Source organism: Amblyomma maculatum, chromosome 1 (genome assembly GCF_055883805.1).
Source record: "Amblyomma maculatum isolate TAMU_Amacu chromosome 1, ASM5588380v1, whole genome shotgun sequence".
NCBI classification, from domain to species: domain Eukaryota; kingdom Metazoa; phylum Arthropoda; class Arachnida; order Ixodida; family Ixodidae; genus Amblyomma; species Amblyomma maculatum.
The window spans coordinates 207,150,790-207,439,147 of NC_139344.1; the positions used below are offsets into that span (position 1 = coordinate 207,150,790).

General features: G+C 44.9%; 6 protein-coding genes and 1 pseudogene across 15 annotated transcripts; 3 read left to right on the top strand and 4 right to left on the bottom strand.

Moving 5' to 3' along the window:
- The first annotated feature begins 7,940 nt into the window (after positions 1-7,940).
- Fen1 (Flap structure-specific endonuclease 1) lies at positions 7,941-15,293 on the top strand. The gene is made up of 10 exons (XM_084590120.1): positions 7,941-8,248; positions 8,338-8,440; positions 8,506-8,672; positions 8,820-8,929; positions 9,256-9,392; positions 9,486-9,684; positions 10,190-10,276; positions 10,349-10,413; positions 11,006-11,123; positions 15,154-15,293. The coding sequence occupies exons 1-10, from the start codon at positions 8,167-8,169 to the stop codon at positions 15,232-15,234; spliced, it is 1,149 nt and encodes a 382-aa protein (XP_084446246.1). The 5' UTR covers positions 7,941-8,166; the 3' UTR covers positions 15,235-15,293.
- DEF8 (differentially expressed in FDCP 8 homolog) lies at positions 15,278-27,382 on the bottom strand. Of its 6 annotated transcripts, none has more exons than XM_084590117.1 (12): positions 27,284-27,382; positions 26,698-26,858; positions 26,552-26,613; positions 26,237-26,386; positions 25,948-26,095; positions 22,008-22,072; positions 20,562-20,661; positions 19,458-19,642; positions 19,127-19,240; positions 16,673-16,894; positions 15,744-15,853; positions 15,278-15,657 (listed from the first exon to the last, which is right to left on the bottom strand). In XM_084590117.1, exons 2-12 carry the CDS (start codon positions 26,849-26,851, stop codon positions 15,555-15,557), a joined length of 1,413 nt encoding a protein of 470 aa, XP_084446243.1. In that variant the 5' UTR covers positions 26,852-26,858; positions 27,284-27,382; the 3' UTR covers positions 15,278-15,554. The 6 variants fall into 6 exon arrangements, with proteins under 6 accessions (XP_084446243.1, XP_084446241.1, XP_084446242.1 ...); XM_084590115.1 differs by having other exon boundaries at positions 27,010-27,328; XM_084590116.1 differs by having other exon boundaries at positions 27,203-27,315.
- Positions 27,383-27,409: 27 nt separating this feature from the next.
- On the top strand, positions 27,410-113,942 carry LOC146205442 (putative phosphorylase b kinase regulatory subunit beta). Of its 3 annotated transcripts, XM_084590111.1 has the most exons (31): positions 27,410-27,630; positions 33,676-33,815; positions 35,121-35,256; positions 39,828-39,930; positions 39,993-40,100; positions 40,313-40,372; positions 40,672-40,808; positions 40,892-41,051; positions 46,971-47,171; positions 47,302-47,359; positions 51,478-51,558; positions 55,476-55,517; positions 59,555-59,710; positions 60,891-60,988; positions 62,970-62,981; positions 70,544-70,690; positions 74,378-74,461; positions 74,645-74,749; positions 76,480-76,562; positions 80,981-81,071; positions 82,051-82,224; positions 90,345-90,471; positions 90,561-90,618; positions 96,113-96,203; positions 101,140-101,339; positions 104,383-104,437; positions 104,534-104,613; positions 107,382-107,514; positions 111,383-111,490; positions 111,575-111,649; positions 113,590-113,942. In XM_084590111.1, the coding sequence occupies exons 2-31, from the start codon at positions 33,692-33,694 to the stop codon at positions 113,776-113,778; spliced, it is 3,276 nt and encodes a 1,091-aa protein (XP_084446237.1). In that variant the 5' UTR covers positions 27,410-27,630; positions 33,676-33,691; the 3' UTR covers positions 113,779-113,942. The 3 variants fall into 3 exon arrangements, with proteins under 3 accessions (XP_084446237.1, XP_084446239.1, XP_084446238.1); XM_084590113.1 differs by lacking the exon at positions 55,476-55,517; XM_084590112.1 differs by lacking the exon at positions 62,970-62,981 and having other exon boundaries at positions 27,411-27,630.
- LOC146205443 (uncharacterized) lies at positions 104,947-145,440 on the bottom strand. The gene is made up of 4 exons (XM_084590121.1): positions 145,290-145,440; positions 138,800-138,953; positions 112,524-112,626; positions 104,947-106,338 (listed from the first exon to the last, which is right to left on the bottom strand). The coding sequence occupies exons 2-4, from the start codon at positions 138,923-138,925 to the stop codon at positions 106,247-106,249; spliced, it is 321 nt and encodes a 106-aa protein (XP_084446247.1). The 5' UTR covers positions 138,926-138,953; positions 145,290-145,440; the 3' UTR covers positions 104,947-106,246.
- Positions 145,441-145,766: 326 nt separating this feature from the next.
- Positions 145,767-179,096, top strand: LOC146205444 (UDP-N-acetylglucosamine transporter SLC35D4 homolog). Of its 3 annotated transcripts, none has more exons than XM_084590123.1 (14): positions 145,767-146,239; positions 146,503-146,549; positions 147,481-147,561; positions 157,178-157,259; positions 161,228-161,305; positions 163,758-163,847; positions 164,131-164,179; positions 167,283-167,331; positions 167,395-167,430; positions 167,536-167,570; positions 167,657-167,726; positions 167,805-167,892; positions 171,390-171,457; positions 178,927-179,096. In XM_084590123.1, exons 1-14 carry the CDS (start codon positions 146,165-146,167, stop codon positions 178,997-178,999), a joined length of 921 nt encoding a protein of 306 aa, XP_084446249.1. In that variant the 5' UTR covers positions 145,767-146,164; the 3' UTR covers positions 179,000-179,096. The 3 variants fall into 3 exon arrangements, with proteins under 3 accessions (XP_084446249.1, XP_084446248.1, XP_084446250.1); XM_084590122.1 differs by lacking the exon at positions 178,927-179,096 and adding an exon at positions 171,665-174,513; XM_084590124.1 differs by lacking the exons at positions 146,503-146,549; positions 147,481-147,561; positions 178,927-179,096 and adding an exon at positions 171,665-174,513.
- A 9,114-nt stretch (positions 179,097-188,210) lies between these two features.
- On the bottom strand, positions 188,211-239,711 carry LOC146205445 (luciferin 4-monooxygenase-like). Its single transcript, XM_084586919.1, has 10 exons — positions 239,545-239,711; positions 215,217-215,421; positions 207,687-207,793; positions 207,055-207,260; positions 206,180-206,363; positions 201,287-201,458; positions 200,911-201,002; positions 200,698-200,842; positions 192,074-192,331; positions 188,211-188,449 (listed from the first exon to the last, which is right to left on the bottom strand). Exons 1-10 carry the CDS (start codon positions 239,668-239,670, stop codon positions 188,319-188,321), a joined length of 1,626 nt encoding a protein of 541 aa, XP_084443045.1. The 5' UTR covers positions 239,671-239,711; the 3' UTR covers positions 188,211-188,318.
- Positions 201,832-202,531, bottom strand: LOC146205446 (uncharacterized; annotated as a pseudogene).
- Positions 239,712-288,358: the final 48,647 nt, after the last annotated feature.

Here is a 288,358-nt window from a genome sequence, read left to right on the forward strand (position 1 = left end):
CCGGCATGTCTGCCTCGCTTTTGCGGCCCAGGAAAATTGGAATCGACGGGAAACTCTGTGCTGTGCAACTGGCGAAGGTGGAATACGGGGCGGGCCCAAATATGACGCGCGTCCTCATGGAGGCGGCAAAGCGGCACGTACTGACCCTTTCAAAAAACGACGCTCGCGCCGTCTGGTGATGTTTGTACATACTTTACACCTTACAATACGAACTAGTAAAGCACTGAGTAATGGTATGTTACACAATGCATATGAGCCATGACTATATAGATACGTTACTTTTCAGCATTCATAACTATACACGTCCTCTTGTATCGTTGCCTTGCCGGCGTGATGACCGCATCCGATTCCGTGCCATAATAAGCCCATGGGCGCCACCGTCGTCCCACCACTTGGTGCCTGGCCTAACAAGCTTCCTGCTCATTAGGAACTCAGCAGGAGGGGGTTCTGTAAGTACAAGTAGATCCTCTCAATGCATGTCTGGAGAGAGAGAGAGAGAGACAACTTTATTTGCCCCAGATGTCGTGGATTAGGGCAGGTGAGTCTTGTGTGGCCCCCAGGTTGGTGCGACATCCTGGGCCCACGAAATAATTTCAAGTTGTGTATTCTTGTCTGGCTTGGTGAGGAGTTGTTCCCAGCTTTCCGTAGAGGGAGCTGGCAGGAGGGCCCTTGGGGGCGGGTTATTTTCGCATCCGTGGGGAGGCTGGAAAAGGCGTCGCGTCCAGGCGCCACTTTCTTCGTTGGATGCTGGATGACATGGTGGGATTATAGGATTCCTAGAATTCTGCTCTTACTTAAGAAATCAGCGTACTTTTCACTGGTGAATGTAGTGCTGGTGTCGGAGACAGTGGTGTCTGGAATGTAATGTGTGCAAATTATACTTTGCAGGCATCAGGTCATGGCGCCGCTGAAGATGCACGAAAGAGACATTTCTAGCCATTTAGAGTATAAACACCGGCTACAACGAAATAATGTTCTTGAAATGGACTACCGAAGTCACGATGCAGTCTATAGACCATGGTTTCTTCGGAAGTGGTCATGAACTCGAGGGTGCACTGTCCATTCCATTCTTTGATGTTCCTGACAGCTTTTACAAATTTGCACTTTGCGATGCTGCTATCGAGTCCTTCCGACATGATGTATATCCGTGCGACTGCTTTCATTTTTTTTTTCCACACCTGAGTTTCATGCACTATATAAAAAGCTTCCATCTGTAGTTTTTGTGAACGACGACTTGTGTTCCTCGCACAATGCAGTTTTCATGAACGCCGAACTCTGTGTGGTTCTGTAATATTGGCCAATCCCTTCCTCTTGTCAGTTTATCACCAGTAAGGAGCGCATGGCGTATACGTCGGTCTGATAGCATAAGACCACGTATATATCTGTAGCGTTGGCGATGGTGGATGTTGAAAGAAGTGGATATGAACTTTAAAACATGAAGATATCAGCAGGCCTGGGCACTGTGCCGGGCTCTGTAGGAAGCGGTAAACGGCTTAGCGCGTCGGCGTTGCTGATGCTGATGCCGGGGCGGTACAAAGACTTGTACTTGCGCGCTGACATGCTAATTTGCCCAGTGTATCATTCGGGATGATGATCTGCCGAGAATATATGCTTGTCATGCCCTAGAAGTATAGAAGTGATTTTTGATGAGTTACCGTTTCTTAATGATGACCCCAGAGTAACTGATGCAACTTCTGTCACGGCAAGGGCTTCTATTTCGTAATTCTTTTCTGCTGGAAGAAGGCTCTCGATGACAAGGCAGCAGGCTGCTCACCAGATGAATCTCGATGTGCGAGAACAGCTCCAATTCCGTAGGGTGAGAACAAAGGCTTGTAAGAATCGAAGTGTTGTAGTAGCAGTGCAGAGGTCAGTATATAGGCTTTCTTTTTCCGAATGCTTGTTCCTCTACGATCTTCCCCTTCCATGTAGTTTATTTTGCAAGCAGGATATTCAAGAGTTGAATAACTGTTGAAAGGTTAGGCACAAAACGCTTGTAAAAACTTGAGTCCAAAATAGGTTTCAAGTTGTCCTTCGGGCTCGGGGCATTTAAGACACATTCTATCATCTTAGGTATTCGCCTCTGTCCGTATGCATTTATGACATGACCCAAGTACTCAACCTCGGTCGCTACGAAAGAGCATTTCTCTGGTTTTAGCTTGAGGCCTCTTTCCGCTGTAGCACACTGCATACGTTCCTATGTTATATGCGTCGTCCAATCTCGTTAATAAAATACCGTGCAGGTATATGGTAACATATGGCGCATGTCTTGTAGTAGGCTTTCTATTTTTATTCTAGAATATGACAGGCACTGAAGCTGCTCCGAAAAGCCCTGAGTGTCGGTGCCAATTAAGCTCCATCTGCTGATAAGCGTCTTTCAAATCTAGCCTTGTGGATTACTGGCCTCCCGAAAGTTTCACCCACAGGTCCGCGACTTAGCCACAGGGTACTTTTCCACCATTTTTGCAGTTAATTGTGACTTCGAAATCGCCACATATGCGCACACAACGTGAAGAGCGTAGTGACCCCTCTCGTCCGCAACTTTATCATGAAGTTCGAAAGGAATTATTCGCGACGTGAAAAATTTAGCCCAGAAAGAAGGTTTTTTTTTTTTTTAACATTTTTTTTTTGGCTTCACGCTTGTCATTCTTCTAAGTCCCTCTGAAAGTACATCATTGTATAGAATAAGGAGCTCGTCAACGCTCGTGAGCCGACAACGTTAACGTCATTTAAGCGGGAAACGCATGTGAGCGAAAAAGTGAGCGAAGCGACAAGGCGGCGCGGCGTAAGCGATCATGGTTCGCTCCGTCGCCTACTGGGGAAGACGCATGCACGCGACAGCGCGAACCGAGCGAAACGACGACAACGCTGGCATTTGGCTGGCTTAGTGGCTTAGTACACCGCAAAACTATTGCCAAATCTAACAAGAGTCATAACGATTGCAAGAATTGACGTTATTTTGCGACAACATGGCAAAGTAAAATGTATTTGCAGCAAACCGTATCGAATGCGTGTGAACTTGCACTGTAATCGGCACGAATAGTCACGTGACCCCTTGTTTCTACTGCTTCGGTTGCGATTAGACGTTCTTTGAATCTTTGGCTATCCACCATTGTTCGTACAAAGCGAAATGTTTACGCGGTAATGCACAATCACAATGCAACACGACAAAATAAAGAAAGCATGCGAAATGAGCGGCAGTGACGTACGGTTACTTCCGGGCGAACGAGCGAAATTTTCTATTTCGGCAGATCCGAGCGACGAGCCAAGCGACACATGCATTTCTGTTCGCGCGAAGGCTTCGCGCGACGCGTGCCGCCGTCGCGTTCGCGTTCGCGTGAGTTTTCGCGTGCATGCGATTCAGCCTTTAGGCTTCAGTACGTTTTTTCCCGAGAAGGGTTGGACAGTGGTTAGGAATTTACGAACAACTCATGGCATGCAGCGCGTAGCTTTTCTTCGTCTGAACAGAAGGCTGGTACGGTATAACCTCACCCGTAAGGGATGTAACTTTTCCAAAATAACTCTTCAGTATTTCATCTATTGGGTCCACCGAGAATTCAGGAAACCGCGCTGTTGGAGTGCAAATTCCCCCTTTATGGAGACACATGGCGCCCGTGTCCAGCTCCGTTCGAAGATGCTTGCATGCAACTTCTAAGATCGCTGCAAACGATGCAACTGTTCGTCCACTTTTCATCTGCCACGTCTCGTAAACCTGCGTATTTCAATTTCAGAAATGTTCCCACTGTTCTCCGTTCGTTTCCCACACGCAACTTCGCGTCGCAACAGCCCAATACGTCACCAAGATGTGGCCGTGCTGGTGCTGGCTGCTTTTGTTGTCTCTGCTTGTTTTGCTTACTTGACACGTTCTTCTGTTTCGCGTATGTAAGTACAGTGATAAAAACTGCATCAACATGTTTGAGTCATTCATGATTAAACTGTGCGAAAAAAACACGGACAGAGACAGAAAACACGCACTCACATAGAGTCATTCTTTTCTCTCTTCACTGCAAATGAGACCTTGACTGCTGACTCACCGCCAGGTTTAACTCTTTAAGAAGGCGCCGCTGCACTGGTGCGTCATTAATGGCGCAAATTAGCATATCTATGCCGCAGCATGTCAGAAGGAAGGGGACGCATGCTCACAGTTCGCTGATAGCTTTTTCAGTGATGCCGTGTAGTTGCTGACAGATTCGCCCGGTGGACGATAGCAAGGCTATACAGAATGCATAGTGGCTCGAAAGTAGGTAACTATCTTGTCGATGGGGACTTGATCGGTTTGGGCGTCAGCAGGCTCTGTACCAAGGTGTATCATGTTGGGCCCGCAGCACATCAGGGACACAGGCCTTATTATTATTATTATTATTATTATTATTATTATTATTATTATTATTATTATTATTATTATTATTTTGCCTCTGAAAGGCGTCGAAGAACAGCTTGACTCGCTCAGGATACCCTGTCCAGGGTGCTCTTTCCCCATGGAACGGCTCCAATGTTCCTTGCAGAGAAGATATAATGCAGGGCCGATAAACTTTTTACCTCTTCGCCAGAATCGTAGAGTTGTAACGGCTGAGTTTCAAGAAAGTCTTAGCAGGTCAACAACTGCCGTGATGAGGGCGCGAGAAGAGACGCCCAGGAAACGGACCACACTCATTGCTGACGGGAGACAGCTCTGGCCATCTCTATATAGGGAGCTTGCACGAAACGCTGAGCGCCATTTTCCTGTACAGTGCAGTAGCTCGATTAAAGTGAGCTAGAATTCTAGCTCACTTTAGCTCGACCGTAGAGCGGGCCGCGCAAATAGTTTCAAAGCGATGGTTTACTGTGCGGACGTGGGCTGCAACAGCCGAACGCAGACTAAAGTGGAAAATGTGAAGCCTGGACAAGACGACTGCGCGTTTTTCAAAATATCAAAGGTACGCTTGCACGAATGCGACAAGACCGGGAGCGATAGGAACGTCGCCGACGAGAGTGGTTTGCACGCATCGACATATGTGGAATTCACAGCAGTTCGGACAAATACCAAGTGTGTGCACGCCATTTCGTGTCAGGTACGTAAACGATTATCGATGTACAGCAGCGCGTACGTCACATTGGTCAATTTGTTTACTTTTTCGCAGCCATGCGTCAATTGGCTTAAGTCGGGAGCGGCTCCGCAGTTGCTTTGTTGTTATGCGTGCACCCAAGCTGCAACGATGCCGGGGCCGAATCAGTATTGAAGTCATCGAAAAGTTTAGACGGCCGAGCTGCAAAATGAACACGTGAAGCTAGAATGGTGAGCTCTTGCAGAAATCCGTGCCTGTACAACATTCGAGGTGCACGTATAAGTCGTCTGGCACTTTAGTCTGTATTCGACTGTTACAGCCCACGACCGCAAAGTAGACCATCGCTTTGACACTATTTGCGCGGCCCGACTGCTGCACTGTACAGGAAAATGGCGCTCTCAGCGTTTCGTGAGAGCAGGGGGTGCGTCTAGTTCACTGCTTTGAAAAATCATCACACATCCTGTCTGTCGGTGACTCGACCTGAACACCTAGTTTGCAAGAACACGTATCAATGAACGCAGATCAATAAGTTTCATCCAAGTTATAACCCTGTCACACGGCACCTTTCAAGTGCAATCTAGCTCGAGCCTGCTTGATTTCAAGCTGCTTCCTCAATCGCTCTTGAGATCTCAAGCACACTTGAAAGCAGTCATCGACACCCTCGTCCTTCGTCATCAGCTAGCTCTGTTTGAAACCAAATAAATTCGATAGAACCGCAAATATTCACATAAAAATGCATTAAAAGGCATGACAGAACATTTTTAAAACATTGTTGGAACATTCGTAGAGCATTAGGCTTGTTTATTTTGGGCTAATTTTATAATCTCGACACCACGGTCCACCGCTTGCAAAGGTGGCGTCGCGTCAGCGCGGAAACTGTGCAGCGAAAGAGAAACTGCAGCACTCGTCGACTACTGGGAAGATAGATTAGGTGACCTGAAGAGCCAAAAGCGAAATGCTGCTATGTACGCTGAAATTGCGCAATCATTACCCCAATCTCGCATTCCTTTCTGAGACTCATTGCGACTGACGGCAGACGACAAACCACCTTGCTTTAGCTGTCGGCAGAACATTTGGCGTGACCTACACGAAGGAAATTTCTCAATACTCATTGAAAACTCCCGTGTAGCAACGGATGCTTCAATCCTTCTTGAAAGCCTCAATGCAGATCGAGTTCAATGAGGATCGAAAGTGTTCGTGTGACAGAGGTATTAGTCGGCGTGTCGGTATCTCATCGTGATCGCCTTTGCGCTTGAATATTTTCGACACACAGAGGGCAGGAACTGCGTGATCCACCAATGTTATGAATGGTTTTGGAGGAGTTTGATTCTCTTTCAAAGTTTAGTTAGCAAAGTTCCTTTTCATCCAGCAACGTATCCGTATTGTATTTCCTTCGGCTGCAAGTGCCGAGGGTATATTGTTATCGAAAACAGAGGTTTCAGCACCTTTTTCTAAGCCCGTCGTCTTAATGCTTAAATAAGATTATATTTTAAGTGTCGATTTTGTCAGATCGCGGCAAACGAGGTATTTCTTGTGACTCTATTTTGAGTGGCGCTTTGTTGAAGGACAGCCGTGTAGCTTTCTTTTCATATGACTTGTACAGAAGCATTGTGGATGAATGGATGCACACAATATAAGAGCGGCGTCTCTCATAGCCTGAGTCGATCTGGGATGTTAAACGTCATAAACCACAAGCCACAATATCAGAGCGTCCCCTTTGAAACAGGGTGCATTCTCTGCTTTTCCCCCTTACATTTCTTATTTCGGTCAACTATTTCTCCATTTCTTTCAATAAATTCGCCTCCGGGTATATTATTACTCTCTAACCATGAATGCATTTTTAATTTCACCGCCTGTATTGCCGGCCAGTATATAACAGATTCCACATTAATCGGCCTGTATGATTTTATCTTCATTCAATCTCCTTTCCCACATATCAAATCCACTTTACTCAGCCGCCAGCTGTTCGGAATTTGCTTATTATGCTTTCAACAACGTTTAACGGCAACGCTTTTAGCGCCAAGGAATTTCAGTGTACCTCAGTGCGTTAACACAAAGGCACACGCTGCATGGTCACTCCAGGCACAAGCACCGAAAACAATTACAACACGTGTTCAAGTTCAAGATAACTTTATTGTCATCGATGTAGAGGCCCCTCCGCTCCCTCAGGAAGACCCTAGGGGGCCTCCAAGGGAGAGGGAGCCCCGCAGGGGGACGTCTTTCGCAAAGCGTCCCGTGCCAGACGGATTACTCGAGCTTGTTGCTCCGGAGGGCATCCCAGGTTTATTTCGCTCTGATTCCATCAATATGCATGCCCGGGAGAATCGGGGAATTCCCAAATGACATGATCCTGATTGGCTATTATCCCGCATTTGGTGTAGAACTTTGGAGGTTCCTCTCCCTCCCCGTATAGATAAGATGGAAAGAATCGGTTTGTTTGCAATTTTCTTCAGTCTCTGCACTCGTTAGGTGTGAGACCGATCTTGAGGTGGGAGGACTAATCTTTCATTCCTGTGTGCAGCCGCGATTTCTGTGTACGTGATGAGCGGATCCTTCGACCCAGGTAAGGGTGATTCCAGGACCGCCCGGGTGTAGATATCTGGGGCGATACTTTTAGAAGGGCTCTGGCCAGACGAAATTACAACACGTGAAACGACATCGATGGAATGCTTTGAATAAACCGCGCGCGCGCACGCAGAACGGAACATAGCGCCAAGCGCTTTCATGCGGCCACCAAGTGCGAAGGAACAGTCCTAATTTTAAATCAAACAAACAACCGTTTTGTAAATAACGCAATTCACGAACTCTTATGTTATGCTGTAGAAGAAATAGTCTTTACTATTACTATAATTGTTATGTAGTATCATCATCACCAAAAAACTAAGTTGTTTTGGCGGGAGCGCGTGCGCGATTGACTCGACAGTGCTCTACAGCGTCGCAGCGTCGCGACAGCGCAGTGGCGCAGTAGTTACAGAATCTGTCAATGGTTACAGCTCCTGTGTGTTGGTAGCAAAGAAAGGGTAGACGTTAATGCTGTTCTATTTGTTTTAGTGTGAATAGTGTTTTGTGAGATTCTGTACAAGCTTTGTAATTACCTGGGTGATCCTTGACAAGGGCGTTGAAGATGGGAATTACGGGTTTAGCAAAGGTGATCGCAGACAACGCTCCGGACGCAATTAAGGAATCTGAAATTAAGAACTACTTTGGTATGTCATCGTTTCAATATCTGTTAAATCTTATTTTAAGATTGCCTTGTCGCTATACTTACGTTTACTCCTGTGGCATGGTTTTCCAGGACGAAAAATTGCAATCGATGCATCGATGTGTTTGTACCAATTTCTGATAGCAGTGCGTCAGGAAAATAACATGCTCACGAACAGTGAAGGGGAGACAACAAGGTGAGTGCATGTGGATGGAGGTCGTTGGCGCGGGTTAATGTGGCCGCATGGTTTTCTTTTTGCAGCCATCTTGTCGGGTTCTTCTACAGGACCATTCGTATGATTGAGAATGGCATCAAGCCAGTTTACGTGTTTGATGGAAAACCGCCGGGCATGAAGTCATCGGAGCTTGAAAAACGCCAGGAACGTAGGGAAGCTGCTGAGAAGGAGCTTGAGAAGGCTGAAGAGGCAGGTAAGTGACTTTCCGCTGAATGTCGTGAATGTATTGTGCTACTTACGAAAGGTTTACCAACCACTTGCTGCAGCGAAATTAGTTTCTTCATGTATGATCGTGGCACGGACGATGATTAATAGCGTTACCCCCGCTTGCCCTTTTTAGGAAATCAGGAGGAAATCAATAAATTCAGCAAGCGACTTGTGAAAGTGACTAAGCAACATGGCGAAGACTGCAAGAAACTTCTTAGCCTCATGGGCGTCCCATACATTGAAGTAAGCCGACACTTGATGTTCCCATTTTATTCATTTGACCACTGATGTGTAGCTCTCTGCAATAGTCATGACACAAATTGTACTACATATTTGTGAACAAGACATGATGTAGACTTGATCATAGTCCTTTCTTGTTCACAAAGGTTATTTTGTGTGCATTTCTGCTACTGTTAGTTATGTGTGTAGTCTAAATATTTTTAAGCAGGATGATAGTAGTTTATGCCACAGCAGGCATGTTGTGTTGTCTGATTGCTCATAATTTTGTTCTCTTTATCACATATGTATGTGACTTGTGGCATGCTTGTTTGTTATTGTGTTGTCTGCAGGCTCCGTGTGAAGCTGAAGCTCAGTGTGCAGAGCTTGTAAAGGGTGGCAAAGTGTATGGAACTGCAACTGAGGACATGGATGGTTTGACCTTTGGCACTAACGTTCTTCTTCGTCATATGACTTACAGTGAAGCTCGGTAAAATAGTTTTGTCATATAGCTTTGTTTTCCTAGTGCCGCGACATATGTCTGAGAATATGATGGCAGTAATCTCATGGTGTGCTTTTGCAGCAAAATGCCTATCAAGGAGTTCAACCTTGAAAAAGTCTTGAACGGACTTGAGATGAATCGCAACGAGTTTATAGATCTTTGCATCTTGCTTGGGTGTGATTACTGTGAAAGCATTCGAGGAATTGGACCAAAGCGTGCATTGGAACTCATCAAGCAGCACAAGTGCATTGAAAACATCATTAGCTCAATTGACACCAAGGTATGCTTGAAGCCTGTGCACATCTTATATAGGATGTTAATGTGCTGCAACATTAATGCAGGCTTGATGCCTTTTTGTTTGACAGGCAGGTACTTCTTTGGTATAAGAGTACTTTGAAAAAGTGACTGTGGCAGTGTTTTGGAGCTTGTCTTGTGTTACTCATAGCCACCCTTGAAAGGCCATGGTGTTCTTGAAGTGTTTTTGTTCTGATCAGAGGTACTGCACCAAAGTGATTTTCACCAGTATTTCTTTTTCTCTTTATGTATCCTGTTGTGTTTCGCTATGCTAGGCCATTGCATCTCAAATGAGAACCAGTTCTTCAGCTTTATGGTGGTGTCTGGTCAATTTTTTCAGGCATTTGTATGGAACATTACTAACTTACTAACTTGTGCAGTCAGTTGTCTTTGCAAGTTTTCTAATGTCCCAATAGCCTAAAAACTAGCTCTACACATTTTCTACAATTTTATACCAGACAAAGATAATCAAAAGGTTATTTCATTTTCAGAAGTATCCTGTGCCTGAAGACTGGCCCTTCAAAGAAGCCCGTCAACTTTTCTTGGAGCCTGAAGTGACCGCAGCTGATGAAGTGCAAGTAAGACTATGTCAAACATTTTCTGTTCAAGGTTATTAATTCAGTTGGAATTTTTGGGCATTGGTTTTCCAGCTGAAATGGAGTGATCCTGATGAAAAAGGCCTTGTCAAGTTTCTTTGTGAAGAGAATGGCTTCAGGTGATTGTTTGCTTCATTACTTTCTCCCTGGAACAAGATTGGTCCCGTTTTGTTGCAGTTCATCATATTGTATTTGATCTGAACAGAACAAAAACTAGAAAACAGGCGAGATTATGCAGCATGTCTTCAAAGCTGCTGTGTAAAACATGCCTGTCGGTAAACTCAGCACTATTTTTACAAAGCCAAGCAATAGCTATTTAGGACTACAATAACACTACTGACCTCTGAAGCGCAGAAAGTTTGTGTGGGTTGGTTGCTACTTGACGTGGTTACATTAATGTGAAAGATGGACAATGAAGAAAGGGCAAGACCGCACAATCCATAACCATGTCAGTTACTGACCTCTGAGGCTTTTTGTTGCATTTACTAGCTCTTAGTCTTGTGCACTTTCTTGAATTCATTAAATGTCAAGAAGGGTTGATACTTTTGCCAAAATTTGTTTCGGCAGTAGTTTGGAAAGGGGAATGAATAGCAGAAAATGAAAATGATCACATACAGCGTGTCAATTGCACAGGTGTGATTTAGGCAGTCTCAGTGGCCATTTAATGAGTTTGTGTTGCAAAAGAAAGCAGTGTGTAGTGCTTGATTGCAGTGAGGAGCGCATCCGAAATGGTGCCAAGAAGTTGTTGAAAGGGCGCAACAGCACCACCCAGGGCAGGTTGGACACCTTTTTCAAGGTTCTTCCGTCAGATCCCTCAACCAAGCGTAAGGCAAGTACCACATCATTTAAGAGCACTGCATCACTTAGGAGGAGCGCCCGTATTCGTCTTGTCTTTCTGTCGTTAGTAGGTTTACTTTACTGCAACTTTAAAATGAGATTTGAACATGTGAAGGTGGTCTGCAGTATGGCTAAATGCACAAAGGTGACAGCTGCAATTCAGTGTAGAAATTCAAGTAAATTACACTCTATTTATTCGTTCAGAATACCAGCAAAGGTCAGCAAGGTTTATTACCTGTGGGGATGGGTAGGAAAGGCAAAGGATGGAACATACAGCAAAAAAACCTCGCCAAAAGAAGATTGTTTGGGTATAACACCCAAGAGGATAGTGCAAATGAGAGGGCAATATTGGAAGGTATTGCCGGGATGAAAAAAAAAGTAGCTTTCCACTTGGAATGTGACTTTTTTTTTTTTATCTCCGACAGTTATGGCATTTTTTAAAATATTTTTGTAGTCTCATTTCGTGCTTGTTCTTTATGTGCCTTTACCCACAATAACACACGACCAATAGTGTGCGTTAGTAATGTACCTATATCAGTGTTGTTTAATCCTGCATTTGCTATGTGGGCATGAGTACACAATTGATCCAGAAAGTTTGTTTTGTTCTTCTACATCCTGGCTGAGAAAACTCTAGAAGGGAGCTCAGAAATGATATAAGTAATGATTGAACTTTTTGTTCACATTTATGAGCAAAAAGTTTATGGCTGCGGTGCTCTCACTGACTGAACCAATTCATTACTTATCAGCAGTGCTGAATAAAAATCTGAAATTTGACAGCTGAATTGAACAGAGAAGAGGGATAGTACAATGAAAATTGAAATGAATGTAGATGTCCCTTTACAAGCACAGTGTGATTTCTGAAGTTTTGATGCCGCAACATGAGGTATGGCAAAATCCGCATTTCTCCCAGCTAGTTGTGTAGCTTGAAATTTGTATAGCTAAGCCAAAATACCGATTAAGAGACAATTTTCCTTCCAGTTTTCGATATCGCTAGGTTTTACCATAACTTCTGTAATATTAAGTCAAGATGACAGGCATGAGCACAATAATAGAAATTGGCTCACAGTGCAAGTTGCAGTTCATATTCCCAGAAAATTCTGTGACAAAGTGTCAAAACTTGGGACTAGCTTGTGTAGTCCTTTCGTTGGTGGAACGAATACTGTAACACGAAATAACTGGTGACATTTTGTGTCAAGATTTAACAGGCGGCTATCTTGCTGTTGCTGTACAGTTTAGTTCTGAAATTAATGGAATAGTTTGTTATATGGAAACTTGTCATACATTTTAAAAAAACTGATATAAGCACAGTAATGGTTTCATTTGCTGCAAAAGTGGTCATGTATTATGCACATCTACCAAAAAGAGCATCACAAACTTCATTTACGTACACAGATGAAAGACTTTGTGGTGGAAAATCAACTATTTATTATATGCTGCACCATTGTTTATTATCTGAACTTCTATCTTTAGGGGCCAAAAGAACATTTCAGGTACAAAATATAGGAGCTGAAAATACATTTTAGTACCTACCAAGTGGGAGAATGCATACACCACAAACTTAACACAGAAATGGGGATTACACTGGAAACAAAAAACTGATCATGTTTGTCTTTGATATGAGGTAACCTCCAACCATATTGCAGCGGACCATTGTAATCTTTATTTGTTGCTGTTGGCATGCTGCTTTATCACTCTGCTTGTGCCACACAGAAAGACCTTGTGTTCTTTTTTTTATGCTGTGTCGCTGGCACGCAGCTTTATCATTCTTTCAATACCACACTAGTCTCTCCTCTCAGTTGTTTGCCGACAGCATTGTCACTACATGACATGTGCTGGAGGTGCTGGATATCGATCCCAGTTCCTCTTGCAGATGTCACATGGTAGAGACAGTTGCTCATCCACTGCTTATCAAGTGAAAACAACGGCCTATGGCGCGAAAGCAATGGACAAATTTTAGTTCAACCAACAGGTTCACATGGCTTGGAAGGAACATAAACAGGCATCTTTATTTCATTGCCATGGTAGTTCAATTATTCTTATGCTATGCAGCAACCATGACAGTACAAATAAAATGCTTGTAATATTGTGTAGTGCTGCAGGACTTAATTTTGTGTATGCTGCAGAACCTACTGAAAAATTCAAAGGAGGTCCTTGCAAGCAGCTCCAAAGCCTGTGAAACTTTGCAATGGATTTTCATGCAGCTGTATACTTGCTAGGCAATCTCTTGTCTTTGTGCTGATAAAATTACTTGAACATGAATGGCAGGTGTTCAGGAGTATAGTTCTCTCATTGTCTAGAAGAATTATTCAAGGTGGAGATTAAAGTTCAGATAAGAAAAAAACTTCCAATAACATTCTCTTGAGGGCAATTTATATGGTTACAAAAGCTCAGCCAAGAATTTTTTCCTGGTCCAGCGCTCATACCAGAATGACTGCACCTGGCTGTCATTATGCCAACTTGCCAGAACAGCTAGCAGATGGTACGACCACACAGCCATGCCTTGGACCAAACCAAATTGTAAAATGACCTATTTCTTGTGATAAAGAATAGGTGTAGCCTTAACAGGATTTAATCGTGATCCTCATTGCCATATTTTGAGCATTCTATAAGTGCATAAACTGGGCATCACTGTTGTATTTGCTATTACTGTGCTAATAGGAAAAAAAAAAAAGGAAGACTACATATAGTTCAGCCAAATTGTTCTGTAGCACTGCAACATGCTCGCATTTACAACATTCAGATTCCCTGCCACTACACCATACTGCTGCAATGGCTCGTTTGTTAGGGCACTTGGCTGCAGAGTCCAAGGATGGCCGAGCCCAAGGACGCAGGTTTGATTCTGGCTGAGGTAGCCATGCTTTAGTGGAGGCAAAATGCAAGACACCACTGTAATGTTCAATGTCAGTGCACATTTAAGAATCCCAGGTGGTCGAAATCATTGGAGCCCTCCAGTACGGCAGCACTTGTAGCTCATGTCCCTAAACACCGTATACCACCATACCAGGAAAAACTAATAGCAAGAGGTTTGAAAATTTTGGCTTTTTTTTTTTATTGTATAGGTGCAGACATAATTAAATGGAGCATGCCTTCTGTATCGGACATAATAAAGCATTGTCTAGCTGGAATCGCACTGGTGCCTACTACCAGCATGAGCATACCACAGCTGCCAGTTTCAAATAGGCAGCGTGTGAAAAGCATTGCTGCTGACCACAGCGCCAACTTCATTTAGAAACATTACGCTTGTCTATAAAAATTTATTGGAGAATGCTGCTTATAACTCTACTGCCCAAAGGAACCAAAAAGAATGCAACACATGCCACAAGCAACTACTTAATACCCTGCTCATATGTTTCTCGTCTTTGTATATGTACAGTATGTGTACAGTATGATCCACTGTTAAAGGGGACGTGCGATTGTGTGGCCGAAACACTTTACAAAGCGCTGCCGCCCACAAATGGCGAGAATGGGTAGCATCACATGTATGGTTGGGAAGTGCAGCCGGCCGTGCTTGTTGCGCATGCGCTTTGTGCAATCGTTTGTCGTAGGCTGTCTCGGAAGTGCTTTCTAAAGCGTGGCAGCCACGTGGTCTCATGTTCCCCCTTTAACAGTGGACCATACTTGCATAGCCCTAGTACAACCTTTGCAGTGCACAAAGTTGGTGCCGTCTCTGTAGCAGCGCCAGCTGCGGCGGCTTGCTGTGCAAACTTAGCAGCACATCACACCACTATGGTCCAGCAGTGGCGTAGCATTCCTGCAAAGTTATTTGCATTCACACTGCACCCAACGCACATTTTTGCTAGTTTTAACCATCATGTAAGTTTACCTTCATTATAAGGGTGGCACGAGCCATCTGGCCTCACTGAAGCTGCTATAAATGCTTCGTCCCGTGGCAGCAATTATAGAATGACCAAGTAAAACCAAAATTCAGTTCCCGAGTACGATTGATGTAGTGGTGTGGAGTTTATTTCCTTCGAGAAGACAATTCTATTATGCTGAGTGAATGCCTTTTCTTTACTTCACAGAGTGAGACCACAAATGAAGCCAACAGAAAGAAAGGAAGGGGAGGTTCTGCAAAAGGTGGCAAGTTCAAGAGGGGCAAATAGAGCACCGCTCCTGGAAACCAAAAACAGACGAGCCACAACCAGATTCTGAAAAGTATGGCATTTAATTGTGCGTTTCCCTAGCTGCCTGCCTTCAGTTAAGAGCAGTAAGCAGCAGAGCAATCTGTGTTAATGCAAAGCTTTTGCAACAAAAAAACTTTTAACCATTTAACAGAATGTGTCCTGCCAACAGCAACCTGTGTAAAACATTGTAAAGTATATGCAATGGTACTGACTTCAATTTCTGGAAATAAATATACATACAACAACCTAGTGTACAAGCTGATTCTCTAACAAAGCGGTCCCTTTTCACTTGGTGGCGATCAAGAGCCTGGCAGCTCAACAGTGTGCTTGACTGCCTTGTTCTGCTGGCGAGCTCTCCATTCGCACCAAGGGCAAGGATCCTGGGATTTTTCCCTGCATTCCCTAGGGATGGGGAATCATAGCATCATATTCTGTTGTCGAGTCAGTCACCGAACAAGACAGACTGTAATGCTTAGTTGGCAACTTACCTGTGATAAACAGAACTACAGTCAGGGCAGGAAAATGTGTTGCTTCCAAGAGGGAAAATTACTTCATCACTGTCGCACAGCTTGCACAAATAGCCTCTTCCACGACATCCCTATGGTTAAAAATTGGTTAAGATTACACTTTAATAATTGTACCTTCCATAAGAAGTGTCATGTGATCAAAAGTTATGTTCTATAGCAATAAAAAGCTGTCAAAAGGCTCTCAGAACTGTGTCAAATCACTGAAACAGAAGCTTGTTAAAGCTGTGTAGCTAATGACCAATTGCAAGATGGCACCTAACACTGCTACATTGACTGAAGCTTGCTGCATAACATATTTACACGGTTATATGCTTAGAGAGCCAGAGAGCAAACAGAACTGTAGCCATGTCACAGTGTCTCTTATGTCTTGTTTATCCTGCCAGTGCTGTGTGGTTTGGTTTTGATAGTAATTAAACCCTCCCCCTCAAATTGCAAGTAAAAAAAAAAATAATCATGCAGATTTACATTGCAAATACGGTTTTTAAAGTACTGCACCAAAACAATGAATTGAAGAAAATGGGCAATTATTGTGGTAGGATTCATGCTAAGAAAAAAGCTGCTGTACGACAGATTGGAAATTTGAAGTTTGAGCTGGCCTTAACTGCCGGATGAACTGATACCTGACTGACAATCTGTAGCTGCAAAGCAGTCTCCATCACTAGTTATGTTGCACCACATTTGGCTTCACCTGCTGCATGCGTAACCTATCGCAAAGTTACCAATTTCGCTCCTGAAAAGCTGTTGCTAGTCCCTTTTTTTTTTCTTATTCTCTGACAGTGCAAAACCCAAAGAGGCAAATACCCATGGCTATGCATTATTTCAACCTTAAAAACGTGTAGCCAGATTTGCTACTTCATTTCATTAACTGCTAGTGAGGTCAGTGTACTTGCTTCGCAACTCTTGGTGATGTGGTCGAGGAAGACCTGGTGCACCTGGCTCAGGTAGCCAAGCAGATTGCCATCATGCAGGTCAATAAGGTCTTGCAGGGAGTACATGTCGCTTCCTTCAACAAAATGCTGCCGCTTGTGCAAGAGCAGCAGCAGCTTCTGCTGCTGTGCTGCATGGCACAGGGTCAGGTATGGCTTCATACGCAGAATGTCCTCACGAAGTTTCTGCACAGGGAGATATTGCATGCAGTCTTTGTGAAAAGTTTAGAGCACAAAGGGTTTGCTTCTGGGCCACACCGAGTGGCCTGTAAAGCATTCCCAGTGTCCCAGATCTCCTTAATATAAGATTTTTTTGTCCCACCCTCTCAACGGGAAAGACTTTCAAAAATGCTAAAGGAACTCCACTAAACTGCTTAAAAGCAGACCCACTAGACCCTGAACCTCTGATAGCCTACCTATGATTGCACTCACTTTTTGCTATAATCTCTGCAGAAGGGATCGGCAAATTTAAGCTTTAAGTTTTGTTTGAGAACAGCAACACTGGAGCACCAATGCAAAATATAAAACAACTTATGAATATTTTCCTGTAAAAAAACTTCGGCAAGTTTTCAACACAGCTTAACCAGAAGGGACGGTGCAACTTCATAGTTAAGGGGATTCCCGAACTTTAATTTTTAGGCATCCAATTTTTTTTTTTTTTTCAGCACAATGGAAAGCTTTTTGTCTAAAGTGGTTGATCTATAATGGGTTTGTTAGAACACTTAATAATTTTATTGTGAATTTTTCAGCCAGTGCATATGCTGTTTTTATGTAGGCCAACACGAAACCATAAGCAGCGATCGTGATAATTCGGCATTACCAAAAGAGATGTACCAGAAAAAAATTTTGCCCACCAGGCAGTAACGCCTTTATAACAAAGCGTTCGGAATCTCTAAAATCCTTTATTATATAGGTCACATTGTTGTGAAGGTCAAGCACGCACATACTGCTTGCAATAGAGCAAGCTAAGCACATTCAGCAAAAGAAAACCACATAATGCAAGCCAGAGATTTTTAATGAAGTCACTAATTTTCTTCTGGATACGTCGTCTGATAGAGTGTGCAACTGCAGCCGTCCATATCGCATAGAGGTTCACGACATGCTCTGCAGTGCAATCCAGCAGCAACGAAAAGTGCAGCTACGGAGTGCAGGATGCCGTTATTGCCTCTCGCCACAATTCTTGTTTCGCATAAAGCATAGTCCAACTCGGTGCAGGAAGAGAGGAAGGGAAAAGCCAGCAGGTGCTGGCTGAAGTTACATTACGTAATTTCGAAAACTCCCATACGGATCAGTGCAAACCACCCTGCTGTATCTGCCAGCTTTGTCGGCAGGCATATTAGCACAGCGTTTCTTGCTCACAGAGTTAACCGGTGTTGCTTTCCGGCTTACTACAGTTCTCTACAGCTCGCTATAAGTCACTATGTGGTGCTGCCACCAAGGGGGAGTGCAGGCATTGGCATGCCTAGTTTCGTTTTTTTTGCAAGCAACGCTCCTCTTGTCAAAATGTTTGGCTATCAACCCACTGCAATTTTTTCACGAGTGTGTTGGTGTGCCGGTTACTGTGGACACTGCACGATTCAGATTCTCTCATGTGGTCCTTGCTGCGATGTCAGCTGGCGCTCCCTATGACCACCACAGCTCAGTGGTGGCTGTGGGGGACAATGATGGCAGTTCAGCTAGTGCACTTGTTATAAAGCAATAAATCAACCATTAGGGATGCCTAAATTCCTTTACTGTACAGGCGCTCGCAATACATATGAAAGATAGGAATTCAGCCGAGACGTAAAAAACCCTTCTCTATACAGGTTGTTTCGTTGTAGAGGCGTTTAGTTGCACATTATGACACTGCAGAATACTGTGCTGTAGTTTTAAAAGTGGTTGGAGCTTCACTGCAGACTGAAGTTGTACTTAACTGTACTTTTCAAGCTATGTTAATGTTGCAGCCACTATGCAGAACAAAGGTTTGACTTTGCTGTTAAGTTAGCAACTTTCTGACTTTATCAACAAGAGTAGAAGAATCAAACAGGTAACATAACTATTCACTTTTATTTTAGTAGGACGAACTAGCAGGGGGGGGGGGACAAAAACTAATCAGTGTCAATCTATGTTAAATATTCTTCATAACAGAATATCAAGTTTGAAAATGGAAATGGAAGCTGGAATATCAGGCTTGTATGCTGTACGCCTACCAGCCTTACAATAGACTGGATAAATGCCAGCCTCCATACTTGCATCTAAAAGGAAATATAATTTTGCTACAATGACTGCTTTTGCTTCATGTTTACAAAGCTTTTCTTTTGTGAACAAAATAACTGCAAATGACTACAGCACAAAAATGTTTCGATGAATCAGCTGTTGCAGGAGAAATTGTTCCACACTCGTTAAAGCATACTCCTAGAACATTTACGGTAAACTTGCCTTGACATGCCGAAGGTCTTCAACAAACGTGAAAAGCATGGGGTTGAGTTTATCAATATTGAGAACTGGCCTCTTGACCATGAGTCGAAGGAACTGCAGTGATGCTCGACACACCTGATGGAAAGATAGATGGCCGTTACTTGTGTAATTTCAGCAGATGTAGTCTTTGTTAGCAATGACATCACATAAACGGGCAAGTGCAAAGCAGTCTAATAAAAAAGAAGCATTGCTAAGGGGAAAAAAGGACTACAATACCACAAAAAGAAAAACAGTGTGATAGCAAAGCAAGCCAATCATTTCATGACATCAGGTTTCCCAAGCAGTAGCTCACCTTGCGGGGCTCGAAGTCCCAGTTGTGGAGAACACGGGCGGGCACCACCGAGTAGCTGTTCCAATGGCAGAGAGAGCAGTAGTAACGGCCCGTGTACTCGCAGCGCCGCGGTTGCCCTTGCTCTGCCAGGGATCGAAGGGCAGTGGGCATGAATGCACTTGCGGCCTCACCTAGCACCACAAAGCCTGCCACCCAGCGGCCAGAAAGGGACATTGGTCAGGACGACACACAACCACGCGCAGAAAGCAAGCAGGGCAGGCAGGCACCCTCTGACATACTACAAGCCATCTCACACAAGTATCTGGCAAGCAACAACAGGCAGGGGCAGTTTCGAACTAGTGCTGTGTTACATGCTTGAAAGCATTACCTTAACTGAAGGTTTGGTGAAATGAGCTCCAACTAAAGCAATGCGCTAATCACCTACTCCAGAAGCAACAATGTCTGTTCCAATAAAATGATAATGTGTTTCTTGAGTCACCCTGAACATGGTTATGCAATATAATTTATAATGCCAAGGAGAGAGCAGCCTTTGCTTAAATAAAATCCTGCTACCTTGTATCACAAATGTGTCTTTCTTTTCGGTACCAAAATATTTGGCTACTGACAGTACCAATGTGCCATTACTGAATTAAAACACGCTAAGCCTATATATTGAGCATAAATAATCATGGTTAACTACACATTTAACTATACCAGAGTTTAGCAGTCATCATGCTGAACCAATGCAAGCCAGAAAAGCAGCACAGACTTTTTAAGCAGAGGTTATGACAGCAAGCTAGATTGTTTACTTGTGCAAACAAGTTTATATCTAAAAATATGGATTAATGTACAAGTTATATCTATATAAGCCATGACCAATCACAAGTAGTCCTGTAATAATTATGAGAAGCAAATGGTGACAGAAAAAACAAAAGAACATTAGTTAGAAATCAAAGGTCACCTGTGGCACTATAAGGTTATAAAAAGTTGGAAAATGCACACTGCTACTAATTAACGCAGCCAAGCAATGCTCCTAGATACAGACCATCATGCAAGTATGCTTGCAGCGAAGTGGAGCGCAAAGAAGCTGGGTGGCATGCAAAGCAATGATGGAACAGCACTTACGAGGAAAAACATTCTGGCTACACTCGGCACAGCGATAGCCCTGGGCTGACAGCCCTTGCTCTGGGCAGATCTCTAGGACAAACTCGCTTTTCTCCTGCATCTGAAAATTTTTTTTTTCTTGAAGAATGTGCTCAGCATACAGAAAACAAAAAACAAGCATGCAAAGTGCCGCTGCAACACAAACTGTTCTGGCTCCTGGAGCAACAGGCTGTGTGTCATTATCTTGACATTGAAAACAAAGCCAGTCTAACTGAATACTATGAATGACATATTGGTCATAGCAGGCGTAACAGCCCAGCTGAACAGGCAAATTTAGTGCCACTTTCAACCGGTGCACTCATTTATTCACGAAGTGTCACTCCTGCAATGTATACACAGAAAAGCATCATTTGGATCAGCAAACCTAATAAGAAGAGCATGCAAACAGATCTTTTCTCATTAGTGTTAAAAGAGATCCTGCCACTTGTTTAAGATTTACACATTACAAGTCTTAACACTGCTGCGTAGTGGCCGAAAGTGTACAAAACTGATGTCCTGCTGAACAAGGTGCCAGGGTGTGCGGTAAGCACGCACTGCAAACAGCAATTAATTGGAGTCCTATCCCTACAGAACAATTCACACCTGTATATTGCTCATCCCACGATATGCATGTTACAGGAACTGAGCTTGGAGATGCTAGCACAACCCCCTTAAAGTCCAGACCATGCCCAGAGTGAGTTCCACCCGTATGTGCTACTTTGGGGGCCATCACGCCATTTCAGCTGTGGCAACACATGTGGTTCAATCATAGCTGTGCTGCACTTGACAGGGTTTTCTGCGCTGCTGGCATTGAAACATTGGTGAAATGTTGGGTAAGGTGCATCACTAGCCAGGGTATAAGAGCATACTTAAAAAATTTTAAGTGTTCATAAATTTTCAACAGGGGCATTTTTTGATACAAGTTATTTGCACAGATACACATTTCTTCTTTCCTTGTACGAAATCTCTAATCATGTGGAGGTCATGCTACCTGCATTCTTTCAAAAATGTTGCTTGCTACTTATATTATTTGCACCAAAACTTCTCCTTTTAATCCTTTAAAATTCATGAAAAGAAAAAAAAAAAAGGCATTTTTTCATGTTGTTCTTTCCACCAACCTGATCCTAGATTTTCAAAACTTACAAGTGATTTGCACACATATACATTTCTTTCCTTGTACGAAATCTCCAATCATGTGGAGGTCATGCTACCTGCATTCTTTAAAAAAAAATGTTGCTCGCTACTTCTATTATTTGCACCAAAAATTCTCCTTTTAATCCCTTAAAATTCATGAAAGGGAAAAAAAAGGCATTTTTTCATGTTACAGTTGTTCTTTCCACCAACCTGATCCTAGATATTCAAAACTATCTCTAAGGTTAGAACTCAGTTTTCAGCAAACCACAACTACAAGCAAGGCCAGATACTTACCCGTACGTAAGCACACTTCCTTGTGATGCTGTTTAGGCACTTGTTATGGCACTTAAAATTGCAGTCTGCAGAGAAAGAAAAAAATGCACAGGTCATAACCACACTAATTTTTTATTTTTTGAGTCCAAGATCACACATAAAGCTGCAGTGAATAAAGTGCTGACAATAACCAGACTAGACAGGTTTTCCTGCAACTGCTCACAACACAACTGCCATAATATTTATTGCTTATAAATGTCACAGCCATAATCAACTAAAAATTAGCAAACAAGAATTTGTTTTTTGACTGAATGCAGTTTATTGGTGAAGCTTCATATGCAGTGCTTGCTGCTGTCAAAGGAATGCAAGCTGTAGTTAATATCACTTGGTAACTTGAGCAAAAGATATGACGCCAGAAATAAGCATGGGGAATGGACTTTTGGGTTATGTTCAGAAAATTCTGCAGCCTTTATCCGGTGTTTATTTCTGCATGAAAGTTTTGGTCCTTTCCAGCGAACACTGTTTTCAATAATTACAGTCCTGTGTTCTCAAAAGTCACAGTCTGTTCAGGCATTTTTGTGAGCAGGATTAACCAGCTTTTACTGATTTAAATTGAAAAAGTCCAGCCCCTAATTGCGCAGTACCTAGCTATGCATATGATGTTTACAAGCTCTGCGTATAAAGCTCCGGTCACTTGCAAATTGTGCAGCAGATGTCACGCAGGCTAGGCTTACATGCAATAAACATTTTGGTACTACTTGCTACAGATGAACAATACAATACTCCAGAGTAAGCAAATGCCCTGATCCTTGTTTTACTACAGTCGTGCCCCGTTAATATGACCCCCGTTAATATAGACGACCCGAATTATGGAGTTTTTCTGGGGGCGAAACCTTTTCAATGTATTTATGCCTCGTTAATACAGAAACTCGCTCGCTATCTGGACAATGGACAGGGGAAGAATGCACACGGCCCACTTGGGCCCAAGTATTTTTGTCTCGTTAATATGGACAGTATTTGAAAAAAAAAGCAGAGGAGTCCGAACGCAAGTTAAAGAAGGGTGCGCCGCCCGCTGCAAACCTATGCGACAGCCGATACAGCGGGATGTCTGAACGAGTCCTGTGGGGTTAAAACCAAAGCGGGCGTGTCGCCGTTTTAAGGGGGGGGGGGGGGGCAAGAGTGGAGAGGAACGTACACAGCAAACCGAGGGTCAGCGTAAGAAAGACCCCAAAAGGGGGGAACCAGGAGATTTCTGGGTGCAGCAGAAGTGCCGCCGCAGTCGGGAAAACAGCAACATGTGGTTACAATAAATTCTGCTGAACGTGAACAGAGGCTCCGGTAAAAGCTGGGTGCAGTGGAAGTGCCGCTGCAGTCGGGAAAACAGCAACATGTGGTTGCAATAAATTCTGCTGAACGTGAACAGAGGCGCCGGTAAAAGCGTAAGAAAGAAATGACAGGAAGAAAGACAAGTGCCTACAGTGGCGGTGGGAACTGGTTTTCCTTCTCAAAGCACAATGTGTGTTCCATGAAGCCGTTAACGCTTTTCGGTGAGAGTTAAGACACACTCACAAAGTAGAGCGACAAAAGAAAGGCGATGTGCAAACATGCGACCGGGACCGGTTGTCCCGTCCTGGACGTGCTTCCCTCTCATGCTCCTGGGTTTCGTCCCTGTTACGCTGCCGAACTGCCACATTTTGCACACCAGGCGGTCCACATGTCAGCTTCGCTTCGAGTCAACGATGCGGCTCTGACAAGGTCTGAGCTGTTCGTAATCGGCTAGCCGTTGTTCTAAACTGTACTTCAGCTAGCGGTGTTTGTTTTATAGGAACACATAGAAACGACGCCAAGAAGATGGGATGTTCGATAGCCCTCTGCATAGCAGCTTGCCAACTTGACTCCCTTGCTTCCTTACGGAAGCAGTACAAGGAAAAAAAAAAAAAAGAATAAGAAGAACGGAAAGGCAGAAAGGTTAACTAGGCAAAAAAGTGCAAAGCATCAGGAGCCTGTAACCCTCAACTTGAGTCTGGCTTTTGGCGTGGCGGGAGTTAAACGCAAAAGAAGAGAGCTGAACGTAGGCGCGAAGAAATCTGAATACAAGCGGCAAAAGCCATCTCAGTCAATCCAAGCCGTGAGGGACTAGTATTGACAGCTCAGCTGTTTCTCGCTTCAGGAGAATCTCAAGCAGCTACTTGGCGGCTACTTTGCTCAGTGACGAGGCCATTTTGGAAGTGGTGGTGAGTAGAGAATCATACGCCGATTCATCGGCCAGTGAGGAGTTCGTGCTCGCAAGTTCGACCAACACAAAGCCAACCATCACGGGTGTCATGGTACGCGAGTCGCTGCAGACTGCACTACAATTTTTCGAAGACAACAATGACAAGGACAATGCACTCAAAATTGCCAGTGTTCTGTGAAATTTTGAGTCCAGTGCACAATGTTATGTACAAAGCAGTCATTAATTATAATTATTTTTTTCTCAATAAAATCCTTTTTGTTTTTATTCATGACTCATTATTATGGATGACTTGCTTTATGGACAGTTTTGGTCGGAAGCCAAAGTGTCCATATTAACGAGGCATGACTGTATATGCACCAATGAATGCTGAGAAGTGTGCCAGAGTGATCTAGTCACGTCTCATGAAGTCTCCTTAGATCTGATTTCTCCACTCAAATCCCACTTTGTGCCCACCTGAGGTGAAACGTTTATTTTGGCATATCATTTTAAGCTGGCTTTTACCCAGGTTATCACAGAATGTACATAGTGAAATGCAATCCCAAGCAAAATGCTCTTGCCAGTTGTCAAAAATATGCAACAAATAATTCAAATTAATGCTTAATAAACTATTGAGAAAGCATCATAGTACGTATAAAATTTCAGACCTATGTTTCTGCAGTAATACCCCTGTCACATGAATACTTTCGATCCTCATTGAACTCGATCTGCATTCAACTCGATGTAGATCGAGGTTGTCACATGGCAACTTTCAAGTGCAATCGAGCTTGAGCCTGCTTGACTTCAAGCTGCTTCCTCAATAGCTCTTGAGATTTCAAGCACACTCCAAAGTGGTCGTGGACACCCTGGTCATCAGCGAGCTCTAAAATTTGAAAACAAATAAATGCGATAGAACCACAAATAACAACATATAAATGTATTAAAAGGCATGATAGAACATTTTTAAAACGTTGTTAGAACATTCATAGAGCATTAAGCTTGTTTTTATTGAGCTAATTTTATAATCTCGACACCACGGTCCACCGCTTGTAAAGATGGCGTCCTCTTTGACTGCGTCGGCGCGGAAACTGTGGAGCGAAAGAGAAACTGCAGCACTCATCGACAACTGGGAAGATAGATTAGGTGACTGAGGCGCCAAAAGCGAAATGCTGCTGTGTACGCTGAAATCGTGTAATCATTACCCTAATCTCGTGTTTCGTTTTGAGACTTATTGCGACTGACGGCAGATGATAGCAGACAACAGACCACCGTGCTTTCGCTGTCGGCAGAACATTTGGCGTCACCTAGCACACACGAAGGAAATTTCTCAACGCTCATTGAAAACACCTGTGTAGCACCAGATGCTTCAATCCTTTTTGAAAGCCTCAATGCAGATCGAGTTCAATGAGGATCGGAAATGTTCGAGTGACAGAGGTATAAATTACTCAAAACACAATTCACAGTTGCAACTGAAATCATTGCACATTTTGAAAAAAACAGAACTCTTATTCCACAATGCAGTATACTACTCTTTCCATCTGAAGTTAATTAAAATGTTTAGTTGGATTCTTGTAAGGACAGTGACCAATGCCTTTGCAGCTTTATTCTTGAATAACGTTTTGTGGCCAAGCCTGCTTGGAAAGTTGTGATGCTCCAGTGTATTTAAGACAATTATGCTTTAGCTATTTTATACATACATGTCATATCTAGCAGATTAGTTATACGCAGCAGCTTGCATCAGTGACTCACTCTTGCATTGGTAGAAGCCATACAGTACACCCCAGATGCTACCACAGCACTTCTCACAGTACTGCTGGGCACGCTCGTATGCTCGTGGCTCAAACTGGTGCTCCATAACAACCTTAATGTCTTCTGCTGTCTCCTCTGGTGGCCCATCCTAATCATACGGGAGAAATTGTGTACAAGAGAACCCCTGATATTTAAACATTAGCAGAAAAGCACAAGGTTCTTGTGCTAAATGCACCCAATAAAACAAAGCAACAAAACATAAGAATTACTAAACAAAATGGGTATCCACCTTAATCTCTTGCAGTTTTTGTCTAAGCTGAACTAGTCTGATAACCAACTTCTTGCGCCTTTCAGAGTTCTCCTCAGAGTCAAGAATCATCATCTTGCAATGCTCTATGGCTGTTTCTAGATCTTCGATGGTAGAAAACCTAAGCAGCCCCTAAAAAAAAAAAAAAAAAGGCAAACAAAAATAAAGAGACGCAAATCTGGCACTTCAATGAATGACAATCCATAGGCGCCGCCTTTGACAAGCTCCGAATGTAAACAAAGGGGGAAATGCAACCATTTGACCAACAAAACAAACAATAGAACGGTCGGGACTTGCCTCGGGACTTGATGAAAAGTGTTCTTCAGAAAGACCAAGTTCTGCGTCAATTAATTTCATATCTACAAAGATATAACAAAGCCCAATTCACGTGACAGTCACGAGCAGGTTTCACAACTTCCGCGACGAGCGACTCGGGAACTTACCATCTGCGGAGCAAGACTTCGAGCTGTGCGGCAGGCAGTCCTTTGGGACTTGACTGCCCACGAGTCTCGAGTTTACGGTACTGTACAACTGACCTGCAGTTGACTTTACCGCGTCTATAAGGCCGACGTTCATTTTGGACACAAGCAGATGCATGTAGGTTCTAAAGCGAAGCACAGGACAATGACTCAGTCATGACGTTTCGTACATGCATGGCTATAAATAACAGCATCTGTGGCTAGCTGTGCTAATCAACACCTATTATCAGAGTACATAATTGTACCGTATACTTAACACATTCCTCCGCTCCTCACCCTTTAACACAATCGACCAGTCTGGTACTGCACGGCTGTCTAAACACGGCCTTGTTTCTCCTCTCTGCGCTTCCAGCACAAACGGATGTTGCACCGATTTCTTTGCACTACATTACGAAGTGAAGACAGCGATATAAAAAAACGCAAGGCAGTTGACAGCACATTCACTTGCGCTAAAACGGCTTGCACAGACCTCTGCCAGACCACTAGCGCAGCGACTCAGAAAGGCGCGAGACACACACAGGGAAGTTAGAACGCAAGGTGGGGAACACACCACGCTCGCTCGCTCGCTCCAGGGGCCCAGGCCCAAACGTCGTCTTCTATTTTCAGCTCGTAGCCGTAGGTGGCGGCAGCATCGTTTGGTGTATTTCTCTCCCACATCTGTCCTTCTCCTCCTTTGGACATCATCCTTGTGTTGATCTTGAGCCAAGCTTGAGCCGCTTGAGCTGTACCAGGCTGTACTGCTACTGGGGTCCTTCAGCTGTAGCAGTTTACTGGCCTTAGTGTTTCCTTGCGGGAAGTAATCATGCTTTCTGCCTGTGTGACCATGGCACTGCTTTCATTAATGAACTGTCTACAGACGCATTTTTAATTGGATTCTACTGGAGACGCCAGCAAAAAGTGAGATACACGGTTCTTGCTGTACCGACCGTTATAATCACCATTCATAGTCTGTTGCGGGCGATGTTTATTTCAATTTTGCCTCTCATGCCACTTCGTAGCTTTTCCTGACGGCTTGCTTGTTTTGTATCTTTCTTGGGCAATGAACTTGCGCATCTTTTGAATGTATAATGCTTCTTGGAACCCCTCTTGACGAGAGCATACCTACCTGGCTGTAGCATTCATCAATTATGCGTGTGACATTACCGCAGACTCGCACGCTAAGAACTGTAAGAAGTTTCCGCACCAATGTAGTAAGTCGTCGCAAACATATTAGTAGTAAGCGCTTGTGTCTGCTGTTTCTTTTCTGCTGTAATGCTTGGGATCTGTCGACTATCTAACGCTTTTGCTTTAACTGTCCTTTCTCTCATGCGCATGACGCTTATTCTCTCTTTTTATTTGCATGGCATGGTGATTGCATGGCTTGCTACCAGCAGCTCGGATTGTATTGCTGCAAAAATAACAGTCATGAGCCTCTTCAGTCCAAGGTACAAACAGGCGCGCTGTACTGCCTGCGTCCGCATGCTTTATACTTTATGAGTTTATTCAGGAGGTGGCGTGCAAGATGCGATTTATTTGAATACGTGTTGATGCCAGAAGTTATTCTCCTGCAAGCCTGATGGCACTAGCTTGCACTGCTTATTGCGTTATTGGGCGCTACATTAATTTCTGCACCATTCCTGCTTGCTTTGTTGCTGTCATGATTTCTTATCTGTTTCTTCTGCTTTTCCGTTCAGCTTTCTGAAACCACGCATGCAAAAATTGGTATTTGTTTGTCCGTGTACCTGTAGTTTATATCTTGAGTCTTTGTATTTGTCAGCAAACGCTTGGAAAGTTTGTCAGTTCATGTTTGGTGCTTCATTTTAAATTGAGAAGTGCGAATTTTGTCCATATCGTTGCCATTCGTGGCCAAGTATTTGCCGCCCGAAAAATAATCGCCTAAATAATGTATACTTCCTTATTGGGCCTCTTCTTTTGAGAAACCCTGTGCAGGAGAAATACATCTTAAATATGATTATTGGTTCAGGAGATTTGTTTAAAGGCTGTCTGTAATGCAAGTGAGCCTTTTTTGATATGGGTTGCCATTTCTCCATATCAACTTTATATGCTACATCACTGCAGTTGCAGTTTTTATACGCAGCACTAGTTGGATACAACTCAAGAGGGCAATGGAGAAGGTCCTTCAGCCAATGGCATCAGCAGGCCCTTATGATATAGCGGTCAGTCCCATAATGTTAAGTTACCCCACTGGGGTGGCGCAGTGGTTACGGCGCTCGACTACTGTTCCCAAGGGCGCGGGATCGGCGGCCGCTTTTCGGTGGAGGCGAAAGGCAAGGCGCCTGTGTGCTGTGGGACGTCAGTGCACATTAAAGATCCCCAGGTGGTCAAAATTTCTGGAGCCCTCCGCTACGGTGTCTCTCATAGCCTGAGTCGCTTTGGGACGTTAAACCCCACAAACCAAACCCAAACCATAATGTTAAATTGCTGGAGAATGGAAGGTGCATCTTGGAAATGATCGAGATTCACGACGTCATGGCAGTAGGCCGACTACACTGGCTGAAGGGCCTTCTTGAGTGATTCTTGGTGCTGCTTTCTTTAATTATTTAACTATAGTCGGGTGCTGATCTACTTAGCTGTCACTTACGAATAAAAAAATTGAAGGGGCACTTAAGGGTACGACGCAGTAGCTTTAATGGCTCCTTTCTGTGGCCCCCTTTGTAGTTCCTTGTTTGCGTACACGTCTCTAATCATTAAATTACTAGTCTTTTGATCTGTGCCTTTAATACCCTAAGCTACTATGTTCAGTTACCAGTTGTAAGCGAACGCCCGACATAAAGCTCTGTTTTAACCAAGCCATACGAAAGTACCTGCGTGGCCTAAGAGTTAGTTGCATGCCTAACTCGGCATTCAAGAGCCCTGGAAGGTTGATTCCAGTCTCACCCTTCCTCCTCAAATGAGAAACCTGAATTGGGAGCTCCTCCCAACTTCATGTGGTAGCATTACATCACACAGTTCATTGAAAAAAACAGGCCCTTCACCTGCCAGTTTCACCTGCCAGAGTCATGCCCATGATTTTTTGCTTACAACGCCGACGACAATGCAGAATGGAGCCTTTAATGCTCTAGCTTCAAAAAAAGATGGACCATTTGCTTTGGGCATGTTGAAGTTAAGTTTTCTGGTTATCAATACTGTGTACTTGTACTGTGTGCAAGTTTCAGGCCAAAGAAGTCAGCATAACAATGTACTTGTCAGTAATATTTGGTGCAGGTAACCTTGAAAGACATATAGAAAAGAGGCAAATAAATGAAGATATTAAAAGTTAATTTGCTGATAAAATTCCTGATGGATTTGACGAAAACATAAAACTGCAACTTCTGCCTGTAAAGTGCAATTTATAGATTTCAGGTAAAGTAAAAAGTGGTTAGCAGATCAGCAATTGCTTTTTGTGGTTTCCTACAAATGTTGGTGGTTTTCGACTAACACAAAGTTGAGAAAGTAAAAGGAATGCATTGCATGTTATTTCAGCTCTAATGGCTGAACCTTGCTCACTTGATCAGATTTAGTGGTTCTTGCCTGGTTAACTACCAGGCAAGTCATGAATACTGCAGTTTTTTCAATTAATTAATCTACTTTAATGGCATATCAGGTATACTTGCATATTTCTTTGACTATGCTATAAAAAAAGCACCCCTCACTAAAATGCTACTAACATCAAGAAGTTAGTGTTTAGAGATTTTTTCTTTTTTTTTTCAGCAAGTATAATATGACTGGAATTACCCAAGAGCATTGTGGCATAGCATTTGGTGCCACTGCATAGATTGGCTATAGTAACAGTAAATTTTCTGTTGTTTTTCATATTGTTGTTTTGTTTACTGTATGCCCATTTTCATATTAATAAATTTCCCATGAAGTTCTTGTTCCACGACCTTTTTATCCTACAGTAAACAGAAAAAAAAAACAGTATAGATGAATAAATTGTGTTGTTTCCTTTTGGCTGCTTTGAAACTCTATTATGCTTAATTAGAGCTGGTGTGTTGACTTTGAGGGCCTGCTTTTCAAGGGAATTCCATGGTGGCATTTGCCTTTGGTTCTGCTCTTCTGTCTTGGGAGCAGTTGTGGTCGTCAATGAGTTGTGGCAAGAAACAAGCATTGCTAAGCAGAAAAGCTAGATTACGGTGGTCCTGTACCATACAAATGGCACTGGACCATTACTGCATTGCTGAGGTTGTGGGAAAGAAACTTTTCTGTGGTATAGGCTGCTAGGAAAGTTTATAAAAACCATGAAAAAATACTGTTATGCCATAACTAAGTGTGCATTCTGGAATTAATGCATGTAGTTGCTCATCTTTGTTGCATATGCAGCTGTAGAATGCAGCTTTCATATTAAAGCTGCCTGCATATGCTGTGGATAATCATTAAAGTGTTTTGTATTTTTCACTGCTTGTCGTGGTTAGAGTATTTCGTGTTCTGGAATAGTTTGAGTAACTGTGCAAGGACCCAGGATACGTGAACGTTACACGCTCACTCTTTTGGCAAAAATTAGCGGGGCCCTTATCTCTCTCTCTTCTCTGCAGAAGAGCAGTCGGTGCCTTGTAGCATCTATTGGAACTAGCAACCTGATGGCCCACCAGGTTTTGGAAGTTCTGCTGCTATTGAATTTTTGCTTCTTTATTTTTTTTGCTTACTCATACTCTCCAGTTGTCAGTTTTTATGCAGCTCTTCATTCTCCGCATTTCCTCAAAATCTTTTCGGTGAAGGCGAAAAGCAATGCACCTGTGTGCTGTGTGATGTCAGTGCACATTAAAGAACCCCAGGTGGTCGAACTTTCTGCAGCCATCCACTATACGACATCTCTCATGGCCTGAGTCGCTTTGGGACGTTAAACCCTACAAACCACAAACCATTTCTTCAAAATCTTGTTTATTTATTTCTTTTGGTGGGCATTATGGTTTCTTGGCCATCTGCTGAGCTAGCATATCTGCACAATTTTATGCTGAAAGTCAGTTTTGTCCAAGCAGAGTGGCAAAAGAATAATTTTTGATATATCCTCATCAACCCTCTGTGGTCATTAGTTGCGACCCTTCTGACATTGAGGAATAACCATTGCAGTCACACGGTAAGGCAGCATCCATCCCACATTCCCTTTCATCCCCTAAGAAAAGGTCGACTGTTGTTGTGTGGTAGCCTACAAAGCTGCCACACTGCCAAGGTGTGGACTCTTTCAATAACCAGTTTTTCTTAGTGGTTTATGTCACTTGACTTTGACATGGCTACTAATCTTCAACCCTCGTGTGATATACTAAGAAAGCCTATGCTTTGTACTGTATTCATTAACAGTATGTATCTGTTATAGTTGATCAACAAGGCATCCATCCATGTTTTGTTATTTAGGCAGGTTGTGCTATTGTAGATGAGAGGAAATTCTGTACATTAACTGCTTATTGCCGAGAAACTTGTCATAATATAATATGGTAAATGAGAGTGCAAGTCCTAATAACATTTTACTCATTCATGTGGCAAAAAGACCCAATATAGTAAAGGGTCCTTGCTATTGTTGGGTTTATAAAGAGGCAGATGTGGTGCAAAATTTGTGAGAGTAGCTTAAAATTAACACAGGTTTTCGCTGCCTTTCGTATCTTTCACTGTTGCTTACTATTATGGGCTTTTCAGTCGCATTTGAAAATCCACTGTAGCACATATTGGTGTGTTTGGCACAGCTATTGCTGTCAAGAGGTACACCTTCTTACTTGGTAGGCCTGCTTTGCCTAATTGCAAAGTTTTAGCCTCTTGCATGCCATGATGCACAAGGTTAGTTTACTATGATATCTCTAGTTCAATAGCTACAGTTGGTCAAGTTTTCATTTGCATGCTTGCAATACTTAAGATAGCATTGACTGCATTGAGAATGCATCACAAAGTGGAAAGAAGTTTTTTTTTTTTTTTTTGTCTTATTCATTGGCTGAACAGTATTGTATAATGCTGGAATCTCATGGTTTCCTTTAATATCATTGTATGGGATATACATAGCTTCTTTATTATAGTAGGCCCAGCATGCTCTTTGCAGGGAGTACTTATTCTGGAGAAAAAGGGAATAGAAGAAAATGGTAAAGTGGTTCAGGGAAAGCCAGAGTAGTATTCTGGAACCTTTTGGAGGCAACTGTTATGTGTTGAGGATATTTAATGGTAGTAGGAGAAAATAAACATATCTGGGGAAGCTTCAGAGTTATGCAAAATGATGCAGCCAGCTTTTTCAGTGGAATGTGACTGACATTATATTTGTGGTGTTCCTTTGATGGAGCAGTCTACGTTTTGTGCAGTTTTGAGGAAACCTTGCTGGGTAATGCAAGATATTGAAGTGATACTGCTAGGTCTAAAAATTCCAAAGTAGTAAACATCTCGCTTTGCCACTACTACTTTACTATAACGTCGCTCTAGAGTATTATCATTGCAAAGTGGAGAGTAGACTCACCCACACTATTTCATGACACGCAGGTTGTGTTTTGTGAAGCTTGGGTTCTGTGGTGCTGCAGAGATGACAATTGTGCTGAAGTGCCTCACGTGGACAGTCTGCTTACGCATCCACGAGCACAGTGCATTGAACAGAGCGATTGCATTCAGACTTCACCTTGCTCCACAGAATGCACCTCACATTCTGTGGACAAGTGTGGTTCTGTCTCAACCAGCTCTTTTAATAGTCGGTAAACCAGGCATACACTGGTCCCTTTATTTGATGACCTGCTGTACGTAAGCGATAGCAAAGCTGTAATTATTGCTGCTATTTAAGTATGTGTCTTAAGTAAGCATGTTCTTTCAAAGTACCTTGTGGCAATCACTAACTTGAATTGTTGATATTCATGGTGTCTGTGTCCAATTTTTTGAGTCCTCCCTTATTGCTTGCTGCAGTAAAGCTGCTTTGAATACTTTTAGGAATGCTTGTGTGTACTTTTTTTTTTGTTAACCGTGAATCTTTACTGGCTGCAACCATGCTACTTTGTTATTTTCAAGGCTTCGGCACCGCACTATGGCTGTGCCATTGTTTGGCAGAAGCCGAGTGGGAAGTGTAGCAGACACAGTCGATGTGGACAGCATAAAGCTGACAAATTACACAGATACCGTTCATCACTTGGACAAGTTCTACGGTCAAGGTATGAAAATTGGGTCTTTTGCAGGTAAAAAGTCATGACTTTCTTGTTGTGGATGCCGAAAAAATTATTCTTAAGATATAATGTTGAAAGAATAGTTATTCAGTATTAATATATAGTGCCTTACTGTGATAGCTCAATGATTAGGGTATTTAACTGCTGAATCTAATGATGTGGGATTGGATCCCAACCTCCGTGGCCGCTTTTTGCTGGAGGCAAAGAGCAAGGCGCTCATGTACTGTACGATGTAAGTGCACACTAAGGAACCCCAGGTGGTCAAAATTTCCAGAGACCTTCACTATGGCATCCCTCTTAGTCCAAGTCACTTCGGGACGTTAAACCCTGTAAATCAAATCGTGAATCAAATCATATTAATATATTTCACATGGCCTTAGTGTTGCAACTTTTTTATTAACATTACAGCTGCTTCTATTGAACGTTTTTTTGCCCTATTATAATGCTTACATGGGCCATAGCATGTAAGTCGCCATATAGAAACACAAGTAAATTAGTACATGTTGACTTCAGCATGGTACGACAACACTACTTACACATGAAGAAATGCAGAAAGGACAGGATGAAGAGAGCACAACATCCGTATATTTTGCTCAGAGACAGCATTTTGTCTGCTTTATATAGGAGTATATTTGACGTAAGTATTTATATGATTTAATGGTAGAAATTGAAAACTCTTCTGCAATCCCAGCTTATGGAAGTGCAAGTAAGCTAGCTGGATGGACTGGTGTCATCATCTGTTAGAAATATAGAACGAGGAAACCATTGCTGGTTTCTGTAGTTTCCATACATCACTGGCTGAACTCACTTTTCAATGGCAAGGATCACAGGCAATATAAGTCTTTCATTTTGTTTGCCCAAACAAGGCACCTATTTGACAAAAATGCAGTCATGGACATAAGTTTGCAGGTTGTGGTTTCACAAAAAAACTATTTCGACGTGGTCGATCATATCAGGTTAATGAAAAGACATAGAAGCACTAGGGGATACACTTGATCCGTCCTCTGAACAAATCCAGGTTACTGACTAGCGCGGTAGTGTAGAATCCAAGGCACTGCAGAATGTTGCTAACTTTTGTCTATGACTGTACTGTTATTAGTAAGCCTTAAATTGCCATTGCTACGAGGAATCTGCAAGCAAACTAACCAAAACTGAAGGCTAAAAAATGCTCGTAAAGTTGCAAATATAAATGTATGTGTTATACTGGATAAATTAACAACTCATTGAAATGCATCTTTCTCATTGTTTGGCCATGTGACTGTTCTAAGCTATTGGTTGGAAACTGTTTTGCAGTGAAGCGACAACTGCTCAACTTCCAGAGTCCAACAACAGGACTGTTCCCACGCCTCTCTCGAGATAAAGAGCATGGTTATGTTCGTGACAGCATTTACTGTGCTGTTGCCATATGGAGTCTCTACCAATCTTACAAGTAAGGACAACAGTCTTTTCAATCTTTCATCTTCTTTCCTTACCAATAAAGTATGCTAATTGGTCACTTGCTATTTGTAGCATGGAAGGCTGAGAGAAGAAATGGCAACCAAAGAAAGGGGAAAAATAGTGCTGGCAGAACTTAAGGTATTTCTGTGTAGTGGATACAAAATCATTGGAGTAATGTTTTAGTCTACATTTCGGGAGTGGCGGGCCAAGGCTTGCTTCGAACTTTTCGGATGGACCCCAATTTTTTTTAATGGATAGCAACCTGAAATTTTTGGGTTGGTCTCCAAGTTTAGGGAATGGCTCAAGTTCGACTTCAAAATTTTCAGGATGGATCCTCAAATTTTGGCAGTTGGCCCTTGCTAACCCGGTATTTTTGGGGAGCACCCTAAAATTCTGTATTAAACCATCGACTGGTATGGGAGGACACCCAGATTTTATGGGTGGGCCAAGGGGCCCTTTTGAACTTGGGGCTGGTTCTTAATTGATCCCCAGGGCAATGACATCACAGTCAGGGTGTTTAACCGAATTTTTTAGGGTTTGGTTCGAGTTCACACTTTTTGAATTTAGTTCTGGGTTAGACTCCCAAGCAACATTAAAATGAATTAGAATGAAGATGAATCTCTATTTAGCGCTGTAAATGCTGCTTCCTTGATGCCTGTACTAGAACGTCTGGATGGGGAGGTGTGAAAGCAGGCCAAGAGAAACTGCTCTTTGTTTTCATGAATGCCATGCAGTAGCACCGTAGTTGGCGGTGGCATATAAGTGTGTGTAGCGAGTCTCTTTACTTGTGCAGGGACAAGCTGTTAGTGTTTTTGGAAGACAGCGTAAAAAAGACGAGGATGACACAGGTGTACGCAGGACAGGTGCATACTTGCAACTTAATTTTGGAAACCACCACGTCAAATGTATAGGAGCTAAGCAACCACTGTTAGTTGATGAGCATGAGTAAAGAAAAGCGCGATGAGATGAGCAGCACATGGAAAATAACAAAAAGAATGGTGCCGGGGAGACAGGCAAACAAAAAAGAGGCAAAAAACTGACTTAAACAAAATCGTGGCTACTCTGCACTTTTTTAAAAGTCGTCGTGAAACATCTAACACAGAAAAATAATGCAGATAAAATGGAGCAAAGAAGCAATGTAAAATTGGGATCGAGTAAAAAGAGAAAAATAAAAAAGAGTATGCAAGACCCCTATGATAAACCACTCTTTCAACACGTAGTATTTCATTTAAGCATTATATATGAAAAATAAAAAGCCCTTTAGTGCACAATTTTGCCAAAGGTATACCAAAAGTTGAAAAAGTTGAAAAAAAAAAAGAACCTAATAAAAGATTTAGTATATACAAAATCTGTTGCAGTGTCTTATTTCTTACTTCTATAAATGTGGCCTGTGTATCTGCATATCTTTTTTTAGTGTTAACCATTTAAGAACCGTCTGAAAATCAGGTAATTCTGAGGAGTCAACAATTTTTAATAAATGAAGTATTTCCATGATCTTGCTACTATATGTACTCAAATTGAGCTATTTAGATGCTGTTTGGAGCGCATATACAATATTTTTTTGAAATACTATACACATAAAAAAAAAAAAAGCTCTCTGCAAATTTGCCGAAAAAAATAACACAGAAAATCGAGGAAAGCATGAATATTACTATCAAAAATAAAAATAACATATCAGGATATGTCAAATGCTTCATTGCCTCTTTTCTTAGTTGTGAAAAGAATCTATCGGCAAGTTTTTTTTCTCTTTTTGTGTTCGGCACCAGAGTCACCATGGTGGCTGTGATTCTGACGTACCATTCTGCTAACCACACCATTCCAATTCAGTTAAGCCAAACCACCAGAAACCTAATATGCTGAATGGCAAAGTCCATCTTTTAGGGCATGCCATTCTCATAACAAAATTGCTAAATTGCTAAAAATTTTTCGTTTTTGTTTTTTTGGGTTTATGGCTAGCACGTTTAGTGGAGGGTGTCGGAGTGCGAGCTTGTTTGGTGAAACTTTGGTCAAGAAGGTCTTCTGTGGTAGGTGGTCAAACCCGGCTCGAAGTGGCTGTAAGAGCTTTTGCACTTGGTTGATGCTCCAAAGAAGCCGCCGCACATACCGGATCTTTCCTCGTGACAGTTGAGTCACATAGTCCAAGTCTTGCAAGGAGTGCCTGCAGTGCAGTGGAGTGCCTTCATAGCATTACCAGACCAGTGGATATGTTCTCTACACTTATATACAGCTTCACAGCTGGGATTTTCTTAGTGTCCGTGTAGACCACAAGGCCCATGAACTTCAGCATTTCACATGCAGTCACTTCAAATTCTAAGGCTTGTTGAAATGAGAATGCAGTTGTTTCTCTAAGATCCCTGTCTAAGCATGCTTATTTGTGTTTTCAGGAATAGCCTGTGTCTCTTGGGTTTAGAAGAAAGATGAAAAGAGGGAGTTCAGGGTAGTCAGATTTTATGATCTGGTTCTGAGTGCCGCATGTACGTCTGCTAAGGTACACATTAGATGCTGGTCTATGCAAAAACTCGGTATGCTTCAACACCAGCAGTAGCCACTTGTTACCGTAGGTTGTGGAAACGCTGCCAAACAGAGATAAATTGGCAAGAAAAGGCAACGATCACGTGTATACAGTCGGACCCGGTTATATCGAATTTTGGTTTATCGAACTCGCGAAATATCCCCTTGAAAATCCCATGTAAAAGTATAGGAAAGCCGCGACATATATCGAACTCAATTTCACCGGTCGTTCGATATATCGAACTTCGCGCCGCGCACTGGAAAGTGTGCCTTCCCCAAATATGATCGCATTACTCTTGGCCGTTTGCCGCGCGACGTTTTCAAGCCACGCGCGGAAGGAATGAGAGGAGACAGTTCGGCGACGGCTGGTCTGGGCAGCACCGCGCCCATTTCCCAAAGGCGCGCGCATCTGCAGTTGTCGTTTCCCGTGCACCAGCACATGATGTTTGCAAGCCATGTGCGTGGGTGTGCCCATGCCACGCGCCAAGCCAGCTGCCCGTTTCCAGACAGACATCGGACGCTTTCTCCAGCGTGTGTTGCGAACCCTCTGCGTGCGACGGCCCGGCGGCAGATGTGGTTATAGCGCCTGCGGATGTTAAGAAGCGGCAGCTCTCTCTTTTTTTTTTTTCTTTTTTTTTGCGAGAGTCATCCTTTCTTATCGTGCTGTACGCGTGGCGTAGCGTAAGATATGGCGGCTGCGGACGTTTAGAAGCGGCAGGTTTTTTTTTTTTTTTTTTTCTTTTTTTTTGTGGGGATGTTTATTTTATTTTTTATTTTTTATCGTTTACCCTTGCATGTATGAATCAGCGAAAGCACGCGGTCAGCTGCTGCGATCATAACGCTTGCCCCAAGCGCGGCGTGATAAATCGAACCAGGCTTGTGCAATCAAGCCATCACGGGCACTCTGCCAAGTTCGCACCCCGCCACCGCAGGAGCCCTGACGTTATCGCCGCGCAGCATCTTGGCACACTGCCAATGAGCTGTGGATGAGACGACCCAAACGGACTGACGCTCCATCGACATGCAAGCGAAAATGCTCGCGATTTCTGCCGCCGCGGCGACACAAGAAACCTTGTTTTGAGCTGCCGCGGTGCTCAAGCGGCGAGAGGGACGCAGTTCCAACAAGTTTGAAAATTTTCGCTCTGTCGTCGCTGAGATCGCTCAGTCGCTTGCATGTGAGCGAGCTGGCCTTAACGCATTTTTTTTTTTTTTTTCAAATTCTCGGGTGCAAAAGTGGAGGGTGGGTTCATTATGCTTGTGGGTTGATTACGCGACAAATACGGTATCGTTTTTTTCGCATCGTAAGTGCCGTCACAAGCCGATTTCTGTATATCGAATTATCGATATATCGAACTATTTCGCGATCCCCTTCGAGTTCGATATATTCGGGTTCGACTGTACTATATTCCAGAGCAACAGAAATTGAAACAGTGCTCACCTTCAATTGCTAGTTTACGTTTCAGGTAGCTGTGCACCTGAATCACTGTCCGAGTTGAAATCAGAGCTTCCAAAGCCATGTTCCAACTCTTTGCTGATAGTCTAATAAAAAGTATACGTGGCCGAATCACGCAGTTGAGATCTTTTTTTTTTTTTTGTGTGTGTGTGTGTGTGTGTGTGTGCGTGTGCATGTGCAACCTGACAAAAATTTTGCTGGCATTTTGCTCTATAGTGACTGCCAGCGCAGCGCAGATAAAATTCTTTTATTCGTTCCTGCCTGCTGCGGAAAAAGCAAATGAGGCTAAATTTTCTAGACGTGTGTTCCAGCACGTAGATATTTGAGACTGGCATTGTGTGCAAAACCATTGTTCTTATATGAATGATGCCTGTGGTGCTTGTGGAGTGGTTCAGTTAGAATTAAAAGTAACAAGTACCTAACAGGTAAAATGCTACTATTCTGTTCTGAATAAAATGTATATTTATGCTACCATGCTGCCTGGCTTATTTTACATCTAACAATATTTAGCGCGTTCTATTTTTCTCAGTCATATTATGCCATTCATATTCGACTTATTGGCAGTCATGAATTTGGATTTGTTTTCTGCCATTCTGCAGGAGGATTGATGATGACCGTGGCAAGTCGTACGAGCTGGGCCAAAGTGTCGTCAAGTGTATGCGTGGTGTTTTATTTTGCTGGATGCGGCAGTCCAAGGACAAGGTGAGGTGTGAGGATTCAAAATTGCTTTCAGCAGAAAGTGATGCTGTGTTGTTGTTTTTCAGATGGAAAAATTTAAAGTGGAGCAAGGACCCCAGCATGCTCTACATTCGATTTTTCACCTCAAGACTGGCATGACTGTCATTCCAGAGAGTGATTATGGGCACCTTCAGGCAAGCATTTGCATACTCCCCAGATAAACTTTGTTCTGGCTCCTAATGAATATTTTGTAATGTGCCTGATGCACCTGCCTTACAGACAATCAGCTTGTATTTTTTGTGCACACGGCTGTATGTTTTCATTAGCAAAACATTTCATTACATGCATTATGGAATTTTAGTGCTTTCCCGTTTGGAATTCATATGCTTACTTTTTTTCCTTCCAGATCGATTCAGTGTCACTTTATCTACTGTATCTTGTTCAAATGATCACATCAGGATTACAGGTAGGTGAAAACACCTTGTGTGACTAAAGCTCTGGGCTGTTCAGTCATTTCTCTTCCACACCACATGTTAGGGCTAGCACAAGTCGTCATAGTTAAATCTACACAGATGTTCATCATAGAAATAATTACAGGTTAAGATTCGTTGAGACTGATGCTGTCTCGATTTGCCAGCAGTGGCAGTGGCACTTTTCTTTGTTTACCTCATTTACTTTTGCCTCATTGTAACCTTCGTAATATTATCTTTGCAAGCTTTAACCTACAATTCAGTGCTAATTTTCTCGTGGACGTGATTCTTTCAGATCATTTATACAATGGATGAAGTGAACTTTGTACAGAACCTGGTGTACTATGTGGAAAGGGCTTATCGCACACCAGATTTCGGGATTTGGGAAAGAGGCAGCAAGTACAACAATGGAACTCCTGAGATTCACTCAAGGTAAATAGATTGTTTTGTAATGAGATTTTTCTAATGGATTAGTTGTTTTCCTTAATAATGAGATGTTCTTGTCTGGAATGCAGCTCAATTGGCATGGCAAAATCTGCTCTGGAAGCCATCAATGGTTGTAACCTGTTTGGCGATAAAGGAGCATCATGGTCTGTCATCTATGTCGATGTGGATGCTCATAACCGTAACAGAAGCATTTTTGAGACATTGCTGCCCAGGGAGTCAAGTTCAAAGGTTTGTTATTAATTTTGTTGCTTTAGCCTCTCTCATAGCTAGGCAGTGGGGGGTTGTAATAGGGGGATAAATACGTTTTCCCACTTAGTCGTGGCTGACAAGCCAAACCGCCGACCCTACCCAGGGATCATGTGCGCTATCGAGCGCATGCCGACCACTGTGGGCCATAGTCTTAGGAACAAGGGAACAACGCTTGCTGACAACAAACAGGCATTTATTGCTGCAATAAGAACAACACCAGCTACCAATAAAACATGCTAATGAGTCTAGGTCGTCCGACTCACCAACAGGGATATGAGGGCAGGTGCCAGAAGATAAACTCCGAAGCCGGACAGGGCAACCAAACGGGAAAAGTCACGCAAGGCTTTGCCTTGCCGGCGAATGCGGAGTGCTGCGAGGATGCATCCGTTCGCATCGAGATCCCGATGCCCAAGGGAATTGGCTTTCTGGCGTGCGCAGGGGGGAAGGCTTCCGTGGCTACCCAGCTGCTGCGAGGCTGGTGCCATCTATCGATAGTTAATGTTAACCAACCAGCCACTTCGCGATAGCTAAAGTAACTACCGCATGGGAAAGCCGGCTTTAAAGGGGACGATGGGAGGTCATTCCCCACGTCCCCCCAACCTTAAATTGACCCACGTGCCTGCAAGTACATGCAATGGAGATGTCTTCATGAACTTGCACTTGAGACAGGACCTTCCAGCAAAGAGCACCGACGATGTCCTCACAGACTTCTGCGGTGCGCAGATGGTAGCGTGAAGGTCTCCATAGAATGGCTTTCATGTCACATGGGTTCCAGTGTCTGCAGGTTGGTAGCAGTGGAGCCCGGTCGAAAACTGCGGCTGGGAGTCCGTAGAGGTGGCGCCGCTGCCTGGAAGGCAGATGCAGGCGGCGCCAGAGAGGTTACCAAGCCGGGCCAGGTGCTGGTACAGCGCAACACCAGGCATCGTGGGGAGTGGACCATGTGTCCACAGGGCCCTCGAGGGTGGCTGAAAGCTGCAGGCCAGGATTCTGCAACGGTGGGTTAGGCGTCATGGTTGCACCTTTACGCCAGGGTAGCAGCCAGTGTGACTGGTCTTGCCACGGCTGCCCCGGGTGGATGTGCCGAACAGGATACAGGCAGCTCCGTCGCAGCAGGCGGCAGCGAGATGATGTGCAGAGGCCAGTAAGCCTGGGTGGCTCGGGTGAACCTGCATAACTGCCAGAACGCTCTCCACATGCCTTTAACGAAAGTCATGGGAGGGAGCATCGGCGTTTGCACGGGCCTCATGTCTCCGTACAAAACTTGCTAGCAAAACGTGTCATGCTTTCAGCTTGTCAGCCGGTTCAAGCTTTCACACCTGTCAAAAGTGGCATAAATACCTACTACATCATTCCAACATGTGAAATAGTGTGGTATAGTGTGTCATGGGTGGCGGTGGGGATTATGTGTGTAATCACATTGTGTTTTCTGCGTTAGATAATTTGCTCTTTGTTGTGAAGAGTTCAGTTAGGTTTGCTGGGAAAAAATAGATTGCATACAGCAAACTTACTTTAAGAAAGCACTGAAGTTTCCTTGAAATCGCAGATGCTGGGCCTAATCGTTAATGCATATGTATAACAGCACATGGAGGGATGACTACAGAAAGAATGGACCCAACTATAGTGTTGTTGTTCTTTTTATTCTTTTGTTATCATTTTGCATAGAGTGCATGTGCAAATGTTTCTTTGTGCCTTTCCTTTCCTCACAAAACATTTGAAATTTGTACGGCAGCACTGCCTGTTTAACAGAGGATATATGGCCCAGAGCTTGATGTTGCTTTAGGGTGTTGCGTTGCATTTCCAATTCCTCACAGAAGCATAGACTGCAACATGCTTATATCAAGGAAGTTTTCTGTGCTGATGCTCACGGTCAAAAGATTGCAAACAGGAATTAGGAAGCCTTGCTGCATTCACATGCAACCTGTCTGTGGCATAACAAATCTGTTGCCAGAAATGGTGTAGCAAAATACCACTTATATGAACCTCGTCAGCAAAGATATACCGTATTTGCTCGCATAGTGAACGCACTCTTTGGGAAATGCATTCATTAAGGTTAGAATACAGAGATAAATTAAGAAGTGTTAAATATAAAGCATAAGGTAGGCTGGTTGTTTCATCTGGCACAGCTCACCTTCAAAATCAAATAAAGTGTACTCATTTGCCTTGGTACATTTCGTCCTAAGGAGCATGATCAATAACTTCATCTTTATTTAACCCTTTCACTGTCGGCTGTTTCTGACCGGGACGCACCCCCAGTGTCAGCTTGGTTTCAGAGAACGAGCATATCAGGGAACGAGCATAAAGATTTATTTTGCATTATGATGGGTATACAAATAAATTAGTCAATGCAATTTGCACATTTCAGTGTTCTGCAGGTGTTTAAATAAACATCATCATCATCAGTCTGACTATAAATGATATATGATAAAATTAAAAAAACACGCTCAATACTTCTTCAGAGTGTGGTAGATCCTGAGTCCGAATCCGAGCTTGGCTGGTAATCAGAACTCGAAGAGCCATCGCTCCAGTCAGCCGTCGAAGGTCCCGCGCGGTCCGCCATCCGAAAGTAAGCTCGCGCGGAGGGCGCACATTCAGTGGCCAGCACAAGGGAGAGAAATGGCGCGTAGTGAAGTCGAAAGAGAAAAAGATGGAAAGAGGCTAAAACACTCGTGTGCTGCTGCTGCTAACGGCAAGCTGTCCTCAAGCGAGGGCACGTGGAGAGAGCGAATGCAGCAATCGAGTCATATGTCAGTCGGAGAGAGGCAACCGCGTGCGGCCCTGAACTTGCCACGCCGTAGCGGAAGCGCGACAATGAATAAAAATAAAAGCCTCCAAACCTGCCGCAGATGGCAGAACAAACTTTGAACCCATAACCGCACGCGCGTGCCGAAGGATCGCTCGCTCGAGTGAGTAGTGTCACGGAGCGACCACGCCCCCTCCCACGAGCAAAGAACGGGCGGGCGCGGTCGCACCATACTCTTCCATATATGTGTCATATCGGCGCAGAGCGAGCATATCAGCTTGTAGAAAGATTCAACAGATGGCGGAGCAAGTCCAAGCGCGGTAGCTTTACGGTGAGGCGCGAAGATTTGAACGCAAGATAGAATACGTACGGGTACGTTATTGACACTGCGGAGAGGAAACGCGAATACGTACCGGTACGTTCGTGACAGTGAAAGGGTTAAAACTCTCTCGTATAATTTGAGCATCAGCCCACTCTGCTCTGCCAAAACAGAGCAAAACTAGAGTTTGCTCTAGCACAACTTGCAACATTCAGCACGAAGACCAACTGCAAGAAGTTGCTACAGCTCTTGTTGTAGCAGATCAGAGCTACCATTCCTGATCAGGTGACATTTGGTACCCAGGGTTCTTCGTGAAATGTTTTTATCAGCTATTCATCCTCCACAGTGGGGCATAGCAGTCGTGAGCAGTAATGATTTTGAGTTTTTGGAGATGGCACTATTGGCAGTTTTCATCAACTACAGGCGACGCCACAGTAGAGTCAAAATGGCGACTGTAGTAAGTATTCAGTCTGTGATCAGCCTGACTGCAGTAACAAGTTCCCTTGATTGCACAATTTAACCGCATTGTTTCGTTGAAGGTGAGCACCTAGTTTTAGTTAAACACTTCTAATTGATCAGTATAAAAGAACAAACTGATGGAAAACTTGGTCTTCGGCCTGTGTCTGCAAACATCCACTATGCAAGCGTAACTTGGCTTAATTGCTTCCTGCATCCTGGGCACTTTAAGCTGTGTCAAGATCGCCAGCACTGAGTGTTCCTGCATGGTGGGAAAGCCAGAAAAACGCCAGCATATCTCAGGCGTAATGCTGCATTTTTACAGATAACCAAGAATTTTTGATATTGCATAAAGCCAGAAGCTGAAATGGTTCACATTGGCTTCGATTTCGAGCATGGTATGCTTAGATTTAAATTCAGCAAGCAGAACCACAGTTACCATTTATGTGTGGCCATTACATCAGTTGAGCAAGCTACATTTCTTTATGTACTCATATTCATGAGCAGACTTGTTTAGACTACTGGAGTTGTGTGCTATGCAACAAATAATATGCAACTGCTGTGTTAAGGGTAGTGTGCTCTTTCCTTGCTTTTATTTCTGGGCAGCCCGTTTCAGCACAAGGACTGAGCGCCTAGTACCTGCCGTAAAATTTCGCTTCGCTTTCTCTGCAAAGGGTCGTTTGAGTTCTTTGAGACAATCTTGTTCACATCTATATGTTGCGACATGAACTAGATGCCACTAATTGCTCCCGTCATCGGAGGATTTCTGAAATGGTGCAAGTAAATTTACCTGAAGTTTAACCTGATTAGATCGATGATACTACCATGAGAAAGCACTGTTTGAATTACCCGTGCCAGAACACATGGACTGTGATGTCACGATGTGGCTGTCCAATCGGGAGTCAGGCACAAACAATTACTCTTGACAAGGCAACTTTAGTGTCTGTATGAGTGCTTTTGCACTAATAGGTACTGGCTTCTGTCCTCCTTTCCCGGGTGTAGAATGGTTGAAGTGCAGTTTACTAATCAGGCCCAGCTTGGAAACCTACCCCTTGCTGGCAGGTTAATTCAGCTGACCTCATTATTGATGTTTTTTCTTGCCCACTGGTTCCTACTTTCTCAAATGTGCTCATCTGTTGCTGCTCTAGTCTCTTCAATTTTATGCTTGGTTATGTGGATTATGGAACACGATTGTTCAGAATAAACAAATGCCAATGAAAAAATATAAAATTCAGAGAGGATATTGCAAAATGTCAGCTTTTTATTTGCAGCTTGGGTTATAATACGGTACAGTTTATTGAGCATTGGGGTTGCATATTGCAGTCACATTTAGTATGGCTAGCACAATTATCATCTCAATCATTATTGAAAGGAAACATAGATATAATGGCACCACGGTCGCACATGGATGAAATATCATTTTCCTGAAAATGCCACCAACACACAACCATTGACACTGTGACTGTCTTGCCAATCCGTGGTTTCTGCACCCAAGATTACCTTCTCTTGGGCTGCTTTAGGGAAGCAGTGGATTGATACCTACATGTATTTCCGTCTTGGTGATGCGCAAGAATACATTAGATGTGCTGCCAGGCTTTCTTTTTTGCCACTACTCTCCTGGGACGACATCTGAAAGTGCTTGCTGTGCAGCAGCAACAGCACCTTGACGCAGGTCGGCTGAGAGGGTTCTTTGTCTACAGGGCTGCGGCACAGCCACAGTTTGGTGCTGATGGCGGGAAAATTGCCAATATTTTCATTGCAAGACCATAAGAGCAATGTCTAAGCATACTGACGAAGCTCTTGCAAAGCAGCAAAGAACACTTTCGCACTAGCGATCCTTCTTAGACTAATTTGTGGCGCCATTGCAGTGCGACATTTATTTCATGAAATGGCCAGCGGCATTGCATAGTTGTTTTAGTATTTAAAAAAAAAATGTCTGCAAGTCGCATTTACTGCCATTATTAACCAACTGTGCATCAAAAGAACATAAGAATGGGGCTTTTTTATCACGTGAGAAAAAGAAAACCTTCTCAAAGTCAAAGTAGATTGTGCATTTGATATTGGGCAAGTGTATTCACTATATGAGTAAATACGGTATTCCACTGTGAAACATTTGATGTTTATTTGGCGGACTGTTCTGATTGTTTGCTTACTTTTGTTGTCATTGGTTAAATCAAATAGGGATAGAAGTTAGAGAACTTATATTGCAGGCACCTTTTTCTCGTTTTTAGGACAAATTCACACTGCAATTTTAATGAGTCATAAAAGAGCCCAAGGCTTCTTATAAAAGGTCATAACACAGTTATATTTTTTTGCATGGGGGTGTTCTAACAATCTAATGGTAACTGTTAAAATTAACTTTATGCATTGCTTGCATGTCTAGAACACAGACACTGGACTTCTCATGGCAGTGAGCTTCCCGTGTTTTGCAACGCACGATGACTACCTGTACAAACGCACAAAGGATAAAATTATCCGAAAGCTACACCGCAGCAATTATGGCATCAAGAGGTTCTTGAGAGATGGCTATGGCACAGTGCTTGAAGACAAAAGTCGCAAGTATTACACATCGGGGGAAACCAAGGTAAGTGTTGCATCCAGTCTCCCTGCTTTTTAAAATATTTGTCTTTTCTGTTCCTACGCTTGGCTTTGTAACCTGGTCATGATTGGTGCAGTGTTATAATTTTGCCACTTTCTTTTCTTTCTTTTTTTAGGCATTTGAAAACATCGAGTCAGAGTGGCCAATGTTTTTTATTCTCATGATACTTGATGGTAAGTTATCTTCAGTGTTGGTAAGCATGAGATGGCGCTTGATGTATCATATTCCCCTGAGGCGTAAAATCCACACTTGTAGACACAGCTTAAATACTGTCAAATCTTGGTTGTACAAGGCGTGAAGGGGATGGCAAATATACAGTGACATCTGAATAATCTTGTGTAGGAAGATATGGAGTCGGGCATGTACAATGATCACAGAAATCCATTTTGGGTGAGTCATCATTTCATGGTAGTTCAGGCATAGCACCAACACACAATGTCAGCATGGGGCTTTTGCCTTGTTGCTCAGATGTCCACAGAAAAATGCGACAGATTGAGCTTATTCTATAAACCAACACAATGTCAGCGTGGGCTAGCCATTGACCTTCAAGGAGCCACAGGACAAAATGTGGCTACAAATATACTGTGCCTTTCTTTCCCCAAAATATCGAACTGCTTGAAGTGTAACCTTGTGGACACCTTGATGTCACACCACCTTGGCCCTTTGATCTTTGGGTGACCTTTGACCGGTTAAATTTGGTGCTGAAGAGAGAGTGGAAGAGGGTGGAGCACGTGATTAATTATGTGAGTGACGTCATGTCACGCCATTGCGCGATGAAAACAGCCATGATGTGAATCGATGGGTATAAGAACAAGGAGCATTGGATTGGAAAACATTTATTGTCAGCAATGAGCGATTTGTGGGCGCTACACTTAGATGGCCTCAAGACCGTTGCCCTCTGCGACCTTTTGAGCCCACTCAGTAGCCCGAACTTGTGTTAATGGGTCTGAGCTGGCCAGTATAGCCTCCCACCGCTCAAAAGAAGGGACTGGTAGTAGGTCCGCTGGTGGCGGCGCTTTTTTGCAGCTCCATAATATGTGATCATATCCTGCTATTTCGCCGCAGTGTTTACAATTTAGAGTGTATTGTGCTGGATACATGTGCGCTAATTTAGAAGGGCTGAAGAAGGCATGCGTCTGGAGCCGACTCCAGATTACTTCTTGCCTTTTGTCTAGTTTCTTGTCTGGTGGAGGATATATCCGCCTTTCTAGTTTAAAGTGATTAGTGTAGTCATGAAATGAGATTAGTGCATCTCGAGAAATTGGGGGAATCAACCTGGCTCACTGCTTGGTTGACATAACCTGGAGCTATACTGTGAGCCAACTCGTTTCCTTTGTTCCCCGAGTGTGCCGGCACCCATATTAATTCCACCTCGTTTTGGTTCCAGTCTTTATATCTAAAATTCGCTCTGTCTCTTTGGAGATCATGCCCCTCGCAAAATTGTTTATAGCAGATTTGGAGTCGCTAATTATGGTAACCGCTTTGGTGCTGACCATCGCCATGGCGATAGCTGCCTCCTCCGCTGTCCCTGAGTAGTTTGTTTTTATTGAGCCTGCCATTGTTTTACCCGAGTCGTTCACGCCCACGATAGCAAAAGAGTTGCCTCCCTTTGTATTCCGCCGCGTCTACATAAACAGCGTATTTAGAGCCTTCTAACTTGGCCTCAAGGGCCTTTGCTCTTGCTTTTCTCCTGCCTTCATGAAAAGCAGGGTGCATGTTTTTTGGTAGCGGTTTAATAGTAAGTGCGTTCCTGACTTCAGTCGGCAGTTTTACTTGTGCATTTCTTTCCGGGATTCTATCTTGTAGTCCTAATTTACCCAGGATTTTCCATCCCATGGATGTGGTGGCGAGCCTCTAGCTGTGTTATTATATGTGCCTCGCATAGTTTCATGGTGTTATTGTAGACCCCCAGTTTAAGAAATCTTTCCGTAGGGGTGCAGTGGGGTAGCCCCAGTGCTGTTTTATACGCCTGCCTTATGATCGTTTCAATTTTGTTCTTTTCTGCCACCCCTAGCTTGAGGTAGGGGATGGTGTACACTAATCTGCTTATCACAAAAGCCTGAACAATTCGGCACAAATCTTTCTCTTTGACCCCGCGTCTGGTTGTCATGGTAATTGTTGACTTAAGTCGATTTATTATTTCTGTGTTCTTTCCATTTTCTTGTATTATCAGCCCTAAGACCCTGATTTTGTCCACTGTGGTTATCGGTGTGCCATTTAATTCCACCAAAATGTCTTCAGCGTTGATATTGCGTTTTTTTGTTCCTCGGATTACCAGAAGTTCCGATTTGCTTGGTGAGCATTTCAGCCCTGCCCATTCCGCATATTCTTCAACAATGTCGATTGCTTGTTGAAGATTTTCTTCTATTTCCCCATCGTTGCCTGTGCATGTCCATAACGTGACATCATCAGCATATAGCATATGTTTCACACCTTTCACAGTTTTCAGTAATGGTGGGAGGTTCTTTAACGCTAGGCTGAAGAAGAAAGGGGAAAGAACTGAGCCCTGCGGGGTGCCCTTGTCTCCTAGCTTAATTGTTTCAGACCTGATGTCTCCAAGGCTTATTTCTGCTGTTCTTTCGGTTAGAAAATCCCTAACGTGATCGCAAATCCTCTTGCCAGGGGCAATTTTCTCCAGATTATTTAATATGGCTTTGTGTTTGACATTATCAAAGGCTTTCTGTAGATCAAGGCCAAGTACAGTTTTTGTGCCCCCTTTATTGGGCGCGTCAATTATGTCTGCTTTGAGTTGAATCATTACATCCTGCGTGGACAGCTTGCTCCTGAAACCTAGCATTGTTTCGGAAAATACCTCCCTTTCCTCTGCATACTCCTGAAGTTGGTTTAGTATTACATGCTTCATCAGCTTCCCTAGGCACGATGTTAGCGATATCGGCCTGAAGTTGCCTACTTCAAGTTTCTTCCCAGGTTTCAGAATGAAGACCACTTTAGCATGTTTCCACTCTGAAGGCATTCTACCTCGTTTCCATACCCCATTAAGAAAGTCTGTGAGTGCTGTGACTGATACTAAATCTAGGTTTCTCAGCATTTTATTGCTGACCCCATCTGCTCCTGCTGCTGATGTGGTTCTTAGGTGACTCATTGCTCTCCATACCTCCGCTATTGATATGTCTCTATCTAGCTCTGTGTTCTCTGGTCCTCGATATGGTGCAGATGAACCCCCTTTGCACGTATTAAGGTATCTGCTCTTCAATTCCTCTATGAGATCTTCAGCGGTGCCCTGGTACTTATGAACCAATCTTTTCAGCTGTCCTTGAGCGGCGGTCTTAGTTTGTCCTGGATCTGGCAAGTGGCAAAGAAGTTGCCACATGTTTTTACACCCAAGTTTCCCATTCAATTCATCGCAAATCTGCCCCCAGTGTTGACTCTGAAGTTCGTTTGCGTATTCTTCTATCTGTCGTTCAAGTGTAGATATTCGCTTCTTTAGCCTTCTATTGCGCCTCTGCTTTTTCCATCTTTTCGTAAGGCTCTCGTGGGCTTCCCACATGTGGGCCAACCTCGAATCTGTAATATCATTTCCGGAGGTTGGGATCTCTTTAGTGTGTGTGTTTACATCACTTTTCTTTAACTCAGAGCCAGCCATGAACACCAGTTGCCATGATGCTGCGCTCAGTGCATCGTACCGATGTCAGTTAAATTGGGCTACAAAAAAGTTCTGTTAAGCATAAACATGCTGTGAAGCTTTCGCTGAAGACCATGTTTAACTATGCTAAGTCTCTGCTAATATTTTTTTGCGTATTTAAAGGGGTATGTTTACATTTTTCTCAAACAGTCAAAATAACTAAACTAATTGCCATTTTTTGATGAGCCTGCCCCTGAAAAGGTTTAACGGTTGCTGTTTTGTAACCAGCATTCGCCTTGGAATATTTTGCATGTGGAAATTGCAGAATTGATCCAGTCTGATGACAAAAAAAAAAAAATAATAATGTTGAATGGAACCATTATGTTCAGAATGCTCAATGTCAGTGTCAGTGACAAGAGCAGGTTTGTTGCTTTTGTGAGACTCATAGTCTTCTCTTCATAATAACTAATATGTTTGTTGTAATGTTCAGGTATGCTTGTCAGAGTTTTCTTGGGCTAGTCTTATAGCTAAGCCTCGTATCTTTCCTTGTCAGGTTGTCATTAGTGGTGCATCATTTCATTTCAACTTTGAATCTGTTATTGTTTACATTCCCGAAGGATAATATATTGTTTTTACTTTTTGATCATGCCCAAGGGTCTTTCATTGCCATAACTGAGGAAACCTGGTTCCTTTTCTTGCTGCTTTCAGGTATATTCAAGGGCTTGGATGACCAAGTTCAGAAGTATAAGCAGCTCCTAGCACCGAGATTAAAGAGGGACAAATATGGAGGTGAATTCTGTCTTGTCACTTTCTAGTTGTGATACCATGAAATGCCATGTATGAGGCTCAGGCTTTGCTTATAACTGACCTTTTGGCTTTGAATTTCTCTGCGTATTTTTTGCCACTTTTGTCATGCAACAGGGTGCAGTTTCCTTGCATTCTGTCTGCATTTTAGTTCATACCAAAAGAATTTCTTTCTTGCTCATTGCAATCGCTGTGTAATTTCAGGTACCAGTTTATATTAAAAAAATCCCTAAAGATAAAATTAGGCGTACTGTTCTTTTCTTAAAGGGGGATGCAGGGCTAAAATCACAAATTGCATCAAAAAACTGTATCTTTAAATTTTTGTTGTTTTGGATTGTGCATGTATTAAAGAAACTTCTCAAAAAGTTAGTCTGTCATCTGCGCAGCAGAGCAGAAAAATTAAATTTTTTTTTTTTTTGCGAGATGAGGTGCACTCACCACCAATCATGAGTACTGATTTCAAGACACAGCTGTGTAGTGGGCAAGAAACTGAATGTGGAGTGTATCTCCAAGATAGAATGCTTGTTATCTGTGCTCTCTAGCCAAGAAGGACCTGCTGTTGAGAGTACAGCGGATAGCTAAAAAATAAAACATAGAAAAGGCAAGTTTTGGGCCATGGCAAAAGCAGATTGGCTGGTAAACTGTAATAGGAGCTTGGATTGACCAGAATGCAGCACGTCACCTTTAGACACTTTTTGCACCACTGGTAGCCAGGTTAACTAAAGTGCTCGACAAGCTAGAGAGAGAATATGTAGCCTGAACCAAGAGACAGGCCCAGTAAGCAACCAAGGAAAGCATTTCACGAGTGTTGACAAGGGTGCTGGACAGCTGTAAAGGTGAAAAAAAAAATGAGGCAACACAAAGCAATCTCTACAGAGCAGTGCCGTGTTGAAAAGGATGGCCCAATGTAACCTCAAGGCCTCTTTGATAAATAATTTAGGCCCTAAATTTGAATTTGAATGGCGTGTTCTGAAATCTTTGAACTCATTTTTCTCTGTTTCCACATTTTGCAAGAGCACAACCGTTGAAAAAACCACAGTTTCCAAACTCTTTCACTAAAGAATGCTTTCAACGTGGTTTCTGGACTAAACTTTTGTTGGGAACAAGATAAGGTACTTCTTGGATTCCTAATTATTCTAAAAAACAAAACAAAACATTAGTGACATATGACAACAGAAGAAATGAAGTTCGTTTTTAAAGTGCTTGAATTTCTACAAAAATGCCATAAAGAACTCACCATTGGCCTTATCCTGCCCTGCACAATGGACTACATAAAAGTTATCTAAGCACAAACTGTTAGTACATCTTAGTAAGTTTTGAAATGATAGTTTTATTAAGTAGACACATTTAATTGCTCATTATGACAGCTATAACTTTTTCTATTTGTGCTAAGATGATGAAAAACTTGGGATATATTCTAATAGAGGAAGAGAAGCCATCCCTGAAATTTTTATCGAAATTGGTGCAACAGTTCAAATATTGACCCTTTAGCTTCACATTCCCCCGTAAGCCATATATTCTAAATGTGAAGAGACTGCTTGCTTTAATTTTTGTCATATATGAACAGTATGATTCCTGCTGTCATCACTGTGCTTTAACATATTTAGTTCATTTGAGTTTTGTTAATTATGGTGACCGTGCCTTAAATGAGTCCACTGTATTTTTGACTCCTCTTCTAGAGCTAGTAGTGTGTCATATAAAGAATATCATTTTAAGGTAACTGAAACTGAGATAGCAACCACCTTTGCAGTTTTTTTCAGCTCAAGAAGAAAAGGATTCAGGTGCCTTAGTGTGGCTTGTGTTGAATATTCAAAGCCAAAGTTTGTATTATTTTCATTCACATAGCATAAAATAAAGCTGGAAGAGAGGCATTGCAATAAATTGAAACATTGCAAGGTAGGGTCTGAAATTTCTTAGGCTAGGAAAATGTTCACAGTGTCTTGGAAACTAGCCAAAAGTTTGTTTTGTATTTACACAAGTAATATGTTTACTGTTATAATTACTAGCAACTTTTTGTCAACAATCACTTATGTCAAAGAGTCAAACAGTCTTTGTTTCATTTTCCTTGTGAAAACAACAATGCATGTAAAAACAGCAATGCAGAGGTTTTTTTTTTATTAAGGTTGTTATTTTGAGGTTTTTATGAACTTATAAAAGTGGATCCTCTTTTATGTGGTGTAATGCAAAATATGATTTCTTGAAGGCAAAACTGCATTTGTCACGTGTGCTAGGAATATGTGTGAATACCAATAGAGATTAATTGGCAAAACGTTCCAGCAGGCAGGCAGTTGACTAAGCGATTGCTAGGAAAAAAGGTCTGCTGGAAAATGGCTTTTGCTGTTATGGGCCAATGTGACGTACAATTACTGCTGCGCACAACGTTAAAACTTCAGTTTCAAAATTATTTTCTGATTAACTGTCTTGTTTTTGCCATGAAACCAGCCTCAAGTACGTTTCTACCTTATCTTTTTAGGATACAGTGCTTTGTGCAAGGAACATGCCAAGCTTGTTATATAGTACCATCTTGGCTGTTGTTTTCATAAGCTTAGAGGTACTAGAAAATTGAAAACCTTAACTGGAAGTTATCACAGTGGCTGATCTTTTATAATCGGCAAGTAAATTATGCTCCAAGTCAGTGTGGGTGCCAAAAGGCTAAATGTAGAATACAGGTGCCCAATATAATTTATTGTCTGTGCCACTGCTGATGACGTACCACTTCTCACGGTGGATATTTGGTGTAGTTACTTTAAAAGGCTCGTAAACAGAGACTCTCTGCTTGGCCAGGCTTTCCTGACTGTGGAATGGCTAAAACTGTGTTGTATTTGTAATGCTATTCCTGAACAGCTGATCCTTCCATTTCCACTTCTCTCAGCTTTGGTGCCTGAGGTGTTGCGTTACCAAATGGGGTGCAACTCAAGTTAGGAGGAATATATATATATATATATATATAAACAATTTTGTTGTCAGCTATTGTATGAAATGCCTTGTTTTTCATAGTAAATGCTGTCTATGAAAGTGACTCGTCTCAGTGCACACATTATTTATTTTTATCTGCGCAATGCCACTGACGTTTATATTTGCTATCTTTTCAAAAGTTCATTTCTGTTTGGAGATCTACAGATTCTTCCTTATACCCCTGCTAGTGTGCAAGTGTTGCTGCTATTGCTATGCTTCACATGCACATAGGTTCTTGTTATCTTGTGCACTTTTACATGGGCTTTTCCAAGCAGTGAAGTTAGTGCTTTGTGTTACTTCTTCGCATGTTAACGCATGTTGAAAAATGAGCTTGCAGCTAAAAAACGCATTGCTTGCACTCTCGCATCTGCTTGACACTGTTTCTTTTAGACCAAGTATACTCAAGGTTACGTGTGAAATCTTATAACAGTAGGCAATGAATGCTAGGATAATACATGGCGTTCGTATGCCTTGCTAAAATACCCTGAAGCTCCCAATTTTGGCATTCTGTGCTCAGAATAATATGTTTCCACATAGTGGTAACTTACAATTCGGTTACAATACCCAGATCTATATATCTTGAATTGGGACATGAGCACAGCACTTTTATGCTGTGATAGGTGTCAAGTTTTTGTTTCATATGTAAAAACATAATACACCACATGCTGTACTTGGGGAAAAAAAAAGAGACAGTTTGCATGTTTCTGCGGTGACAGTCCTTGCGTGCATGTTACTTTTTCACGCAATGCCTGCAGCTTCTTTTTTCTATTATAGTTTCTTAGTTGCATTGTGTCTGAAAGTAGAGAAAAAATTTTTCACATTTTATGTTGTCTGGGCTACTGGTCAGCATCAATGTGCATTAGCTCTTATTGCCGTTTTTGTGACTAAATAGTAGAGTAATTTAACATTGAGCAAATATTGCATATGTTTACGCATGTTACTTTCAGGACAGACGGATGTCACCAAGGATGGAACGAAAGATTGGGAAGGTAAAGCTAGCGTAAGGCTGACGGAAATACTTCAGTATTTCTTATGCATACTCTGCGCTTTGTTATGGACAGTGCAAGGAAACTTAAAAAGAAATAAACTGCATATGCATTAAAGATAATGACAGCTGTAATATTAAAAAAAAAAAAAAAAGAGCTTGTAACTAAGGGTCTAGTAGTAAAATACTTGAATGGCATTGAACTATTTCTGTGCTTGCTTGAGGTGGTTTGGAGTGCTTTACTGCCATGCATGTGTTTAGTAGCTTTTTAAAGCTTTCATTGGGCATGTTCTTTTTTTTTTTTTTTTGCTTTTATAGTAAGCTTGCTTTCTATGGTCAGCTTATTCGGGAGCATGTCTCTGCATGTGTCTTACTGTTTTTAGTGTCATGGGATACCATTGTTATAGACGCAGTAAATCTTCGCACATAGGGACATGTTGGAGCAACCCTTGTGTTCTTAGCAGTAACAACCCAGTACAAACTTTCAGGTTGACTCAAGTTTCTTTGTTTTTTTTTTTGAACTGCATTTTGTATCTCTCTTATTAGAGCCCTTCTGTGTGAAAAGCCTTCAGGTACATAGCATAAAAATAAAGATAATACAGGCATGTTTAGTTAGTCTGTTGTTAGTGGCAAATATTTGAAGGGCAGCTTTTGAAGCATTCTGTGAAGAGATGTTAAATTGGCTCCCTGCATTGGTGTTTTTTTCTTGCTTTATTTATTTGCTTGTTTATTTATGAAATACTGTGGACATGTTACATCTCAAAGCAAGAGAGAATGGATACATAAAATGCCAGTATTCACAACATCAGGAAGCACAAAAAAATTGGCAAATACAATAATACAATTAGTTATCCAATCTATGCAATAATGATTCATACTTTACTTTTGCATTGAAGTGCATGGGTTATGACAATTTGGTTGCATGTGTCAAAATATTTAAAGCATGAAATGCTTCTTTTAGGTACCTCATAACAGCATGTAAGGCATATATTCAAACATAAACAAATTTTTGAAATGCAATCCACTAATAGTTGTAATGAGCCTGTAAACAGTGGCAATTGAATGTAGTGCCATGGTGTAAAAACTGTTTTCATTATCAATTTATACTTTCATGGCAAGTAGCAGCCAGCCATGGCTCTAATGAGCAAAATTGTTTGTGGGTAATACCGATTTTAGGTGCTTAAATTAGGAAAATCAAAAATGAATCCCCTCCTACTTTTTTCACGACAAAATTTTGATGAGACAGATGCAGGAAATAACAATTGATTTAGTAAACATCTTTGGCAAAAGTAATAAGAGTTTGCTCAAACTTAAACATGTAGGGAGCCCTCTACAAATGCATTCCGACATCTGTTGCGGCTCTTAAACTGACACCAAACCAAGCAACGTGCACTCGCGATGCCCGTGAAACTTGCCGAGCACCGCTGACACCAGGCCCACGTGACAACATGCTGATAGAGTTACCGGGGTCGCTTTTAGCCAATTCTCGACAATCTCTGCCAGCATCTGTCATGTAGTGTCGAAACACAGCATAACATGAGGTTGGAGGTCGCAGTCATGCCATGGACGCCATGCCACCTTGGGACTCTGATAGCTCCGGCTCTATGACAGTGCGGGCACTGAGCAAGTAAATGCAGGAGAGTAGAACAGCGCGAAAAAGATGGGTCTGAAAGACACGCACAGGCACAAACAAGTGCACTTGGCAGCTTTGGATAACGTCCTTTTTTGTAAAATAAGGTGTTCTTAGATTTTTTTTATTATGCGTCATAAATTGCATATAGCTAACTAATTATTTGTTTTCTCACATTAAGCAGTTAAGACTTTGCTTCCTCATCCACTTCATCAAAGATTCTGGTTGGTGTCTGTCATCATGTTGTTGCTCCTAACAACACAGTCTGTTTCCTTGTTCAGCACTGCGCGGCCTGAAGTTCAGTTTAGTAGTGTGGCTTTTTGGGCTTGTTGGTTCATAGCTTCAGAACACTGTAGAGCAACAGAAGACAAGAACACAAGAACATAAAAGAATGCCGCGAACGCTTTTCTGCTCTTGTGTCCTCATCTTCTGTTACTCTGCAGTGTTTTGCAGCCTAAAGTGTCACTTGAGGTGCCATAGCACACTCCCCGTAAGTGCACTTAAGCACTTGACAATGGCATAAACAAACATCAGTTATATCAGTAGCATCTAGTATCACGTCACTCAAAATGCTAATATGGCTACGTAGTCAAAGGACGAATGCTTAATCAGTCCAGTTTTCCATTTTAAGGCTCCTATCATATTACAATGACAATTTTCAACCAATTTGGTAGCGTGGGTGTGGTGTGTGATTGGTTGTGAAACACATGGAACAGTTCAACAAAGCAATGGATGGCAAATGAAAATCTCCACATTAAATTTACAGGAGTGTGGTGACACAGGCTACTTGACTACTTCTTAAACCTAAAGGTAGAACCTTTCTCCCTCCCATTTTCCTCCTTCTTTTTCTCAAAGTTCAGTTCAGGTGCTCACACAGATTGATACAAGTACCACACTTTTTCTTCATTACTTCATCCTCCTCCTCAGGCTAAAGTATTTAGTGTTTTTTGGCCTCTCTTGAGATCCAAACCTTCTGCGACTGCATTTTTGAAGCATCTTACATTCGAGCATTTGCCCCCCAATTTTGTACTACTCTTTTGAAGTATTTGAAGGCAAATTATATAGCACTACTATTGGTGTTCAAGGCTTATTTTTTCAGCTGTTATTTTAAATTTGTGTTTTTGCAAAGGGATGGAACTGAAGGATGCTATGTTCAAATGTAGGTTGGCGGTCTCAGGAACGCGTCAGTCTTTGACATAATGTCCTCTACAGTGGCATTGCTCTGCTGCCCTGGCGCTGTGGCTCGGTGGGTAGGGCCTCCTACTGCTGAACCCAAAAAGGCAGGTTCATTCCTGGCTGCGGCGAAAATTTTTTGATGAAGGTAAAAAGCAAGATGCCCATGTTATGTGCCATGTCATTGCACATTAAAGAACTCCAAGTGGCCAAAATGATGCAGGGCCCTCCATTATGGCGTCCCTCATAGTCTTAGTTGCTTTGAGATGTTAAACCCCTGTAAACAAAAACAAACCAAGCAGTGCACTACTGCCTCCAGTGCACTGTCCTCTACATGTTATGAAAAGATGAGGGCAGCTGTTTTGTTTTGCCTCACCCGCTTTCCGACCTACACCAGTTGCTCTCATTCTTCCACAACATCACAGGTGGTGGAAGTGCAATGCCATTGATGAGTCTGTCTCAAAGCGTGATGTGCTTCTGGAAGAGATTACATTTAAAGCTTTTAACATGATAGTATTAAATGCCCCACTCACCAGAAAATCTGGCATCGGCTTTGTTGTCAGCATCAGTGGGCAGCTGACATGGCCGCGCACTAATTGGACGTTGCCTGACGTTACATTTGACAGGAGCTACCAACTCGGGCCTCTCCTTTCATATGAGAGGTTGATATCACAATCAGCATGCCAGGACCCTTGCATTCATTTTACCCCTAGGCCACGCAGGCACCTTCACACGACTAGGCTAAAGCCGGGCTTTATATGTTGAGTGGTAGCCTATGCTGTTCTGTCACACCCTTAAAGGCAGACCTTAAGCGTCCCCCATAATTTTTTGTTTGAATTGTAGCATCTGTCACATGAATCGACAGTGTCAGCAGAGGAGACAGAAATAGTCCTTGTGTTTACGTTCATGCTAATGCAATAATTTGCATTTGCTGAAGTTTTCTAAGTTTTCGGCATGGCCAAGTTGGAAGTATTATCATACTGTGTAGTGTCCTATGTTTGTAGCTGTGCTTGTTATAGTCTGATTTATTATTGTTTTTTGTGTTCTGCTGTGAGAAAGAGATGCTCACTTTATTGTTTTTTGTGTTCTGCTGTGAGAAAGAGATGCTCACTTTTCTGTGTACCCAGTATTAGTGATAATTTTTTTAAATTCTAGCACAGCGTTTCAGGAGCGTCGGGACAACATGTTGTGTCCCTGAGGTTTGCCGCTGAAGGCATGTTTGGCACGCCTCATTGCAGACTACATAGTGCCCATGTACTTCTACGTCCCCAAGGAGTTTCTTGAGGCAGAACGAGCTGAACCAGGATCACAGCCTCGGTTGCCCAGCCCAGAAGGGGACGTGGACAACTTGTTCATGATGGGGCAGGCCTTGTACATAATCTCCAAGCTTCTGTGTGAGTTCCATATGATCTATGCCCAGCTTTTCTTGATGCAAGTTTAGTTGGTAGAATTTAATGAGTAGCAACATGAATGTGTTGAGCAAACTTGTGTAATTACCTCCAACCCTCCTTAGTGAGTTCTGTGCTACAACACAAGCTGGCTATCTGAGCTGTGTTTGATTTGACAAATTCTACAGACTTTTGTTGTTTGCTCTACAGTGCAACAGTTTTCATCCATGTTTTTCTTTAAAACTGATGCCTAAAGCTTGCTTTACATGAGTTCCTTTGCATTAGAGCTAGCTTCTGCTTACTTCCCCTTTAAGGTTGGAGGTTTGTTGTTGCTAGGTGATCCTCTGGAATACCAAATAAATCCCCTGCCGGAGTGGTGCAGTGAGGGATAAGACGCCCGACCACTGTGCTGGAGTACCCGGGTTCGAACCCGACCGCGGCAGCTGCGTTTCAGTGGAGGCGAAACGAAGAGGTGTCCGTGTGCTGTGCATTGTCAGCGCACGTTAAAGATCCCCAGGTGGTCGAAATTACTCTGTAGCCCTCCACTACCAGCTCCTCTTTCTCTCTTTCCACTTTAACTCCCACCTTCCTCCCTTCCCTTACGGCGCAGTTAAGATGTCCACAGAAACAAGCTTGACAGATACTGTGCCTTTCCCTTCCTGTGAACCAATTATTATTATTAAATAAATCCCTGCCTGTAATAAGGGTGCCTCTCTTGATCAAGACCTTTTGCTTTTTTTCCCTTCTGCTAGATATAGAATGCACCATAATCCAGTGAGCTCTTTGTTTTTCTGAATATTATTTGTTTATGCATTGTACAGTGCACACTTTAAGATAGTGAGAATTTTGACTGTACATAAAACACCTATTTAAGTTCAATTTCGCATATTGCTGCTTCTACAGTGCATCAGTTGAAATATGCCAGTTGCCCTTACTTTGGTCTCTCATGTGCCCAGTCATGCAGTAGGAGGCTTATGTGCTGCTGCTTTGTATACATCTGAAACTTTTTCACTCACTGCATCAATCTGCCTGCCTCATGTATTACTCTAACATGTTTTGTAGTCAATCACTATTTGGCAGGATTAATAGTGTTTCTCCTTGCTCATTAGTTGCCTAAAATGCTCAGTTAAGTGCTTAAAGCACACTTTTTTATTACTTTAGCATCTGGTATTTGTTTATCACGCAGTGGAAGGCCTCTTGCACATCTCTGAACTGGATCCAGTACGGCGCTACCTACCGTCTTGTAACCGGCCTCGACGCACTGACCGATACTCAGCATTTCAGGTGGGCTCTGCTAATGTAGACATCAGCATTGTTGTCTGCTTTTTTTATGTCCTGCTTTCCATGTGAAAGGTACACAAATACAAGATTGAAAATAAGCTACTTTGGCTTTTATATGAACTTAATTTTCTGCGAATAATTGAAAGGCTTGATGCTTGAGGCTGATAATGGAGTGCAGTTGTTTGACTGGAAAATGGCGTTAATAATTGTTTGTATGGGATTTTTGTCTGAATTTTGGTTCTAAATGTATTTTCTGCATTAAATCATTTGCTTAGAAGGAATGGCATACAGAAAACTTACTTTAAAAAAGCACTCAACTGCCCTTAAATCAGGGAAAAGGTAATTTTGTTCCAATTTAAAAAAACTTTCTATAAAGTAGTAATCTCTGCTTCTTGCAAATTCAGAGTTTGAAACGTGGAAGCAGTAATGTTTTGCCTAATTGGCTTAAAATGCCTAACCTAGAACGTCACTTGGTTTAGTGCTGTTCTTTACTGCTATTAAGAAGGAGGTTCTGGATATGTATCAAAGACATTGTCAAAGGAGTTGATGGAAATATTTTGGAAGGTAATGGACTGTTAAGCACTTGGCTTTTGATGTTAATTTCTTGCTCTGTAAATCTGTGCAAGAGAAAATACCTGGTTTGTGGTTGGAGCAGGGTTCCACTTTATTTGAGCCGCCTTGTTTGACATTTAACGCGACAGCGTTAAAGGCCCCGTTCTCTAGGAAATCAAGCATTTATGTTGCGTCAGCATTGTCAGGGTTTAGAGCGAAAAAACATGAGCATGCCTTTGGCAGGTGGTCATTGGCAGGTGACATGGCTGGGCACTGTTTGATCTGCAGATTGTGCAACATCTCTGCACCACATGACATGGCCGAGTTGGCTGTAGCTGCCAACTTGGGAAGCTCTTTTGAGTTGAGAGGGTAAGATGGGAATCAGACCTGGGACCCTCGGATCCCAAGCCAGACTCACTATCCCTAGGCCACGCAGGTACGGCTTGATTTAAGGAGTGTAGACACCAAGTTTTGGTTGCATTTTTCTTCTTGTTAATGATACATACAGTGGGTCACCACTTGGCGTTTGCTTGTGACTGCTAAATAATGTATAATTGAATTTCATTTATCATTTATTTCAGTTTCGGTTTCAACAACCGAGCAATGGCTATGACATCAAAGATTGGTCACGTGAAGGATAAAAAAAACTGACATCATCACTGTTTTTTCACTTATTGCAATTCCTGTTCTTGAGGCAGGCAGTCTTTTTAAAAGTGCACTGTAGTGAATTAAATGATGAAGGAGTAGTTATATTGCTTTCTTTTTTTCATCCTTCATATGACCTATACTTAACTTTGACATCGTAGCGATCACTTGGCTGTTGAAACCGAAACAGATGAGAAAAGAAATTTGAATATAAATTATCTGGCAGCTGAAGGTAAATACTGTGTGGTGATGTGCGTAAAATCTTTCAACCAAAAATTAAGCGTCTGTGCTCCTTTAAAGTGGGGCTTTATATTTATGTCGGATGGCCTTTCACATAGTCTAGTAGCTTACAACTGTATGCTAATAAGTTTGCAGGCGAAATAATAAAGGCAAAAATTTAGCGATTGGTGATTAAGCGAGTAGCAAAGTGAATGTGCGTAAATCAGGACCAGCGAAGGGAGCTGTAGACGGAAGCCATTAACGCTGTCGCATTATGCCCTTAAAGGCGGAGCTTAAGTGTTCCCCAAATTTTTGTTTCTACCTCACCTGCCCTGCGGGGCAACAAGTTAATTATTGCACAAGGGAAAGGCATTATCTTAGCTAATATGTAAGCACTATGCAGCATTGGACACGAGCAGCTGTTATCATGGTGCAGTGTGATTTAATCACACATTTGCTGTTGGGGGCTGGAGGAATTTTTTTAACACTTGATGCCATGCACTTATTCTGGTGGTGCCTTTCACGCTTTTAATTTGCAAACGGGATGCCTGGGCTCTGATCCTGACAGGGAAAGGCAGTTGTGAGTATCCTCCCTGTCACGCCTGCACGCTTTGCTTGCCAGTCATGAAAAGAGCCTCAAGCATTGTGTTGCCTTCCACAGGGCGGCCTCATTCCTGAAGCACTTGCTTTATGTGCATGAGAATTAGCTTGAAACGTGACCCTTGATGCCTTGCAGTGTGCTGTTACAATTCAGGCTCTTTTATAGTCCAGAGTGGACTGGTAGTTGCTGTGCAGAGAGTTAAGTAGGTGCAGTTTGTTGACTGCCAAACTATGCAGAGTTCTTGAGTGTGCTTATTTTAAATATTCACAAATAGCAGATGCAGAGTTGAATCATCATTAGTGAGTTGGCAATGGTATTGGTTTATCTGTTTCTTATAACTTTTGAAGAAAAATGGAACTTCCTTGCTAAACCCCCACAGTTGAGGCCACTATTGCAGTTTGATGCAACTGTTGTCAAGTGTGGTGATGGCACTTGAAAGAGTGCATTATATAAGTTATCTGTACCAGCAGCAGCTTACAGAACTAATTTTCAAACATCTGAGTTTATAAAAGCTGTCCTTAGATTTCTTTAAGAATCTGAACTGATTGTTGATTGTGATTGTAATTTATGTAATCCAGAATTGAGCAACTCGTTGACAATCCAGTTTTGACTCACTATCAACTGCTGGATGGTCAAAAGCTGATGCCTGTGATAGCTTGTGACCATGCGTCAAGGGCATTCAATATTTTGTATTCTTGTCTTTTGTATTTTGCTTGCTTGCACTTTATCATTATGGTATGGTTTTAGTTGATTTTGTATATAATATGAAGTTCACAATTACCAAGTTTATCAAATACGTCTTATAGCGGTTCCACTTTCACTGCGATTGTGTCTGTATTACTAATGCAGTTACTGAAAATTAGGCTTTCATGCAGGAATTTATTGCATCAGTGGAATACTACCTAAATTTTTCTGCAGTATACCTATTGCATGATGTGTTGCAGTAGATGAATTTTGTTTTGCTTGAATAAGATGTTTTTTAGATGCTGAATGCATGATCAGATGCATCAAGTGTGCATGCTACCTTACAACCAGCTGCTTGACTGCAATGTACGCTAGTTTTTTTTTTTTTTTCATTACAGTAAAACCTAATTATAACAAAACTGAAGTCGAGCAGCGGTATATCAGGTTTAATCATCACTCTATATGAATAAGCTGAGATGCTGAAGGCATCACAGGGTAGTACTCAAGATGTTTGGCAGATTTCGGAAAATTTTTGCAAGACCCTGATGTTTGATAGACGAGCCATATTTGTTCAGGAGAATAGAAATCTTAATTTCACTATAGGCTGTGCTGTTGCAACTTCACATATTTCTGCTTTCTTAATGATGCCTCATTTAGCCTCATTGATAAATTGCATGTCAAAAATTGCTCATGTGTAACCTTTGAAGGTAATTCCGACTGTTTAGGATCAGAAATTGTTGTGTTAAGTTTTATAGAACATAGGCAGCTAAGGGCATCATATGTCAAATGCAAGGTTTAATATATTGTACTGTGATAGTCAGCACTTCAGCCATCGACATGCACCAGTGCGTTGTGCGACGAAGACAAAGAAGAAGTACGCTGGGCTCGCCGTTGCAAGGTCCTCTCCTCACAGCTCTCCATCTGAGCGTCAATAAACGCCCCATTACAATTGGCGGAGGTGCCGGAAATGATCCCATTCAAACTGGAACTGCGAAGTCGTACACTACCCTCTACGACCGCCATGCAAGACGAGTCCACTTCGACGCTGCCGGCCGTTCCACCCACGATCATGTGTTCTGGCGTCGTGCGCCAGCGTGACCCTTGCCTCTTCAGTGGCACGGCCGACCAAGATGTCGACGACTGGCTGTCATCGTATGAAAGAGTAAGCAGCTACAACAAGTGGGATGACTCATATAAGCTCAGTAACGTCATATTCTATCTGACGGACGTGGCGAACCTCTGGTTTCGCAACCATGAGGCTGACCTGTCATCTTGGTCGACATTTAAAAAGAATTTCGCGGAAGTGTTCGGCCGCCCGGCAGTGCGTAAGCTTCGTGCTGAACAACGTTTACACGATCGTGTTCAGCGCTGATGAGACCTTCACCAGCTACATAGAAGACATCGTTGATCTCTGCAAACGAGTCGACCCGGCCATGCCGGAAGCAAACAAAATCCGCTACATCCTCGAGGGCATTTCTGAGGACGCTTTCCAGATGCTGGTAGCGAAAGATCCCACCAGCGTTAGTGAACTCGTGAAGCTTTGCCAGAGCTACGACGAGCTCCGCAAGCGGCGCGCTTCTAGGCGCCGCTCCGGTGTGTGCGACGAAGGCGTAGCCGCATTAGCCCTGGGTGGTTCGCCAACTTCTGAAGGGAGCCCGCTGAATCAACAGATCAAAGATTTTATTCGTGAAGAGGTCGCACGTCAAATCTCACTCCTTCCCCATTTTCAAGACTCGGGCCGCCTCGTTCCTGAACTGGCTCCATCTTTGTCCCCTACTATACGCCGTGTCGTGCAAGAACACGTCACTGATGTCTTGCCGTCCAACCCCGTGCAGCCGCCTGTGACGGCACCTCTCACGTATGCCCAAATAACGGCTAGGCCACCACCTTCGCCCACGTCTGGCTCCTATGTGCAGGTCCCTGCCTACCGTTCACCGCCGCATGCTGAGCCTTCGTTCCAAGCCCCACCCTCAAGGTTCCGCCCACATCCTATGAAACCTTGGCGTACTACGAACAACCTTCCGATTTGCTATGCCTGCGATCGGCCGGGCCATGTTGCACGCCTTTGTCGCCAGCGCCTCCAACCTTCACAGCCTGACATTCGACTTTACCCGTACGATACCGACTCACGCTCGCAAATGATTCCGCCCGGTTCTCAATTTGTCTCACAAGATCGCCAAACCTATGCCACTCGTCGATCACATTCTCCTCGGCGCCGATCGCTTTCTCCAATGCTGCGACGTTCTAACAACACCGTTGAGGGAAACTAACAGTCGCAGTTCCGGGGGCAAGAACTGCGCTTGTTTCGAATTCCTCAAGTCCTCCGTGTCGTCCCGCTAATGTTATCAAAGTTTCTGTAGAAGGCGCCACAGTTCTCGCTCTCGTCGATACCGGTGCAGCCGTCTCCGTCATCAGTGAAGCGCTCTGCCGTCGAATTCGCAAAGTGACCACTCCGATTTCCAACTTTTCGCTCCTCACCGCCTCATCACAGCACATTCACCCCTCCGCATCTTGCACAGCCCGTGTGCTCATTCAAGACGTCTTGTACCCCATCGAGTTTATTGTTCTGCCGAACTGCTCGCATGATATCATCCTCAGATACGATTTTCTATCGACTCATCAAGCCGTTATTGACTGTGCTCGTGCGCAAATTGCCTTCGCCCCCCTCTGTGATGCCCCCTTCTGTGATACCCCTCCCCGCACTGCAAAACTTCTCGTCGCCCATGACACCGACATTCCTCCGTTCTCTGCTGCCCTCGTACCACTGTCTTGTGAGTGGGTAACTCCTTTGACTGCGATTTTTACACCTTCCGAAGCCGCCTCCCGTCATCCCTGCCTCCTTTTTTCGTTCGCAGTTCTCGAAATTCAAGACGGCAAGAGTGCACTTTACGCCTCGAACCCATTTTCTTGCCCAGCAGTCCTGCTCCGTGGCGAATGCATTGGACGTCTTGAAGAGCTTGATAGCGGTCATATCACCACTCTTGCTGACTCAACCCCCTCCTTCGACGTTAGTCTGTGCTCTTACGATGTTGCGACGACTTCGACGCCCTCCGACGTTTTCCAACATGCTATTGATGCTGATCTTCCACTTGCGCAACGTGATCAACTTGTCGCCCTCTTGCAGAACTTCGCTTCTTCATTCGACCTTCCTCACACTGACTTGGGCCGCACGTCTGTCGTAGAGCACACCATTGACACCGGTAAAACCGCACCTTTGCGCCAGCGCCCCTATCGCGTGTCAGCTTCGGAGCGCCAAGTAATTGCTGATCATGTGGACGACGTGCTCCGTCGTGGTGTCATTCGGCCATCCCACAGTCCCTGGGTGTCTCCAGTTGTGTTGGTACCTAAGAAAGATGGCTCCTTCCGGTTTTGTGTCGACTACCGCCGGCTCAACAAGATCACGCGCAAGGACGTCTATCCTCTGCCACGCATCGATGACGCACTGGACTGCTTGCAGGGCGCCGAGTTTTTCTCCTCATTGGATTTACGATCTGGCTACTGGCAGGTGCCAATGGATGACGCTGACCGCTCTAAAACTGCCTTCATCACACCAGATGGATTATATGAATTCAACGTCATGCCCTTTGGGCTTTGCAACGCCCCGGCCACATTTGAACGCCTCATGGACACTGTGCTTCATGGATTCAAGTGGCGAACCTGTCTTTGCTATCTCGATGATATCGTAGTCTTTTCTACCGATTTTCAATCCCACCTGCTCCGACTGAAGGACGTTCTCACTTGTCTCGCTACTGCCGGCCTCCAACTGAATCTGAAGAAGTGCCGCTTTGCTGCTCGCCGACTAACTATTCTAGGTCATGTCGTTTCTAAGGATGGCATTCTTCCCGATCCCACCAAACTTCGTGCAGTTGCCGAATTCCCACGCCCAAAATCACTGAAGCAGCTACGAAGTTTGATCGGCCTGTGCTCCTACTTTCGCCGCTTCATCTTAAATTTCGCATCTATTATTGCTCCTCTCATCCAGCTCCTCTCCGGCAGCTCCGACCTCTCCGCATGGACACCTGCTTGTGATGACGCCTTCAACACTTTACGCCGTCTCTTGGTTTCGCCTCCCATCCTCCGCCACTTCGACCTGAATGCGCCAACTGAGATTCACACTGACGCTAGCGGTATTGGGATAGGCGCCGTTCTCACCCAACGCAAACCTGGTATCCGAGACTATGTGGTGGCGTACGCAAGCCGCACCTTGACCAAGGCAGAGTCCAATTATTCTGTTACGGAAAGAGAGTGCTTGGCCATTATTTGGGCCATCGGCAAATTCCGTCCGTATGTCTATGGCCGACCATTTTATGTGGTCACTGATCATCACGCTCTGTGCTGGCTGGCGTCCCTCAAGGACCCGTTCGGCCGCCTTGCTCGCTGGGCTCTTCGCCTCCAAGAGTATGACATTCGTGTCATATATCGCTCAGGCCTCAAGCATACTGACAAGGACGCTCTTTCGTGTTCACCGCTGCCTCCCTCTTCGTTGTCTGATGAGATCTGCGCCTACGATTTGTCTTCGCTTGCCACTATCGACATGGCCACGGAACAGCGGCGCGACCCGTGGATATCTACACTTCTGGACTTTCTTTCAAGTCACTCTCCAGGTCGTTTGTCTAGGGCGCTTGCCCGCCAAGCTCACCATTTTTCAATTCGTGACGGGCTGCTCTATCGCCGCAATTATCTTCACGACGGAAGGAAGTGGCTTTTAGTCATCCCCTGTCATCTCCGCCCCGAAATTTGTGCTGCTTTCCATACTGATCCCCAGTGCGCCCACGGCGGAGTAGTGAAAACCTACACGTGTTTGCGTCTACGCTTCTGGCGTGGAATGTACCGCTTTGTCCGCCATTTTGTCCGTTCTTGCCAGTCTTGCCAACGCCGAAAAACTCCTCTCAAGTCTCCTGCTTCGCTGCAGCCGTTGCCCTGTCCTGCCCGTCCGTTTGATCGTGTCGGCATAGATGTATACGGTCCCCTTCCTACAACTGCAGCTGGCAACCGCTGGATCATCGTGGCAGTGGATCATCTGACCCGCTAAACTGAGACATCATCATTGCCCTCTGCTTCCGCACGCGACGTGGCTGCCTTTATTCTGAAAAACCTGGTTCTTCGCCATGGTGCCCCTCGCGAACTGCTCAGTGACCGCGGACGCGTTTTGTTATCAGACGCTCTTGAGGCTCTCCTGAAAGAATGCCGCACCATACACCGCACCGCTACCTCGTACCACCCTCAGACGAATGGACTGACAGAACGTTTCAACCGCACTCTCAGTGACATGCTGGCTATGTACGTGAACACCGACCATTCCAATTGGGACCAAGTTCTACCGTTTGTTACTTACGCATATAACACCGCGGCACAGACCACTACTGGATTCTCTCCATTCTTTCTCCTTTACGGGCGCGAGCCACCCTGTACTATGGGCACACTTTTTCCCTACCGCCCTGACGTTTCCGAATCTTCCCCGCTATCCGATGCCGTCACGTACGCAGAACAATGCCGTCAGCTCGCCCGCTCTCTCACAACAGAAAATCAGTGGCAACAAAAATACCTCCGTGATACCGGTGAAGCTTCGTCATATCTCCCGAACTCTCTGGTGTGGCTCTGGGTGCCCTCTACAACCCCTAGCCTTTCAAAGAAATTTCTTGCTCGCTACCACGGGCCATATAGGGTCCTCCAGCAAACACCTGCAGTCAACTACGTAGTTGAGCCCGTCACGCCCTCTGCGGACTTGCGTCGCCGTGGTCGTGAAACAGTTCACGTGAACCGATTGAACCCGTTCTATGACCCCGCTGTGCTTTCCGCGCCATAAGTCGCCAGGATGGCTCCTTTTTTTACCCGGGGGGAAAATGTACTGTGATAGTCAGCACTTCAGCCATCGACATGCACCAGTGCGTTGTGCGACGAAGACAAAGAAATACGCTGGGCTCGCCGTTGCAAGGTCCTCTCCTCACAGCTCTCCATCTGAGCGTCAATAAACGCCCCATTACAATATATATGACTGGAGAATAAGAAGTTAATAAAGAATGAATTCGTGAATACCTAAGTTCACTTGGTTTTAGGGTGGGTTAAAATTTCTTCACAAGGTTAGCTTTGAGTGCAGTGCAGAATATGTTATGAGCATCACTGTAGTGATTATGCTGTATAATTGACATGTCACAGGGCATTTCTTGATTACAAATTACATTTGTTCATTTATTTAGATACAGTGTTTATGGGAAAGTATCCCAGAGCTCAGGTATATTGGCAATACAATATACTGGTTGCATACACTGTGAAGTTTGCCTTTTGGTGAAAGATAGAAGCTTTTTTTTTTTTTTAAAAAAAAAAAAGGACTTTAAAAAACTTAGTAATGTGCTCCTGTAACCAAGAACTCCCTTTAAAGTGGGGCCTTTGCTATTGGCATAACAATGGGGGATTGAAATAAATCCTTGTACATGTCATTGAGTTGGTAATGTGTGGTATTCATATTTTTGATCCTGTGACTCGTTGCAAAGCACACTTTTTTCTGAAGCTTTACCCAAGTTCATAAATACGTTGGCAGAGTCAACGAGGGGCTGGAGCTGCATAACTTAATTATTTTTGATTGCACAGGACAATATTTAACATATTATGTGACATCTAATTTTTGTGACAGTATCTATAGACCCTCTCTTTGGTTTTCTTGCACTTATTTCTGGTGACTATTTCTTTAACAGACTGTTTCGTTATATGAAGGTTTCACTGTATCTTTCAATTGCTATGCAGCATTTGCTTGTGCAGACTGAATATGTTTACCTGGCTTACTGCAAACTGAGCCGCTTTGTGCGCATATGATTACTGTTCTGTGAGGTGTACTGATGTCACTGCAACTCCACACCCAGAGCGCAGCCACGGACCTGGTGGTGCAAGTGGTGCTCATAGCGGAGAGTATGCGCCTGCAGGCTATGATGGCCACATACGGCATCCAGACTCAGACACCCCACGAAGTAGAGCCTGTCCAGATTTGGTCTCCCAAGCAGCTGATGAAGGTTTGTTGAGCCTCGGGAATTTTCTTTTAGGGGGGGACAGATACGAGCATTGCTATTGTAGCCGAGACTTTGTTTTACTTTGACAAATCGTTCCATGTTTTCACTGTGCAAAGAGCCAGAGATACCGATTTACTCACTTCTAAGATGCACATATTTTTTTTGTGTAAAAAATTTCTTAAAAAGAAAGAATTAAATACTCATTAGAATCGAGTACAAAAAATGAAGATGAAGCTACACCAGCAACACAATAGTGTCATTGGTATCTCAAAATGGCAGCTTGGTACCTTTTTGCACATCCGTATTATCGATATTGCCTACCTAACCTGCTGCAGTTGTGGATACCAATAGGCATTGCGAGTACCTGAATTGTCCCATCAGCAAGGTGCTGACATGGATATGAGCCATCATGGAAGTGTTGGAAGTGTAGACGTGCAAAGTTGACTATGACGCCGGGTTGGGGGAAAAAAAAATAAGGGCGATCTTGTGTGCTGTGGCTTTCTGAGCACACGCAAGGCTGGAACTGTCACCGATACTCTGGTTGAGGTGCCCAGTGCCTGACTATACTCTGCAAAGTTTGCCAAGCACACCAGTGCTGCTGGAGTTCCTGTCAAAACATATACATGTCATTATTTTCTTAGAGCACAGTGTCTTGTTGCACTGCAAGTTCTGCACAGGGCGACACTCACAATGACATGAAACTGAGGAACAATCCAAGAAATGCAAATGGTGTGCAGAGTCTAGTGGCAAATGTGTGGCCTCACATACACTTCATATTCCCGAAACTTATGTGCAGGATTGTTAGATGAAGCTCGCCAGACTGAAAGGCCTAACATAGACAGAATTTAAAGAGAGCTTGTGCAGTGAAATTTCTTTGATACGATTCTGCTGAAAAAGTTTTTTTTTTGTTCCCGGCAACGCTCATAAAGGCACTGCATTTTCATACAGCTAATACGATCATATTTTCACGTGAGTTCGGATAATACAATCACGGAAACATGAAAACATTGCTTGGTTTCAATTTTCCCTTCGAGAGGCAGCGAAAAAGTGCTAGTGAAAAGGAAGGGGGGAGGTGGTAGTAGCCGCAGTAACGGTAACGCCCAATGCTCTTGCTGGTGCTTCAGTACTATTTGCTCGCCTAATGAACTTGCCCCTCCACTTTGCAATTGAGAATCTATTTGCTTCTTTTTATTCAAATTTTCGGAGCAGATACCTCAATTTCGTACCCTCGCTATCTCAGTCTGCAGCGTTGACCTTGGCAGCCTGTCAAGATGATGCAGACTGCCAATAACCTAATAACATCTCCCTATGTTTATCTTTTGACCAGATCTTCTGTGGGGATGGCTCTGTGGGTGAAGTTGGCTGAGTGCCAAGTTTTATACGCTGCTCTTCTTGATCCTTGTGATGGGTGTGGAGCTAACTAAACGATGAAAATGCGACTTGCTGTGTTCATTTCAGAAAAGCTTGTTTCTGAACAGTGAGAACCAAAAATTGACTTTTTTGGATAATACGATTTTCGGATAATATGTTTTAATTTTCAATTTCCGCGAAAACCATAATGTGATTCGACTGTACTTGATTATGATATCTGTGAAAAGGCATGAATTTTTGTTCCGAAAGCAACCAGCCACCTGCCAGGAAGGTGATTGAGCAGGTGGTGTGGTTTTCTTCATGACATTACAAGGTGCAACAATGGTTGGTTGTTTCAAGTGAGGACATTCATTACTGTACTGAAGCATGACAATCTGGTGCTTGTTACAATCGAAAATGCTGCACTTTTTTTTTCTTTTCTACCTTTAAAAATGGTTGTGCATTACAATTGAGGGTGCATTGGAATCAAGTAAATACAGTATGATGTTTATTAGGTATTATTCTCATGTGTGTTAATTAAGGACACTGCTTCCATCCTATATATCTCTGAGTAGCCCTTTCTGATGCAAACTTTTACTTTGGCCACATTATTAAAAACTAGAGGTTTCAAGGTGTCTTAGTATTGAAAGTGAATTAAAGTAATAACTTGTTAAACAAATTGTAGTGTAGTACATTTGCATTTGCAAATAATTTACATTCAAAATACTCTGCTTATTCATGTTCACTTGCAAGTGCTGCATGATGACCATGGCATTGTTCTGCTGCTTGCACAGTTCATGCCTGTGAGCTATGTTATATCGACTTTGTGCTTTTGCTGCTTATAGTGGTTTTGTTTTTGGACTCATAGACTGTATGTAAACTGTTCATCCAGTATGTCGACCTATTCGGATGCGGTACTCGCACGTAACCTGGGGAGTCTATATTGGTTAGTGTGTTCGACTGCTGAGTCCGAATCCACAGGTTTGATCCCAGCTGCAGCAACCTTATTTTGATGGAGGTGAAACGCAAAGTGCCTGGGTACTATGCGATGTCAGCGTACATTAAAAACCCCAGGTTGTTGAAATTATTCTGGAGCCGTCTTATTATGGCATGCCTCATAGTCCATGTCGGTTTGGAACATTAAACCCCACATTCCATGTGCCGTGCCATAAATCAGCCATGCTGCTTAATAGTATTCAGTGCAAAAGTCTTCAGGGCACTTGAGCGGTCATTGAGGTACTTAGGTGATATATCTGGAAGCTTTTTTTTACTGTTGTGTGGAGTGGAAATACGACATGCTTGCTCTCACCCATGCATGTCACTACTCCCTGCAGATATTGAGCCTACACGTCTTGATCACAGCACCTGTCCTGATGCTTCTGCCTACAGTAGTGCACACGTACAACTGACACAGTGGCGTAGTGTTTAGGGTGCCTGGCTACTGATCTGGAAGGCCTGAGTTCGATCCCACCTGCAGCGGTCATGTTTTGGTGGAGGCAGAACACCAAAGTCACCTCTATGGTGTGTGATGTCACCGCACGTTACAAAGAACTCCGGGTAGGCTAAAGTAATCCAGAGCCCTCCACTATGGCATCCCTTATGTGTCTCCTTAGGATGTTAAACATCATAATTTACAGTAGTATTTAAGCGCAGGTTTTCTCTCTAAACCCGTACAACAGGCCTCTGGTTGCTAAAAGGGCTGGATAATGAGAATGTATGCAGGCTTGAGATTTAAGCATGTAGTTTAGAAATGAAGAATGAGTGATGGCATTATGGTACGTGGGATTTTGAAATAGCCTGGGAGCAATATATGGCCACTGTCTACCGTTCATTTTATGCCTTCTAGCTCTGTACTTCTACGGAAAAAGTAAAAAATTCCTATAAAAGAACACTAACTACTGGAGGCAGAAATTTCATTTATCATAAGACAAAGCAGTGCAGCATTAAAGGCATGAGGTAATGAGGAGTATGGCTTCATTCATTGCTTGGCAGTGTTAGAAAAAAAAATTGTGGAAAGTAGTTGTGCTTCTATGTCATAATATTGAAACTTTGTCTCGGGTTGTTTTAATTCAACCGTGACTATATCAATTTTTGTAATTCATTCTACGAGCCTTCAGGAATTTGAAATAGCATCAGTTGATTGCAGACTTTTTATATTTTATTAGCACTGACATTTAACTTTTTTTGTTGTGTAATATGTTAAAGAACTTTCATCATGGGGGAACAACACTGGGTTCCTTCCATTGTGGGAGCTGATTATACTTTGTCATGATATATTGTTCTTGCCAAGTTGTTTTTATCCTCACCGGTCATGTTCTTTTGCTCTTTTTGTGTGTGTAGGTGTATGAGTTCCTTGGCGTAAACAGAAAGCTTGGATTGAAAGGGAGACCACAGCGTCCAATTGGTGCATTGGGGACAAGCAAGGCAAGAGTCTCCAAATTACTTTGCATCTGAAATGGCCACAAATACTATTGATTTGTATGACTTCATTTCGAAAGAGTAGTAAATTTGCAAAATCAGTTTTATCGAAAACGCCAGAGCTGAATTGTTAAGCATTACTACCTTTCGTCACCTTTTTTCTCGTGTGTTTTCAATCTTTCTCTGCAGTTGTACCGGATATGTGGACAAACAGTATTGTGCTATCCACTGATCTTTGAAGTCAATGACTTCTACCTCTCACATGACATGGCACTGCTCATTGATGACATAAAGGTATCGTGTGAACATTTTAATTTGCAGTGGTATGTTTCTGTGCAGTGACAGTTAAATCTTTGCTTTGTATTTGTTACTGTAATTCTTGTTTAATGTTACTGAAAATCGAATATCTTTAGTTTACCTTTCTTTTTTTTTGATAGTGACATATTGGGGAATTTTTTTCTTGGTTTTTAATAACTGTAGCATTTACTGAGTGGTTAAATATATCTGGCTGCAAGTTATAGCTTTGTCTGGATCCTTTTATTGATAACACAAGCTCACTTAAAGCCTTGCAGACATTTAGGTCCTGTCTTTTGAATAAAGTGCCCGAGATTAAATGTCAACCTTTCAGAATATTTAAATGCCACCTGCCCTCTTCAGAAGGAAATTTTTGTCCTCTGTTAGGCTGAAAAACTTCTCATAAAAAACTTGAAATATGTTAGGGCTTCTGTCAACACCAGTCGGCCAGCCAGTATCCCGTTTATGGAGACCAAAGATAAAATATTATATTAAAGGATCATTGAGGACAACAACATTCATTTATATCCTTAGTAAAAAGTGATTCTGTGGCTTTTTCTGGCTATGGTGATACTCGTACAGTAGTAGCGTATATATTTATTGCTGACAAAATTGAATTCAAATCTTTTTTTGCATCGCAGTTCATATTTGTAGCATCAAAGCCAAAAAGCCTTCCAGAAGTTAAGGGGGCGTAGTCTCAGGGACCCGCGCACAGAAAACTGTCTAGATGTTGTCGTAGCATATTTTTTGTGTGCATACGCAAAAATGGCCAGTGGTGGTGACTTTTTGTTTTAGCTTGAAACAGCTCGGTTTTCAGTAAAAGTTCCCTCCTTGTACTTCAATTTGTCCAACTTGCAGACCAACTCCAATTTATCATCAGCATCCTCAATTGACCTTTTTGGCTGCTTTTTTGTGTGTGCTTGTGTGGTCAGAGAAAAAATGCTGTCTGTAAATATGAGACGAAGGCTATAATTCATCCTTGGGGTGTCTGGCTTGTACTCCTGGATAAGATGATGCCCATTTTGTTCTTGCAGCTTGTTAAATGCTTTAATCTTTAATTTGATAGTAGCTGGGGCAAAGTTCTCATTATGTGCGCAGAAATGCTGAGTCACATTGCTTCCCCATTTGTACATGATACACTGTTACAAACTGGGCTGAGATATCTTCTGCTTTTCTTTGTTCATTTTTTGTTTTTCTTTTCAAATTCAATTTGATTTCGGTGATGTTTTAAGCTAACCTGATTGCTTGAAGTGATTTTATAACCTTTGGAAGATTATGTTGACGCTATGCCAGTCTTTTTCGTGTGTGCTAAGGAATAAAGCTGCACTTGATAGTCACATGGGCCAGCTCAGGATATAGTTATGTTTCCGTCAGCTGCCAGAAACTTGGTCAATACATCTCCAACCAGATACACAAATCTTCATGTTTGTGAAACTAGTCTTTCATTTTTATGTTAAACAGCTTTCTTTAATATCATTCAGGTCTGCCATCATACACTGCAAAACCAGATCTTGCTGCTTATCCAAGCAGATTATTTTTTGTAATCATTAGAAGTGGTGACAAAGAAATCTTCAATAAACCTTTGGCAGAAAATCGCCTGCCTGCTGGTAAAAAGCAAGCAAGTTCTAAGAAAGTTTGCTATTGCCTTTGTTGTAAGTAATAACTTCTCATTTTTGCATTGTACAAGTTCATGTGACTTTTACATTGCATTTTTACTCTCTTCTCTCCAGAATGAGCTGACATTTGTTGGCAAGTACTGGCGTATGTCAGGCAGGCCCACACTTGCCATTGTCATCAGAGAAGACAATATGAGGTGCGTAAATCTCTTTAGTCCTTTTTAGTTTTTTACCTGTGTTGCCTCAAGAGTCATAGCACAGAAAAGTCCCTTTCGGCAGTGTGTACTTCTCAGAATTTAAAATTTCATTGTGATATTAAAGGGACACTGCAGCACTTTTTGCAAAAGTTGGACTTTCAGCAGAAAGCCATAGTATTTTATGCTGCGAACTTGAATATCAGATTAAAATTAGCCAGAAGAAAGCAGAAATAGCCTTTTTTCAGCAGAAATATGCAGCCCGCGCGACGGGGGTCACCGCGGGTCGCGCCGCCGCCCGTGATTGGCCAAGACATTACATGACGACATTCTGAGGACCGGGGAAGCTGCCGATGCGGCTCCTTCGCTGCGCTGTGTTGATCGCAGTTCTCTGCGGCTTTGTGAATGTCATTATGGCAAATGAACCCAAAGTTTGGTGTACCAAATCCTGCTTTGAACGCAGTCGTGGTACCTTGGGGAAACAAAGAATTTTATAGAAAAGGTGAAGCAGACACAGCTGCTACCAGACAAATGAACAATAAGTGAAGCGCGGTTGCGGAGCTCTGCTATGCATACTAGGCATTGACCATTGACCATGCATAGGCCATTGGGCTGGAGACCAAGTCAAATGCGCGCAGAATGCTGCTCGAGTAATACGACATTTAGCAGACGTTGAAAGCCTTTCCTTTTTATCGTACTGTCACAATACACGTTTAGTGAATTGACGGCTGACGTATGTTGAAAGCCAAGCTGCAGCTCCTCCGCACCCTTACCTTCATGAGAAAACCGTGTTCCGAAATGTTTTTTCTTACAAGAGCTTCGTCGTTTTCATTTCCAACTTAATGTGCATCCCCAAACAAGACAGGACTATGTAAAATGACAAGGCAGCAACGGGTGCAAAATCGCAAGGCCATGTATGAACAACTTCGATCATTGATTGCTTGGACGCACCGAAGGAAACCTCGCTTTTTGCGCTGCTTACCTGAATGCGCCTATACCAAGCTGAGCGGTACACTCCTTATCTTCTAATAATGCTCCCGTAAGGGTTCCACGAACATATCAGGCACGTGCCGTGCTGGAAAAGATCTTGTAGTCTTCACAAACTAGCTTTGACGTAGCAGTGGGCTCTTCTTAATCATCTGCTAGTTCGCAAAAATCATCAGCGCGTGTTACTGATGAGTTGTCCATGTTTAGCACAGAAGCCGTTGCGCAAAGCTTTTGCGCAAAAAAAAACAAAAAAACGAGACACGCGAGTACAATGATGCACCGATGCTGTCTGACCGTCCCATCATGAGATTGCAGTCCATGAACGAATCGCAGATGACTGTCCCAACTGTTTTGTACAAGGAAATAGAAGGAACCGCGTCATGGGTCAGCCATGCCTTTTTGTTATAAATCGCATTAAGAGCAAACTGCATGTAGTCACAGTTACGAAAATGCTTCAAGTAGAATGTTTCCTTCGGTCGGCTTGATTTTATCTCTCTCCTCAGCAACACCGCATTGCGTTGCGAGCTTTTAATACAACGGAAGATTACATCGTCGCGTCCACAGCTGTTCGTGCATGCGAACACATGCAGAGCTGTGTTGTATCAGGTGCACAACACTAAGTTGACGTGTTTTATATGTCCGCAACGCACGCAAAACGAGGAACAGCGCACGCCAAAAACCCCCTCTGTTGACTCTGAATGCCTCTGGCTCCTCATGGTGACGTCACGACGGAGGGAGAAGCGAGGTTTCTCCCTCCGCTTTCCTCCTCTGTAGCAGTCGCGCGGGACGCGGGAAATTTGAATCGTACGCTTTCAGTCGACGATTGCGCAGATGTTTTATGCATAATAGGAGAAATAACTTTACAGGCATGATCAACAAATAATCTACTTCAAAAGCTTATATATAGTATTGGTACATTTGAAAACTGCTGCAGTATCCCTTTAATGGAACTGTGGTACACCCGTTTGCATCACATTCTTGTTTTCTTTTTTTAGAGAGACCATTCTGGTATGGTGTTTTAACTGAAGATGAGACTCTTAAGACATAATTAATTGTTGAACTGGGGATCGAAAACTTAAATTGTGAGCTACAGGCCCTTTGCACTGAAATTGGCCAACCACCTTGGGAAAAATATATGTAAGTTAAACATGCGATATATATGCTCAATGCAGTCTGGCAGCCAGCTATATTATGGGGCCAACGCTGCATCCTGTAAATGTAAACATTTCTGTTCAATTTGCGGGCCTTTTACATGGGTTTGGGCTGTCCTTCAAAAGTCTGTCTGAGTGATGTAATCGTAGCTGACTTATTAGCAGGTGTAAGTATTTCATTTACACTGTGTAATGTTGGCATGGCTAGCTGAGAGCATGCATGGCAGGGAGAGTGAAGGTGGCATAAAGGAAAGCAACTAAGGGACACATACATTTCACTTGCCTTTGTGTTGTATAATAAGCTGTGTGGCGTACTTTTAGACCACAGTCGAGAGCTTTTATATGTTCATAAAAGACAAAAACAAAAGAAAACTTGAATTACACCACAAAGCATTCATGAGAATTAGTCATGACATGGTAACAGGGCATGTGGCACTCCCATCATAATGGCCCGAGTTCGTTGATGTAACTGTGGGGCCATGTTGTTTATTAAATAATGTCACCAAGCTGACCCAAGCGGATGGCTTCATTTTCTTAGATTTCTCGTTGAGAAATGCATATATGCCCTTTACCACTGATTAAAAACTAGAATCAGGAAATATGCATTTCTTGCTGAAGAATGAGTGCAAAAAAAATTTCAAGGTGACATCTCAAAGACTGATGAAAACCAGTGAACATGGTATAAAAACTTCAAACTTCATCTTGTGGAAACAAATATCAAGTAGAAACTCCATTTCTAGCAGGAACTTAAGCATTATAAGGCATGCTAAGGCAGTTCATTTTTGTCTAAGTGCTAGAAATATTTTTCTTGACTAAACTACTAACCTTCAGAGATAAGGACAAGTTGTCATATTTTGACAGTATTTGCTACCTCAAGCATAAAAGCATGCTGCCTTTGTAATGTTGCTAATAGCAGTGTCGCTAATAAGTAATGTCCTTAAATGAACTCCATGATCTAAAATTTTGTGTTTATAGTTTTTGCAGCATCTTATTTTTTTGTAATTCATATCAACATACTTTGTCTCTTGACTAGACATTTTAGAATTGGTTGGTTGCAGTGTTATTCTGTTTCAGGTTAATGGTCATGAAGATGTTAGGGCTACTTTCATTAAGCTGTTGAACAGGTTGGCTTTGTGTTCAAGTAATAATAATTTTTAAGCCCTAATTAACATGGTAGACAAGCTGCCTTTGTACGGTGAGGAGATTTCAGCCTGACCCACTTGCACACTAGTAAGCTTAACTCAAAGAAGTGGGAGACAGGGTGGGCAGGCATACAGAAGCACTTCTGGCAGTTTTTGCAGACCACTCAGTAAGCAAAAGGTCTACATGATATATATAGGTTTTGCTGTATTCATTTGCCATGAGGTGAAAATGTGCAGTTAAAAATTTTTTTTTTCAGATATTTGAGTGTGATTTATTTCCACATTGCACTTATTCAGCCATAGTTCATATAAGGTAAATAGGAATTTACATTACATGTTTGTAGCGGTATTGTTTCCCGATGGTAATGTAATAGATCATAAGACCTCACTATGTTGCAAGTGTTTTCCCCTGCTTCTATATTGCTAGTTGACTAGAATGTTTCATTTAGCATTGTAGGGTGCTGTATGGTTACCCTTGTGATAACGCTCCAAAGGGGGCTAGATGTGGAAGTCGCCTTCTAACCCCAGTGTTCCAGCCCTACAGCCCTAACAGTCAGAGCTGTGACCCCCAACACATGGTGCAAGAAGTCGTCACTGCGGCAGGTACAGGCCGGAGGGGACAAACATGAGTTGCGCACTTAAAGCAGGCTTTATTCTGCTCGAGTACACGGCAAAGTACAGCACTCAAGAAACAACCGCTGTAGTGAGCGCTCACGTACGGGAGTGAAATAAAAAGCACCGAAAGTGAGAAGCACAGGCGAAAATGTGGGAGGAGGGTTCTGCTCACCTGGCGCGGCTTCACTCTCACGGCCCGCAGCGGTAAGTGCACACATTGCCGGAGGCACACTGCTCTGGACTGGGGAAAGGTTTCCCTGCTACGCTGAGAGGAAAGAGGGAAAGCCGCAGTGGCGTAGCTGCGGAAGAGTGGGAGGCAGTGGGGGGGTGGCCAGTGTGCATTTCACTCACCATCCTCTCTAACAGTGCGCGTGTCACCTTGCGTGATAATTGTTTGCGGTCGTTACAATTGGACTGGGGATTGCTGTGTATCCCCACAGCTGTTCGCAGTCTCAAGCAAAATTCACTTTATTTCACCCGTTTGGGGGGAGTGGCATTTGACGTGAATCCTATCATGCTATTCTAGGGATGCCCACTTCAAGGAACTGCTAGATCTTCTAGCAATGCTGAAAAAGGGCCATTGTGATGGACTCAAAGTGCGATTGGGCAGGCTACAGGTGAGCCAATTTGTCTCCAGTGTCATTACCTTCAGTATTATGTCCTATGTGACAACAGCGAGCAGTATAGTGGTAATAGCTAAGACTTACTTGTGCTACCTTAAACAAGTGCGCATGTGTACTGAATAGAGTTAATGTGTATTTAAGTTTGTTCACATTGACTGAACACATCATATGCCACATTCTTTATTTTTTTTTTTACATCACTTTTATAAATATATTCTTATTTTCAACATATCTGAGAATATTAGTGGAGTTCAACAGCTCTGATATTTGAATACGCTTGCCTAGTCAGGCAGATGTATCTTGAGAGAAAAATTGGGGTTTTCAATTAACTTAAAATTTCTATTTAAGTTGCATGTTGGTCATCTTAAAAGGAAAGCAGTCATTGAAGGCAAATTCATTATGTGAAAAACTTTTTCACATATAAGGTTTAGCTTATTTTTACAGGTGGCTCTTATCCTTGTACCCCGCCATGGTGGTGCAGTGGTAAGATTCCTGACTACTGTACCAGAGTTCCCGGGTTCGATCCCGACCATGGCGGCTGTGTTTCGATGGAGGCGAAACGAAGTAGCGTCCATGTGCTGTGCGATGTCAGCGCACGCTAAAGATCCCCAGGTGGTCGAAATTACTCCGTAGCCCTCCACTACGGCTCCTCTTTCTCTCTTTCCACTTTCACTCCCACCTTCTTTCCATCCCTTACGGCGCGGTTCAGGTGTCCACAGAGCAAGTGTGACAGATACTGCGCCTTTCCCTTACTGTGAACCAATTATTATATTATTATTATTATATCCTCGCTTGCTAGGTTTCCCTACTCAGGCACTTCTGCCTGCTGGGTGAATTTGCGCACATGTACAAGTTTGCTATCTGCCCTACATTTCTGTCTCACTGCATGAGCATCTTGTGGGAATAGTAACGACTTAACACTGAAACAATATTGCTTCAAGTATGGCCGTCCTGGTTGTCTTTTTTTATGCAGAATCTCATTTCTTCATCGTGCATTGAGCACTTGGACTTCCTGCACCTCCTTCCACATGACGCCCTTCCCAAGTTTGATGCTTTCCAGCAGCTTGAGCACACCAACACTGGCTACCAAAGCCTGACTGACGTGCCCAAGGCCCTCGCATACAGCGAGCCATCCTATGATTATTCGGTAAACAGTTTCTTGTGTAGCATGTTCTTTATATTTGTGTTCTTGCAAAGAACCTTGCATCTTAAAACCGACTGTCGCTATTATGAAGTTGCAAGTTAATTGGTATTCGTAATCATAGCACATATTGATTATATGTGATGCGTTTTGATCTCAATGTGCAGCCTCTTGTTTAGCGGACAGGCAACTTTTGCAAGGTTGTGTGAGCATTTTTAATCACCTGTGTTTTGTCTGACAGGAGTAGAGCTGGAAGAAGAAGAATTTAGGCTTCTTCAGGCTTTAGGTTTAGGTGTAATAAATAATGGTCTGGATGTGTGAGTGTTTTATCATGTATAAGGCTGCATGGAATAAGTAAGAGTTCATTGCCACTTGCTTTTCTGCTAACTTCTTTTTACAACCTTTATGACCATTTGTAGAGTAGTGTAGAGTAGATAATGCAGTTATAATCCTTGTTACAGTTGTAGCATGCCACTTGCAAGTCGACAGAGGTGACAGTTTGCGCTAGCTATGCAAACAGACACCTTACAATTTACTCACCTCTAAAGACTGCGTACCGGCCATCGACACCCTCACACACGTGCAGCTGTTGGCCCCACCTGCTTGCCTACAAATTAAAATGCTTTCATGGATTTGTATGCTTTAATTTTTTCACCTGTCCCAAAACTTAAGACCGCACTTCACAAGGCAGGCCCCAATGTCGGTGAATTCAACATGAGGCAGTGGTCTTGTAGTATGCTGCACACCACAACGAGGTTACCTTAGTCGTACAAGTCAATGTTTTCACAAAGTCAAACCTTTTATCGGGACTGTCATTTTTATTTTTCTACGTAGTCCACGAATGTATCCACTCACGATGTTTGCTAGCGCACGCAGAAATTTCAACAAGACGTGAAAGGCACACTTACTGATCACGAGTTGAATACATGGTTGGTTGTGGCGCCCGCACAGACAACCACGCACATGGTGAATGCCGTGCCAGCCGTTAGCTCCCCTTGTGGATGATGCCACATGACTACCTTTCATATGAGCTCCCGAAAGTTCGGACATATCGCAACCGATTGCTTGGTTTTTCGGACTTCATTCACGTTCATCGCAGAACCACTTCCAATAGCTAAGCATCCATATAGTAACTTGTATTGTGGAACATTATTAATTCAGGCTTCAAAGTGATCAGGAATGTGATTATATAAAGCAAATTTTAAGTTAGAGATATCGGGACCTTCACGAGTGCAATGCAGTAGTGGCACATACAGCCCTGCCACATTTCGAGGGGGCTTCACCGTACGGCAGGTGATGACTATGCGGTGAACCATCCTTAAAATGCAATGATTCAGCAAACTCGCAGTGGCAGGTTCGCTTTCGCGTCTGGACATCATCTAAGCCAGCACATTCGCCCACGAGGTGTCGACGGTAGTACAGCCATCGAACACCGGTTGCTGCCCGTTTTCTGCATAAAAATTGCACGGCAAGACCTTCAAACAACAGATTGGGCTGTTGACACCTTCCTCAACCGCAGTGGCAATTAGAAGTTTATGTAAAGTGATATTTTCTACAAAATTTGGTTTTTCGGACGTTTTCGTGGTCCCTAGAGAGTCGGAAAAATCTGTCCTCGGCTGAACGAGCAAACAAATTAAGCAGCGAAGTGCTAGCGGTGGTGCCGAGTATGGTACTGTATAACTTACAGAGCTATTGCTATAGACAACACTAACCTCCACTAAGTGGTTACAACATAAGTTTATTATTAATTTATATGCATAAGAAAATACATCTTGCTGCGGTTGACAGAAGAGAATGAACTAGCGCCATATCTTACTGCATGAGAAACGTATGAGACATGGGCACCAAGATCAGGAATCAAGACGAAGTTTGCTGAACCTGCCTTGTCCCTGCCACAGCAGCATACGATACTGATGATGAAAAACGCAGCTGTGCAGGCAGCAATGTACAGAAGAGAGACATGCACATACACAAGGACGGTGCTGCACTGACAACTAATTATTTACACCCACGCACCTTCTTCTTCTTCACTTCTTCTATGTACGCCTAACTTCTTCCTTCACTTTCCTCCCAGTAAGCTATTAATTCCATCTCCTTCTTCAACAAGGAAACGAAAGGCGTACTAACATATTGTTCAGTCTTTGCGGTGCATCACTAGGTAGGTTCCAGACTTCTCCTATATTGCAGTGCTGTGTCCTCCAACTCTGTTGTTAACTAACACATGTCCTGGTCTGGCCAATGTCCTTCCTCCCACAGAATAGGATTAGAGAACACGCCACTGCAATGTCAGAAAAGCCTGGAATCAACCTTGTAATGCGCTGTAAGACTTTAAGCTATGCAAGAAACCAAAATGCCCAGCTAACCTCCATAACCTCGAGGTTTTGAATAAGAATAAGGACAAGTTGACAAGAGAGATTTTGAAAGCCTGGGTGATAGCTGTGGCTCGTGAACAATGTGTTAGTACAGCCTTCCATTTCCTTGTTGAAGAAGTAGGTGAAATTCCTACCTTACTGGGAGGACAGGGAAGCAAGAAGTTAGGTATACATAGAAGAAGTGAAGAAAGAATAAAAGTGCACAGGTGTGAATAATTAGTTGTCAGTGCAGCATCGTCCTTGTCTATGTGTGTACTATATCTCTCTTCTGTGCATTGTTGCCTGTTCAGCTGCATTTTTCACCTTGTGTGCAGACCAACTAGCTCAACATTCTGCTGATATTATACTGTACTGAATCTGTGTTGTCACTATTTTTGGAACATTTGTAGAAGAAAAAATACAGTGGGCCTTATTTGATCTCTGTATCAATTTTTTAAAAAGTGTTCACAAATTTAAAAGCCCATTTGATTTGTTTTGAATAATTCTGATTCATTCGATGGGTTTAAATACAGTGGAACCTCTCTATAGTGACGTCGCTCAGACCAGCAAAAATATTTACTACAGTTAAACCTGGTTGTAATGAAATTGTAAAATGCCCACGATTTTTACATTCAGGTTTTCGTTACATGCAGTTTGCACATGAAGTCCCAAAAGGGTAATGTAGAACGAAAACCAGATTAAGATTTGGTGGAAGGAAAACCACCTTGAAGGTGTTTACAGTAAATCAGAATTATTTGAAGTCATAGAAACAGATGTTTCGCGATCGCGCGACTGCGGCGGGGGCCTCCACCTCCTTTGCGGCTCGCGCCACGTGTCTATGAGGGAGTGGGGAAAGGGGGTGAAGGAGGAATTGGTCTGGGCAGCGCGCGCGTTGGCGCCGCCGCCGCCGGCCTGTGCGCGCTCGTCCACCATCATTGCCCATAGAAACCGACTCTGCCTCACATCGCCAGCGCGCTCCGCTGTTCCCGATACTACCCGCTACTGACGCGCGGGAACCTGCGAGCAACCGTGTGGAAGTGATGGACGCGCGCTGCTCACCTTGTGTCTTTTTTTGTTATTTTTTGCAGCTTTTAAGCATGAACTATTGTAGTGCCATGTTCCGACAGCGAAAGCAGCGGAGACTGCTGCGTCTGCTAAGGAGATGCGGCGTCGGCGCTGAAACATGACGCGTTGTATCAACTGCGGTCACTCGTTGCTATAGTAGGCGTTCATCGCACTTCACTTTGTATTTTATCTCCCTGAAACTTGCTGGGTTCAGCCAAATTTCCACTAACTCAGCACTAGTTAAGAGACAGTCGACGCTGCGACATGTTCGTTACGTGAAGTTTTGAAATACATTCACTTCAATGGGGAATTGAAAAACTTCGTAATATCGAGGAATTTGCTACATGGAGGTTCTTTACATAGAGGTTTCTTTACTGTACCAGTTGTTAGGGATGGTATGGCTGTGAGGATGCTGTCTATAGAGTAAGCAGTTGCCTACCTACTAAACATATAGTGTTCGTTTATGCAAAAAACACGTTTAGAAATACCTTCTAGCCACATTTTATCATCCTTTAATGTGAGTATTTATTTTCAATTATCACATTTTTAATGCCATTTATATATTATTATGCAAGTTGATTTTATGTGCAAACCAAATCTTTGCATAAACATGGCATCACCTTCAGTGTTCTTAATGTCGTTTAGGAGGCAACCATTAAGAAAAGTGCAATAAAATCAAGTGCAGCAGACCTGGCCACATGTGCCACCTCATGCTTTGTGTTGCCCCCTGCTTTTTTTCTCCCTCTCTTTCCATCACTGCCCTTTTACTGTCTACTCTATCAGTGCCCCATGCTGCCTTCTATTGCTATGCTGCCTATTATGGTCATAACCAAGTGATTTTTTTTTTCTGTGCATGCTACGCTCTCATTCACGGCCCCAGGCCTTCGGAAATCTGGCCTCTCCTCACAGCTTAAAGGCCGGCTTCGACAGTTGTTGAACGTGCTGTCCTGTGTTTCTGAGAACCTCCTTTGATGTATGTAATATGAAATTTTTAGAAATAACAAGGAAATAATTTTAAAGCAGCAAAAAATTTGAATCCAAAACCGTGAAACCAGTACTGTAGAGGTTGCTTGGTGTGACATTGGCTTTGATGCCATTGGTTGGTTTGCCAAGCCGTGCACGGCCATCGGATGCCAGAACCACCTAGAGCTGCACTATGTGCTTTGTCAGTATCCTGTAAAACAGCAGAAAGCATCTTTCCAACTTGTCAATGAATCACTTTCTGGAGACTCACCGACCAGTGAGTCTCCAGAAAGTGATTCATTGAACAGTTTACCATCGAACAAGTCACACTTTGTGTACAAACCCACCACCATGAGAGCCAGTGGAGTCTGACAATGGGCTGCATTGTCTGAAAGATAGAGATGGCCAGCACTCATTTCATTTCATATATGTGTATTTGTCGTTTGACTGCAGGAACCAAAGTTAAACTGGTGCTCCCACATACAGCTGTTACTGTTGTTTTCAAGTTGTTCATCTCTGAGCTTACTTGACTAGCTGTTTTAGGGACAGAATGCCAATAATATGTAAATTCTACAGAGCACCTTAGACCACTAAAGTGTGATGAGGCGAAAGCCATTATAGCACCGTGGATCGTAGCCCTCCACTATGGCAGCTCCATCTCCCTTTCTTCTTTCACTCCCACCTTCCTCCCTTCCTTTACGCCGTGGTACATGTGTCCACGGAGAATTGTGACAGATACTGCACCTTTTCTATCCTGTAAATCAATTTCAAACGCCGCTGATGCCAGCTGTGCTAACGCTTCCTAGACATCTAGGTCTGCTCCTGTTTTCTGTGTGGTGCGGCGTTCGAGGAAGCGGCAAATGAAAGGCGCCGCATGGACGCCTGGATCGGACACCCGGCAGGGTTAGCTTATATGCATGAATCGTCTGGTGACGTCATGACCTGTCATGACGTTACATAGCGCGCCCCTTGTCAAACAAACACAGTCAGCATTTCATTGAACGCATCAAAGTTCGCCACCATTCTATAATTCGTTTGCAAAAAAGGAAACGCACAGTATCTGTCACTCGTGGAATCCCGCTCGTGGAATCCCGCTATACAAGGGGAATTATGAAGAACTTTTCACGATCCGGGGCGTGGCGCAGTTGGTAAAGCGCTCGCCTGGGGATCCAAGGGATGGTGGTTCAATTCCCAATGGAGACTAGGCTTGTTAATTTATTTTTAACTCTTGCTCTCGAAAGTGTGATACCCTCTGCCGACAGATCCTGCTGACAACTATGAGAGCTTAAAGGCTTTCGCCACAGTAATGGTGGCACTCATGGCCAGTGTCTCAGTACTTTTTTCTCCTGCAATGAACCCCGCTTCCACTTTTCTGTTTGAGAATTTACTTTTTTTAATTTCCCTATTGACCGGGTCCCTCAGTTTCACACCCTGGCTGAGTGCCATGTTTTAGACACTCTTACGGCTTTGTCATGGGTGCATACCGAAGCAATGGAACTGCAACTCATTTCTACGAGCTAAGGAATATATCGCCTCTGAAACTTCAGAACAGAATGACAGGTTATTCAGTGCGCGGTAATAAAAGTAAGTTCTGTGCCAAGTATGTTACATTTGCAACAATTTGAAACCTGTTTGGATAATATGATTTTCGGATAATACGTTTTTGTTTTCAATTCTCATGATAATTCTGTCAGCGAGATTCCACTGCATATGAAAATTGCCTCGAACTAATCCTTGTTCAGAAAGTACCTAAAAAGTATGCCAAGAAAACACTAAATATGGTCTTGGGAATCTGAACTGGAAATAGGCTGACTTTATGTGCAGTTGGCTCACTTCCCACTTAATTTTAACTCTTTTGTTGCCACGCCACTGTGATTCGATCACCAGTGACAGAAAAACTTAAAAGTTCAAATTTTGTTTGTACTTCAGACGCTATATTTTTTTTTCAGTGAGATTAATATTTGTTCTGCGTGGCGGCTACTTCTTAAATGCCTTTGAAGTTCAGGTTGCGGCATGGAACGCTCCCAGCATGATTTAAACCTCGGGAATAGTTTTGCTTGCAAAGAAACTGTTTGAGGTGAATTTGTTGCCTCTGGGGAGCAGATTTTTTGGGTGCTATCAGCAGCAGCAGCAGCAGCAGCTCAGATGATGATGTTCATCCTCGGATTTTGATTCCAATATTTAAAATCTGCAACAACAGCCTGGAAAGTTGGCAGATGTGTGCACATCATTTCAGTTTCTACCTGTCATTTGTATGTGCCTGTCATTAGTATGGTTTTCCTTGGAGCTTGTTCACTCGAAGAAAATAGGTCGATTGACATTTTTCGCATCTGTTGTGCCGCGGCAACAAATGGGGAGACGTCCCTCCACCATCACAAAGAATGATTTTGTTTTGGCTGAGTATAACTCCAAGCAACAACCTTAGACTGACACTCCGTAGCAAACATTCTATTTGGAATTGGTTGTCAGTTTAAGGTTTTGCCAATGGACTGTTTTTCACCACGGTAGTTCTAAAGCCATATGCTTGAACACCAATAAGTATGCATTTACAGTCACCGACCGAAAATTTCGATTCCTGATTTTTCGTATATCCTCGATTAGTCAGACTTTTTTGCGGCATGACGATATGCTTCAATAGTGCTAAGGTACATGAGCACCTGGAATTTCAGATGCATTATGACTGATTGCTCGATTTTTCTGACTTTATTTGCCCCGCCACTATTTGAAGATGCTTCACCGCAGGTATAGTGAGTACTATGTGGTGAAGCATCCACAAAACTGGGTGGTTCAGTGAATGCGCAGTGGCAGGTTCTCTTTCACATCTGTACATTGTCGAAGCTATCCAGCTGCGATGCGTCGATGGCAGCACAGTCATTGAATGCTTTGTGAATAGGCTTTTGGTAAAAGAAAATGTCGGCATATTTTATTTGATTTAATCTCATTTTGTTTCTAATTTTCGTATCAAGAGTTTTATCACAAATGTTAGGGTGGCTATACTTTTTACGTCTGCAATTTTTTCTGGCGTTACTTTTTACGTCTAATTTTTTCTGGCGTAAGAACGCCAGAAAAAATTGCAGACATAAAAAGTATAGCCACCCTAACATTTGTGATAAAACTCTTGATACGAAAATTAGAAACAAAGTGCTTTTAGTTGAAACTGAGAATGGTTTAAATTATTAGTTTACTTAGGTTAAAGAATTGAATTTTTTTTCTTGGAAAGTAAAATTTATTTTGAAATGAAGGCTGAAATTTGCCTTTTTCAGCTAGAAAATGCATTTGTGTTATAATTTTAAGATTTTTCTGCCAAGGTTAAAGAATGATTTAAAACATTTTGTGTGTTCTAGAATTTATTTTAATAAGTTTCTTCAAGAGTTATTACCTTTTAAATTCAAATTTTTTATTCCCATCCAGCTAATTTCATGCTTACCGCATTTTTTTTTTTTCAATATTCACAGTGAGTATTTGTATTAAAATAAATGTTTTTCGAATGTGCATTCTATTTTCGTCATTGGTATGTATTTTGCCTATTTTTATCTCATATAATTTTCAGCAAGAAAGTTTGTCAGAAATTTATGAAGAACAGATGTATTTGTTTGCTGGTGACGAAAGAGTCAACTTGTTAAAGCATGCTGTGTTTGTACTGTGATGTCCTTCATAACCTTGTAGTATAACTAGCTGATTGGAGGCACAGGACACAATAGGTTAGTCACCAGAGTGTAAAGGAGGCATTTTTGTGTTCTGTTGCAGTCATTCTATGGAAAATCGAACAATGAAGTCATAGAGGCCCTGGGAAGCGTCGACACTCTTCATGGCCAGAGTCAGCTACTGGGCATTTTGTGGAGCAGAGTGAGCCCCAGTTTCACCATAGATGGAGGCATGTGTCTGATCCTTGGAGCTGCATCTGCATCTGATATAAGACTTGCTCTTGAGCTTTTGTGAAGCTAATTTTCTCTTCATTTTCAGTGATGCTCAAGGACAGGCTGGAAAAGCTGACAAGGCAGGCAGGTGCACTCAAACACTGGTAGGCTCTTTGCACTGAATATGCAGTGTGTTGCAAACATTTGTACTTTCGGAGTAAATCAGCTGCTAATGAGTAAATATTAAGCAATACATTAACTTACATTTACCTTTGCACACAGGATAGAGCACTTGCAGCTGTTTTGATGAGACTACAAAATCTTACTGCAGCCTACTCTTTACCTCTCCCAGAAAGGGACCTTCGCTAATTTTGCCATATAATGTAGCACTTATAATTATACTAATGTTATACATGCACTATGCATCACCAAAATCAAGGACCAATAAGCAGTGAAATTTACTGAACCATGTCATGTCCATCTAAGGTAGCTATGGTCTGCCTCTACTATATGAATGATACACTAGTGTATCTACACTACAACGTTCTTGGACAGTTCCAGTTTCACAGCTTCACTCGGCAGAAGGCTCCAACTGCTGTCTCGCAAACTAGTGGCACTGTAGTGGCTTTTCTAAATCACCTGTTGGTGTTGTAATTTCATTAGCTGAAGTAGCGACAGGCTGGTCAAATTTTCAAGATGTTTTTGCATGGTTAGTGAGGCTCATGATGCCCGTGGAGCCTTCTTTATGGTGAAATCTACTTGACAACTTCTAGTGACTGCTACATATTTCATTCTGCTTTGCACCCGGTTGCACAAATGGCGATAGAACCGATGCCACCGCTAGCCATTTTTCAATACTGCCTCGCAATCGAGGTCTCTTGCTGCTAATGATATTGCTTTCAAGGACTGCAAGTGCGTCGTAAACGGGCAAAGGTGTGAATTTTTCATGGGGCTCGGCGCTAGTGCCCGGCGCCATTCCTACTTTTTCTTGGTCTTCCAGAAGAAATTTCAAAGGCAAAAAATGTGAAATGCAGGTTAAGATCACGAAAAAAAAACTTGCCTTCATGCAGGTTTATAAGTGGCGAGATCCTTGCATCCACAGTATGTCCTCCTCAAGCAACCCGTGCGATGCTCATTCCAGTTTGGCTAGTGCCACTTGCCTGTTTGGCTGAGACCATTACTACGTCTGCATGCATCGGCACTGATTGGCGAAACAAAGCTATACAAATAAAATAACAACACAGATGTGTTTTATACTTCAGAAACCTAGCGGCAATTTCCAAAAAAAGACCCATACTAGATGAACTGGTGGCAAAGTCAGAAACTGTTCACCATAGACACGGCTATGTTTTTTTGATGTGTGCCCATTGCATGTCTGTGAAGACAAGTCCGAGTGAGGGGAAAAAAATGGCAGCACGTAAGGAAAGCCGCAGAAATTGAGGTGCAGAACATGAAAATGAAAACCCTTTGAACAGCTGCCACGTGGGAGAACACAGCAATATCCTGATACTGAATTGGCAGCACTGTGTGAAGTTACTGACCAGGGAATTGAGAAATTGATGGTTAATCTCCAACCTTCAGCACCTGGTGGTACATCGTCACGCTAGCAGCCAAAATCAAAGTTGACAATAAATAGTGGTGTACAGAACATGGCTGCTTTCGAGCTGAAATAATTTTGTCATGGTATCAGATTAGTGTGAAGTGAAATGCTAGTGAAATGAAGCAAAATTAAGTTTGCTTCTGGTTTCTTTAGAGCACAGTAAACAAACTAGGATGTGGGTGTGCAAATATTGAAGTTTTTGAATATGAATTGATTACTGATATGGGAAAAAAAATGCCTTCGAATATCGAATCGAATATTCAATTGCTGATCAGTGAAACAGATGGAAAATTTAAAAATAGCAAAAATTGTTCCTCTTGATTTATGTCAGAATTCACATGATATATTCAAATAAAATAAACTAGGGTTGCATAGAAGTACAACCGAAAAGTACAGTATAACTTTTGTGTGGATTCCGTATACCAGTTTTTGTTCATGAAGGACCTGCATGGTACCAGGTGGAGCTGTCATATCATATTGTTGATTACTATAAACTTGTTAATTCGGCCTTCAAGGAACAAGATAAAATGGCTAAATTATCTGAAAGCTCGAATTATCAAATGTGCCTGAAAGAAACTGCTAAAAACCATTGGCATCATAGTAATTTTATCTCATGAACACCTGTATGATGGGTGACCGCATTTGAGATGAAACCGAAGTAAGAAAACATTCTTTTTTTTTTCATGATTTTGTTAGGTGCTTTGCTTTGCGCACACTGTTGAGAAGGCCTTCCTCACAAATGGGAAGGTCCCTCCGCAAAACAGCCCTGTTGCATTTTCAGGATGCTTCACTACATATTCCATGCAGTCAAGCATTGCGGTGAAATGTGCAGTGTGGGGAAACCAGTGATTTCAAAAAGTTTGTGTATTCAATAATTTTCGAATATTTGGAAATTCTGAATAGTATCAGTGTTTTTACTATATTTGATTCATATTCAAAATTTCAAATATTGGCACATCCCTAAACTGGTATAAATAAGGGCTTTAACCACTGAAAAGAACATAGTGAAACACCAGAGGGCTTGGAAGGCGTCCAGGCATACACAAGAACTTTGGGACAATTGTCGCATAAGAAGGCAAAGTGCTCTTCTAGTTCCTTGTCTTCAGTCTCAAACTCATTGTGTGTACCATTGTGCTCTGCATGCAGCGTGTGCTGTTTACCATGGTTTGGTTTGGTTCGTGTAGTTTACATCCCAAAGATACTCAGGCTATGTGGGACGCAATAGTGGAGGGCTTCGGACAAGTTCAGCATACCAATACCACGTAAAGCACGTTCTTGTTTCGTATTCAACCTTGCACCTCTTGTCTTTACCGAAGTATGGCAGGCAACACATGAAACACGCAGAAAAGTGCGATTGCATCGCAATTAGTTCTAATTGTGACCACAGGCTGCTTCCCATACCTGACCAATTTAACTCTTTCATTACCACGCCTATTCAAATCGATCACCAGTAATCGATGCTTTAAATTGCCGATTTCGACATGTTGGAATCATTTCTCGTACACATAGCCCACCCAGTAGTTAGTCTAGGCACTGCTCTGGCGACATTCTGATTTTTGATGGACCCTCTTGAGAACTAATGTGCATGTGTTGTTGTGAAAGAGGACGTAGCGGCCGCACTTGAAGAAAAAAAAATCCTGCCACTCGTGGTAATGCAGCATTAACATCCAATTTTTGTGATCAAAAGACTTCCAGCAAGTCAAATATAGAATCCTATTGTCGGCTTTGTTATCTGACGGCTTTGAGTGGTGATGATTATACCTGTAAATGGTGCCAGCTATTCACTAGTGAGCTTTGACTCTGAATCCGGGTGGTTTTATTCTACAAAATGCAGTCCTGAAGGTCCGCCGCATGTCCAACATGTATACCTGGCCTTTAGAGCCAATTTGCCGCAGTTTTGTTGTTTGGTGCCTCTCAACCAGGAACTGCTTCACCGCATAGCACGAGAAATGAGGCTGTTTTCACCTGTAGTTTATGCAGCTGAAAAATGGCGCTGTACAGATAGTTTATTTCTTCAAAGTTTTCCGGGGTCATTGATATTCAAAATGTATGTTCTAAATTTTCTTTGTTAATAATGCATCTGTAGATATCGTGCCTTTTCTATTTTATTTTTATCAACTTCCAAGAAAATTGGCAATTTTCCAATTTTTTGCGTGTTCCTTAATAGAGTTTCTGTTTTGTAACTTGTGTTTTTGAAAAGAGCGTTCCATTATGTGCGGTTATGTATGCTGCAACGTGTGCTGCAGTATTATTTGCAATGGCAAAAAAAAAGATTTTCCAAGACCTATGAAAATAGGCCATGTTCTTGCGGTAACGGAAGAGTTAACGGGCAGGTATGGGAAGCAGCAATACTGTATCTAATAACAGTGCCTGCACTTTGCCATAGCTGCCATGTCCAAAAGAGACATACCATAGTTATGTGGGACATACATGATACAGTGCTCACTTTCATGTATATGTCCTTGTGTGCATCCATGCACATGCATGTGCACACACACACAGTGTGTGAGGAAAATGTCAGCTGTTAGCAAGTGCTGATGTGACATTCTTCCAGTACTTCTGCTTTTGTCTTTGTTCTGTGAGCTGTTGCAGAACCAAGGTTACCTATGTACACATGCGCCTGCCGTGGTAGCGCAGCAGTTAAGACGCTTGACTACTGTGCCTAAGGAGGCGAGATTGAATCAGGCCCTCGGCAGCCGCTGGCTTTTCGATGGAGGCGAAAAGCCAGGCGCCCACGTGCTGTGCAATGTCAGTGCACGTTAAAGAAAGAATGTCCAGGTGGTCGCAATTTCCGGAGCCATCCACTACGGCGTCTCTCATAACCTGAGTGGCTTTGGGACGTTAAACCCCACAGAACAAAACAAATTATGTACACATACTTGCTCACCATATGTGTTATGGACATAACTTGAGCGTTTTTGGCAGTTAATTTTTTAGGAGTTTTGATGATTGTAGCAGCTTAAGAAGAGTGTGTATATATATGTGGATTCCAGAAAGGGATGGTACTGGCCAGGGCGGCTTTGGTAAAGAACGCATGTTTTTGTAGGTTGGCAAACTCTCCCAAAAGAAAGCCAGTTGCTTCGGATAAAGGGTGTAAGCTCACTTTGTGAACATTTTATTCGTTCATTGCAATTGAATAGATGCATCCTTGCAAACAATTCTTGTTTTTAGATGGCACAAAGTATGCCTCGTTTTCTGAAGAAAATTGAATTAAATGACTAATTTACCATTCATGTTTATTGGAGTGACAGCTTAAGCAGTTCATGGGAAACGGGAAAAGCTGTCATGTGGGTAGAGACGTCATTGCGTTATGCTGGCTAATAAGACAATTAAAAGTAGACTGCTGCTTAAGTTCTATCACGTGTTTCATTTCGCACTTTTTTGCCTTTGCTGGGAGAATTTAAACTATCCTGAATTTATTTACTTGCTTGCCTGGCAGTGGCAGATTGTGACTTGGACCAGCTTTCCTGGCCACATGCAATGCTAGCTTAATTGTAAGTTCAGGGAAGGAATGATTTTGTGTTATTTTTATTGCTTGTATTGAATCCTACATTTGGATGGAGAACACAAAATTCCTGAGAGTGCAAGATTGTTTGTGTCTGGGGAAGAATTGTCTTTCCAAAAAATACTTACTAGCCTAAGTCCATTTGCTCCACACTGTTACGTGACTTTCAAAAGCGCAAGAATGAAAAGAAAAAGCATCTGGTAGGTCACTACATGTTCTCAACTTGTTCTTTTTCTTTGTTCTGCCAAAGCTTTTTGTGGGCAAAAGCCACACACTTCTGCTTTTGGAATGACATTATACTAAACTATGTTAACCTGGTGCTTGTTATGAAATTCCATCTAATTCCACATGTGGCTATACTCACTCGCTGTTGTCAGTTTGGTTGTCAAGTGAGCAAATTATAGCAAATTCAATGGCTGCCATCCTTTAAAGATGCATTATCTCTTTGCTTTATCAGTTGTTTCTTTTTTTTTCTCTCTCTTTAGTGCTTCTTTTCTAGTTAGTGTGCAAATTTCTCTCTAAACATTCCGTTTGGCATGTACGTGTGTTCTAGGGCAGTCGTGCGTCGCTGCTCTAGCATTCTAGGCAAAGTGGTGGACAGCCTCAGCCCATACATCACAGCCATCTTGGTCAATGGAAAACAGGCAAGCTTTGTTTAAGACATCTGCTGGAAAGGCACTCTTATGAAGGGCCACATTTGTTGCTGTACTCCTGGGAATTCAGTAGACTTCTTTTAAGAACATGAAGGAATCCTTTAAATGTTTTAAGCTAATGAGAGGTTTAGCTTAACAAATGAAACAACGTTGCTTGAGAGGATGAGTGGACACGTGCACTTTCAGCAAACTAGTAATATGAAAAACATGAATAAAGAGGTATTTGCAAGAAACTATTTCTTAAGCATTCCTAAATGTATTTTTAGAAATTTGCATAACCTGCTGTCAACCCATGAAATCTAGTGGATTGAGTGGATTGATTTCATTGCCAATTTATTATTATTATTACTTTCATGCCAGTGCATCACAATAGAAGAACCAACACGCATGGGAGGTGGGTACTGAATAAAATATGCGGAATATGCGGAACAAAAAGCAGGAATAAAGCGGTCAGTGCGAAAGCGATCGGCGAGCTGTGTTGCCAAGCGTGCGCGCGCAGCCATAGTATTGGATTGGCTTGGCTGTTTGCAGGGTGGTGGCTCGCATTTTCTGAGGCTGGCATCAATGCACTTTTAATTTTCAGTAAACTTCTGACGTTCTTAACTGCTATTAACACTAATGACAGCCTTTTTACTATTGTAAATTGCAGAATATGATAAATAAATAGCTTTTTGTTATGAGTTATTTGTCTATGCTCATTATCGACATCATCAGCTACATTTCTGAGTCTCTTTATTCGTCAGGGGACTTGAACTGATATAATCAAGGAAAACCTCGAAAAGTCGAGGATATTGAAAATAGTGGTTTGCTAGACTTCTTGCACCTTGTGCCATGATGCTCTTTGGCTAAGGCTATCCTTGCAACATTAAAATGAATCATCATCATGCATATATACCAGGTGTCCCAGCTGAATTTAACCAAGGTTTCAAAAAAGGCTGTGTGTCCTAACTTAGTGAAACCAACTGAGGACTGTTGTGAATTGCGTGGCCTAGACTGCAGTATTTTTTAATGCACTAGATGGCTCATTTGTGAAAAAGCTGTGCGTCATGCGGATGAAGCCAGTAGAGTAACAGATGCAGCTGAGTGGAAAGGGGGAAACTGGTTTTGTGGCAGCTGCCAAGTGGAAAGGCAAAAACCGCACGTGTCACTCCAGTGTCCGCCAGTGTTTTTCAGAATTGAAGCTATAGTTTAGCTCGTGACTTTATTCAAGGCTGTGCAGTCATACCTGTTTCATACAGCATTTAGAACAAGGCTACGGTTAGCATTTAATGACACCTAGAGATATGATAACTTCAGAACGAAAAGCCTATATAGGTTTAGTCTTTGAAGATAAGGGTGAAAATAATAATTGAATAAACAGCACACATTTTCAGTTGTGATTGAAAGTGTGTCCTGTTTATCTAATTACTTAAGTGATCAATTAACAGTGTTTATGGCGCTTGAAGCTCGGTGTTTGTGTGAATGTTATGTGCAAGGACGAAAACATTGTTTAGCAGGTGTCTGGACTTCAGATACTGTAGATATGCTACAATAAGCCTGCTTTGAACATGTAAAGCACAGTCACCAAGATTAACAGGGGTACACAAAGTTAAGCAAAGTGATCTTTTTTAGTGGACCTATAATTTAGTTTAATTAAGTAATCAGAAGTTATTTTGTTCTCTGAATTTTATAAATTAGCAGCTAATGAGCTAGCTCATTAATTATTGGACTAAGGAACAAATTATCAATACAGAAATTGTAGAGTGTCTTCAAAAGCAGCCGAGCGAGATGTTTGCACTAAGCTGCCATTTATGAAATCATTTTTTTTTTCCTGGCGGTAATGGTGACTGTCACAGTAACTAACTTTCCACGTGACATTGCTACTATTTTAGCTTCCCGAGACATGTCTCGGAGCACAGAATTTGCTTCTGTCTAGAGCACTCTCTCCAATGCAGTTTGGCGTATGCACTAGGTGAGAAATGTGAGCCATCAGCTGGTCAGGTGGTAGCTTTCTTTGAGGGCCACTAAATAAAGTTACATGAATCATATCTTGATGCAAACATCACAGCTAGCTGCTCTTCAAGCAGGTCTAAAACTTTAGCATTGCCACTTTGTTGCTCAAGCCAATGATTAAAATGTTAGCTAGTGAGTCTTCAGTGATTAATTAACCAAGGAAGCAAAAAAATTTACAATGCAGACTAGGATAGACAACTCTTAGCAGCACTCAGTTGGTACCACGTGGTTAGGAGACTGTTTTTTTAAATGTGATATTCAGCTGGGATACCTGGTAGGCATACTCCAGAAAATGTGTTCATGCAGTGAGCTGAAACAAGTATCATATTTGCAAGATTGTAAGCCAATAGTTGTATGCTATGAGGAGAGCCGTAGAGCAAACATAAAATTGTAACTGTGCCATAGTGCCCCTTTATGTCTCTATAGTAAGCACTCTCCCTCAGATTTTAAACTTAAAAACCAGATGTACTTACAATTATGTCTATAGAGTATTTCTTATCTTTACGAAGAGGTTGGGGTTCCATTCTAGGCTCCTGTGTCATTTCCCGTCCTCATTTTTGTGTTGCTTTCAATCATTCTGTCATTCTGTGCCAGCCTCATTGCAGTGGCCAAGTGGTTAGGGAGCTTGACTACTTAGCCCGAAAACATAGATTTGATCCCGGCTGCAGCAGTTGCATTTTGATGTAGGCAAAACACAAGGCTCATGCACTGTGCAATGTCAGTACTCATTAAAGAAACTCAGATGGTCGAAATAACTGGAGCCGTCTAGTATGGCAACCCCCATAGCCAATGTAGCTTTGGAACTGTAATATGCTGTACCGTACTGTGCCGTATCATACCGTACCATACCATACCACCAGTGGGTGCCATAAATTCACAAAAGGTCTCAAGTGGCTGTGGCTATTAATGAATGAGAGCAGAAAAAGTGCATGTATGTGTTTAAAAAATAACTGACATTGAAAGTTCATTGCTGAAAGAAGTATGTCTGCTACATCCTGTCCTAGTTTCCTTTTGAGTGTTGCTTTTGGCATCAGCATTTTTGTCCTTTCTTCGCGATTTTAAGCACGCAAATAATACTTCTGAAATCTGCAACAGATGAAGAGCAGTTCGTACCTCTTGCTGATGCCAAAGGCCTCATAAATCTTGCTTTGGCCCATTTCCTTGCTCGATGCAGTAGTCACAGAATGCTCAAAATGTGGGACGCACTCATAAGACTGGTAGTGAATCACCAAATTGTCTTTAGTGAAAGATAGCAAGAAAACTGGGTGCTCTCTAATGTTATTATTATTATAGTGAGCCTGGCATGACTATGCAATTTTGTAGATATGTTTCTTGCAGTCAGCAAAATGCCTAGTGTGCTTCACTTTGCAGTCAGATGTTTGGCCCTTTTCTGATATTCTGAATTTGCTTTTTTGTGAGTTTTGACTTAATTTGACTTAATTTTCTTGGAAAGAATAATTCACTCAGATTCTTTTTCCCAAGCATTTCGCTCCAGAAGAGCCAAGTGCCTGGCCGGGGGGAAACCTCATGCTCATTAAAAAACTGGCGGGTACCTGACGGTGGTGTGGGTAAAAATGTCCTCGGAAATAACGTCCCCGGAAGATACGGCCCGGAAAAAACATCCTCGGAAAGAAGGGCCCCTGAGGAAGCGGCCGCTAGGAAAAAATATCCCCAAGGCAAAAACTGCCTCTGAGAATCAGTTCTTCCGGAATTCACATTGCCATAAATTGTTAACTTTATTGCATTTTTTCTTGACTTTGAGATTAGATTTAACCATCGTTTGGGTTCTGTGACCTGTGAATGCCTGACAAGTTTACAGGCACTACATAAGGCATTGCGAAAAAGCATGTTGAAAGAGTTTACCACAACATGCCATACAACTGACTTTTTACAGAATGCATCATCTCCAGTTCTGCAGCTCATTAAGCAGTCATTAAGACAGGTCTAATTGGCTGGGGAATATTACCCACTGAGAAAGATACAACCGGCTTTTTGCATAGAAGCTTTGAGGAACCGCCCAATACAGAAGGCGTCACTAGAACAACTTCGCAGACCTTCTGATGACGATGTTCAACTCTTCCTGAGGTGATGGTGTAGAATTGTTGCTACATATCTAGGGTTAATGCTGTAGGGAAGGCAGGCCGAGCCTTAACCGATCGTTCACCATGGTCACCCTAAAACATCACTCCAAGGATCTGCTTACCGAAGCCAAGTGGTCAGCGTGCTCTTTCCTCGGCAAACAAAGCGAAGACAAAGCCCTGTTGATCTGTTGCCGCTGCCTTTTTCTTTTTTTTATTTCAACGCCCCTTATCAGTTCGATGTTCGGTCACTTCCAAGTCGAGAAGTGGAAGGGCTGTATAAAAATCCTGGCAGCTCACCACAGGGATATGCAGTCTCCACCTTATTGTGCAAAAACTGCAGCAAAGGGGAATAATGGTGGCAGCAAATAATGCCGAGAACGTCCATGCTCAAACCATAAAAAAATATGTAACATAAAATCTGAAAAAGTGACACTAAATTTTATCCCGATAAGCCGCGCGCACCAGCTGAGGTAAAAATCTGAGGTTGCGGTACGTTGTCACTCGTTTTGAGACATTTTCTCCTATTTCACAGATAGACTTTTTTTTCCGGGGACGTTTCTCCCGGGGCCATTATTTCTGGGGATGTTTTTACCGGAACCCATCTGATGGCACTGGGGATTGATCCAGCATCTCCCGAATGCTAGGCAGCACACGAGGCTGCTGCTTTAGCCTGTTTTGTAACATATTAGGAACGAAGTTAAAAACTGTGCATATGTAGCATACACTCACTTCACATTTAATCTTCAGGCTGTGTAGTAGTTTGAGTCATAAATGTGTCTGCACTAAAAAAAGAACACGCTTCTGTGCAGTTGTAGCCGGAGTTTGATGCCACGGTGTTTTTTCTGCATTTTCAGATCACTGTAGGTGTTTTTGGCCGGGATGAAGCTGTCATTGATAAGCCTTTGACTCCAAAGGAGATTAAGAGCATCATCTACGCTCAATGCAAGGATCATGTGTACCATGCAGTACTACTTCAAGAGGTTATTGTCTATGTTGGTCGCCTTATCTCCACCACCCCGAAGCTTTTTGAGGGAATCCTCAAGATCAGAACTGGGCAAGTCTGTCTCTGTTATTTAATTTTTGGTAGAATAACATGTCAGCTGTCAGCCTTATTGCCTCTGCGAAAATTGTGGATCAATTTGTAATATCCAAAGTTATTTTGTGGAACACTTATTGTGGCTGTTCTCAACCTGCTAAGCTTTTTGAATTTATTTCCTTAAAGAGCTTTCACTATGGCATCCAAGCCAAAGTGATTTTATATGTTTTGTATATGCTTAAGGGAGGTGAGCTCCTCAAAAACTTTATTGTTTTCATAATAATAATGCTAGGTGAACGAAAATTGTGTCACTTATAGAGCTTGATCTCTTCTTTCTAAATCTGTTTTGCTTTCAGTAGCTCAATACTTACCTATTCTAAATGCATAATTGAAGTGCAGTGCATGCTAGACATGGCAGTAAGGATGACTGAGCAGTGCAGAGTAGTAGTGTTTCTTGTCTCTAACACTTCAATGTGTGCTACCAAGCAAAGCGATGCCGTTCTCTTAGCGTGCACTGTTTTGAGACAGTATTATACCTAATGCATCGGTTTTAGTGGCTGGCACCTTAATACATTTTTACAAAGAAGAAGATCGGCAGTGGCGCAAGAGGAGCCCTCGCTCTAGGCCTACCTTAAATCATCCTTTACCATGTCACCATGTTGTGCCGTTCTTTTGCTTGTCGCCACGTAACATTTTGGTTGGAGGTGTGGCGTACGTCATCCCCATCCTCGTCTTGGAGCATTGACACCATCCTTACACCGGGACCATCGACTGAGAACCTTAGGATATCGCCGCGCAGCTTCGCCCCAGCCCTTCCCGCACAGACTCGACCAACTACCGCCGCCCGGTCCCCAGCCCGGATCTGAAGACAAGGCGCACACATGAACTGACCAGAGACTAGATCAGAGCAAAGACCCGACGGACCTGAAGAACCGAATGACGAGAACACTCAACCCCCGCCCTGCCCAGCCGCCCGACGCGACCTCGAGCCATCGGTCCCATGAATGCTTTGGTGGTGTATGGCTGAAGAGCTCCAGAGGAGGCAGATCACCCAAGCATCATCGTCGTCATTGTCATTGCGGTGGCAAGCGCATCATTCTATCTTTTCCTGAACATCCTCACCGTCATGTCACCATTAACTTCAAGCAAACCGATCGGGACGATCACTCGGTGGCCCCGGGAAGTGTTATGAAGAAGATCGGCAGTGGCGCAGGAGGAGCCCTCGTGCTAGGCCAGCCATTAAATCATCCTTCACCCTATCGTCATGTTGTGCTGTCTTCTCGCTTGTCACCACGTAACAATATCAGTATTTTTAGCCTCGAAGACATTACTGATTGCATTTAATCTTAGCCCTGACAGGGTTGCAATAAGTGCATCAAATGTTGAGCAAAACAGCCATGTTCGGCCCTATAATGAGATCTTGCGAAAAACATGATTGAACATTCATAAACGCTGTAAGTGGAAGTAGCTGATGTTGGTGGAGAAAATATTAATCATTTATTTATTGTTAATTCTTAAAATTGTGAAGCACTGAAGCTGGCCTTGGGGATAAAATGCATAGGCCTACTGACTTGAACAAGCCTGATTGAGAGCAACCTTGTGATTTGACGCATCATGGTTGGTCTTGAAAGTGTGTTAAATCTGCATCTCTCAAAGCTCGTACTGCTTTAACTGAGCTTATATATATATATATATATATATATATATATACCGGGTGTCCCAGCTAACTTGAACCAAGGGTTACAAAATAATATATTTGAGGTAGGTCAGTGAAATCAGTTGCATACAACTACCAGCCTGCTCGCGCACTTCAGGCAATTTTTTGTTTTGCAATTACTTAGTTGGCTAATTATGTTAATTTTTCTAATTTAATAAATATTCAGCTTAGACCAAAAATGTGAATTGGAAAGTTGTAGACCACCTTGAGAAACCCCCATTCCATTAATTGCGATAAAGAAAGTCTCACGTGTATCTTTCTTTCCGGGCTCAAAAGAAAGCCCGCAAAATACAAATAATACCACGCGACTAGCGCATTTGAGCGCCGCGATTGTGGTGCTCTCAGTCGTGGTTTGAGCGAATGAAATCAGCTGCAGCCATGACCCGATTGTCCCGTTGCAGCGGCAGGCAGAAATGTTGGCGATGGTTGGAGCGAGCTCGAGCTCGCCCGTCGCCACCGCGATCTTGGCCAGGCCTACGCACCACCATCACGACAGGCGGATGACGATAAAGAACCGGCAAATGAAGGTGCAGCGCTAATTTTAGTCGAGTCACATGATGTCATCTCGCCCCTTTACCCAAGCCTGCATGCGCAGATTCAGTGGCTGATACCTTATGGCTCATCCGTTTGTCGTGACGTTCGCTGATGGGAGAGAAGCAGGCCTTGTTAGAACCTCCGTGGTGTCGGCTCGCCGCTCTCGCCGCTACTTGCACCGTCACGTGGGCCGGCTGTCTGACGCGGGCGAAGAAGCCATTGCAGGCATATCAGCCTGCCGCTTTAACGGGGCCGAGGAGGCACGGCCGCCGCTAATTTCATTCGCTCAAACCACGACTGAGAGCACCACAATCACGGCGCACAAATGCACTAGTCACGTGGTATTATTTGTATTTCGCGGGCTTTCTTTTGAGCCCAGAAAAAAAGATGCACGTGAGACTTTCTTCATCACAATTAATGGAATGGGGATTTCTGAAGGTGCTCTACAAGTTTCCAATTCGCATGTTTGGTCTAAATTTGATATTTATTCAATTAGAAAAATTAACATAATTAGCTAATTAAGAAATTGCAAAACAAAAAATTGCCTGTAGTGCGCAAGGAGGCTGGCAGTTGAATGCAATTGGTTTCACTGACCTACCTCAAATGTATTATTTTGTATCCTTTGGTTCAAGTTAGCTGGGACACCTGGTATATATATATATAACTTACCAGTCATCTCTGGCTCTGTCGTTTGTGTGTGTTAGAGGAATGCTCGATGTTGTTGAAACAGCCCAAATAAACAAACTAATCTTTAAAAAGAGAATTGCCGTTTAGTGTAGCTTAAAGGCCATTCGGTTTTTAATTTCACAGGTCTGTACTTCATGCAATGAACCTGTACCTCAAGTTCACCCAGCCTTCTCCACCGGTATGCAAGTAACTAATTTTGCATAGAATGCATTGAGCACTGTTCAGAAGTGTGCCTGTTCCCTTTCTCATATATATATGTGTATATTTCTTTTAGACCTTGGAAAGTCTTTCACCAAGTGAGCTTAGAAAGGTTGTTTACAACGTCTTTACGTTGCGAGACAGCACTGATGTCAAGTAAGCATAAGCTCTGTGCTTCTGTTCTTTACTTTTTGACCACCTGCGATAGTTGCTTGCATGCACATGCAAGGCACCAGCCCTGACGTACACCAAAGAATGTAAAAAGCATTCAAGAAACGGAACCTTGTGAATGTTGTGATATACTATATAAGCTAGCTGTGTCACTTTATTGTGCACTCTTGGTGTTAATTAGGCATATTGCATATGAGCAAGTTAATTTTTTTTTGCCTAAAAAATGTACAGCATTAATTTTCACCTATTTACCCTTAGTATTTACTCAGTCCTGTCCCCCCCCCCCCCCCCCCCCCTCACTATTTTTTTTTTTTTTTTTTTTTTTTTTTACTGTGAAGATTTTTTGTGCACCTGGCATGCTAGATGATAGCATTTGTGGCACATGTAGAAATCCCTTTCTTCCATTTTTTTTCCATGGTATTAGAGGTAGTGGCAGAGTTGTCCATAATGTGTTGCAAGTAATTATTACTGGTAATTGGTTACATTTTTTTTTGTAATTCAGTTACTTGAAGCATCACTTGATCATGTTTGTGGCATGACCAGGTCACCTCTGTCTCTATGGCAGTCCCCGTCCCAAGGAGTATCACGCATCTGCTCTGTAGAGGCCTCTCATCTTGTCAGATGATGCTGTAGCTTAATACAAATTTCTGCAGCATATTTCGTAAGCTGGATGTTTTAAAAACAATAATACACATGTGTTCTGCCGATATCCTTTTAGGCACAGTAATCTGGCTTTCTAACGGCATCGCCAACAGTGAACTAATGACCCCATCATCATTTGTAGTTTTCCGTCGAGATGGGATCGGGTCTAGAGGAGGAGGAGTGCTCATTGCGCTTATGGATATTGAATCGCCTCTAAAAATAATCTGGGTCTCTGTTCACTTACCGCACATTCATTGCGTCCGTAGTGCTTGCTACCGATTGCCTGACTGCTGCTCCAATTTCTCTGAACTGTTCAGGGACACAGTTAGTTGACCAAATCTTGATCAAATTTTCACGCTGTTTACTAATAATATGCGGCAATTTTAACTATCCAGCCATAGATTGGAGCCCCTTATTTATTAACACAAAGCATAATCGAGCAGAACGCCTACAGTTTCTTAGTGCCTTCACTACCATCACCTCACCCCGATAATGAATAAATCAACGCTTGGCGAGCACATATTAGATCTCATCCTGACAAACAATGCAGATCTTGCATGTACTCAAATCATGGAAAAATTCAGCAATCACAGGGCCGTAAATTGTTCACAGGCCCTACCTCGCACTGACAAGACAAGAATTAAAAAAAAAAAAAAACATCAAATACTAAACAATGTGCGCGCAGATACCAAAAGATAAAATTTTATGTTAGAAAGTTTTTTAACCGAGTTTCACTTGAGCTTCATGAGCCGTTCCAACTAATGAAAACTGGTGCTTATTTCCAGACCAGCTGAAATATAGAAGATTCATGTGTGCCCAAATGTACAGTATCTGCTATGGCAGCTGCCAACTCCGTACCGCTGCCATAGCAGTGAGCGACAGATGGCAAATGAAAGTCGAGCGAGCTGTCGTTTGATCCTGTGCGCTCGAACTGGTTGAGCTGGGTTGGTCTTGTGATCGTTGTGACTGTAGTTTTCTACATTTTTGTTTTGGATTTAGAGGTCTGAGCTTGAGGGTTATTCCATGTGGAAACGTCACAGGTTCCAAAAGTGACCACAGCCGATTCTCCTGAAAAAAAAAAAATTGGGCAGGTTGGAATTTGTGCAAGTGTCTATCACCAAATTATTTGTCTCGCGAAAAATTTTTTCTGACGTAAATTTTTTAAATTTTGCGTGAAACAAGTAAAAATTAATGATATTATTTTAGAATATTTTACTTGCGTGGTTATTTCATGTGACTTTATAAATAGAACAAAAAAAAAATGAATTTTTTACAATCTCTGGCTTTACTGAAATGCAAAAAATGTGGCTTTTCGGAAATTTCTTACATTAACCTTGACAATGTTTCAGCCAAAACAATATTTTTAGGCTTTCACAGCTTGCTGTAGTTAATGTTAAAAACTGTTTAAAATTGTCCAACAAAGAGGTTTCAGCCAAAACGAAATTTTTAGGCTTTCACAGCTTGCTGTAGTTTACGTTAAAAACAATTTAAAATTGTTCAACAAAGAGGTTGTTGAACAAACCTTACCACCATGCCTGTTCTCTGAGGCCATAGCGTGTAGCTTGTGCCCTTGTCACCTACTGAACTGTGGTGGTAGTAGCGGTGACACTAAGTAGTTATGGCATGACAATGACAGTGGCGGTTGCTCCTGCTGCATGCGCGACTGCATGCATTAACGTACTGGTGGTTTTGCTTCACTCGATTCAACAGTGCTTATACGAAGCGTTGCCTTTTCAATAACGTGAATACTATATCTGTTGATCCCATATTTTATATTGCTGCCTTGACCTCGTTTGGGGGATCCCTCAGCTATGGTTGACCTGAATAGTTTCAGATTATGTTGAAACCCTTTAAAATTCTTTTGAGGTATCAAAAGCGTGCAATTAGTCATTTTCTCATCATTTTATATTCCTACTGTTTTCTATAGCAACAAGAGCATAAAATGATGAGAATGAAATGCTGACACACAGTTCCGTCAAAATTCGTTGAATCTGCGATTTTTCGCAGAATTGCAGGAAACTATACATTCTCTCTGTTCAGCAGCAGTTCTGAAATTTGTGCTCACTGCTCTTTCTTTCTTTCTTTCTTTTGTACGTGTATGTGTGAACCAGACTGTCTCAACATTGCACAAGGCAGATAGAAGGTGCACTATGCCGAGTACCCAAGGACTTCTTTGATAGGGTGTGGGATGTCATGACACGGACACCAGGTGGCATTGTTGTTGCAGGGCACCATCTACCACAGGTAAGCCTGTCCTTGAAGTTCATGTGTTCCAGTTTAGAGCAGAAAATCAGTGGATAAAAAGGAGGGAGATAAAAAAAGTGGTAGGGTTTTAATGTAGTTAAACCGAATAGGACGTGCAAAAGCTTTTTCACACAGATGGAAGTTGGTGGAGACGATGACTCTCAATGCAGAGCACGAGAATGTGTCAGTTTAACCTGTAGCATAATTGACTGCGGCGATAATGACAACATTCCATACTTGCATCTCACAAGGAATCCCTGGGTTCTTCCCCCCACCCCCTTGAGCTCAGCAGGTTTAAGTTACGTTTTTTGTTTGAGTTGGACGGCATGAAGTAGGGCTTTCATGCTAAAACTTTACATCAATCAGGAGTAAAGCATTGCTCTGCCCGGCTCCTGTATGTCTTGGTGCCAGTCACGCACGTCAAGAGAGCACTGTTGCCATGGCAACTAGGCTGGCCACAAGAACATTGACAGTTTTCTTGTTCGGGGTAGGACGGATGGGTGAGTGGTTTCACGTTAAAATATGAAACGCTTGCGGTGGTAGCTGCAAGATTTGTGATGGGTCAGGGGTGAGCACCAGGGGTCAACAAAAGCCTCAATGAACGCGCGGAACAGCTTCTTTGACTGAAACAGCTTAGCTACAGCTAGGAAGCATAAACAAGCAAACCAAAGTTACTGAAGCATATCGTTAGCCTTTTTGCAGAATTCTTGTGCAAGAGCATTTCATGGACAGTAAACTTAGAACTGTCAGCTATTGAAAAGTTTTCATTTGGACAGTCTGGAAGGCCATCAACAGAGCACTACCAACGGTATTGTTAGGATGAGAAGTAATTTCATAAAGGAACCTGTGGTCTCCTAGCTTTAGTAAGAGCTGGCTGCATAATCATGAATTCCCATAACTGAGGACTGGCTACATTAAGAAGCAGTGCAGGGATATATTGTGTATTATGTAGCATTCTTGCACGAAATACACTCTGTTGTAAGTCAGCGCTCGTGTCTGTGCTTCTTTTCTGTCGTCCCGTGTCTTCGCGCTGTTCTGTTCTAGAGTATTGTGTAGCGGCATAAAGTTTTTCTTTGTGCTTTTCAGCGCTAGTAAGCATGGACCACCATGTAAAATTTGTGTGTTGTCAGGTAATTTATAATTGGATCTCTTCTCTCACACAGTTTTGGTTTCAGTAGTTGAATGCTGGTTGCAACGTCACAAATGAACATGATACTAAATGAGGCACATAGAAACTGTACTGTGATAGCTCTTTATCCAGTCACTGTCGTTGCAGCTTCTGGAGCTGTTTAGGCTAAGAGGTCATGTTTGAAATGCTTATTTGCCACAAAGAATTGTTTACAAATCAGTGTACAAAACTTCTGCAACCTAAAAAAATTGTTTAAGGGTTCCTGAACAATTTGTGTTGAAAAATATATGTGCAACGGCAACACTGAAGGCATGACATTGTTATCCATTAAAGACTGGTCGCTCTATGGAGGTTACTATAATTCAGGGCAACATTGAAACAACCAAGTAGCAATTACATTCCAGCTTTTATATTCCTCACTTGATCTCATAATCACTTGCGATGTCACAACCATCATTTGGTAACCTGAAGCCAAAACTGAAACTACAGCTTAAGAAAACAAAGGACAGTGAAGCGTGGTTAAGCCAGATGCAGTTATTTTCGGTTCAAGAATAGGTTTTCAACATCAAGCAGGCTTCAAACAAAGATCTGTGATATCGGCAAGTGGTGGCCGTAGTGGTGGCACACTAAAATTTTGGGGCTGCTTAACGCACATTAAAAGGACACTGGGATAGAAGTGTGTTCTGCAACCGTTATTCATGGACTGAAGCTGATGAAGCACAGTGCTGCTGTTAAACACATGGGGCGTTTGGCTGCAGGGATAACTTAGTGGTCTAATTCGGAGGACTGCAAAGCTGATCTGTTCATGCCGTCGTGAGTTTAAAACTCATTTGCAGCCAGAAAGTGTCTTATTTTAGTCTATTTTAGTCTCAACTATTACCTGTCAGCTACTACCTGCAATCAGAGAAATGGGGCAGTAGTGCTAATGCACTAAAAAGTGCACTAACTTTCGGTTCAATTACAGATTGTTAGTGCAATAGCATTAGAGTCCACATGAGCAGAAAAAGTGCAGTGGCATCGCAAAATTTTCTGATTGATCGAGAAGTGACCATTCCTCCATTGCTGGTCTTCGGGCCATCTGGTTTTGATGGCTGCCAGCGTGCTAGCACTCGGCTGCAAAGCTCTGTTTCTGTTCTTTCTGTAGACTACGTAGATGCCACCAAAACTTTGTATGAATGCACATAGTATATGTGTTCTTTCTGCAAAATGTATCATTTAACCACCCAACTCGTTAATTTATGTGTCTGACTGCCCGTATCGGCTTGAGTGTGTTGCCGTTTGCACATTCTTTTTTTTTTAATTCCCTGCCTAATGTTATTTTTGGGCCTCATAATTTATTTTCAAACTCCATATATTACAAGCGAAGTATTGCCTGCAAGCTTACTTTTCAGTGCTCAGTTTAAAGAGCGAATACATGTTCTGACCACAATGGTTCAGGCACACTTATGATGTTCATCACTCAGCACTGTGCACAGTATTTAAAACTGAATGTGAATATTCATGTCATCTCTTCATCAGTTACCAAATATAACTTTTATCTTCTGTTAACATTTTTGCTTCAGGAAATGACCAAGCACGTTGCCCAGACGCCGCGTCAGGCACTTAGTTGTATTTGGCTGTGCTCTGACGAAGTTAAGCAGGAAACTGCACCAGAGTTAGCACCTCCAGATGTAGCCAGCCGGAATATGCTGAAGTATAAAAAATTCTATCATGTTGAATCTCATTATGGTTCCGCGCATTATGTATATAAAAGCATTAGTTGTTCTTTGTACTGTATCAGTGCTTGTCTAAACTGAGCAAGCTTACAGGCATGCACACATTGACCTTCTCTTTGTGTACAATGAATTCATTAAGAACTCGTCAACATTAACAAAGCCCAACCAAGGTGCTTGTTAGTACTCTGTGAAAATAATGCAGCCACAGGATAGTGGTGCAAAATATTACTGCAGTGAAAACATCTAGGTCATTCTCGCATTTCTGCAGCTACTGCCAGTACTGAAATAAGCCGGCACATGGGCTTCATGATAGTTTTTTTCTCCTACAACTCACAGCCGTCCTGTCCACCCAGACAGGAGCATGAACTCGCAATATGTCTCAAAAACGAAAGAAAGAAATAACGGCGGACTGGCCACAATGTGCACCAGGTGTAGAAAAAGTCATCTATTTTTTCTTTTTTTTTGCCAATAGACTGCACGAGCTCTAATTTCCTTGCATATTGCTTCAAATACACAAATGACATCCACAGCAAAGCAGCAACATTTAAAAGTAATTTGACATCCGTACACTAGCTGCACAGCAGTAGTTGGCATTCTGCACTGATACTGTTAACAGCGACTCCGAAAGCCAGAAAGGATTGGCGTCTTACTGGCACCAACGGCCATAGAGAGTGGAAACTGCACCCTGTAACCGGTCTGCAAGTGCAAAAAAAAAAAAAAAAAATGTTTACGTTGAGCTGCAATGAGAGAAACTTGTAGCAGCAGTGTTGGATATAATGCTATTGCATTTCACTCTTTGGGTGACATAAATGTTCCCATAATTTTTATTGAGCACTTGAGAATTTCATGTGGTGATTCATCTTTGCTAATGTCATGCGCATCATTTCAAAGCATTGGCAGAAGTTAGTGTCTCCATCTCTTTGATTATTCTCGTTAAAGCTGAGTGTAATCACTTGGCTATAAATTTTCCTGCGAGTTTAATAGTATTCATTTGACATTTTTTATTTATGCATTTACTTTTCAGCAACCTACGCTCAGTGAATTGACTATATATGATCTAAACTTTGCTCTTCAAGTGGAACTGCTACTAAGCCACATATCCCTGCCCGAATACCGGCATGTTATGATTGAGGTAATGGACTTCTTGAATTTAACTGTATTTTTGCGAAGAGTAAGCCAAAGTTCTCCGAAGTTGACATTTATGCTTTCGTTTCAGCTGCTCATGGTGATTGATGTGATCTTGAAAAGGAATCCAGAGTTTTCGTTCAGTGAAAAAGTTGACTTGGATGTGGTATGTGTGCTTATTTATATGCAAGTGGCACTATATTTATGCTATGCTGTCGTTCCATGCTTTGTGCAGAAAGGCCTTTTAACTCTACTATATGGGTCAGCAGCAAATGCGACACTACAGATTGGTCATTTCAGGGTAGACTTGTTTTTATTGTTTTGTCAGTACAGTAGCTCTGTTTAAGGCAAGCATAATGAGACCTTGTAAACACGTATTGTGTACCAAATGCTGACAGAAATGCCTAAACAGTCAGGTTGTGTAAGCATATAGGTACTTTTTTTTGTCAACCTGGAATAAATGAATGGAGAAATAACCTCACAGGAGCGTAACTAAGTCCTCAAAAAAAGAAAAAAGAAAGGATTTTCATTTTTCAGAGCACTGGCAGTCACCAGTTAAGTTGCTGTGAATTATAACCTCTGTTGCCTCAGTTACTGTCTCGTTACACAGCAGAATATCTGATCAGTGTGTGCTTGAGATTGCTTTGCAGCTTTTAATCTTGAAACAACTGTTGTGTTCCTTATTAGATGTCAGGCACTACTGCTGTTGGCATTATGGTACTTGTTCAATTGTGCAACCCATGTCATGTATGCAGACCTCTGAAATGTGGCTCACGTTGGGCCTGCCCTAGGTCCGTTACTATACCTGTGCTGCTTTAAAGTGAAAGTTGGGAGGAGGGGGGGGGGGGGGGGGGGTCGTGCGGGGGCATGCACAGACATGTATCCATTTACCATGTTTACGTGAATATAACGCTTCTTTTTTTTTTTAGTCGCCTGTTCCAGTTCGCATCTGGTATTATATGTACTAAAATCAAGGCACTGATATAATACGACTTTCTTTCTTTGTTGTTGCTCCTCAAGATAGCTACAGCAACCTTTACCTTTAAGCTTGCGATCTGCTAGGCGAAACCAACTTGTTGACCTTGTGCTTCGCCCTGGACCATGGAGTTTGTCAGTGAACATTGAAAGAAGAGATGCCAGCCGCTGAAAAAGAGAAGGCGCAGAAATAGCCAAGAGTGGTAGCGAAAGGAAAGAAGGGCGCACAGCACAGGAGGGGTAGCATGAAACTCGCAGCAGCAGCGGCATGACGGTGATGGCTGCCTCTGCTTCGTGGTAGGCTGCATGCGTTAATGTGCCAGGAAATTTTCTACAATCGTGGATAGTTGCGCGCATTTGGGAGATGTTCTTTCTCGAAAATAATATTGTGTATCGATTGCTTCGGTATTTTCGAGCGCCATCTTTGTTTTTCTTTTCGAGCTCTCAGGTGTAGTTGACATTCACAGGTTGAGATTGCATTATAATTGCACATCTTTTCTTGAGGTCTCGAATTCTTCTTGCATTGTGTTATACAAGTTTCAGTTACGCAGTTCAGTTAAATATGAAGTGCTTCTGCTTTCTCCTGTGGTCAGTATTATTATTGATTCCCAAAGTTTTGTGGAGGCTGATAGTAAACTAGTTGTCTCATGTTACCACCTGTAATGACAACTTTTACATCTGCAACAACCCAAAGACATCTAGTCTGAAACAAACTGTCATTGTTAAGCTCTTTGTAGCAACAGTTATAGCAGACAACTGAAAAGAACACGACATGGAGTTACAAAGTGGTACAGTCATTTATTGCGTTCTTTATTCTGATTGGACCAGCGTAGCTGTAGTTTTCACTGTAGCTTTGTTCCCATGCCCTTATAAGATGGTATTAGTCACTTTACTGGAGTCAAGAGTGTGTGTGTAAAGCAGCAGAAAAAGTCTTGAACATACCACCAAACAGCTCCCTTGCAGCTGTAATTAATTTCACTGTCATTCCTTAACTGATCAGTATGTTTAAAAAATAGCAGTAAAGATAGGATTGTGCAGGTTTATTTTCCAGCACTTATAATTCAAAAGCTTTATGTGGCATGTCTGCTGTGCAAGCAATTGGAACTAACCACTAAACTTTGTTGTGTCCAGCTGATTGAAGATGCTTGTAAGATATTCAAGAGCGAGCAGCACCCCCAGGACTCTGACGCGAAGAATATGACTTCCTTCTATGACTCTCCATCATCTGTTACTTCGTGCTACCTCTCGCGTGGTATTATGACACGCCTCCTGACTTCTGGCTTGGAAAACCTAAGCACAGAAGAGTGCTGTATATCTTAATGACCCTTGCACAATTGTATCCCAAAGGCTTTTATTTCTTATATAGCCACTCTTGGGGCAGCCTGGCTCTGCTACCCAATCTAGTCCACAATGCAGCCTGGTGTGTTGAACTTGTTGATGTAGTGGTCAAATATGCTGTTAAAATATACTGCTCTCCCTGCTTTCTTGTGTTTGTTTTTCTTGTAGCTAGTTGTTTGTGCCGCAGTGGCAGTATATGGAAGGGACTACCTAATATTTGGCCCTAGTTGGCTGCCAACTGAGATTGCGTTGTTTTCCTGCAGAGGACTGTATGTATCTCCATTAGTAGGAAGTTACGGAGCCTGTAAGAAGAAGCTTGAGTGGTGTATACGGGTAAATTTTACTTTGGTTATTTGCGTTCCAGAAAGTGAGGTGAGCTGCTGCATAGTGGCCTTATATGCTTAGGTCGGCAGCAAATCTCTCAAAACTTCTCTTCACCTGCATGATTTTGCCTAGTATGTATACCTTCTCCTGGTGCTCTCTCTTAATGCTGTGAGCTTTATATTACTCATTCTACAATACCTCCCAGGTAGAGCATTAACTCTTTTCTCACAGTGGGACAAATTCATTTTTGTTGTATTTTATTATTCAAATGAAAATTATGCATTAGTCACGTTAACACTTTCATTTCCACGTCTATTTCCATCGATAGCCCGCTATCGATGGTTTACGATTTGAATTTTCTTGCTTTCATAGCGCTCTTTGACAAGTGGCATCATCCAGTGAGAAATAGAGGAACCCTACTTTCAGTTTGGCTTTTGGTTTTATTTTTTTTTTGATGGAGGCGAAACGAAGTGGCATTCGTGTGCTGTGCGATGTCAGTGCACGTTAAAGATCTCCAGGTGGTCGAAATTACTCCGGAGCCCTGCACTACAGCACCCCTTTCTCTCTTTCCACTTTCACTCCCACCTTCCTCCCTTCCTTTACGGCGAGGTTCAGGCGTCCACAGGACAGGTGTGACAGATACTGTGCCTTTCCTTTCCTGTGAACCAATTATTATTATTTATTTTTTCTGCTGTGCCACGCCCGTCCAGATGATCTCCGGAATCAGGTGACCGGCACTTCTTGTTTACATCATGGCGGTGACGTCGCGCGCTCCTGCTGCACGGAAACAGCGCGTTTCCGCAGAAGTTGACACATCGGAGAGCTCGTTTTTGAATGCAAACAGTAGCAGTCATGACTCTGAAGGTGAATTCAGCTCTTCAGACTTTAGCACTGACAGTGAAGCTACGTAAACCAACCCGGAACCTCGACAGCCATGCCTCGATAAGTTTCGCTTTTGCCCCCGAAAAGTTTCGCTTTTGCTGCGCGCTGATCAGAAGAGATCACTGTTCTGAAGATCACAACTGTTATCTGCAGGGTGACAATGTCCTTTGGCAATATTACTTGCCGCCTGCAGCGCAGGGAGTCGTGTTTTCTGCTAGAGGACAGCCAGGGGTCGACCTCGGCGTGGTCGAGCCCGACTACTGTTTTCTTTCCTAACTCAGCGAATGCTGTACACAGAAAGCTAGAATTTGCTGCAATGTTACATTGGTCCTTGTTTTTTATTTTTTTTTTTGTGTGTCAAGAACCTTTGATGCTTTTGTGAGTTTTGTTTTTTAACCAATTTTTTGCTGATAGTATTTTTTATCACTTACTCAATAAATATGTTGATTGTCATTAATACCATTGTAAAGAGGAATCCTCCTCTATAATTTGATACTAGACACTCCAGTACCAAGCAAGTTTTGGTAAAGAAAAAAATAATAATGACACCTGAAAACCACCCCGTTTCCGGCAGACAGGAAAGTGTTCACATGCATCACATCAGAATGAAGCTAAGTAATAGTGCAATTTTTGCTGTGGATTGCAAACAAAAATCTGTTATGAACGTCACATTTTATAGGATCCTGGCAAATACATCATTACATTTGGTTTTAGTTCGTTTATGGGGTCTAACGTCCCAAAGCAACTTGGGTTGTGAGATAAGCCGTAGTGGAAGGCTCTGGAAATTTGACCACCTGAGGTTCTTTAACGTGCATTGACATCACGCAGCACACAGACGCCTTGCGTTTCACCTCCATCGAAAAGCAGCCATCGTGGCCGGGATTCGATCCCGCATCCTTGGGCACAGCAGTCAAGTGCTCCGCATGGCAAGGCACATCATTACATTTATTGCAAGGGAAAGAATATTTTCAGAATCTGAAATATACCAAAATGTATTCCATAAAGAACCTGAAAGCATTAATGCTCTGGCTTACCAACACTTTTGATACAAAAAAGAAAGTTTTTGCTGCAGCATGGAGGAGGGCTCTTTCTTGCAAGTGACATTACAATTCCTTTTTAATGTGTAAGCATTAAATGGGCATGTTTTCAAGGTCTTGTCACCAGAAGTTTGTTGGCAGGATTACATTGGAACAAAACAAATGATAAGAAAATGAATGGTTTCACTAGATAAAGAAAAAATTATGCCAGGGAAGAAATTTGGTGCATGCAGAGTAATTAGCTATTTAGAGCCAATTAAGCCAATAAGACTGGTATGTTTTCAAGGTCATGTCACGACGTTTTTCAGCAGGGTTATGTTCGAAGAAAACAAATTATAAGAAAGTGAATAGTTACACTAGATGGAGGATAAAAAAAATCACGCAGGGGAAAAATTTTGGTGCATGTAGAATAATTAGTTAATTAATTAAATTAGAGCCAATTAAATCAGATGTCAAAATAGCCAAGGGGGGTCACGCTACTGACGCACACTACTGACTGCCACAAAAGCAAGCTTCTACATGCATGTCGTGTGGTGTCACATAAAGTGGTATTTTTAGAGAGTATGCTGATGAATATGTCTAATTAGAAAAGTTCAAATTATGGAAGTAGTAATTAGGCAAGTAAAGTGCATCTTTATGCTTCTTATGCTCTTGATGTGGCATAGTGGCGGCAGCCAGTGGAATCTGATATACACTGCTGCCCTAACAAGTGACGACCACACAAAATAAAGTTAATTTGCGGAACCTGTGTCTGGGTAGAATGCTCCTTTGTGGCTTCAGCCTTCTTTATTTTGAAGTGGCTTTCGCTGTACGTCTTCTTTCAATTCCTCAATGCGGAAACAAGCCAGATGACCACTACCACATCATACCTTTAAGGTGACGCTGAAGAGTAATTTTTTTTTATATTGCACTATATTGGATATATCAGGAATGAGCTGTATATTTATTCCCACATTCCAGATGGCGTAAATGTATTTCTAAGTGACAGACATTTAATCAGAATATGTAATTTTAATACACGAAAAATTTGGAAGTACAATAGTTTATTGAATACAGCAGGAGATATGCAAATGCCATGAAAGAAAAAATAATGTAAAGTGTATCAGGTGCCCCAAATGTTTTGAACCAGGGTGACTAAAAGCTCTGCTTATTGATGGGTGGGCAGACTAACTTCATTGTCCAACAGATACAGGGAGGGCTTTAGCCTTCCCAGGGGATGGCTATAGAAATTCTTAGATCCTGGCAGTGTCTTTGGCCAGTCAGACGACCTGTATTTGAGTCCCTGAGTCAGAGCGGAGTAGTGAGGTCTCCCATTATTCTAGTGCCCCGATATTATGGCCTTCAGGTGGTGCCTATGGGCATCCCCATGCTATGTGTAAAATAGTTTCACTTCAGTAATGTATTGAGTTAACAAATAAAACCTTAACTGACCAGAGCTCACATGCCACTGAAATGAGACTTTTATTTTTTTTTATTTAAATTATGGCCTTGCAAGTTTGAAAGTGGTCCAGTTAGTTTGAAATAATGTTTAATATTTGTAGGTCATCAGTGAGCCATGCGTAATGAGCGTGGTAAGGAAAAACTTGAGCAGAATAGCTATTAATCCAGTTGCAGTTACCTTAGACACAGCAGTTGAGTGCACTAACCATTGAACCACTGTGGCTGGACGCACAGTGGTTAAGCATACGACTGCTGTACCCAAGGATACAGGATCAAATTCTGGCCGTGGTGCTCGTGTACGGTGCGATGTCTGTGCATGTTAAAGAACCTCAGGTGGTCGAAATGTTCGGAGCCCTCTACTACGATGTCTCTAATAGCTGAGTTGCTTTGAGACGCTAAAACCCCATAAACCGCACCAAAACCAAACATTTCGCTTGAACATTGACCACCTTTGCATCTTTGAGCTTGATTTCTTCATTGCTTTTTATTCCGCTGCTGGAAGGTAAAAGTGGTTACTGATGCTATCATTACAACAAACTGCGCCAAACCAAAGCAGCTGCACCATCCTGATAAAAATTGGGAAGATTGAAACATATGCACTGCTCTGTAATTCAGTGGTGCTCCGTTGAAGCCCATTCATTGGTCCGTTGAAGTTTCAGCACTCATTTCGAGCTGCTGCCATTTTATCTACCATTTAAAAATGCGAGCAGCGCACACACTGAAATGGAGGCTGATGGGGGACCTCAGGCCAGCTGATTATGCCGAGTGGCCAGCTGATTATGCCTAAGGTGAGCAAACCATTTGAAAACTGCATTTAATTATAAAAACTAATATGGGAATGTAAGCAACGCTCAAATTGGTGATATCTTCTTATAGGGCACACTGCATATGCAAGGATATCGTCATGCTACGCGTGGCAGCAACGTGTAGGCGGCATTCCACTTGGTTTCAATTCAATTCATTTATTTTTTCAGAGCAGTTACAAAGCAACTCATGCTATACAACCAAATTTTTGAACCACAGCAGTCTCTCGTTAAGTTCGTATAAGGAACCTCGGGCAGTGCATGGCCAACAGCAAAATTTGCTGCTAGGCGTGATGTGCCTATCCAAAGGAGCGCAATTGTGTGGATATGCTGTTTGCACTTTGCAGTTTGTTTCGGTTCTGCTGCTTGCGCAACATGATGTCCCGGGTGCTCTGCTGGGTTTTTTTAGAAATTGAGGACTGGGGCAGGGTAATTAGCACAAGTTTTGTGTTCATTCCTATCAGAATTGCTACATCCAGCACAAGTGCCTGATTAAGACTGGCCTGCAGCTCAGAGGGATCATGAAGACAAGTGTACATAAAATGTGATAGAACTTTTGTTGACATAAATGAAAAATTGAAGCATGGTTTTAATAGAAAAGAGGCTTAACAAATCTTATGCTTTGCACAGAAAAGTGGAGCTGTACACATGAGCACATTTGCACTACAGTAAATGCGCAACTACTCAGACTTACAAATTTTACTTTAGGGTAATTCAAACAAATATCTAATACCCCATTCAAGCGTACAAGAAGTGCACTTATGGGGAGTGCACTTGGCAGCTTGAAAGACACATGTTGGAGGCCCGACTGGCACTCTTAAGCTATCGCAGGCGAACCGTCGATGCAGTTTTCTGGTCTGCCAGCGTGCGTCAGTGGCGGCTGTCGGCGACGCATCGGTTAGCCCAGCTCAGCTGCGCCCCTTCATGCTCTGATTGGTATGTCAAACGTCTTTTTTGAAGCAAAAGCTTCACTACAGTAGGTAGCTCGAGCCATGGGGTATGCACGGTTTTCACCTTAAGAGAGATTTAGAGGTCAAACTTCTGTGTTAAGCCTGTAGTCGCCATGTGACGGGCATAGTCACGTAGGCCACCAAGTGTCCCTTGAACACTGTCAATATCATGAGATTTTGAGGTCAAACTTCTGTGAAGCCTGTTGATGGGCATAATCACATATGCCATCAAGTGGCCCATGACCTCGGTCAAGGTCACGTGATTTAGAGGTCAAGCTTCTGTGTTAAGCCTGTAAGCCTGGACTTTGGGTCAGTCACGTAGGCTACTAAGTGGCCCATGACCACTGTCAAGGTCACAAGATTTAGAGGTCAAACGTTTATGTTAAGCCTGGTCGTCATGTAACTTTGGGGCGTAGTCACGTAGGCCACCAAGTGGCCCGTGACCACAGTCAAGGTCACGAGATTTAGAGGTCAAATGTCTGTGTTAAGCATAGGGATCGCAATGTGACTGGGTCGTAATACCGTAGGCCACCAAGTCGCCCGTGACCACTGTGAAGGTCAAGGTCACGTGAGGTGAAGTAGAGGGACGCTACGTATATAAATAGGAGCTCCCGGGCTCCTGTCTGGATTACAACTGCGCGAGATGACCCTGCCGCACTAGCGCGTCAGAATGCGAAGGCACGTCGGAATGAGGCCCTGAAAAGGTGGCATCCCAAAGAGACTGATGAACTGGCTTTACGTTTGGTTAAATGCACAATGTGCTTAATCCAAGCTTGGCAATGGGCATAAAGCCATGTTCATGAAGATTTCGCCTCCCTCCAGGGTTAACCAAAGTTAAACCACCAGCTAATTTTTCTTTTTCTCGGGCACAATCTAGTCTTTGCCAAAAGTGTAGAGCCCAAGGGGTCTGCTTCTGAGCCACTTGGCGCGGCTTGTAATGCATTTGCAGTGGCCCGAATCTTGATAAGTTTCTTTTTTCTCCAACCCTCTCCAGAGAAGCACCTTCACTAATGCTAATTCAGCGGCACTACAACAGCTGAGAAGCAGACCCCCTGGGTTCTACACTTCCAAAGGCTGTATGTTCCTCTCGCTCCTTTTGCCGAGAATGCGCGCTCACAAGTTGATAGTTGCGTGGTCATGGCCGGACTCGAGCGGCGGCCGTAGTGTGGTGAAGCCATATCGTCCCATGGACACCATCGCTTAAAGGAAGCTATTTTTGAGCACTAGGCTAGGTAGTGCAGGCCTTTGCGTGACACTAAATTTGACTTTCAAGGAGCAGGAGGACGAACTTGCTATGTCGTTTAGGTGTCCACAGAAAATATGTTAGATATTGTGCATTTCCCTTCCTATAGGGACCGGACAGCTGAACGGGTGGCGCCGCCTCTCGGCGCATCGCTCAATCGCCGGAATGCGCCGGCCGGAATTGCCAGCGCATTGGAGGGTACTATATGTTGTTGGTTTGTGTGGAAATTGGAAATCCTAAGGTTTAGATGACGTGCGTGAATATATCCTCAAGAGAACAGAAAGTTGGGCTAGTTGTGTGAATATGTCCAGTGAAATGAAGTCTGGCCGAACAAGGCTGGCAAAACGTGGTGCGTTGTTGGCTCCACTGGCAGTGACGCAAACTCGTCGGACGTTTTTAAGTCGATTCATTTCTACAGGTTTCCACAGAAGCATGAGTGGCGGGTGACCTAAGCATGGTTCTTTGAAAGGCAAAGGCACGAATCTACGTATTTGGTTACTGTGTGGTCATGGAAAGTGCTGAATTTTTAAAATTCCGCTTGCTACCGGATGCTCTGTGCCTTCTGTTCCCCAGGAGTGACGGCACGAGAGTCTTGGAGCCGAAGCCGCACTCCTTTATCTGTAGTCACTTTATTGACAATTGGAAATCGAAGTAACCCAACAGCGTAAGTTACAACGCTAGCATTTCCCCGCCTGTGTACAAGAAAACCCCAGCTCGGAAAAAGAAAAGGCAGCTCCACCATCGTCGTTCGGGCTGCGTTACGATCTTCAGTGATGGGCAGAGACAATGTTTGTGCGGATACTTTCGCTGACATAGTCAAAGATAATTTACTTTTTTCTCTTAACAGAAAGAGCAGATAGGAGACATGAACAGTTCCTATTACCATGATCTTGTCATTTTTCCTCTTTTCGTTTGTGAACCAATGAAAATGCGCTGAGAGCTCTGCGTTGATACTCTTAGAATTTGTTAACATTTGTTAGGGGCATGTCCATTTCGCCTAATAAAATCACTCATTTCACAGCTCAATCAATACCGCATGGTCACAAAATCTGTTATCGGCTTCATATAAAAGTCGAACAAGAAAAGAAATACAATTTAATTTGTAGAAACGAGCATAAACATAGCATTTTTTTTTTATTTCGAAGGCCGTGTAGCAGTTTTTTGTTTTTGCATTCACCTTGCACCTGACACGGCTTTACGTATTTTCTCAGCAGCGTCCATTTCCTGGCCTGCCTAAATACATGTGTTTCTCATCGGCTTTTTAGTGAACGTGAGATTTCCTGATTGTGGCGTAGTATGACAAGACCGTTTTACCTCACTCAGAAATTGCTTCTATGGACAATCTAAACAGATTTAGCAGCATTCCGGCAAGCTGCAGTGACAAAGTTGCAAAAGGAATGGCTTTCAGTTATCCGGATTCCTTTACGTGCAAATAGAAAACTACATGCATGGTCGTGTCCCGAGGTCAGCTAGGTATCGGCCCCTCAAGTTCGTGGTACACTGAGAAAGTAGACCACCTTAGCGAACGAGCCATCGGAGGGATTCATTTAACAATAGAACGCTCTCTTACTTGTCGGTGGCATATCTTACAACACATTACAATGTGTTTTTTTTCGATCGTATTTAACAGTTTGACAGTATTGGACTATTGCCTTCAGATGTTCAAGGCAGGTGCGGTCAATCGCATTGAACTTCCTGCGCTGAGAGAACGCTAGCAGGAAATTTAATTTAATTTTTCTTTTCACAACCTCCGCAGCATGTCGGGAGAAAGGCATGCATAGTATAATATTTTCTAAGTCAATTATATGTAGCAGCTCCGACGTGTTCAACAAGAGCATTGCCGTATATGTAAAAATGATGCTGAGGTGGTATTACTCATTTGGTTTCTATTATGATTAAGTTTGATGGTCTCAAGGCCGGGTTCAGTGAGCTATTGTAGCGTAATTGTGCAGGAAGTCCTGGAAGTATATGTGTGTTTGCTAATCCAACCATAAATAGGATCCTACTTCTGTCTTGCTTGTTTATTTTTCTCCTTTTACAGCTCTCGTTGCAAGGTTGAAACTGGAATGTCATTTGCTATTATTCTACTCTGAATCGTTTGAGCCTAGCTATTACCAAAAAAGACAGGCGCAGCATCTTTTTCATTTTACATGAACGCTGACCATTACAACTACCACCACTTCGGCGCCATGGCTACACGGCTCGGCGGTATTTGATCTTCAGGCAGATTTCGACTAGATATAAGATAGACGCGCAGTGCAGGCGCAATTCCCGTCTTCGAAGTCGCCTTAACAAGTGCCTGACGAAGGTGTTCCTAGCGCATGGTGAAATCACGCGCGCAGCATTTTCGAGTATATAACAGAAATACCATGCGCCGGGCGGTTTCAAAAAAAAAAAAAACGCACGCCCTGCCGAGAACGGCCCTTTTCTTTTTCAAGATTTCCCCGTCAAAAAATACTCCTTGCAATTACTCAAAGCAGCTCAAAGCTCTCAAAGCTACACCGCAAAACGACGGGTAGGGACAGGCTCAAAAACGCCTCGCAGAACGGAAACGACTGCGCCGCTCAGCTGCCTCGGCATTCCGCTGTTTCGGCACTCCGCCGCGGGCGGCGCTGTTCCACCGAGGCGACGGTGGCGCCATACAACGGGCGCCCGGTCCCTATACACCAATGACAATGTCAGTGTGGGCTAGCCATTGACCTTCAAGGAGTCACAGGACAGTGTGGCTATATAATGTGCCTTCCTTTCCCCAAAATATCGACTGCTTTAAGTGTAACCTTGTGCACCACCTTGGTGTCGCACCAAAAGTTCGACATGGCCTTTGGACGTGACCTTTGGTTTTTCAAACTTGGAGCTGAGAGAGGGGAAGGGGTGGAGCACGTGATCACATGGGTGACGTCATGTCGCGCCATCGCCGATGGAAACAGCCATGACGTCACTCGATAGGTATGAGAACAAGGTGCAACTGGGCCTCGACTCACAGCCAGCCATGGACGCCGGTGGCGGTGATGCTGCGCTTAGCGTGTTGTAGCAATGTCAGATCGGGCTACGAAGGAGTTCTACCAAGCGTAACCATGCTGTGAAGCTTTCGTGGAATATGTTTAACTATGCTAAACCTCTGCTAATTTTTCTAGCCATTCATTGCCTTGACCTTCACATTCTTTTGAATTTTTTTAGTTCCCATGTGGTCCAAAAAATTGCTGCAGCTAAGACCAGCTTTGCCAGGGAAATCTTTGTTATGTTTGGTCATGCTGTGTTGCTAAGCCGTTAGACTTGTATAGATAACCATTTGCAAGTTTACAGATCAGGAGCTCTATTAAGCCGGGCCAGACATGGTTTGCTGTGGTTAACTCATACATGGCTCTCTGTGAACGTCAAGGAAACAGGCAGCCCAAGCACTGGTTTCAGCGCGCGACTTCTCCAGGGTGTTCTGTGAACCTCAAGGATGGTCTAGACGGCACGAAGATGCCGAGGTCATTGAAAGTGGAGGTCAGGTGGCGAGATAGGCAGTGGTGGAGGAAAAGAATAGGCAGGGGGCTAGTGGCAATGTGTCAGGCATTGTTGTATATTAGTGGAATATGTAGTGGTACGAATAAAGTTTGCCAGGTGTGAAGAAGCAGCAGCAGGTGTGCGAAGTAGAAGCGAGGCAGCTGCGAAGAAGCACGGTGGGCTCCTCGCGCCGCACCTGAGGTCAAATAGCGGCGCCGATGACCTTGGCTGGGCAAGACCAGTAAAACTTTCGCTTGTGGGGATTCACAATCCCCTACCCCCATTATAACGGCAGCGCGTAATTGCAACACGAGTTGCTGTTAAGGAGGTTGGCGGAGGCGAGGACACACTGGCCACCCCCCACCGCCTCCCAGTCTCCCGCGGCGGCGCTACCGCGGGCTTCCCTCTTTCCTCCTGGCGTCACCCGGAGACCTCTCCCCGGTCCGAGTCGAGGAGCGCGTCTGTCTTGGTCTGTGGCAACTCTCTCGGGGCTCTTCGGCGGTTGAGCTGAGCGCGCACGCGCGCTGTTCATGAATTTCGCCAGGGAGACCGCCGTCATCGAGAATCGCCCGGTCCTCGTACGCACCTACAGCAACGGGCTGTGAGCGCGAAGCTACGCCAGGCGAGCAGAACACTCTTCTCACCTCCTTGCGTGTGCTTCCCATTTTGGTGGGTTTTTATTTCAGTGTTGATTTGCCGTGTACAACTGTTCAGGCAAATTAGTCAGGAATATATGGGGGTTACTCTCGAAATAATGCGCCACGGGGGGCTAGACGCTACAGTCACCTTCTAACCCCGGCGTGCCAGCCCTAGCAGACAGCTGTGACCCCCAACCCGCTGTGCGAGAAGTCGCCACTGCGGCGGGTTCGGGCCAGAAGGAACAAATACCGAGTTAGTACTGTACGCTAACAGGCTTTACTATGCTCGTGTACATGGCATGGAGTACATGGAGCTGAGAACTGCCGAAGAGCCCCGTGAGAGTTGCGACGGTTGTGACAGACGCGCTCCTCGACTCGGACCGGGGAGAGGTCTCCGAGTGACGCCGGGAGGAAAGAGGGAAGCCCGCGGCAGCGTCGGGAGGCGGGGGGGGGGGGGGGGCGGAGGCTGTACCCTCTCCTTCGCCACCTCCTTACAGCGCGTGTAAATCGCATTGTAATAGAGGTTGGATGGAATATAGGAGCGTTCCCTTTGAAATGGGGTGGTAGCAGTAGCTATCGTGCTCATTTTTCTCCTTAGATCTTAATTATTGATTTAGATTGGTTAACTAAACCATCATTCTATTTATTAAATTTTTGTTTCTACATTACTAACATTATGTCACTTCTCTGCTTTTAAGCCACCAAGCTTCCAGTCGTTTTTTGCTAGTTTCCACCGCCGGTTTATTCACCCCCCCGGCCACTGGTATCTCTAAACCCCAGAGCTTCAGGAACAGTGATTGCGCCTGCATGCATCAACTTCCGGATGGATACCAATACATTCGAGTATAGTGCCTAGATATTCTAGGCACTAATTCGAGTATAGTATGGTCAATTGTTTCACTGGAGTTACCACATACAGCACATGCGTCATCTCCATGAGTCAGAGGTTGATGATGATGATAGTGTTAGCTAGTCCCTTTGTAACGGGTGGACACTAGATTGGTGTCCCAGCTAATAACCCCCCCACACACACACACACAATTGTCTAAAGAGACAACTAAGAAGGTCACACGCAGCACTTCACCTGGACACACCCCACAACCGCGCCTACCCTCACCACACACTCACACCCCCACACCCGGCCCAAACTTCATCACAGTTGGCGAACTGCACTCCACCATTCGGCGAGCCTCCGGCGGCGCCTTCCACTGTTGCGGGTGGGGTTGAGGGGAAACCGAGCGATGATGATGATGATGATATATCGGTCGTGCCCTTTTGCACGGGTGGACGTCGGGCTAACCGAGTCCGACCAAAATGAAAAATTAAAGTACAACACCAAGAAAACAGTATGTGCGGTGCTAGCGGTGCTCCGGGCACCATCAGTCAAAACCACGCACCACGGCCCACCACTCAGCCAGGCAGCGCCAACATGTGAAGTTTGCCGCCCCCCTCCTCTCCTGCGCTCTCCATCGTCGTTCGACCCTCTCATTGGCCGAGCGCCGTCACGTGCGCGCGCTTTTTTTTTTTTTTTTGCTGGGCGTACAGCTTCCTCCTTTCCAGCGGGGCGGGCGGCGCGCGCGCGGCACATATCGCCGTGTGTTTTGCTGCCACGCGGACTGCTACTAAATCGTTCCCGCTGGCTATTTAATTTTTTTTTCAAGCATGTTGCGCTCTTTGGCCGGCGGCTGATAGAAGCATGGTGGTGAAGGCGAGTTCAACCAACGCAGACATCGCGTGCAAATGGTGTCACGCACTGACAGTTGAAAACGGAACCGTTTCAGCGCAAAATATAAAAAAAAAACTGCTACCACGCTTGTCAAGTTTCACGGTAGCTTACAATTCAGTCCAACCTGCAAAGAAACCACACAGACTGCAGCTTCCGCAGCCTAGTTAATTTTTTTTTCAAGCATGTTGCGCACTTTTGTCAACGGCTGACGGACTCAAGGAGGTGAAGGCGAGTTAAATCGACGCCAAAATCGTGTACGTATGGTGACACACCATGGCAGCTGAACACGGCACCGTCTCAACGCCAAATATAAAAAAAAAATAACTGCTACCTCCCTCCCCAAGTTTACCGGTAGCTCACAAGTCAATCAAAGCTGCAAAGACTCCACACAGACTGCAGGTTCCGCCGCCTATAGTTAATTTGATCTGCAGCTGAACTTGAAAATACATGGAAGACAGCTGCTGCCACAAGTTTACCGGCAGCTCGCAGTCCAGTCAACGCTGCGAAGAAACCATACACAGACTGTTCCAAAATTGTTCCTGTCCGCCGCCTAGTTACAAATTTTATAAAGCATGCCGCTGAGTGGCCAAATGTGACGAACTACGGACACACGGAGATGACGGCGAGTTGAACCAACGCCGAAGTCGTGTATATGTGGTGTATGACACTCACAGCTGAAACTATTCTGGCGGGAAATCCCTGTCAACATTCGGTAATTATGTTTCAGCAGTGAGTAATATTTTAACCTGAACACATTGCGACAAAATGCAAGGCTCTGGTGAGACCCGGCGCACGGCCGCCTCGATCGGCGCGCGCGCGGCGCTGATCGAGACGGCTGTGAAGGGCGCCCGCTCCGGAGAGCGCGCGCTAGTCGCGCACCCCGTAGGTGGAGCCACGGTCGAAATGCGAGAGGAGGAGCGGCGCCGCCGGAGGAGGAGAGAGGAGATGGCGCTACTTTTAGTTTATTGAGGGGTTTTAGCTACTGCTAAAGTCCCTTGATAATTTGAAAGTAGCGACTTTCCGTGAACTATGCCGCCGCGCCGCGCACCCTCACCGATCCTCCTCTCTCACCTCTCCCATCGGACGGTGATTGGCTCCGCGGGCGGTCTCCGGGAAAAGCGCGCTAAAGTTCGCTCTTTTTGTGTTTTCATTTTTCGTCGGCGCCATTTTTTAGGCAGCCGCCGCTGCTACGACCGAGCTCCCTGACATTGCGCGCTTGCACTTTGCGTTATTCGCGCTCCTTTAGTGCAGCACTATGCTCAGTTTCTGCGCATTTCAGTGCACAAGCCGGCGTGAAAAAGGCTTTGTTCTTTTCGCGATTCCGAGCGGCAAGAAAGACACCGTTAGAAAAAAAAGTGGCTGCACAACATCGGCCGCAAGAACTTTACGCCGACGAATAGTGCCCATCTCTGCGAGGTACTGTGTATTTCTCCAAGCGACTGTGTATACCGAAACTGCATGCAAGCGCATCACATATCTGGCAATCTCACTTAATTCACTGATCATTTTGCGTCGTTATGCGTGCTATTGTTTTCACTTCATGGTTCCACTCAACGTGCTATAATAGCGACGGCTGATGCATACAATGCGCATACATTCGCATACACTCGCTTTAATTTCTGAACCTAGGTCTCGCTTTTCAACGATAACGCGAGACCTAGGTCCAGCAATTCTTTGTAACATCTTTTTAAGCGGGTTGAAAAAAGGAATAGAATGTGGGCGGAAAATGCCTAAGTGTGCCAAACTTTGGGGGTGGCCTACTTAAATTTGGAAGCCAACACTGAATTTCCCATAGTCAAACTATGTTCGACTCCAATTTTGATCAGATTCGGAATGAATTATTATATTTCAGGATCCAGGTGGGCTAGATTTTGGTGTGGCACACCTAAATTTGGATGTCACCATTAAATTCGCCATATTCAAATTAGGTTGGACCCCAATGTTGATCAAATATGGACGACGTCAAATATGTGGGCTCCAGAGAGACAAATTTTGGGGATAGCCCACCTAATTTTGGAGGTCACCATTGAATTCGTCATACTAAAATTAGGCTTGACTCCAGTTGTGATGAAATTCGGACAAGGTCAAATTTCGGTGGTCGAGAAGGTCAAATTTTGGGGTGTGGACACTTTCTTTGGATGGCGGGAAACCGGTGTGCGGATCTTTGACTCTCGGTTTCGGCTCTACATCACCTCAAGGTCGCCGACAGCAGTAGCTAAAGGCGTTTCATGCCCAATAGAAAAAGGTTCATATTCGTTTTCAAGCCGCCGCGAAAATTCTTCACTACAAAAACGATTAAGCCGTTGCATGTGCACTGTGTTGTGCCAAACTCCGACTGAACCTTAATAGAAAATTCTAGGACGGCTATCAAAGCAAATGTCCCAGCTTGTTCCCAGTAACCATCCCACTACTAAAACTCCACTCGTGAGCAACTTCATAAACTGTGCTTTCGCGAAAATTAGTTCGAGGTGAATCTACATTTAACTAAACAATAGTATGCTGAAAATATTCTGGAATGTCTCAAATATATTGTAAATATTAAGCTTCATACACCATGCCGGGTTGACACAGACGGTATTGAAAAGTCAAAAGGAATGTGAGATGTATGCAGCAAGTGGGTTTGTTCGGACCGCAAGCTCTCGTAATATGCACTTTCATTGCGCGTACGAGACGCTAATTTATGTGGCTCGTGGTAGTCAAGCGTGTCGCATGTCTTACTCGTGTTTTCATTCAATAACAGACCGTATGTACCAGCCAACTTCCCGGACGACGAGCGAGCGATGCCCAAAAAAGCGTGCCGTGTGCAGCGGGCGCAGCCGGCGGGCGAGGACATTCGAGGAGGAAAACGCCGGAGTGGAGGAGAGTGTCGCTACTTTCAAATTATTGAGGGGTTTTAGCTACTGCTAGGGTGCCTCGATGCGCGCCCGCTCTCCGCTAGCGGGCGCGCATCGAGGCACCCTAGCTACTGCTGCCGGTTTAACCTGTCCAAACCCGAGAGCTTCTGAAAGCGTAGCGCCCTCTAGAGGCGGTGTCTCGAGTCCGCGACAATGGAGGACGAGGTGCTCCACTGTTTCTCCCGCCGTCCCACACACCCGACATTTCGTGCACGACACTGCTGTCTCGAAGCGGCTGCGGTACTGCAGCGTACGGAGAGCCCCAGCCCGGGCCTCGAACAGGAGGCTGCTAGCACCGCTGTTCTCATATAGCGGCACAGGCGCGATGTCTGTCTTGTGCAGGTGGTAGAAGAAGAGAGTGGACTTCTCCATATTTGCAGCCCACACCTCCCGCTCAATGTGCTGCACACGATCTCGCACTTCAGCCGTCCACTTCGTCACGGTGTCGGCCACAATTCGATCCAGAAAAATGCTGCAGTCCTTTTCTATCGCGTAGAGGCGACGTGTCCATGCCGTGCGGACGCATGTTGCTGCCAGGTATTCAAACACACGGCGGGCCCACCGGTCTCGGGGCAAGAACCGCAGGCGGCCAAGGTAGACCAACTTGCTCTTGGCCTCCCGGGCTTTGAAGGTCGACCACCCCAGGTCGCCTTGAATGGCCTCGTTCGCCACCTGGCCATGGCATCCGAGCGCGGTGCGGCCCACATCTCGCTGTCGCCGCTCCAACCAGTCCCGCGTCACCGCCGAGGGGCACACCACCGCGTTGGCGAATGTAAGGCCCGGCACATGCACCAGCTTCCACAGATTTCGGACCATGATGTAGCGGTTGTATCCCCAGAGGCAGCGGCGGCGAAGTATGGACTGCGCCTTAAGAGCGGCCTGTCGTAGGTGCGCCTCGTGGAGGTCGTACAAGCCCGCTCCTGTGCTTAGCCATACTCCGAGGTATTTAAATGCCCTGCACACCGGGATACTCTCTCCGCCCAGTGTGAGATCCGCCTCTTCCGCATCTCCTCCCGCCAGCCAAACGACGGCAGACTTCCGGCTGCTGAACCTCAGGCCGAGGTGCTTGATTTCGGCGGAGCAGACGTCCAACAGAGCTTGCATGTCCGCCTGCGATTCCGCCGTTAGCACCAGGTCATCTGCGAATGCCAGGCCCGGCAACCGGTGGTCCTCGTCACAGCCGCTGGTCGAGTACGGCAAGCGGAAGCCAATGTGTGCCTGCAGCAGGGCCCGCTCAATGCTCGTGGCATACAAAATGTATAGGAGTGGGGAGAGGGGACATCCTTGGCGTAGGCCCTTTGCTACGGTGATGGGAGCCGATACTGCGTCGCCGAAGTGCACGACGATTTCATTTTTGTCGTAGAGGCGACGAATGGTGCGCAGCAACTCTTCGGGCATCCCCAGCTCCGACAGGCGTTTGAACAGGGCAGCATGTGGAACATTATCATATGCCTGCTCCACGTCAAGGAAGCAGCACAGCAAAGAGCGCCCCTCCCTTCTAGCAATGTCGGCACAATGAGTGAGGACGAAAAGGTTATCCAACCGGCGGCCCGGGCGGAAGCCGTTCTGAAGTTCGGTGAGGATACCGGCTGCCTCGGCCCACCCACTTAGCCACTCCTTCATGACACGCACGAACAGCCGGTACATGACACTCGTGGCAGTGATTGGGCGGTACGATCGAAGACTGGCCGCGTCCCCTCCTCGCTTGTGTATGAGGGTGACTCTTCTGTGACGCCAGTCTTCAGGCACCGGAGCCCCCTGAATTATGCCCGTAAAGAGGCCAGCCAGTTGTCCTCTGGCCTCCGGTCCAAGGCCTTTTATCAGGCCAGCGGTGAACCCGTCAGGACCTGAGGAGGAACGGGCACTCAGGCGAGAGATGGCTCGGCCGATCGTGCGTTCTGAGACGACCCATCGTGGTGGTTGTCTGTCCGGTTCTGTCTCTTCATGAGAAACTTCAAGGTCCTGGTCTGTGGAGATAGGCGGATCCTCATCACCTGGTCTCCCATACAAGTGAGTGAAATGCAAGGTGAGGTGCTCTCTGACCTTGGTGACCGGCAAACCAGTTTCCGAGTCTCTTAGTGCGGGTGGTTTTGGAGCACTTCTGTCCAGCTAGTTGACATATCGCCAGAACCTCTGGGCCGCAGACTGCCCTTCCGCCCTGATAGACTCCATGAGTTTGCGGTTGTGCTCTGCAATTCTGGCTTGTACGAGCCGTTGCATGTCATGTTTGCGGTTGAGGTAGTGTTGCCATGCAACCATACATGACTTAGCATCGCCGTACTTACGGGCCCTGCGATGATCACGGTTGGCCTCGCGACGTGCCCGCCATGCATTCTCAACCTCAGCATCCCACCATGATTCTTGGGTTTCCGCGAAGGCCTTGCATCCCGTACCATGTGGCTGTCCATGATGGTTCGCAAGGCTGATAAGAAGTCCTGATACGATGCGGCTGCTCGTCGAACTGGGCTGTTCTCAAATTCTTCCGCAACCGTCTCGATGGCTTTGCTTGGCAGGAACACACCGACTTTCATTCCACGAGGAAGGCGAATGCCACTTGACCAGGAGTGGCTAAACACGAGTCTCAACCTATTGTGATCACTCCCAAGGCTATGCATTCCATCCTCGTCGATGTCCATCGTCCGGAGAATGGCACTGAGACGACCGGACACCAACGCATAGGCGATGGAAGTAGCACTACCACGTGCACAACATGTGCTCTGCCCTATACAACGAGAGTCCAGGTTCACAATTACCAGGTGGAGAGCCTCAGAGAGCTGCAGCAATAGTTGCCCTGTGTGCCCATCCAGTTCCTCGAGGTGTCCGTTAAAGTCACCAATCACGACAACCTCTCTTTACTTAGCCCACCTAGCTGAGTCCTGGCACACACACTGCACCAACTGGGCATTTGCACAATCTCTGGGTTTGTCAACAGAGAGGTACAATACACACAGTGCTACTGGCACCCCCAACAGATCACCCAGCACCCACAGGTGGTCGCTGCACTCTTGCTCCGGTGATGGCACCTGCCACTGCAACTCTCGGCGCCACAGTAATCCGACACCCCCACCTCTGCGTCCTTGCCCCCGTCTATTGCCGCCAGCCCAGCACCACTCTGGGTGGATGGGGGGCTCTTCCAGCTCCCGAAGGTGCGTTTCTGCTACTGCATACACAGAGAATTTTTCAGCGTCCAGTGCACGGTATAACTCCGCCCACTTCTGCGCGCGGCGAGCTCCATGTAGGTTTAGGAACCCCACTATAAAATGCTCCTGCCGTTTACGCCTTCTGGTGCGACGGGAACGGCAATAGCGCCTGTGGGAGTGTGGCGCCCTCTATGGCCGGCATAGAGAGACGAGGGCAGCGCAAGGCTAAATGCTCCACCGATTCGTCCTCAGTGCCGCACACCCTGCATAGAGTACACGACACAGCAGGATCGAAACGGCGCCGGTAGAGCAAAGTCCGCAAGGCACCAGCCCGTGCCTCGAAAAGGAGGCCGCTGCCTATGCTGTTGTCGTAGAATCGCACCGGACCGATGCTCTGCTTGTGCTCCCGGTACAGCGCCAACGTGGACTTGGCTTCCATAATCCCTGGCCCACCTGACACCCTCAGCCTCCCCGACTCGCAGCCGCACTTCAGCAGCCCATTTGGATGGAGAGTCAGCCGCCGTAGGGTGGGTGAAAAAGTCAAACTTCTCAAGTTGGTAAACTCACCTGGCCCAGTCCGTCCGGATGCAAGTGGCAGCCAAATACTCGAACACGCGCCTCGCCCAATGCTCCCGTGGCAAGAAGAGCAGTCGGCCGCGAAAGGCCAACTTGCTGGCCGCCTCCCGTGCCTCGAAGGTGGACCAGCCTACGTCGCCCTGGATGGCCTCAATGGCAACCTGGCCATGGCAGCCAAGGGTAATGCGCCCAACCTCATGTTGTCGCCTCTCAAGCCATCCGCGCGTAACAGCCGACAGGCAAACCACAGAGTTGGCGAACGACAGTGACGGCACGTGCACCAACTTCCAAAGGTCGCGCACCATGAAATAACGGCTGCAGCCCCACAGGCACCGGCGGCGGAGGATGCACTGAGCCCGGAGAGCACTCTGGCGTAGCACCGCTTCGTGCACAGAGTACATGTCCGCCCCATCGGAGAGGTGTATTCCGAGGTATTTATACGCTGTGCAGGTAGTCAGGTGGTGCCCGCTCAGCGTGATCTCGTCCTCGCCCGCGCGCTCACCAGCCAGCCGGACAACCGCCGATTTCTTAGTGCTGAACCGCAGCCCCAGCACGGAGATTTTAGCGTGGCAGATATCGACGAGCCGCTGAAGATCCCTCGCCGATTCTGCCATCACGACCAGGTCGTCGGCGAAAGCAAGTCCTGGCAGTCGGCAGCCCTCGTCGACTCCGCTTGTGCTGAGCCGCAGGCGAAATCCCAGGCTTGATGCAATCAGGGCCCGCTCCACGCTTGACACATACACCAGGTACAAGAGCGGCGACAGTGGGCAGCCCTGCCGAAGGCCTTTCGTCACCACTATGCGCTCTGAATGCACATCACCAAAGCACAGTGATGTAGTTCCGCCTGTAGAGGCGCCGGATGGTCAACACGAGTGTCCTTGGGAGACCGCGATATAGCAGGCACGCAAACAAGGCCTCATGGGGCACGTTGTCATACGCTTTCTCGACGTCCATGAAGCAGCACAACAACGAGCGCCCCTCCTTCCGCGCGATGCCTGCGCACTGCGTGATGACAAATAAGTTGTCATCTAACCAGCGGCCTGGCCGGAAGCCATTCTGCAGCTCGGTGAGCACACCGCGAGCCTCCACCCAGCCACTGAGCCACTCCTTCAGAACCCTGGCAAAGAGTCGGTACACGACACTGGTGACTGTAATCGGGCGGAAGTCCGGCAGGTTTCCCGTCACTTCTCTATTGTTTGGAATGAGAACGACTCGCCCCCGCCGCCATTCATCCGGGATTGGTGCTCCCTTGATAACAGCTGTCAAGAGGCCAGCGAGCTGTCCTCTTGACTCCGGGCCGAGGCTCTTCACCAAACTAGCCGGCACCTCATCAGGTCCCGGAGCTGTACGAGCACTTATGCGAGTGAGGGCGCGCTCCATGGTCTTGCTGGAGATCTCCCACCGCGGCTCCATCTCTTCCGGAGTCCCCTCATCCATCGGCGAGGTTACGGTCTCCTCTTCGGGCTCCTCACATGCCACCGTCTGTCCATACAAGGTGGCATAGTATGCCGTCAGGTACTCTTGCTGATTTTCAGCTGGCTGCCCTGTCTTCGCATCGATGATGGGGGGCAGCGGGGGATCCCGCCGGTCCATTGAACGCACATAGCCCCAAAATTTCTGCGCTGCCGTCCTGCCCTCCTCGCGCAGGGACCTCATGAGCCGAAGGTTGTGCTCTGCGAGTTTCGCCTGCACCAGTGTTTGCACCTTGTGCTTTAGGTGCAAGTAGTCTGCCCAAGCGGCCGCTATCACATCCGAAACACCTTCCTTAAGGGTCATCCGGTGGTTGCAATTTGCCGCACGCCGCTCCCGCCACGCCACTTCCACCTCTCGGTCCCACCACGGATTCCTCCTCCTACGAGGACGTGAGCTTTCACGAACCATGTGGTCCAGAATTGTTGCATGTAGCGCAGACATGTACTGGTCGTAGGTTCGCGCCTCCATTCTCCCGAGGGACGCCTCGAACTCGTCGACCACTCGCTCAGTCGCCTGGCATAGAAGGTACGCGCCAGACCGATGGGGGGTACGCAAGCTGGTTCCATCTTTCTTGCGGTAGCTGCCAAAGACGAGTCGTAACCGGTTGTGGTCGCTTCCGAAGCTGAAAAGACCCCCCTCGTCGACTGCTATCTCCCGCAGTGCAAGCATAAGGCTGGACGAAACCAACACGTAGTCAATAGTTGTTGAACTACCACGCGCACACCATGCTGTCTGCCCCTCACATCGTGGCTCAAGGTTGGCGACCGTCAGGTCGAACTCCTCAGCCAGCTGCAGGAGAAGTTGCCCATTAGCGTCTGTGCGGCCGTCCAGCTCGCTAAGGTGGCCATTGAAGTCGCCGAGGATTATTACTTGCCTGCTGGTGACTAGGCGACGCACATCCCGGCGCACACAGTCCATCAACTGTAAATTCTCGGCTAGATGTTGCGGAGACAAGTAGAGCACGCACACTACAGTGGGATGCCCCATCACTTTACCATCCACCCACAAGTGTTCCCTACAGCCTTCTTCTACACGTTTCCATTGGAGATCCCGTCGCCACAATACTCCGACCCCGCTTCCTTTACGACTGTGGGCATCCCTGTTGCACCCCGACCAGCACCACTCGGCATCGATGGGTGGTTCTTCCAGGTCTCTTAGGTGCGTTTCCACCACCCCATACACCGAAAACCGCTCCATGTCCAAAGCGCGGTACAGCTCGGCCCATTTCTGCTCCCGCCGAGCGCCCTGTAGGTTCAGGAAGCCCACCGAAAAACACAGCTGCTCCTTTCTCCGCCGGTGGACGCGAGCCCGCCCGCGGCCTGCTACTGCACTGGTCGGGGCACCTGTAGCGCCATGTGGCGACTGACCATCTCGGCCACCATATGGTAGAGGTCGCGGCCTATTCCGGCGTCCATTTGGTGGGCTTGGGACCCGGACTGCTGGGCGAGCGTCGGATAATACTGGTTCTGCAGCACACTCTGTGTCGGCCCAGGTCCATAAAACCGAGGATCGGGCCACACTGGGATTGGCGGAAAAGGTAGCTGGGGTGCAGGTGGTGTCAGATATGCTGGTCCGTCCCGATTGGTGGGCTGGACCTAGGGCACCCGTCCCTGAGTGCACAACTGCGGTGGTGAGGTCACCTTTCCGAGAGCCAGGGGAGTGCTCCCCTCTCCGAGGGCCCCCGTTGTCATCTGCCCGTGCGCGCACAGGCTTTCGGTGCTCATGCCAGCATGTTCTGCAAGACCAGAAACGGGTATTTGCTTGCTCTGCGCCGTGGTCTGGTGCCCCTGTAGGCGATGCTTCGTGCGGGTTTTCCGTGCCCCGCTCTCTCCGCCTAAAAAACGCTGCGCAAGCTCCACCAATTTGCTCGCCACTTGTCGGGCTGCTTCAGCACGGTAATGCAGACCATCCCTCGCCAATCCTCGGTCTCCTTGCAATCCTGCGGCCTCCACGAATGTGGCGCCTATAGATGTACACAACGTTTTCAGCTCGGCATTGAGCCGGGCAACGCGCGGCCTTGGGTCGACATCCCCAGCACACACCACTGGAAGGGCACAGATGACCAAATTCGGCGCATACGGGAACACATCGTCACGAATAGAACTGCACACCACCTCCGGCTCCACACCCTGTAGTATGTCGAACACTCCAACGTGAAGCACCACCAGGGAATCGCGCAGCCGCCCGTGGCTCTGATAACGACGCAGCAAACACTGCGCATCGTGCACCGTCGCCCGTCGGATGTAGCGCCATTTCACGCAATCTCGAGTGCCCAGCTGGCGGCGAAGGGCTCGCGCCAGGCGTGGGACGTTTGTGTCCCCGATGACACAGATTTCCCGTGAAGTCGGGCCAGGGCGTCCCCCGCCCCCGTACGGGGCACCTTCTGACCAGCACACCTGCCTTCGTTCAAGGTGTTGTCCCTCCGTTTACTTCGGGGCCTGGGCTGCTGGCCGGCAGATGATCTCGTGGCGTCTGGTAGACCACCGCCGCTCGCCGCTGGAGTGATGCCACCCGGAGCAACGATATTCTGCCCGCTTTCTCCAGCCTTCATCTTTCTGCCGTCTGGCCCAGTGCCAGCTGCGTGCAATTTCGAGCGCGGGGTGGTCTGCTGCGACGTCGGGCATGCATCAGTTTGGGTGCTCAGTGTCCTTGCCTGGGCGTTGTTCTCCGGACTTCCCGCTGTGCACAAAAGGCTATTATTTAGCATGTCAACAGCTGTCGACTGGTAGTCGCTCGCCGCTTGCTCCTGCTGGATGTGCTCATCACCACCCCCTGTCAAAGGGGCATGGCCCACGATAGGGCCGTCCGTGGCCACTGCAGGTAGCTCCCCGCTGGGCTGGGTCGAGGGTTTAGGCAGGACACTCACCTGGGGTCCCTGGTCGGGCGCCAAGTCGGCAGCTCCATCCCCGTGTATGAGCGGTAACCCCCTTGCCTGCTGCGGTGCCCGAGCGGCGTCTCGCCGAAGTGTCCTCACCTCCTCCTCCGCCGCGCATAGCCTGGCACTGAGCGCCTCCAACCGCACACACAGCTTGCAAGTAAACGAGACCGCTGCATTGGCTGTCTGAAGATCCTCAAAGTCGCTCTCGTCGAGGTAGACCCATCTCTGGCAGCCGTCGCATTGCACCATCTGTGCGTCCGTGCGCTCTCGCCTCTGAGTTTCGCGCCATCACCGCGCGGGACAACAGGAGAGCCGGTGGAATGAGAGGGACCTGGAACAGGTCCGGGATGAGGGAGTACTGTTGCTGCGCCGAACCTGAGCTAGCCTAGGCCTACATCACTTTTCCCTGCATAGCCGTGCATCCTCCACGATATCACGACAATTCAGCATTTAACGCCGTCTCGCACAAACGTAGCAGGGAGCCTGCACAGCTCGGTCACCCCGTCACACACATTCCAAACTCCCGCACAGGCTATCGTAGCAGACGATCGCAGCGTGCGTTCCACGAGCGAGCTAAGCTAGCGAACTGCTCTTTACAAAAGTTAACGCCATCTAGTGAAAGAGACAGAAACTGTGCGCCGCGGCCATGTTTTGTTCAGTCCGCCCGAGCCTCCCATCGAGTACACTGCCAACGTGCGCCTTCGTGGAACCCGTGCTTGCACCGCAAGGTGCATTGGAATGCTCACAAGCGATTGTTTAATTTTTTAACATCACAGCAGTCGCTGCTAGCACCAAGCTCTATTCGGAATGATGCCAGCACGTTGCTGCGTGCCCTTCTGCAGCAAGCGCACCGTCGTAGATGCGCTCGGAAACAAGGTATATACGTGTATGCGACCGCTCGTTTGCAATCCTAATCGGCTTTACAAGTGTCACTTGTATCATGTAAAGCATTACTGCACGTCCCTCTGACTGGGAGCTAGCTCGCAGAACGTGCTATCACCTAAAACAGCAAGGTTGTTTTGCGTGCTATGGAGCCTTGTTAACTTGAAGGATAAGCCTATGCTTCGATGGAGGACACGGGAGAAGGAGCAATGCATGTATACCGATCGAACGCCATAGTTCAAATACGTTCTTTGAAACCTTTTATACGCAGGATGCATTTACCATTGTGTACTTGATTTAAGACAAGGGCATGATTACCGAAACTACTTTTCACAGTCGTACGGAATTGTAGTGCTTGGTGCAGAGAGCAATACGGCTGTCTAGTGCGCCCGAGGTGCGTGTTTCACGCTGCAAAAGCGGCTGCCAAACCCGCGGCGTCCAGTAAAGCAGGAGAAGATGACAACCCACTAGTGTGTTGCAATATGCTCACGTCCAGCCCGTTTCGAAAGACGTTATCACGTGATAATGCATGCGAAGTCCGGTCCGCATCCAGAGCGCGCAGCTCAGGTTTGCATTCTGTGCCTTCATACCTGCTAGTGCGGCCGATAAAATAACGAAGTTTGCTCACTTTCGAGTCGCCCGATGGTTCGCTAGTTGACAGCCATCTGAATTTCAGTTGATTTGATTTCTTGTTTATTCCCTCTGTCAGATAGCAGACATTTGAAGCCTTAACCTCATATGAAAGTGCTGTCATGGGAAGCTTCGGAGGAAGAAGAATTCGGCTGAAACGAAAAGAAATGTGAAAAGTCAACTCACATTACTTCGAAGTGTCAGTGCTTGGTGCAACTGGCTGTGTTCATAAAATCATAGTGGGTGGAAAAGCGCGAAAAGACGAAAGACAAGAAGAGACGCACAACAGACGAGCGCTGACGAGCGCAGTTGCGAGTCAGCAATCGTCTGTTGTGCGTCTCTTCTTGTGTTTCATCTTTTCGCGCTTTTCCACCCACTATGCAATTGTACAAACTCGCCCAACTGTCCATCCTACTTCATAAAGTCAGATTTATATTATATAATACTGTTATAAAACATTAGGGGGACACTTAAGCTCCGCCGTTCTCTCTCTCTCTCTCTCTCACACACACGTTTTCTTCCCTTTTTGATTTTTTAGCTTTTATTTATTTTATATTTCGATTATTTGTTTGTTTATTTTATTTAATGTTTTATATTTTCATACACCAGTAATCAGGGTCAGCAACAATCACCTTTCCATTCGGAGCAATTTGAAACCTTTAAACACATTCTTCAATTATTTCAATTAATCAATTACACATTCTAAATGTGTAATGTGTTTTTCCTTCTGAGCATTTTGTCACGTTTAAACCCTCAATTTCACATTTTTTCCTTTTTTGTTGCTTTATTTCATCAATTCGCCAATTAATTACAAATATTTTATTATCTCATCATCGCCTATTGCACACTAATCAATCTTCACTGACTGGAAGCAGAAATTACCATGACACTTTTTTCTTTTTTTTTTACGCAGCCCCCGATATTTCCGAGACCCGTGCCAATAACTGCGTCGACGGCATTGGCAGGAAAGTGCTAAGCGCCATTCCGACTTACGTCAAATTACGCACGATTCTTTCATCATCATCATCATCATCATCATCATCATCATCATCATCATCAGCCTGATTATACCTACTGCAGGGCGAAGGCCTCTCCCATATTTCTCCACTTAACCCGGTTCTGTGCTAGCTGCATCCACTTGACCCCTGCGAACTTCTTAATCTCATCCGCCCACCTAACTTTCTGCCGCCCCCTGCTACGCTTTCCTTCCCTTGGAATCCAGTTTGTTACCCTCAGCGACCATCGGTTATCCTCTCTTCGCACTACATGTCCTGCCCATGTCCATTTCTTCTTCCTAATTTCTACTATAGAATGTCGGTAACTTGAGTTATTTCTCTGACCCACTCTGCACGCTTTCTATCTCTTAATATTACCCCTACCATTTTTCGTTCCATAGCCCTCTGGGTTGTCCTCAACTTAAGTAGAACTCTCTTGGTTAGCCTCCACGTTTCAGCCCCATAGGTTAGTACAGGCAAGATGCAACTGTTGTATACTTTCCTCTTGAGCGATACCGGTAAGCTGCTAGTCATAACCTGCGAGTGCTTGCCAAATGCGCTCCATCCCAATCTTATTCTTCTTGTTATTTCCTTTTCATGGTCCGGATCTGCGGTTACTACCTGTCCTAAGTAGATATATTCGCCTACTACTTCCAGTATTTCGCTACCTAATGTAAACTCCTGTTCCTTCCCGAGGCTGTTGAACATTACCTTAGTCTTCTGCATATTGATTTTCAAGCCTACCTTTCTACTTTTCCTGTCTAGGTCATCAATCATTATTTGCAGTTCATCTGCCGAGTTGCTTAGCGAGGCAATGTCATCAGCAAATCGCAGATTACTGAGGTATTCTCCATCTACCCTTATCCCTAACTGCTCCCATTCCAAGTCTCTGAATACTTCCTCTAAACAAGCTGTGAATAGTACTGGGGAGATTGTGTCTCCTTGCCTAACACCTTTCTTTATGGGAATTTTGTTGCTTTCTTTATGTAGAACTATAGTTGCTGTGCAGCCACTATATATATCTTCCAGCACTTTCACGTACGGCTCGTCTACCCCCTGATTTCGCAATGCCTGCATCACCGCCGAGGTTTCAACTGAATCAAATGCTTTTTCATAATCAATGAATGCTATGTATAAGGGCTGGTTATATTCCGAGCATTTTTATATCACCTGATTGATGGTATGGATATGATCGATAGTAGAGTACCGTTTCCGAAACCCTGCTTGATCCTTTGCTTGATTGCAGTCTAAGGTTGTCCTGATTCTATTAGCGATTACCTTAGTGAATACCGATTCTTTCATCTCAAAACAATTTGCATCCCCGCTCATTTCACCAACAAGTATTCCACTGGTAGCAGTGGGATGAGCGACGGTGATGCGCAAACCAAGCAAACTTGCGGTCGTCTCTCATAGTCGTTAAAGTAAATAGCAAAGGCACACAGACAAAAAAAATCTGCAAATTACAAAACTCTAGATACTGTACCTGGATACGGATGACGCTGCACGGATCGACGAGGGGCGCATGCACGACTCGTAGAGCAGTTTGTAACCTCTACGCCTCGGCTGTCAAAATACGCTTCTTGGCTCCGCTAACAGACACCGCCAGGGACAAAAGAGAGGTCCAAGCACAGCACACTAGGTTACAACATGAAAAGCGCGGACAGAACAGCGGGCGCTGACGGACGGGCACGAAGCGAACCAAAGCGAACGGATGGAGCGAACAAAATATGGCTGCCAGCGCGGGTATGCGCGGGATCAGCGTGCCGCTCATGGTTGCCAAACTTACTTTTCTAAACCTTCTATTACGTGCTGCCTTTATAATGGGGGCAGGGGATTGTGAATCCCCACACTCCTTCAAACTAGAGGGCTTCAACACTGCTGAACAGAATATCGAGCGACAGCTCTGTTGATATAAGACGCTAACATCTGTAGTGCCATCCTGTATTACGCATACGTCCGTTTGCACAGCGTATACACCGTCATCATAACAGTGCCCATCGCAGTAGTAAAATTATAAATTAGTCTAGAGGAAAGAAAAATGGTGGTATAGTATCTATCGCATTTCTGGATGGACACCTGAACCGCGCCGTAAATGGAGGGTGTGAAAGAGCTGCCATAGTGGAGGGCTTAGCACTGACATCACGTCAGCACCCGCATTTCGATGGAGAAACGCATCCATGTGCTGTGCAATGATTAAAATTCAATAACCCTACTGCACCTCACGCTCCCGCCTTCCCTTACGGCGCGGCGCGGTTCAGGTGTCCAGCCAGTAGTGCGACAGATACTGTGCCTTTCCTATATATAAATAAACCTACAATTTTGTGAAACAAAATGACGATGGTCAGCTAAATGTAGCGGCCGCTATCCGCAGTATGGCTGGCCCACCAAATCTGGTGCTTGCTCGCGCCACTGGTATGGTAGGCACCACCCTAAGAACGGCGTTCATATGGAGGTTCCCTTGACTACCCTCTCTACTCCACAGCAGTTATCGCGCGCGCGTGCGACGTACGTGACTAGACACCAGCTGTTGCTCTTTAGAAGTCAAATTGTGGTCATATGCTGAAGCTCGCCAGAGGGGGGTCATGATAGGAGTGGAGCTATCTCAAACTGTTTGTGCTCCTACCACTGGTAAATAATGAACACCATAAGCCTGTGACCTTAAAGATGAACTTGCGAGTTGTATCCTGTAGTGCTTGTTCTAGGGTCCTATTAATATTCTCGTCCTTTGCGCCTCGATGGTGTCTTGGCATCTAAATAAATTGTTACTAAGAATATATATACTGCTGTCATGATTGCTGTCTTACAGCCTGCATGATTATCTCAATGCCTTTGCGAAAGTTCTTCAGCCTTTTTTGTGTGTGTCAAGACACTCCTACAGATGTCCTTTATGTCCTTTATTTCCTTTTTAGGATCTCACTCTGCCTCGAGCCGTACGTCGGACATGCTAGCATTCTGTAGCGTACATCCGTCGTACAATTTTTCGACACTTGTAGTCCATATGGGGGTACGAGAAGCTTATTTTATTGCTTATTACCGTAATATTACTTTTTGATGCTGCGTCATTTCTCGCTTTATTAATGAGAAAGCATTACTTCGCTATGTTCACAGATTTGTCCGCAGAGCGCGTCCGCAGAACGTGTCCGCAGCAGTTAAGTAATTGAGAAGTGGTAGAGGTTAATGAGTGCATGGTGTCAATCGATAGCGGGTGGCGTAATGTTGTGTCCGAAAAAATAATTAGGCCAATAATTTAATTAGTTCATTAATTAGAGGCAAAAGTGTAAAAGTAAAGGCGAAAATGTTCTCATATTAGCCAATGGCTTGGCGCCACATTTGACTATCAAATACTAAAATAGTTAATTAAGTCAGTCAGTTAGGGTGACGTCACGCAACCGGAAGTAGAGCCGGAAAAAGGCATAGGAAGGGATTGGCTCGCAATTTGAAAGTACCAGACTAAAATGGGTAAACAAGAAGTGAATTAAGCAACTAGAAGCAACCAATAGCATCATCCGTGCTTTCGCATTACTCCAATGCAGATTCTGCAGTGCTCTTTTATACAAGGCGTCCCAGCTAACTTTAGCCAAGGGTTAAAAAAATACAGCACTTCAGGTAGGCCCAGGGAACCAGTCTGACAGCCATCTTGCGCATCACAGGATTTCTTTGTTTATATTTTCTAAATTGCAAAATTGGAGAGCACCTCCTGAAACCCTCATTTCATTTATTTGCAATAAAAAGCCTCATGTGTACTTTTTTTTTCTGAGCTCCAAAGATTGACCGATTGATTGTACTTTTATTTCCATAAGAAAAAGGGCGCCTTGCTTCTTGCCCCCGGCGCGCAAGCCTGGGAAAACTGGGAATAGTGATCCCCACGAGTGGGGCTAAATATAATAAGAAGCCTGAGAGGCCCTGCTGCGAAGCGCGGACCCTGCGATCCAGCGAAGCATCATCCATTTGGCGGAAGTGGCCGCAAGAAGCCAAGGGCCGCCTGCCGGCATCCGCGAAGTCCGGAGAAAGCTCGCGAAATACGAAAAAGATCACATGTACGCGCGCCACGATTGTGTTGCTCTCAGTCGTGGTTTCAGTGGACGAAATCAGCTGCGGCCGTGCCTCTACGGACCCGTTGAAGCGGCATGCCGATATGTCTGTGACGGTTTCTGCGCCCGCGTCAGCCAGTCTGTGCACATTACGGCGCAAGTTGTAGCAAGCGCGGAGAACTCGTCCGTCGTCGAGTCATGGCCGCAGCTGATTTCGTCCACTCAAAACAAATGTTGAGAGCAGCACAAATGTGCGTGCTAATGCGTTTGTCACGTCTTTTTTTTTTTTTTTTTTTTTTTTTTTGCGGGCTTTCATTAGAGTCCGGATGAGATACACGCGCACGAGGCTTTCTTTATCGTAAATAAATGGAATCAAGCTTTCTGAAGGTGCTAACCAACTTTTCAAATCACATTTATTGTCGAAGGGAAATATTTAGTAATTTAGAAAAATTAATTACTAATTTTCAAAACGAAAAAATGTCCCTGGAGTGCGCAAGACAGCTGACATACTGCATGCTGGGTTTCATATGTCCTAGCTCAAATGATTTATTTTCAACACTTGATTACAATTATATGGAACGCCCTGTATAGCAATATGTAACGTCTCATACATAGCGCGTTGCACAACTACATGCGCGTCGCAGAATGCTTCTGTCAGCTAAACTGCTGAATCCTCGCAGCTCAAATTTCGCACAGAAATGGAATTGCTCGGCAGTATTTTTATACCAGACTTGTTTAGAGCACTTGTCTGATTCAGTCAGAAGTCGGATTTTCGTATCGCATGCGGCGGCTGTCACACGCGGTGGTCACACGGCACTTCTCCAAGGTATTTACTGCAAAGGAGGTTTATTTCTCTCAAAGCCAAAAAGAAGCAGCGGCGCAGCTACACACCATGTACAAAGGAGATACGATGATGATGACGATTGATGATAACCGGCCCCTATTAGCGCCATCTGTCGACTAGCAAAATCAATTTAAATATATAAAACAGTTGAACTAAAGCGAGGCACTATGAAATAAATGGTACATTAGCCAGCAAATACTGCCCAACAAAACATGAGCGCACAACAAAAAGGGCAACGAAGTAAAAACACTGCATAACGAGGAAAGCAAAGTATGTGTATGTCGATGCGACTGTGTTATCTCAACCGTCCAGATTTTTAACATTCATTGTAATGTAAAATAAACCCTTTAAACTATAATATTCAAAACTATATTTGCGTCAAGGTCTCGAGCTACTGTCGTTAACATGTGGCTTGGCCGGTATCTCGGTAGATAAGCACGTGGCATGCTTCACAACAGAAGAAACACCTCCTTCGGACTATATACTTATTCTTCTACAGATCACATGCTACAGGCCAAAACGATAGTCAACGAGCGGGCCACTTTATTTACAGTACTGATGATACTTTCGCAGTTTTTAAACATATTATATACGACAATATAATTACATAGCGCTTACCTCGAGATGCACTTCCTACGTTTTTGCTAACGTGGGACGCATTCACAATCAATATTTACTCATCCCAGTCTGTTGTCTGCTCTACAGTGCAGACGTGAATAAAACGTTTCCCCGCCTATAATTAAGTATCCATTATGAAAATACGCGTCAGGTCGGCCAATCAAGACGGTGGCATGTCGCGGTGCGCCTGCGGGGGCGCGTCAAGGCGCGTGTTCGTGTGAGAGAGCGCACGGCGCACGCCGTGAAGGCAGTGAGCTGAGCCGGCGGCGTCCAGTGTGTGCTTTTCTGTCCGCGCGACAAAGTAGCGAGAGACGTCTGCACGTGCGCGAAAGCGAGAGCGAAAAGAGAAAATTTGCACGGGATGCCTAGGTGTTGTCGCCGCGTGTATCCCCAGTTTCTATTTTTCTGTCAGAGATGGCGCTCCCTGTGAGGAGCGCCTTTTTGTTTTTTGTTTTTTTTTTTCATTCTGGCCGGCGCACACCATGCTTCTGTTTCTGCACTGGCATTTAGCACGAAGCGGCGAAGCTTCCGCCATCGCCACGTATCTCAAAGGCACGTAACCCACCCTTCCACCGCTTCCGTCGCACTCGCCGGCCTCGTGTGCTCGTGCGACAAAAGTAGAAAGTAGGGTAGAGTGGTGAGGTGTTTCGATCAGCGTTCCTTGTAGAAAGTGGCCTCGGTAGCCGGAAAATGTACTTGCGTCTAGCCACCATGACTTGTTTCGGTTTTCTCGCCAGCGTGAGCGTGCCGCCGTCGTGCCGCTGCTGCGCGCAAAAATGATTTTGTCTGGCGTTTGTGCCTGACAGTTTTTGCACAGGTTCAAATGTTGAAACGTGCAAATTGCGCTCGTAGCGAGCGGAGGACGGGATGCACTTATGCTGCGCCAGAGCACTACATTCCTTGTTGCTTTCTACGTTGTCTTGTTTAGCTCGACGTTCATCACGAACAAGGTGAGAACTTTGATATCTCCGTAAGCATATGGTGTCTGTAGGTCATACGAGTGCGAGCATTGTGGTGTCGTTTGCTTTTATCGTCGCTAGGCTTTCATAGCTTATATGTAACTAGGATTTTTTTTAATGCATGCTTGTAATAGTTGTGTCTGCAGATAATTATTTATTAGGAAAGTTACGGCTGCTGTCGCGAGGAAGCTGTAATGTGCTGTTAAGGAATTTAAAAAAGTTTACCAGCCTGTTATTTGCTGATCTTTCTGCAGTATGTGCTTACCGTAGAGCGATTCGCCTACCCTGCGATTTTTCAGTGGTAAGCAATTTTTGTTCCGTTTTGTTTGTTTGTTTTGTTTTTGCTCTTCGGCTTCGCACGCTTGGGCTAGTTGCACTGTCTTGTTTCCGCGCGGAAGTGGTACGGAAGTTTGTGTAACGGGGCCTCCCGGGCCCGGTATTACCCAGATAAGGCAGACCACATGTGGGCGGCTGTTTTTAGCCAATCGAAAGGAAGTGGGCTAAAAATTTCCCGTGTTTGCGCATATGTAAACAAGCTTGACTCATGCACAAGGGCGCAAGGAGACTTGTGTACAGTGCTGGTATTACAGTTAAGTGCCATTACGGGCGTTCGCACTGTGCAGTAGCATATTTACGGTGGTAATAATATACCCAACGTGCGAAATGTTCTACTTTTGAACTCGCATATACAGTAGCTGCAGCAACGGTAAGGGAGTCTGTGTAAAACTGCCCGTGGATAAAAATAATAATAATAAAGATTTGAAATCCTGAAATAAGCAACGGAATAGGAATGATGTGTAGGACGTGCTGTCTATGCAGTTATTTGCGGGGAAGGTCCATTGCTTGAGGCTACTTACGAGTACTGGGCCGAATTGTGTAATGATCTAATTACATAGCCAGTCACAAGCACCAGTTTATTGGCCTTGCTCCTGTTAGTCAATATGTTCTCCAGTTAGGGACGACCAATAGTGGTAGGGCCAGTGAATCAGTTTGTGACTGGTTTTGTGATTAGATTGCTACGTAAATTAGCCCCTGGAATACAGTGTCAGCAAGTAGAACCATTATTTTGCATGAGATACATTTGCTGTTGTCCTTAGGCTGCATCTTTTCTTCAAGGTACCTGTTTCCCAAAAGTGTTTTCTTGTTCTGATTCTTATATTGACGAATTTTTGCGTAATGCTAAATTTTTTTCTGAGCTTTATATGTCATTGTCTCCGTGTGGTCATTCACAGCTGGCAGGTCCTCGTGGCAGCTGTCGGCTTTGTCATAACTGCTAGCTGTTGCAAGTGGAAATGGCACATGCAATGTCTGATGTAAGTAGTGTATGTGCGCTGGCTGTTCTTCAAGCCGTGGATCAGTTGGACAAATTGTGTATTTTTTAAATTGCAGGTGTACTGAAATTGTTGGCAGTAATCACATTTTACATTGTTCATCACATCAGCTGTGATAATGGAAAATGCAATAGCAAATGGGAGTTGTACTCACTGTTGTGCCTTAGCTTACACGATATAATTAAAAATACAGTGGCAAGTGGGAGTTGTTGGATTCACCATTGCACCTTAGTTTAATGACCTTGTATAGCCAAGTGTGAGTTTACAGGATTGACCTGAGCTAAAGGGGCTGTATTTTCATGGCATTGAAATACAAAAGTGCCTGTGGGCTGAGGTTTTGGTGTGTGCCAGAACATCATGTGATCAAATTAATCTGGGGAACCACACTTCAGCAGGCCACATAGCTATGGTGTAGCTTCTGCACTCAGCTATAAGCGTGAGCTGCCTGTGCAAATCTGATAAAAATAAATTTAGGACGAGCAGTTTGAATATTGAGAAGGAAATGCGAGAGCATATGCTTTTTCGACTCCACTTAGGTAGTAACGAGGAGCACATGAAAGACTTTCATTATATTGGGGTCTTTTGTCTCTCCCACCTCTCTCCCTTACAAGAAGAGAGGGGAGATTTCTCTCTCTCCTTTTTGCCACCTGTCAGCTATAACTGGTGACAGAGGCTTCATAGATGTGGTGGACAGTTTTTATCTTCATGGCACTACTGGTGCTTTTGCATTAAACATTATATTTTAACTAGTCTGCTAGCAAGGTACTCACTGCAATGGATTAGTGACAGCAGCATTTGGCTGGTGACCCAAAAGTCGTGGAATTGGGTACCAGCCATGGCTGGCACTCTTGAGTGGAGTCGAAATGCAAAAATTTATCTAGGCTATGCCAGGGCTTGTTAAAAAATCTCGGGTTGTCTAAATTAACCTGAAGCCCTCCAATATGGCATTCTTTACAGCCCATGTTCTGCTTTAGCATGTTAAACCATACATGCTACCAGGAGGCAGGAGAGTTATAGCATATGTGGACTAAATAGTATTTTATTAGTGTGTACAGAGCATTAGGCTGAAGAGTTTTGGGATCGTTGTTTATTTTCCTATAGGTACTAGTGCTCACAAAATAAAGCGGAGCACGAGTTCGGGGAAAAAGCGGTCTCCTTCGTCCAGGCTGCCGATGAGGCGAACACAAAAAGTCGAGCTGAACATCCGTGTGACCCACACGCATCCAAGCTATGCATGTGCGCATCCGCTTGCAAGGTGCGCCGCGAAACGAAATTTTGTTCGTTCTTGTGCTCAGTTTTATTTTGAGGGCACTAGTACATTATGAATAAATACTATATGAGCATAAACCAGCCAGCATATGCAGGTTTGTAAATATGAACTTTAGTAGTGCCACTTATACTTGGCAACAACTAGCCAATAAGATTCTGTGATTATGTTCTACAAGGAATGAGAAAACAACAAAGAATGCAAAGGCAGTAAAGGTAAATGGAAGTATAATTGAGCAGATTTGTGCATGCAGGCATTATAGCATGACAAGAGCAATGGCAAACTGGTGGTTGTCTTGCACTTTAGTGCATTTTTATTTGAATACATCCTGCTCTTTAAGCCAAACAGCGGATTTTCTGGAAAAATGAAGGTTGTAAGCATTTTTAACAAGCATCGGAAAGGCGTTTCTTTTTGTGATCAATGAGCAGCTGCTCTATTGGAAGGGCCAAGTCCAGAAATTAACCTTTGGCTAAAGATGAGTGCCAAATTCCTGAAGCTTTTTTTTTTTTTCTTTTTCTTTAATGGGGGGGGGGGCTATAAATTGTGTTTGCAGACTGATTATGTGTTTGTTTCATTGCTGGGTTGAGACTGAGGAGGTTATAAAAAAAACTGCTAGAGTGGGAGTGGCACCCAAAAAGTGAAGCCGGCGTCAGCCATCTTGGGAGGGACAGAAACAGCTAAGGGCTGAAGGTTGGCTCCGTATCAAATGTTGCATATATGACGTGCTCAAACTGTATTGCATTTGTCTGAAAATTTTTACTCTTGTGTCGCATAGAAATATCAGCTTGCTACAAATTTTCTTCAAAGTGACATTTTTTATCATTTTAGCCCTATTCAGAGTTTGTGGCTGGGTGCTAAGCAATTAATGCTTTGGTAAACAAGATTAAAATTCTAGTGTTTCGCAAACTGTTTTGCCTGGTTGTTTTTCCCATGCAAACAAGCCTGGAAATAATGTGTAATGAACTACAAAGTTAAATTTATTTTCTCTATCTCTATTTAAAGTTCACTGTAAGTCCCTCCAAGTATTCCCTTTTTAGCATCTCTAAAGAGAATATTTCTCAGACTTCTGGAACTACTGAGAAAAGTTGGAAAAATATCTTCTAGTTCCTTAGATTAATAAACTAAAACATATATATTTTACATTAATTATTAAAATTTAGATTGTTAACAGTTCATCATCTATATTTCCAGATTATTTTGGCCAATTGTTATTAGAAGTGCACTGCCAGATCAACAAATGTTTCATTGAAATACTGTTGGGCAAAAAAAAAAATGGAAATTGAGTAGATTGTCTGAAATTGAGTCAATTCAGTCCTATAAATTGTAGAGGGCAAACTTGCTATCGATAGGATGCAATGGCATGTCTTGTATTTTCTATATTTAACAAATTAATTTAGTTGGGGGTGGAGTTTGTCGCAAGGAGGTCTTCCAATTAATACCCTGAAAAAATACCATAAGCCGAAAACAATTACCCTAACGCGGAAAGTGAGTCAAAGAACCATAAAAACCATTCCATTCAATCCCGCACCGTCTATGGACAAGAATGCTTTTTTAGGAAACGTAGCGCGAAAGAGACAAGGACGAAAAAGAAGGAAACACACACGAGCGCTTACTCACAACTGATTTTTTATTAGAAAAGCTAACAGAATATATAGGGTACAAAAAAAAATGATCAAATACATGAAATAAAGGAGGTGAATTGACAAAAATTGACAAAAATGTGGAAAAAAGGCAAGTCTGCAAAGATACACAAAAAACACGTGAAAAAACTACTTGACCACTGATTCAAGGTATGTAATCTCTACTTTTGTTAAGTTAATGGATGCTTCGCTAACACACTTATCCCCTCCTTTCATGATATGATATGCCTCTATAATTTCTCTTGTACGTTGACCGCGCGATGTGCCAAGAACGATAGTTTTATCGAAAATGGGGCGGCATTTACATTTCGTGCAATGTTTAGGCAAATTGTCTTGTGATGTTGGGGTTAAAGAATTTCTATGTTCGAAGAGCCGGACATTCAAACAACGGCCAGTCTGCCCTATGTAGTATTTTTCACAAGAAAGAGGAATTTTGTAAATTACCTGCGTTCTGCACTGTACATACTGAGATTTATGGTTAACATAGCAGCGATGCTCACTTTTTAACGCGTCTGCCTTTCTTCTTACCAAAGCACACACACCTGACAATTTCGTGGGAGCTGACATTACTGTGCCTACATCATACCGATTGGCGACATTCCGCAACCCATGTGAAAAACGGTGCATGTACGGCAGAACCACTGGTTTCTTTTTATTGCTGCAACACTTAGACTTTTTCTTGTCCTTTTCCTTCACCCAAAGCACGAGTTTATCACATCTGCTACTGATTAACGGAAGCAGATAACCAGAATCACTCAATCTATTGACTTGATCTAGAAAACTTTTACAAATTCTATGCTCGCAAGGTTTAATTAAAGCAGAGCTCAAACAAGACGAGACAATTGCATTTTTCACCACTTTTGAATGTCCGGAGCGAAAATGTAGTAAAGACTTAGATGATCTAGGGTGATAACCCCATGCACCATGTGATAACCCCATGCACCCATGCATGGAGCCAACCACCAACTGAAATAATCTTACAATTAGCTCCGCATAACTAGACATTTATGTAGGAGATTTATTAAATTATAATGACATTAACGCTTCGAACTGAGTAGGACCGTGAGTTGTATTTGTACACAATGAACACAGCAGTATAGCTTGGTGCACTAGTGTATTAAAAAATGTCAAAAGCTGCAATTTAATCAACTGCATTTTCTTTATGATGCTGTTGTGCAAATTGCAAATTAAATTGACGGTAACACAGACAACAAACATCGCTTGTTCCCAGCTTAAAACTGCATACTGTCAGGGGATCATAGAGCGCAATGGGAGCGTATATATGCATCGTAAAATAGCGCTCATTAATCAATGTGCTCACTAATTTTCGAGCCAGTTTACAATAGTATTATAGGCGCCATGCAAACATGCTTAATAAAGCTGCCTGTATCAGTATAATAGACGGGTTTATTTTTTGCAGCAGTATGTATTTCTTTTTATGAAGCATCATAAGCTGTGTTTTTCTTCTTGCGTCTTTTCGAAATACTGAATTCAATAGTTACTCCAGTTTGTTGCATGCATCATTGTTTCTCATGCTTTGAATTACTTTTTTTTTTTTTCATAATTTACTTGACTGTTCGTTTCTACACCTCAAGAAAGTGTATTAAAGAATATGAAGAAACACAAATTGCTGTGCATATTATTTTCTACTTTAGGCTGGGGCTAGGTATATTTTAAGCTTTAAAGGGAGCTTGTAAATCCAGCCGCATTGGGCCTTGCTAATCCTAAGGTCATGGGCTGGATTTTGTTCGAGGAAGCTACATACTGGGGCTGCTAAAAATGGAAAAAGAATGACTGTCTGGCCGAGTTAGACGGTCATTAGCTCTCTTTTACATGGCTTTTGCGCTGCTGAGCATTTGATTTTGGAATCTATTTATTGAAACCATTACAACGATGCATGACTAAGTCATGCATCGTTGAATTTTAATCAGAATTACTAATCAACAGAAGTTAGTACCTTAGTGTAGTGCACTGACATTAGTTTAGTGCAACTGGACTCGATATAAGCTAAGAAATAACATATGACTTGAAATTATAGCATGATCTCAAAATTAACCAAGTAGCAGTTGTTAATTATGTCGTGTCAGTGGTCCAGTGCTATTATACTTGGCATAAGCTATTCAAGGATGTAAGAGCTGAAGCTGTAATATAATTTCAAATTTTGTTCTAATTAAAGAATTAGCAGTAATTAATTATGACATGCAGGTAGTCTAGTGCAATTATACTTAGCATAAGCTAACCATATATTACTCGATATTGTATAATATCCAAAGTTGGATAGAATTTATTTACTTAATTCAAAATTAATCCAGTGCTATTATACTCGACATAAGCTACACAACTATATAACACTTGCATCGCTATGGCGTGACTCAAAGATTTTACATTAAGGTTGAGCTGTGACTTTTGCACTGAGTAGAGCTAAAAGCCCCCTAGTACTTGGATATCATCAAGATGTTTAAAAATCCAAAAGGTTCAAATCTATTAGGAGACGTCCAGTATGGCTAGCCTGATAGCCTACAGTATTGAACCAGGAATTAAAACTCTTTTTAAGCACTTGGAACACACTGGCAACATCTGCAAACAGCTCTCTTAAGTGCTTGTCAGTCCTTTTCTTGCCCCTCTCAAGATAGCCGCTGCAGGTTTCACCCGAGCCCATTGGCTGGTATAGGCGACTTCCACTCCAGTAGTTTTTTATAATCTCCTTGGTTGAGACCAGTAAGCTAACTTTTTAATTATTGGCTCAAGGAGGGAAGTACAACTTCAAAAGATGCGCATCATCTTGAAGAACATCTAGTGGTGATGTATTTGTATCGTAATAAATGGTATGCATAGCTTAATTTAATAGCCTTCAGAAAAAGGTATAACATTGCAAGCTGCTGGCTCATCTCCCACCCAGTACACACAATGCCCCAAATAGGAGATCACTTCGGAGAAAAGCGGATTACCGTATTCTTTGAGATACATCTTGGGATGCTGAAATGGCACCACTCTGACTGGAAAAGGTTTTTTTTATTATGTGAGTTATCATATATAAAAAAATCTCGTTTACATAAACGGTAGTTTGATGCAAACATTTCGGTCAGCTTTTTTTTTAACGATTTAAGACTTCGATATTGAAATTTTGTTCCTGGAGCCAATAATTAAATAGCATCTAATGTGTTGTTACTCATTAATAAAGTTAAAGAATAAATAAAATTTATTAAACTAGGTCACATGACTCGACAGTGTTCAGTTATATTCATGGGGCTAGCACACAGTGTTTTAAAACATTGGTTGCATATAGCTGGGATGTCCTGGAAGAAAACTGGATGCAGTGGCCTTGTGGTAGAGCATCCCCTTCGCATTCGGAAGGTTCCAGGTTCGATCCCTTGTGCCGCCAGGTACCCACCGGCTTTTCAGTGGGTACAAGATTTCCCCCAAGCTGGTGCTCGGCTCTTCTGGGGTGAAATGCTTGGGAAAGGGGTCATGGACCAAAAAGTTGAACTTCAAGGAGTATGGACACCTAGTTCTTGGTTGCATTTTTTGGTTTTTCTAATGATGTGTAGGACATTGTTATACATTGACCACCACTTGTTATTTGCCTACGATAGCTAAATAATTTACAATCAAATTTCTTTTCTAACCTGTTTTGGTTTCAACAGCCGAGCAATGGCTATGATGTCAAAGATAAGCGTAGGTCACATGAGGGATGAAAAAACTGTGATATCACTCCTTTTGTCATTTGGATTCATTACAATGCTGAAGCCAGCGTGCCTTAGGAACAGAAATCACAAGTAAACAAGCAGTGATAACATCACAAGCAAAGTTTGGTGTCTATACTCCTTTAATATTTGAGCCATCTGCTTGAAGTTGAGCTTCTGATAAACTGAATACATTTCAAAGCTTTATCACATCAATTTTCAAAGGAGCCTCCATGTATGCTCAGATGAACTCACTGCATAGCTGGAGAATGATTTCATTTCTTTTGCTAAATGAACTATATGCTAATTATGACTTTATTTTCTTAACGCACAGCAGCACTTCTGAGGATTGTAATGAATTCCAACTGTGCAATGAGAGCTGGCGCATTGGCTATGTTAGTTAATCATTTCGTTGTGAGGCTCAATTTTTTGCTTTCAACCACTGGCCTTTGGAGTGGAACCCTAAACCTCCCCTTCACGCTGTAGCAGAGGCTTTAGGAGTTGCTGTGCATGGCAAATTTCTTTTAGCTCGTAAGCTTTTTTTTTGTTTGCTCCCTGCACCTCAGGAGTCTATTTCACCTGAACATTTAGAAACAAAACAAATTCAGTTCCTTTTTCTGCATCCTGGGTTACCTTAAATGGATGCATTGCCCTTTACCTTATAGGGACATTGAAGGCAATTGTAAAGTGTATTTGTTGTTAGTAAAGCATTATAGCTGGGGCTTCTTTTCCACAACACTCAAACTCGCATTGTAGGCAATGACATTGAGAGCCGTAAATTTACTTTCATTTTCCATGTTCAGGTTTTGCTTTTGTCTTTCCTTTGGGATAAAAATGTACAAGCGGTAGCCGTATGAAGTTACCTTAATATTTGTCCAAGTAATCTTTAATGGTCTGTTTTGTTGAACAAAGTCTCATCTGATGTCACTTGCAGGAACTGCTTGGTGGTGGCAGTGCCTACCTTTTGTTTCTTGCTGTTTTCTAGCTGATAGGAGCTTCATTTTCCTTGAAAGCAGTGTCGATAAAGACACTGCTGATGAGGCACTGATAAACCAGCTTGAGTCTCCTCATTGCTGCTTTAATCTGGTTTTCTGATATGATCGGTTTGCCTTATAGTTAGGGGTCAGGTTTGCTGGTTCCTAGCTTTTAAAATTTTGGCAGGCTTTTTTTATATTTATCTCACAATGCTGGTCTTTTTTTCTTTTTTTTTTTTGGAGGGGGGGGTCAATAGCTTTTTATTTTTTATTTTTTTTTGTGTGTCATGTGTGGTGTGGTATCCCTGTAGTCAAAAGCCACTTAGTTTTTATTTTTGTTTTTTGCCCACCTGAGCATTCAGTCGTTAGTTACTGGTAAAGTGCTTATAGCTGTGCTTGTAGAAGGAAGTGCCCTCTCCAATAGAAAGTTATGTAAGTTAGCTGATCGAACTGTTAGAAAAAAATGCAAGTGGAATTGTCTGAAAGGTGGGTTGCTGTGTTATCGCTCAGTGTTTGTACTAGGGTGAGCAGAAGGGCAGTGCATCGCATGGTCTGCATGTTGACTTAAATGATGAAAAGCCATTTGGATATATGTCACTGTAACCAGGGCATGACACTTTATTGTGACACTTATGCATACACGCTGTCTTGCAAGCTGTTTGCCCATGGCGGCCGCTCTTCGATGGAGGCGAAAAGCAAGGTGCCCGTGTACTGTACGATGCCAGTGCATGTTAAAAGAACCTCAGATGGTCAGAATTTCCGGAGCCTTCTACTACAGAGTCTCTCATAGCCTTAGTCGCTTTGGGACATTAAACCTTATCTACTAAACCAAGCGAGCTGTTTGCAGCACTGTGGAAGGTAGAGCTTTGTCATCCAATAATGGTGCAGCAACACAGAAATAGTCCCTCATTTCAACAGTGAAGGCATATTTTTAAAACAAAATACAGCAATTGAAAACATAGTTTGGATAGGTATTTTTAAAGTATGCAAAGCTTTCCAGTCACTGGTGAAATCAGCAGACAAAGCTTGCACTGGCAGAACTTTGCAAAGGGCTGCTGCGAAGTAGTTAAGGACTGCCATTCTTCAGCAGGTCGTTGACTGTGCCAGCTGTGTTGCCTCTCAGTCATTTGTTGAATATACTAGTAAATACTAGTGCACTGCTTATGGCATATATAGATCCATCTGTCAAAATAGGGTGACGTGCGCATAGTAGCGTAATTACGTATTGAGCGATCAAGATTAGCTCTGGTTGCCGATAACTTCCACAGTGCTACAAGCTGCTTGTGAGAAGGAGTATACACGATTTTATAAAGGGGTGAAGGGCGCTGCCATATTGGGGAGCTGGGCTGCTCTTGTAGCACAGGAAAGTGTTGACGACTTCCCCCTTAACAGCCCAGTCAAACCGGTTTCTTCTAGTTTCGTAAAGTGGTCTATAGTTTCAAATGCTATTCCACGCAGAGAGCATTCTTAATCAAGTAACTGCATAAGCGAGTGATGAGAGTGAACAGCACTATGCTAAGAGGTGACGTTTGGGCATGAGGTAGAGTCTCCAGAGGCATGCTAAGTAGTGAAACAGTAACTCAGAGCACAGGACTGTTGCCTAAAGAGGTACTTAGTTCCTCTATGCCCCTGGTTTTATACTCTATATATGCGGAAAATTAGGGGCATGACAGAGTATATGACCTTGATTCCTTTGACTAAGTGCAACTTGTAATTGATAGCTAGAGCTGCAGCTTGCATGTCAAAGATACTGACCATTTTCGATTGTTTTTGTTAAAAGCAAGTTTCAAAAATTTTATTTGACATTCTTTTATTTTTTTTTTATTGAAACTGATTTGTCAATTCCTACTAATAATGAAGAAAGTGCCAAATCAATTTAATTTTTTCCCCCAGGTTTGCGTAGTGTGAGCAAAAAATGTTTGGTTTGCACTTCAGGATTGTGCGCATAGACAATGGGCTTAGGCTTCATTCTCATTCACCTTAGTGCTACTTATCCTACCAATCCCTATATAGTTCTTTTTTTTTTTTTTCCAGATTGACATTTCAGTACATATGGAAAACAATACCATATTATACACTCAGCATATATGCTGGTTCTCGGGCCCTTACTGTTCTTGTGAGTAGCAGCCTTGGATATCTTAGATTTTATAAAATTGCCATTTTTCACTATGACTTATCTGTCCAGTATTGTAAAGAAAAATGTTACAATTTTTTTACATAACTTGAGTGGTATTAACACAAAAATACATGAGCAGTAGCTATTATTTCAAAACATAACCTGGCAAATATTCTTTTTGAATCAGTACTTGCTGCTAATTAGATGCGTCGGTCGGTGTCTGATTGGTGCTTTTTTTTCTTGTTTTGTTAAAACGTAAGTTTTTCATCGGTTTCACTACACTTATTCTGCCTCACCTGCAATGCTTCTTAAGTCTGTGTGATGTTGTGCTACGTTCATTTACTAGTTTAAGGAAAACTTTGACATCAAAACTGTCAACTGTTCACAGTGTTGGTTTTGAGCTGTGATGTTGTAAGTACTGATCTGTTAGTTAATGAGCATATGATTTGACTCAAACTCAAACAAAGATTATTGCTGGGCCATCATGTAAATATGAAGGTGGAGGTTTTATTTTTTTGGTTCTGATAATTAAGTGTGTCTACTTTGGTGTCTCCCCTTCATGGATCACTGCCTTGTCGTGGCGGAGGGGCTTGCGAAACTCGATGAAGTCGTGAGCTCTGCTGTGTAGGGCCACCCAAGATAGACAGGTCACGGCAGAAAGTTCTGACAAATAGTGATTCACTGGAGAAGGTAATGGCAACCCACTCCAGTATTTCCTGCCAAGAAAACCCTATGGCCAGTCACAATACCATTAAAGGTATGGCGCTGGAAGATGAGCTCCCCAGGTTGGAAGGCGTCCCACATGTTACTGGGGATGAACAAAGGGCGATTCCTAGTAGCTCCAGGACGAATGAAGCGGCTGGGCTAAAGCCAAAAGGACGCTCAGTTGTGGATGTGTCGGGAAGCTACCGGAAAGTCCGGTGTTGCAAGGAGATATATCAAATAGCAACATGGAATGTAAGATCTATGACGCAAGGTAAACTGGATGTCGTCAAGCGAGAAATGGACAGATTGAACATTGATATCTTGGGTATCAGCGAGCTCAAGTGGACCGGAATGGGAGAATTTAACTCCAGCGACCATTATGTCTTTTATTGTGGGCACGAATCCAAGAGAAGGAATGGGGTCGCTCTCATAGTAAACAGAAGAATGGGCGAAGCAGTGCTAGGGTACAACCCCAAAAACGACCGAATGATTTCACTTCGAATCCAAGGTCACCCTTTCAACATAACAGTTATCCAAGTCTATGCACCGACCACTACTGCTGAAGAAGCTGACTTTGAGAGATTTTATGCGGACCTACAATGCCTTTTAGACCACACCCCATCATCAGACGTCGTTTTTCTCATAGGAGACTGGAATGCTAAGGTCGGGAGTGAAGAAATATCCGGAATTATAGGCAAGTTCGGTCTTGGCGAGCCAAATGAAGCTGGGCAGAGGCTAGTAGAGTTTTGTCAAGAAAACAACCTGACCATAGCGAATACTCATTTTCAACAGCACAAGAGGCGCCTGTACACATGGACTTCACCGGACGGTCTGTACAGGAATCAGATCGATTATATTATTTGCCGGCAGAGATGGAGAAGCGCTATACAAGCAGTAAAAACAAGGCCTGGGGCCGATTGTGGCACCGATCATCAGCTTCTTGTTGCTAAAATTAAGCTTCGATTGAGGAAAACGCAGAAAACTAGAAGGCCTTTCAGGTGTGATCTGGATCAAATTCCATTAGAATATGCTGTGGAAGTGAGAAATCGATTTCAAGAATTAGATCTAGAAGACAGAGAGCCCGAAGAGATGTGGACTGATGTTCGTGATATAATACAAGGAGTTGCTACTAAGGTAGTTCCAAAGCAAAAGAAATGCAAGAAAGCAAACTGGTTATCTGAAGAGGCTTTGCAAATAGCTGAGGAAAGGAGGATGGCAAAAATTATGGGGAAAGAGAAAGATACAAGGTTCTCGATGCGGATTTTCAGAAAATAGCAAGGAGAGATAAGAATGCCTTCCTGAACATACAGTGCCAAGCAGTTGAGGACAACAGCCAATTAAGGAACACAAGAGCTCTGTATAAGACAATCAAAGATATCAAAGGAAGCTTCTGTGCTAAGCTGTGCGTGATAAAGGACAAATGAGGCAAGGACCTTACTGAAACCTCAGAGATAAAGAAGAGGTGGCAGGAATACACAGAAGAACTGTACAAGAACGACCCGAATGTGCAAACCCAACATAAGACAGTTGTGATTACTGATCTCGAGCCGGGCATCCTGAAGAGTGAAGTTGAATGGGCCTTAGCCAGCCTTGCTAAGAACAAAGCTAGCGGAATTGATGGCATTCCAGCTGAGTTGCTTCAAAACCGCAACCATGACGCTGTTACATTCTGCATACATTATGTCAGAAGATTTGGACAACCCTGCAGTGGCCACAGGATTGGAGGAGGTCAGTTTACATCCCCATTCCAAAGAAAGGCAGTGCCAAACATCGTTCCAACTACCGCACGATCGCGCTTATTTTGCATGCCAGCAGGGTGATGTTGAAAATCCTCCAAGGTAGGCTGCAGCAGTATGTGGATCGGGAGCTTCCGGACGTGCAAGCTGGGTTTCGCAAGGGCAGAGGAACTAGAGACCAAATTGCCAACCTTAGCTGGATCATGGAAAAAGCAAGAAAGTTCCAGAAACCCACCTACTTCTGCTTTATTGATTATGCGAAAGCGTTTGACTGCGTAGATCACAGCAGATTGTGGCAAGCTCCCCAAAAGATGGGAGTTCCAATTCACCTCATCTGTCTCCTCAGGAACCTGTATGAAGGGCAAGAGGCCACAGTCAGAACTGGGCATGGTCTTACTGATTGGTTTCCGATCAAGAAAGGAGTGAGGCAAGGCTGCATACTGTCACCCTGCCTATTTAACCTATATGCAGAGTGCATCATGAAAAAGGCCGGTCTGGACGAGTCTTCAGCTGGAGTGAAGATTGCTGGAAAACGTATCAACAACCTTAGATATGCGGATGATACCACTTTAATGGCAGAAAGTGAAGTGGAACTCAAGAGACTTCTGATGCGCGTACAAGAAGAGAGTGAGAAGTTTGGGCTTAAACTGAACATTAAAAAGACAAAGATCATGGCGTCTTGCCCTATCAATTCCTGGACCATCAATGGACAAGAAGTGGAAGCTGTGACAGATTTTCTCTTCTTGGGTTCCAAGATTACCTCGGAAGGAGACTGCAGCCATGAAATTAGGAGACGCCTGCTTCTGGGAAAGAGAGCAATGGTTAGCCTTGACCGCTTAGTAAAGAGCAGAGACATTAGTCTGCCAACCAAGATCCGTATAACTCGTGCTATGGTCTTTCCAGTTGGGATGTATGGATGCGAGAGTTGTACTGTGAAAAAGGCTGACCGCCGAAGAATTGACGCATTTGAATTGTGGTGCTGGCGAAGACTCTTGAGAGTTCCTTGGACTACCAGAAGATCAAATCAGTCGATATTGTCGACCATAAACCCTGACTGCTCATTGAAGGGTCAAATTCTAAAGTTAAAGCTCAGCTACTTTGGTTATCTGATGAGAAGAGAGGAGTCGCTGGAGAAAGATTTGATGTTGGGAAAGGTTGAGGGTCGCCGGAGAAGGGGTAGGCAGCGAACGCGATGGTTAGATGGCATCCTCGAGGCACTGCAGATGAAGTTATGTGATGTTAGAAAGATAGTGAGAGACCGGAAAGCGTGGCGTGACATGGTCCATAGGGTCACGAAGAGTCGGACACGACTGAACGACTGAACTGAACTGACTTTGGTGTCTACTTTGGTGCATTGGAAGTACTGTTGGAATGTAAAGTATATCCTTCATATTTGCTATATGCTATAAAGTGGCTTGCATAGCTTTGTATAAATAGAGCACTTTCATTTGTGTCGAAGCCTGTTCTATTATTGAATGCATCCTATTCTTCTTTACTGTGTTTGATGTGCTTTTTTGTTGTTTATAGCCTTTGTCCATATTCTTGGGCATCCACAATTCCCTACTTCTTGTCCACTGTGGCTTGGATCTTGACTTTGGCAGACAGGTTAGATCATTACGTTCTTTGCTTTGCTCAGTGATCAGTTATGTTTAAATCTGAATTACCATATTTTAGCATTGAAGCAAAACGTAGCTTCTTGTACACATTTCCTACGCTTAGCAATAGTTATATATAGAAGATTTTTAGTTTTTATATTAAAGTTGGTTGACTTTTTTGTATATTTAAGTGCAGGTTTAGGTTTTCTTTTTGCAAATGGTATTTTTGATGAATGAATTACTGACTTTATTTTGGTGATTTAATGTGGCAATCTTGTGTCATTGAAAGACGTTTAGAGAGTTTGTCTCATCATTTTGGTCAGCATGAATGGTTTATTGTCAGTAATTACATGCAAATGGTAGTATATGAAGCCATGCTTGTACAAGGAATTTCTGTTGTCAAAAAAAAATTCACTAGATGCACTTAGGTCTGCCTACATGTATGAAGGAAAAAGCTTGCTCGCGTGACGTGCACCACTGCATGCACAGTAGCACCTGGAGGTACATATGTCGTCAGTTTGAATATCTGTTGCAGACCAGCCTCCAGCTTGACTAAAAGACATGTTAGATGTGAAGGGAAATGGTATGATACAACCTGGAACGCTGAGTCAAGAATGTTTGCGTCGCGATTTTGATATGAAAGAGGGAAAATCTGGTGCCACACGGAGGTCCATTATTAATGCCATATGAGCAAATGACTTGCTAGAGGTTATAGGGAGGGCAGGGCCCCTGCCACAAGGGTATCTGTTGCGCATGCTATTGTCCCACTGGTCCCTTCAGTGGCTAGACAACAGTTATTGTGACGCTATCTTTGTGGGTGCCACTGTGTGTTGACAACGGCAAACGGATTTTCCCATAAAGGGGTTTGTAAGGCTTTCGCCATAGAAAATGTGAGTGGAAGTTGGGTTCCAAGGACTAGGCTGACATGTTATCGTTTGGATGTCACACTGGTTTGAGCAAGAGGGTGATCTGTATATTGATGGGAGCGATGAAAATGCTACTTAGTCATTACAGGAATCAGAAAATTATACGTTTTCATGACACCCATGTAAGTTTTCATGTCACTGTCCTACATACTTAAAGCATACATGCTTAATAATCATACTTGCTGGTACTGATAAGCATGCTTCATTAACTACAGTGAATATTGTTAATTCAGCCTTCTGGGGTCCAAAACAATTGTTCGAATTATCAAAAAGTTCAAATTATCGAATGACCCCAAAACCTGCCAAAAACCATTTGCATCATAGTAGTAATTTTATCTAATGAATGCTTGGAATATGGATATTTATACATGTGACATTAAAATTAAGCGCAGTGACACCACCCTTGTGCCAAGCCAGAAAAGCTGCACCATTGTGATAAAATTTTGAAAACTTGCACCAAACTGCTCACTGCTCTTGAATCTGGCAGATCGAAGAGAGAAGGAAGCATGTGGATGCAAGAGAGAGAAAAGTGTTGGCATTAGAACAGCGTGATGCCATCCCAAATTAAAACTAAAAGACCAGTGACTCATAACACAGTGTCCAAAATGGCGTGCCTGACTGATGCACTCGCCTGATGGCAGTGGCAGGATTTTAAGTAAATTGAAGCTGAAACTATGCTGATTAGCTATATATATCGGCAATGGAGGTCTTCCAATTGCTGTTGCACTTGTCATAGGGCGCTATGCCTTAGGTGTGCGGGCACCGCTGCTTCAAGCAATTCAGGTCTGGAAGGTCTATTCAGACAATTGCTAGCTTTGTAGAACGCACCTTGACATGATCCCCCGTCCAAATTAACCGCTGCAAGCCAACCTATGTCCAAATTAATGAGACTTACATGGGCACCAGCCAAAGCCTCACTCCTACTACAGCTTTTCTAAATTTGCGAGCCAACAGGAGTCGATTTAACATTTTACTGTTAACTTTCCTAAGCGGATGATGACAATCAATGAGCAGTGCTTAGCAAGCAAGTACAAGAAGGTGGTGCTTCATTGTCTGAGTGTAATTTAGGAGAGAAATAGCTCAAATTGCATGCTGCACTGATCATTCAACAATACCACCATTTCACCAAGCCCCTGGCCTTCCTACGTAGTTAATATTGAACTTTGACTGTGCGGAACTTATACTCTGCGGTGCAGCCAGCTGGCTATGCCTTGTGTGCCAAGAACAGTGACCTTTTTCAGTTAAAACTGAAATTTGAAAACTAAATTCGGCATACTTTCATTAGTTCTTATTGGTTTAAAACTGTGTAAAATTCAACCCTTAGTTATGTAGCCCATGTCATTAAAAACTACATATGATTTTGCATAATGGCTTTTGTTAATGGCAAAAATGCTGACATTAGGCTCTTTCATTGCTTTGTTTGTCACGCCTTATATATGAACTGCATGTAACTTGATTTATTTCACCACAGTCTAGTGAGTGGAAGGTTGCTTGAGATTAAAAAAAAAACTAATAGTTCACATACTACTCTTACAGAGTGTTTTCTTCAGCACCAACCCCAAGGACATAGTAGCATTTACTTCAGTTGCCGTGAGCAGCATAATGCTTGTTACCACTGTTCCAAGAGTAAGTAAAAAGTTGGCCCTTCTTTGTTATGGCATCTTATAAACCATTACGTTCCATTGGGATTTAAAATTCCATGTATTGTCTTTCCTTATCATTGTGCTGTTATTTATTTTCGTGTTCAGGCTTGTCTGTTTTTATTTTACAAGCTTTCTTTTGGACAAACCACCTAATACCGTAACCGGTAAACTCTCAGCTTTCATTTCCTTATCATATGACTAGTTATCTAGGCAGAGGAGGTGTGAATTGCTCACTTATTCTGGTTTTATTTTTCGTTTGTTTTCAGGGATTTGGGAGTGCAATGTGGTGGATGTTGCTTCATATTTGTTGTGCAGGCAAGTATTGGAAACTTTGCTGAAGAGGCTGGTTTGTTTGTGGTTTGAGTAAAAATAATACAGTAGACTCCCATTAAGACGAACTTAGTTGAAACAAATTCTTGGTGGAGGTGAACAGTGTGAGACCATTTGATTGGTTCCCATAGGATTCAATCTGCGGAAGGTGAAAGGTTTCACATGAATTTTGGATAAGATGAACTTAGCAGCAACTGCAAATTACATTGCCCTCATGCAGCAGCACTCAAGGGAGATCTGCACTGCACTGTTAAGAGAAGACGCAATAATAAATTGCTACTACATGAAAAAAAAAAAAAAAAAACACCCTCACAAAATAACTGCTACACACCTACGCACAAAACTACAAGGAAGCCTTTAAGATTCATGCTTTTTTGGGGAGAGACTTTCTCGCTGGTGCAGAAGAAGCAGGGCACCATTGCACCTGTGCTGGTGCAAAGATCTGACATTGTCAGGTTTCGTCATTGTGTGTGTTGCGTGGCGCACGTTGCCTCTCCCAGATTGAAATTCGTGCATGTGGCACCAAGTGCAGCTGCTGGTTGATATGGGGCATGAACACTCCGGGGTCCTAATTTCAGCTGACGTGGTGTTGCAGCACGTATTATCTTAGATATCGGTGCTGAAAAGGAACCTGGTGAAAATCTCTTTTTGTACGTGCAAACTTCAACCAACCCTGACAGAAAAATATATAAAAATGTAGCTATTTATGTGCTCTTTTGTACACATGAGCAACATTTGTTCTAGCTCTATTGCATGAAAAAAATATATATATATTTCAGTTCTGAGTTTTAGGGGAAAAAATTATGAAATGTCGAAAAAACATGCATGCAAAATTTAAAAAAATAAAAATATCAGAATTACAAAGGGTGACATAATGCCCCCCACTCCTTTCTTTACATTTTAAAATGTGGGTTAGATTATGTATATATTTTTCTTTGGCATTAATTCTTCCAATGCCATGGAGCAAAACAGGCAGCTTTAAAAAGTCTTGAAAACAAAATTTTATTAAATGAAATATTTGCGTGATTGTGCTGTGAAATATACTAAAATTTATTTCTTTAGATTGTCTTTCAAATACATACGAAATTTTTGTTTACCATTATGAATGAAAAAAAAGCTCACTCTGAGAACCTGCTGTAAAAGACCTCAAGAAAGTAAGAAAAAGGCTTGAAAATTCAAACACCATAATAATAATATTTTGGGACATAGAAAAAAAAAATGCTACATTGTCTCATTTATTGTAAAAATTTCGTGCACCTATCTGCAGATTTCTTTCTTTAGTGCTTTCAGAAGCAGTGGTCACCATTAGTTCCCATGGCGATTATTGGGCGTCTCGCGGGAGTCTAATAAATGCAGTGAAGCCATATTAGCAAGATATAAATATGGTATATGGCAAGGTCCGTTTTGAAGGTGTGCCATTCTTATAACAACATGGTTTAAGGCATAAAAACATTTGTTTTCAGTTGGGCCTTCCTCTGCTTATAGCACAGCTTATGATTTTTGTGTTTTCGACCTTTTGTGGTTTATGGCTGGCACGTTTTGTAGAGGGTGGCAGAGGGCAGTCTAGTTTACTGTCAAAATTGAAAACCTGCTCTAGAAGACGTTCTCTGAAAGCTGGTTGCTCAAGTTGCATTTGGTGTGTTAAAAAGAGCTCCACACTTGTTGGAAGTTTTGGACGAGCAAGCTCATGTACTGGAGCTTGCCTTGTTGCTGAAACCCTAGCATGGGTTGCTTAAATTATAGTGAATAGACACAGTGAGCATGTGTAACTGCTCAAGAGCAAGGTTAATCTGAAAGTATGCTTTTTGAGTCACAGGCTGATGTTTGACTGATTTATCATCTGAGCTGAAGTTGGAGCTCTCAAAGCATCCTCACACTTTGCTAACGCTGCCATAAAAAAAATCCATGGTAAAAACAGTGGAATCATGCAAAAGGTACCATATTTGTAGCGCATCCTGGCACGAGCTCAATGTCATTTTTGTTGACATTGTTGAAACTACAGTTGTCGTGATGTCTGCCTAATGCTGCTACCTATTTCGTTGTGTGGAAATTAGCATTTGAGCATTTGCAATTTCCTCTGGGGTGGTCCCAAAACAGTTAACGGCTCCTGCCTTAGGCTCTTCTTCTAGATCATCGTTTGTGTACACGCAATTTGCTACACACTTAATCATGAATTCCTTTTATTTAGTGCCTCTGTTAGCTCGCATGTACTCGCACATGTAGCTACCACAGTATGTGAAATGCTGCCCAGCATAGGTTTAACCCCACTTTTAACCAAGCTGACGAATGTGCCTCTGTGGCCTGGAAGTAGCATGTCTGACTCCGGATCCAAGGGTCCTGGAAGATTTAATCCTCATCTTAAAGAAGCCTAAGTTGGCAGCTCGTGCCAATGCAGCCATGTCATGTAGTTTCATTACCTCGTGCAGCCCAACAGACTGAGTACTTGCCCATGTCAGCTGCCAACTACCATCTGCCAAAGGCATGTCTGTAGTTTCGCTGATAATGATATCATATATATATATATATATATATATATATATATAAAGGAAAGAAGCCAACAGTCGGCGAGGCCAAGGAAAGCGTTGGGGATGGTACTTTATGTCTTTTTTTTTTAATGTTTACTTGGATAAGCACAGAAATTAGTAATGTAATCTGTTTAGGGGAAAGATAATTAAACACAAAGTAGAAGAAAAAACAATGTGCCGATGGTGGGAACCGAACCCACGACCTCCGAATATCGCGTCCGGTGCTCTTCCAACTGAGCTACATCGGCCGCTGTCCCCCCTGCTATTTGCTTGGGTATTTATGTTGTCTGTATACGAACCTTGAGAGTGTTCACCAGCGCCACTCTCAGCCATAGCGGCGAAGATTTAGGGGTAGGGGCATATCTGTTAAGATTAACTTTTGATAATATGGACAAATTGTCTGCTTTCTTCATGTTCATCTTAAAGAGAGTCTGCTGGATTTTTCATGCGTTTTGTTTATTCCTTTTCTTAGTTCTCATCGTTAGTAATTCTGCTACAGTAATTTAGTGCACTCTTATTACTCATATTTTTCATGAGATCTAATGTTTTCTTGTCTGTTTCAGGTGTTATCCTTTCAACTGAAAAGTCTTCGACTGTCTGCATTAAGACTGAGTAATGCCAGTAGCTAATGGCTGAAGCATGTTCGCTGTTTAATGAAACGTTGGTTTATTGCAGTGCATTCAACCGACAGATCATATATGCCACTGCAAGGTTTGTTTCTTGAGCTGTGTATCTTATGTGGTACTGTGTTTTTTCCCATTACTGTTAAATATCATTTTCAGTACAGATGTTCAATATAATGTTTGTTTATTTCAGTTTTATTTTATTGCTGCCTGCAAGTTATTTCTTGGGTAAGCATCTTGGTGTTAATATGCCTATGCATTATTTGGTATAAAGTGTTAGGAACCTCCTTCTAATATCTGTTACTTTCTTGCAGGTGATTTTCATGCGGTTTTCCAATATCCATATCTTACATCTACTGGTTTTTGTTGGTCATTTGTTACAAGGTTTTTATCTTCATTTTATATTCTTTTCATTTGTGCTGTGTGTTCCGGTGCTAGCTCAATAAATATTATCTTTTTCAGTGCTGTTTTGGGATGTTTGCTGTTAATACTCCACCCCAGGATTTTATCATTAGAAATGACAAACGTCAATCAAATTGGCCTAGCTAAGGTAATTATTTCAGAACCTATCTTTTATTGAATTTATAGCTGTCTTATGTTTAGGGGTTGGACTTTTCGGTTTAAACCGAAAAACACCGGTAAAGGTATGCCGAAAGCATTTTAAGAGGTTCGGTTTAAAGCGAAAAAGGTCAGTACTTTTTCATGCACACCACAAACTGAGAAAATTACAACAGTGCTCAATGCAGGGGCATGATGTGATACAGTGGAATCGTTGGTTTAAGTACAGTAGTTGAGGGTTTTGAGGCATTGTTAATGGCCTCATGAATGGGGAAAGAATGGAAGCTCATAAATATGTCAAGCGTCCGAGAAGGGGTGCCTGCGGCAAGGCAGGCACTTCGAGGGGCGAAGGACAGGCCAGAGTATTTGCAGCGCAATTGGTGCTTTCAGGAAATCGCGAAGACCAAAGCCAGTCAGTTTCTTGCCACATGACACTTATCAGACACAAGCAGAGAGAAGCGCATTTGTTTCTTAAGAGATTTGGTTTATGCACAAATTTGATTGTAATAAATATTATTTAAGTTACTCCTTTGTCAAACTTGTGAATTTATGTTTCACATATGTGTTTTGTCATAACGCTAATTTTCATCACGGCAATAGCATTTTCTTTCAGGAGCTTAGCTGTGTATATGATCAAGTGTACAATAAATAAAAGTGCATAAAACAGTCTAACATAACATAATATTAACCGAAAAAGACCGTAAGTTGTGTTTGCAAATAAACACCGGAAAAAGTCGGGCGAATTCTCAGGAAATAAAAACCGAAAACTCCAACCCCTATTTATGTTGTTAGTGTTCACACCAGCATATTCACTATATATGTGGGTATATGTGCATGTTTACACCCACTGTCGAAAGTTTGTGAGATGTGAATTGGGCAGCAAAAATTTAATTTCTTGCCTCTAGGGTGCATTGCTCAAGGTTAAACGGTGCACAGTATGATGTCACGTCATGTCATTTTTCGTAAAATAACCAACCAGTCTGACACTGCTTTTCTTCAAGATGATCTAGATCGCATATCACAGTGGTGTAACACATGGTGCATGCAGCTAAACCCTAATAAATGCAAGGCTATGCGAATCTCTTGTACTAACATAGATTGTCACAACTACTATCTTGATAACAGTGCTCTCGAATCTGTCTCATCATACCGTTACCTTGGCGTCAACATAAGAAATCTGTCGTGGAAAGAACATATTGAGTACTTAACATCCAAAGCTAATTCTACACAAGGATATCTAAGAAACTTCTCCTTTGCACCACCTTCCTTAAAGCTACAGTTATATAAAACCTACGTTCGCCCACATCTAGAATATGCATCCTCGATTTGGGATCCATACCACACAACACTAGTCAACAAGCTTGAAGCCGTGCAAAATCGTTCAGTCCATTTCATTTTTAACAACTATTATCGAACAGCCAGTGTAACACAAATGAAGACCAGAGTAAATTTACCGTCACTATCAATCCGTAGGAAGATCACTTGTTTATGTTTATTTCACAAAATATATTGCCATAATTCAACTCTTTTCGCTATGTGGGTTCGCCCGGCTGTGTTTATTTCCTCTCGTCGTGATCATATTCATAAAGTCAGCATACCCCATTGTCAAACATCAACATGTTTACATGATTTCTTCATTAAGACAAGTAACGAATGGAATAACCTGCCTTCAGCTTATACATCCATAAGAGACACAACACTATTTAAAAACTCTATAACTAACCTGGTACTGTAGATGCTACCTCCCATTCAATTGCTTTTATGAGTTCTTTGGCGTTTTTGTTCGTTTGTTTCGCTTTTTGCTGTTCGAATACCGTGTTTTTTTTCTGATTGTTTATATCATTGTTGTTTACCAATGAAGTGTAAATAAATAAATAGTGCATTCCATATTGAGCTCCATAAATCTGCTCAAGAGTTCCAGTGTGCTGTGCAATGTCAGTGCATGTTAAAGAACCCTCGATGGCCGAAATTATCTAGAGCCCTCCACTGCGCCATCCTTCATAGCATGAGTCAGTTTCGGGTGTTAAACCCGATGCGCCAGGTGATGAAATTTAATTTTTGTAGCGAGAGCTACATTGGCCACAGTCTCGCCATTTCGTTGTGCCTGTCCGTGCTTGCTCAGTGCCTGTCCATGCCTGTTCGAAGAGTGAAGAAAGAAGAAGTCGTGGGAGGCGGTAGCTGGCAGCTGACATGGCCAATCACTAACTGGACGTAGCGTTTCCTGACATTACTTTTGGGAGGAGCTGCCAACTCGGGCCTCTCCTTTCGTATGGGAGGAGGATATCACAATCAGCCTGCCAAAACCCTTGCATTTACGTAGGCATTCACATAGGCCACGCGGGCATGTCCATACGGCTCGGTTAAAGCGGGGCTTTATATGTTGACTGGTAGCTTACGCTATCACGTCATCGTGAAGGTGGGACTGAAAACGGAGAGGAAGAGGTGCTGTAGTGGAGGGCTTTGGACCACTGCGCGATAGAGGCTTTTGCCTCATCGCACTTTAGTGGTCAAAAGTGCTTCCTATGGCATAAGTAAAGCTGAAATCATAAAGTAAACTGCTATGTGCAAAAGCCATGTCTTTACTTTCAAGCTGAACCTAAGCGTAGCTATGCAGGTAGCTCTCATGCAACTCCAGGTTTAACCACAAGCTAAACCACAGCTAATTTTTTTTCTGTAATATTGTGTTCTCTAAACTTTTGACTCTGTATTTACATTTATTTGTGTAATATCAGCAGTACTTACCTAACAGATTATTAATATACCTAAGATATTTTTAACACAAGGCTTTGATTAGTGTAGAGCTAGTGTCAGAATTTCCATGTCATTCTTATTACGGCGATGGCCGTTAACTGCTCTTGAGTGGCATCTGCAGAAAGTGTGTGCGAGATTTGTCTGCGAGATTCCACGGGATATCGGTGGGATTCTGATATATAGTGACAGATAGTTCTATTTAGTGATAGATAATGATAGTCAGTGATGAAAAAGAGTGTCTTTCTCTACACTCTCGGAGGAAGATGGTCTCTCTAGAGAGAGAGGCTATCTCCCTCTATCCCTCTTCCTCTCCACTTAACTGTGTCTCAGGTCGTTTTGTGAGTGTGTGTGTGTGTATTTTTTGCCCTTGAACATTTGATTGGTTTTGTTTTTGTCATGTAGGTTATTTATTACAGAGCCATGCTTCCTGTAGCTGTGATTAACAGTAATATGAATATTTGCATTCTGCAGGCTGATTTTGGTGTGTGCTGTTATTATAATCCTGTGAATTTGTAGTAATTAAGCTATGTGACAACAGTGTAAGAGTTTATTGCAACTTCACAATGTTTAAGAAAGCAAGAACGGTGCATTTAGCATCAGTTAGATTCGTAGTCGTTTGCCTTGTTTGAAAGTTTCAGGATGAAAATTTTCTGTTGCACCTAAGCCGTAAGAGTGAGTAAACATTTGCTTATTGAATCTACAATGGCCTTTTGCCATATTTTTCCTCATCTTTTCCAGGTAATTGTGTCGGCAATTTCTATATTGTCATTTGGAGTGCCTGTGGTGCCACAAGATTATCTCTTTTGGTAAGTTCATCAACATTCATTAATACAGTACTTCACATAGTAATATACACACCTTTGGGATAGCAGCAAGGGCTTCTAATTGCAGTGGGGTCGTTGAAAGTGAATTTGCTGTTTTGAACCCATGGTAAACATACAAAATGGCAGGCTTAGGGTGGGATTTTTTTTTTTTCTGCATAGCACTGTGTTGTCACTTTTTTATTCTCACAGGGCAACACTGTCGCTTCTTGCTGGTATGTTTGTCCCGAAAGCCATGGCTTCAGATGCTGATAGGTGCGTCTTCAACGTTCGGCAGTCACTGGAACATGTCTGATAGGCCCCTCCATGTATTTCATTACCCGCCTATTGATTTTGTTTGCCAGCACTTAATGGAAAGGCAAACTTTTATTTGGAATAAGCACATACTCTCTCTTTTTTTTTTTATATGTTGGGTGCGTGCAGCTCTTTTATGGGGTACTGTACAGAATAGTGCTAACTTGTGACACTCACTCCCCTGTATAAGACATTACTGTGCCTAAATGGGTGCATTTTAAGCCTTAGACTGTTTTACAAGTACTTGAAATGTGTTTTTGATACTGTTTTTATCTATTTATGCAGCCTGGAATTTTTTTTCTCTCCTGCACATATATACACACGCAAATGCTGTGCCACTACAAAATGCCAAGTGCCGCAGCATTTGAGTAGTCGATGATTCTGTGTTGTAACTTATTGCAGCTGCTCAATTGTGACTGTGTAGAGACAGCTATTGTCACTTTGTTTGGTGGGCCAGAACTTGTTTGTTACGTCAGAACAGAAGTAGTCATGGTTATACGAGCTTATACTTAGTGTACTAGCAAAGTGCTTAGCCTACGTCACTTGCTTAAGTACATCAAATCTCCATGACTGTTCATGGTTGCTTTTATCGTTTACTGATGTGGTGGTGTTTGTTTGCCTTTTGTTACTGATTTTATTACTCCTTGCATTACTTGTGCATGTATGACAAGTGTTCAAAGCAGAACATTTGACATTGCGACACCATGTTTGCACTGACGCATTTACACTAATTTACTCAATTTACTCTCGGCTCTACTCTGTTTACTCAGTTGTGCTGAATTGGCTTTTGAGCCCTATATGAAATGTACATCTTTGAACAAAGCCTTCAGGCCACGTGTTTTGCTTTTATAGGTGTTACACCCTTGCCACACGGCCATGGCATAAGCTTTTGAGAATAAGGTCCTTAAGTTCAATGGCAAGCAGTGCGCAGCTATACTAGGCACAAATGTTGTGCCTTTATCAATATAGGCTTTGAGGCAAAGGCACGCATCCAAGACTTTTTAAACCCAAAAGGAGCTGCTTTTGGGTTCAAAGAGAACCAGTGATTGCAGTGCCATCCAGCACAAAAGCATTCAAAGCAAAGAAGGGAAAATTGAATCAGCTAACTGTATTTGACATCTTATAAATGCAAGGAATGCTCACATGGTTTTATTTTTTGGACAGGTGCTTATATGTTTTGTTCAGATCTGAATCTATTGAAAATGTATTAGAAACTTCTTAGTGTCCATTGTGGCTGGGGTGATAAATAAAGCCTGTTGTTACTGATTACAGAAGTTGTTGGTAGACCTTTTATGGAAAAAGTAAGATGATAGGGTTGTATAAACATTCAAAATTTCGAATACAAATAGGATATGTTTATTTGATTCGTATTCTAAAAACTGACATTTGTACTGGGGCCGTTTTCTCCAATTTCTGAGGAGGGCCTTACTGACAGTCTGTGTAAAATTTAGCGGTTGGCAAAGTGAGGAACAAAATTCGTTCTCACTTCGGTTTCGCCTCAAATCCAAACAACGATCGTGCAGGTGTTCATCAGATAAAATTACTGTGATGCAAACTATTTTCAGCAGTTTTTTTAGACCCATTTGATAATTCAAGCTTTCAGTTAATTTCAATAATTTTTTCTGGTCCCTTGAAGGCCAAATTATTGACAGATTATTGTATTCAGCAGTGATATGACAGCTCCACCCAGTTTCATACAGGTCCTTTCTGTACAAAAAACCGGTAGGCGTAATCCTACTGGATTTTTCTGTAGGGTATACTCCTCATTGCAATCCTAGCTTAATTTTGTTTGCAAATAACTTGCGAATTCTGAAATAAACAAGATAAACTATGTTTTCTTTTCTTTCTTTTTTTTTCACTCGTGAGATGTTCGACATTCGATGGCATTTATTTCCCATGTATTCGATCCGTACTAAAAAGTTTCAGTATTTGCACACCCCTAAAGATAAAGTAATTTTTTAAGTTGAACAAATAAATAAAATACCCCAATTTCAAAACTCTCACTTTTTCCATCTTATTTCACAGCGAGGGGTGCAAAAATTTAACGGCCGTTTCTCCTTTGATCTCCGCCGTGTAGCTGCATCATTGCTGCTTTGATGAAAAAGGTTGCCTTTGAGGAGTGCCATCTGATAGGAGTGTTAAGAGATAAAGGCAAGTGTTTTATGTAGTGCACCAGACATAATACTGTTCTGTTTTTGCAGTGTGGTTGCCTGGGGGTAGTTATTTCCAACAAATATGCCCAGTATCCTAAAATTTGAGAGTGCTCGGAAAGACAAGGATGGAAAAAATGGAGAACAGGATGGGACAAGTCCTTTTCTTTTGTCCTTGTCTTTTCAAGCACTTTCAAATTTTAGGATGCTATACCAACTAGCCCAGCAGACAGCTTTGTTAAAAAATGTGCCTAGTTTTTTTTTGGTGGATTATTCTCTCTGTTCGTAAACTTTCACTCTTGGTAACTTGAGAGTAATTAGCTGCCCACTGCAAACACATTGCTTGGCAGCATACATGGCTTGTTTCTGAATGTTGCCATATTCATTACCTCTGCAGCGTTTTTGTTCTCGCTGCTCATAGTATGCATTCATGTCTCGCTCCTCTCTAGCCAGCCCATTCACTTGTGATGTCAGTGTGCTGTGAGACCTCGCATAGTACTTCAGAATGTGGTAAGGATTACATCGCGTGCAAAGCAGAAGGGGGCCAAGTTCATGTTGTTGTTATTTTTTGTTGTTGTTTTGTTTTTTTTTTCTGAATTTCATCAGCCTGCTGCATAAGGCAACAGTTGGCCTTGCTGACAGGATTGTGGAAATGTACCTTGCATGCTCAGTTTATTCAGCACGCAAAAAGGGTGGTTAAGCACCTCTTTTAATATTTTGGTTATATTATCTGCATTATGGTTTAATCATGTCTGTATTCTTATATTAAGAATAACATTGTGGACCAGGATATATATATATATATATATATATATATACATATATGTGTGTGTGTGTATTTTATCATGTGTGAATTCCACCTTAATAAGCATACATATAGATATATAGCCTGGGCTCATTATTTAATTAAGCTTTACTATTGAATTCTTCACAGGAATCAGGTGCATACTTTCATCCAGGTTGGAGAAGCAGGTTACAAAGATGTAATGACAGTAAATGAATCATTCATAGTGAGAACCTAGACTGCACTATGGGAGAAGGGTTGAAGGATTTGAAGGGGTGATTGGTGAGGAAGTAGAGGCAGTGACTATACACTATGATTTCCCTACACAACCCCTTGGGAGGGAGGTGTACACCACTCATGTTTTTCGGAAGGCACCCTCTTAGTCTATGCCAGTTTCTTCTTTACACTGTTGCTACCAAAAACGACTACTGCTTTTCCTCTGCCCTGAATCTCCGACCCCCTCCTATAAATTTAGATTCCCCTCTAACTTCATTTCTTGGAGAACCCCCAACCATGCACTGAGTGTCGATGGTGCAACGCACTGCTACATGTTGGTCATGGAGGCTAGGAAATATCCTGTGCCTGTTAACTGCCTTTTGTGCAGTAGACACCTCAGTGTACCTTGCAATTTGCTGAATGCATAGTCACTGTGAAAATGATGACTTGTTACGTTGGAGCTGCCTGCCAAAGCTGTGCTCCCACAGAGTATATTTTTCTTACAGCATTTTCTTATTTACTTGTGGCTCAATGAAGCCTTTCAAGAGTTGGATGTTTAAAGCTGCCATCACGCAAAAACATGATGCCTGAGCAGCTTAAATCTTCAGATGTAAAATGTCACCTCAGCATGGCTGTAGACATTATGCTTTGAGGTTGCATAGTGCAAAGGGATGAACAAATGCTTTTGCGAGTGCCACTGCAAACTTGAGTTGGACTGCTTATTTCATGTGTAGTTTGGCTTAGGATGTTTTCTGCTTTCTGTGGAACGTTCTCATATTCATTTGATTACTATTTTATTGTATATCCTACATTTAATCTGTCCCCGCATAAGGCGATGTTCCTTGGCTTTGCGTTGTATGATGGCAATGCTGTCAGTGCTGCAGGCCCACCCACACGAAGGTACAGGACTGAGCAATAGTCACGCGTTTTCAGAATTTCTCTATAGCTGCCACCTTGGTTACTCACCTTGTGGGACCAGGGAAGTATAATTGTGCTAGCACCCTGTTTTAAGACTAGATAGGATTAAGTACAATAACATTGCTGATGAAACCTGTTCTGGTAACACATTGCATTTCTTAGGGACAGAGCGCAGTGATGCCAAACTGCATTTTGCAGTGCAGACTTGCAAGAGGTGTCCCTCCTACACCTCCTTTCCAGAATAATATTGACCACAACAGACTTTCTTCTGTTATCCCCACCATGCTTTCACGGAACTATGGTTCAGACAGTTCAGATCGTATGAGAAAAATAAGCTTTACCAGCAAAACAGCTGGCTAGATTGGAAGTTACCTACAAAGCCTTCTGCAATTGACTAGTCTCACGAGCTGTTTCCAGGTGATAAACAAAATATTCTGCAAACCCATGACTTGAGCAATGTGACTGATGACAGTGGTTTGCTGGGTATCAGGTCATTGCATGATGCCATCACACGGCATGCAGCCATGAATCATCGCCACATGCGGCTTGTGCTTTGTCTTTTCTGTAAAACTCATTTAAAGGCTTTTATTTTTGGTTTTTCTGGTTCACAACCTGTGCGCTTAGTCCTTGAACCACTTTTGTTTGTTATATTTTGTTTCTTACCGAGGTAGTATTTTTTTCAGCAAAGGCTCATGGTGATATAACTCGGAATGTGTTGTCGTATCTACTACTTTATAAAGGTGCTTTTCCATTGCTAAGGGACCAGGACAAGCTTTTTCTCCTCCCATTTTATGCAGTGGGATTTTTGGTGCCTGTGAAAACTTGTGATAATTTTGGGATGGCTGTTTAGGTCAGCCAACTGTCCCGTCGTATATGTTGGTGTGCTCTTTGTGCCATTTTTGTTATTTAGACATGTTCTGTATTAAAAAAAAAAAAAAAAAATGTTCAGTTTCTGCAAATTGTGTCCAATTGCACTGCGGATGTTTTTTGGCAAAGGATTTTGAGTCATTTATTTAGTCATTCCCATGCACAGTTGGAAGCTGCGACAGAAACACAAAACTTACTGGGAAGCACACTTCCAAAGTTACGTTGGTGTCTGTGAGGCTTTGTTTTGCAGTGTCGGTTTAGTTTGGGTTTCTTTTGCACCACTGTCCCAATTGTGGATAAGCCATGCTTGTAGCTGTATTTTTTTCTTGCCTGGCAAAAAGTGGGCTCCCTGTTGGCAAACCCTGCCAGTCATGTCTAGAGGTCTCTTGAGCGATCGCACCACAGAGCAAAGCAAACGAGGTAATAAGGCAGGTGCTTGGTTTCACGGATAATGCCTTTGCTCCAGCGCAACTGCATAGCATAAGCAGCAGTGGCAAAAGCACTGCGCCCCTAACAGCAGCCATGCTATGATTTCGCTGTCTGGCCCTGCCGGGATGGTGCAGTGGTTGGGACACTCAACTTTTGTGCCCAGAGATGCGTCATCGAATCCCGACCTTCGCAGCAGCTTTTCGATGGAGGCGAAAAACAAGGCACCCGTGTACTGTACGATGTCAGTGCACGTATAAAGAAAGAACCTCAGGTGGTCAGAATTTCCAGAGCCCTCCACTACAGGGTCCCACAAAAGCCCGAGTTGCTTTGGGACATAAAACCCCTTAAACTGATTTTGCTGTCTGTAGCATGCCACACCAGCACATGAAAAGCATGCTCACCTGGCTTTTGTACCCTCCGTGATCCGCCACGTAAGTTCCGTTTACTTGCGCTGCTGCTGCTCGTTCAATGGGAAGGCATATCCTTTTTTAATGGCTGGGCAGCAAGCAAAAAACTAATATCCTATATCCCGTTTCACAGTAGCCTTTGGTAGGTTGACAGTGTTGGGGAGAGCAGATCTTAAGCATGGAATGCTTTTAGTGCATATTGGCTGGCCACCACGGACAATGGCACTAAACCGGAGGTGAGTCGCCAACTATGATCTTCAGTGGTTCACCCTGGTGCCTGCAAAGCATGCATCAAGTGCCTCCCAATTCGCTCCGGGCTGTTTTGATGGTGGACACCGTAACCATTTCATCAGAGAAGACGCGTGCTGAAGCAAAAGTGAGATGCCTATGAGGTCATTATGCCTTCAAGTCATGCAGCGCTGATGCTGTCTCTACAGCACTCATAACCAGTGCTTAAAGTCTGGCTCCTTTGACGGGGGGTCTCTAGTTATTCGAGCACAGATGGAGAAGGACATAGATGGAGGGAGGAAGCATCCGGCGGTCTGTTTTATGTACAGAAAAAAAGTATGTTTTTGAACATGTCTTTTGTTTGCTCTGTTTAGGACACATAAACCTGAAACAATTAAGGAATTCATGCAGGCTCTGCCTGTGTGCTCGACAATTTCTTAAGTAAAACATCAGTGATAAGAAGCGTCGGTAATTGTAATATTTGCTATATTATATGCAAAACTATTTTATAGCATTTTGGTCGTGCTGGAGGTAAACAGTATTTACCGCAGCAGTATGATAGTGGACGAAAAACTGACAGGAAACTGCGTGGATACAGAAGGAAAATGAAAATGTGCAAACACGAAAGATCACTGATTTAGCACTGGACGTGGGGAAATGGGACTCTAGTCTGCTTAGAGCCATTCAGTAAATTTGTGGAAACTAGAAGCTTTGTTTAGCCGTGAGGACTGCCGAGTGGAGACTTTGCATTGTGTTTCCGCATGTTGCTGTGTGGCCTTGGTGGCTTATTTGTGTTGCGAGGGCACGGGTTCCCTGTCTTTTTCGAGCCTGTGCGTAGCTCTGCTGACTTCTCTTCTTCAGTCTCAGATTTTGGAAATCATGCTACGAATCTTGCTGAAAATCGCACTAAAATTTTCTAAACGATTAAAACCAAATTTGTGCACATACTCATCAGCATAGATTCTTAAGCTATAATGAAAGAGCACCAAGCATTACAGCCCCACTTCAACAAAATAATACGAATGTGCAGAGTGGCACGGGTGTGCGAGGTCTTGCAAAGCATTATTATTCTCATTTTATATAATATCTATTTACATTGTAGTCTTTTGAGATTTTTCCTCCCATAGTCCTAAATAAGTGATACGTAACTTGCTCCTGCAGCTTCAAGCAGTCCGGATCCCGCATGTCTGTGATCATGCCACGGACAACACTTGTGCGGTTACCTTTTCGATAACCAAGCAAATGAAAGTCCGAGAAGAGGTGTTGAGAAATGGTTTGGCCACATTGTTGAGGCACTGCTGCTGCGCAGATATTACTGACATATACTAAATAATAAGACCAAATCAACTATACTTGTTTAACAGTTTGGCAAACTCTGTGTCAATCTCTGCCAAACTGTAAAGCAAAACGATGCCGAACCGTGTCAAACTGCTTTTGCTTCTCTTAAATGCTTAAGTGGAGTTAAACCTCGGCATCACACCAAAAGTCGCCAGACTTGTCGGAAAATCATGCACACTATCAAGTTAACCCTTTGGTGGTGCCGAAACGTCTCCCCAAGTATTTGTCCTCCCATACACAGAGAACATTCACCCCAACTTTTAAAATGTTAAGGCAAATATGAAAGCTGAGCCATTATGTACAACCGGGCAAAGGCACAGAACAATATGTACACAATCCAAATTTGTTTTTGTGTACACAATAGCACGCTGACGCTACATTATAAGCGTCATTTTAAAGACCGTACGAAAACATTACAAGTGATATAAAATGTCCTATTGAAGTCGAGGGAGCTCGGTCTCGAACTTCTTCATAATCCACACCTCGAGAAGAAGGCAGTGGTTCTTCAGGCGTGAGAGTCAGTGGCACACTTCTCGAACTCGAGGAGGCGAGTCCTCCATGAGGGTGGCGGTGCGTTGCCGCCGAACAGTGTCCCATGAAATAATGGAAGGATGCCAAGTTGAGAGAGCTTCCTGTCGTTGAACTTTCATCAAGATGGGCCATGTTCTTTTCAGAAATGAACTCCTTCAGCCTTCGCAGCTCTTGCTTGAGCTGCTGTAGCCTCTGGTTAGGCAGGCCTTCGTAATCCTTGCCTAAGTGACGTAAAAGAACGCAAGTATAAGCGGCCGTTTCATTTCCAGCCCGTTAAGCCAGTAGAAACACCACAATGTTCACTGAATTCTGCAAACCTATCATCAGATATACGATAGATAGATAATGTTTATTTGAGTGTGCCTCAACAGCCAATTGGCCTAAAGAAGCGCACACTAGGTCAGATACATCAGAACACTTAATAACATTTAAAACCAGGCATGAAAACAACAATTAGGCAAATATGTCCGTGTCAGTAAACGTTTTGTTATACCAGGTTTGTATACGAGTCATTGGACAGTTGGCGTGCAAATCTGGATAAAATGTGTCAAAACATTTTGCAGCCTTTGCATGCGGCACGCGAAAATTCAGTGACATCAGTAACGTCTCACAGTTAATGAAACCGCGCACAATTTTTTGCAGAAACTGCATGTCACGTATGAGTCGCCTGTCACCAAGAGTACACATATTGAGGTCTGCCAAGAGAGAATCTTAGCCGTAGAAACGGCGGCGTCCAATATATATATCATAAAAGATGCTTATGAACTTACGCTGGACATTTTCAATTTTTGCGCAATAGGTGGCAGATACGTTATTCCAGGCTACTGACGCGAACTCAAGATACGGTCTCACAAGGGCACAGTATAGAGTGCGTAGACATCGTGCCGTTGAAATTTTTTTGTTAGTCTAGAGATAAGACCGATATGTCTCAATGCGCGTAATACAATTGAATTTACATGCAATCTAAAATCAAGCCTTGAATCAACAACAACACCAAGGTCTCGTACATGGGCCACACGAGAAATATGATCCGCCAAAAGTGTATAATCAAACACAACTGCGTCGCGTTTCCTAGTTAGATACAAGACGGAAGTCTTCTTAATATTCAACTTTAAGCGATTCAACAAACACCATTTCTCGACGTTGTTAATGTCAGCTTGCAATTGGCGGCAGTCCTCAATATCTCCAATATTACGGAATAATTTGAAATCATCTGCGAAGAGCAAAATTCTCGAGTCCTTGACATGTAACAGCAAATCATTAACAAACACTAAAAACAACAACGGTCCTAAGTTGGAGCCTTGAGGCACTCCCGAAGATGATAGAAATTCGTTGGACACACAGCCGGAAAATCGGACCATGTTACGGCGGCTGCCAAGGTAGCTTTTGAGCCACCTACAGTACATGGGGCAAAGTCCGTATTTTTCCATCTTCATCAGAAGTACCTCATGGGAAACCGTATCGAAAGCTTTAGTCATGTCAAAGTAGACTGCGTCTACCTGACCGCGATTAAATACATGTGGGCCAGTATAATCAAGAAAGCTGCATAAATTTGTTTCCACAGATCGACCTTTTAAAAACCTGTGCTGCAGAATTGAGATCTTCTGCTTGAAGTATGAGCCCATGTGTTCGTACATAACCATTTCAAAAACTTTCGCAAAAGAACAAATCAGTGACACAGGTCGAAAGTTGTTCACATCACAAGCATCGCCAGACTTGAAAACAGGAACAACTACTGACAATTTCCAATGACAAGAAAAAACACCAGTTCGCAATGATAAGTTGAACAAATGAGCTAAAACAGGGCCAAAAATGTCAGCGCATCCTTTGATTACGAAGCTAGGAATTTCATCAACTCCTGTTGAAAGTTTTGGCTTAAGTTTCTGAATCGCCAAAAGAACCTCATGCTCGGTAACATTATCATAAGCCAAACAGTCAGTGCTGTCTTCAGAAGTGATAATAGCAGGTGCGTTATCATGGCGCACAAGACGAGCTGAAGTGATCAGCAAAAGCTTGGCACACATCTTGAGGTTTAAAGAGATACCATCGCGCCTTTATCACAGCAGCATTAACCTTATCATTTCGTTGCTTGCTCACAAAATCCCAAAAACTGTTTGGTTCCTTTTTAAAGTTCTGTTCAAGAAGTTTGTAGTACTCTGCTTCATCACGTGCAATCAGTTTTTTCACAATTTTTCTGCACAATGAATATCTTTGGTACCAATACTCACTTTCTGATTTCACATACAGTTTATGATACTTCTATTTTTTCAAGTAATGTCTCAAATCGCGCGAGAACCAGCAAGGAAATCTAAACTTCTTCGATTTACGGCGTGGTATACATGTTTTCATTATACCCTGTACAACTGATGTAAGTAGCTCGACGCCTGTGTTTACATCATCAATCTCAAGCAATTCTGACCAGTCGTAGGCCTGAAGATCATTGTACAGCTTCAGGTAATTGCCATACGCGTATCTAAATTTTTCTGGCACCATCTCGCGCACTGGACGAAAAGATAAAAAGAACGACAAGGTAAACGAGCAATGATATTTGTCTATCTGAACAAGAGGATCGCGCACCGCTTGCACGCCAAAAAGAGGCACATTAGATAGAATTAGGTCTAAAATGTTTCCAGCACAGTTCTTCATTGCATTGCATTGATGTAAACCATGGAAATTACTAAAATCAATTAAACATTCGGCTTTTTCTTGAATTGCTGTGCAGTCACTAGTGACCAAACCAGTGGACCAATCGACCTTAGGAAGATTAAAGTCTCCGTAAATGTGAACCTTATATTTCGAAAAATTGATTTTTTCCCCAATATCTAAGAAATGATCGGTAAAAATGTTAGGAGCAGAATTTGGTGGAAAGTAGTAACAGCCAACTAGATAGTGCGATTTGTCACACGTTGGAATTTCCAACCACACACATTCTTCGTATGTCTCCAGGTCTGGTCTCCTAAGTGCATTTAGCAAAGAACGGCAGGCTATCAGAACTCCACCCCCGTATTTAATCTTGTCAGAATAGACTCTGAATATATGCTAATTTCGGAGCGAATGCCACCTCTTAGCTGCAACAAACCTGCTCTGCGCATTGTGCGGTCACTCTGTCCCGCAGATGGAGGAGTACATTCAAGCCTGTCACATCCAACTGCGTCTATCTCTGGTGCCATCAGTTTATTGCTTTCCACATTGCATGCCCTATCCTTGTGAATTTTTTAACCTCAGTGAAGGTGTTTTTAATTCACGCTTGTTGCCTAGTCCACTATTCCTTGCTTTTTTCGACTAACATTGTCTTTATCATTTTACATTCCACAGATAGCTGCATTCCCCCATACTGTTTCAGACATGAACTGATATTTATATCAGAAATAAATAATATCCTGCTTGAAAAGGTTATTCAGCCCTTAAGGACAACCATTTGATGCTTTTTTTCATCTCAAATCAAGACATTGTAAAAGTTGAATGATTAATGAAAATATTAACATCAAAATGCCACTTCTTATCAAGTGAACCCCCGAATAATTGCGGCAATAACTACTATTTCCAAGGGGCATATTACACTTGAAATTGCAGACAAAATTTTACTACTGATAGGAGACTATATGTGCACGGAAATGGCTGATGACATGCTATATTGCGCAAGTTCAAGAAATATTTACTCCGTTCACTATATCCCAAAATAAACAGCCTTACTTGCCTTTACTTTTACTTTTTACATACTTTGTGGCTTTCATGTTCTGCACCTGATGCTCCAATACTTTTAGTTCGCTGGTACATTTCCCGCATACCAGTGGGCAGAAACATCCTTGATGTTCCACGGACTGCCGTTATAGATTGCTCAGTTATATATGACAGGGTAGTGAACGCTATGCATGGGAATAGAGCATACTCATTGGTCCTTAGTACGGGCATGTTTCCACAGACAGCGCAGCTGCATAGCACCTTGGCTAACGCTAGCTCATCGTGACAAGTTTTTATCCCCCGCCTATTCGTCCGCAGAGTTGCAGTAAGTCCAAAAGGAGGAGCTGTGTATGCAGCGTCAGTGATACGACAACTTACGAAAGCTTACAGGGGCAGCAAAATTCCCCTCCGCAATAGCATAAACTGCACATGTTTCTCCAAACACTTTTCCTCCTTATTGCTTGCTACTTGAGTTTGCCCTCGAACTTTTTTCTTTTTTTTTTTGCATGTCAGTTGTGGTTCACTGTGCAGTTATTCTGTTGCTTTGTCCTTCTCATCCCCCCCCCCCCCTTCCTTTGCAGAAAGATTTAAGAATTGTTCCCCTTAGATATATTCCTTATCAGGGACCTTTCCAAAGCCTGTCCCTTTTAAGAAGGTGTATCTGCATCAAACCTGCTTAGGCAGTGACTAATCACTAATCATCCACCTGGTATTGTAGTTTTTCCTGGTACTGCTGTTTTTACTTCTTTTGCAGCACAGGATCTCCGGTTCCAGTCTGAGAAATACATAGGGAAGAAACCTTTTCACTCCGTGGCCTACTTTCTTCTCACCCCTCCTCCCCCTCCACACTCCTTGACCTAGTTTCTTCTCGCCCACTTTCCCCCTCCCCAGCTTTTCTTTGGAAGTAAAAGCATATCAGTGCTCCTTCATACCATGTAAACCATCTTCCTCTTGTTCTATGTGGATCCATTGTAGTCATTATCACTCATAGCTAAGCATTTGTACTTATTTCCAATCAGTTGCGGTCATTACAAGTCGTCCTTTGACATATTGGTCATTTTGTAGTCGGCAGTGTAGTCAACAGCGCTCGTTGTGTCGTCTTCTGATCTTGTGCTCCCATCCACGTTCCGTGCTGTTACCTCAAGATGCATAACCAGCATGCCCAAGCCGCTATTCTAGTGATGATGTGTCATGCCTAGTCATTGTACCCACTTCCAATCAGTTGCAGTCATTTCAAGTCTTCCTTTGACATATTGGTCGTTTCGCAGTCATGATGGATCATGGCTAGTCATTGTAGTCATAACCACTTATAGCAAGCGTTTTACTCATTTTAAATCAGTTATGATCATTGCAAGGCGTCGTTTGACATATATTGGTCACTTCGTAGTCATAGCAGTGATGAGTCATGCCTAGTCATTTTACTCCTTTTATCGGCTTTGGGTTGTTAAACCCCACAAACCAAATCATTTCTAATCAGTTGTGGTCATCGCAAGTCGTCGTTTCACATACTGGTCGTTTCGCAGTTATTAGTAGTCATGGTGAGTCATGTCTAGTCATTGTAGTCATTACCACTCATCGCTAAGCCTTTCATTTCTATTGCCGCATTCATTCCTTTTTCCTGTTCCTGCATGCTGATTCATTCAAATGCAGCCAGGCATGCTGCATTTGTGCCCGAAAATTTCCATCTGCTTCGACAAACAGTGGCAAAAAGAGGAACGCCCGCACAAGACACGTATTCCGCGCGCACGCTTGGAAGCGATATGGTGATGTGAGGTCACGTGACCCACATCGGCCAGTTGGCGGGCCGGCGGCGCGCGCTAAAGGAATGCGGTACTCTGAAATTTTCCAGGCAAGAGTAGGAAGTTTACATATGTTGTGCCGCTGCGCGCGCCCGGCTTAAGGTGGGGATGGTGGTGGTGGTGGTGATGGTGATGATGGCTGTCCCCTTTTAGAGCGCAGCTCTTTAGCGCCCGTTCCTGGGTTTCGCGTCGGCGTCGTCGTCCTCGTAACCAACTCAGCCCCCCAGTTCGAGCCGGCCATGGAGCCGGCGCTTCGGCAACCGGAGCCTCGCAGGAAGAGGGGGGGGGGGGGGGGGGTACACTCAGCGGTGAACGATGGGGGTAGGAGCGCGCGCAGCAACCGGAGAACACGAGGAAAAGGGGTCGCCGGAAGCAGCGCTAGCAGCGACTGACTGACGCCGCTGGCGAGTCAAGACAACGTGCTGCGTAGAATGAATGAATGAATGAAAACTTTATTGGTTCTTTAAGAAGTAGTAGCGGTAGAGGACGGAGTCTTCGTCTTGAAGTCTGTGTCCTCCTTGGCCGTGGGTGGGCCCCTAGTCCAGGGCTCCACTGCTGCGTAGAACGCCGTCGCCGCCATGCAGAAAGAGGAGCCCCCCCCCCCCCCCCCCTCTCTCTCTCTCTCTTCCTGAGTGGCGGCGAGGGTGCTTTCCGCGGTTGCCGAAACGGCGGATCACGGTGCGTGCATCCCGTTCTCACTCGCTAGCGGCGTCAGCGGCATCAGTCAGTCGCTGCTATCTGTTCGTCGCGCAACGCTCCTATGGACCTACGCGCTGCCTCCCGCAACCCCACGATAACTCAATTGCTCTCTTCATTCTCCGACCACAAAGCTTCTTTCATGACAGCCAAGAACTGTTAGTGGAGTGTTTCTTGAAGAAATACGTGTGAAAAAAAAAAAAAAAAAAAAAAAAAAAAGGTCTGTAATTGTACGTGCAGTCATGAGCAGCCTTGTCTAGAGCGCGCCGACGGCGCTCTGCGGTACTCTGCGGAGCAAATCAGCGACATCTAACGTTATATTCTGGGTTTGAGATATGCGTCCCGTGCGCATATTGCGTTTGCGTGAGTTTGCGTTTTTAACACACTTGTACGCATATGAAAGCCACCACGTCTACTGAGCCGTCTGAAGCAAGGAAGTTGCAGACGCGGCTCAAGCGTGTCGCCTGCCTGTCTGCTTGAGATACTGTGCAAACCGCGGTGGCGTTTCATTCGTTGAAAGATGCGTTTAAGAAACTTGAACACAATTTTATTTCCTGTTGCATTGCTGAAAGAAGAGAGTTAGGAATATTTTAACATTTCCACCTGTTATTATTCATTATTTTAATATTTCCTAGTTCTCAAATGGCCTCACCTTTCTACCGCAGCGAGGGAGAGGGGCACTGCGGCCGCTTTGCGATCAACTCGCGCCGGACTGGCGATTGTTTTGGTCCACTTCGCACCGCGCAGTTCTCCTACTGTCTCTATCTAACAAAGTTGCTTTCGGTGGACACAAAAAAGGCCGACTGGTGGAGCGCGCAAGAGGACAGAAAAGGAGGCGCGAGCGGTCGTGTGAATTAAAGTAGCGGGTTTATTTAAGCTTCGTAAAGACCGCCTACGCAGAAACGCGCTCGGGCAAGCGGCTCCTGCTGGCTGCATGCAGCAGACTGTCACCCGTTAATAATTAGAGGAGACTATTATTAACGATGCGCCCTTAACGGTGCGCACACTCCCAGACACCCTTAGAGTGAGTTGGGGTAGCTGTCCCGGTCGCAAAGGAGATGCCCTCGACTTGCGTGGCAACCTCAGCCGGGATTCAACTACCTTGTAGTGACAGAAGGGGGTGGTCGTTTGGTGCCCAGCGGTCGCCGGTTCAAACCAGAGTAAGGATCGGAGTCAGAAGTACAAACAAAACACAATTTATGCAGCAAGAGACGATAGGAATACACAAGATCACTTGAAATGCACAGACGAGAGGTTCACAGAATAACAAACGCTAAGCATGCAATTACACAGGTATCCAACAACGTAGAGGCTTTACAACAGATGAAACACGAGAGAGTACATAAACAAACACCAAATTGTTCACCGGGCACTGTTGCAGTCCAACGCCTCAAGAGTCACGATGTGGCCGCCATACGAGACGAGCGCCGCTCCCTTGAAAGTCCGTGGGCTTGCCAGCAGCGGGTGATCCCCGGGAGTCCAGCCGAAGCACAGGCGAGCACGTCGCAAAACACTGACGAACTGACTGACTGACTCAACAAGCGGCGCGGTCGCTTTAAATAGGGCGCGCCGCGTCTATTTGTTAACATGCGCCAAAGCTAGCGCACACACACACATAGCTTCGCTGGTTATAGCTCCCTCTTCTCCTCCCGTCGAGCCGCGCGTCGTCATTGGCTAGGTCCCATAGAAGGTGCTGGAATTTTCTGGCTGATTCCAGTCCGATTAACCACCGTCCTCCCCGGGCAATGGGAAAGAGGGTGACGGCAACGCGTACAAAGCTACGCGTTCTCCCGCGCGGGGAAGGGGGCTTTTCTCTACATGCTTTCCACGTAACGCAAGCGCGGGCCTCGCGCCGTACCGGCTTGATGAAAATGTGCGCCGATTTCGTGACACAGACATTTTTTTTTTTTTTGTCGCAATGCATTTCAAGAAAGTTTCGAGTGTTTACCGACGTAATATGTGATCTAGGCGGATTATCTACTGAGGGCTTATTTGCCTTATGCGTAGAATGGAACTCAGGTGTGAATATAATATAATCATTTTTAAATCAGCCAGAAGACGAGACAGAGAAAAGAAGAGAAGAGCCCCGCCGGGGTGGGCAGTGGTTACGGCGCTCGACTACTGTTGCTAAGGACGCGGGATCGAATCCCGACCTCGGCGGCCGCTTTTCCATAGAGGCGAAAAGCAAGGCGCTCGTGTGCTGTGCGATGTCAGTGCACGTTAAAGAATCCCAGGTGGTCGAAATTTCTGGAGTCCTCCACTACGGCGTCTCTCATAGCCTGAGTCGCTTTGGGAAGTTAAACCCCACAAACCAAACCAAACCAGGGAAAAGAAGCGAACAAGACAACAAGAAGACTCTGTCTCGTCTTTTGGCTAGTTTCAAAATGAATCATTACCAACTCGACCAGTCGTCAACCTGGTTGAATGTAATAGAAGGCAGTGTTTATTGGATACTTTGGTATTGGCCGATCTGACTTCGGCTGCTGTTGTCCGACATCAGCTGGGCTGCTAGGTGGCCTGCTGCTTACTCAAGAAGTTTGACCGCAGTTCCCGGCGTAGGTACTGGCCTGTGGGAGACTTGGGCAGATCGGAGACAAATTCCAGTCCCCCATGTAACTGCATCGCGTGCTCCACTTGCTCTGGAAGGAACGATTGGGTTATCTGTCAGTATACTTTGAGGGAGGTGTTGAGCGTCGAGCGTGAAAAATAAAGCCAATGAAGCTTCTGAAGCTGCTTATGCCAAGAAGCAGAGCCGGCAATAGACCCATTTCATTCTTGCGTCTAGAGCACTGCACTGCGGGCCGGGCCGCACCTGAAAACTGTTTGTCGGGCCCGGACCGGGCTCGGGCTTGAAGTGGCGGGCCCAGGCTGGTTTGGGGCTAGCTGTGTACGGCTTCTTTCGCAAATGAAGGAATCCCGGCGCTAAAATCGATCAAGTGGCTTATGAATAAACCGCTAATAGTACATTTTTTTAACGTCGAATGAGAGAAAGCTCATTTGTAGACCGAGTTCAATCAGCGACACTCAGTGGTTTGTCCAAGTAACTTTGGGCGCGCACGCCTGGCAGCTTTCAACGACACAAGCGAAAAAGTTAAGAAGAAAAAACGCAAAAAACCCTGCAACACGTACTGCTGCATTGCAGGTCTTATGTATAGATGCAATGCATGACACGCGGCTCGTTTACATGAGCACGCGCTCACTAAAGTACGCAGCACCGCTAGCTTGGGATTTTTCAGCAATAAGTGAGCCCACTCTGTCGGGTCTAGAAGATGCGCTTTTCTCGGTTTTGTGTTGCCACTAACCAATGAATATTTGAAGCCTCATAAGGGGTCGCTAAAATAAACTTAAAAGATAGACATGAAATGCAGTCATGACCAAAGGAAAAATATTCGTGAACGCCATACCTACAAGCGCCAATTTAGCAATTCAGATAACGGATAGAATTACGCATTTTAGCACATACAATATAAGTAAATTTATTACAATCATGCCTCGGACATAGTGGATAGCGCTGGTGAAAAACGCATACAGAAGGTAGGTAGACAGTTCCTGGTGTGATAGCAACAGTATCTATCAACCTACTAGCCCCAAAAAAGAGCCTCGGCAATAAAGTCTAGCGCTCTCAGTCCGATAAAAAAGGAATACTTCGTTCAGTATTTTGGAAATCCTTTTTCTGCTACAATTGCTTGGAATTTTTGTTGCGCGTTGTTCGGGATGTGGACTCCTTAATACACTTTTGCATATCAATCAGGACTAGGCCGTTTAATTATGATGGAATAAAAAAAGTGTTACGCTTTTATTTTTTTTTCGCCTTAACTTTACATTTTTAAGGAGTCCGCGCAGACTGACTGCCGGGCCTGGTCCGAGCCGAGTCTTGGTAGCGCGGGCCCGGTTCGGGCCTGCTCCATGTCAACGTGGGCTCGGGCTGGGCCCGGACTTCGAGCCATGGGCACGGGCTGAGTTCGGGCTTCAAACGATGTGCCCGGACTGGACCCGGGCCGGACAATCAGGCCCGTTCCGGTCTCTACTTGTGTCTCTCTCGATTACCGGATAGGGTTTTTGTATATAGTTCACCGGCGCCTAAATTTCTGCATACTGGTTTGGACCATGTCGTCCACACAAAAGTCGGTTCCAGTCGGAGCTAGTCAGCCTGCAGACAGGCAACGAGTTCGCTATCACGTAATTTTTAATCACCGTCGTCGCGAGTCGCAGTGTTCGTCATGGCGTCTACCACGGTAATAGCATTCGGTGCAAAGCGGTTGCATGCAAAGGCCTGGCGCGAGCTCACGCGTCTTTCGCGTTCAGTCTTAATCATAATGATCGAACTGCGTCATTCCATCGATGTGGATTTGATCTGCATATGTAAGTTCCCTGAGCTTTAGTCGAACTTTTATAAGATACCATGCAATCGACTGCCTACCTGGTTCCGCGCCGTGATTTTAGTGCCCGCAAACGGCCGCTATCCGCGAAAATTCCAGTTGTTTTGTTTTTTTTCCGAAGGCATGAGGCAGCATCAGGACACAACAAAATCAGAACGTCTCAAAAGTAACCCATCGGGACATTTGTAATCTCCCCGGAAGGTGCTCATCTTGCCGGAACTCATCCATAAAACTTTCCCTCAACTAAGCGTCCAAAAACTTGTGCGTTCCAGGAAAGGCCCGAATTATTAGGTCATTGTACCATGGTTTGTTATACTTTCTAATCAATGTTCTCCTCGATTACGTTGGTACTTCACATTGATGAAAGGCAACAACAGCAACAAAAAAAAAAACAATCGAAGCTTTGCTTGCGGCTGTCGGTTTCGTTTGTGTGCGTCTCATAATAAGTATCAATTTTTTCTATATTCATTTGCTCACTGCCGACCAGTATACGAACCTTAGTGACAGGTTTTTTTTCACCATTCCATAATAGACTAAATCGCTTTATGGACAGTTTTGCTCGACAAAATTTGTGCCCTTGCCCGCATGACTTTACATCTGGCACATTTGAGTACACACGCTTCTTTAGTAGGCGTGGTCGTTCCTTGGCCCTCTGAGCTGCTGGACAACTTAGCAGACGGGTCCAGAGGGCGTCGCTTTGAAAGAGCCGTGGATCATCTGTGTACGGAGCTTCGACGCGCGCTGGACATATTCGTCTTTTCTGTTTGGTTCTGATGCCATCCACTGATGATGAAGTAATTAGTCCTTAGCATCCACCTAAGCGCAGCCAAACGGTTACAATAAGCTGGTGGTTCAACGCCATCGCCTCCGCGGCGCTGGCCATCGCGGCACCATATCTGCCGTTGCATGGCGTCCCTATCCGCTTGAGCGCGCCGGTTGCTAGACGATTGAGCTACTCATCAATAGCCGCCCATTGCGGGGCAAAGGCCTCTCCCATATCCTTCCATTTCTGTGCTAGCTGTATCCACTTGACCCCTGTGAACTTATTAATCTCATCCACCCACCTGACAGCTCCGCCACCCCCTGATATGCTTAAATTCCATTGGAGTCTGATTTTTTACCGTTCGCTACCATCGCTTACCCTCCTTTTCATCTCATATCCAGTCCATGCCCATTTCTTCTGGATTTCAACTAGAATTTCATTAACTCGTGTGTTTTTTTCTTCCCCTTCCTGCTAACTGTTTGTAACGTTACACCTACCATTTTCAGTTCAATAGCTCTCTGCACTGTCCTCAACCCTTTTCTTCAGCCTCCACTACTCCATACGTGAGGACCGGTAAGACACGGCTGTTACATATTTTCCCCTTGAGCGATGCTGGTAAGCTATAGTCACAATCTGCGAGTACATTTCCCTTTCGTGGTCTGGACCTGCGGCTACAATATGTTCTAAGTAGGCATATTCTCTTACCACCTCCAGCGCCTCGCTACATATTGTAAACTTCTGTTCCTTTCTGGGGGCTGTTAAATGTTACTTTAGTCTTCTGCATATTATTTTTAGGCCTATACCATTCTACTTTGCCTGTATAGATCACTAATCACTCAGCGATTCGTCCCTTGAGTTGCTTAGCAAGACAATGTCATCAGCGAATCGCAGATTACTAAGGTATTTTCCATCAACTCTCATTCCTAGCTATTCCCATTCCAGGTATGTGAATACTTCCGCTATAAGCAAGCAGTGAATAGTACTGATCATGTCTCTTTGCCTAACACCTTTCCTTACGGGAATTTACTACTTTCTTCATGATGGGTGATAGTTGTGTGTAGCAACACAAGAAGGCTGGACGAACGAAACGACCTTTGCGCGACGTGAGAAGATACGCGTACCGGAGACGTGCAGGAGCAGCTCCTGGGAGAGCGCATCGTCGGCGCTGGCGTCCTCCGCAGGCACGACGAAGGCCCTGGGGGCTTCGCCCATCTGCGGGTGCGGGAGACCCACGACAAGCGCCTCGGCCACGGCCGGGTGGCCCAAAAGCAGCTGCTCCAGCTCGGCCGGCACCACGTGCACGTCCTCGCAGCGGATCAGGTCCTTGACGCGCTCCACCACGCACACGTTGCCATCTTCGTCAAAATGGCCCACGTCCCCTGCGACAGCAAAGCAAACGGGCTCGTGAGCACACAACCAGCTTTAGTTTTGTACCTCTTTGCTGTGCTGAGGTGTTGGCATGAACAAAGAAGTATTTTTACAATGACAGCTGTTTATGTCCAGTTTCTGTGACGTAAGCGAGATGTGGTGGTGCTGCTGTCGCCCGGCTGGGCCGTCTGAGGGTGAAAAGTAGGCTTAGCGTAATAGGAATACATGGAAACAGACTTAAAAGCAGCTTTTTTTTTAATAAAAAAAAAAGCTGCTTTTAAGTCTGTTTCCATGTATTCCTTAAAAGCAGCATTTTTTTTTTTACTAAAAAAAAGCTGCTTTTAAGTCTGTTTCCACAGCACGCCTATAATGTATTTGCTTGTTTAAGATCAACCATCAGCATTCCAGAACTGACTGCAAAAATATGAAACGTAATTTCAAAGACGGAGTTTTAAAACAGCATAAAACGTAGAATGGACGGACGGACGGACGGACGGACGGACGGACGGACGGACGGACGGACGGACGGACGGACGGATGGATGGATGGATGGATGGATGGATGGATGGATGGATGGATGGATGGATGGATGGATGGATGGACGGACGGATGGACGGATGGACGGATGGACGGATGGATGGATGGATGGATGGATGGATGGATGGATGGATGGATGGATGGATGGATGGATGGATCACTGCATCAACTTCCGGATGGATACCTTACATTCGAGTATAATATGGTCAATTGTTTCACTGGAGTTACCACATACAGCACATGCGTCATCTCCATTGTTAAATTTCTTTTTGTAGCTGCGTGTTCTAAGGCACCCTGATCTAGCTTCAAAAAGTAGGGCACTGCCTCTTGAGTTATCAAAGAAATCTTCCTTCCTGATCTGCATTTTCCGCTTTCGGTATAATTCCACACTGTTTCTTTACCATCGAATTTATCCAATTTTTACCTTCTGTGTTTTTCACCTGTTGCTTAATGCTCTCTATTTCTCCGTCCTTGTGACTAGCATACTTACTAGTTAGTTTCCTAGTTCTTTTCCTCCATTGTGAGTCAATGCTTTTTAAGTACAGGTATTTAAATACTTTAGCTGCCCATCTGTTACTGTCCAATTTCCTCAGGCGTTCCTCATATAATACTTTACTCTGAGCTTCCCGTACTTCGAAAGATGCCCAGCCCACATCTCCCTGTACCGCCTCATTTGTAGTTTTGCCGTGGGCACCTAGTGCTAATCGTCCAACGGATCTCTGATTTATTTGTAATGTCGACTACTGTACCTCTGATTTTAGGCACAAAACCGCATTTCCGAAAGTAAGTCCGGGCACCATAATTCCTTTCCAAATACCCCTCAATACCTCATACCTATTGTATCCCCACAATGCCTTATGCTTCATTATCCCGGCATTCCTTCGCCCTTTGGCCTTAAGTGATTGCTCATGCTTTCCAATGTATGCCAATCCTTCGTTTACCCATACCCCCAGATATTTATATTCTGCTACTCTAGGTATTTCATGGCCTTGTATTTTAAGACCCTGATCAGTTGAGCCGTTGAAAATCATCAGACCCGACTTAACTGCGCTGAAACTGAAGCCTAGAGCGTCCCCTTCGTCTCCGTAATACTTAACTAGTGTTTGCAATTCTTCCAGACTCTCAGCTAGCAGCACAATATCGTCTGTATACATCAAACCGGGGAGGCGCTGCTGTACCGCCTTTCCACCTAATCTATATGACAGGTTAAAACCTAGGGTACTGTCTTGTATTCTCCGTTCTAGGTTTATCATATAAAGCATGAACAGCACCGGTGATAGAGGACAGCCTTGTCTTAATCCTTTGCATACTTTGACATCCTCCGTACTTCTTATCCCTTCCCACGTAATTTCTACTTTGTTATCCCGGTATATTTCCTTTAGGAACTCTATTATCTCATAACCGATACCGTCTTCTTTTAATATTGTTACGAAGCGGCAAGCCGATGAAGACAGGAGACAGAACATGACCGATGACGATGGTAGATGACGTTTGATGAATGTTCGCGGGCCTAGCGCGAGCACTCCTTCCCGCGCCACTGCCCGCTTCTTCTTCCTTGTCGTCCGTAACATGATCCGGGGCCACCGAGCGATCGTCCCGATCGTGGACGAGGAAGTTTAGCGATGTTAATGATTTTATGGCATGATGATGGGCGTGTCTGGATGCTTGAAGAAGAAGAGGAAGAAGGAAGAATACAACGGCTTGCCGGTACGATGTCTGATGCGTGGGTGATCCGCCTCCCTTAGAGCTGTCAACCATCCGTCACCAGAGTCCATGGGACCGATGGCTCGAGGTCACGTCGGGCAGCTTGGGCGGGGGTTGCGTGTTCGTGTCCATCGGTTCCTTCGGGTCAATCGGGTTCTTCGTCTCGGTTCTGATTCGTAGGTCTGTTCTCCTTGTCTTCAGGTCCGGGCTGGGGGCTGGGCGGTGGTAGTTGTTCAGGTCTGGGCTTGAAGGGCTGGAGCGAAGCTGCTCGGCGATGTCCCTGGGCCCTCGGTGATGGTCCCGGCTTGAAGATGGCCTCGATGCTCCAAGGCGAGGGTGGGGATGTCGTACGCCGCACCTCCAACCAAATATTACGAAGCGGCAAGCCGATGAAGACAGGAGACAGAACATGACCGATGACGATGGTAGATGACGTTTAATGAATGTTCGCGGGCCTAGCGCGAGCACTCCTTCCCGCGCCACTGCCCGCTTCTTCTTCCTTGTCGTCCGTAACAATATGTTCCACAGGAGTTCCCTGCTTACGTTGTCGTACGCCCCGTTTATGTCCAGGAAGGCCAAATACAAAGGTCTATTTTCCACTCTAGATATTTCGATGCATTGGGTAAGCACGAACAGGTTATCATCTAAGCGCCTACCATTTCTAAAGCCGTTCTGAAGTTCTCCGAGTATCTTGTTACTTTCTACCCATGCTTGCACCTTTAATTTCACCGCCTGCATGGCTAATCTGTACATAACAGATGCTACGGTAATCGGCCTGTAGGATTTTATGTGCATCCTGTCTCCTTTCCCTTTATAAATCAAATTCATTTTACTCAGCCGCCAGCTGTCCAGAATTTGCTTATTCGTTATGGCTGTTTCCAGAGCTTTTAACAACGTTTCCTTACTTTTTGGACCGAGTTCATTAATCAGCTTGATCGGAATTCCATCTATTCCTGTAGATATGTTTTAGGAATATTCTTTTCTGCCTTTTTCCAGTTTAGATTGGTCAGTTCTAAGCTGCTTTGCATTCTGCTACCTTAATTGTGTTGCTTCCTGATTTGCGGAGATTACCCTATCGTCGCTCTTAAATGACTCGGCTATAACTGATGTAATGTAGTTCACTGCGTTATCTCCCTTTAAACAATTTCCCTCGTTATCTTGAATCCGATCCTGCTTTCTTTTATTCTTCTTCCCTAGCCAGCTTATATGGTTCCAGAATGCTCTTGCTCCGCCTCTAGAGGCATCGTGTATGTCAGCCATCCAGCGATCGGTGGACTGCCTTATTTTACTTTGGACGAGGGCCTGCAGCTGAAGTTTTTTTTGTCGATATGATCCCCATTTTTGATCGATTTCCTCCTGAGATACCTGTGCTTTCTTTGCCATTCGGTGTTCCCTTGAAGCAGCCCGTCGTTGTTCAATAGCTTCCCTGATTCCCTTATTCCACCAGCTCCATGGCTTCCTCTTTCCATTCCAGCGGTTTGCTACTTTAACCTCCTGAATTTTCCTCCTTATGAGTAGTTCTACCTGTTCCAAGTCTTCCATGGGGCTTTTCTCTATTGCTTCCTCTTCCAAGTCTTCCATGGGGCTTTTCTCTATTGCTTCCTCTATGTCTGCTGCTATCTGCGCTATTTGATCGTCGTTTAATTTTGCGTTTACGTTTTGTCTAAGTTCCATTTCTCTTTTCATCAAGGGCCCCATCTGCAGACTAATACGTTTACGATCACTTCCCAGACTACACTCCCCTTCTTCGTCTATTTCCATTTTTCTGACCTTGCTATAAATTTCCTGCGACATTAGACAATAGTCAATGGTCGTCTGCCTGTTGCGGAATTCCCACGTGATTTGGCCTTCACATTTTGTTTCTCTATTTACTATAAGTAACTAGATCGTGTCGCTCACAGAAATCTAGCAGTAGCTTCCCGTTAAAATCCGTGTATCCATCCAGATCGTCGATGTGGCCGTTCATGTCCCCCAGTAGAATAATATTGGCCCCGTTTCAAAACTGGCTTACATCGTCACTGAGACATTCAACAAGACCCTTGTTTTCTTGCCTGCATTGATGTCCTGTTCCTAAATAAACTACGCCTAGCCATGTCCTTATGCCGGTAATTGTTCCTGAAACCCAGACATGTTCTTTACAAGATGATTTAATTCTTTGCCAATTTGTTCCCTGGTGTATCAACATACCTACCCCTCCACCCTTTTTTTTCGTTCTCGTTCTGTTGCACCCTTCCCAGGCGTAGCCTTCTATAAACGGCGGATCTTCTAGATCCCTGAGATGAGTCTCGCAAAGAGCGTACACACCTATTTTGTCATCCTTCAACTGCTGTTCTATCTCTAGCCATTTCGCTCTTTTTCTACCTCCTTGCATATTTAGGTAGCTGATCCTATTGTAAATTTCTTTTTTGTACTTTTCTTTCTCGACCTAATCTTTGCCATTTTTGGGGGCTCAGCCTCCATTATTACGCTTTCTTCTGCTTCAATTCTAACTACCTCTGTGCACGGAGTCCTCGCGGACCCCCTAAAAAAGCTGCAGCCCTGCCTGCCAGGCGCCAGCCGATCTGCTCCCACCCTTCTGTTAAAATAAATGCCATCTCGCTGAAAAGCCCTACCAAAACCTGCTTTATGTACCTCCCTGTTTACCTCAACCACTTCGAAACGCTTCTCCAGGCTTAAGTTTCGTATGTCCTGATTAACTGTCACCACGTCCTTTTCCAGCTTTCCGTTCAATCCTAGCACCTTTGGTACTGTGCATACAACTATCTGTGTTTGCTGTGCTATCTCTCTGATCTCCTCAACTCCCTTAGCTAAACTTTCCACCACTCCTGCAGCGTCACCATTTACACATCGTTTAGCCCCGCGGCTACTATTACCAGGGTTATTAGAAGGGTAAGGGTCGAAGCGCAACCTGTGGAATCAGATGTAACTAAAATTTACCGGGGGAGAAAAACCTTGTTTTCGTCCGTTAAATAAAAATTCTTGATCGAAATCACTGGGCTTCTCCTTGGCCGCGTAAGTAAGGCCAAGAGTCCCTTACTTTCGGCATCTAGAAAGCCGAGGCAACGGTCCTCACTTGTGTCGCGGGGTCCAAGTTGGACACTGCAGCCTCCCAGTCCAAAGTGCTGTTTAGGTGGAGTTGCGCCCTAGGCTTCAACCCGGGGCAGTCCTTCAGTATGTGTGTTGTATAAGGTTTGCTTTTGGAGCATTGAGACTTTTGCAAATTGAAGAGAAACTATAACTTGTGCATATAAGTGAATATATTTGTGGGGATTGAAAAAATAGCCGGTTTGCAGCCGCCTTCAGTTAATCTATAACGGAGTATTTTGCCTACTTTCGCAGTAAAAATGCGCCGTTTATTTCGTGAAATGTCACCACGTACGTTATCCCTCGCGAAGGTGAGGTCGAGCTGACGAAACCCCGGAAAACGTCCAGCTAACGAAACCTCGGACATAGAAATCCAGGGTTTGGTGGAAACCCGACCAGTCGGGTATGTACAGGGTCCTTCAAAATATGTGCGAACACGGCGAAGCGTTCGCACATATTCGCATATTCGCACATATTCGAAGCGTTCGCATGCGCACATAGCGTGCGCATGCGCCACATTGTTTCGATGCGCGACCGCGCCGGATGCGCTGACGCTCACGGAGCGCGGGCACACTTCGCCGTGTTCGCACATAATTTGAAGGACCCTGTACATGGCAGAAATCTTCGAGCGCTGACCAATTGTTCTAAAAATACGTTTTAGCCGCCTTGGTCGGTGCTCGACTATTTCCACCTCGAACATGGTTTTGGGCAGCTTCGTTCCTTGAGTGCGAGAAGAGCGATGGGACCTAGATAATTTGAATCTAACGATCAGGTGGGGAATGCTTTTGTCGAATTTGAAGGGCAGGTCAGATTTTTTTTTTTTTTTTCACTGCCAAAGTTTCTAAATGTTTTTTTTTTTTTTTTTAATCGCTAAATATGATCCTTGTGGTTGTGCCGCTGGCGGCCAGAACTATACATTACTCTTCACCCTCCTCTGCATGTTTGCACATGGTGGTGCACCTTCACCTCTGTTGTCTGTTGTGCCTATTGGAAAGGCATCCCTCAAAGAGTGCTCTGCGACATCGGCATGGACTTGTCTCCTGCATGTTCATATACTGTTTGGGTATCGATCTCTTGGCCTCACTTTTCTTTTGTCCGTTCGGCTCTGTTTGCTTATTCTTAGGTATGGGGTTATTCTCGTGTTTTTGTATATATGTCGCTGGGAGTTTGCAGACTAAGGTATTTGTGGATCTATATAGTACACCTAAGCCCTCCACATGTGTCCTCTCGCTTCAGTTTTGAGCAGACTCTCCAGCTGGAATAAGCTATTTGTTTCCATTAGCTCCTCGAGACTATCCCCTTGTCACATCTCCGAATTGCTATATCAATTCGGATATGCACTCAGGGAATAGTGAGCCTTTTATTGACATTACTGACTATAAAATGCAAATGTATTGTGGTTGTTTCTTTAAATGAATCACCTTTTAAATGACATGGTATGTTTTATCACACTCCTCTTCACACCACTGACCAACTTTTAACCAACGAAAACCTAGCTGCGTTAGTGTTCTGTGGAACGAGAAAATGTTTCAGTAGGCTCTGCTTCCAATTGTTTCTATCATTACCGGTGCCTCCGGTCGGTTCGCGATGCTTATAGTGCCTGCGTACTTATAAAGCCATCTTTTAGTTGTCTCCGAAATGAGCGCGTTACACGTGCGGTGAAGTTTTTGTGCACAAGTATTACTACGCCGCCTTTCGGACCCAGGCCGAAACAAAGAGCGTTGCACCACCTTGCTTTTGCCTTTATTTGACAGAAAATAACGACTGGCCGAATTGTCGAAAGTGAGCCAGTTTACAGGCAACATATTTCATTATATAAAATTGGTTCAGATTGGTCACTTCTCCAATACATCGATAAACTCGGGTACACATGAGTGAGTTTTCAAAACATCAATTACCTGTCGGACAGAACCCCCAAAATACTCTCGGAGAGATCTGACATGAAGATCGCCATGGTGCACAGCGCCATAGGGCGTTTCCACATTCTGTACAAACCTATGGCACTATATCACATAACACGGAACTCCGTCATCATTATCTACTGATAAAAGCAGAATTCCATAGAGGTTTAAAGAGAAATCTTTGTGCAAAGTACACTGTTAGGCATCCCCCCCTCCCCCCCCCCCCCCCCCCTCCTAGAAAAAAAATTCCATCCCAACATTCCATAAACGTATGTTCAACGGTCTCCGGCTTTCTGCATAAAATATAGTTGAAATCCTATGGGAACAAGGTTTTCCCTTCCTCCTTCTTCACGGGAAAAACCCGACATGAAATTTAATGAAGGACGTTTCAGAACAGCAAGCACTCGTTTTACAAGTTTCGATGCATCTTGTCCCGACCCAGAAGAGTATGTTGACCGGTGCACGGGAACAGGCGAGACTATTTCAATAAGATCTCTGCATAGTCGTTTTCTGGTGACACTGGATAAATATTTCATTGAGAATCGGGCACATAAACACAGTGTTGCTTGGACAATATCACGAAAATATGCGTTCTACCATGTAACGTGACAATAAGCAGTTGATACGATGAACATTGGCAAAACTTTTGGCAAGCGTAATTGACAAACAGTACGTTGAAAATTATCTTCTATATCTCGTAAGAACAAGAAAGGGTTAACAACTTGGCACCAGAATAAGTGCGACAAAGACAATCCACCAGCGCCAACGCGAGGGAAAATGTTCATTCGACTTGCTTTCTCGTAACTTGAAGCCTTAATGACTGCTGTAAAACCCCTGTGTAGCTTTTGTACATTTATGTGCATCACGTACCATACTGTGCTGATAAATAAGAAATCGCATGCGGTTGCGCGAGGAAACATTGACATTCGTTTTGCCCGGCATTTCTCAGCCTCTGGTTTTCACTGCCAGACGCGCGCTTCCGAGAAACCCGTGTTCTAAGCACTGCCCGCAGTGCCGCTAACCAATGGCTTCCCCACTATTCAACGTGCTGCCCACTATTCAGCACTGCGTGTGTCGAGTGTGATTGCCTGTGGTTGAAATACCACAACAGTTGCGCTCTAATTTTGCACCCTGCCCATCTAGCCACCTACCTGTGTGCAACCAGCCATCAGCATCGATTGTCTGGTCCGTGGCTTCTTTGTTGTTGATGTAGCCCTTCATAACCTGGGGGCCGCGGGCGCAGATCTCGCCGTCTTCGTTAGGGCCGAGCGGTTCTTTGGTATTGATGTCGATGACCTGCGGCGAAACCGAGTGTTTTGCCTCTCTAATCTATGCTGTCGCTTCCTTCTATGGAGGCAGCTTACTTTTATTTCAGTCATGGGGAATGGTGCTCCTATGGAATCTGGGTTGGTCGTAGGCATTGTCATGAAACCGGTCAGCTCTGTCATGGAGTAACCTGGATGAGTTGGAAAATTGAGGTTGTAGTGGTGTTTTAACTGCGCAGTCTCTATTCAAACTCAGAGGCATACTTTTTTGCAGGACTGCAGTTAAGATAGTTTCAAATCTCGCTTCTCCAGCCACACTCTACAGATTTCGTAAGAAATCAAATTTGTAAATATTCATGTCGTGCGCAAGTTGTCCACATTTAAGTTACTGCCTTTTCCATAACACCTCAGGAAGGGGGTTGAAACCGCGCTCAAGCAGGGATACATCCTATCACCGGTATGCCTGCATGCTCACCAAAGTACAGGTGGTCCAGCTTAAACTTCTGCTTGAAATCTTCGATGACGGAGGTCGGCAGGACACCACCACCTAGGCCCGCGCTCGTCCAGCTGGTGAGATTGTACTTGGAAGCCAGAGGGCTGTTGGCCAAGGTCATCAGGCGCGTGGGCATCAGCGGTATGTGGGTAATCTGGTGAGAGCAAGGCTGTTGTAAATCACAGCCGCACTGGTAGCTTTGTTGTGGCGGCTTTCTCGCGGTGTCCATCCCTATCATAGGGTGCATTGCCATATGACACCCCAATTTATTTATTTATTTATCCAAATACCCTAAAGGCCCGGGCGGGCATTACATAGGGGGGGGGGGGGGGGGGAAGTGGGACAACAGTACAAACAATGCATCCAAAATTGCGATAAGTATACAGTGGTTAACAATATAGCCAGGCACAAAATGCTGAAAAGCTAGTGCTTCAAACACTCAAAATATACAGATGGCACCTAATATTCACGTTTTTCGAAGAGCAGCGCTTTAATGCGAACATAAAAAAGAAATGCAAAGATAAAGGTTACAGCTCGAAGTGATTTTTTAGTCCGGTTACAAACGTTTCATAATCACTGGAAGATGCAGTGGTGGCAGGCAGCAGATTCCATTGACGGATGGCGAGGAGGAGAGGCGAGTGAAAGAACAGATTGGTTCGAGCAAAGATGGGTTTCACTTTCAGTTGGTGATCAATGCGTGGGAATACATGATGAGCCGGCGTGATATGATACAACGCAAAGGAAGAATTACTATAATATAATTTGTAGAAAAAGGACAGTAAGGAAAACATTCTCCGTCTTTCAAGAAGAGGTAAGTTGAGGGCTGTTTTTATTTCAGTTATACTTGCTGATCGCGAATAGTTTTTAGATATGAAACGGGCGGCTTTATTTTGCAGAGACTCCAATTTTGTTACTAGGTATGCTTGATGAGGGTTCCAAATTAAAGAGGCGTACTCCAATTTAGAGCGCACTAATGTGGTGTATGCTAATAGCTTTGTGTCTAGCTAATCGCAGGTTGCGTCTGAGGAAGCCGAGTGTTTTGGAAGCCTTATTGATGACCGTATCTAAGTGACAGTTCCATGAAAGGTCTGATGCTAAATGTACACCTAAATACTTTATGATGGGTACCGATTCAATACGCACGTTGTTCAAAGTGTAATGGAATGGTTCGGTGTTAGATGTTGTGGTAAATCTGACAAGTTTTGTTTTTGAGGTGCTAATTTCCATTTGCCATTGTGTGCACCAATTGTTGATCTTATCAATGTCTGATTGTAAATGAGTACAGTCTGAAAGATCAGTTATCTGTCTGTATACCACACAATCATCAGCAAATAATCTGACCGTGGAATTTAGGTTATTACTGATATCATTTATATAAACTAAGAACAAGATAGGTCCGAGTACAGACCCTTGCGGCACTCCAGATTTAACGGGGGAGTGGGAGGAAGAATGGCTGTTAACAAAGACTGATTGATAGCGATTAGCCAAAAAACTCCTTATCCAACAAATAACCTTATAATTTATGTTTAAATTTTCAAGCTTCTTTATTAGACGTATGTGTGGGACTTTGTCGAATGCTTTGGCGAAATCTATAAATACGGCGTCTATTTTAGAGTGCACATGAACAGCATGATGAAGGTCAGTAACCAATTCAAACAGTTGTGTTTCGCAAGACCTACCATGTAGGAAGCCGTGCTGATTGGGAAAAAAGAAGTTATGCTTCACCAGATGACCCATTATGGCGGAGGAGATTATGTGTTCTAGCAATTTGCAGCTTATATTGGTTAAAGAAATTGGTCTGTAATTTGATGGCAGAGAGGCATCACCAGATTTGAAAATGGGTATGACGCGCAATTTTCCAGTCGTATGGTACACAACCCGATTGTTTCTCGGAAATTGTATTAAACCTTAACACTAATAAACAGCGTAATAAACAGCTGAGCTGGAAATAACAAGATCGCTTTAAAACCAAAGTTTCCAAATTCGGATAAGTGTTAACTGGAAAACAAATATCGTGCATGCACTGGATGAAAGAAGGACAGGATTGGACAGCCCTTCTTGAAGTATGACGCAAGCCAAACGGCGCATACCAAACGACAAATGAAATGTTCCGGCTATATGACCCTCAAAAAGCGTTTCTAAGCGTTTGGAGGCATATTACAACAGTGCACCCCACCTAGTGCAGGGCGAAAAAAAAACCTGCGGGACACTTAAACTTCGCCTTTAAGGGTATATGACGCGAGACAATCGTTATGTATCCCGTACCTTCGACTCACCTTGCGAGTCTCTTACATACACTTTGCCATTCGCTTAATCATTAATGTCTTAATTTGTGCCTCTATTATCTCACACTTGCTGATTATCATACAGTCGTGAGATACCACAAGGAGGGATGCGGGGCATTAAGATTAGCTAGATGTGATCGCACGTGTGTATAATGTAGCCTGGTGATCACCCCCTCGTTCATAGTCGGTAGGCTTGACCATGACATCACAGGTGCGCGATGATTAGTTGCTAGGAAGAGTTGATGGGCTAGCTTAGTACCATGACCCCCATATGACCAGGAATTCACCGAAGGGTTACAGGGTGTGGCGGCAACGGCACGAATGTACCGTCTAGTGGTGTGCTGGAATCTAATGGAAGGATTCTATACGATGGAAAGCTCTTAGGGCCTGCTGAAAATCCGTAAAGCCAAAGAAGGAGAAAGTGAAAGAAAAGATTGGATTGGATTGGATTGGATAATGCCGAGGAGGTCCAGCTTGAAGATATCAGAGGGTTTTGAGAACGGGCCAGTGAAGCTGATAGCATCGAGTAATGTTGGATATGGTAGAGGATTCACTGGTCTTTGTGTGAAAGGCATCGTATAGGCCACCGCTGTTGTGCATATATATATATTTTTTTTCTTTTCTTTTTTGAGCGTGTTCTGTCAATACCAATGCTGTCCAGGGTCAGTTTTTTGTACTTTCTTTTATACCGTGCCTCTCCTGCTTGGACCATGTTTGGTCCGCAGTATGTGATAAATAAATAAAATAAATAAATATTGGGGGGCGATGATTTTATTCGAATACCGCCTGATGACATTTATGTATGGTCGAGGACAGTTCCCCGGAATTCGGGAGGATATGCGATAGTAGAGAGATTTAGCATACCGTGATCCGCGATCCGCCACCGTGACACTCTACCGCTCGTGGGCGGGGCGTTCAAGCTGATTGGTTCCGATGCGCCAGGTCAATGTGCCGACATCAAGTATGTGGCGCCATCTATCGGCATCAAAGTGATCTGGGCATGCGCAATGGAAAGCGCGGTGGCGGTCCACGGTAGCGGATCGCGGATCACGGTGTGCTAAATCTCTCTAGTATCCACCTGCCTCAATGACCGGGGGTGGAAAGTCGGGCTATTGGCCTATCTGTATAAAGGTATATATGACCGGTGTTAAAGAGACGTGCGTTGCGTAGGTGGTTGAAGAGGAAGGGTTAAGGCTAGCTTTGCACGAAGTGTGTAGAGCGGAGAAAGCTTGTTGTGTCGGGGGTGGATTGATATATAAGGAAGGCAGTTGAGAAACTTTCTTAGAGCGAGTTGTCCGGCGTGATTCTCTTTGTAGCCTGAGTGTTCGGCGACTGCGCAATATATGAGTAATTGTATGGCGCTGAATTTGGCCTCATGAACGGCCAATGCCGATGAGGAGGAAATGGGGGAATCGGCTTTGCAGGAGGTAAATATACGGAAACAGGAAAGTTGCCCAGAGTGAGCGTAACATGATATTGTGACAACGCTAAATGATACGGGTTTCTGGATAGCAGTAGGAGTACTGGTTTTTCTGGTGCCTGCGAGAAGGAACCTGCTTTTAGCGTGGATGCCGATTGCACCCAGGGTTGTCTAAAAATATGCGTTTAACACCACATGTGAACCCATTGCACATCACAGAATGACATCGTCTCAATATGTGATGCACTAAAGGTTGGATATCGAAGCTAGTTCCTATGATAAAGAGAACATGTTCAAATTTAAGAAAATAGGAAAGGACTTGGATATGACCTGAAATTTAGCATGAAGACGTGAATGAAGTATCAGAGATCGTTGTGCATGTTAGTCTCGCAATCTGTCGAATCAAATGAGGCAAATATGTGGTCGTGGTAACGATAGTCGAATGCTTTCTTGACGTCTATTTTTACCCAGATATGCATTTAATGCAGTTAGGGTCCTTTATGTTGGGGGATTCGTAAGCATCAAGGAGAAGTTCGCTCACACAGGATTTCATTTTTTTTTCCTCTACTGCCAATTCTCATTCATAAGCTCTAATAGACGCTGTTTATCAGAATCCGGAATAGTGCGGAGGAGGAAGCTATTCGCAGCACTACGGTAGGCAAGGGTGATCTGGGCCAATCAGGGTGATACGCAGGAGCACGGCCACGTACACACGTTGAGAGCGCAGCTACGTAATGGGCGCCAACTTGGTTGGCCCAGATCGCCCTTATTTTTCGTATGGTCCTGCGAACAGTTTGTGAAGCGAAGTACGTTGGGTAATGCTGTCTCCTCCAGCCTGATTGAGTTACTAAGCTTGATAGCGCATTTATATATCGCAGAGTCTCGTCACAGTTCGCATGATTTGACCCGGGAATAGCATGCACGAGGCATGGCCAGGCACACCGCAGCGGGGTAAAGCGATCACGTGTGTGAGCGCGCGCCCCACCCGAACACGATATTTGAGTGAGGCCCCTTTATGTACGGTTGAGGTGTCACCGAGAGTGGGTTAGTTACTGCGCCTTTCATTACTTATGAACCAATTTATCTTTATTTTCTGACCTCCGCACACGCATTCCTTCGTATTACGAGGAATTGCGCAATCTGCGAATTACAAGAAAGCCGTCGACTTACGCCATACTTCTCGATGGCGGCGAAGATATCCTCGGTCTCGGTGGAGGACAGTAGCACTTGAGTGCAACCCCGAAGGCAGTTTCCGAGCACCGTGACAACACCCGACAGGTGTACCGGCGGCATCCAGTCCAATGTCACAGGGCGCACCACGCGTGCGTTGGCCACTGGTAGTGTGGCCGTCCACCTGCGCCGTTAGCTCGTGCCAATGCGTCTGCAGTAGTCTTCGTTCTCTAGTGTGCATTAGTCAGTTACTCAGATGGCTTTTATACTTTACAAATCTGTTGAACTAAGTGTAGCACATCACCATTGGTTACAAACGCAGAATGTATGACCTGTGAAAACGCTCAGAGCACAACCACTCTGAACAAGCGACCGGTACATAGGCAGGTACAATTCATGGTGACCTGCAAATATCAATGCTACCATATAAAGTAGCTTTCATGTGAATACTAATACGACTTGGGAATAATACATATATAGTGGACTGAGCCCAACGTGACGTCCATCGCAGCTTTGCCGACCGAATCGTTCTCAGCACGTCTGTAATAAGCCTATATACACGAAAAAACGCTGCACGAAAAGGGGTATTCAGGTGATGTTATGGGCGTCATTTTATTGTTCAGCCCGTAGCTGCAGCTGTGCAGTCCAGAACAAGTGGTGATAAGACCATTAGATTCGTGTGCTGTATTTCGCCATGATGGGCTACAAAATGACGGCCACTTTGACGCCGGGGAAGAACACACTGCGACAGAACAGTGTGCGCGCTACGTCACAAACTGAAAACAGCGCGGCCGAGACATGTTGCGAATTCCCCGTTTTTTTTTTTATGCACAGTGATGAGTTGGGTAAATTGTCCCGAATTCTGAAATACGTACGCATCCCACATGATCTGGGTGGCGACGAAGTTGTGGTGCGTGAGCATGACGCCTTTTGGCGGTCCCGTGGTACCGCCTGAGTAGGTGATCACCATGACGGCCTCGCGGGGGTCAAGCACCGGCTCGCGCAACGTTGTCGCCTCGCCCTCGGCCACCAGCTCTTCGTACGACGTGCACCCTTCGCACTCGCCGAACGACACGACGCCCTGCGGGAAGGCGTTGTGTGCACAACGGCCGCAAAATAGTCGCACTGGAAGATATTCCGCCCCTTCGTTGTCTCTAAATGTACGCGGGTGAAAACAAATTCTTTTCCTGTGATTTATGGTCTGGAAAGACCTGGACATTGCTTTTTGTAGTATACACATAGCATACACTCTCTTTAATTGATAGCGAATATATTACTTCTACAATTAACTGTTACAGCTTAAGCATGAACAAATTTTCCAATCACAGCTCATGTGCGCATTTTTATAAAAGCTGGACAAGAAAGCTGCTTACTGCGCATGGAGCGTTTCGCTGTCACTGAAGATGCATGCGACCGCCGCTTGAAAGATGAATATATCTTTGCCCCGAGTCCTTTGTGCTCGGCACAAAGGCACCAGCAGGTAAGGAGAGTGTTTTGTTTTTCTAACCTTGAAATTACTGAGGCCCTTGGCTGCCTCGATCATCCTTGAGCAGTGCTCGGGTTCGGCGAACACCAGCGATGGTTTTGAGTCTTCCAGCTGGTACTTGAACTCTCCTGCAAGTGCAAGGCAGCAGGCGCGCAAGCCTCAGACCTATCCTTCAAAACAAACGTTACTTGGAGATTCATATCTCCACAGCAAAGAGCTTCCCGTCGTGCTTTGTGCGACTTTGTACAAGACATCCGATCTCTGCCAGTCACGCCAAATAATTGCGCTCAAGTAATGTGCATTTTTTTTATGGTCATTATAGACCGTGAATTATCTTAATTGACCCGCCACTTTATAAGTGAGAGAAAAGAAAAAAAAAACGAAAACAAACGCCACGCGAACGGGGGGTCAAGGAGTGACATGGGAATTACTTTAATTAGTACACAAGGGTATAAGATTACTTTTCTCATTTCTCGCTCTTCGCTTGGCCGGTCGTTTTGAGACTTTTCTTCATTGCCCTGCACCTCTGATGCGATGCATGGAACGGTAAGCGATGAACAGAGTAAAAAAGAGAAAGAGAGAAAAACAACAGGATTGGTTTCCGACGTCCAATATGAGCCGAAACAGAAGAGCACCGGAGAGCGAATGCGCCAGCATCCTATCCTCATAATTCCTAATAGCGAATTCTTTATGCGCCTGGCCGCTTGCATAAGGGCAAAGAAAGGGCCCCAAATGTTCATTATCTCCCACACTTTCGCGCTCGCGTATTTTGCAATCGCCAAAGTACAAAAGGTACTTAGTGCAGTCCATTATTTCTGGCACCGCTATTCAAGGAGGAGGACGTTCTGTCCGTGTAAGTCAAATGAGCTCTTGCCTAACCTTAGAACGACGCAGAAAAGAACGCGTGCTACTACTTTGTCTGTCTGTTGTAGTGATAGATAGCGGAACGAGAATTAGGCTGCTTTCCAGTGCAAAACATTAGAAAAGGCATGTATATATCCGTAGAGAAAACGCAACCATGCAACCCCTTGATACATATGCTCTCGAACTGTATCATAGCCTCCTTTATACACTGACTGTATTTACCTGAGCAAAAATATGTACCGGGTTCCACAGCTCTGCGGTGTGCTCTCCTGCGGTGTATTCCTTTCTTCAGTGCATAGGCTCGTCTTATAATTCAGCTAAAAAAATATCGCACTATTTCCTGAACTGTCGCTGAAAGCTAAATGAAACGAATTTAACTATTAAAAAATGGATACATTTTGGTAGTCACGTGCCAACGCGCCTAGTATAATGCATATTTCTCAATTCCAATCTGAGTATTGCCGTTATCTTCTTTATCCTTCATCGACGGAGTAGTAGTACCACGGCCGTTCGCATACAGGCACTCTGCCTGAGAAGCGAACCTTTCATGAAGTAAATCTGAGACTAGCCGTTATATCCCCTTAACCAAGTTACCCGGACCTCGCTTTGTTTCCAGCTAGCCTCCTCCAGAAATTTTCCTACCATTTTTTTTTTGCGTCTTTTTCCGACCCCCAAACCTTCCATATGCCCCAAAGAGTTTGGACAAATTTTGGCACAGCGTCTTAGAGAACAACTCTCCATTGGGTTCCCGTTCCTGGATTCCCTGTCGTTGTCGTAGTCGTCGTAGTAATTGTCGGCGTAGCCGGACACCTGTCACGGCTACCCGCAATTAGGGGAGTGGGTGGCAGGGGTATCTGGGGGGATTAGTGGTTTGGGGGTATGGTGAGAGCAAAGGAATGCACAACCGGAAGATGTCTACCGTGAAAGGAGAAGGTTGTTTTGAGGAGGTTATGGCGACGGAAGAAAGGTACATGGAAACCGGTGAAGTAGGGTACGGTGAGGGCAGGGGAGAGGGTCCAAGCCGCAGTTTTTGCTGGTGAAATATCGTACGAAGAGAAGCGCGTCCAGGTCGCCCGCGCACTACTCGAGACCGCATAGGTGCACACGGGCTTGGGCCAGCCCGAAAGCCCGTATCCTGCCCGGCCCGAGTTTAGGGCTTTGGCCATTTGAAACTCCTCTGAGTCAGTCCCACGCAGCAAAAACAAAGCTAACACAGTTCCCGCGCTCTAACGTACGAGTTCTCACCCGATGCCGACCCTTTTCTCCTCCACGCGCCCTTGCCGTGAAAGGATTCTCTACTATGTCGTCAGTGGCCGAGAAGTGCCGCTCGGGACAATCGAGTGTCTAATCTCGCTTTTCTCTCATGGATGGATGGACAAAATTCTTCATTGGCTTCCAATAGACTATTTTAGAGGCAGGATGGGTGGACGGTGGACTGTTGGACGTCAGCGCAGCTTCCGCGATTTCATGATTCCCGCCGCGCCGTCGCCTCTCGCTTTTCTCTGCTGTGTATCACTCTTTAGAGCAACATAGCTGCGGATGGATACGGAGCATTACACCTAGGCTCAGAATTGCGGCCGGGCACAAATGTAAGTTGTCAGGCTGGCGCATTCGTTATAACAATCAAGAACTGGGAAATGAGTGTCAATTTAACGATGGTTATATGTGGGCAAACATATAGTATATGATTTAGTTGCACACACATATATACATCTCTTCCAAATTCTTTTTCAGACCGCATTCTTAGCGCAGAAAAACACACACGCACACTAGAGAAAAGGAAGGACACGGGACAGGCGCTTCCCGTGTCCTTCCTATTCTCTCGTGTGCGTGTGTGTGTTTCTGCGCTAAGAATGCCGTCTGAAGCTGAAAACCATCTAGGCCGTCAACAAGTTCTTTTAAATCCAAATTCTTTACTTCAGCATATGGCAAAACCATATACCTGAAGAGCTGCGCTAGAATTTCACATTAACGAGTGCGTTATCGTTGGCCAATTTTCGGAGGGCGTATAACTGCGCAATAAAATCAGTTATATCCGCAGCAGACTCGTAGTGTCATGCGTTGCAGCCCCAAAAATCAGGCCGCATCCGTGACCGCAAAACGTTCCTTTTCTGAATTTATTTTCTATTTTTCTGTAAGGCAGCATAATGGCCGCTGAAGAGAAAAAAAGCGAAAACTAGGCTTTTAGTTCCTCGCTCGGCTGTAGCTTACTCGGAGCCGAAATGCAGTGTCATGTGCAATGTTTAGCGCAAAAGGTCAAATACTGCGCGCTTGTCCCATGATGCGTAAGTCGCGAAGAATAGACGCCATGGAGTGCGTTCGTTTGCTTCATCTGTCTTTTCTTTTTATTTTTACCTACGATGGCGTACAACGCAATGACTCAGCACATTTAGTATGACGAACTACGACACAATGACTGACCACTTTCAATTCTTTACTCTTGACGGACTACGGCACGACTCGGTTTTTTTTTATCGGCCCAGTAAGCTGTTCCTAAAAAAGGCACAGCTGTTTGGAGGCCATTAATGGGGCACTTTTTGCTTCAACATCTGCCGGTTCATTCCCATGGAACCCGCAGTGGGCAGAGATCCATTGAAACATTATCCTATGGCCTTGCAGTCGGGCAGATGTAACAAGCTCAATAACGTTTAGTGCCAGAGACTGGTAGGCGGTGTGGGGTAAGAAAATTTCTAAAATTGGTAGTGCAGTCTTTGAGTCCGTGAATATACACCGATTTTGAGAGGATTCCCAACATATGCAGCGAATAGATTCCCGAAGGGCTACAAGTTCAGCAGCGGTTGACGTAGAAGTATATCCCAAAAGGAAATGTAGAGTCTTTTTTTCTGAGCATTTATGACCTGCAACGGATGCCTGTGCTGACACAGATCCGTCAGTGTAGACGTGACTACAATTAGGACATTCTGACCAGATGTGCGCCAGAGTAAGTTGTTTTAGCCCACTAAGTGGCACCATTGATTTATTCAGTATCCCGCGGGAACACGAAGGTGCACCACTGGTTTATCATCACCCATGGTGGTTGGGCAGGACTACATGTTGGTACTTGCGACTGATGGCAGCGGAGTGCACTCGTAAAACTGCAGTCCGGCCGCTCGTCCAGAATCTTGCTGAGTGGGTGAAAACGGTGTCGCGTAAGTGCTCGTAAATATACACGAAGTGGTTCGTGTGACAAGTATATGGATATTGGGCGAGCATGTGCCTCTTCAATTGTGCCTTTGTTAGATGTGCATCTGGGCAGTCCGAGGCATATTTTCAGTGCGTGCGCTTGCACGCTGTCTAAAGTCCGCAAGCAATAAATGCTCATATTAGAGAGCACCAGCCAGACGCCCGACAGAAGGCTCGATCGAACATTAACATTTTATGTTCCGCGTGAAATTGCGCGCCATCATGCATGCTTGTTAAATAAAGTGCGTTTAAACGTGGCATTTACATACTTGCATTTGATTAGACAGGTGGACTCCCCGTAACGTTCAACTTGTGGCATCCCCGAGACTGTGGTGTGCTCAGTGTATGGGCGTGAAAGAACTGTTCTAGCCGTTTCCTTGAAGCGTTTGGACAAGAGGCTTCTGTCAGAGGAACCGCTGCTGGGCGCTTGGCAGGACAAGGGGAAGGGTTTCCAGGCAGTTTGCCGTTTTTTGTGCGTCACCGGACTCGATTCGCGCTTGTAAAGCGAACTGTCGTGCCCGTATATTTTTTCATATGCCTTCTCCCACATCGCCACCCATCCCCTTCCCCAGTGCAGAGTAGCAGGCCGGATTTTAATAATTCCGGCCAACTTCTCTGTCTTTCTTTTCAATAAATCCGTCCGTCCGTCCGTCCGTCCGCCCGCCCGCCCGCCTGCCTGCCTGCCTGCCTGCCTGCCTGCCTGCCTGCCAGCCCGTCCGTCCGTCCGTCCGTCCGTCCGTCCGTCTGTCTGTCTGTCTGTCTGTCCGTCCGTCCGTCTGTCTGTCTGTCTGTCTGTCTGTCTGTCTGTCTGTCTGTCTGTCTGTCTGTCTGTCTGTCTGTCTGTCTGTCTCTGTCTGTCTGTCTGTCTGTCTGTCTGTCTGTCTGTCTGTCTGTCTGTCTGTCTGTCTGTCTGTCTGTCTGTCTGTCTGTCTGTCTGTCTTTTATCGGCGACAGACTCCGATGCAATGATTGGGCTCTTTTTACTGTTTATTTTTATTGTATTATTGCTACTCTTAATTCGTTTTTATTGTTTCTGTCTTTAGTTATTTGTTATAATTATCGATAATTAATCAATCATTTACGGCATTGCCGTTGTCAGATAGGAAGGGGACTTGGCACCCGTGGGTGCCGCGTCCCAGGATCGCACATAATCCATCAGCCTATCATCATTCATCCGACGCCCCCGGCAAGGCCCCTCCCCCTCCTGAAATGGGGGGGGGGGGGGGGGGGGAGAGTTTTGTTTTGTGGCGATGGTCCTACCCGGACAGGGGCCGCAACGCGCCATGAAGGCGGTTACGGTTACGGGGCATCTGCCCCCTCCTGGAGCTCAGTTCCGCGCAGTCGCATTGGCCTGGGAAGGCCCCACCGCATAGCACACATGGCGCAACACTAACGCCCTTGGTCTCACACAGCGGTGATGGTGACCGCTCATTGCACCGCTTCGCCTGAGTGGCGGCTCCTGATGTTGCTGAGCTGCTCGCGGTTACCCCCAATCAACCATCGCACTTCCTATTTGTTACTTAGCACTTATCTATCAAGTGCTGGCCTCCATTTTTCTTGCCACGTTCCGAGCACTTACGTCAACACCCGAGCCGAAACAGGGGTGCCGCGACGACTTTTCGACCGAACGAGATGTACACGCTTCGCGCAAAATACTGGAGGCAGGCTAGTGAAACCATTTGCATACTGCTGGCAGCTATCTTGCGCACCACAAGCAAATTTTATTTTGGATTTATTTAATTATATAATGAAGGTAATTAAATAACTTAAGAAATATTGACTTTAGGCATATAATAATTGGGATTTTCAAAGTTGGAGCACCTTCAGAAACCCTCATTCCGTAATTTGCGATAAAAAAAGCCTAATGTGTATATTTTATTGCGAAAGCAGTTATTACATCATAAGTGGTGTGTAGAAGGCCTATCACTAGATGTGCCACCACAGCGTGTCCTCATGAACTGTCAGTCGCCCATTACGAGATTAGTTAATGGAGTGATGAAGTAATTAAAGGGCCCATGAAAAGCTGATTACTTAAATTATAAAACATGCACAAGGAATAGGTTTCCCATCAGTCCTCTTCGCAATGCAGAAATATTTAAGCTAGCTTCATTAGCATCGAGCCTATGAGCGACCGAAAATCATGCTCCTTATCCCCCCCCCCCCCCCCCGCACCCCCCCCCCCCAACTCAAAGTAGGGCGGCGTAAGAAAAAAAAAAAAAAAAGTCGCGACGGCACCCCACCACGCCCCGTCCCGCCCGCGTAACTTGTGAGCGTCCAGTGGGCGGACACACCACACCCAGCAGCCCCACTGACGTCAGTGAGGAGGTTTGCGCTCGGGAATGTATCGTCCTAATCGGTTGCGTGCGATCGCCAGGAGCCTTTTTAAAATATTATTTGTAAATTATCGGTCTCACGCAATTTTTTTTTAAATTTCGTTCGAGTACTCACAAAGACCACCTCTATGGATTTCGCGCATTAGAACTTTACCATAAGCAGCATTTCAAGGGCCTATTAAGAACGTTGTTAATTATAGGAACAGAATGAAATTAAATTAATCGAACTAGTTGAACAAAATAAATTAGACTAATAAAGATTACCAGTGAAATTAACCAGGTACCAATTAGTCACGCCCTGTAAAAGTCACGCTAGGGTGCCTATCCATTCTGCGTCATGTGTAAGTCAGTGCTCCCAGGCACCGGGAGGGCGGCAAATGAGTACAAAACGAACATGCAGCAATAGAACGGCAGCAGGAAAAGAAATGTTTTCGCATTACTGGGCACCCAACTGCAAAAATAACCACGTGACAACCGCATTCGCGCGCCATGATCGTGCTGCTCTTAACCGTGCTTCGAGCGAACGAAATCAGCTGCGGCTGTAATTTGACGTTCCTGTTGTATCGGCAGGCTTATACGTTGGCGATGATTTCTTCGCCGAGCTCCCCCAAGCCATAAAACGCGACAAAATTTTATTATGGTCGAATATACTTTGGTGGAATATATTTTTTTTATTTAAATAGGAAGTTTCTGAAAAAGCTTCATAGCTTTCCTTTGTAGCCGTACGGCTGCGCTTAGGTAGATGTCAATGAGTAATTACTCCCTTATTACATTATTTTATTTTGTTTACGAGTGACGAATATAGCTCCTCTCATTTTTATCCATTGAGCGCGGCGCGCTCGTAACAACTTGAAGTTGTCACGCACGCTAAGTAGCTGAAGCGGACGAAGAAAACCATCGCCAAAGCATATTTCCACAAATTAGCAAAATATTTCTTAATATATAAAAGTTAAGAGCACTCAAATATACAAACAAATCAACTTACCTCACAGCCTAAGTTGCTTTGGGACGCTAAACCTTATAAAAGCAAAACCAAACAAAATAGCTCCCGTTGAAACTGTTGGAACCCGTGGCATGAAACGTATGTATGTACATTCTAATGAAGGGAATTATTAAAACCGCCAGCACTCAGCCTTGCCCACCATCTGGGTCATAGGGAAACGGAGCTCACGGAGTGTCTCGCCGCGGATGGAGAGCAGTGTGCATCCGGCGCGTATGACTGCCAGCGCGGTGACAAGGAACTCGAGGATGAGGCCGCAGCGAACGCCCACCAGGTCTCCCGGTTGCAGGCCTAGACGCTGCAGGCTGCACGCCAGCCGGTAACTGGCCTGCAGCACTTCGCGATACGTCTGCCGCCGTCCACTCACGGCGCCGATCTGCGAGGAACATGCATACGTCGGCTTCTTCCGAGAAGGCGTTTTGCACTCTCAATGAGAACGCACATTCCGCGCTTGGTCAATGCCTATTTTGCCAGTGTTTCAAGAAACGATATTTTCCGCAAAGATGAGCCGCAATACCAGTTGTCTCCTTTCACACAATGGTAATACCAGTGCAGTTGAGCAATAAGAAAAGGAAGGACAGATGCGTTTTGCTTCATCTCGGAAAAAAAAAAAAAAAAAAAAGGACTTATCGAACCTATGCAAACCACTTAATGACGTTCGCATTGTTTCGAGTCATCCGTACGTGCCAGGGAGGAAGCTGCTTGCGAAAAAAGAAAATAGACGGTTTGACTCCACCAAGCAATGTATTAGCACGAAAAAAATGTTCGAATTTCAAGTCTCCATCCACATTTAAAGAGCAACTCCTGCGGTTTTTCTACCCTTTCGTGTTAATTGAGGTTTCGTGTTTGAACAAACTTCCTATAACATGCACAACACGAGACTGAAAAAAAAAAATTAAAAGAGAGAAAAAATGATGATGATGATTAAAACTTTAATTTCCACCGATTTAGGAGGCCCCCTACTCCCCGCTCCTGGCACGCAGGCCTGAGGAACGGGGGCTGGAACCTCCGCGACTAAGGACTGGCGAATATACATTGGTTATTCGCGGCCTCAGCCGCCAGGCGGACGGCTTTCTGCTGGTCAGCGGGGACGTTCGCTTCGCAGCAGGGTTTCCCAGGCTTCTCTACTTTTAATGTTGTCCCTAGCGCCCGGAGTCTTAGGGCATTCCCAAAGTATATGATCGAGGGTCCCCCTCGCTTCGCAGGCTTTACATTTATCGTTTTTTCTCTCATCTATCTGGGTGTGAAACAACCAGACAGGGTTCGGGAAATTTCCGGCTTGTAATCGCCGCCAGGCTATGGCCTCTTTATTATTTAAGCTAAGATCCGGTGGCGGCATCAGACGTCTTCCTAATCTATAATTTTCGATTATTTCTTTATAGGTTTGCAAACGTTCGTCCATCATCTGGCAGTCGGGCGGCTCCGCGTTTGCCCGGAAGTAGAGATCTCGGGCTAAATCATGGGCCGCCTCGTTGCCAGGGACGGACGTGTGTGCTGGGACCCAAATTAGGGTGATTTTGCGATCGATTTTAGTTGCAGCTTTTAGAGTTCGGGCGGCTTCTTGCGAGACCCTGCCTTTTCCGATATTCCAGAGAGCAGTTTTACTGTCGCTAAAGATCAATCTAGCCTTCGTTCCGACGCAAGCGAGCGCTATTGCGACCTCTTCAGCCGTGTCTATATTTCTGCTTCGGATGGTGGCGGAGACGACTGGTGCGCCGCTACCATCGACTACCGCGGCGACTGCCGCCCCTGATCGGCCGCTTGCAGCGTCTACGTAGGCAACTTCTTTTACTCTGAATTCTTTTGCACTTTTAACCAGTGCTTCTGCTCTCTTCTCCCGTCTCTCCTTGTGGTATTCTGGGTGCATGTTGCGGGGGAGAAGACGGACAATGATGTTCTCGCGACATTGTGGTGGTAGGGCAACCTTGTCGGCTGTGCCCCTATCTATTTTTCGACCCACCCATTCTAAGATGGTTCGACCTGTGCTCGACCTACTTAATCTTTCATGTTGGGCGATTCTCACCGCTTCAGCAAGTTCCGTCCAGCTATTATGCACTCCCATTTCTATCAGGCGTTCCGTAGAAGAGGAGATGGGTAGAATCAGCGCCCTCTTCACGCAACGCCTGATGAGTGCGTCTATCTTATTTTTTTCATTGGTCCTGATGTTGAGGAACGGTGTGGCATAGAATATTCGACTTATTACGTACGCCTGCATCAGTCTCAAGAGGCTTCTCTCTTTGAGGCCTCTGCCTTTGAATGCAATCCTCCTAAATATTCCTGTTACTTGCGTCGCGTAGGTAGTGAGTTTTTTTTTTTATCGTTCCGTCGTTATACCCGTCCTCTTGAATAAAAAGTCCGAGGATTCTGATTTGCTGGGCTCTTGGTACGGTTTTGCCGTCGACCTTAATTTCTACGTTAAAGTCGCCCTTGCACCTCATTGATTTTGGATTAAATATGAAAAGTTCGGATTTTTGCGGAGAGCACGAAAGACCCCTTTCGGCCGCGTAGGACACAATGGTGTCCGCCGCCGCCTGTAGGCGTTCCTCTATGCTGCCATCGCTGCCATTGTTCATCCAGAGATTAACGTCGTCCGCGTAAATGCTGAACTTCAGGTCTTTTATGACTTTAAGAGCGGCAGGAAGGCCTCTCATCACCACGTTAAAAAGGAAAGGGGAGAGCACCGAGCCTTGCGGAGTTCCTTTACTTCCCAGGTGGACAGTGCGGGATTCTAGGTCTTGAAATTTTAGTTTCAACGTCCTGTTTGTCAGGAAATCCATTACGTAATTATATGTCCTCTTGCCGACTCCTAACTCCTGTAGTCCCGCGAGAATTGCCTGGTGTTTTACGTTGTCAAATGCTTTTGTTAGATCTAGTGCTAGAATTACCTTCGCGTCTCTGGATTTCGAGTCAATTATGTCATGTTGTAATTGGAGCATTACATCCTGTGTGCACAAGCCCGGTCGGAACCCGACCATCTCGTGCGGCCACAGGTCGTTTTTCTCCATGAAATTAGTTAGCCTTGTTTGGATTACGCGTTCCATAAGCTTTCCAATGCATGAGGTTAGAGAAATAGGTCTGAGGTTTTCCAATTTCGGGGCTTGCCAGGTTTTGGAATAACACAACGTTTGCAGTTTAGAGAAAAAAAAAAAATCCAAAGTGACGTCATGGATTGGTTCGCCAAGCTGCCCGGGTCCGTAGCATGCCGAAGTCCTCCAAGGGTCGCAATCACCGCCGCGCTGTACGCTTGTCGAAATGTGTGAAAGAGCGGAAAGCAGCTTTTCAGGTACCAGTGAGTCTTCAGAAGGTGATTCATTCATTGCACGGTTTTCGACCGGTCAGGTCGGCCTTCATGCACGAACATCCACCGCGAGAGCCCGCCGAGTCGCACGACAAGCCAGGACGGTGAAAGTGCTCATGTCACATCGTACACATCTATTTGTGGTAAGATCATCAGAATGAAAGTGAAAGCTTGATTATTTCATTTCATTTTTTTTTTTCATTTCATTTCAGTTTATTTCAGACATTTACAGTGGCTGAGGAGAAAGGAAAAAAAGCCGCGCACGCGGCTTGACAAAGCTCCCATCTCCCGCAGTGGTTCGACATGGCGATGGCGAATAACAGCAAAAAAAAAAAAAAAACACACAAACAAGAGCAGACATGGAATAAAAATGCATACAATATTTTCCGATGGAAAACAGAATAGTTTCTGCACAGTTACACACAAAATCAAAAAGATAACAGCTTCATCTCGCATGGTTACTTAGCATTTCATTACTGTCACATTCTCTTCATTTCTATGTAGGAACATATTTCTTATACTGGTATATGAAACTAAGTGAATGGATTCATTTGTGAAAGTGTAGCGGTTTAGGAATGACGGCAATACATATCTTAATGTTTGGAGTCCGTAGTTTGTGCGTGGGCAAGGTACACACCAGTATTCATAGTGTCTTGTATTGTGGAGCACAGTATTTTCCTGTAGATTAGCAAGGTCAGTTAAAAATGTAATTTTACTGTGTGCCTGGGATTTATATAGCTGAATCACACGATATTGATGGATGACCTTTACATTCATAATGCGGTATTTTGAAAATAAAGAACTTGTATGTGCTGAATATGAAGTACCTGCTATTGCTCTCACTGCATTTTTTTTTTTTTTTTTGCAGTATTGAAACCTTCTGAATATTAGTTTGCGTCGTTGTACCCCATACCAGATGACAGTATTTGATATGAGATTCAAACAGGGCATGGTACATTACAAGTTTAGTCCTCGTAGGCAACATGCACTTTAGCCTTCTAAGTACGCCGACAACCCTAGCCAGTTTAACCTCCAGCTGCTCGATGTGGACATCCCATAACGTGAATTCATTAAAGTAAACGCCAAGTGTTTTCACAACATTAGTTATTTCTATTCCATTACCACCCAAGACTAAATCAACGTCTACCACCCATTTCACATTTTTCGCTCTAAAAAATATCGCCTTTGTTTTGCGCGAGTTTATCAGCAAGGAGTTTATTACAGCCCAGGAGTTAAGTTTACCCAACACGCTATTGGCCCTTTTGACTATATCATTCGCGTTGGTCCCTGATAGAAATAAAGTTGTATCATCAGCATAAATTACATATTCTGTTTCGGAATCAATCTGTACTAAATCATTAATATAAATATTGAATATCAAGGGACCAAGAATACTTCCTTGAGGTACACCATGCTTTATTTTACTATAAGATGAGCAATGATTATCCATGGATTATCCATGGATTATCCATTTTTTCTAAGCCCATAGAAAAAATAGGCAATATTGAAATTGGCCTATAACTGCCCAGGTCATTTTTGGAACCACCTTTATAGATTACAACTACTTTCGCAATTTTCATGTCTGAGGGGAAGATGCCTGTAGTTAGGGACAAATTATAGACAGAAGTTAAAATCGGGCAGATAATGTCCAAGACGTGCATGACTGGTTTCATTTTCAGTCCAAAAGCGTCTTCATTGTTCGAAACCTTCATACCTTTAAATATTTGAAGCACCTCATTTTCATCGCAGCATGTTAGGAATATGCTGTTGCTTGTGTGGTTAGTAACGTAATCTAATGCTCTATGATTGTGCTCACTATCAACAAGTGTACTAAAATAGTTATTAAACTCATTAGCGAGAGCGAGTCCAGTATATCTAATACCATCAACTGTAATACTGTTAGCTATATTTCCCAAGTTATGGTTTAAAACTCGACTAAGCATATTCCAAATTTTCTTTTGATCGGTCAAACCATCGAACAGATTGAGGTGATATTCATTCCTCGCTTTCCTAAATGTTGAATTAAGCTTGTTTCTGTATGTCTTAAACGTTGCCCACGATTCTGGACTGCGTCTTTGTAAGAATTTCTGGTAGAGGGAATTTTTTCTAGCAATCATTCGAAGAATATGCGAACTAATCCAGGGCTTACGAGCTCGTTTTGGTTTCTTTATATCTGTGTATGGAAACGAGTCACGATATATGCGCACGAAAATCTCCAAGAAACAACTAAACGCTCTGTCAGCAGTCAAACAAGCAAAAACTGGTTCCCAGTTGACATTCATTATTTTGTGTCGAAATGAATCTAACGTCGTTGGGTTGATCCGTTGTATTTTAACATTTCTCGGTTTACAGTTCGATTTGAATTTAGGATGACTATTACAAACGATGTACACCGGCAGGTGATCACTAATAACGTAATTAATAACTCCGGTTGAGAGCGTGTTAGTTGCGTTATTCGTGATAAGCAAATCCAGGAGTGTTGCCGTCGTTGTGGTAATACGTGTAGGTGATGTCACAACGTTTACAAGACAGTATGATTCCATTAGTAATAAGAGTCGCGACTTTCTGGGTGTATTTTCGTGCATGTTAATGTTGAAATCACCACCTATATATATAGTGTAATTATATTCAAAGGCAAACTGAAAAACATGTTCCATATAGAGCAGAAAGTTCTCTATGCAACCATCTGGGGGGCGATATACTACAGTGATGAGGACATTTTTGCTACAAACAGACAGTACCTCATAATCAGGCGTAAGTGAAGTAACTTCATCGACCCTTTCGCATTGCACACTATCAAGCACGAACAAACAAACGCCTCCACCTCTTCTATTAGTTCTATTGAGGAAAAATGACTGATAGTTGACCAAGTCAAAGCAGTCAACTTCATCCTTGATCCATGTCTCACTGAGCATTACCGCAGAGAACAAGAATTCAAACTCTTCAAGAAATACGCGTAAGATATCATGTTTATCGCGAACAGACTGAATATTCAAACTTAACACTGAAAAATGATCAGTCAGACCTTGAACATCATTATTCACATAATTTGGAGTGACAAAAGTATCCCCCATATTAAAGGGCAAGTTTCAGTGAACAGCAGTGGCTTACTGCAGCAGCTTCCTCAAATCGTCATCACATCGAATCACGTGTGCTAGTTCACCGCTCGCTTTTCATACAAGTACTTTGTTGTTCCGGTGCCACACGTACTTGTAGGCATTCGCATCAGCCCATTTCTTGGCAATATCGAGTAGCGTCCTGTTGAACTGAGTCAGATTTTCAGTGACTGAGACCTCGGAGTCAAACGTTCTGAGTGATTTGCCCCTGGAAAACCACTGTTCTCTGAGTTTCTGGGAAGTGAATCGAAGTAGCACACCTGGAACTTTACCTGCTTTCGCGGGAAGTCTGTGTACGGCATCCACATCGCTTTCACACAGCTCAGGAAGCTCAACAGATCGGGCTATGTCATTAACTTTTTCAAGCAAATCCTCGTCATCCGACTCCATGGAATACCAAATTCTGCCGCCTACTCCTCCACTCCAAATCGTTCACAGTGGCCTCAAGTTGTTTCATTTCCTCAATGTTATTGCAGCTCTCGAGGACCCGCTCTCGAAGTTCCTTGATTTCTGCATCATGTCTGGCCATTGTTTTTAATACTTCATCGTACTTGTCCGACATCATGGTGATTGACTTGTCAATATGGTCCACTTTTTCTGGAAGATTTTCAAGTTTGTCTAGTCTTGCAAGAATAGCACTAAGAATAACATGCATATTGCTCTCCTCGCCTTCCTTGCTGCCTCCTGCCCCTCCCAGGCGCGACGAATAGCAGGTACCACATTTCCAAACCTCAAAAAAAGCCTTCCCCTTAGCGGTCGACTCTGACACCCCAGAGCATTTTCCAATGTGGAACACATTGTCACATTCAAAACATTTCATTACGCGACCTTTGACTGGAATTTCTTTCGAACATGCCGCACATTTGTTATCACGGCCGTCCATGTCTTATCTAACACAGGCCGAGAAAACAAAAACGAAAAGCACAATGCGAGGCACTTTCGGCAACGGTGGCGGCAGGGTGAGACTCAGATCTGAGAAGACAAATGCAAAGGCACCAACCTGCAGCCAGTTGAATGGAGCAATTAAGGCACGAACTGCTCTCCGCCACCACCGCAGCCGAAGTGAACATTACGGAACATGGTTCCCATCAAGAGGCGCTTATCTTTACAATTTGATTGCGGAAAAACTATGCCGCGTTCAGGTACCAAATCTGACACGAGAGATCGGAATATCACGATGAATTGACTTGAAATTGCACTTCTATCTTTGAACGAATCGCCAGCGCTTCGACCTTAAGGACACTCCGACCTAATTTTTGAGATGTGGGCCATCCAAATTTTGGTGTTGGCGCAAGTCTACTTTGAGGTGGGCCAAGTCAGTTTTAAGCACAGGTCAATTGAATTTTCTTACTGGGCAGTCAGATCAGATCGGCCGAGGACATTCTAAGGTCAAATTTAGTGTAGTCCTAACCATCTTTGGGACGCGCCTTATGTGCCGCCATCTTTACCCTGCGGGGCACATCGTCATAATTGTGTTTTGCTTCGCCCATTACCATACCCATACATTCCTTTGCCGAGTCGCTTTGGGACTTTAAATTCCATAAACCGAACCATTCATCATTTGCCGTGTTTGGCTGAGACTTGCTTCACAGCAGGCATCGTCGAAAACGTTGGGGGTAGGATATAGAAGGGCTTCCGCACTAAAAACCAAGAGCAAATGAAAGCGCATGGACATATTGCTGTTGTTGGTTACAGTGAAAAAGTAGTTGAGTAATTATTGTAGACCGGAAGATGACGTGACAAAGGAGAGGTCCAGACAAGATGCCTCCGGCGGGAACCGAGACCGCAGCCTCCACTTACTGCTTGTGGCGCTTTATTAACTTAGTTAAGGCGATGGCTGTCTCATCCTCTTTTGAAGGAATTCATTTACTATGGCTTGAGTGCATCGCGCCAAGGCCACTCACAACCATGACCTCGGCCGTTGAACACGCAGCGCAATTATGAAAGTGAGCATGCGACGTCCATTCAGCTGATGATTACTGTACATGCATGAGCGACAAGCACACTTTCAGCTTTTTTTCTGAATAGTTTTCTTCCAAACAAATGAACAGAAAGATATTTTCTATCCTTTTTTTTATCATCTGGTCGTTGCCTTTCATGCTGACAGGGACGGAGCCAGGCCATCAATGGTTCATGGTGCATATACTAAGGAATGGGGAGGAAGAAGGGAGCATAAACCAATTGTTGGGTAGGGATGAAGGCTCTGAGGCGTTGCGGTTTATAACAAATAAATTATTCAAAATAGACGACAGTTACTGAATGGAGTACCGTACAATGCTTGTTGCACCAGTAGGAAACTTCTGTCCCGCCAGGGTCCGAAAGAAGCATTCGGCAGATCTTTCTGTAGCCTGGCGATTTTTTGGTTCGGTGGCACCTACTCGTCGCGCCTCCCTTTGACGCCGTCACTGCATATTGGAGCTGCCTGAACGTACTATCGTGAGCTAAATAAAGAGGCCTTTGCGAGCGGCTACTGAGATTATGCCGAACTGCCTTGGCCATCTGACGAAGCGCTCGTGTCGAGACAGGCACAGTCCGCTACCTGATAAAGCACATCGGAGCAGTGCGCCGGCCTCTAAACCAGGGGCCACATCACGGAACGATCACATCATAAAAACTGCCACAAACCTGTCACTCAGCCCCCCCCCCCCCCCCCCCTCATATTGATCTATGTGCCCGGCGCTCAGAATCGACCAATAGGAGCACGGCTAATCGATAGCCTTGTGTCAGATTCGTGGCATGTTTGCGATGTGGTGGTTACTTAATACGGCCCCGTATGTTCCGTCAGATGACGTCTGCATGCAGTTCGGTATACAGCCACTGGAAATATTTCAGAGTACCCTCGGGGGGGGGGGGGGGGCAGTTGTGCCAGGGCTGCTCTGATCAAGCGCATTTGTTTGCATGAACTTAATTCGTTCGCATGCAGTGCCGTCTATGAAGGAGAAATAACGCCTTGGCCTCGCTCGTTTTTATGGTGGAAAAAAAAAAAAAAAAAGCATTTTCCTTTTGTTAGGTGACGGCAGTGGTGTACTTCCATCACCAGCCCCCTCGTGCTTCCCATTTAATTGGAGAACCTCGCTCGTTATCTGTCATAAAATTGTACGGGAGAAAGCGCAGAACAGACGAACACAGACAGAGATAGGTAGAGAGGACAATGCGCTACTGGCAACTGATTCTTTTATTGAAGGACACACATAATATATATATATATAGGGGCATCATCACACCACCTATCAGCTACCGTACACGTCAGAAAGCTATGCAGTTATCAAAAGATAAAAAGATCCGTGTTTAGCACAGAGTGACAGAGTGGCCTAAAGCCAATAAAAATAACGACCGATGACTTTTTAAAAACGAAATGGCACGTGGTGTAAAGGGCCAAATCAACATTTTGGAAGGGGTAAGAAGATGACGAAATCCAAATGCAAAACAACCGAGCCCGGAAATTCGCATCCTAACCCTTCAATGCTTCGTGCACATAAGCACATTGGGCCACCGCAGAACAGGCAAATATCAAGGAAGTTTCCCAGAAAGTCTCTGTCCGCACCTTCAAAACTTGGCCTTCTGGGCCCCCAGTTTGACTTCATCCGAATTCGACCAAAATTGATATCTAACCGAATTTGACTCCGCTGGTTCAAATCAAAAGCTATACTCTCTCTTACCCCGGTATTCACTCAAAAAAAAAAAAAAAAAAGAAGCGAAGAAATACATATCAACGAGTGCGCAGCGGTCGCGCACGCTTCCTCCATGCACACTCGGCGCCCTACACTCCCCATCCACACCACCCGGTCGTCAGGGGTGGAGAAAAAAAAAATTGAAGACAAAGAAAACTCGCAGAGAGAGACGGCTCTACGTAGCTGTGACGTAGAGGTGAGCTCAGACCGCGCCCAGACAGTGACTCTGCACATTTTCGTTTGGCGCTGCCACGGATGAGGCAACTCACCGCGCCCGGAGTGACGCGGCACGTTTTCGTTTTGCGAGGACCTCCGGAAGAACTAACTCACCGCGTAAATTCAGCAGGGAACTTTTTTTAACCTCCATCAGCTATACCAATGTAGAAAATCTCTAATACCTCCAGTCTTTATTTTTTTTTTTACACTAGTGTCTCTGGTGTATGGGTAAAAAAAATGGCCCTAGTAACGCGGTAAGTTTTCGTTTGGCGCTAGCCTCAGGAAGAACCGGCTTACCGTGCCCAGACAGTGACGTGGCACGTTTTCGTTTAGCGCTGGCACAGATCAACCAGCTCACCTCGGCCAGAGAGTAACGCTGCCCTTTTTGTTTTGTTTTTTTCGCGTTGGCCCGGAAGAACCAACTCACTGCTCACTGAACAAGGCGCGTGTAGCAGGTCACAAGAACCAGTGCTCCTGCGTGTCGCTGACGTCAGCTGTGTGACGAAACCTACACCAACACTAGTGTAGCAAATCTCCTATAGACCAACACCGTGTTTACAAACAAAGGGGGCGCTCGCGGCGTCGCAGCCGACTGGGGGTGAAAAATAGGGTTAGTGCCCATAGGAATACATGGAACCGAAATATTTCTAAGCAGTTTTCTCATTTCACAGGGCACCTGTGATGTCGTTATTCAGTACAAAGCAACTATGAACATCCTAGAATAGATCACGAAAGTATGAAATCTCATTAACGAGGCGAAGTATTTTTAAAATACCGCGAGACGTATGGGGGTGCAAGTTGGGAGGGCGACCCGTAGAAATACATGTAAACACAACTTACCGGAACATTTTTCTCATTTTACAGAGCATCAGAAGTGGTGGCCGGTCGTTAAACGTTGACCAGCGCTTTGAAGAAGTGTATGATAAAGTAGGGTGCGTCATTACGGAGGCAGTCTACTTTTAAAACTCCCCGAATAACCTGTGTTATGAATCCAGACACCGCCAAAAGGCAAGCTCGGTGTAGCGAATCGCGTTCTGATATGCTGCCGCATAGGGTAAATAAGCTTGATAATACTGTCGCTCCAGTGATACGTGCTAGACAGAATTACATTTAAAAAGCAGTTGTCAAACGTCATACGACAATATGAACCGACCGAGATTCGCGCATTGCAGCAGACGACAGCGTATTTTTGATACCCACCGCGGCCGCCTCCAGCTCCGGAGCGTCTGCTAGCGACAGCGGGTGGTGCATGGTCGTCTGCAACTGTGCGCGGTCAGTTTATCGTGCTGTGAACTGTCCCGCAAGTTGTCAGACTTGCAGTACTTGCAAGGGAATGTAGTGTGCCATGCAACATGATGTCAGGGCGTGATACAAGACGTTCACAAAAAAATGAGAAGGGTTCAACGCTGCTAAACCGAGTAAATTGTTGCGGTAAGTTGTGTTTACATGTGTTTCTATGGGTCGCCCTCCCAACTCGCACCCGCATACGTTTCGCGGTGTTTTAAAAATACTTCGCCTCGTTAATGAGATTTGATACTTTCGTAATCTGTTCTAGGATGTCCATGGCTGCTCTGTACCGAATAACGACATCACAGATGACCCGTGAAATTAGAAAACTGCTTTGGAATATTTCACTTCCATGTATTCCTATGGGCGCTAAGCCTATTTTTCACCCCCAGTTGGACCCCGCTGGTGATAGAAGCGCCACCGCATCGTGCTTACGTCACAGATCGGTGTTGGTCTATAGACCAACACCGTGTTTACAAGATCAAGAGCTCGCGGCGTCGCAGCCGACTGCAGGGGGTGAAAAATAGGGTTAGCGCCCATAGGAATTATGGAACTGAAATATTTCTAAGCAGTTTTTTAATTTCACGGGACACCTATGATGTCCTTTTTCGGTGCAGAGTAACCGTGAACATCCTAGAATAGATCATGAAAGTATGAAATCTCATGACCGAGGCGAAGTATTTTTAAAACACCGTGAAACGTATGAGGGTGCGAGTAGGGCGACCCATAAAAACAGAAGTAAACGCAACTTACCGCAACATTTTTCTCGTTTCGCAGAGCACCAGAAGTGGTTTTGGTTTGGCAAAACTTTATTTCCCACAGTAGGGGTCCTGGAGGACACTCGGCTAGGCGCCAGGTGTAGAGGGCAGCTCCCACGTCGGAACAGAGCCCAAAGCTCTCCGCCGCCGCGCGGGCCTCCTGGACAGCCCGAAGCTGATCATGTAGTGAAGGACTTTTTAAAACTTTGTCCCAACGTTCCTTGTTCTTGGCGTAGGCGTCGCTCGATGCACAACCACACAGCATATGGTTTAAGTCTACACGGTCACTGCACCGTTCACACACATGTTGTCCGTCGTAGTCTGGGTCGATGTGCTTCATGCGCCAGGGGCTGGGGTATGAGTTCGTTTGGAGCAAGCGTAACGTGACTGATTGGCTGCGGGTTAATTTCTTATCCGGGAGGGGAAATGCTCGTCTGCCTAGATAAAAGTGCTTAGTGAGCTCGTTGTACGTGAATAATTGATCTCTGTACTCGATATGTGGAGTAGCAGGGGAAACCGGAGGGACGCGGTCGATGAGTCCTCGCGCCGCCTCGTGTGCGATCTCATTGAGATTCCGCAGGCCGCCCCCTAAGCTGCCCATGTGTGCCGGGAACCATACGATGGAGTGATCGATGATGTTACTTCCGCCTAAGATCCGTAGCGTCGTCTTGTCTATCCCGCCCTTGGCGAAAGCTCGAGTGGCTGCTCTAGAGTCGCTGTATACAGTTGTGAAGTCCGAGTCTTTTAGAGCTAGTGCTGTCGCTGCTTGTTCAGCTACCTCTGGCTTCTTGGTGTAAAGTGTGAGTGAGTTGCGCGTACGCCCGTGTCCGTCGACTACTGCTACCGAGTAGGCATGCTTTCCCGGTATGTACGCTGCATCCACGAAAGCTGTCTGGTCGAGGAACTGTGCCGCGTCCGCAGCGAGGGCTTTGGCGCGGGCGAGCCTTCTTCCTTGATTGTGGATCGGGTGTACGTTTCTTGGGAAGGGGGACACTTTGATTGCTTCTCGCACGACTTTAGGTAACTGCAGGACGTTGTCCTTTTCTACTATGGTGTTCAGGCCGAGCTTAACGAGAATCTCTCTGCCCGCTTTGGTGCTTGATAGGCGTGCAATCTGTGCCATGTGATGTGCCTCGATGATTTCGGCAAGGGTATTGTGCACTCCTAGCTGTAAGAGTAGTTCACTGGAGGCATTATCGGGGAGCCCCAACGCTGTCTTGAAAGCTCGGCGTATGTGTACCTCAAGCCTTCTCTGATGTTCCTTTTTCCAGTTGAGCATTGCAGCCCCGTATGTGATGTGACAGAGTACAAAAGCATGGACCATTTGAATAGCGTTGTCCTCGCTCAGTCCCCTGTGCCTATTCATGATGCGCCGAAACATCCGGATCGCGTTTGCAATCTTGATCGTGATGCTGTCAAGCATCGCCCAGTTGGACCCGTTGCTTTGGATGATTAGTCCTAGAATTCGTATTTTATCGACCGTGGGTATGCGATTTCCATCCCTGTCGTATAACTCTATGCACGGTGTGTGGTGTCGGCGCCAGTCGTTGGACGGGCGGGGTGGTAGATGAGTAGCTCGGATTTTCTAGAAGAGCAGCGAAGTCCCATTGGGGCAAGATGGGCCTCGGTAACCGTGATGGCTTCTTGCATGCGCGCTTTTAATTCGGCATCGCTGCCACCAGTGCTCGAGATGGTAACATCGTCTGCGTATATGGTGTGCTCCACATCAGCAATTTCACCCAATGCGCGAGAAAGCTTTGTCATCGCCAAGGTAAATAAGAATGGTGAAAGCACTGAGCCTTGTGGTGTTCCCTTATCGCCCAGATTAAAGCTCTCCGAGACGTGTTCGCCTATCCGGATAGTGGCCGTTCGATCCTGCAGAAACGCCTTGACGTAGTGGTAGAAGCGTGTTCCGAGATTGTGGTCAGATATGGCTTTGAGAATGGCTTGATGTTGGATTTTGTCAAAAGCTTGCTCCACGTCGAGTCCCAGTAGCGCCTTGGTGTCTCGTGTGGGGCGATCCAACAGACTTTTCTTGATGCGTAGCATAGCGTCTTGCGTTGAGAGACCTGGCCTAAAGCCAATCATATTGTAAGGGAAGTACTCCTTTTCTTCTACGTATTCCGATAGTCTATTCAGGATGACGTGTTCGGCTAGCTTTCCTAGGCAGGACGTCAGTGATATCGGCCTTAGGTTGGGTAGGCCCAGCGGCTTGCCCGGTTTTGGGATGAGGATCGTATTGGCATGCTTCCACTCTGCAGGTAGTTGGCCAGTTTTCCAGACTTCATTGATTTGTTGCGTTAGGAACGTGACCGAGTCGTCCTCTAAGTTTCGGAGAGCCCGATTTGTGATACCATCGGGGCCGGCTGCAGAGTTACTGTTGAGTTCGTGAATTGCGAAGCGTACTTCGCTTTCTGTGAAGTCCGTATCTAGCTCTGAGTTTGGCGCACCGTCATAGCTGTTCCTTTGTAAGGTACTGGGTAACCCCGATTTAAGCGGTAAGTATCGTTTGGCAAGGTCATCCAGAAGGGCTTCGGCGGTACTGATTTGCTTCTCGCGATGTACTAATTTACTTAGCCTGATCCGTTGCATAGTTTTGGACTTTGTTCCGTGTTCGTCGAGGAGGTGTTTTATGAGTCCCCACCCACTTCCTCTGCGTATTTGCCCATTGAGGGTGTTATAGACTTCATCCCATTGTTGTCGGGAGAGAACCATGCAGTATTGTTCAATTTTCTTGTTGAGTTCGGCAAGTTTCCTTCGTAGTCTTCTGTTAAGACGTTGACCCTTCCACCTGGCTAGAATGGAATGTTTGGCTTCGAGAAGATTCGCTAGCCGACTGTCCATCCTCTCTACCTTAACGTCCGTGGTAATTGTCCGTTCCGAGGCTGCGATGTCTGCTTTGAGCTGCTCGGTCCAGCTCGTTATCGTGTGCTTTGTGGTTGCTCCCGATGAGTTGGATGGCTGCGCCCGTATTGCACGAAATTTGTCCCAATCGATAAGTTTGTATTCCCTTTGCCTCTTTCCCGGTATCTCTGCATCGATTCGGAGAATATAGTGGTCACTCCCAAGGTCTATTCCTGAGTTGTGCCAGGCACATTTTTCTAGGCCCCGGACAAAAGTAAGGTCCGGTGTGGTGTCTCGACATGTGGAAGTGCCACATCTGGTTGGGGTCTCCGGGTCTGTGATCAGCGTGAAGTCGAGATCGGAGGCTGTCGTGAGAAGACGATTTCCCTTGCTAGAGGGATACGCGTAACCCCAAGCCTGGTGTGGGGCGTTAAAATCTCCACCTATAATCAGCGGACTGTCTTTGGTGATGTGCGCAATCTTGGCCAGAATGCCTCTAAACCCTTGCCTCGTATCCTTAGGGCTGCTGTACAGATTGGTGAGGAAGATGCTTTGCTTGTTCCCTACGTGGTCGTTCGGTATGATCTCAATCGTGAGGTGTTCTAGATAGCAGGCTGTGTGGCGGATCTCATTCCGAATGTACGGGATCTTCTTTCCAATCAGTAAAGCGACGCCTCTGCCCTGCTCTTTTCTGTGGGCTTCGGCCGTATATCCCGTAATGGCCAGTTCGGTTGTGAGTGTTTCTTGTAGCATGATGACGTGTGGTTTCTCGGTTTCTGATTTGACCATCTGCAGGAGGACCGCCTTTTTTGAGGCGATCCCCCTGCAGTTCCATTGCCAGACTTGGAGACTGCGTGTCTTATTCGGCACTGTCATGTTGGCCGTTGTAACCTCCTTCGCTTGCAGTGAGACCATCGTGAGGTGGGCCTTGCGCACCGATGTGTTGTAAACTCATCCTTGCCATTGCCGGTACTACCGTATTGTTTAGATACATCTCCATTTTCTGTACTCGTGAGCTAAATATGTCCATTTTCTCGTTCATTCGCACTATGCTCTCGTGCATTAGCCTCATATTCTCGCTCATGGCGTCCATAGCGTCCTTCGTGGTTCGCGGTTGCGTTAAAGCGCGCTTCTTAGAAGGCGGGCACTCTTCGATTTGTTCTTCATGTCTCTTCGTCTCAACGAGTTGGGGAATTTCGACAGCGGTTGGTGGCTCAGGTGTGAGCGTTTGTTTACGGCTGTTCGCTTTACCCATTGCAGTTAATTCGAGCGTTAGCTTAGTATAAGCGGCTTTTAGCTCTCTTAGTTCCTGTTCTAACATAGCTATTCGCTCTTTATCAGGATTGCGGGACTCACTTTTCTTTGGAGGCGTGATAGCGTCTCTGACCTTGTCCGCCCACGTGACATCGCCTCCGTTGTCTTTTCCACCGAAGCGCACCTGAGAACTACTTCCGTTTGTCCTCGCATGTGTGCGGCTCTTCGATTGAGAGCGGGAGCGGCTGCGTGTTGGCGTCTTGGACCTAGATCGGCTTCGTGCCGCGTGCTGCTTGTCTTCTTCAACTAGCTGTACTTCCTCTTGTTGCTCCAGTCGCGCTCGTTGTCGTCGTGCGCGTACTACGTAAGCCGGTCGTTAAACATTGGCCGGCGCTTTGAAGAAGTATGCTGAGTCATTGCGGAGGCGGTCTACTTTTAAAACTCCCAGAATAATCTATGTTGTGAATCCAGACACCCCCAATATGCTCATGTAGCGAATCATGTAGTTTTGTTTGCAGTCTGATATGCTGCCGCATGGAGTTAACTAGCTTGATAATACTGTCCCTCAAGTGATACATCCTAGGCAGAATTACATTTAAAAGGCAGTTGTCAAACGCCGTACGACAATACGGACCGAACGAGAGTCGCGCATTGCAGCAGACGACAGCGCAGCTGGCGATACCCACCGCGGCCGCCTCAGCTCCGGAGCGTATGCTAGCGACAGCGCCGGTGGTGCATTGCCGTCTGCAAGTGTGCGCGGTCAGTTTATCGTGCTGTGAACGGTCCCGCAAGTAGTCAGTCTTGCAGTACTTGCAAGGGAATGTAGTGTGCCATGCAACATGGTGTCGGGACGTGATACAATGATGGACAGTGATGTATATTGCGCAAAAAGACGAGACAAAGAGGAGAAGTGGACAACGACGACGCAGAACTGACAACTGAATTTATTCGAAGAACGGAAGAGTATATATATAAGTACACACACATGCGCATAGTCAAAAATGTATAAAAATCTATATCAAGACATGTAAAACTCCCCCCCATCACACGCACGTGGTGAAAACTGCCGACGCACTATCGATTGTGCAGCATGGTCATCTCTTTTTCTGTCAATGCGACGGATGTTTTACTAACACAAACATTTTCCTTTCGGTTAATATGGAACGCCTCGGCGATTTCTCGAGTAGTCTGGTCTTTAAGAAGAAATAATATATTAGTATCAACAAAGAAAGGTACACACTCACACGCGTTACAATGTTTTGCTAAGTTTGTTTCATTCTTTTTTAAGGACTGCGCATGCTCCATCAGCCTAATGTTGATGCAACGGCCTGTCTGCCCAATATACGTACGGCCACAGGACAATGGTATTTGGTATACTACACCCATCCTACAACTAATGAAACTCTTGGCGTGATTGACCTGGCATCTGTTCTTACTTCTTGTGCCCCCCAGCTTTCTTTGAACCGCTGCACCTACCTTGCCAATCTTATTAGGGGCTGAAAACAACACCTGTACGCCATATTTTGCGCCTACTTTTTTAAACCGATGTGATAATGCATGTATATAAGGCACAACTGCAATTTTATTTCTTTCATTTTTTCTTTCTATCTGTCTCGTCTTTTTGCGCAATATACATCACTGTCCATCATGGTTCACCAACTCGCCCAATCAGCCGTTCTTCTACGTGATACAAGACGTTCACCAAGAAATGAGAAGGGTTCAACGCTGCTGAACCGAGTAAAATGTTGCGGTAAGTTGTGTTTACATGTGTTTCTATGGGTCGCCCTCCCAACTCGCACCCGCATACGTTTCGCGGTATTTTAAAAATAGTTCGCCTCGTTAATGAGATTTCATACTTTCGTGATCTGTTCTAGGATGTTCATGGTTACTCTGTACTGAATAACGAGATCATAGGTGCGCCGTGAAATTAGAAAATTGCTTTGAAATTTTTCGGGTCAATGTATTCCTATGGGCGCTAAGCCTAGTTTTCACCCCCAACCGGCCCAGCCTGGCGACAGAAGCGCCACCGCATTGCGCTTACGTCACAGATTGGTATTGGTTTATACCTCCAATTGTTTTTTGCTACACTAGTGTAGCTGGTGTAGGTTAAAAAAAAATAGCCCTAATGAACTCACAGACGCTCTTCGCCTATTTAGTTCGGGTTTGAGGTGCGCCGACAATTCAGCACCATCCTGCGGGCACTGTTATTTTTCTCTAGTCGTATTTATTAATACATTGGGGGTATATGGAGAGCGCGTTTGAATTCTGCAAATACAATGGCCACCCTAAAACGACTTGTTTAGAAGTTAATTTAAGCGTTTAAATTGGTACGCTTATAAATTAGTGCTTTCTGTGGTAATATAATATGCTAAACACATCCACAAGATGAATTATGCAAACAGTTTATTATACAATTCAGGGCCAAGTGCGTTTCATTAAGATGTAGACGGGGTTCAGAAATGACCGTTGCAGTTTTTTCTACCAACGTGCCTCTCACGTGCCGATTTTTCTGGCATTTAAAAACGGCCGTGTGTCTGAATTGGCTGGAAGTGGCCTCCCTATCACATATATACTGCCGATCAAGGTCAGCACTTTCCATGTCTCGGCAGAACGTGTTGAGGCTATTCCAAAACTATGCTATTACGAAACACTTTTTGTAGATTCAAAATGCGGAGGGCAGCGAATACAAACGCGCAAGAGAGACTGTTTTATGGTGTTTATAATATTTCGAGGCTTTCTTTAAATGCCGGACAAAAAAATGCACCCGTCGGGGAGACTGGCGAGCTTTGGAGCCGCTATAGCAGTTTTAGTTACCCGCGCGAGGCCACGTGGTACCTCCCGAAGTAGCTTTGCCAGTCAAAACGACGGCACAAGCGCTAGACGATTTTGCTATTTTGTGACCCTTCGGATTAGTGTTTTCACACGCGTCGGTTGAAAAAGCTGGGCATGTTGCTTCTGAGCCCCACTCTATACTTAATAAAACGCGTTTGGCCCTATACTTATAATTTAAATGTTTGCATCATTTATATTAATTTATTAACCAATTAAAACCAATATAGAAATGCTGACCAATACTACATGGCGGCAAATGATATCTGGATGGTTTCACCCAGCCGCGGTGCACTGCTTTTTTTTTCTCCTTGGCTAAAGTTACGTGAAACATCATTTATGTTTTCTCAGACCAGTTGCCGTGTATCAGTACCTTCGACGCAGCATTTGCAGGATATTTCCACGATGCTTTGTTATGTCCACTTTTTTTTTTTTTTTTCAAAAAGTGTTTCTTGTTTATCACTGCCGGCGCGCGAACGTAGCACCTCTTAATCGTCTCGCGGAGCAAGCTATCGTCCTTACATGCTGGCAGCACGAAGCTGGATTGTTTTTAAGGATCGCGACCACGCGCAACCGCTGGTGTGACGTTCAGGACTGTTCGAGACAACGATGCCATGCGCTCTCTGGAAAAATTTTTTCAGACACCTTAACACAGAGAGCCGCTGAAAATCGCAGTCATTCTCATTTCAACGGAGGGACAGTTCATTTGCCGTTTTTCTCTACTTGTCTTAGGCACAGGTTCGCATGGGAGGCACTTCCGGGTTACGTGCCAGCCTACATATGTCCCATATCTATGTCTGATTTACTGACTGTGTTAGGCTGCGCGACAGTCAATCAATCATTCAATCAATCAATCATCAATCAATTAATTAATTAATTAATTAATTAATATAATTGCAGTAAATGCGGGTCACGAATGTGCTTATCGTGTTTGCCCTTTGGCCTTCCCCTCTAGCCTGGCGAGGCCTCCATATAGAGATTGGGGTGAAGGAGTGGACGGATGGGCCGCTGATCGGGTGCGAACATTTCGATATGAAGTGGTAGAATGTAGGAGGGCTGGCTTCGCAAGCGGTACAATGTGTAGGAAACAGGGTGGCATGGACAAATTGGCAGACTGTGGAGAGGGGAATGAGTTGGTTTGAAGCTGTCTCCATTCTAAGTCGCCTATAGTGTGGAGCGGGGATGGGGTATACGATGCGAGTATGAGCTGCATGATGGTGCGGTATAGAGTCGAGAAGTTGGTTTGAATGTGAGTGTATGGCTGTGAAGCTAAGTTTGCGGCATCGCATATACGCGACCATTTCCGCGAATGCCCCCATGTCTATGGGCCCATTGTGACGGTGATTGGTTGCTGTGTTGCTGGTAGCGTCGATTATACTCGAGCTCAAGATGCAGGAACGGTGCCTTTTACGGTAGAGACTGTACACAGCTTGGAAGTCTGTACAGTTGCAGCTTGGCGTGTTTCATATTCAGGAAGATACAAGAGCGCAAAAAATGTACACGACGTAGAAAGGAAAGAGGACAAGCGCTCGTCTTCACTTTCTACGTCTGTGTACCTTTTATGCACTCCTTTACCTTTCCTAATATGTTGTGTGGTGTGTGTGCAATGTGCAGATATGTTATACAGACATGGATATGGCTTGGCATTCTGCCTCAGTGATGTTCATTGTTCGCAGTTTTGCGACAAATTGATAGTGCCAGTGTCTAGAAAGGAAGCTGTGTGGGTGTCTGGGATATAGGGGTGCAGTGTTACGTCGGTGTAAAGGATGTCCTGAATTATTTTGTCAGGTGGCACGTGACTTGTGTCCATTGTGACAGTCTGGGCTCATGTTTCGACGAAGTGGTTTCAGGTGTTTGTTGCTTAGTAAGTGAGTGATGAGGGTTATCAGCTTGGTGGTCTTGGTATTTGACGTTCTCAGTAAGTGAAGTCCGGTGGATGTTTGAGCTTACTTTACTGACTGAATACCATAAAATTCCGAGCACCCCCCCCCCCCCCCTCAAAAGCCAAAATTACAGGCACCGAAATTCAAAATGCACTAAAAGAACGGCACCGAAATTCAAAATGGTGAAGACAAATTTTTCCAGCCAGAAAAAAAAAAAGAAAACAAATGAGCGCAGTGCATATGGATTTAAAGTTTCATTTTTCTCTGATCGGGCCGAACGGGCTTAACAGTGTGCACTGAGAGATCGGCGAGGAGCCGCCGAGTGTTCTTGCTACGCCGCCGCCGGTGTATTCTAGGCACTATTGCCAATGCAAACTCGGCACCAGCCTACAACGTTTCCTCTCGACGCACTATTTAAATATGTTCCCGGTTGTCTTAGTTCTTTCGGCGCCAGCTCCTTTGCTCGGTCGCATCGGATCTCTCTCTCTCTCGCGATGGTCATCCGACGCCAGCAGTCAACCTATGGGCATGTGCACATCCAGGTGAGTCAGTGCCGTGCTGGTGACGTTTGTTTGTGATGTTTTTGAGAGCCGATATTGGATTGGATCATGGAGGAAGGAAACAACTTAGGAGAGGCCCTTGCCATTCCCAATGCATTGGAGAAAGTGTGGCGGAAGTGACGTCAAAATTTATGGTTAGTCAAGTCGGGCCATTAGCAACGGCATCGCTGTTGCTATGAAAACTCGGGCCACTAGCAACAGCGTTGCTAAGGGCCCGAGATACGTGAGCGTCGCGCATATAGAAAATGCGGAGGGTAAAGGAGGAGGAGAGGCATTGCAGCGTCCGGTCGAGGCGCGGCCATGCCGGCTTTAAAAAAGTGACGTCAGGGCTTCTCCTAAGTTCTTTCCTTCCTCCATGGATTGGATACTTGGGCTGGATAGGGCTGTCAGTGTTGCCTGAGTGAGGTGGATGTTGAGCTTCGTTAACTGTGTTTGTGATGGGGTAGAGATTGTGATGCGGTAGATGGTATTCCAGTCTACTGGTGATTAATGCGTCTGTTATGCGCAAGGTATCGTTTTAAGACCGTGAATGTGTTTGGAGACAGGTATAATGACGCGTGTTATTTGGCTGATATTAGTCCATAGGAGATGTATGGTATGCGTCGCTTGGATGTCTTGCTATATGTATAGGCTATGTAGATGGTGTAAATCTTGGTATGAGTGTGTTGTCAAGGTTTGTTTGTGTGGTAGTATCGGGGAGTGGGTGGCTTTATTATGAGCAGCTCGGATTGTTCGGTCGCACAGACGAGGCCTTATAAGGGTGTCCCAGCTAACTTGGATCAAGTTTTAAAAAAAATACGGTTAGCTCTATAGCACAGCGAAACCAATTCAGAGCTATTCAGAGTCGCATATGCTAACCTACAGTATTTTTTCGTTCACTACAATTGATTGATTATTAAAGACTAATGAGTTATTTTTTAAATTATTGGCATGAGAGAAAAAGTCTCAATGCAAAAGTTGCAGATCCTTTCGAAAAACAGGTAGCTACGTTGTTTCTATCATGCCACGACTTACGCCGCCCTATATATAGGCCTTAAAAAAAAATGCTGTCACGTGACGAGTACACGTGTAGGTTATTGTATGGCATTGGTTACTGATTATAAAGTGTCCCGTACTTGGCTTGGTGCTTCGTTGATGGACGGCAGTGTAATATCATCAGCATATGCATGGTGGAAGTTTGAAATATCTGCAAGTAGTTTAGCGAACAAAGTGGTGGAGATGTTGAAAATAGGGGGAATATTACTTATCTTTGCGTTGTGCCGCGGTTGAGCAGATGCAGTGCGGGTGATGTAAGAGATCCTAGCGTCACAGTCACTGTGAGCTGGGAGAGGATTGTCTGTACATATTTCCAGGTACACATGCCACAGTTTGTTGTGGCCAGAGTGGATAGGATATAGTCGTGGCTAACATTATCGAAGGCTTTGTGTATGTCTATCCCCAATATTGACCGGTTAGCGTGTTTGTTCGTCTGTTTATTCAGTATGGTTCTTTTTAGGCGGAGTAATATGTCATGTGCTGACAGGTTCGGTCAGAAGCCGTGTTGAGTGCGCGCGAAAAAACATGGTTTCTAGAGGTGGTTGTAGCCTTCTCAACATGTGTTCGAATAATGTTCCTAGCGATACAGGAAAGTAGTTTGCTGTTAATGCTTTTGTGGTTACATAGAAAGCTAACCGTCAGACCAAATTATAAGCTCGATAATTTTAACTCCTCCGACTCTCTGGCTTGTTCGATATAGTCAAAAATGAAAAAGTGATTCCGTTTCCTTTTCAGCGGCGGAATAATGCACACGCTTCGTGCCATTGTCCATAGTTAGCAACTACTGTTTTTTAGTTGTATCTGACTATAGTACAACATATCTCTTATCTAGCAAAGGCAATATATCATATAATCATTTTCGTTCATGCATATCGTGCGTGGTACTGCAGCATTTAAAAATGGTATATGAAGGAGGTCGTATGCAAACATGTTTTGTCAGTCAGTGCTTATTTCACTTTTCAGCTGCATGCGCCGTTTTCATAAGAATGTGTTTGTTGTATAACCGTCAAATGTATACTGCTTCGCTGCTAATGGACTTCGTTCTTGATCCTGCGATCACGCATACTTGATTTATGTGATCACAATATATGTGCGCCACCCGTCATCCATCGCGGAAAAGAAAACGTCGATCGTATATCCAACCTTGCCCCAAAAAGAAAATTAAAAGCTTCAGTGGTCGGAGGCCTATAATGCACGTAAAGTAGTCGTGGTTTATCGCACAGGCACACCACAAGAGATGGCTACAGTCAGCAATCGGCGCTCGTACTCGAGAGCCTACACTTGCTCGATTTGCATGTAGATAAGACGCAGACCAGGTCAAGAGATTCGAGAAGGAAATGTAAGCGTTTGAGCTTCACAAAAAACTAAGTCTGCGCGAACACTAGCTACGGGCGAGGTTATCTCCACTTGACACATGTGAAAGGCCGGTATAGAGTGCAGGTGCAACGACGCACTTGCCATTTATGTCACACACAGTTATTACGGCGCAATTTGCGTTCTACTGTATCTAATTTCACGAGACTACTTTCCACTCGAACGAATCTCTCCGCACATTACACAGCACGGACCATACAAGGCGAGTGCTTGCGCTGCACTCGGTAAATCGTCCCACGTTCGCGCAGAGCAGTTCTGAGCGTCTTGCAACAGACTACGACAAAATCGCTCGCGTGTAGACCTTACGTGAAATAAGCGTTCCAGTGCAGTTACTGGCCGGTACATTCATACTGGCGCAGAGATGTGGGGCCTACCTGGCAGACCAAATCTCCGTGCTTGGCCAGAGCGTTCACCATGAGGCGGCTGTAGGTGAGGCCCTTTGGGATGGGCATGGGCGGATACGCCGAGCGCAGGATTTTGGTCTCCGGGTCGAAAGACATTGCGGCACGTAGCAGCGGCACCGCGGGGCGCAGCAGCGTCTTGTGGCCACGCTATCTTCCGCAGCGGTTATATACTCCTTGCCCCGACACCTTTCTGGCTATCAGCGCCGCGGCCCGTGGTGGGTCATCCTAGATTCCGCTCCTTACTTGTGGCAGAGAGCCAGATAAGCTTCTCTCCAATCGGCACGTGTATTGACAGCGGCGCTTCGTGAGAATTCTGCGACCGCCTTCCATTAGACTGCTCGCCGAGGGCATGCATCTCTACGCGTTCGGTATGTTGCGACGCCTCGGCACATAGAGGATGAGCCGAATTACACAAGGAAGCCATGAGCGCGACCTCTGTATATCATTACTCGTTCCTTTAATTACCCGCCGCAGTGCATCAGTGATTTTGGAGTTCGGCTGCTAATCAGAAGGTCGCGGATTCTATCCCGTCCGCATTGGCCGTAGTTTGATCGAGGCGAAGAATAAAAACTTCCATGTGCTTAAGGATGTCAGAGCATGTTAAATAATCCCGGGTTGTCTATATATAGGGACTTGAGGGACGCCGCAGTGTGGAAGGCTCCGGACAAATCGCTTAACAACTTTCTGCCCCCCCCCCCCCCCCTTCCACTTTGATAATGCCTTCAAAATTCAGATTAGGTGCCTGTTTGAGGAAACAGCCACTCATTTTCTCTTCAAACTCTCCACTTCGGTCCAGACGCTTTTATATAGACGCCGGGCGAGAAGTACTGGGGTCGTACCCAGCACCTCCACCAAGATGTTACGTGCTTTGTACGCACGGGGGGTTTATTTACAGGGATCGGTACAAACAGGACTGCGGCGAAGAGTACAAACGTTCCTCTGCCCTTGCTCTTCTTTCTTCTTCACCGATCTACCCGACCGTTCTTCATCTTCCGTCGACGTTCTACGAAGGCGCGTGACAATATTATAGTGTGAGTGATTGTTAGTCAGCTGAGCCATAAATTACGCAACATGTTTGTCACGCAGTGCCTTCTCATCGTGTTGAGACAAAGATAGCAAACCGAAATACCTCAGTTTATCCAATATGGATGGATCCACAAAACACAAGAAGGGCGTGCACAACATCTCACAAATGTCTACGTAAGCATATTCTAAAGTCTACAAGATGTTTATGTAGTGAGAAGTTCTGCAGACGCTCAAGCAAAAAAAAAAAAATAGGTTTTTTAGTCTGCTGATACTCCGCCAAGGAAACATAGAAAACCTCTTGGCAACAGCTTAAGAACATAATTTCACTTATTTTTTTTTTACATTTTGTTTGGAAATAGCCGTTGACAGTATTTGTAGACATCCAAAATTTGTTCCATTGCTATATAACAGTGCACGTAAGGTATAATTTTGCACCAAAACTCTGACATCAACGCCTAAGCGTGCCGGCGAACCAATTACGTAAACGGCGTAGTTCCGCAATCATCATCTTATAGACTGGTTCGTGGGGTCGAATCCGCGAAAATCTTCTCGCATTAGTTTGGTTCGGTTTGATGTATTATGGTTAACCGGGCTTAACGTCCCAGAGTGACTCTAACTATTAGAGAAGGCGTTCTGGATGGCTTCGGAAATGTTGACTAGCTGGGGTTCTGTTACATGCACTGGCACCACACCGGCATTGAATTCGAGTCCCTGGGTTCAGTACTTAGTACAGTGTTCTAGAATGCTACAAACATTAGATAGCATTAGACCGACAACCATGATTGCAGTTGTTGGCTACTCGACGCCAAGTTGGCTATCTTACGACCCATCTGGCGACGAAAATTTCAGGTTTGCTTTTTTGGGCCATTTTCTCAAGTATTATTTTTAGTAATGGCTGCAGGTTGTGGGGCCCTGCTCCACGCACGAGATAGCGCAGCACGCCAGCCACATTTGAAGGGCGCGCCGCTTCCCGGCACTCCCTATCATCATCATCATCATTTATTATACCCTTAAAGGCCCCGGATGGAGTATTACATAAAGGGGGGGGGGAGGTAACACATAAAGATAACAATCGTTCATGGTCTAAACATAGGTACAAAAAGTCAAAATGCTCAAATACAACAATTCAAATGAAGGAGGCACTGCAAATAAAAAGGAAGAGGAAACAATCGGTTATGAAGTGAAATGACATGTCAAGCGTTCTTTAAATCTAGTAGGCTCACGTTCGGTTACAATGTGTTCGGGAAGCTGGTTCCATTCTTGAATTGCGGCTGGTAGAAAAGACTTATTAAAGGCGTTAGTAGATCCATGTAAGCGCTGGATGCTTATGAAGTTGAACAGACGAGATGATGTGCGCAATGGTGGAACTAACAGAGAATCACGGAGATGGTGGAAGTTGTGGTACAGGTTATGAAACAGGCATAGGCGAGAAATGTTGCGTCTTAGGGCTAAATGGCTGGTACCGAGAGATGTCTTAATACTGCTGATGCTGAAACGAAAGTCATAATTTGAAGATATAAAACGGGCAGCGCGATTCTGGATGGATTCAATTTCGTGAATTAAGTACATTTGATGAGGGGACCAAATTGCAGATGCACTGCCCCTTTCCCTCTCCCGCCGAAGGGGAAACTGGTCCCGGCTCGGACCATAAAACGAGGCGCGCCGGCTCCTTGCGCCCTCTTCTGGTTCCTGCTTCCCGCTCCCTGACTGCCCTAGGTGAGATAAAGATGTTTGTGTCACGACCCGCTGCACAATGTGTGTCTTGTGTCTCCATCGGGCAGAGGAATCGCCCACAAACTGGCGCTCAACGTGAGGCCAGTGAGGCTGAATGGTAGACCTTTCCAGTAATTCCGCCGCGCCACCAAGCGGCCGCGCAAAGCCCCCTGGGCAAGCGGAGCGCCACCGCGCTCACGTCTCTCTAACTCTGCCGGTTCTCAGGCGAACGTTTCTCTGCCATCTCGGCGTCCTTTCTGCGCTGCTGCTTCCCGCTGTTTACTTTTAATTACACTGTGCCCACCGTTCCTTTGCATAGCGTTGTACAGTTAGGGGTTGCGTTCTAAATCCACGGGTCATCAGCCGACACAAAAGAGTCCGGCGTTCGCGCACTGCAGAAACTGCAGGAACAAAAGTGCCGGGTGGCGTCACTAAAAACTAAAACACAACAAAAAGGAAGTCAATAACTTCTATATGTTTTTGAGTATACATTGCAGCGTATACTAAAATGCATACACAATAAAATAATTGGCTGGATTAAAATTGCCTGCAAGCAATCCTCTGATCATGCCAGTTGCGTCCGTCGCGCCATCTTTAGTACTGTTGTGCCGGTGGGGTTATCACACAGTAGCCCACCGTCAACAGGGTTGTGCCAAGGAGTTGGTTGCGTAGCGCTCGTCACCCGTTTTGTGAACGAGGGCTGTCAGCTCCCTGGGCGGTAGCGATGAATCCGAGTCGGCGCTGGTGAGATGAACAAAAGGCTTTATACACTCAGTTCAGTTCAGTCGCTCAGTCGTGTCCGACTCTTCGTGACCCTATTGACCATGTCACGCCACGCTTTCCGGTCTCTCACTATCTTCCTAACATCACATAATTTCATCTGCAGTGCCTCGAGGATGCCATCTAACCATCGCGTTCGCTGCCTACCCCTTCTCCGGCGACCCTCAACCTTTCCCAACATCAAATCTTTCTCCAGCGACTCCTCTCTTCTCATCAGATGACCAAAGTAGCTGAGCTTTAACTTTAGAATTTGACCCTCCAATGAGCAGTCAGGGTTTATGGTCGACAATATTGACTGATTTCATCTTCTGGCAGTCCAAGGAACTCTCAAGAGTCTTCGCCAGCACCACAATTCAAACGCGTCAATTCTTCGGCGGTCAGCCTTTTTCACAGTCCAACTCTCGCATCCATACATCACAACTGGAAAGACCATAGCACGAGTTATACGGATCTTGGTTGGCAGACTAATGTCTCTGCTCTTTACTAGGCGCTCAAGGCTAACCATTGCTCTCTTTCCCAGAAGCAGGCGTCTCCTAATTTCATGGCTGCAGTCTCCTTCCGAGGTAATCTTGGAGCCCAAGAAGAGAAAATATGTCACAGCTTCCACTTCTTGTCCCTTGATGCTCCAGGACTTGATAGGGCAAGACGCCATGATCTTTGTCTTTTTAATGTTCAGTTTAAGCCCAAACTTCTCACTCTCTTCTTGTACGCGCATCAGAAGTCTCTTGAGTTCCGCTTCACTTTCTGCCATTAAAGCGGTATCATCCGCATATCTAAGGTTGTTGATACGTTTTCCAGCAATCTTCACTCCAGCTGAAGACTCGTCCAGACCAGCCTTCCTCATGATGCACTCTGCATATAGGTTAAATAGGCAGGGCGACAGTATGTAGCCTTGCCTCACTCCTTTCTCAATCGGAAACCAATCAGTAAGACCATGCCCAGTTCTGACTGTGGCCTCTTGCCCTTCATACAGGTTCCTGAGGAGACAGATGAGGTGAATTGGAACTCCCATCTCTTGGAGAGCTTGCCACAATCTGCTGTGATCTACGCAGTCAAACGCTTTCGCATAGTCAATAAAGCAGAAGTAGATGGGTTTCTGGAACTTTCTTGCTTTTTCCATGATCCAGCGAAGGTTGGCAACTTGGTCTCTAGTTCCTCTGCCCTTGCGAAACCCAGCTTGCACGTCCGGAAGCTCCCGATCCACATACTGCTGCAGCCTACCTTGGAGGATTTTCAACATCACCTTGCTAGCATGCGAAATAAGCGCGATCGTGCGGTAGTTGGAACAATCTTTGGCACTGCCTTTCTTTGGAATGGGGATGTAAACTGACCTCCTCCAATCCTGTGGCCACTGCAGGGTTGTCCAAATCTTCTGACATAATGTATGCAGAATGTTAACAGCGTCATGGTTGAGGTTTTGAAGCAACTCAGCTGGAATTGTATCAATTCCGCTAGCTTTGTTCTTAGCAAGGCTGGCTAAGGCCCATTCAACTTCACTCTTCAGGATGCCCGGCTCGAGATCAGTGACCACAACCGTCTTATGTTGGGTTTGCACATTCGGGTCCTTCTTGTACAGTTCTTCTGTGTATTCCTGCCACCTCTTCTTTATCTCTGCGGCTTCAGTGAGGTCCTTGCCTCGTTTGTCCTTTATCACGCCCATCTTAGCACAGAAGCTTCCTTTGATATCTTTGATTGTCTTATACAGAGCTCTTGTGTTCCTTAATTGGCTGTTGTCCTCAACTGCTTGGCACTGTATGTTCAGGAAGGCATTCTTATCTCTCCTTGCTATTTTCTGAAAATCCGCATTGAGAACCTTGTATCTTTCTCTTTCCCCCATAACTTTTGCCATCCTCCTTTCCTCAGCTATTTGCAAAGCCTCTTCAGATAACCATTTTGCTTTCTTGCATTTCTTTTGCTTTGGAACTACCTTAGTAGCAACTTCTTGTATTATATCACGAACATCAGTCCACATCTCTTCGGGCTCTTTGTCTTCTAGATCTAATTCTTGAAATCGATTCCTCACTTCCACAGCATATTCTAATGGAACTTGATCCAGATTATACCTGAAAGGCCTTCTAGTTTTCTGCGTTTTCCTCAATCGAAGCTTAATTTTGGCAACAAGAAGCTGATGATCGGTGCCACAATCGGCCCCAGGCCTTGTTTTTACTGCTTGTATGGCGCTTCTCCATCTCTGCCGGCAAAGAATATAATCGATCTGATTCCTGTACAGACCGTCCGGTGAAGTCCATGTGTACAGGCGCCTCTTGTGCTGTTGAAAACGAGTATTCGCTGTGGTCAGGTTGTTTTCTTGACAAAACTCTACTAGCCTCTGTCCAGCTTCATTTGACTCGCCAAGACCGAACTTGCCTACAATTCCGGATATTTCTTCTCTCCCGACCTTAGCATTCCAGTCTCCTACGAGAAAAACGACGTCTGATGATGGGGTGCGGTCTAAAAGGCATTGTAGGTCCGCATAAAATCTCTCAACGTCAGCTTCTTCAGCAGTAGTGGTCGGTGCATAGACTTGGATAACTGTTATGTTGAGAGGGTGACCTTGGATCCGAAGTGAAATCATTCGGTCGTTTTTGGGGTTGTACGCTAGCACTGCTTTACCCATTCTTCTGTTTACTACGAGAGCGACCCCATTCCTTCTCTTGGATTCGTGCCCACAATAAAAGACATAATGGTCGCCGGAGTTAAATTCTCCCATTCCGATCCACTTGAGCTCGCTGATACCCAAGATATCAATGTTCAATCTGTCCATTTCTCGCTTGACGATATCCAGTTTACCTTGCGTCATAGATCTTACATTCCATGTTGCTATGTGATACATCTCCTTGCAACATCGGACTTTCCGGTCGCTTCCACACTATTTACAGGCAATTTACACAACGAGATCGGCTCTGGGGCCGAAAGCTAACATAGCCATACGCGACTGTTCTCGTGCAGCGACGGCCGGGGAGATTCCGCCGCGTCCGCTCTCTCGGGGGGCGAACTGTTCCCGATGGACGCTAGTGACGAACTCTCACTCGGGAGTCTCGAGCTGAAGCACTTGAGGCTCCGTAAACCGAGAAACCGTTGACGCTCAAATGGTACAATCCGACGGCAGCACTTTCGCGGGGCCAATGGGAGAGCTTTCTGCGCTCTTGCTTCAAATATGCCGCGGGGAGAGAAAGGGTCCCGCCCAAGGAGGTATATAACCTCCTTGGTCCCGCCAGGGCCACGGCGCCAAGCTGCCTGTATGCTCAGCTCATCTTCAAAACGTCGCTTCTCTCCCCTTGGCACGGCTCGCCTCCAGTGCCAGGTGCATTGCAGAGCAGTATCCGGATTTTGTGATGGAGGCGTTCGCCGGAGACGTTCGGCGTCCGGCTGAATTTCTGGGCGGCTTTGGCCGGGCACAACAGTACGTTGAATGAGAGTGCATTTAAAGACCGCATTTCCCGTCGCTTCTGTGGCGCAATGGATTAACACCACGTACTTAATTGTTAGACATGTGTTCGACTCCTGTAGGTACAATATTTTTTTTTAAATTCTCAACATTCAAATAAATTAAGACCATATTTCCTGGAGTATGTTCCCCTTTAGGCTGCATAATACCATGTTTTTGTTCTTAACAGCAGCAAAACCAGCCGCGAACGCAGCCAGGATGTGACGGTATAGCAACGATTACACAATACAATTACCTTCACCTAAATCAGATCCTGTCTTCAGTGACCTTTCCTTTGCATGGCGTAGTGAAGCTTTCGTTTGTAAAGTCACGAAAAAATTGCATAAAGACTAGCAGTTAGCCATCAAAGCAATCCGGGGCTTGCTACATTTTGCAAGGAAGCATCAACAACGCGCACTTGAAGACGTACGACGGCAGAAAGCAGTGGCACAGCACGCGAACACGTTTGCCAGCAGCCGACGCGGGTGGCAATTACTCCGTTCTCCCGTCCACGGCCGGTCTCGAGGGAGAGCGCGTTTCTTTCTTCTCTCTCTCCCTCGAGACCGGCCGTGTCCCGTCATACTTTGCGCGGATCCGCCAGAGGATGGCGTGGCGCTGCGATTTGTGGAAAGGTCTATTAGCACCCATGTGAACGTTTCCTCTGCCCGAGGGAGGCACAAAACACACACGTAGCGGGCCGTGAAACGAACATCTTTATCCCACAGAGGGCAGGCAGGTCCGTCCAGGCAGATCCGGGGTATAGTGAACTAGAATACTAGTACACTGTATCCGGGGGGTCAGGGGGTCGTCGTCGGGAGAGCAGCCAGGGAGTGCGCAGCAGGAACAAGAAAAGCGGGAACCGGTTTCCCCGTCGGCGGGAGAGGAAAAGGGACAGTGGGACAGTGCACAGGCAGTGCCGGGAAGCAGCGTGCCCTTCAAATGTGGCTGGCGCGCTGCGCTGCCTCGTACGTGGAGCAGGGCCACCACATCCCCCCCTCAATGTTTGACGCGGGGTCCGGCAACAGCCGGGGCATGTCCGAGCCCGGGTCGGCGTCCAATATGCAGGCCTGTCGCCTGGTTCTGGCGGGATGCCCTCTCAGCCGGTCCGTCAGGCGGCAGGGAAACAGCAGGCGTGGCGGGACTGTTTCGTCTGGTCCCTCTCCGGCAGCGGCCACTTCCTCGGTGTCACAGCGCAGCTGTGGGCTCGGTCGCTTATACGTCCGGCAGCGGCCCGGAGCTGCTCCTTCACATCTCTGTCGACCCCTTTCCACGAGGCGCCGTGCCAGATTCTCCGGAACCCCTTTTCTGCAGGCGTTTCGGCCCCGGGCACGCCTGTCTCCCCGAGGCCCGTATTCCAAGCCTGGGCAGCGGGCTCCAAAGCAAGCCTCTTTGAAGACGGCCAGCATGGCCGCGCTGGTCATGATGATGGGCCACAAACCAGGACAATCTAGGGGGGTGCCCCTCGTTTAAGTGGCCCCTCCTTGACGGTGACCCCAGCGACGGTGTTCCTTTGGCTGCTGCAAAATCTTATCAGAATGCATTCTGAAAGAAGCAAACACGTTAGAAGAAGTAGTGCACTACCTTGGCCTTAGGTTTAGCAGCGTCGGTTGCGAACCGGGTTGCTATCTGTACGCACTTGGGGGGGAAATCACTGCATCACCTTGAGCTTCCACCACTTCGCATTTATCGTCCTTGCGAAGGTGGTAGGTCTTCAAGTCTGCGACGTGCACCGGACCGGCGGTTTCACCGCTCGTCAACAACCGCAGCTGGTAGGTGAGCGGCGTAGTCCGTGCCGTAACTTCTAACGGTCCAACCCACTTGTGCGCTAGCAACGCGGCGGCGAAACCAGGCGCTGCGTTACTAAGCGGGTGCGTTCTTTTCAGTACCAAGTTGCCCGTGTTGAAACCGACGTGACGACGACCTTTGTTGTACTGATCCGCCTGCTCCATGCGCGCGACATCGAGGTTTTCACGAGCCGCGCGCTGCGCTGCTTCAAGACGCTCGCGGAGCTTTGCCGCGTATTGCGTAAGCGGAGGGGGCGCCGTCCCCGCCGCGTCAAGTAGGGCATTCTCTAGCGGAAAAGCGATCTCTTTCCCAAAATTCAAGTAAGATACCCACCGACCTGTTCACGGTTGTTCTAGTGGCAAACGCCAGTGCGGAGAGCCGTACGTCCCAATCCCCGTGCTGCTCGGGCGTCGCCACCAGCATACTCTTAACATTCCGATTCACCCTCTCGGTTATGTTGCTCTGAGCGTGGTAAGGACTCGTTTTCCTCTGGCGGATGTGAAGCGCCCGACACGAATCCACAAAGACTTTGCTTGTGAAATACGAAGCATTGTCAGTAATCAGGTCGGAAGGGAAACCGAAACAACTGAATGTCTCCAACAGTTTCTCCCAAATCCGTTCTGACACAAGCTTCCTAAGGGGAAATACCTCAACCCACTTGGAATAGTGATCCGTTATTACCAGGATAATTGGTTTCCGTGCTCAGACCGAGGGAAGGGTCCCATGATATCGCACGCGACCACTTGCCACGGGTAGTGGCTAACTACCTGCTTCATCATGCCAGCGGGCTTCCCCGCCCGAGGCTTAGCTACCTGGCAAATAGGGCATGCACGGGCGTAACCCAGCACATCCTTTCATGTATCTGGCCAGGTCGCGACACGGCATAACTTGTAAGTCTTACTGCCGCTGCCGTGTCCTGCCAGCGCTGAGTCATGAAAGTACCGGAGGAATCGTTTTCGCAACTTTCACGGGACCACGACTCGGAAAGGGGATGTAATCGCCTCTTCCTCGTCAAGTCGGGGGATATAGCGGAACAGTAAACCATCATTGCCCAGCAGATACGCGTCGTACTTGCCCTCAGCGTTCCCGGTGCAAGCTGCACTACTCGCAAGCTCTGTCAGCACCCGCTGGCATAGACCGTCTGCTTTCTGGACCTCATTCAGCTCTTCCCTACTGACCGCTACTCCAGATTTCTCTCTGTCTCGCTCCTTTGCAGGCGAGCAGTCGCCGCCACCAGCCACTGTGCCTTTTCTCTCTCGCAGCACAGCGCGGGACCCTCTCCTCCTCTCCAATAGCGTCGACGCCGCTTTTGTGGCATAACTCTGTGGCATGAGCAATATATAATGGCGATGTCCTTCGGCTAGGTGAAAGGCTACCCATACGTATGTAGCTTAAAACAGCCCGTGCACGAACAAAGGTCAAAAAGCATTTTATTGGCTTTCCTTAAATAATTGAAACAGGTCCAAAACCGCTATAATAAAAAAGTAGAACGTTCCTAACAACTTATTACGTTTGGGAGGGTTCACAGCAATTTGTCCCGGCTTTCAGCTTCTAGGTTGAGTTGAAGATGTCACTTTTCCTTGCTCTATGCGCCCGTCGTCCCATTCCTTCGCTGTTACGAGCCATCGCTTGACTGCTGCCGTGGCCCTCACGAACAGGACGTCACTCAGGGGCACGCTGTCCTTCCTCAGGCGTCCTATAGAAATTATGCCAAAGAAAAAAATTCTGTCTAGGAATAATGATTTTCCAGCCTGTTAAACGTAATAAAAGGCTGTCAGGTAATTATCATGAGAATATTCGGTGTGAGCAGCGGTGAGTTTGAGTGTTATAGTCATCGGAGATATCCGAAGTCGATTGAAATATGGGAGTGTACCATTTGTACACATATACTGCTTACTCCAGCTAATTTGATCCAAGGGCTAAAAGATGACATTTCAGAGCCAGGAGAAAGAAGCTAGTTACTAACATGCCGACAGTTACTTTTAGCACCACAAAAGTTTTTGTTCTCAATTTCTGGCATTATTTACGTAAATAATTAAATACTATTGACTTTACGCAATAAATGGTAATTGCTACGTTGAAGAGCACCTGCACAAACCACACTTCATTATTCGCGATAAAGAGCCCTCACATGTATAATTTTTCCCCAGATAAAGCAGGAAAACCCGAAAATACACAAATCTGGTGGCCAGAGAATACATTTTCAGTCTTGTTTCGACGGCCCATGTGCAGCGGTAGACCTATAAGCTGGCGACAGTTTCTTTGCCCGCATCAGCAAAACCATTCAACGCGGCTATATTTTCTTCTTTTTTTGCAACTGACAGATAATGCTTCTATGATGATATATATCCTTTCCCTTTTGTAGTCTTTATCGCCATTACAAAATGCGGCACGCTCGACATAAGTCGTGCCTTCATGCGTGCCAAAGGGAGAAGCAGCGCGGAGCAACCATATATCCAACCGCATGAGGCGACAATTCGCGGCGACATGCCGCGCGACAGGCTGAGGGCCGCCAAAGCATTGCCGCTCGTCGCTGTCGCTCAGTTTCCGGGTTTTTAGAAAATTTCGCGTGTCGCCCGGAAGCAGCTCGCGAGGCAGCCAATCGCAGAAGGTTTTGGGGTGCTCAACTTTCGTTCTGGCTTTTCTTTTTTTTTTTTTTTGCTTGTGGTTTTTCTTTTTTTTTTTTTTTTTTTTTCTAGCCCGGTTTGAGCGAAGAACCTGGTGTCTGCACGCGCTCACTTCGTCTGATCCGTGTATATATGAGTGCATCGAGACAATTCAGTAAAAGCTTGGGAGGGTAGTAGGATAGTGTGGCTAGATATTGTTAATTTCCGAAAGGAGCAGGAGAAGCGATGCCGACTTGCGATGCCGACTTGCAATGCAAGTCGGCATCGCAGTGTATACGCCCTGTTGCGCAGTGACCCTTTGAAATACGATGCGTTACAAGAAATTTCATCAGTGTTTTATCGTACTTCATGCTGTTTAGTGTTAGAAACGGGATATAGCGTGATTGCACTCCCCTTGACCGAATAACAGAGCAACGCTGAAAACGCGCCTCTCTGTCGCTGAGCCCCGTCACTCCGTGCGGTATGCACCAGCGACAACGACAGGCGTTGGCGGCGGCGTCGCGCGACGGATCGCTACGGGTTGTCGCCTCATGCGGTTACCGCTTCACTCTGCAAGGGGGCCACCCATCATGGTTGCAGATTGTTTCGTTCGCTCAAGTCATGGTTGAGAGCAGCACAATCGCGGTGTGCGAATGGGATTGTAACAGTTTTTGTACCAACATTTCACGGACTTTCTCTGGATATGTGGGACAAATGTATACAAATGAGGTTTCCTTAGCGCATATAATGAAACCGGGGTTTCTGAAAGTGCTCTCAGCCTCTGTACATTCAATATTTGCATAAATTGAATATATTAGCACATGGGGAGCAAATAACCATAATTCACTATTTTAAAAAAATTGACTGTGCTGCGCAAAGTGGCCGCCAGCAATATGCGACCGGTTTCCATCGCCTGTTTCTAATAGTATATTTTTAGCCATTGGCTTAACGTAGCGAGCATATCATGTAATGCAACCAGAATAATAGTTGTATGAGATCATATACAAGGGGAGATTTGTAACCTTCACAGGTTTCACTTACAAATACTACGATAATCGCGTCACTGCGGTATTTCTGGAAAATTGACATTACGCATGTAACAGAGCTATATTCGTTACTAGAATAAAGCACTCTTAATTATTCAGTTCCGCAAGTACAACTACAAAACAAGTGAGGGCTGGCAATACCAAAGATGGGCCTAGCTTTCAAATTTTCTTAAATGGCAGTGCCGTTTGAAATATGGAGTATCAAAAATAGGCTTATGGTATTAATTTAGCTTTGGCCCAGCTCATATATATCAAACAGCACCCGCTTTTTATGCCTCATATGCATTTGTTTGTTGTTGTTTTTTATTTGATGATGAAGAAGAAAAGTATATTTAGGCGATGATATATCTGTGCTCACTGACGCAGTTTTGCCAATTATTTTTGCAGAAGAGCCAACTCAGCCTCGTGCGTATTTCTGATGTTTTGATATTTTGAACACACCTGATTGAAAAAAAAAAAAACATTTAAACTTCGCCTGAACGTCAGTTATGACAACTTTAAATTTCGGCCCATATTCATGCCCACTAAATCATGAGGAATTCGCATATATATTTATAATTAACAGTTTTTAGTTGTTTTTTTTTTTTTTAATTTTCGAACTTTGTTTCAGTACCCAATGTCTGCCTTCCTGTACCATTCACCTATACTGAAAGTATGAAAATGTCCTTAGCAGTTTTAGTGCGACAGTTTTCTATCGCTGTTTGCTAAGATTTAAGTGCAAGCGGTTGCAGTCAACGCGCGGGAAAAGCGCGCTGTAAACATCCGCACACGATTATCTCGCGACAGCCAAGCTCTGTCGTCAGCCGCCCAGGAAGCGCGCACCTGGCAGCGCCTCATCAAGCCGCATTGCGAACGCAGGAACAGTGGCGCATTGGGCAGCAGGGTACGCTGCCATGTAGTATTTATTTAATATTGCCATCGGGAACCGATCACATTCATAGCATTCGATTACTTTCTTGTTTATATCGGAAGCTAAATTGCACAGGGTCATTCCATGCGAAACATTCCAGGCTCCAAAAACGACGAACGTCAATTTTTCTGAAATAAATTGGTCCTGTTGACAATTGTGAGTAAGAACTTTGTTAAAAGTGTATTTATCTCGAAATTTTTTCTGCTGCAATTGCTATTTGAAGTTTCCGATAAGGGGCACAAATTGGCCTCAGAAGCAAGAAGTTCCTGGTAAGGGGCACAAATAGGCCTCAGAAAGAAATTTTTAAATTATACAGAAAACAAGATGCAATTACGGATATATTTTTAGAATACTACAATTGAGCTGCTCTTTTATGTGAATTCTCATGCTTATAACAATATAGGAATATTTGTATTTCCTTGGGTCACTAAACATGCAAGAAATGTGGAGTTCCAGGAAATTTTTCAGTAACGTTTCACCTGAAGCAATGTTTACGCCTTTATAGGTGGCTGTACTGAATGTTAAAAATAATTCAAGCTTGTTGAACGAAGCGGTTTATACAACAAATTCTTCCAAATTCCGCAAAAGGTTACTTTTTTCTTGATACTTAGGCCTGTATTAGAAACAAAGACATCCAGATAAAAAAAAAAGAACGAGATGCCTCATTATCGACATCAAGTGTGAACTTTTATTCTATATTTTGTGGTAGTAAATTTTGTTTAACGGCAGAATTTTTTTTTTTTTTCATATCCATTACCATGCAGCCACAGCGGTGCACTGCCGAAGTGTGACAACAGAGCGCCAGCGAGCGCGTCCGGCGCAGATCGCTCGGCAGTGTACAGTCTTTGTCAAAAGTGCAGAGTCCAGGGGGTCTGCTTCTCAGCCACTTCGTGCGGCTTGTAATGCATTTGCAGTGTTCTGAATCTCTTAATGGTCAGAAAATGTTTTGTCCTATCCTCTCCAATGGGAAGGACATCCACTAATGCTAAATCAGCGCCACTACATGGCTCGGAAGCGGACCTCCTGGACTCTGCACTTTTGAGAGACTGTACACTTCGAGGCCGGACTGCAAGCGTAATGACGGCGCACATTGGGTACCAACGCGGCGGTTATCGGTGAGGCCGCAGTCAAAGTGAAATCGACGACGAACCATCGGCGCCGGTCTGGAGTGAAGAACTCGATGGCCGAAGCGATCTACGTCACAGGCGATGACGCAGGTGACACCTGTGGGCATTCTAACGTGCGCTACAATTATTTAAAAGAAATTTTTTTTTCGCGGCTATACATTTGGAGGATGAGCTCCAATTCTGCAAATACAACATACCCCCTAAAATGAAATTTTAAACGTTAATTATTGTATTTAGTTAATTATCGAACTAATTGAAGCAATTTGCATCCTACCTGGTGTCCGCCGTAGCCCCAAACATAACCCCAGGGATAAAATAAATCTAAATCAAGTTGTCTTTATTTTTAAATTTTGAATCTAAAGAAATACCCGGTATAGCCCGCTGTTCTTGGAGGTGATGCGCAATGTCTTCGTATGTTAAAGCAACTCGCTTCCTTTTGCTGCGCATATCGAGATACTCTTCAGTGCCACTGCTGATGTGTAAATAAAATATCGGATGGGTTCGCTTAAGTTTGCTTCCGTGCAGAAATGCGAAAGCATCCCCAGTCCGTGCTATATAATTCCGTTATTAGTTCTGCGTTTCGTAGCTCAGTATTGTTACTTAGTTGCCGTTTCTAATGGTCAAATTTGGATAAAGACAAATTTTTGGGACGGCCCATCCAAATTTGAAAGTCACCACACATACGGCCACGCTCGAATTAGGTGAGACATCAATTAGTCCGCACCCAATGCTCGGCAGCCAAGCGTTTCCCAAAACAGGGCCATGGTTTGGCTGTCCATGAGGTTGGCCAAAATATTTGAGCCAGCCACAAGCCACGCGCAATGGGCGGACTGAAATTATGTACTGCGATTATGTACAGTGTGTTGAGTCCTGTTGTTTCCCGCGAACCCGGTGCATGCATGCAGCATTAAAACAACATATGAATAGGCTGAGAATTGGCGGGTATATTTTAGCGAATGAATTTATATTGTTACATATATGTCATTGCAGAAGGCAGAAGACGACGATCGACAACGGAGACTGAAGACGAAATGGTAGCTGCGGTTGGTGCTGAGAGGGGCGGGTACATTCACGCAAGTCATCAGCTGTTGTGCCTCTTGGACTAACCAATTGCCACGTATCAAGATAATGTTCGCGCAAAGGCGGCAGAGCGGACGTTTTAAATGAAAAATATTAGCGGCATGTTGATGCCCTCTTTTATTTTCGATTTCTACCGTCTCTCGACTTGCGAGGGTCACTGGCTCTAAAATGAAGGCCTCCCGGGGGGATGGGTGGGAGAGGGGAGGGGGGTTATATAAGCTCGACGAAAATTGCTTTTGTGTATGTGCAAGCAGCGCTGTAGTGCCTTCTGTTTTCTGGTGTTTCTTTGGTACACTGTTTCTTGTACCATGCTACACAATGACTATTGGGACCACGTTCACGTCTATACAGATGGCTCGGTAACCTCTACCAGTCATGCATGCTCCGTCGTCATTCCTACGAGAGTAGCAAACATTTGCCATCTAATTTCGTTTAAGACTACCTCTAGTGGAGCAGAACTGGCCGCAGTTTGTGCTGCTGTAAAGTATATCTCTGAACAAGCTCCTCAAAAATGGGCTGTGTTCTGTGATTCCAAACCTGTTCTAAAATGTCTTCAATCGGTCTTGTGGCATGGCAACCATGAGTAACTTGTAGCAGAGGTTCGACATCTGCACCACCAGGCATTACAAGAGGGTCACGAAATAATCTACCAGTGGATACCAGCCCATAGTGGAATTGTCGGCAACAACTTAGCTGACGATGCTGCTCGATCGGCTCACGATACAACCGACATTGTCGAGATACCATTGACTAGAGCCGATGCAGCAAGGCACCTTCGACTGATCTCCCGAAACGTGACTAGACGATTATGGTCTACGGCTGGAGGGTGGACGTCCCGCTCGCACCCCTTTGACCAGTTTTTTTCAACTGCAGATACCATTCGGCCTCCCCCGCTGTGATGCTACAGTTTTGTGTTGCCTGTGGCTAGGAGTGGCATTTACAAATGCATATTGCAATCTAATCGGCATGGGAGACTCTCCAACGTGTGAGCAGTGCGGGTGTGATGAAACTATTGCGCACATACTTTGTTACTGCCCTCAGTTTGAGAGCGTGAGCGTGCTTTACTGGTTTCCTCACTCCGCCGCTGGGATTCTCACTTTCTTACTGAAGAAAAGATCCTGGGCCCTTACATGATTCCTTCATCATAAAGAAAATCAGTGAATGCGCTACTTAAGTTTTTAAAGGGCTCAGAGTTGAGTTAAATATTTTAACTGCACGCTCTTTATCCCCTTTCACTATAGATCTCCAGACATGTTATAGACTCCTTCCCTTCGCGCTCTTTCTTTCCTTTTTCTCCCTTTATTTCCCTCCCCACGTGTAGGGTAGCCTACTAGGCACCACCTGGTTAACCTCCCTGACTTTTTATTCTACTGTCTCTCTCTCTCTGTCTCTTGACATGTTGGACCTTGTTACCTTGAGAATATTTCTCAATTTCTTATCTTGACGAGTTACCTTGGCTCTACGTTGGTCCAACGCGACATACAAGCTTGGCTGACCTTAGCCCTAGCTATGCCACCAAGGTTAAAACGTTGCTGAATAGTCAACATTTGGAACTATTCAGGTAAGATTTTGCTTTGCTTCGGTGGACGGTGTTTGCAAGGTTGGCCTCTGGCCTTGGCCCAATGTCGGCAGCCGATAAGTGGCCGGTGTAAGGCCAGCAGCCAATCCAGAACTCGATCCAACCTTGGGGACCTATAGCTTGTAACAAGATCGGGCATGGCTGTATGTCGGCGTTGGACCACTGCAGAGCCAAAGTCGACTTTTCAATTGTGGCTATTATTTTGTTAGTAAAACTTCACTCATGGGACACCCCTCGATGGTGGATATGAAAGCTTCACTCTGTGCTTTTTGTATAGAAGATGAAAGTAGTTGCGCTGTAATGCGAAGCATATGCAAGTGCCGCCCTCATTATTGATCTTTGCAAAGCGCTCAAGTTGTATATCATGAGTAATTGGGCTTACGTGCTCGTGCAGAGTTGCTTTACCACTTTTAAGAATGTTAAACTTACGTTGGGTACATGTTAGCCGTATGTTGCGTAAATGTGTATGATACATTTATCTAACGTTTATATCTAACATTGGTGAGACTAATATTGAAAAAAATGCATTAAGAACATCGAGAAACGTTCGACAGAAACAAAACTTGAAAGCGGAATTCCAGTTGGATTCAAATAGAATTGTACTGGCATCCAACTGGTATCAACTGGGAATTGTTCTTTAAACCAGTTAGACCAGTTCGATTTTCGCCTATGTTTCGGTGCTACCTTGTCGGCGGTGTCCGCTCTTTCAGTTCTTCACTCTCCGTAAATGTCGTACCTGTAGGGTGGATGGAATCAACTTTATTAGATAAAAAAATAGTAGTGAAGTTCCGTTGGTGGTTCTTTAGCCCTGTGCACCAGGAGTGCGCCGTCAGAGACGGTATACCGTGTTTCAGCGGAAGTTCCTTGCGCCAGAGATGCCCCGTCGGAGACGGTATGAGCGAAGACTTGAGGGCAGGAGTTGACTAGAAGAAAGCTGAATTTTATACATACAGCAAATATTTACAACATTTACAGCAGAGATATAAGTTGGAACCGGCTAAAAGGGAAATATTCCCACCTCGGCATAGCCGATGATGCTGAGCATCAAAACCTAGTCCGGAACGCCGGACCGTGCCCTCGGGCTTGGTTTTAACCCCGTTAGGTCCAGCCCTAATTTCCGCAACGGCCAATCACAACCAACATCAATCAACCTGATTGGTTCGTTCCGACGTCCAGCACCCCCATCAACTTTAAGAGGACTTTACCCTCTCCCTCATAAAAAAAGGAAAGGCAAAACTCCTAGGGTCACTTCCTTCCATTGGGCGCTTGCATTGAATGAGCGTCTCACCTCACCTCAGGTCGAGACAGCGCGCTCAACCCGGTGTACAAAAAAAAAAGAACAAAGCGGTCAGCGGTCAGCGGTCCTGTCACGGCCCGCCTGTCGTCACGAGTGTAGTGCTATTGTTAGGCGTTCGCCACAGCGTTCCACCCGGGCCTGCGTGAATGTGTGTATCACCTGCGTCTACACATGCACTTTCCCCGATTTCCCGCGCTAATCTGTTGTGCCCGTCGGTCCCTTACAATAGTTTTCCAGGGTGATCCCCTACTAGTCCAGGAGTCCACTGCCTTGCGCTTTGTCGTGTTAACCCAGGCAGGGGGGGGGGGGGGCGCAGCCGCACCCGCGCCGGAACGCTGTCCGAGAAAGCAGTCCAGAGACCGCGCTCCCAAGCGACGAAAATGAACCCCCATTTATTATCGCACTCCGCTTTTATACACTTGCGCCACAGATCCACTATCGCAGTCGCAGCTGCCAGCCAAGCCAAGCCAAGCCAAACCAAAACAGATGATAACAGCACACGCTTCATATAGAGCCCGATCCGCTAGCCATTTATGGCCGGCGGGCTGAGCGGTCCGCAAAGCAGCCTCCCATGAAGAAAAAGTGGGATAGGGGATGGGGGGTATTGCCTGTGGGGAAGGACAGTCCCACAGGTACAAGTAAAGTGATTATTTGGGCACGCCACAGGTGTCACAGTGAGGGGGCAAGCTGGGGTGAAAACATCAGAGACGGTAGGGGGAAATGAAGCAACCCGTCTGCAATTGTCGCCATGTGGCACTGGATAAGGGTGGCAAGGTGCTGTGGGGTGATGGCAGTGTCATATGCGGCTGTGTTTGTGGAATGTGGTGATTTGATGATATGCAGAAAGGACCGATGTTGCCTCTTGCGCGGGGTTGGATGTCTGATCGTCCGGGGGCCGGGAAGAGAGTTCTCGGGCCAGCGCATGAACGCGCTCATTACCGGGGATCGAGGCATGCCCAGGGATCCACGCCAGATTAACCGTTCGGTCGAGAGAGGTGGCTGTGGCAAGAATATGATGGGTGGCCGTTGTCGCCACGCCATTTAGGTAGTGACGGTACGCAGCTGAGAATCGGTGCAAATTTCGGTTGTCTTTGTCAATGATGGAGTGGGCCAGCGCAAGTGCGATGGCGGCTCCTTCCGCTTCTGCAGGCGAATTAGTTCGGATAGTGGCAGCGGACCCCACTTTGCCATCTTCGTAGGCTGCGACTGCCGTGAAAAATCCTACTTCAGAATTCTTTGCCGCGTCGACATAAAGGATATCGGAACGTTGCTGTATCTTTTGGTGTAATAGCTGGCTCGAACCTTACGCCTATCCTGATGCCAGCAGACGTTCTGAGCTAACCGTACGTGGAAGACATAGGGCGGAGGTGACAGCCATGCGTATTAGGATGTCCGCCTGCTCCGGCTGGCGCTGAGTGAGTATATGGTATGGGAGGTGGTGTGTGATTCGGCTAATGAATAGTTCATTGGTCATATTAAGGGTCTCACGTTCAGACAGCCCAAGGTTGCGAGCTGCCACGCGCCTGATTAGTCCAGCAACCTGTTTCGTCTGTCTTTGCAAGAGCTGAAGGGTGGAGATTGCATCAAGTGCGTTGTTAATGAGAAGGCCGAGAATCTTCACCTGAAACACAATGGGCACGGGTTTTCCGTACATGTGAAGTTCAATGGGGGGATCCCCGGGTAGGGATTTCAGCTGCAATAGTTCCGATTTAGTTGGAGAGCAGCGGAGGCGTGTGTTGTTTAGATAGGTGGCAGTGATGTCTATGGCAGACTGCAAGATATTCTGGGCTGTCCCAAGGAATCCTCCCGTTGTCTAGAGGGTTATATCATCTGCGTATGTGACTGTGTGGAGCTATGGGACAGCAGCAAGGGCATTTGCCAATAGCGCTAGCGCTACGTTAAAAAATAGCGGCGATAGGACCGCACCTTGAGGGGTTCCCCGGTTAGGCAAGGGGAAAGGCTGGGAGGCGATATCCCCAAGGTAAAGTTGTGCCGCGCTCCTCTGAAGGAAGGCCCGGACATATTGCCATATGCGTGTGCCGCAGCCCGTGATGGCTAATGTCGTCAGGATATGGTCATGGCTTATCGTATCGAATTCCTTGTGAATATCCAGGGCCAGTATGGCGCGCATAGATGCTGTATGGCATTTAGTGTGAAAGAGAGACTCTTTAAGGGCGAGAAGTTTGGGCGGAAGCTAAATTGAACATGGGAGAGAAAGCCCGTTGCTTCTAAGAACGGTTGCAGGCGATTGAGAATGACATGCTCGAAGAGCTTGCCGACACATTTCGTTAAGGAGATGGGGCGCAGATGTTGAAGGGTGAGGGTTTTGCCCGGTTTGGGCATAAATCCCATGATGGCGTGGGTCCAGGCTGATGGGAGCGTCCCAGTGTGCCAGTGGTTGTTAAAGAGTTCCGTGATTTCCTGGAGGGACACTTCGTCCAGATTAAGTAGTGCCTTGTACGTTATGCCGTCCGGTCCTGGGGCCGTAGAACGGCGAATACTAAAGAGTGCTAGGCGAACTTCACTTACGGTGATGTCGGCATCAAGTTCAGAGTTATGCGGAAGTGGACTTGGTGGATCTGCTGACTGAAGGGATGTGGGTATAAAGGTGTCCCGTATAGTTGATCAATGACGTCGGTGCCTTTTTGGAGTTCTAGTTGTATTAGACGTTGTGTGTTTACTTGTGTCTGTGATTTAGTGGTTGTTGGATCTAAGAGAGCGCGTAGGACGAGGGTCCACGTGCGTTTAGTGCGTAATTGTTCCCTTGAGGTCGTTACGAAAGGTTGTCCAGTTTGCGCGGGCTAAGATTTTCGCGTATTCTTCTGCCTCACTAGTGAGAGCGGCTATGCGGAGTCTCAATTTGCGATTGTGTCGCTGGTGGCGCCAGCGCTTGAGAAGTCCCTGTCTGGCTTCCATAGATGAGCCAGGTGCGGATCAAACTGCGGTGCGGTAGGGGTATTGTTAATTCGTTTGCTGTTCACCTGGATGGCCTTCACCAAGCTATCTGTCCAGTCGGTGACCGTACGGACTTCGATAAAGTCAGCTGCCAAGTATGAGCGCAATTTGTCGTACCTGTACTGAAAGTTCCGAATTATATTGGAGCCAGGGATTTCAATCGCCCACAAAAATTAATCGTATACAGGTGGGTCGCTAATGCTAGCGCATAGTCCGTCTCATGAATTACATTGACCGTCAGCGAATCTTCACAGCGGGAAGTTATTTTAGGGACTTCATCGACGATGGCCTTGAAAGTTGAACTCCGTCACACGCGCAGCTGGACGCTTATAACCTACCGCGCGTCCCGCGTGCCGAACAGCCAAGTGTGGATGAGATGGGGCAGAGGTCGCAATAGCAGAAAATGCTTTCGTCATAAATTATCAGTCTTGGCATCGGCGAGGTCGGTGTGTCTGCATTTCGAGGATATTTCCCGCGCGATGCTTTCAAGTTTTCGTGTGATGCCGAGCAGCCGCGGAAGGGCGATTTGGGAAGGAAACGGCACGGCAAGCACAGCGCGGGCGCAGGAGAACACAGCACGTTGTTATGCGACTGCTACTAGCCCAATTGCAGTCGACTCGCTGACATCACTGCCAGCTTCAAAGACAGGAATGCATATTGCAACCGCGCGAAGCAACAGGGACGAAGAGAAGAAAGCACAGGCTTTCTTCTCTGTGCTTCACTGTGCTTTTTTCTCTTCGTCTCTGTCGCGTCGCGCGATTGCAATATGCATTCCATAGTCAACCACCAACTAGACTTCCTTCGCCTGCTCAAAGACAGGGCCAACTTATCTAGGGTTCAAATGAACCGGGCCCTCCGTTCTTACGAGCCCACCGAGAGCTGGAAAATAATGGTGGATTGCGAGGTTTGGGCCGAAAAATATGGTTTATGGCTTATGGGGTTTAACGTCCCATAGCGACTCAGGCTATGAGAGACGCCGTAGTGGAGGGCTCCGGCGATTTCGACCCCCTGGAGTCCTTTACCGTGCACTGACATCGCACAGCACACGGGCGCCTTGCTTTTCGTCTCCATCGAAAAGCGACCGTCGTGGCGGTCCGAAAAAGAGTTAAACTCTCTTCCCGATTTCCCATGATCAAAATTAGATCTTATAAATTGCGATTTCGAATGTTTCAAAAGCTCTTCGTTGCATCGTACGCAAAGCCAGCTTCACATTTGGCTAGTCAAAGTAAAAAAATTTGTACTCGCCTAAATAGATTGAAAAAAAAAAAATCCAAAATGGTTTTAGGTGGTTGTAAATGCATGGTTTCAGCTGGTTTTGGTTGGTCCCCGCTGGTACTCAACTGGTATTAATTGGTCCCAGATGCCTATTAGTTGGTAGTCAGCGGGTACCAGTTGGCGGTCAAGTAGAATTAATGGGTTCTACCCGGCTTTCAGGTGGGAGTCAGCATGTACCAACTGGCAAGCCAATCTGTCCTCGGTCAATACTGCAGTTGAGATCAGTTGTGTGTTTTATTAATCTGAGCAAGTAAAAGCTGCGACAAAAACAATAAATTATCAGTTAGAGATTATGACTGATTCTATAGGGCGGATCAACGTTGATGGTCTCGTCAAGAAGTTCTCCCAGCGAAAGACTCGGTAAGTGGAAGGAAAAAGCAAACGTGTTGTATAATTACACGCCCCACTGAATATGTTTCTTTTCGTGTGAAATATTTAAGCCTACATTTTCTTTGTTGTGTAAACATGTAATATGTTGCTGTAAAAAATTAGAAGGTCGCTTAAGCTTCGCCTCGTAGACGCGATAGCACGACTTAACTGTTCTCCCTATTTTAAAAGAAAGTGCACGTAAGCGAACAAGGACCTGCGTGGGTAGCTGGAAGATAGGAGCCACCGCTATTAACGCTGTCCTATAATGCACTTAATGGCGAAGCTTAAAACCTATTTTCATTGCCCACCCTATTTTTTCCCACCATCTTCCACAGCGGCGGCGGTATCTCGGTGGAACGAGCTGCATATGCTAGCTCGTAAAATGCAATTTTATTCTGCAAATTGAATGCGGAAAGGCATGCATATGCAAAAGTGCTTAATTCTCTTCTAAAAGTAGAAATTATGTGCAAAATGTAAATACGCTGTTTTTGTAAAGGGGGTCAATCTGTATAAATGTAAATATATATTACAGATTATTTGAGCCTGATAAAACTTTAATTTTATGCCAGTTCAGTAGCGGTGCCATTTTCTACAGGCGCCACCATTTCGAAACGATTTAGCTCCCCGCAGTATGAAAACGTTCTGAGTAATGAACATTTGTTGTGCTTTAAGTCAGCATACAAAACATAATATCGTAGTTTCTTTAGAGACACTGTCTTAGGCCAGTATCAATTCGTCTTGCTGGACGAATTCACAGACCTATTAAATTATTGGTAGCGTATTTACGGCAAGAATTTGTGAACAGCTTATGAGCGAGACCCACCTCTACTTCGTCCGTGCACATACGCAGCCCATCGTCCTGCGCTATCGAATTAGTCAAGAAAAATAACCGCTAGAGGAATTTATTTTTCACGAATACACGTTTTGCTTCTTGAGGGAGGATGTTCTGTGTCCTGTCATTTCGTAGAATAGCTCAGTCTAGACGTTAGTCTGTCCTTGTGCTCGGCGCGAAAGTATGTGCTCAGGCGATCTTCATAAACAGTCAGCAGATTCTTCGAGTAAATATGGTGTGTCGTCTCTGTAGAAATTTTTCAAGTCTCAAACGTGACAACATATGGGGCGGAAAAGAATGGTGGGGGGCTATAGAGGCCCTCTTAATTATTCTTTAACCGAGCGTACTCGTCACTGTTAATCCGCCCCTGTTCAAAGAGGACAGGTTGGGTGGGGCATAAAAGCGGCTGACTGCGCTAAGTTGGCCTGTACTACTTTGGCACCGATGTATAGCGCGGTTACCATGTCAACATTATGCTAGATCTAGCGATGGCGCTGTAGCGTTGCAGCTGCTACCAGTCGGTGTAATAAAACTGGAGATTGATCTTCTTTTAGCGCTTAATATGTTATCCATCTGAATTTATTACCAGTCACTATCGTTCGTCACTCCGCTTCGAATTCCTCCGCCGCCGTTTCCCGTACAGACTATTGCGAGACCGGGTGGCATCTTTCATCTCGGAACGGCGCGCTCTGCAGCACAGTGCCTGGCACTCTTCGACCCCGTCTCAACCCCCATACACATAAACACGCGCGCACATACGCACACACGTGGCGCTGGCAACGAAACACTGTCACGCACAGAGTGTGGTAGTAAGAACGTGATTACGAAGGTCAAAGAGCTGAAGCGTACGTTACATGAATATCGGTATAATGGACGAAAAACAAAATACGGGGACGCTTAATATGTGATCGCATTAGAAATAACGTTTCTGGTACGTGTTTCTGCCATTTCATCCCGACGTTCTTTCGCTTTTCTTAGCGCATATAGTGCGCTGGGGATCCAGCGCAGTTACTGCGGGCTGTCTTTCCAGTGGCGACGTTGATTCTAGCTCCAGCCTGATACGTCACGTGACCAGAGCATTTCGAAACTAAGTGGTTTCATGACGTCATGCAATCTGCAGAGCCCGATTATCCATGGTTCAAATGGTTTAAATGAACCGGGCCCTGCATTCCCAGGTGCCCCCCAGAGCTGGGAAAAAAATGACGAAGTTCGTGGTTTTGTCTGAAAAATAGTTAAATCATCTATATTCCATGATTAAAATTAGACCTTATGCATTGCAATGCCGAATGCAATGCAATGTCAAAAGCTGTTCGTTTCATCGTACACTTAATCCCGAAACAAGCCTCACATTTCGCCAAATAGATGAAAAAATAATCTAAATAGCGTTAGCTGGTTCTAACTGGTTTCAGTTGGTTTCAGCTGGTCCCATCTGGTACTCAACTGGCGTTAACAGGTTCCTTACGCCTACCAGCTGGAAATCACGGGGTCCCAAGTTGGTGGTCAAGTGGAATCAACGGGTTCTAGCTGGTTTTCGATTGGGAGTCAGCTCGTACCATCTCGCAAACCAACTGACCTCTGCCATTACTGCTGTTGAGGTCGGTTGTGTGTTTTATTAAAGTGAGCTAGCGTAAGCAGTGAAAGCTATGAGAAAAGCAATATGTTATTAGTTAGAGATTACGGCTGCTGATAGCTGACAGCAGCCTCAGTAATTTGTCGTTGCTGTGAGTGGAGGAGTGAGATTTATATTAGATGGGTCAACATTGAAGCTCTCACCAGGAAACTCTCCCAGCAAAATGATCAAAAACGCTTATAGAAACGTAAATAGCTTCATTCATTTGCTTAAATGTCGAATTAAAACCAGGACATGTTTTATGGATGCATGTCCGATTGAAAAGTCGAATTCCTGTGAAACATTTAGACTTCTTGATTGAGTAACATGAGATGCTTCTGCAAAAAATTAGGAGGGTGCCTATGCTTTGCCTTGTAGACGCAACAGGACGCTTAAGTATTCAGCCTATTTTAAAAGTGCAAGTATATAGAGTATCCGCATGGGAAGCCAGCAAACAGGAGCAGTCAACGCTGTCCGATCATAAGCTTAAAGGCGGAGATTAAGGTCCACATTGCCCATCCTATCTTTTCTAACCGCCATCTATGGCGCCGGTGGATTTTCGGTGAATGAGCTGCATGCATGTTGTAAAATGTAAATTTATTCTGAAATTCAAAGTAGAAAAGGTGTGTGGTGCATGCAAAAGTGCGTCCTCCGGTTTTTAAAGTGGAAATTATGTACAAAATGTATACTGTCTTTGTTTGGTTTTGGTTTGTTTTGAGGGGTTCAACATCCCAAAGCGACTCATGCTATGAGAGACGCCGTGGCGGAGGACTCTGGAAATTTCGACCACCTGTGGTTCTTTAACGTGCACTGACATCGCACAGCACACGGACGCCTTGCTTTTCACCTCCATCGAAAAGCGGCCGCCGCGGCCGGGGTTCGATCCCGCGTCCTTGGGCACAGCAGTCGAGCGCCGTAACCACTGCACCACCACGGCGGGTTACTGCCTTTGTAAATGCGGGCAATCTGTAAAATGTAAATATTGTGAGCCCTTCACGGATCTTCTTTCATTTGTACATACCATGATCTTCTTCTTCCTTTTGTACATACCATCATCATCGTCCCGCGGCGCCGGCTCCGGCACGCGGCTGGGCTCTCCATCAGATTAAACGCTGACACGGTATACCTTGCCTCGCCATCACGACTTGCCGTCTCGAGCTCGCCTTCTTTCACAATATATATTACTGCTTATTGGGCGTGTTAAAACTCCAGTTTTGTGCCAGTTGAATAACGGTGTCATTTTCTACAGACGCCATCATTTCGAAAATGTTTAGCTCCCTGTATTATATGACAGGGAGCTCCTATGGAAACACTGCCCTAGGTCAGCTTCAATTCGTCTTGATGGATGAATCCACACAACTATTGAATTATTGGTGGCGTTCTTATAGCAAGAAATTGCGAAAAGCTTTGAACAAGACCCATCTCTACTTTGTCTGTTCTCACACGCAGCATATCGTACTGCCCTATCGAATTAGCCAAGATAATAAAGACTCGAAGAGTTTATTTTTCACGAATATGCGTTCCAATTTTTGAGGGATTATGTTATGGTGGCCTGTCATTTCCTAGAATAGCTCAGCCTAGATGCCAGTCTGTCCGTAAGCTCTGCGGGAAAGTATATGCTCAGAGCCTCAGGCGATGTTCATAAACAGTCCGAAGATTCTTCGAGTAATATTATTTTCTCTGTAGGAAATTTTAAAGCGCATCAAGTTTCAAGCGTGACAACAAGACAGGGGCGTAGCCAGGGTGTATGTCCCGGAGTCGGAGCACCCGTCGAAACTTTCTGAGTGCTGCATGCCCCTCCCTCTGCCCACTCCCTTACAGCCTTCATTTCACCCATTTATTTTTTCTGCCGGCGACGTATAACACCCCTCGAAAAATATTTCTGGCCACCGCCACTGCGACAGGGGGGCGGGATATACGTGGTGGGGAGCTATAAGGGCCCCTCTTATTTAGTTTTTTTTTTTCTTTTTGAACCGGGCCCTCATCACATGCTAATTCGGTCCTGGCAACCTTGCGACCAATCAGCGCTCGACAATGTCAAGTGGCTTTGTAACGTCCTCATCTCCACCAGTCAAGACATTTTCAGACACCTGTCGACAAATCAAGAAGTATCCAGACACCACTAGGTTTTTTTGCTCATGTGAACGCTAATGCTATCGCAAAAAAAAAAAAAAAAAGAACGTGTCGGTACAGCCTTAAACTATCGAACGAAACAATACAAAAAGCCAGGCGACGTAGAAAGCTAGGTCGAACTATATGGACAAAGCTCGAGCGGGCGGTCGAAAGTGGCCTAACGCGTTTTTGCACTCGCCTCGAGATTATGTTATATGCATGTAGCACCGAAACATTGCAGTAATGTTGAAATTTTGTTTCACTAGAACGATATTTCGATGCTCTTAATCAGATTTTTTTCTAACGCTTCATCAATTTTACAAATAAATGTTAGAATAATGTTTCTGTAAACATTGTAACAATATAAAACTAACGCTTCGCTTATTCTGTCTTTTCCTTTCTCTGCCCCTTGTGTGTTGGTTTAGTTTGGTTTGTGGGGTTTAACGTCCCGAAGCGACTCAGGCTATGAGAGACGCCGTAGTGGAGGACTCCGGAAATTTCGACCACCTGGGGTTCTTTAACGTGCACTGACATCGCACAGCACACGGGCGCCTTGCTTTTCGCCTCCATCGAAAAGCGGCCGCCGAGGCCGGGATTCGATCCCGCGTCCTTGGGAACAGTGGTCGAGCGCCCTAACCACTGCGCCACCCCGGCGTGTGTGTGTGTGTGTGTGTGTGTGTGCGTGTGTGTGTGTGTGTGTGTGTGTGCGTGTGTGTGTGTGTGTGTGTGTGTGTGTGTGTGTGTGTGTGTGTGTGTGTGTGTGTGTGTGTGTGTGTGTGTGTGTGTGTGTGTGTGTGTGTGTGTGTGTGTGTGTATGTGTGTGTGTGTGTGTGTGTGTGCGCGCGCGTGCGTGCGTGTGTGCGTGCGGGCGTGTGTTTTAACTGTTATATCATACATCTAACATGTACGTACAAATATAACATTCTTGAAAATGGTAAAGCTACCCTGCGTGAGCATGTATGAGCTATAGTGAACTAGCATATTCCCCGCCGCGGTGGTTCGGTGGTCAAGGCGCTCGACTACTGTTCGCAAGCACGCGGGATCGAATCCCTGTCGTGGCCACCGCTTTCGGAGGCCGAAAGTAAGGCATCCGTGTGTCAGTGCACGTTAAAAAACCGCAGGTTGTCGAAATTTCCGGAGTCCTCGCCTATGGCGTCTTTCATAGCCCGAGTCGCATTGGGATACTGGTATCGTGTTCCTGTAGCCCAGTGCTGCTCGTTGAAGCATTCCACCAACGAGGCCTGATGGTGTCATCGCTGAGGTTAAATAAGCGCTTAGCTGTTATTTGATCTGGACCCGGGGGCTGCATTCTTTTTCATGGCCGCGATCTCTGCTTTGGTTTCTTCTTTCGTAAGTGGGATGTCTAGCTCAGGATTTGAAAGCCAAGAATACTCCGGCTGTTCCACTGAGCTAAGAGTTGATCATAGGTTGTTGTTGTTGTTGCGACTGGAGGAAGAATTAAATGAAAATGCACGGGCCAGCTACTGGCTCTGTAGCTGAGCCACCTGATTGATTTATAGGAAGGGAAAGGCGCGGTAACTGTCTCACTTGTTTCTGTGGGCACCTCAACCGCGCCGTAAGGGAAGGGAGGAAGGTAGGAATGAAAGTGGAAAGAGAGAAAGAGGAGCCGTAGTGGAGGGCTACGGAGTAAATTCGACCACCTGGGGATCTTTAACGTGCGCTGACATCGCACAGCACACGTACGCCTCTTCGTTTCGCCTCCATCGGCGGGGCTGAACCCGCGCCGTACCGTAAGGGAAGAGGGGAGTGAAAGTTTAGTTCCCAGCCCTCCACTACGAAAGATTTGGCGGACATTACGTTACGCTGAGGCTCGGTCACGTGAATTCCGGCCGTAGTTTTTTTTTTTTTTTTTTTGTGATTTCATTTCTGCTGGCATTGCATGCAGGCGTGCTGCTTCGATCTTTATTTTCTTGATACTGGTGCTCGCAAATTTGCTGTAAATGTGATCTTGTGCTCTGCTTCAAGCTATGGCAACTCAACTAGAACGTCATACAAGGTGTTCGAGTGCCGTCGAGTTGTGAACGGCGAATTAACAGTCGGCCGTTGCGATCAGCTGGCTGACCGTCGACGACGGGCCGCACGGGCAACTCGAGACTTCATTTTGAGTATTTTATCAGTGAGTATTTAATAGCGCTGTAAAAGCTAGGAACAGCTGTAAAGTAGGTTGTTTGCTCCTGTTCAGGAGCACCAAGTTCTCGCTCGGGCAACATCGGCAATGTGCTACAACTGTTTTCGCATGATGACGGTAGCAGCGCGCTCTCATTCCGCGACTTCAAAAGGTTTGCAAATTGTGTTGTTTGGCTTCCGTCAGTACCGCGTGGTATGATTTTATAAGTACTGAACAATTTTTTCGTCAGGCATTTCTACTACATGCAAGTTTCTAGAATGAATTGCCAATCAGCTGTCGAGTGTTGGTCTCGTTGCTTAGGCCAGCGTGTCAACGTGAGCAGTTGTAAGATTTATACACTGTTGTGTAATAAATTACTTGCTGATATAACTGCAAATAACGAAGCATGCTTTCACCAGCGGAGTAGTCAGCACGAGCACGCAGAAATTGCGGAGAAATGCGAGAAAAATGTTAAAATAAAATTTGCTCTTTCTGCGGACCTACTACATAGTGCAGTGGTATTTATTCTTGTCCTGTGTAGAAACAGAGAGTTAATAACGGTTATAGAGATAAAAATTAACAGCATTTTTTCTATACCCTGAGTCGGAGTTATGAGAATATTCACTTCAGGACAATACTAACATTGTACGGTTATTTTTCATCTTTCATTGTATGGCACGCAGGAAAGCTGATAGCTGAGATACATGATGTATAATAACCAAATTGTTGCTGTGCAGCAAAGCAGTTTCATAATGGCTCAGGTGGTGCTAAACATGCATGTGAAAATTAAATGAATGTATACATCTGTATAGGTTACTTATTGGGATGCAATGCAAGGCGGCACATAGTGGACTGAATATTTTTAGATGCTGCACACATGAAATTTATGCGCAATTTTCATGCAGGAGGTCTCCTATGTTGTCTTTAGAAGGAAAACAAGGTGCTGGTGGCCACTGGCTATCTCAAGAAGTGTAAATTCTGCAAGGTAGGCAGAGACTGGCCTAGTTAGCAGCTGTTACGTCCGCAACCCCTTCATGGATCACTGCCTTGTCGTGGCGGAGGGGCTTGCGAAACTCGATGAAGTCGTGAGCTCTGCTGTGTAGGGCCACCCAAGATAGACAGGTCACGGCAGAGAGTTCTGACAAAATGTGATTCACTGGAGAAGGTAATGGCAACCCACTCCAGTATTTCCTGCCAAGAAAACCCTATGGCCAGTCACAATACCATTAATGATATGGCGCCGGAAGATGAGCCCCCCAGGTTGGAAGGCGTCCCACATGTTACTGGGGATGAGCAAAGGGCGATTCCTAGTAGCTCCAGGACGAATGAAGCGGCTGGGCTAAAGCCAAAAGGACGCTCAGTTGTGGATGTGTCGGGAAGCGACCGGAAAGTCCGATGTTGCAAGGAGATATATCACATAGCAACATGGAATGTAAGATCTATGACGCAAGGTAAACTGGATGTCGTCAAGCGAGAAATGAACCGATTGAACATTGATATCTTGGGTATCAGCGAGCTCAAGTGGACCGGAATGGGAGAATTTAACTCCGGCGACCATTATGTCTTTTATTGTGGGCACGAATCCAAGAGAAGGAATGGGGTCGCTCTCGTAGTAAACAGAAGAATGGGTAAAGCAGTGCTAGGGCACAACCCCAAAAACGACCGAATGATTTCACTTCGGATCCAAGGTCACCCTCTCAACATAACAGTTATCCAAGTCTATGCACCGACCACTACTGCTGAAGAAGCTGACGTTGAGAGATTTTATGCGGACCTACAATGCCTTTTAGACCGCACCCCATCATCAGACGTCGTTTTTCCCGTAGGAGACTGGAATGCTAAGGTCGGGAGTGAAGAAATATCCGGAATTGTAGGCAAGTTTGGTCTTGGCGAGTCAAATGAAGCTGGACAGAGGCTAGTAGAGTTTTGTCAAGAAAACAACCTGACCATAGCGAATACTCGTTTTCAACAGCACAAGAGGCGCCTGTACACATGGACTTCACCGGACGGTCTGTACAGGAATCAGATCGATTATATTCTTTGCCGGCAGAGATGGAGAAGCGCCATACAAGCAATAAAAACAAGGCCTGGGGCCGATTGTGGCACCGATCATCAGCTTCTTGTTGCCAAAATTAAGCTTCGATTGAGGAAAACTCAGAAAACTAGAAGGCCTTTCAGGTATGATCTGGATCAAATTCCATTAGAATATGCTGTGGAAGTGAGCAATCGATTTCAAGAATTAGATCTAGAAGACAGAGAGCCCGAAGAGATGTGGACTGATGTTCGTGATATAATACAAGAAGTTGCTACTAAGGTAGTTCCAAAGCAAAAGAAATCCAAGAAAGCAAACTGGTTATCTGAAGAGGCTTTGCAAATAGCTGAGGAAAGCAGGATGGCAAAAGTTATGGGGGAAAGAGAAAGATACAAGGTTCTCAATGCGGATTTTCAGAAAATAGCAAGGAGAGATAAGAATGCCTTCCTGAACATACAGTGCCAAGCAGTTGAGGACAACAGCCAATTAAGGAACACAAGAGCTCTGTACAAGACAATCAAAGATATCAAAGGAAGCTTCTGTGCTAAGCTGGGCGTGATAAAGGACAAACGAGGCAAGGACCTCACTGAAGCCACAGAGATAAAGAAGAGGTGACAGGAATACACAGAAGAACTGTACAAGAAGGACCCGAATGTGCAAACCCAACATAAGACGGTTGTAATTACTGATCTCGAGCCGGGCATCCTGAAGAGTGAAGTTGAATGGGCCTTAGCCAGTCTTGCTAAGAAGAAAGCCAGCGGAAGTGATGGCATTCCAGCTGAGTTGCTTCAAAACCTCAACCATGACGCTGTTAACATTCTGCATACATTATGTCAGAAGATTTGGACAACTCTGCAGTGGCCACAGGATTGGAGGAGGTCAGTTTACATCCCCATTCCAAAGAAAGGCAGTGCCAAAGATTGTTCAAACTACCGCACGATCGTGCTTATTTCGCATGCTAGCAAGGTGATGTTGAAAATCCTCCAAGGTAGGCTGCAGCAGTATGTGGATCGGGAGCTTCCGGACGTGCAAGCTGGGTTTCGCAAGGGCAGAGGAACTAGAGACCAAATTGCCAACCTCCGCTGGATCATGGAAAAAGCAAGAGAGTTCCAGAAACCCATCTACTTCTGCTTTATTGATTATGCGAAAGCGTTTGACTGCGTAGATCACAGCAGATTGTGGCAAGCTTTCCAAGAGATGGGAGTTCCAATTCACCTCATCTGTCTCCTCAGGAACCTGTATGAAGGACAAGAGGCCACAGTCAGAACTGGGCATAGTCTTACCGATTGGTTTCCGATTGAGAAAGGAGTGAGGCAAGGCTGCATACTGTCGCCCTGCCTATTTAACCTATATGCAGAGTGCATCATGAGGAAGGCCGGTCTGGACGAGTCTTCATATGGAGTGAAGATTGCTGGAAAACGTATCAACAACCTTAGATATGCGGATGATACCACTTTAATGGCAGAAAGTGAAGTGGAACTCAAGAAACTTCTGATGCGCGTACAAGAAGAGAGTGAGAAGTTTGGGCTTAAACTGAACATCAAAAAGACAAAGATCATGGCGTCTTGCCCTATCAAGTCCTGGAGCATCAATGGACAAGAAGTGGAAGCTGTGACAGATTTTCTCTTCTTGGGCTCCAAGATTACCTCGGAAGGAGACTGCAGCCATGAAATTAGGAGACGCCTGCTTCTGGGAAAGAGAGCAATGGTTAGCCTTGACCGCCTAGTAAAGAGCAGAGACATTAGTCTGCCAACCAAGATCCGTATAACTCGTGCTATGGTCTTTCCAGTTGTGATGTATGGATGCGAGAGTTGGACTGCGAAAAAGGCTGACCGCCGAAGAATTGACGCGTTTGAATTGTGGTGCTGGCGAAGATTCTTGAGAGTTCCTTGGACTGCCAGAAGATCAAATCAGTCGATATTGTCGACCATAAACCCTGACTGCTCATTGGAGGGTCAAATTCTAAAGTTAAAACTCAGCTACTTTGGTCATCTGATGAGAAGAGAGGAGTCGCTGGAGAAAGATTTGATGTTGGGAAAGGTTGACGGTCGCCGTAGAAGGGGTAGGCAGCGAACGCGATGGTTAGATGGCATCCTCGAGGCACTGCAGATGAAGTTATGTGATGTTAGGAAGATAGTAAGAGACCGGAAAGCGTGGCGTGAAATGGTCCATAGGGTCACGAAGAGTCGGACACGACTGAACGACTGAACTTAACTGACGTCCGCAAGGATCGGAAGTATGAAGGTGTAGTAAATCCTGAAATCAACTTGTTTCTTTGTGTGATGAAAAAGCCGAAGCAAGGTTTCTGTGCTCTGCACCATGCACATTCTTATAGCTTGCTATTGCTCAACAACAGGTTTATTGAAGCCCATTTCTGCTGGCTGTACTAGGCATTTTGTCACACTTTACTATTCCCCACTTGCAGCCTTGCTTTGAGGTCATTAATCACATGGTATAAGAAATGTGCTGCAAACGTTTTGCTAGAGAATGGTTTCCCATTTACACCCAAGAAACTTTCACCTTTCATGGTTGTACATGAAGACTTGTTACTTTCACTTTATGGTATTTTCTTTTTTGCCCTTGTTCCCGAGTGTTCCTCTTTGTGCCCGTAGCAAAGCTGTGCCGTAAGCATCGAGACCTTGATTTCACTTTAAGTTTTCATTTTGAAGAACCACGAGACAAGCTCACTATGCCTGGCTTTTTGTACTTCTTCACCTTGAACTCACTGCATATAGCGCAGAAGTTATACATTCTCACATTTCAGTATGTATGCATTAACAGCCTGTGTGCCTACTGGAAACATCTAAATGTACATAATCTAGTTTTTCTGTTCAACCGACCCTAAGCACAAAGTTCACAACAGCAAAATAGTAATAGGCTCTTCCCAACTTTGGTTGGAAGCAACGAGGGCTTTACGAGATGCCATTAAAACAAAACTTTTGTTTCAGTACTTCCGTTTTTTGACTGACATAATGCAGCAATCAGTATTGGCAATTCAAACATGAAATTTTCAAACATGGAGAGCTTTCAAAGTTGTATGAAAATGGCCTAAAATAGCCCACACACTATGCTTCATTAATGTTGTCTGTCTGTGAGTGGGGTTTTCTCGCATGCACTGTAGCCTCGCCAAGTGGATATGTCTGTGTTGCTGCCGCAATAGCTACGCCACTAGCCCATCCAGGACCTCAACACGCATTAGTATAAGTTTTTGCCATGTAGTCTTGGCTGCGTACGTTGGAGTATAATGCATATGCATGCAGTATGAATACAGCAATGCTCTAAATGCAACTCGTACGTCACACAGTTGCATTTTTGCAATACAGCTCAAGTAAGGATCAAGTGTTCGAGAAAGCTTTTTATTTCTTTCGTGATCCTCCTAATGTTACCATTGATTGACAGTGTATTGTTAACCATGATACAGTTTTTAGGCATTCTACCTACTACAGTATTTTCTAATCAAACTAGTACAATGTGAGCAAAATCAATTGAGGTGTCAAGAGCATAAGCTTAAAATAGCGAAGATTGTGAATGATGCAACTTCGGCGCGAACACACAATACAAAAGAATTGATATCCTCGGTGCCCGTTGATCGAATGCTGTTGATTCCAACTGAAATCCAAAATCTGTCGAATCCAACTTGTGCTCGAGCGGCCGTAGTCAATGGAGCCTATTGAACACATCTCCACTCTGTTCCGCTACAAATTTCGTGGTCGCTTCGCATAGGGTTTGGGAGGAGTGGGTAAAAGAGGAGACGCCCGGCGGTTTACTTTTTAAGCGAAAGCTTCACTATAGGTAAAGTGGAGTCTTTGCGCAAGCCTGAGTTTGACATTCATTTCACCTTTAAGAAGCAGGAGGACAAACTGTAGCTATGCAGTTCAGGTGTCCACAGAAAAATGTGGCAAATACTGTCCCTTTCCTATAAACCAACACACAATGTTAGCATGGGCTAGCCACCAATTCAGGGAGTTACAGGGAAAGTGTTGCATATTGTGCCCAAAACATCCGACCGCTTGAAGACTAACCCTGTGAAAAAAATTGGCTGTGATTTAGATTCAGTTAAACCTAGTGTGAAGCGACAGCTGCTACAGCTGAAGCATGTGGACTATTAGGTTTGGGTCGCGTGCGCCTGGGTAGCGTACCGCCGCCAGCAGTTATTACGTGCGGCACGCGGCCCCTCGGTAGCGTTGGCTTGGCGGCTCCGTGGACGGCGGACGGCATGAACGGTCCCAGCAAAGACGAGGCGTCTTCTAACGAAACAACCTTTACTACAACATCGTGAAGAAACAGGCAGAGAAGCTTACCCGGAGAGAATAGACACTCGCACACAGCTGGTGTCTAGCGTCGTCCCCACGTACGGCGCGTCAAAGTATAGTCTCTATCTCAGCGGAGTCGGCCGCTGCTTTTTATAGATTTTCCAGTTCACAGGGAAAGGGTAAACCCTCACAGGAAAGGGAGAGCCAAACACGTTTGTACACGACGGGATGACTCAATCGCAGGTGGTCCGACCTCATCTCCTCCACCTCCTGCAGACGGGCGAGGGCGGCGCACTCTCTCACGAGCTCCAGGCTTGGCCGGCGTTTACACACACACGCACGCACACACATTTGGCGCGTGGCAGGATCATGCCGAGACTTGCCCGCGGGAGGAAGCGTTGCGCGGCCTATGAACGGCGCCGAAATGGCCGATCCGCTCGCGGTTCTGCCTGTTGCTATGCGGTGGCCGCGTCAGCTGTCCCACTTGTCGGTGGAGAAACGTAACAGACTGCCCAGCCGGGGAAGGGAGATCCCGAAGGGCAGGGGACTGCATCCGCTGCCCGGAGGGATCGGGATGTTGCTGCTAGCCGGGGTCGTCCGATTCTGCTTCTCATGAGCCCAAACAGCCTGAAGAAGTCCTTGGCAAGTCCGGGTTTCCAAGGCACTCTGCAACTTGTCTTCAGGAGAGATTTCTGACAACCCACAACGTCACAACTACGCTAAAAACTCAACGGTTCAGCCAGCAAGCACGGCACAAACTTCACTAAGTTATGCCAGACTATTTCCCTCTTATGCCCCCATCTATATTAAAGGGCAGCTCAGCAGCGCTTGGAACGCGTCCACAAATTTGAAAATTGCGCTTTCAAAAACACCATTCTCAAACAAAAATAATACAGTGCAATATGTTCAAAGTCCTATGTCAGGAAGAAAAACACCAAGAAGTGAAAACTGAGGCTTCTTCTCACGTTATGGGCTCTGACTTAAGCCATCGGCATTACCGAATTGAGATCACCCTTTTCACTAAAGCTTCGGCTGTCCGTTTCACGGAACAACCGTACCTTCCTGTTTCTGTGCAAAGAAACGCATGAGCATGAGTCGCTCACTTTTCTGAACAATCTATCCCTCTCCTTACGGGTTGCGCACCAGTCACGCGATTTCTCGGCACGGGCGCATTTGTGCCTTCGGGATAGTCGCTTTCGCGATAGCTTCAACTTGTTCCATTCTTTCTCGCGCCTGCCTTTCCGCTTTTTTCTGCGGCAGCACTGGAACACATGCTTTCTGCTTTCTTTTCGCAACCGTATGAGTTTGCTCTCCTTACGATGGCAACATTCTTTCTCGCGCCTGCCTTTCCGCGTTTTTCGGTGGCAGCACTTGAATACTCTAGTCCCACTTTCTTTCGGCTCGAGCTCTGGCAAGCTAGCGGTCAACATTCTAGCGGTAACCGGAGCTAGTAGGGTACCGGTGTCGTCAAAGTGCGGCACCGCGTCTGCATCGCGGCCAGCAGCGCATGACTCACTTTCAGTCAAGTTCGAACAACAACCGCTCATGCCAGCCCTCAAGCTAGGCATTTCCTCTGGCGGTTCGCCACTCACGTTACACGGGTCCTCCGATGAGCCGCATCGCTCAGCGCTAACCGGCGCACGATCAAGCCACCAAGCTCCTTCGACAGCTGGGGCGTTTCGGATTGTGTAAGGGCCATGTGGGCCGCATCCGCGTTCGCGCTGAGGTTGCTGCTCTCGTGAATACAACCTAGCGTGGTATCGGGGCACGAACGATTCTGACTTTGCTCTGGTCGTTCACTGTCGCCTTCGCAAGTCTCGCTCTCTACAGCGGACGCGCACTCCTCGCCGGTCTGCCCTGGCTGATCACAACTAGCGGGCTGCGCAGTTTCCCTGATCTGCACTTCGTTTTTCTGCGTGCCCTGCTCTACGACACAGCTGATTTCGGAAACCGCAATTTTGTCATTTTCTAGCTGGTTTCCATCTCCGCCACACTCTCCACAAGCTTCTGCTTCTGACTCGAGAGGCGGTTCAGCTATTGCCAGTTCCCCACTCTCATTTGATAGAACTGTATCTTCTACAGCTACTTGGGTCGGCATGCAGTTCACCTCGCTGGACAGCGTCCCTGCTGATTTCTCGCCGTTGGAGCCGGCGCTAACCTTCTCAGCTAGTGGCTCGACCAAGGTTACACGATGCTCTTCTGTTCGAGGATCGGTCGGCTCACTACTGCGGTCACGTTTCTCGGCCGCTTCCCCGAGCTGTGTCTCACACTCCGGTGCAAGTTCGATTTGCTCCGGAACTTCCGCACTGTCTAGCCATTCGCTTACAGCGGCTTTCAACTGATACGCCAAATCAAAGTACGACTTGTAACAATGTTTCTCGCTCTCATATCTTTTTCAAAGATCATGAGGCGTTATCTGATATCGTATCAGCAATGACTCTTTTAGTTCATAATTTTTCAAGCGGTCGCCTACCAATCGCTTGATTTCTTCCGACGCTTCAGCGGAGAGAAGAGCTACCAACATCTGCGCCCAACTATCTCGCTCGAAACGTTTACTTCTACAGACACTCTCAAAGTTTGTCAAATACTCTGCCATATCCTCGCCGATGAGGAACGGTGGTGGACCGTCTCGCGGTATTGAACCGTTACAATGAATGGCATTAAAAGCTTTAATCTTTTCCACGCTCATTCCATGTGCTGAAATCTCCAGCTGCATCAGTTTCCTTACGCGGGCGTCCTCTTTCTCGCGACGTTCCCTACGCTCACGATCCTCTTTCTCGTGACGTTCCCTACGTTCACGAATCTCTTTCTCGTGACGTTCCCTACGTTCACGATCCTCTTTCTCGTGACGTTCACGTTCCTCTTTCTCGTGACGTTCACGTTCATCTTTCTCGTGACGTTCTCTACGTTGTTGTTGTTGTTTTAGTGGTTATTTATTGTATGTACAAAAGGAAAGAAAAGATGTTTGCTAGCCCCGGTATCTGCTATCTTATATCTGAAGCACCTGAACTGGAGCGGCGGAAATAAAGGGATAGCGAGGAGAAGGTAGCGGAAATCAAAGAGGTGAGTGATAGAGAGAAAGAAAAGGGTAGGTAAAAATAAAAGAAATATATACACTATGGTACAGTATACAGTAGTTTGAGGCCCACCCGCAAATGTCTTAAGTCACTGAGCACTCGGCACATCGGGCGGGCCTCCGCAATAGCTCTGCGTCCAGGCAACTTTTCACAACGCACGCACTGGCCAACTGTACAAAACACTGACGGCTGTCGTGGGCGATCGGCCGTTATTGTGGGAAATAGCACACGTGGAGCGTTCAGTCACAGCGTGCACTATCTGGCGAGGTGAAATAGGCGGGTCATCAAGCCCGCCTGTTCGATGTACTCACACAGGCTCACGTGAGCTCGCTCGCGGACGCGCGCACAGCCCGGCGGCCACAGGAGCACAGCTACGCTGTCCGGGATTACCCCCTGCGCTCGGTATGCCGCCAGCAACTCACGTCGTGGTTCGGCTAGCGCGGTTCAGCGCAGTAGAAGATGTTCGAGAGTTTCTACCGCGCCACAGCCGTCACACACGTCACTAGTGGCAAGTCCGTGGCGCATCCGTCGTTCCCCAGGCCACACACATCCAATGCGTGCACGGAGGATCATTGCGCGTTGCAGCCGAGTCAGCGAGCGGCCGCTGACACTGTGAATGCGCTCACCTCTTGCGATGCGTGGGTCGGGGTGCTGCGTCCGGAGGTGATCGTCGATTACCGCACGCACATCCTCCAAAGCGAGTTGCTCGTCGCTAGGAGGGAGTTCATGTGCTGCGGTCGCGAGCTCGTCGGCACGTTCGTTGCCCTCTATGCCGCAGTTCCCGGGGATCCACTGTGCCCGTATAGCGCAGCCACGCTCCGCCAAGCGCTTGAGACGCGCGCGAATCTGACACAGCAGCGGAGTTCCCCGGCCGGTGGTTCGAAGGCGGCTGAGGGCAGCGCGGGAGTCCCATAGCACGGCACACCTGGGTGGCGGCGGAGTCAGTTCAAGCAGTAGGTCCAGGCTATAGGCGTAGGCATAGCAGCTCCGCCGTGGTAGAAGAACACGTTCCTCTTTCTCGTGACGTTCGTCAATGATCTCAAGGCATTCCAAAAGCTCGTCATCTTCAGCTTCCAACTCAAGAATAGCCTTTAACACTTCTGGTTTTCTGAGTTTGTCTGACAAATTCAGACCCAACTCCTTCGCAAGCTCCAGCAATTTCGGTTTGCGCAACGACTTCAAATCCAAACTCATGGCTGTTCCGAGTGCTGCCTTCTCTACTGCCCACTATTGCCTTGCTGCAATTAACCCAGCAACAACGACAACACAATTACCAGCTCTGTTCTCTATTTAACAAAAGCCTGGCAAAACCCAGTAGAAGAAAGTCCCGCACTCACCAAACCTCGCAGCCAAGAATCCAACGCAGTCGTTCCGCTGCAGGCAACCAGTCATCACACAGGGCTCGTTGCACTTCTCCCGACTTTCCGCTGAGCTGCTTTGATTCACGAGTCACGCCTGGGACATCTCCGCTCTTCCCACCAGATGTTGCACCTCGGTCAGGCCTGGCTCGTTTTACCGACGACGGTCACGGATTGGTCGTCCTCGTCCCTCCGCTGTTCACCAGTTGCTGGACGACAGTATCGCCTGGCTCGTCCCTCCGACCACGGTTACGGCTTGGTCGTCGTCGTCCCACCGCTGCCTACCAGTTGTTATGTTTGGGTCGCGTGCGCCTGGGTAGCGTACCACTGCCACCAGTTATTACGTTCGTGGCTCGCGTGCTCAGCCCACCGCTTACGCCAGTTGTTACATGCGGCGCGCGGCCCCTCGGTAGCGCTGGCCTGGCGGCTCCGTGGACGGCGGACGGCATGAACGGTCCCAGCAAAGACGAGGCGTCTTCTAACGAAACAACTTTTACTACAACATCGTGAAGAAACAGGCAGAGAAGCTTACCCGGAGAGAATAGACACTCGCACACAGCTGGTGTCTAGCGTCGTCCCCACGTACGGCGCGTCAAAGTATAGTCTCTATCTCAGCGGAGTCGGCCGCTGCTTTTTATAGATTTTCCAGTTCACAGGGAAAGGGTAAACCCTCACAGGAAAGGGAGAGCCAAACACGTTTGTACACGACGGGATGACTCAATCGCAGGTGGTCCGACCTCATCTCCTCCACCTCCTGCAGACGGGCGAGGGCGGCGCACTCTCTCACGAGCTCCAGGCTTGGCCGGCGTTTACACACACGCGCACGCACACACATTTGGCGCGTGGCAGGATCACGCCGAGACTTGCCCGCGGGAGGAAGCGTTGCGCGGCCGATGAACGGCGCCGAAATGGCCGATCCGCTCGCGGTTCTGCCTGTTGCTATGCGGTGGCCGCGTCAGCTGTCCCACTTGTCGGTGGAGAAACGTAACAGGACGCAGAAGCGTCGGTGGTGCCAGCGGCCATCATCGCGGAGGCGTTTTACAAGATGCTCTTTTGGCTTTAGGCCATTAATTTCTTCTCCTCCGCAAGCTTTCAGCTCGTAGCGAAATGTTCTCCGGATCGTCAGATGTGGCAACCGATGATCGTAACGAGCACAGCTGCTTAGTTCCTCTTCCTGTGAGTCTGTGGCATGGCTGCGACAGAAGCTCGCCTCGTGTATCGCCACGCAGCTGCTCACGCGTTAAGCTATATACTTCCCAGGTCAGTTAACGTTTGACCTTTGGTGGGAACATAGCTACCCAAAGAGGTTGTGGCTTAAGTTCCAACTTGACCTTGAAGCTGTTTGAAGGTCATCGGAAGCACACATTGACCTTGGCTTTACCTCGCGAAATGAAGCTATCGCTTCAAAACGTCCAGCCACTTGACCTTCAATAAAGATGGTGCGACCTTCATCTGATTAAATTTAGGTGCCCACCCAAAAGTATACTGCAGTTCCTTTCCCCAAAATCTAGCTTATAAAAAAAAACATATGTGCCCCATCGCAATGGCACGGTGGTTAAGATGCCTGGCTACTGTTTCGGAGTAAACGTGATTGCTGGCGGCAGCGTTTCTATTGAGGCACAGTTACGGAGAGGCATACGTGTGCTATGCAATGTCAGTTGCATATTTAATATATCCTGGTAGTCGAAGTTACTTTATGGCCCTTCATTATGGCACCTCTTTCTCCTTTCACGTTCACTACCACCCGACCACCTCACAGAGAGAAGAACATTTTATTTAATCTTGGTTTCTTGACTTAAAAATGATTTATGAAGAATGGAAGGCTTCATGCATCTTTATACAAGCCCATCAGTTTATTGCCAGCCTCTTCTGCATTTCATATATCGTTCAGATAATTAGCTCAATTTCTTCAAACCTTCTGCTGTTGGCTTTGTTAGGCCCAGCAAAGATTCGCTTGATCGAAGTTATTACACTGTAGTTCGTCCCCTTGACATTTCTTTGTGCTTGATTTTCGTGACTGTTGTATGGGTACTGCTGATTGAGATTGGTGTTTATTTGTAAAACAATACTTTGGTGATAGTGCAGTAAACTTTTCCCAGTTATTATGTATGTTATTGTTGTGCAGTAGTGATTCTGCAGTTCACTCACATACAGATGCATGCCTCCAGTACCTGCCTAACAAGGGTGTCTTTCTAACAATACAACTGAGTGCAATGGGAAATGGGGATTCTCCTTATTTTCTTTGATGAGGCGACAGAGTGCCTGAGGAAGCAGTTGAAACATCACTCTGGCATAGTACAAAGCGTGGGAACCAGAATCTCCCGTCCTCTCCTGCTCCGAGCCCCCAATCGCCTTCGGCAAAGCGGCTTTGCAGCACTTTCTTTGTTGTTCTCGGCAGAATATAATCATAAATGACATGTGGAAGCACATCAAAGGAAGGAATCAGTGGACCTGGGATTTGCATGTACAGAGGTTAACTAATAAGCTCTCATCAGTGACAGGTGCAATTTCTCGTTGCCATACTTTTCTTCTTTCTAAAATAAAACTTCAGATATATAACGCATTATTCATCTCACGTATGAATTATTGTTTTTTACTTTGGCTCACAACTGCTAAAAAAAAACATAGAGAAAATTTATCTCCTTCAATAGTAAGCCATTCTTCGTATAACAAATGTTGGTTACATAGCCCATACCGGAAGTACAATGTAGTAAAATATGTATGAATTTCGAGGTCTTTTGTGATATTATTTTGCTTCCAGCTTGAGAACTATGATAAAAGATGCCACCCTGCTGAAACAAACTAGACATCTAGTGAACACACGTAACACAGACATTTTTTCACATGGGCTATTGGCTACAGACATTAGAATATACTCTTCCCACAATTTTAAGTAAATTCAAAGACATAAATCAGTCCACTAAAGCTGAACTGCTTCAGTGTTTCGTAATTATGTAACCCGATGGTATTTTCCGCAGTTATAGAGTTCTCCCTTATTTGCATTCATGGCCTCTGTTATAATTTCGCACTTAAAGCGTTGTTAAAGTATGCACTACCTGCAAAAAACAACGTGCCGCGCGGCTTGATCGGTTCACCACGGTAGTCATCACGGTCCTGACGCCGACAAAACTATACGGATTCGGGGATCTTATTCAAGTGTGGTAAGCTGCGACGCGGAAAGTGAGCGACCGCATGGCGAACGATCACGCAACGGGCCCAATTCTCGTAACATGCGCCGTCCAAGACCGGGCAGAGTGACGCGCTGCGTAGCCTGCAGATCTCGAGACGCCTGCTTGACGCGGCGAAGAATCAGAAGAATTCAGCCGATCGTCGTAAACTCCTCCCTTACGCGCATTTGGAGATGACGTTATTAGCAGAACGAGCTTAAAAAGCGCGAAGATCAAGTTGTCACAGCTAAGAGTTGATCCTAGGTTGTTGTGACTGAAGGAAGAATGAAAAAAAAAATGCATGGGCTAGCTGCTGACTCTGTAGCTGAGCCACCTGATTGATTTATAGGAAGGGAAAGGCGCGGTAGCTGTTTCACTTGTTTTCTGTGGACACCTCAACCGCGCCGTAAGGGAAGGGAGGCAGGTGGGAGTGAACGTGGAAAGAGAGAAAGAGGAGCCGTAGTGGAGGGCTATGGAGTAATTTCGACCACCTGGGGATCTTTATAATGTGCGCTGACATTGCACAGCACACGGACGCCTCTTGGTTTCGCCTCCATCGAAACGAGCTGAGCCACCTCCGCTGCCTCGTGCGGACATAAGAGAAAATAGAAAAGGAAAAGGGAAGAAAGATGCACGTCGCGAAGGGCGTCGTCCACCGCCGAAACGGCAGCGGGTGCAATGACGCCCAATAACAGATAAAAATATGGTGGCAGGCCCCGCAGCGCAGTCCTGCAGATCTCGAGACGCTTGCTTGAGGCGGCGAAGAATCAGAAGAATTCAGCCGATCGTCGTAAGCTCCTCCCTTACGCGCATTTGGAGATGACGTTATTAGCAGAACGAACTTAAAAAACGCGAAGATCAAGTTGTCACAGCTAAGAGTTGATCATAGGTTGTTGTTGTGACTGAAGGAAGAATGAAAAGAATAAAATTTGGAGGACGCTTAAGCTTCGCCTTCAAGAGTGGAACGCGATAGCGTTATTGCACCTCGTTCGCACCGCCCACTCATTCGCTCGGTATGCTCTTGAGTCACACAGACATAGTTTTCATACTCAACACTTCTAAGTGCACTGTACAACTTTTTTCTAATTATTTGTTCAAACAAGTGCTCCTCACAATCTACATTATCGCACTGTGTTGTGCACACTACAACGTTTCTTGCTCCCGTGTTCCTTTAGCGTTCACACGCACTGAGTATGTCGGTCAGTCAGCACACACATACACACACACCAAACTGGCATTTTCACTCATCGTAGTGTAAGTCATTTTGGACTCCTTCAAATCGCTTGGGAGCACCACGCAGAAGCATGATTCCTCGGAAGCAGCTCGGCACACATCGCAGGGGACGCTTTCCCAGCAGAAGCGCTACGGCGCAGCGATCACGTCAGAGGCGTCCGGCATCAGACGCTGCACCTAGCAATCGCGCTGTGAGCGGAAAGAGGAGCCGCGTCGCCTAAACACCACCGTTCGAGTGACGCACGCTGGATGTTGGAAGGGGAGAGAGCGAGAAAACTTATTAAACGCAAGGGTATTGGGGCATCCTCGCACCGGTACCCACGCGGCCCGAAGGGGAGAAGCGGGTCAGCGAAGATAGTGATCTAAAGAAAGGAAAGACGCTTGATTCTACAACCCGTGAGGGTGCACGGCGAAACGTCAGGGTAGGGTGCCTCGATGTAGCGCGCCGCCGTACAGGGTGGAGACACCGCCGTCGACGGCGCCATGTTGGGGTAAGCGTAAACACGGCGGGCTATGGAGCGCCGGCCCGATTTCTTGTTCAGTACGCTCTTGCGCTAGCAGGCTCAGCTGGTTAACGTTTTTACACACATACTCGCAATCCTGAGCGCTTTCTTGCTCGAAAAAAAGAAATATGAAAGCAACTACTGCTTGCTAGCATGCGACGTAGTTCTAAGAGGAAATGATCAAATTGCAGATGGTAACCTTTACTCGTTCGCCGTCTCGAATGCTCAAATGCGGTTATTTTGAAGACTGGCTGTTTTATAAAGCAATGCACTTTGTTCTGCCGGACATGAATGAGTTTATGAGGTGCATAGCATTCAGTTGCGTCTATTGCTATAGATAAACAACCATGTCTACGTTTCAGTCAGCCGTATATCGAAAATTATTTGTATTGCAGAAACCGTAGAAAGACACAGCAAAAAACGATGCGTAAATCAACCTTTGACACGCGTCGCACGCTGATGCACACGGCATTTTATTCCAAAACAATCCTCATCAAGACTTCGAAGCTGATTTTGGATGCACGCCTAGGAGAGATCTTTTAATCATGGTTGGCGCCAGCTACAGTTTTGCTGCCGTACCCATCATTTGATTTTTCTGGCTGACTTAGCCAACTTAAGTAAATGTGAAAGCGCATCGTCCCAAACCGCTCTAACAGTCTGCTGATCAGCTTTGGGTGTTCCGCGCCTTCAACCACTGGAATCGGAACGGTTTGTTCGATAAGGCATTTAACGGATTTTACTAGACTCTTCAAATGGCAGATGCCGTTTTATTCAGATAATTTTTTACACGCAATCCAACGATGTCGAGACAGCCGTTGACTTGAGGAGCCGCCGTCCATACATTGTGTTTGCCCTCGAACTGGCGCTGAAATGAGATAGGCGACGAAACAGTCATTTTGCGTATTTTGTAGTGTGCACGCAAATGAATGAAATAATAAAAACATTATGGAAGCAATGCGATATTTACATGTGCGATAGCACAATTTTTCTATGGATGCCAAGCAAGAGACAGCACCAATTCGGGTGACAAGCGGTCAAATTTAGCTTCACCTAAATTTGGCTCAACCTCAGACGAGTACTTGCGGGGACAACAGGGTGTGTACATCGCCTTGCGATGCGTAATTACACAGGGAAGGAAAAGCTGCTTTCGGGATGAACTTTTGTACTGCGCAAGCACCTTGCTTCCTCACGACCACTTTCACAAGATGCCGCTACACCTTCCAGCTCACGAGATCAGTTTCTTTGTGACTTGTCGAGCTGCCAATCATATACTTAAAACGACCTGATTTTCATGAGAACCCAACCTTTTATATTATTGCGAATCTCACAAACATCGCGAAAAACTGCTCCTGTCTATAATAATAAAAAAAAAGCAGCTTCAGAGGACCTGTTATCTCTGTTTCACGAAATGTTGTACTAGCGATAAGCCCACTTGCCAAATTCCAGCGGGCCCACTCACGTGAAGTTTCTTTTTTCTTTTTTGCGACCAAAGTAATTGTTACAAACTGCGTTTCGCTTCTTACTCTGTCGCGAGGTGACATGCCATCCGTTGCTCTCCATTGTATTATTTCCCGAGAAGCGGAGAGTGAATGTAATATCTACCTTGTGTAATCTGTGTGAATCTTAAGCCTCGGTGGTTGACGTTAGCTTTCAAGATCAAGTGTAAAGGGGAGCGATCGAAAGGGCACAATGGTGCATTCCTTTGACAAATACCTGGCTCGACCTTCTCCGCATATTCTTGGTGCGGCTATGAACACAGAAAGGGAGATCCTCAACAACAGATATTATTCTGTGACACTACGCGAATGATACTAAGGTCGAGTGTCACTCAATGAAAAGTACACTAAATTTTCCCGAGCGACTACAGCATAGCAGACGCAATTGTCCATATAATTAGCTTATAAGCCATCACGTACGCTGAAAATTCAAAATTTAGACTTAAAAAACACACCGCGCTACTCCCGATGCCAGGCAATGCGATGCTTCGACCTGCTTCAACGTTGAAGAAGGCAGACCAAAATCTGTTGCGCACAATGCTAGATTGGGAAGCCAAAAACAGCACTAAGCTCGTGCTTACAGCAGATGGGTGAAGCGGCGTGAGATAATGTCATTCCTAACAGGAGTGGGTAACTGCATTAGAAAAGTACAAAAATTACTTGTAAAACGCTTTCGTATAAACAGATACAGACCGCAAGAAAGACGACACGCGCACATACGCAGGCGCTTGTGTGTTTGTCATCTTTCTAGTGGTCTGTGTCTACGCTGGACCTTTTTTACAAAATCGAAATGCACCTATTCGCTCAAGAGAAATTTTGTGGATGCATAAAAGCAGCACAGGTATTGTTGCTTACCTCGCAGGTATTCGCGTTGCCATTCGCCGTCCAGTCTTCACGCTTCACTTTCGCTTCCCATACATTTCTCCGTCTCTTATCTCGTGGAAAACAAAATCATCTGGCTCCTTTTTTTTTTTTTTTTGCTGAGCCAGCACAGAATGGAACCCAACAACCTGGCATGCTAGTTTGCATGGCTGAACACAGTACAATTGCCCAGCGCACAACACAACCACTTCGGACACTCTGCAGCAACTGCACGAAGCGACTTGCCCCAAGATGGCGAGCGCGGAGAGTGCGGCGGCGCGGAGCATGCCAAAGGTAAACCAAAGGGTGTCACCACCCTGTACGGCGGCGCTGGTATCGAAGCACCCTACGTCAGGGTAGGGTGCCTCGAACAAGCGTTTAGGGGTAGATCGGCTGGAAACGCTGATTGGCCCAGTCATATATGACGTCACAAACTACGTCATGGGTCACGTGATATTTTATGATGTCATGTCCGGATGTAGGGCGCACGTGTTTTCTCTAGACTGTCCCTGGATTCCCCATGCTTTTCAGATCCGGGCTCGGCAGCATGGCCGACGGTGACACGGTGTCGGCGGCGCGCCGCAAGCAAACGGCAGCTGCCTAGTCGATGGCCGTCGGCGGAGAGGCACGAGGCCTAGCTTGCATGCAGTGCGGACACTGTGGAAACGGCAGCGACGTCAAATAACATATGCACGCGGAGGTTTCCGAACCAGCTTGTCGCACCACACGAATTGCCGGGGAAATCACAGTTTAACTGCTTTTCCTTTATCTAGATCTGTGTGAGACCTTTCGGCGACAAAAACAATCGAGGTTCGCCAACGCAGTGTGACCTGTTCGTAGGCTGGCCGGGCGAATTTTCCAGTGACAACTGCACACCATGTTTGCGGTGATTCCGCTCTTCTGCACATTTCGTATATTTGCAACACGTTTCCTTGCAAAATAGCTTTCTCGGTGCGATGTCTTTCAGGCGCGCAGGCTGTCGGCAACGGTCGTCCGTCCCGTTGCCACGCGTCCCGATATAAATCGGTCTTTTTCTAAGCGAAATAGTTCATTATGAATTGTTTTAACCAGAAATGCGCTCGGTGACCGCTCTTATTGGCTAAAAAGGGCCTAATTTCCTCACTCCAAACTAATGCGCCGGCGAATGC

Bases quoted from the DNA above. Each gene is read 5' to 3' on its own strand.
- Fen1 (XM_084590120.1), top strand. From the start codon at position 8,167: ATGGGAATTACGGGTTTAGCAAAGGTGATCGCAGACAACGCTCCGGAC. The intron at 9,393-9,485 runs GTAAAATAGTTT...GTGCTTTTGCAG, and splicing joins ATGACTTACAGTGAAGCTCG to CAAAATGCCTATCAAGGAGT. The intron at 9,685-10,189 runs GTATGCTTGAAG...TTTCATTTTCAG, and splicing joins TTAGCTCAATTGACACCAAG to AAGTATCCTGTGCCTGAAGA.
- DEF8 (XM_084590117.1), bottom strand. From the start codon at position 26,851: ATGCATCTGCTTGTGTCCAAAATGAACGTCGGCCTTATAGACGCGGTA. The intron at 26,614-26,697 runs GTAAGTTCCCGA...ATATCTTTGTAG, and splicing joins GAAGTCTTGCTCCGCAGATG to ATATGAAATTAATTGACGCA. The intron at 19,241-19,457 runs GTGAGCTACTGC...TCTTTCCATCAG, and splicing joins GGGACTTCGAGCCCCGCAAG to GTGTGTCGAGCATCACTGCA.
- LOC146205442 (XM_084590111.1), top strand. From the start codon at position 33,692: ATGGCTGTGCCATTGTTTGGCAGAAGCCGAGTGGGAAGTGTAGCAGAC. The intron at 59,711-60,890 runs GTGAGTTCCATA...TTTATCACGCAG, and splicing joins CATAATCTCCAAGCTTCTGT to TGGAAGGCCTCTTGCACATC. The intron at 74,750-76,479 runs GTATCGTGTGAA...TCTTCTCTCCAG, and splicing joins TGCTCATTGATGACATAAAG to AATGAGCTGACATTTGTTGG.
- LOC146205443 (XM_084590121.1), bottom strand. From the start codon at position 138,925: ATGACAGCACTTTCATATGAGGTTAAGGCTTCAAATGTCTGCTATCTG. The intron at 112,627-138,799 runs GTGAGCAAACTT...TCTCTTTTTCAG, and splicing joins AACCATCGGGCGACTCGAAA to CGGCTGGCATCTCTTCTTTC. The intron at 106,339-112,523 runs GTAAAGGTTGCT...TTTTTTTTTCAG, and splicing joins AGCAGATCGCAAGCTTAAAG to GAGAATCGGCTGTGGTCACT.
- LOC146205444 (XM_084590122.1), top strand. From the start codon at position 146,165: ATGCTGCGCCAGAGCACTACATTCCTTGTTGCTTTCTACGTTGTCTTG. The intron at 146,550-147,480 runs GTAAGCAATTTT...GGTCATTCACAG, and splicing joins TACCCTGCGATTTTTCAGTG to CTGGCAGGTCCTCGTGGCAG. The intron at 157,260-161,227 runs GTGAGTAGCAGC...TGTTGTTTATAG, and splicing joins CTCGGGCCCTTACTGTTCTT to CCTTTGTCCATATTCTTGGG.
- LOC146205445 (XM_084586919.1), bottom strand. From the start codon at position 239,670: ATGTCTTTCGACCCGGAGACCAAAATCCTGCGCTCGGCGTATCCGCCC. The intron at 207,794-215,216 runs GTGAGCTCCGTT...TTGCACTTGCAG, and splicing joins CATCCGCGGCGAGACACTCC to GAGAGTTCAAGTACCAGCTG. The intron at 192,332-200,697 runs GTAGGTGGCTAG...TTGCTGTCGCAG, and splicing joins TGATGGCTGGTTGCACACAG to GGGACGTGGGCCATTTTGAC.